At 30.0% G+C, this 288,358-nt stretch overlaps 21 protein-coding genes, 3 non-coding genes and 3 pseudogenes across 29 annotated transcripts in view; 7 read left to right on the forward strand and 20 right to left on the reverse strand.

Annotated features, from left to right (window-relative positions):
* Positions 1–3,778: 3,778 nt before the first annotated feature.
* LOC114414254 (transcription factor MYB30-like) lies at positions 3,779–5,697 on the reverse strand. Its single transcript, XM_028378553.1, has 3 exons — positions 5,535–5,697; positions 5,122–5,251; positions 3,779–4,463 (listed from the first exon to the last, which is right to left on the reverse strand). The coding sequence occupies exons 1-3, from the start codon at positions 5,665–5,667 to the stop codon at positions 3,986–3,988; spliced, it is 741 nt and encodes a 246-aa protein (XP_028234354.1). The 5' UTR covers positions 5,668–5,697; the 3' UTR covers positions 3,779–3,985.
* An 8,613-nt stretch (positions 5,698–14,310) lies between these two features.
* LOC114417270 (transcription factor MYB30-like) lies at positions 14,311–15,818 on the reverse strand. Its single transcript, XM_028382412.1, has 3 exons — positions 15,568–15,818; positions 15,312–15,441; positions 14,311–15,176 (listed from the first exon to the last, which is right to left on the reverse strand). The coding sequence occupies exons 1-3, from the start codon at positions 15,698–15,700 to the stop codon at positions 14,483–14,485; spliced, it is 957 nt and encodes a 318-aa protein (XP_028238213.1). The 5' UTR covers positions 15,701–15,818; the 3' UTR covers positions 14,311–14,482.
* Positions 15,819–32,289: 16,471 nt separating this feature from the next.
* On the reverse strand, positions 32,290–33,773 carry LOC114417271 (transcription factor MYB14-like). The gene is made up of 3 exons (XM_028382413.1): positions 33,557–33,773; positions 33,316–33,445; positions 32,290–33,195 (listed from the first exon to the last, which is right to left on the reverse strand). Exons 1-3 carry the CDS (start codon positions 33,687–33,689, stop codon positions 32,484–32,486), a joined length of 975 nt encoding a protein of 324 aa, XP_028238214.1. The 5' UTR covers positions 33,690–33,773; the 3' UTR covers positions 32,290–32,483.
* Positions 33,774–41,500: 7,727 nt separating this feature from the next.
* On the reverse strand, positions 41,501–43,849 carry LOC114417273 (transcription factor MYB14-like). Its single transcript, XM_028382415.1, has 3 exons — positions 43,597–43,849; positions 43,115–43,244; positions 41,501–42,061 (listed from the first exon to the last, which is right to left on the reverse strand). Exons 1-3 carry the CDS (start codon positions 43,730–43,732, stop codon positions 41,635–41,637), a joined length of 693 nt encoding a protein of 230 aa, XP_028238216.1. The 5' UTR covers positions 43,733–43,849; the 3' UTR covers positions 41,501–41,634.
* A 9,038-nt stretch (positions 43,850–52,887) lies between these two features.
* LOC114417272 (transcription factor MYB4-like) lies at positions 52,888–54,712 on the reverse strand. The gene is made up of 3 exons (XM_028382414.1): positions 54,461–54,712; positions 53,699–53,828; positions 52,888–53,513 (listed from the first exon to the last, which is right to left on the reverse strand). The coding sequence occupies exons 1-3, from the start codon at positions 54,594–54,596 to the stop codon at positions 53,051–53,053; spliced, it is 729 nt and encodes a 242-aa protein (XP_028238215.1). The 5' UTR covers positions 54,597–54,712; the 3' UTR covers positions 52,888–53,050.
* Positions 54,713–65,908: 11,196 nt separating this feature from the next.
* Positions 65,909–68,562, forward strand: LOC114417274. Its single transcript, XM_028382416.1, has 2 exons — positions 65,909–66,263; positions 67,385–68,562. The coding sequence occupies exons 1-2, from the start codon at positions 66,021–66,023 to the stop codon at positions 67,895–67,897; spliced, it is 756 nt and encodes a 251-aa protein (XP_028238217.1). The 5' UTR covers positions 65,909–66,020; the 3' UTR covers positions 67,898–68,562.
* Positions 68,563–79,479: 10,917 nt separating this feature from the next.
* Positions 79,480–82,492, reverse strand: LOC114417275 (G-type lectin S-receptor-like serine/threonine-protein kinase At2g19130). The gene has a single exon (XM_028382417.1). It carries the CDS (start codon positions 82,252–82,254, stop codon positions 79,771–79,773), a length of 2,484 nt encoding a protein of 827 aa, XP_028238218.1. The 5' UTR covers positions 82,255–82,492; the 3' UTR covers positions 79,480–79,770.
* A 6,232-nt stretch (positions 82,493–88,724) lies between these two features.
* On the reverse strand, positions 88,725–92,796 carry LOC114417276. 2 transcript variants are annotated; one of them, XM_028382418.1, is made up of 5 exons: positions 92,654–92,796; positions 91,335–91,788; positions 90,023–91,244; positions 89,753–89,899; positions 88,725–89,581 (listed from the first exon to the last, which is right to left on the reverse strand). In XM_028382418.1, the coding sequence occupies exons 2-5, from the start codon at positions 91,383–91,385 to the stop codon at positions 88,962–88,964; spliced, it is 2,040 nt and encodes a 679-aa protein (XP_028238219.1). In that variant the 5' UTR covers positions 91,386–91,788; positions 92,654–92,796; the 3' UTR covers positions 88,725–88,961. The 2 variants fall into 2 exon arrangements, with proteins under 2 accessions (XP_028238219.1, XP_028238220.1); XM_028382419.1 differs by lacking the exon at positions 92,654–92,796 and adding an exon at positions 92,024–92,292.
* A 6,183-nt stretch (positions 92,797–98,979) lies between these two features.
* On the reverse strand, positions 98,980–100,053 carry LOC114417277 (zinc finger protein CONSTANS-LIKE 9-like). Its single transcript, XM_028382420.1, has 2 exons — positions 99,350–100,053; positions 98,980–99,263 (listed from the first exon to the last, which is right to left on the reverse strand). The coding sequence occupies exons 1-2, from the start codon at positions 99,838–99,840 to the stop codon at positions 99,221–99,223; spliced, it is 534 nt and encodes a 177-aa protein (XP_028238221.1). The 5' UTR covers positions 99,841–100,053; the 3' UTR covers positions 98,980–99,220.
* A 24,930-nt stretch (positions 100,054–124,983) lies between these two features.
* On the forward strand, positions 124,984–129,123 carry LOC114417278 (indole-3-acetic acid-amido synthetase GH3.6-like). The gene is made up of 3 exons (XM_028382421.1): positions 124,984–125,506; positions 126,695–127,617; positions 128,373–129,123. Exons 1-3 carry the CDS (start codon positions 125,145–125,147, stop codon positions 128,960–128,962), a joined length of 1,875 nt encoding a protein of 624 aa, XP_028238222.1. The 5' UTR covers positions 124,984–125,144; the 3' UTR covers positions 128,963–129,123.
* A 2,610-nt stretch (positions 129,124–131,733) lies between these two features.
* LOC114417496 lies at positions 131,734–134,259 on the reverse strand (annotated as a pseudogene).
* A 3,424-nt stretch (positions 134,260–137,683) lies between these two features.
* On the forward strand, positions 137,684–138,304 carry LOC114416368. Its single transcript, XM_028381226.1, has 2 exons — positions 137,684–137,688; positions 137,770–138,304. Exons 1-2 carry the CDS (start codon positions 137,684–137,686, stop codon positions 138,302–138,304), a joined length of 540 nt encoding a protein of 179 aa, XP_028237027.1.
* A 15,936-nt stretch (positions 138,305–154,240) lies between these two features.
* LOC114417279 (dehydration-responsive element-binding protein 2A-like) lies at positions 154,241–156,394 on the reverse strand. 2 transcript variants are annotated; one of them, XM_028382424.1, is made up of 2 exons: positions 156,117–156,394; positions 154,241–155,478 (listed from the first exon to the last, which is right to left on the reverse strand). In XM_028382424.1, the coding sequence occupies exon 2, from the start codon at positions 155,414–155,416 to the stop codon at positions 154,772–154,774; it is 645 nt and encodes a 214-aa protein (XP_028238225.1). In that variant the 5' UTR covers positions 155,417–155,478; positions 156,117–156,394; the 3' UTR covers positions 154,241–154,771. The 2 variants fall into 2 exon arrangements, with proteins under 2 accessions (XP_028238225.1, XP_028238224.1); XM_028382423.1 differs by having other exon boundaries at positions 156,112–156,385.
* Positions 156,395–172,191: 15,797 nt separating this feature from the next.
* LOC114417280 (beta-amylase) lies at positions 172,192–174,999 on the forward strand. Its single transcript, XM_028382425.1, has 7 exons — positions 172,192–172,415; positions 172,524–172,922; positions 173,366–173,530; positions 173,630–173,893; positions 173,971–174,180; positions 174,294–174,533; positions 174,635–174,999. Exons 1-7 carry the CDS (start codon positions 172,356–172,358, stop codon positions 174,785–174,787), a joined length of 1,491 nt encoding a protein of 496 aa, XP_028238226.1. The 5' UTR covers positions 172,192–172,355; the 3' UTR covers positions 174,788–174,999.
* A 2,271-nt stretch (positions 175,000–177,270) lies between these two features.
* LOC114416370 (putative pentatricopeptide repeat-containing protein At3g05240) lies at positions 177,271–178,392 on the reverse strand. Its single transcript, XM_028381229.1, has one exon. It carries the CDS (start codon positions 178,390–178,392, stop codon positions 177,271–177,273), a length of 1,122 nt encoding a protein of 373 aa, XP_028237030.1.
* Positions 178,393–178,501: 109 nt separating this feature from the next.
* On the reverse strand, positions 178,502–178,574 carry TRNAA-AGC. Its single transcript has one exon. It is a non-coding gene; the product is annotated as a tRNA-Ala (tRNA).
* A 4,538-nt stretch (positions 178,575–183,112) lies between these two features.
* LOC114416371 (formin-like protein 3) lies at positions 183,113–188,961 on the forward strand. Its single transcript, XM_028381230.1, has 6 exons — positions 183,113–183,274; positions 183,754–184,363; positions 185,022–185,481; positions 185,600–185,796; positions 186,408–186,643; positions 187,476–188,961. The coding sequence occupies exons 1-6, from the start codon at positions 183,113–183,115 to the stop codon at positions 188,352–188,354; spliced, it is 2,544 nt and encodes an 847-aa protein (XP_028237031.1). The 3' UTR covers positions 188,355–188,961.
* A 1,323-nt stretch (positions 188,962–190,284) lies between these two features.
* On the reverse strand, positions 190,285–191,865 carry LOC114416372. Its single transcript, XM_028381231.1, has 3 exons — positions 191,778–191,865; positions 191,316–191,529; positions 190,285–191,027 (listed from the first exon to the last, which is right to left on the reverse strand). The coding sequence occupies exons 1-3, from the start codon at positions 191,863–191,865 to the stop codon at positions 190,850–190,852; spliced, it is 480 nt and encodes a 159-aa protein (XP_028237032.1). The 3' UTR covers positions 190,285–190,849.
* A 5,325-nt stretch (positions 191,866–197,190) lies between these two features.
* Positions 197,191–216,703, reverse strand: LOC114417281 (histone-lysine N-methyltransferase ATXR3-like). Of its 2 annotated transcripts, XM_028382426.1 has the most exons (20): positions 216,438–216,702; positions 213,902–216,238; positions 213,710–213,766; positions 211,141–212,301; positions 209,484–209,857; positions 208,849–209,400; positions 208,649–208,749; positions 206,894–207,932; positions 206,681–206,752; positions 203,769–203,879; positions 203,568–203,668; positions 203,176–203,275; positions 202,989–203,084; positions 202,456–202,623; positions 202,204–202,329; positions 202,059–202,112; positions 199,432–199,679; positions 199,239–199,347; positions 198,836–199,138; positions 197,191–197,735 (listed from the first exon to the last, which is right to left on the reverse strand). In XM_028382426.1, the coding sequence occupies exons 2-20, from the start codon at positions 216,114–216,116 to the stop codon at positions 197,559–197,561; spliced, it is 7,164 nt and encodes a 2,387-aa protein (XP_028238227.1). In that variant the 5' UTR covers positions 216,117–216,238; positions 216,438–216,702; the 3' UTR covers positions 197,191–197,558. The 2 variants fall into 2 exon arrangements, with proteins under 2 accessions (XP_028238227.1, XP_028238228.1); XM_028382427.1 differs by lacking the exons at positions 197,191–197,735; positions 198,836–199,138; positions 199,239–199,347; positions 199,432–199,679 and adding an exon at positions 200,446–201,643 and having other exon boundaries at positions 216,438–216,703.
* Positions 216,704–228,984: 12,281 nt separating this feature from the next.
* On the reverse strand, positions 228,985–229,074 carry TRNAY-GUA. The gene is given in 2 exon segments: positions 228,985–229,020; positions 229,038–229,074. It is a non-coding gene; the product is annotated as a tRNA-Tyr (tRNA).
* Positions 229,075–232,974: 3,900 nt separating this feature from the next.
* Positions 232,975–233,056, reverse strand: TRNAS-CGA. The gene has a single exon. It is a non-coding gene; the product is annotated as a tRNA-Ser (tRNA).
* A 754-nt stretch (positions 233,057–233,810) lies between these two features.
* Positions 233,811–237,718, forward strand: LOC114417282 (BTB/POZ domain-containing protein At3g22104-like). Of its 3 annotated transcripts, none has more exons than XM_028382428.1 (3): positions 233,811–234,288; positions 235,437–236,543; positions 236,981–237,718. In XM_028382428.1, the coding sequence occupies exons 1-3, from the start codon at positions 234,223–234,225 to the stop codon at positions 237,437–237,439; spliced, it is 1,632 nt and encodes a 543-aa protein (XP_028238229.1). In that variant the 5' UTR covers positions 233,811–234,222; the 3' UTR covers positions 237,440–237,718. The 3 variants fall into 3 exon arrangements, with proteins under 3 accessions (XP_028238229.1, XP_028238230.1, XP_028238231.1); XM_028382429.1 differs by lacking the exon at positions 233,811–234,288 and adding an exon at positions 234,678–235,254; XM_028382430.1 differs by lacking the exon at positions 233,811–234,288 and adding an exon at positions 234,690–235,267.
* Positions 237,719–250,630: 12,912 nt separating this feature from the next.
* LOC114417283 (tricyclene synthase EBOS, chloroplastic-like) lies at positions 250,631–255,850 on the reverse strand. The gene is made up of 7 exons (XM_028382431.1): positions 255,499–255,850; positions 254,933–255,209; positions 253,417–253,795; positions 251,940–252,158; positions 251,660–251,798; positions 251,305–251,553; positions 250,631–251,053 (listed from the first exon to the last, which is right to left on the reverse strand). The coding sequence occupies exons 1-7, from the start codon at positions 255,733–255,735 to the stop codon at positions 250,760–250,762; spliced, it is 1,794 nt and encodes a 597-aa protein (XP_028238232.1). The 5' UTR covers positions 255,736–255,850; the 3' UTR covers positions 250,631–250,759.
* Positions 255,851–262,502: 6,652 nt separating this feature from the next.
* LOC114416373 lies at positions 262,503–263,441 on the reverse strand (annotated as a pseudogene).
* Positions 263,442–274,214: 10,773 nt separating this feature from the next.
* On the forward strand, positions 274,215–276,823 carry LOC114417285 (xyloglucan endotransglucosylase/hydrolase protein 9-like). Its single transcript, XM_028382432.1, has 4 exons — positions 274,215–274,493; positions 274,679–274,779; positions 275,341–275,534; positions 276,204–276,823. The coding sequence occupies exons 1-4, from the start codon at positions 274,319–274,321 to the stop codon at positions 276,625–276,627; spliced, it is 894 nt and encodes a 297-aa protein (XP_028238233.1). The 5' UTR covers positions 274,215–274,318; the 3' UTR covers positions 276,628–276,823.
* A 6,929-nt stretch (positions 276,824–283,752) lies between these two features.
* On the reverse strand, positions 283,753–285,999 carry LOC114416374 (annotated as a pseudogene).
* Positions 286,000–286,973: 974 nt separating this feature from the next.
* LOC114417286 overlaps positions 286,974–288,358 on the reverse strand; it is a 2,656-nt gene continuing 1,271 nt past the window's right edge. The window contains exons 2-3 of the mRNA XM_028382433.1: positions 287,709–288,242; positions 286,974–287,488 (exon numbers count right to left, since the gene is read on the reverse strand). Coding sequence (XP_028238234.1) covers positions 287,378–287,488; positions 287,709–288,242 — 645 coding nt within the window. The 3' untranslated portion in view covers positions 286,974–287,377. The remainder of the gene's footprint in view (positions 287,489–287,708; positions 288,243–288,358) is intronic.

Genomic DNA, 288,358 nt, shown 5'->3' on the forward strand with positions numbered 1-288,358 from the left:
ATCGATCAGTGCCACGTGATGCATTGATATAAGTTAAGTATTTAACTTAGACAAAAGAGTAGCTAGTTAAATAAGACGACCCTTTTAATGTCTTTTTGTCTTTTTGTCTTTTGTTTGAGTTATAAAGAATCTAATCTCAACGTGTGACTCATCTTAATTAGTTGAGTTGATCCGGACAGCAAATTATAAAATGTGGAGCTCATATATTGACTTGACCAAATTAAATTCTACTATATTTTTATAAATAATATTTTTTAGCAGTGACTATTGATATTAACTAGAGTGGAATTCACCAAAAAAAACAAAAAAGAACTAGAGAGATAAACTTGCATGATCTCAATATAATATTTTTTAGGCAGTGACTACTAATATTTGTTATTATTTTCTTTAAGCAAAGTTAATGTTTGAAATCATTTTTTAGGCAAATCATTATTTATCTCTAGTTTATTAGTATATTTTTTCTTGATTAAATTATTGAAGAATTTCATTTATATGGAATACTTTTAATTTTATTTGAGAATTTACACTTAACTTTTGAGAATAAACAATTTATGTAAGTCTACATTAAGATCTAGATTATTAGGACACTATTATTCTTTTGTTGATTATTATAATAATATTAATATAATTTTTTTCTTGCTCATTATATTTTAACTTAACTATTTTTGGAATATTTTATGTTAATTAATATATAAAGTATGAATAAATATAATAAGCGGAGATCAACGTTTTCATGAAAATATGGAGAAATTTACGCTTAAATAAAAACTTTTCCTTGAATTATGTTAAAATCTAAATTATTTGAAAGAAATTATGCTTTATTATGATTTTAGTAAAAAAAATTATAATCGATAAATATATTTTCTATTATAAATTCAAAGGGGCTTTAATATTCTTTTTTAAATAATATTAAAAAACTAAACACTCGGAACTCAAATTCGAGACTATTAATTAAAATGAAAATGACTTATCAAACGAAACAAAGCATAACTTAAAATTAGGTACATATCATTTTTTTACTTCTATATGTTTGGTAAGAAGAAAATAAATAAGATTAATGAAAATAAAAAGTTGTCAATGAAAATAGGTAAGAATTAGAGTGAAAATAAAAATATTTAGTTAAAAAAATAAGACAAAATAAATAAGTGAATGAAAATAGCATAGATGACAATAGAATAAAAATAATTAGTGATCTAACATCTTTTTATTTCTCTCCTATCTTATTTTTTCTTTACCAAACACACTTACATTTTTATTAATTTCCTACCTATTTCTTTCCTCTCCATATATACTATTTCTCTTTCATTAAAGAAAGGCATAAGGTTTTCCATTTCTAATAAAATAAGTGGGAGGTTAATTTATAATTAAATTATAATTTAAATTTCTATTTCAACGTTAAGATATTTATGTTTTATTATTATTTTTAATAAGTTACATGAAATAGGATCAAGGAGGGGCTCCAAGAATTTATCCTAAATAAGAAATATTGTGTATATTGTATCAAATCTTTGTTGAAATTTTGTTATTCCTTTTAAGATTATGTAATTAGAATCTTGTTGGACTTGGACTTGGATTGAGTCTCCTTAATGTTGAATCTTCCTAAACTTTTTGCTTATAAAAGTTAGTTGTTAGTGATAAATTCATTTTAATTGGTGTCTTAAAATTTAAGTTAAACTGATCGATCAGATTAATTGAACTGAAAATTAAACTTTAAATTAGTTCCATCACTTAAATTGATCGATTATGTACTTGATTTGATGATAACATTCTGAAATTTGATGTTTTAAGTTATGAAAAAGTTTTAATGAATTTGTTTTCATGTTATTGGCTTCTTGTCCTTAATGCATTCAAATTGTTTATCACCTTTGTAATAATTTTCAATTTATATATTAATTTGGAAGTTGAACGTGCTCCTGCACTTGGAATTAATGTTATAATTCTTTAAAGAAAAACGATATTTATCCATTTCATTTTTTTTATCACTTTCATATCCACTCTATTTTTCTCTCTATTTATTTATATGTTTTTCATCTCATCACATCACATATCATATATATCATTTTCTATCTCAACTTTTTTTCTTTTCTCTCTCTACATTTCTCTTTCATCACTCCAATCCATCCCATTTTGGAGTGGTCTCTCTACATTTCTCTTTCATCACTCCAATCCATCCCATTTTGGAGTGGATGAGTATCATTGCTCTTCTTTAAATTGAGAATAATGGTTCAATACTCACTCATCTTAATGATTCTTGATCTTTTGCTTATTCCTTTTAGAATTCACCTAAGAATCGAAATTAGAACTTTTAATTGGCACGGAACTAAAAATTTATTTACCTAAGAAAATATGATCTAAATAATGTAGCGAATCTAGTATAAACGAAACAAAAAAATCAAAATACATAATTAATATTATTTTAGGGGTTTTCAAGTGAAATTAAATAAAAATTAAACTAATTAAAAGTCTTAATTAATTGAATCAAGTCTTTTTCCTTCTGTTTTCTTCTCTTAAAAAAAACCCTAATATTCATACTCGCTATTCAATCCTAAATTCCAATTTCCTATTTCTACTTTTTACTAACAGTTGATTTTGTGAATTATAATTGGTTGTTGATATCCAATTACAATATTTATAATATACTACCATATATATATATATATATATATATATATATATATATATATATATATTGAAAGGCAAAATAAATTTATTAAATTGACTTGGCACAGAAAATGTGTTCCAAACACCAACGGAGAGTACGAAAGCAATATAAATGTAAAGTTGACCCTCCCACATGATCTCCCAACCCATATGTCCGTATGAGTGGTCATAAACTAGTTATATAATAAGTTATATTTAAAATTAATTATATAACTAATTAGATGAATAAAAATAAATTATTTAAAATACTTATAATTATAAAATTGATTATATTTTTATACCTATTTTTACATAACTAATTATATAAAAATTAGTTATATATAATTATAATTATAGATATTTTTTAAAAACTAACTTTTTTGAGCATCCCTATGTCCGGCCGGATACAGCAGAACAACAAAACAATAGATGAATTATGCAGCTAAAACCCGAAGTAAACTGCAAAATCCAAATAAAGACTCGTATATATATATATATATATATATATATATATATATATATATATATATATATATATATATATATAACAGCAACCACACACCCGAGACAACCTTCAACTCCCGAAATAACCATCAACAGCAGAATTATATTGTTGAATTAAGTTCAAGAGACCCATGTTGCAGCTAGCACGTGCACCACCACACCAAAATGCAGCCCTCGCAAATAAAACAGACAGATGGACGCATCACTCACACAAATGCCAAAACCTGACCACGAAGATGCTTATTAATTCTGCTCTACCACTTCTACATACACAGATGTCATCTCTTAACTTTGTAAACCTTGTGTCTGTGAATAAAATAGAAATGATGTCAATATGGACCATTGAAGCCTTCAAACAAATGTTTACATATATATATATATATATATATATATAGCTAGCTGCGTGATACATACATATGTCATAGTTACATTACAAATATATTAGATAAATGGTAGACTACAAATTGCACGAAATTTATATATCAATTATTTTTGGCATGATTATTTTCCTTCAAACATTCTTTTTTATTCTTCAATTTATCATATATTTAACCAATTATATGTAACGACTTTTTTTTTAATATGAAATTCGCACAGTATTGTTTCGTAGGATATAACAATGCTCCAAGTATATTAGGATCATATCCCATTCGATCACACCCTTAACGGGAATATTGCTTGCTCAATTCAATTGACATTATACCAACTATTTGGAAACTGAAATTAATTTGAGAATTAACCAAAATCAATCCACTTATTATTGTGTGTTGAATGGTCTTTCTCATGTGAAACAATTTGTAATGGAACATATATGTATATATGATAATCTCTTAACAATTTTCTACAACAGATATGCACCATCAAAATTTGGAATTAGTAATGCTATGCCTTCACCACTACATATCTCATTAGTAAACGTATCTTCTGTGAGGAATGGTTCAGTCCAAAAATCGCTGCTGAATTCTTCGTATGATACCAATGGAGGAACAGATTCTTCTTTTGATAAGGAACTATCCATGGTTGATAGTGAAACAATAGAGGTAAGGGAATAGTTGTCTCCTTCTGAGGTACTTTCCCTGGACATGGCCAATGAGCTTTCTAAAATATAAGGGAAGTCATCACCAACATCAGCATAAGGGCTTTCAGATTTTTCACATTGATGAGTCTCATTTGAATTTACTTCAATACTATAGCCTGGCTTGGACTTCAACTTTGATGTAGTGATCTCATTGCTTTTTATCTTCTTAAGATGGCCATGCCAATAGTTCTTGACCTCATTGTCTGTTCTTCCAGGAAGCTTTTCAGCAATCAAGGACCATCTGTAAAGTTAGAGGCACTAAGTTAAAGTTAGATACTAATTAACATTTATATCTAGTAGGAAAGAAAATTATCTAAGCAACTTTACATTAATTATTAAAGATGGCTTATAGTCAATCAATAGCTAGTACATATATATATATAGTCAGGTTTAGATTAAGTTTAAGTTGAGTTTTAATATTAATTTACTTAGCTTCCAAAGGATTAAAATCTCATTCATTCTTCAAGTTGATGACTCACACAGTACACACAAGAAAAAGGTACAAGACAGGAATGCAAGAGAAAAATGAAAGAGCAAGTTAAAGTGTAAAAAAAATGATCACGTGTTCTGAATCTTCTGATTGTTTGATTCAATCGTTTCAATTCGATTAGATAGAACTCATCCAAAGGATATTTAAAAGGTATAATAAATTTATGAAAGAAAAACACACTCGATTGGTTTTCTTTAGGAATCTGAGACTTATATCTCAAAATCAGTAATAACGTAATATGCAAGGGTTGAAACGCAGAATAGAAATTTAAGCTATACTAGTGTGTATATGATGTTCTCGTTCCAAGGACACTTGAAATTTGAGATTCATATAAAATAAATAAGTAAATAAATTATAGCTATATAAACTATCAAACTTTGAATAAATTCTCAAAATTGCAAAATTATACTTATTTCCAAATTCTTGGTGTAATTTGATGATTATTTTTTCTTCCTCTAGGGTGTAGTTCCCGTGTTTTAGATTTGGTCTCAAGTAATTCAACCAACGAAGTCTGCAACTTTTCCCACACCTTGCTAAACCTGTAACAAAACAGCGCTGAAACCTCATCAACATGTTTATAAATCACCAATTAACTGCGTTTAAGAGTAATCAATCTCATATATTTTATTTATTGATATCAATAATCAAAGTGAAACCGAAAATAAGTCGTATAAACTAAGCATATTGATCATCATCATCGTATAAATGTGATTAGTTAATATTGAATCAAACTTTCGGGTTATCTTGCAGTACGTGTTGGACATTTCTAGTATTTACTTTGGAGATTAAACCAAATGTTCCATTAATCCTTACAAATAATACCTGCAAACTTGGGGAGTTGACGCCAATTAGAGTGACCATGTCTCTTAACATAAGCTGTTAACTTCTCATCTTCTTCTCTACTCCATGCACCTTTCTTGAGTCCATTTTTGTCATAGAAAGGAGCTCTTACCATTTTTGTTTATTGCAAATCCGAGAAAACTAAGCACACAACTCAAAGCACCATATTTAGAATTTCTCAGCCTTTTATACTATTTATAGGGAATTATAAATCAAAACGCGTGCCATCTACCGATACAGATAGTTCCATTCATTTAAGACTGAAACCGATCAAAGTCTGCGCATAAGTATTTGTTTACCATCATTTTTTATTTCGAAAAAGAGCTTGCTGGCCTATTTCTGATGTCATATATTGAGAAATTACAATGTTAAAATTAATTTGAATGCAGCCAAGGGTTTGATTGTTGGATAATCATCATGTGTGTGCGTAAGTAATTACTTAAAGTCAGAAGTCAGAATGCATTTACAATTTTGCCAATGTCAGAATCTTAGCTTAAATAATTATATAATTATGCTTTGTTAGATTGAATGGATCATAAATTAATTGAAATACGTATAAACTAACTAAATTATCACTTGACTGTAATTAAAATAATAATAAAAATAGACGGAGAGAGACAAAGTTGATTATTTAGAATTTTATTAATGAGTTTTTATTGATGACTTGCTGATGCAAGTTAAGTTGTATAATATGACCTGAGCCTGGTTTAAATGGGAATGTATATCCTCCCAGTTTGAACTCATTACATTTATCACTTTCTTGGTCTAAGACATATTCAAATTACCACCTGTATTGGATACAACACAGTGGTAATCTAACTTTCTCTACAAATATTCAATCAAATATATATATTTTTTAACAGCTAAAGACAAATTATATTAACAATAGGACGCAAGATGTGCCCCATACAGAAGCCAAAGGCCATTACATCATATGCTATAATTAATCCCTAATCTGCATGTTAAATACATATAACATTTCAAATCAGAGAACAATATATAACAGAAGAAAATTTCGCTACAGCTTCCGAGATCCCAACCTCTTGCAAAAAGCAGCCACTCCTATCAATCAAATATATTAAATCGTGCTTAACAAAATGATCAACCTGAACAATTATATTGCACATTAATCCTATTTCTTTCCTTGGCCCAACTTGCTAGCTGTAAAGTTCACATTTATATACACTAGAAAATTTTCAAGGTACGAAGACATCTCGCCTTTGACTTAAAAAAAAAAAAAAGACTTCTCGCCTCCATTAAAGATGGGAAGGATAAATTGTTCTAAATGGGTCACGAAGTTTTCGTGATTTGAGGAACATGCCAAGTGCCAACACACAGAAGAAAAAAAAAGGGACAACAACAATGTAGTATATAATTAATAAAGCTAAAAACCAAGACAAAGTAAAAAATGAAAGTGATTAAGAGGAGTAGAAAATAACACCCCAACTATATATTACGTGGTTCAACCAATTAGTGCGGCCTACAAGTTATATCTAGGAGAGAGAGAGAAAGAGCAATCTGCACTATGCTTTGGTGATCAATCAAAAGATTACAACATGCCTTATTACCTTGGCCTTCTTTGCACTTTCATGCCTTTTCTATGGGGGTTTTTAGAAAAATTGAGGTAAAAGTAAATATAAATAATACTTTTATTATAGAAACATAACAAATTTTACACCAGTTTTTAAAATTGATGTAGAAATTCATGTATTACACCATTTTAAAAATCATCATGGAAAACGATAAATTTTATACCGTAATAAATTTCATGATGATTAAAAATCGTCATGAAAGATCATAAATAATTATCATAAAATAACTTTATTTGTAGTATTGTCCACATCCAAGTCTAACACTTACCTTATTTGATCTTCCTTGTAACTTGTAAGAGCTCTCCAATTTTCTACCTATTTTCAGAAAACAAATACAATCAAAACCCTAGTGACTATGCATGATGCAGTGTCACTATTATCATGGGACTAAACAAGGGTTTCAAAAACTTGTTGATTTGTAAGAATGTCAAGAGATTGAGATAAACATTCATCTACTTGTTAATTTGTAAGAATACGAGGTTGAGAAACTAAAAAAACTTCAATTTTTAATTTAATAATAATCTTTCGCCTTTTGAGTACATATGTTTTCTCTATATATAAGAGAAATAGAATTTCCTAGAATCCAAATAAAAGGAAACAAGGAAAAGTAATAATATATTCACACTATCACTAATTAATAACTTTAAAGCATCAATGAACATGAACAAGGAATTGAGATTATTGAAGGTTCAATATAAGTTTCAAGGAAGTCCGTGTTACCATGAATTAATTTAAAATCTTTCAATATTGAGATTTCGAATCACATGCAAGTTATAGTTTTCTGCACCTCTAAGTTGCTTCCTGCACTTCTTTTTTGGTTTTCGAAATGACAATTTCAGAATGTAAAATTACATTTTGGATTGATAACAGATTTTGGTTTCCAAATTGACCAATCCGTAAAACAAAATAAATATTCTGAAAAGGGTGTAAGAAACAACTTGGAGGTACAGGAAGCAACAGCCTGCAAGTTAATATGTTGAAAGAAGCCTGGGCTCGCAGCCCACTTGCTGGACCTTTTACTCGAAAAGCTACAATCGGCCTAATTTATTCTAATCCACTAGAAGCCTTCGTAACATTTTTCTACACGTTATTGTTTCAAGATTTACTGTTATCCTAAAAATCCTAATAATTAATCCCAATCTATTTCTTAGCTCGGAAATTATCATTAAAAAAATTCAATTTGAATAAATTTTTATAGAAAAGAATAAAGTAAATTTCTTGTATAAATTAAAATTAATTTATTATAATTTTTTAAATGCTTCCTCATGATAGAAGAAGGATGATGCAATAATAGAAGAATTAATAAAAGGATAGTTCTGTTTGCTATCCTAAATCAAGGATTTCTAATCGGTTTTCTAGTTTGACTGGTTAATTTGATCCAATTTTTAGAACACTGCTTATAACTCACTTTAAGCAAATAATACTATATGATTTTTTGCATTATTTCTTGTGTCCTTCGTAAACACTATTCTCTTTGTTTCTTTTTATTTTTCTTTTAAGATTATTAAAAAACTTAAGAAATATAATAAATTTTCTTGATTTTAATAAAATAGTTATGAATTTTTTTTTACTTTTATCCCTTTCTTTCTCCACTCCACAATAAATACATAAATAAATAAATTAAATATTATAAAACAAGTGAATGTATAATTAATAAAATAGTAATTAATATAATTTTAAATTTGATAAATAACAACAAAAATTCTTAAAAAATCTGACAATTAAAAAGGATCGGACATATTACTATGCAATTCACTGAGTTTCTAAAAATGTAATGCAAGCAATTGTATTCCAATCTTCCTCCGAAATCCGAGTACCTTCTTAATTCACTTTTGTCATGGAATGGGATTCTCACAATCGTTCTACAAAATCCAAATCTCACTTTTCGCTTTTGTGTCATGCGTGTCTCATTTTCTGTTTTTGTAATAATTAAAGCAATAGCTCAAAAATCATAAAAAAAAAACAAAACAAAAGCAATACTCCATAAAATAATTAATAAATAAGGTAAACGCTACCTTTTTAATTTTGTGTCATTTTTCTATTAACGTACGTAATGTAGGCAATTGACTGATGAATACATGAGATTTTTTATCCAAATAATACAAATAAATTAATTAGTTATCTAAATAATACATTCAAAATATTATTTACATGAATATACAAAAATACTATTTAAGGTACAAAAAATAATTTTCCTAACAACCGATTTCTAAATGTGGAATTTTTTAATTTTTTAAAACCGTTTTTTTATAAAAAAAAAAATCAGTTAAGAAATCAGTTTTTTCTTAAATGATTTTTTAAAAAATGTTTTAGAAATATTTAATTTCTTAATTTTTTTATTTTTTATTAAATTATATATTAATTTTTTATATAAAAATAAAATTTTAATTTGCATATGTTGTTGTTAATTTTTTTATTAAAATTTTGTTTGAAATTTTTTATAAATTTTTCTATCACGTTTTCAATTCCTTCCTATGAAATAACATACATGTAGAATCTTTGTTGTTATTATGGAAATAAAACAATTATTTTTTAAATAATACATTTATAAAATAAGTGACATAATCACATAATTTGAAACCAACTTTAATGTAGATAATTTGCATGATTGAAGAGGAAAAAAATAAAGAAAACTTAGATAAATAACTTAGGGACTAACATGATTAAAGTATATAATCTTTACAAAATGTGACAACTAATTTGCGCAAGAATTTCATCTCGAATGAAACCCAAAAGTTGATTTCAATTTAATCAGAAATTTGGTATTAAATTTTAAGTAGATGGAAAAATTTCTCACATCATCATCACGTTTGAGCTACATATAGTCATATTCAACACAATCATCACCTACATAAATTGATTGACAGTAAAAAAAATCAAGTAAAATTCTACAACTTCCATTGACGTCAAAAAATATTTTTCTCAAGACATCAAGCGACATGTTCTCACTTATTGTAATCCTTTCATATGATGGAATCATATCACCATCGCAATACATAAGAGTAGATCCACTCTCTATGTTTTAAGTAATATAGTGAATATCAGACAAAGGTGTTGAGTTGCATATAATCTCTATTACTATTTATATTAGGTGACAATTGTTCTCCTGTGACTCATGTCAACGAATGAGATCGCGCCAACAATATAAACTATTTAGATTGCGTTTTATTACAGTTGATTTGCGTAATTCAAAAAATGCAATGTTTAATCAAACTCTCTCGTAAAAAGCATCCTTTAGTCATATAGTCTAAAAAAACAATATGAAGTCAAGTTGTTTGGAAAAAAGCAATATAAGACCAAATCATCTCAAAAAAATGAAATGGTCAGTATTCAATCAATTAAAGAGAGCAAATTAACATTCATAGTACACAAAATAATATTATTTTCAGTTTAAACAAAACATAAATATAGACCATTAATAACACAATTTTTTTTAAAAAAATACTAAAACAATTAAAAATCAATTCAGATTTCGTAACTTGGCTTTAAAAAATGAAAATAAAGGAACGTTTAAAAATTGATTTTCCAAAAACTTATTTCTAAACCTATATAAAAAAGTAATTAAGAAATTAGTTTTTAGATAACCGATTTTTTAACTCAAAAAAAAGAGAAATCGATTTAGAAGAATCTTAAATAATATTTTATATTATTTATATATATATAATATAATAAATAATTAACCTATTTGTATTATTTAGGTACAAAATTCTGAATACGTACACCAGCTGATTTTAAAAGTTTAATTTGACCAAAACGTGTTTCGTGCTCTAAAATATTTTTGGACTGGTAAATGATGTTGATTAAACATAAAAAGTTAATTTCCTCGTGTCGAAATACTGAAGTATCTTTGTCAAACAATTCGTACTAACCTTCTTTTCTGACAACTGACAACTGTTTTGAAAGAATAGCGCCTTCCGAGAAGAAGGAGAAAAGACTTGGAATCTCAAAGTCAAGGTCAAGCTGCTCCGTGCTATATGTCAATATCACTTGAATTCACTTTCTTTTTTATTTTATTTTAAGTATCAACCTTTTATTATTGAAAATTTGAAATGGGAGTTGTGTAACCATCAAGTTTTCTACAGTTATAAATCAATAATTAATATCGTTCTGATTATGATCAGTTCTCAAATACGACCAGAGGGTGACATTATTTAACTTGTTTCTTCGCTGCTAATCACAAATTAAATAAATTATTATATGAACAAGCTTGTTATTTTCTGATAAAAATATATAAGACATAGAAAAGGTCCCGTGGTGGTGCTGAGCAGCATCTTATGATTTCAAGATTTCCTTATTCAGGATTATAATATGGGTCATGTGAAAAAACGGATTATAATAAGGGAATTAATTATTTTGTCAGCATTTAGGGTTTTCAATTACCTGTATTTGGTAACAAAGGCTAGGCAACCAGCATTGACTAGCAATTAAAGAATGAAATTAGGGCGGAGTTGGATGCAATTTATTCATTATATTTAGTTTAATTAATTTTCTTAAGAATGAAAACATTACATCCAAATATAAAAATAAAATTACATCCAACCTGTCATTTCATTTGGCACACAATAATAATTCAGTCTATTTAGAGAACATGTAATAAAATTATGTTTTAGGGTTATTTTTTTTTTACTCAACGGTGTTCTAGATTTATTTAATAGAAGGATCCAATCCTGTTTATATTTTATTCTTTAAAGTACACTTTTACATCGTGGGTCTTAACAAGTGATCGTCTTCTACTGTATTATGACCGTGTGAAATTAAATCCAAAGAACTGATCTGACTTTCCAAGCTTTTACACTGGGACGAGAATTTTCTTCTAATAAAACGTGTGCAGAGAATATAATGCAAAATAGACATTATCCATATCTCCAACATATTCTTTTATCTTAATGGTTAATTAACCAGCTCGTGGTCTCAAAAGTCTTGCTGATTTAATCTTTAGTTATAGTTGAAATATGTATGTACTGTGTTGTCCAAGTGTTGAATAAAAACAACCAGCAGGTCCAATGTGAACAAACTATGCTTCTAGCATAAATTTTAAAGGGTGAAAAAAATGCTACTCCTTTGAATAAGGTAGTTAATAGTATATAATAGTCTGCAAGTGATGTCTTTTGAATAATTCTTTGAAAGCGCTTAACGGAGAACATTCTAAACTGCATCAGCATATATATCTTAATAATTAAAATTTGTATGAAAATAAAATCACTAGCTACTACAAAAACGAATCTTCTTAACGCATGATATCTTGAACTTCTAAAAAAATAATTGAGCACGAAAACTATTATTAACTGTTAGTTATGAAACTATACTTAAAATTTAAGCTTAAATATAAATTTAGTTTCTATAAGTTTGTGATTTTAATTTTATTGTTTGTTAGTTTTTTATATTTATTTTTAGTTCTATACCTATAAGTTTGAGTTTTAAATTTAGTATTAAAGCGTGAAATTACAGAATTAAAAATGAAAAAAAAATCTTAAAAAAATTAAAATTGAAAAAACACAAATTTATAATAACTAAAAATAAATAAAAATTTGCATTGACTAATATTGAAAAAAAAAAACTTACGTATTGTGGGCTTTTTGGGTCCACCAACATTTTTTTTTGTTTTTTTTTATTTTTTCCAATACGAAGACATAGGGGTGTATTGAATTAAAATTTTAAAAGACCATTTTGATATAAAAAGTATTATAAATTTTAAAGATTACTTATAAAGAGTATGCCTTCTTTACAAGACTTTTATGATAGTTTAAATTTTAATAGATTTATATCATAAGAATTTAAAAAATTTAAAAGTTGAAAGAACTTTATAGATTTATAAGATTTTAAGGATTTCTCTGAATTTTTAAAAACATATTTAAAATTAAAAGGGTTAGTGAAAAAAGTAATAAGAAATTATGAGATTTGGATAAAAAAGTAAAATTAATATAATGTTTTTATTTTTAAATAGCTAAATTGATTTTAGCTTTAAGTCTTCCTATACTAATCCTTCTTGTAATAACATCTTCTCATTCTCACCCTTTTGATTTGAACAATAAATTTACAATTGTACATTGATTTTCTGATTTTTTTAATTACTATAATTATTTATGATGAATCCAATGACATGTTTAAATGTGTGTAATAATAAACATACTAAAATGGAATGATAAGGATGAAAATTTCATAGGAGGATTGCTGAGTTATGAGAAAGACAAAATAAAAGGTGATAGTCACGAAAACATTGTGTTGAGTAGGTGATGAACCTAAGAAAAACATGATTAGCCTTGACACATAAGATAAATAGTAATTCAATTTAGAAAATAAATAGAAAAGTGTAAAGGAGAGAAATATATTTGATATTTTTTTGTTTTAAAAAAATAAAAAATATATATATGACACACAAATCTTAAAAAATATTATTTTTTGACAACTATTCGGTAACTCTTTCAATTGAGTAGATCTTATTTTTATGTTGAGTATTGTAAAGAAAAGAAAATATGTGTGATGAAAAAAAAAAGGTCTAATAAGTGATAGAAAAAACAAAAAAAGAGTCTAACGAAATTTTAAGGGTTTGAATGTGATTGTTTGATAGATGTTTTGTATTAAAAAGTCAAATGAAATTCATCTTTCAAAAAATTCATCAAAATTTATATATTTTTTAATATCAAGAAAACTTTTTTAAATTATAAAAAAACATAATTAAATACCATCAGATTTTGTTACACTCCATAAAAAATATAAATCTTCTTAATTGAATACCACAAAACTTATTTATATTATTTTTAAATCCTAATTTAATACCACAAGATTTTTTTGAATTTTTTTTTAATTCTTTAAAATCTTAATCAAATGAACTGACTTGAGATGTGATCTTAGTCTTGGCTTTGTTTGATCCTCTTTTTAATCAGGGTATATACGTTAACGTCAATTTTCTAGCGGAAGCTATTTTGCATCAGATGTTTCGCTGATGAAAAAAAATAGCCTCAAGCATTATGGTGCCATGTTCGACGCAAAGCTGACACTAATATATGTTTAGCGTTGGTTAATATTGCATTTTAGTGTCGCCTTCTGGCAGACACTAAAACGTGAAATTCTTGTAACGAAAAACACATTAATTTTATTCAAAATAAATTATAATAAGAAAGTTTACTAAAGCAATTTATATTTACATATAGGCGGGAAAAGTACCCTAAAGCAACTTCAATATACATACTTTATTTATATATATATACACTCTCGTTTAAACCCGACTAATACACACCTGCAATAAGTAACAATAATTATCATTATTCATGACTGTGTATAATAGTAGTAGTTACTCTCAAACTGAACAAGCACTATTTTTGTATATCAGAATATAAGCTAATAATACAAATGAGTTTGGCCCCACAGATCATCATATATTGGAGTAAAATATTCAGATTCTGCAACGGAGGGAGCAAGTAGTTCAGTTGGAACGTTGGAGGACATGCCAGCCACATATGGTTGTGTCCAAAAGTTGTCAACGGTTGCTTCTGCGTATGCATCGAAAAAGCCGCCAAAGTCATTATCCACAACAATACTTTCGCTGGTTGATTTATGCAGAGAATCAAGGGTGTTGCTATTGCTAGAACTTGTACTTTGAAAACAGCCATTGGTATCTTCTGAAACTATTGGTACATTATTAAAGGAAATGTCATCCAGTGTTAGCTCTTTCCAGAAACTTTCATTATTCATAGGATCAATGTATGAATCCAGAAAACCGAACTCATCATCATCTTCAAACACCAAATTTTCCATGCTGGCAGCAGTGGAAGGATCTGAAGTTATGTTGGAAAACTCGCTGCTGGTGGATGAAGCTGGCGATAATGATGAATTATCTGAAAACTGGGAAGAAGTAGCTGGAAGAGTAACAGTAACACCCTTGTTGGGAAGTACCTTATCCTTTGATTTGGAGGCTCTAGCTTCTTCCTTTGTGAGTGTGTTTTGTTGAGACCTCTTCTTGAGTGTGGTGTGCCAATGGTTCTTTATTTCGTTATCTGTTCTTCCTGGTAACTCAGCCGCAATGGTAGACCATCTGCAAATGAAGGATTAATGAATGATCATATTAACTTTCCAGTATTACAATGTTCTAGTTATTGACCCATTTCATATGGGAATTTATAAGTCTGTTTGAATTGATATAGGAAAGTGATAATATCTAAGTTTATACCTGTTACCAAGTTTTTTGTGCATTCTGATGATGAATTCTTCTTCTTGTTGAGTGAAGTTCCCTCTTTTGACATCAGGCCTTAGATAATTCATCCATCTCAATCTACAACTTTTCCCACATCTTGCCAGACCTAATTAAAAATCAATGCACCAAATAGAGAATTAATAAACTTTTTCTGCCATGATTATATATATTAAATCCTCACTAATTAATTGGCTTAATTATAATTTTGACAAGTGTTCAAGTATATATATACCTGCAAACCTGGGAAGTTGGCGCCAATTCCAGGAGCCATACCTAGTAACATATGCAATTAACTTCCTATCTTCCTCCAGTGTCCAAGTACCTTTCCTCATTCCACTTTTGTCACAAGATGGGGTTCTCACCATCTTTAATTGTGATAAACAAAGTAAACTTGAACTCTGAATGGTTTGAGTGTGTTATTTAGTGTTTGTGTTCCTCTTTTTGGTTCTGTCATTTGGTATGGTATGCAAGCGTGTGAGAGTAATAATGATTGTTTCTGTGTCTGACCAGTCACTTATTTATATGCTTCACGCGTTCACATTCAAAACGTGTTTCATGTTCGGTAGTATATATTTAAATCCGGTAAATAAAAGATTCTGCTGACTTCCCAAAAATAATGGTCTTTATATTCTGTGTTTCTTCTTGGCTTTCACATTACATTATTAATATATGGGGCCATGGGTATAGTAGATAGTGACATTATATATGTGACATTCTGTAGTGTGAACCGAAAACTTGAATGTGACTATACTACCTTTTCTTATGGGGATTAATCCTTCAATTCAATAATTTTTCATTAAAATAAGTAATAGTATTTGGTAAGAAGTACATTATGTTTTTTGTAATATAATTTCATTTTAAAAATTGATTTTACATTATTTCATTAAAAATGAATTATTCTATATATTTGTTAATTTCATTACAAAGCATAAATTAATTATTTTAAAATTAATTCTTTGATAAATCAATTCTTTTATTATTCTTTCCAAATTAATTTTATTAAAATATTTTTCAAACATATCCACAAACATTCTTTCATTAAAATATTTTTCAAACATGTTTTTCCTCTTTTTAATTTTTCAAACATATCGATCTATAACCATAGAAAATCATTTGACACTACAAAGCTCAAAGCAGAACATTTGCATTCAAGTTTTCGGTTCACACTACAGAGCGACAAAAGCATAAACGGATGTTAAATTGGAAACCAAACAAAAATAAATGGTTTACATTTAGTATCTATGTGGCAGACGCTAAACTAATGCAACAGGTGTAAGCTTTGTGGTAACCTCTAATTTATATAACGTTTAAAGTTTTGAAACATGCAATTATTAATAAATATAATTAAAATTTTGAATTTTATAAAACATATTAGGTAGCTTTTTAATTTTTTTTATGTAACTTAATGTATATGTGATTTCTTATTTATATTCAACTAATTTATCTTATAAGGAGATTTATTTTAAAGTAAAATGATATCTTCAATTATTACTTCTTATCTAAGATGGGGATCAAACACAAACCTTAATTAAAGAACCTAAGTAGTTTTCTTAATATTAATATACCTTTTTAATATTAATATACCTTTATCTCTAATTAGTTATGTTTTTCTCATTTATTATGCAGTAATAATTATTCCTACACTAAAGGATACTCCATAAAAAAATATAGAATGATTTATTGATTTTGTAAAACAATAATTAATTTAGAACATTTTTTAACTAAAACGTCATATAGTGGAACAAAGGGAATAGTATTAATAGTACTTTAAATTTAAAACCATAAAATGTTTTCTTCAACAAATCAGGGAACTTGTATATTTCTCCAATTATGCATACATACAACTGGTTTAATAGGATGCAGGCTTTATTAAGGGCCGGTACAGATAATTTTCAAGTCTATATTTGTCAATGTTTTCCATCCAAATAAACAAACTGGAATTGGTAAATTTCTCGTCTAGCGTTCATACTTACAAATTAATTGATCGTAGTTCGTACATGATGAGACAGGAATTAATTAGCCTCACGCCATGCCCACCGTCCTAACTGGTAGGCTTGTTTAATTATACAGAAAGGGACGAAATGTCCTTTTCTTTCCTGAGAAAATTTGTGGTGATCAAGGTAAGAATGAGAAAAAAATCTTGTTTATATTAATAAACTCACGGACTTGGTTAGTTCAAACTCATCAATGTGACATATATTGAGAAAATATCTACTAAAACAATTAATTATACATAAAAATAAAAATATGGTAATTCATTACTTATCTTCTAATCAAAACTAACAAAAATAAACAAATATTAGTAATGTAATACATTATATATATTTTTTTAGGGAAAGAGTTAAAGAGAGATGACATTCAATTCTAAATCTTTCATATTTAAAGAGTGCGCGCTTACAAAGATTTACTTATAACATGATACGATATCTTATACTTATTTCATTTCACCAACCCTTTATAATTTACTAATGCATTATCTAACATAATTTTTCTAAGAACTCTTTATTATTAATTGTAATTAATTATTAGAATTCATAAAATCTTATTCCCTATTTAACGAACTCTTATAATAAATGATATAAAAGTAACATAACGTATACAAACATAAGTCTTTAACAAATTAAATATACCTTGTAAATCTTACCAGGTTATCATAAATTAACATAAACCAAAAAAATCTAACATACTAAAATGAGTTAACAAAGTTGCAAAGGATAAACAATACAACGTAAAAGTATGAAATTAGGGTCATGTCATATATATATATATAAAGCTTAAAATGATTGATAAATATGTCATTTTAAGTTTAAAAAATTAACAATCATATATACTGAATCACGGAAGAAAAAATATTTTAAGAAAACCTTATTTTACTAACTTAAATGAATTTCAGCAAAAGGACTACTATCCATTTTGGAGCTTCACAGTTCACACCTTAACTTCAAGAAACCTAGTTCACACAGTTACACTTTGTTTTCGATTATGAAATAGTAGATTAAACAAAGGATATATATATATATATATATATATATATATATATATATATATATATATATATATATATATATATATATATATATAAATTTCAATAAACTGTTTGCTTTTATTTAAAATATGTAAAATTTTATGTTTTTATGAAAAGTATCACTTGATCTTAATAGATATATTTCTAATACTTTAATACTAGGGTGTGTATAATTATATCATGAGAAAATGTTTCCTTTCATTTTTTTATCAGCATACTCAGTTACTCACGACGTACGTTACAAGTAGTGAGCTAATCACTAGCTAGATTGCAATTGGTGGTCGTTTTGTCAGTTTGTGGAAACACCAAAGAAGAATAATTCAGACATTGACCAGCATGAAGATTCCCCTGCTGCGATTATAATATAGATTTATCCTGCTAGTATTTAATTATGATTTATGATTTGTCGTTTATTTCAAATTATCATGTGCAAATTGATATAGTCAGGAGTAGACATTTTTTTTTCTTTCAATTTCATGGAGAATTGGAGGTCAAGTTATGGATTCTCATAATATTACTCAGAATATTAAAAAAAATAAGGTTTCTTTTCCAGAATTTAAAAATACAATTGGTGTACTTGTAGAGCAGACTGTTTCTGTATTAACTAATTAACCAACTAGGTTTACATTTTCTACTTGACAAAACTTTATTGTTTTATATGTACAAGTTCTTGGTCAAAACTCATGTGTGACAGATATAGAAATATATATTTACTAAATAGTTTTCTTCGTCAGCAAATGATAAAATAGTAGAACAAAAATATGGTCAGAAAGGTATTACCCTCTCCTCATGTAAGAAAATTATGCAGCTCTTTTTTTAGTGTGGGATATGTCATATGTGAATCATGTTGGCTTTTGACTCATGAAATAATTGAAAGCGTGTATTCTCTCATATAGAATTCAACTTAACCATTTAGTTAACAAAAATGCAAACATATAATTTAAGCATACTTGACTCTGTAAAAGCCTCTGGTGTTGATAACTTGCCATATAATTAACACTTCTATATTTAACTTACCAATAGATCGAATTTAATTTTCATGCTTTTTCCCTCATTAATACAAACATATAATTTAAGTAGAATTGTCAACATACTTGTACTAATTAAGGTGGAATTTTCATTCTTGAGTAGTACTTTGCCTCAAGCCATCAATGCAAGTTTCAACAAGAGTATTGATATTCGTCCACCCTAATATGGGGTAGATCAGAGTTGAAAAAAAAAAGAGAGTCCCGAGAGAGTCACGACAGATACTTCTAATCACAAATTAAGTTAATTAATTATATGAGCAAGCCTTTTAATTTCTAATTAAAAAAATAGAAGACATACAACTGGAGGGTCCCGAGATGGTGCTGTGCATGCAGAAGCTTATGATATCAAGATTTCTTTATTCAGGACTATAATTATAATAAGGAATTATTTTGTCAGCAGTTTCCATGGGTTTCAATTGCCGTACCGGTAGCAATGTCAAGGCAACCAGCATTGACTTTCAATTAAAGGAAAGAAATTAGGGTTGTATTTACCCAGACCCTTTAATGAATAATGACAATATTCTAATTAACAATACTAGCTAGTGTCTTTAGATTTTTCATAGGAAAAATAAAATTAGTATCTTAAAAAAGTTAAGAACAGAGATGAGAACTTATTTATTTATGAGGACTAAACTTTTTTTTTCTTTTTGATAATTGACCAGAGCATTTTCATATATCACAGTTTTAAGACTGATACCTTAAATTGAGATAATGGTTAGAGGAAACCTTTTTAAAGTAAAATTTTTAGAATTTGAATCCGTATTAAAAATGTTTGCTTATGATTGTTATTCCGACGTATTACATATGGCCTAACCTAATTAATTAGTCCTTAGAAATATGCAATCATATTCATTACTTTTTAATGGTTAACAAGCTAGTGGGGTCACAAAAGTGTTACTTATTTATCACTAATTATAGATGAATTATGTTTGAATAAAAACAACTATGCCCAATCACACAGATGTGAACAATATTCTATATGCTGCTAGCACATATTTAAAGCGAACACAGCTCAAAAGGGTGTCTTTCTACACATATCTTTCATGTTTCCTCATTTATATTTGTGCTCTCCTTCAAATGTCCAAGATGGCGAGTGTCACTAATCCTTTAGTCTCTTCCACCAAGTTCACTATCACGCCAAATTTTGAGTAATAAGAATATATCATAAGAATAAGGTGAACTTTTATTATAATTTTATTGTTATATTTTCTGTAAATATTTGTTATTATTATTTGTGTATATTATTATTGTTGTTGTTATCTTTATTATATTATATTTGGTGTTGAAAAAGTATTAGATTAACTTTTTATAGTTAAAATGTTTGAAAAGTTACTTAAGTTTAGTGTTAACTTTTGTTAACTCATTGGCAAGTGTACCAATTAGTCACAAGTAGTAAAATACTCAAAAGTCCTAATGTCGAATCTACAACGACTTTGTTTATATTTAGATTGATGCAAACTCAATTTACAAGCAAGAGATAAGAAAATAAAATAATAGATAAAGAAAGATAGGAGATAAGATAAAGATTTAAAAAATATATAAAAAATTTAAAGATAAAAATAGAAGATAGAAAAGATAAAAGATTTAAATTAAAAGATGATAAAGATAAAAAATAGAAGATAAAAAAGATAAGATAAGAAAAGTAAAAGATAAGAAAAATAAAACATTAAGATGAAAATAAAGAAAGATAAATTGAGAATATGATAATGTTGAGACCTAACCTGCCTTATTTACCTAAGATGTATTATTTTAGATTTTTCTCTATTATCAATTTGATGAATTTTTTTCTACCCACATTTGTTAGAATACTTGTTCTTGATGTCTCACGATGTCAAGCCTATATTACCTATCTATCATTCAAATGTCTTTGCAAAGACTTTGTCTTATTTACCTAAGATGTATTATTTTAGATTTTTCTCTATCAATTTGGTGAATTTTTTTTCTACCCACATTTGTTAGAATACTTGTTTCTGATGTCTCACGATGCCAAACCTATCTTACCTATCTATCTTTCAAATGTCTTTCAAAGACTCAATAGATAAAATGCATGAAGTTCTAATTCTAGATGTTTGCTTTGATGCATGGACATAATGCAATCATTCTATGTCTAACAATGATTTTTATTAAGATATCCCTTCCTTTTAGTTTTATTAGAAATTACTCTCTATCGAGCGACTAATTCCTAAAACAGATGCATACAAAACCTTCTTTATTTTTCTATTAAGGATTATCCTCTGTCGAGCACCTAACTCTTAAAGATGATGAAAAGATGAATGATACATGAAATTAAAATAAGAAAGGATAATAGGAAAGAAAACACCTGTTTGCATTGATAAATATGAAGTGTACAATACATCTTTTGACTTTTTAGGTCTGTCAGACCCTAACTAAGGGTTTAGTCTCTCAAAGCCACAGGAGGCCTTACACTTGAAAACAGATATAGAAATTAATGGAGGAGAAGGGATGGAAAAAGGACATAAAAAGAAGGATTTCCCTTATTTGAGATGCTCAGACTTAGAATGTATTCATTAGAGAGCTGAGTCTCCGGAGTGGTGTGAGGTGGTGTGGGGTGGTATCTTTTCTCCTTAGCTTGACTTCCTTTTTTATAGTTGTTGGAGTGGACTTGGACCTGATGCTAAAAATCTTCCTTATTCATATTTTTTATATTTTCTGGATCTTTTTCTTTTTTAATCCCTTCTTTTCATATTTGCAAGTCATAAATAATAAAAATATCAATTCCTAACATTTAAACAAAAAATAACTGCTAAATAAATATTTTTAAAGATATTTTCAATATATTTTTATTATAAAAATAACTCATATTTAGCCGTTATCAGTTTTATGATGACAATCCTAAAAAGACTACATCATATCTTAAGTTATAGTTGTGTGTTTAAGGTATTATTTGCATCGTTGGAAAGCTTTCTGAAAAATTTACAATTCATTCATACACTTTAGAAACCAAAATTAGCTTTTATCTTAGAGAAAATCAGCTCCAAAAGTAAGTCACTTGATTATGAAAAATGCTCTAAGTCTCACATTGAGCAAGATAACCTCATGAACTCCTTTCTTCCCCTATATATAGAGGTGACCAACAAGCCTTATATGCGCCAAAAAATTAAGTGGGCTTAGTATTAACACAGGGTCCCTCATATTTAATATTTTTATATGAAAACTCAGGGAAATTTAGACGGCTTGAGATTCTTGTTAAGGAATTGTTTCATTTGAGGTTAGGGGGAATGGATTCTCTCCTTTTTTGTTGTTGTATGAGTGGTAATGAGTCATAAGTAGATTATATGATCTTAGGTTTATGAATATAGTAAGTTTATTTTCTTGGATGGGTTGTAAATACCCTAAAGTACTTTGTTTTATTATGATTTGGGTGAATTTGATTGTTGGATATTTTGATATTTTGTCATTTTGATATTCTTGAAATTGAATTTGATAATTGATGTTGGACGCACATGTTGATTTTTTAATAGAAAATGTTAACTTAGAACACCAAAACGTGTACTTAAATGATAAAAGTTGTAGCCCTAGATGTTATCTAGCTAAGGGATTTGATTTAACTCAAAAAATATTTATATAACTCTGGATATTATAATTTTAGTAAATAAAGGTTAAGTTGTTTGAATTATGCAATCAGTTTGTATATTTCTTAATTTTAAGTTTCTAAATGATTGAAAGGGATTTTGAGGTCAACATAGAAGTTGTATATAATTGTCTTATATTTCTAAATAGAAAACAATCAACTTAATAGGATTAGTACAACTATAGACATGATTATTATACTCTATAAATGTCACAGTAACGTAGGAGGAAAAATGAGTGTCTAGTATTAATATCATAATGAGTGGTAGTACGATGCATTACCTTTATACATATGATTTGACAAATGAAGTGATGGGATGATATTGTTGTGTAAATGAGTGAATATATCCATGATTAATATTGTGACTGAATGCATGATGTTCACGAGTATAAGAATCTCCAAGGGGTTTCAAAAATAAACCATATGCATATTGTCTATGAACTATGTATCATATTGTGCATATGTGTTTTGAAGTAAAAGACGATTATGAACCTAACTGGAGAGGTCATGAATCAGTTGACGTATGACTCTGACCTTGGGGGTACAACAGTTTGGAATATCTTTTAAGTTTATGTTGATCACATGCATCGAAGTATCCTTCCAAGGCCAGAATAATGCACTGCCAATAGTGTCATCTTGGTGAGAGTGATAGTGTTGGGTTGTGGCAATTCGTCGACTATATGGACTTTCGGTCTACATTCACAATGTTTTCCAAAATGATACCACATGCATATGAGTTTATGGGTCTAATGTGCATCACATTTTGTGTGTGACTTTATGTATGGAGTCTTTGATTTGGATAAGGCATGCTTGTGTTGTGGAACGTAATTGTTTATAAATATATCTTATATCTTTATGATTTCCTTAATATTTTAAATTTACTGTGAGATATATTTCACTCCCCGTCTGTTTGTCTTGTTTATGTTTAGACTTGAATGTTACCCATGTAGGCAAGTCTCTATAAGGTTATGATGATGATGCTACATGAGAGACTTAGATCTCCACTTTATATTACTATTAATTTTAGGGTTATGAATGCTCTCAAATAATGTAACATTGGGACACATGTTTTATTTATTTATTTATTTATCTAAAGATTAAATTAATGAGTAGTTTTTAATTTTACCATATTTTATTTAATATGATTTGTATAAACTTTGGAGCGCCAAGATTTGTTTAAGATGAAGTTACATTTTTTTTATTGATTTGTTTTCTTTAAGTTTACAAATATTTAGCATGTAATACTCTTACCGCGAAACAAGTTTTTTTTAATAAAAAAATTGATACACCCTTTCAATTAAATTCTACTCCGAACGTATATAGAAAACATTACAAATGTATGTGTCTTAAGGTAGAAGGGTGTTACAAGTTCCTCTCAAAAAGGTTGCTCTTAGTCAGTTAGGTGTCCCTCTAGTGAGATTTACTGAGTCCAAGTAGTACACATTCCCCAAGCTCTAAGGCATGCCTTTGAGCTGATAGGAATAGTACTCAATCATGTGTTCTATTACCAGGTTCAGTTAGACCCTATAACTCACATGCCTTTATTATTGTCCTGAGTTGACTAGGTGTCCCTCTGGTAGGACCTATCGAGATCGTGTAATACTCATTCAATCAATATCATTTGAGTAATGTAGTTATCATACCAATTAAAACACATTAAATTTGTCACATCATTACGGCTAGTTATTATGAGTTTGCCTAGAGTTAACCAAAGATCAAGTCTCTCCCTAGTTGTTGATTTGCGCCTTAAGGAGATGCGATGTTGTGGTCTATAGGGTTGCAACCCTTGGATTGCTAGGGTTCCATAGCGCCTATAAATTAAAAGGACAAATCCCGTAACACTTTTCACTTTCACCTGTCTTTCCTTCTCTGTATTCACTTGCTAGTCTTCTTCTCTAGTTAGCTCATTCTTTCTCGAGTGACTTCTAGTGAGCTCTTTCTTTCTAGTGAGCTTTCACTTGTTGCTAGTTAGTGTCTTTCTTCCCCCCCCCCTTCTATAACCTTTTCCAGGCAAATTTCCCGTTATGGGTTACTTTTTGAAACATATTCCCGAAATGAGTTTATTTCTAAAGTAATTCCTGCATGGTGTTGTTTTTTACGTAACATGCAACTTGCAGGAGCCATTGGCGAGTTTGGCGTTGAGGTGACAGTTGGCACTGGTCTCGCCAGTGATGCTAGCGATTTTAGGTAGGTTGGACTCGCCAGTTTGACTGGCGAGTTTAGGTAGGGGAGTTCTGAAGGTTGCAGGCATGCAGAGGCCATTTCTGAGAGTGCAGACTGAGCAGCGCGCAGAGGAGCAGGGAATCGCCAGGCAAACTGGCGATTTGCTTGAGGTGCATAAATCGCCAACCCCAACAGCGATTTCAGTTGCTTAAATCCTCCCCTCCCCCGTAGACCATCCACGCAAAAAAAAATGCAGAAAAGAAAAAGGAAGTTGTTGTTGGTATTCGTGTCTCGTAGACCATCCACGCATGAAAGAAGAAGGAAGTTGTTGTTGGTGTTCGTGTTTGAGCAAGCTTTCCCCCCGAAACAAATCCATTTGCAGTTTTTTCACTTAGTAAGTTTGTTTAATTATTTTTTATTTTATTTGTATTCTGATGATAATTAGTAATATATGTTATTAGTTTTCTATCTTAAGTTAGTTTTAGTTTGAAATGATAAATTAAGTTTAGTTTGATAATTATAGTTTTGTACAGTAGGTTTATTTTTAGTTTTAAATGATATTAGGTTTAGGTTTAGTTTTAGTTAAATATATTTAAATTTTCTATGCTAATTTAGGTTTATATGGTACATTGTATAATTTTTTTATGGTAGATTACGTTAGATTAGTTTTCTATGATAGATTAGTTTTGTATATGAGATTTATATGATATTAGGTTTAGTTTTAATTTTACATGATGCATTACATTAATTTTGTATATATATTATATTAATTTTTGTTGGTAAATATATATATTACGTTATATATTACATTACATTAAATATATATATATATATATTACGTTATATATTTAAATTTATATTTACTTAGTTTTTGTTGCTAAATATATATATATATATATATATATATATATATATATATATATATATATATATTACGTTATATATTTAAATTTATATTTAGTTAGTTTTATTTTTAAATGGTAATCTATGTTATTTATTTAAATTTATGTATTATGTTATTTATTAAAATTTGTGTTTACTTAGTTTTAGTTTTAAATGGTAAATTAGGTTTAGTTTGATAATTTAAATTATTTAGTGTAGGTTTAGTTTTAGTTTTAGTTTTAAAAGATATTAGTTTTACTTATAGTTATAAATAATATTAGTTATAGTTTTAAATGATAATAGTTTCGTATCTTAGGTTTAATTTTAATTACAAATATTTAAATTTGTTATGTTAGGTTAGTTATATAATACCTTGTATTAATTTTGTATATATATTATATAAATTTTTGGCCGTAAATATATATATGATGTTATTTTTTTTAATTTGTTTTTGCATGTAATTTAATTTATTTATGGAATAGATTTAAATAATTCTTTATATATTTAAATAAATTTTTATATTTAAATTATGTTATATATTTAAATTTTGTTATAATATTTGTTGTTATTTAAATATATATTTTGTAATTTATTCAAATTTAAATTATGTGGGATATATATTTAATTATTTTATTGTAAATGTAATTAATTTTTTTTCTTTATAAATAATGTATAAATTATTTTGTGAATTTATTGTATTATATTTTATTTTGCAGTATCAATGAGATCTTCGTCGTCATCTTCATCAAATATTAAAATTAAGTCTAGCCCGATCGATGGAGACGTATTATGGATGCAAGCTAAGCATTCTTCAGAACATGTTTGGAATGGGGAAGAAGACCGAAAATTACACATAAGACGAGTTGTCCCCACGTATCAAGGGGAAGAAGAAATTCCAGAGGAAATTATTTCTCTTCTTCGGCAATGTGGTCTTTATTGGATAATGAAGATGGGCTACCTAAAAATAAATGTTTCATTAATTAATCACTGCTTTGATTGAAAGATGGAGGTCCGAAACGCATACGTTTCACATGAAATGTGGAGAGTGTACAATTACTCTTCAAGATGTCTTAGTATTATTAGGTTTGCGTGTTGACGGGTATCATTAATTGGTCAAACTAATCTTGATTCGGCTGAATTATGTGAAGAATTATTGGGAGTCAGACTACAGGAAGGTGAACTCCAAGGTAGTGTGGTTAAATTAAGCTGGTTGACTCACCATTTTTCACACATAAATAACCATGACGGTAACGTAAAACAACTACAAAGGTTTACCAGTGCATGAATCCTTAGATTCATAGGAGGAGTCCTATTTGTTGACAAAAGCAACAACAAAGTTTTCCTACGGTACCTACAATTTTTACGGGACTTTGAGCAGTGCAACACGTATGCATGGAGACCTGCCGTGCTTGCTTATTTATATAGAGAGATGTGAAGCCCCACATCTCTCTATATAAATAAGCAAGCACGGCAGGTCTCCATGCATACGTGTTTTAAAAATAAGATTTCATTTGAAAATAATTAATAATGTGACGCGTGTCCACTGATGATTTCATATTTTTGTTAGGTGGTTGCGACGTGGAAATCAGCATATTGACAATGATGATCTGATTATTTTTCGTCACAAGTTGGATATCATGAAACGACATGAGGTAAGAAGATCGTAATGTATTCGTTAAACAATAAATACAATGTCATGTTTAAGTGAAAATTAACAACTTTGTTATTGTATGCAGTTTCTGTGGGAGCCTTACACAACAACTGTTATGTCGTCGTTACCTCCAATTTGTTTGGTTGATAGTGTCGCGTGGTGCGCGGTGGTGCCACTCATTTGTTTCCATGTTGTTGAGTGGCACCAACCCGATAGAGTGTTGCGGCAATTTAGAATGCAACAACCTATTCCTGAGTGTCCTTCGCAACCACTAAATATCCATGGACTAACGCTGAAAGACAAACAAGCTGAAAATTGGTTCCAGCTGTTGGCCCCAATGTATATTTATCACACTCAAAATAATTACTTCAAATAAATATTATGCCACAAAAATTTGAGATTTTAAACACATTTCAAAGAAGACTCATAAATTTTTAAGACAGTAACACAACATCAACACCAACACCAACTTAATATAATTATAAAATGACTATAAACTTCATATTCAAAACAATTTTTTTATTCTACATATTTTCTTCAAATAAATATGATGATATAATTGTTTTTTTAAAACAAACTTTTATTTTAACTCTCACAAATTTAATTTTAAAAAATACAACTTAATTACAAAAATTATAATAAACATTTCACATTCATACTTTTTTCCGGCGTCAAAAAAATTACTTCATAAAAATGACTTTCATGCAACACACATTTTATTAAGAACTTCATACCTTAAAGCTGACTTCAACAACGTTTAGGAATGGAAAAAAAATGGGATAGTAAGCAATTCGAAACTCAGTATTTTTAAAAAAAACACACATAAAATGTCGACGAAGTGGCGCCTTATAAAAGAGATCAACTCGCCATTTGTAATGGTTATTCCAAGCTTAACTCGCCAGTGCTACTGGCAACTCCAACTACAGCGCAATTCGCTAGTAGCACTGGCGGTTTCAACCTGATTAAAGTTGTCTTCCCTACAACGCTTCCTGCAACCCTACACTGCGTAAACAGCAACCCTAGCTCAACTCGCCAGTCAAACTGGTGAGTCCAATGGACCTCAATTCGCCAGTTACATTGGCGACACCCATGATACGTATCAAAGCTTGGTCAAACTCGCCAATGACTCCTGCAAGTTGCATGTTTTTTACGTAAAAAACGATACTATACAGGAATTATTTTAGAAACAGACTCATTTCAGAAATATGTTTCAAAAAGTAACCCATAACGGGAAAATTGCCGCCTTTTCCATCCATTGTTTCTTCATGCACGCCTTCAACCTTTGGACTTTTTGTTTTCAATAGTGTCTTTGAGTGGTGGTTTTTCGTGCTTCTAGGATAATTAATGCTTATATCAAAAGTTACTATGATAGGATATGTTTTGTGTCTTCAGTGACAACCAATATAGAGTTGCCTCTGCTTTCGTCAAGATGGGCAATGTCGCCAGTGTGAAGGTTAATAATATGGTAGAGGTGCTTCTAAAGGATAACCATGCCTTATTGTCCATATACCCATCCTTGATGCAGTGATCGTGGTCGATGTAGCTGGCATGGTGGTGGTGGTGGAGGGTTTGGTCTTCGGAGGTGACTAGGGGTCAAACCCTAGTGAATCGTCGCCAACAACGAACGTCTTTGGCTTCAAAAGCATTAAATGCTCCTAGGATGTTGAGAATCATTTTCTGACATTATGCTAATCGGGTACGTACACTTGGGTTAGTGGGAGCATACTTTTCTAAGAGCCAGACTATCGATTCTTGAGACCTCGACAATGCTTTTGAAATTGGTTTATTTGTGTCACATTGATCGACCAGGCATCATACATGCTAATTAAGTGTTGTGGTTCAAATGATGAACATGCTTTGCGCAGGCTCTTTTGTGCCAATCACACTTCATTTTTGTGTATGAAATATTTTTCCGTCACTTGGGCATGGTAGTTCCCTTTGATCGGTTCAAGCTCGTGGTTTTGAGGGAATTGAATGTGACCCCTACTCAACTTCACCCAATTAATAGCTAAGTTGCCTTGTGCACCTTTTGGATTCTTTGTCACCTTTTCTACATCACTTCTATTGTTTTTGCACACAAAAATAATTACACATCGCTTAGAAATTAAGGTTAAGAATAATTTATTAACACTCTTCTTTTTTAATCCCCAGAGATGTCTTTTAAGGGCAAAACTGTGAGGCTTAGACACATGTCGATGTGATAGTAATTTATAGCATTGAGCTGATCACTAGCTAGATGCGATTCCTAGGAGAGGTTATCTTATTAATTTTATCGTTTTGTCATATGAAAACACCAAAACAGAATAATTCAGACATTGACTAGCATGAGGATTCGCCTGCTGCGATTATAATATAGATATATCCTTCTAATATTTATGATTTTTATCTGTCGTTTATTTCAAATTGTCATGTGCTAATTGATAGAGTCTGGAATAGACTTTTTCAATTTCATGTTGAATTGATGGTCAAGTAATGAATTCTCTCAGTCTTTCCTTATAGTAGCTACGCGGTTTCTGGTATATATATAAACTAGTAAAATATTACTCGGAATTACAAAAAAAAACAGGTTTCTATCCCGGGATTTGAATATACAAATTGGTGTACTTCTAGAGCTGACATTGTTCTTGTATTAACTAATTTAACCAAATTGGTAAGCATTTTTCTACTTAACCTTCTTCTTCTTTTATATATATAAAAGTCCTTGGTCAAAATTCATGACAGCTCACATGGAAATATATATTTACCAAACAGGTTTCTCCGACTGCAAATGATAAATAGTATAGAACAAGAAAATGGTCAGAAAGGCATCGGATGTGTGAATCACGTTGGGTTTTGACTCATGAACTCTTTTTTATAATTGAAAGCGTGTATAGTCTCAAATAGAATGCAACTTAACTATTTTGTTAACAGAAATTAAAATATAAATTATAATTTAATTAGCATACTTGACTCTGCAAAATCCTCTGGTATATATTAATATATAACTTGCCATATAATTAACACTTTTTTTAAAGATATAATTAACACTTTTATGTTTAATTAGCTTATCAATAGCTACCAAACTTGCTTGTTTTTCCTCTTTAATTCAAAAATATAATTTAAGTAGAAATTTTGCAACATATTTAAGCAAACTTGACTCGCGTGGTTGAATTAATTTTAATTCTTGAGTAAAAAGGGCTGATATATTCATCCACCCTAAAATGGGGCAGATTAAAGTTAGAAAAAAAGATATAGATAAAAACAAAAAGTAAGAAAAAAAGTGATAAATTAATATAATAAATTATGTGATAAAGGTTAAATTACTCTTTGGATTTCTTTTTTTATTTAATTTATTTAATTTAATTCTCTAATATTAAATGGTTTTATTTGGTTTCTTAATTTTCAAAATCTGAGTCTATTTTCCTTTTCATCTGATTATATTAACACCAATAATAAAGTTGGACACATTTCTATCTCACAAATTTCGATGAGTAATAGTATTAATGTGCCATTTGGATGAAAATGACAACATGGACTTGATTTTGAAAATTAAGGTACTAATTTTAAAATTTTAATATAATAGAGAGATCAAATTAAATAAAAAGAGAGATAAAAAAGGAATTTTGCTTATGATAAAGAAGAGATGAAAAAAAATGATGTGAAAATAAAATGAAAAAAAAAGATAATGAAAATTTTTAGACTTTAATTAATTTGTTCTTTCATTACTCCTTAGTGTTCTCTCTTGAGTTCTTTCTCTAGCAATAAGACCTTCTGATTGAGTCTCAAAGTCATTAACAAATTGTTAAATTCATTCTTTCTTTAAGAACAGTGCCTCATAAACCTATTCTAAAATGATTTTATATCATGATTGTGAAAACTCATATCTTTAAAGGTAGTATATGAAAAAGTTAACAAGCATAACAAAATAAGCCCCAAATTATTTTTATCATATTTAACTTATGTTTTGACCTAAATTGGTGGAACCCTTCCTACTAATTGCTCGTCTTTTATTTCCTCCTTCCATGACGGTAGAAATATATGTAAAGACTCTCTAACACTCAAACTAAAAACATAATGATAAAAGGCAGGTAAGGGTGTTAGCATCAAATTAGATTACCAATATGCCTTTTGGTGGGATAAATAGTGGATTTCTAGGCACACTGACGTAGTTACTTGATATGAGAGTCGTTAATGTGCGCAGTGATCATAGAGGTATATCTATCTTCGCTGATGCCCCATATTTCCTCATTTATGCTCTCCTTCAAGTGTCCAACATGGCGAAGTGGTACTCGGACTCTTGAGTCACTTTGACTGAGTTCCTCTCTCGGCATGGTATTGCAGAATTAAGTTTGTTAGGTATCCCTTGTCGAGGCTTAACAGTAGACATGCCCTCTAAGCTTTGAGGCATGCCTTTATTTGTCATAGTGAAAATTTAGTGTTGCGATCCAGCAACAAAATACGCACTGTACTTAATAATTGACATTATAATCGAGAAATCAATTAAAATGAGTCAACTTTGGTACCAATTTGTTAAAAAAATAATACGCAACAAAGATAAAGAAAGAAGGATAAACACAGAAATTTAAAATGAAAACCCTGCTTGACCAGGAAAAAAGAATGAAAACTCAGAAGTAAAGCAGAAGCAATTCACTTTATAAAAAATTGGTACAAGAGAAATATAGGAGAGCAACTGCTACAATACTATACAAACCCCTAAGCCAAAAATATAAAAAGATTCATCCATCTAGGTTGGATCAAGAATTGGAATCACCAACTCTAATAACACTCTCAAAACTATTGATCTCTAGAGATGGAGTAATTTTGTTCATCAGAATAAGCAATGATTTTCATGGTACAAATGAGTTTGACCCCACAGATCATCATATAATGGAGTAAAATATTCAGATTCTGCCACGGAGGGAACAAATAGTTCGCTTGGAACGTGGGACATGTCAGCTACATATGACTGTGTCCAAAAGTTATCGACTGTTGCCTCTTCGTATGAATCGAGAAAGCGACCAAAGTCATTATTCACAACAATACTTTCGCTGGTTGATTGATGCGGAGAATCAAGGGTGTTGCTATTGCTAGAACTTGAGCTTTGGAAAGTGCTATTAGTATCTCCTGAAACTATTTCACATGGTGTATTGAAGGAAATGCCATCGAGATTTAGTTCTGTCCACAAATTTCCATTCATAGGATCAATATTGTATAAATCCAGAAAACCCAAGTCATCATCTTCAAACACCAAATTTTCCATACAGCTGGCAGCAGTGGAAAGATCAGAAGTTATGGAGGAAAACTCGCTGCAGGTGGATGAAACTGGCGATAATGATGAATTATCTGAAATCTGAGAAGTTGCTGGAAGAGTAACAAATACACCGTTGTTGTGAACTGATTCTTTATTCTTTGATTTGATGGCTTTGGTTTCTTCATTTATGAGTGTGTTTTGTTGAGACCTCTTCTTGAGTGCGGTGTGCCAATGATTTTTTATTTCGTTATCTGTTCTTCCTGGTAACTCAACCGCAATAGCAGACCATCTGCAGGTGAAGAAATTATCAGATTATTAACATTAATTCAAGTTTTACAATGATCAGAAATTTAGTGATTGTTTTCATTAAATTGTAGTATTAGTCCCTAGTATTAGGAAGTGATCATACCTGTTACCAAGTTTTTTGTGCATTCTGATGATGCATTCTTCTTCCTGTTGAGTGAAGTTCCCTCTTTTGATATTTGGCCTTAGATAATTCATCCATCTCAATCTACAACTTTTCCCACATCTTGCAAGACCTGAAAACCAATGCACCAGATAGAGAATTAATAAAATTTCTTCTATGGCTATATATATAAACAATCCTCACTAGCTAATTAATTGGCTTAGTTATATATATATATATATACCTGCAAACTTGGGGAGTTGGCGCCAATTCCAGCAGCCATACCTAGTGACATAAGCAATTAACTTCATATCTTCCTCTGGAGTCCAAGTACCTTTCCTCATTCCACTTTTGTCACAAGACGGGGTTCTCACCATCTTTGTGAAAAAGAAAAACAAATATACTATCGAACTCACTTGAGTGTTTCAGTGTTTGTGTTTCTCTGCAAATGGATATTTTGGTTCTGTTGGTTTCTGTGTTCGATCAGTCACTTATTTATATGCTTCACGCGTTCACATACCAAAACGTGTTTCATGTTCAACACTGTTTTTTTTTTTTTATAATTTCCCCTAAATAATAAAAGATTCGTGTGACTTCCAAATAAAGGTTCTTTTCGCAGCGGGTACTAATTAACCGTTCACGTTTGTACTCTTGCACTGGTCAAAAGTTGTGTTTCTTCTTTGCTTTCACATTATAATATTAATTTTTGGGAGTCAAGTGGAGATAGTGACATTACGTGTCCCCTGCTACCTTGTATCTTCCTGGAACGTAACACGAAACCTGAGCCCTCCTTTTAAAAATCAACACGTGAGGAAAACTACAATTATTATTAATTGTAAACTCAAACACAATCATCGTAAAATTAATAATTAAAAAAACATTTTCCTAGTTAATTCTATATCACCATCAAGAAAAGGAAAGCGATTTTTCTTCTTTTTTTTTGGTCTGAAAGGAAAACTGAAATATTTAGAAAATAATTTTTTTATATAAAAATGGATTCGCATAATATTTTAGAAGACAGCTTGCATGGAAAAAAATAGTATAAAAAGCATGGAAAAAATCTGGGAATGATTTAGAATTGATTATGAAGTTCCTTTTCTATTTGTAACGGTTTTCAAAATTAAAGTCAAAATTAAAAAATTCAAAACAAAAATTAGGTTTAATTTTCAAATATTTTAAAACAGAAATGAAAAAGCATCCGAACGGGCCTAATATCCAATAAAGCTATTTTTATTATCAAAACAAACAAATTTTACATGCATGAAAATAATAAACATTTTCTAGTTAAAGGAGGGAGGTCAAATCACATTTATTTTCTTCTTTTTTTTTTCAACTTATAGCCACTTTTTTCTTCTTAAACGCCATTATTATTAAGAATAAGGATTCCACTAAAAGATTTAAAGCTACACTTTTTTTATTTTAAGAATTAAAAATGATATTAGAAGATCTACGACACTCACAAATTCTATTCAATTAATTGTTAAATCCTCTTAATTTTTTTTCTTTCTTCTAGAAACTTGTTACTATAACTTTATTATAGAAATTAATTAAAGTTACTTTTTTTTTTCTTCAATGGTAGTTTCCGATTGAGGACAAATCAATACTCAAGTGGGGATTAATTCCTCATTTAAATACTGTATACAATATTAAGTACTATTTGGAGAGACATATATTACATTTTTGGTAATTTCTTTTATAGAAGTGATTTTACAGTATTTCATTAAATAAAATATTTTATGTAATTTTTAATATGGTTTCAAAAAAATAATTAAAATTTAAATTAGTTCTTTAAAAATTCAATTCTTTTATAATTTTTTCAAGATGAATTCTATTAAAATCTATATAAAAATTATGCTTAGGGACAAACGTACCTACGTAATATTGATAGTGGACCAAAAGTTCAAATATGATATCCCTGAGACGACTAGTGATGGTTCTCAAATAACTGAATTTAGACAATAGGCCAAGGAATCACAATTGAATTTTACTATATAAAATCACAAGACAGAGTGGGCAACTTAAAAACACAGTTCGACCTAATTCTCTCCAAGACGTACCTTAAGTGGCCAGAGTGTTGTGGCTCACAACTCTCTCATGCCTGCATCTTTTCTTCCTTCATTTCTTACTCATTTAATTTTATTCTAATTATGTTTATGGTGTGCTAAAGGGCCCATTTGTTTAAGCTTATATACAAATAGTTTTTTTTTATAAATAAATTAAGCAGTTTTTTTTTGTTTTTTTTATGTGTTTGTCTAAATTATATTTCTTTAATTTTTTAAAGAAATAAGTCTTATCTACTTAGAATAATATTTTTAATTTTTTTAAGTTGAAACAAACTGAATCAAAACCTCGCTTGTTGGGGTTGTATGTAATTAAGCTGAATCTTATGTACTCCTTATGACTGTTAATTTGATTTGATACATCAATATATATTGAAGTATGGCTTGATAATTTGATTTGATACTTGAATATTAATATTGAAGTATGGCTTGATTATCATATTTTAATGTTTGGTTTGATTTGTGTTGGAAAATGTTTTTTGAACCTTGAACCGAAGTTGAACAATTAATGAACCATGTTTCTAGAAATAGGGGTTGGTTTTAAGTCATCTCAAGACCCTAAATTTTAAAGCAAGATCATTTATTAAGTTATCTTATGTATTGATAAGGGATTAGGGTAGGGAACTTAGGCTAGCTCTTTCATCTAAGAAAATCGGGTTTGAGTAAACTTATGTATTGATGTTAATTAATGTTTAAAGTGTAAAGTTGATTAATGGTTTATGAATTACATGCATGAGATAAAGAAAGCTTAGTCTCTAATCCCAAAGTTTTCTCTATATTTACTTGATACAATTTCAACATTCCACCTATTTAATAAAACTTAAAAAAAATTAATTTGTTGATTTAATATATGTTTACAACCTTTACGATTTTTCTTTTCTTTATCCAAATCTTTGCTCTTAAAAATCTATTTGGGAATATAATATTTATAAGATTTTATCAAAGTTATAACCTATAAATTCCATTATAATTATTACTTTTTTTTAATAAATCATGATATTGATACGAAATTGTCTCATTTAGTTAAAATATATAAATTATCACTTGTGTCAATTGTTATTATTATTACAATTATTACTTTATAAACTTATTAAAATGATTAGTTGATATATAAATTTCAATAAATTGTCACGCTTCTATAAAAAAAAAGTTACATTTTAGCTTTGGTGAAAAAATGTAACTTAGTAATATTTTAATCCTTTTCTTTCTAGACAACTCAACTTTTTCCGTGATATATCAAATTAATTTTAATTTTCTTGAAAAATATCACACCAACAATAAGGAGTATAGTATACTCACTTTTTTTTTTATTTCTTTCAACTCTTTTATTTTAATCAGCATACTCATGATGTACGTCAGAAGCAGTGATTTAATTAATCACTAGCTAGATTGAGGCGATTAGGTGTTTAATTAAGTGAGAGGTTAGCTTATTAATTTGATAGTTTTTTTTAGATAATTATTAATATGATAATTGTTTTGTCAGTTTATGGAAACACCAAAGCAGAATAATTCAAACGTTACTCAGCATGAGGATTCTCCTACTGCGATTATAATATAGATATCTCATGCTAATATTTATGATTTATTATCTGTCGTTTTTAGGGTTTCAAATTACCATGTGCTAAATTGATAGAGTCAGTAGTAGACATTGAAGGTCAGGTTATGGATTCTCAGTGTCTTTCTTTATAGTTAACTTATGTATCAAAACAACGCGGTTTCTGGTCATATAAATTAGTAAAGTATTAATTAATAAGGTTTCCTTCCCAGGATTTTAAAATAGAAACTGATGTACTTTTATAGCTAGAGCAGACTCTGATTTTGTATTCACTAATTAATCAAATAGGATAACACTTTTGTACTTTACGAAAACTTTCTTCTTCTTTTATGAAAGTCCTTGGTCAAAAAGTCTTGACAGCTCATATGAAAAATATATGGATTACGTTTCTCTGACTGCAGGTAATAAGTGCAGTACATATTAGAACAAAAAATTATGATCAGAAAGGTATATATCTCTTCTGTTTGTTAATTGCAATTTGATATTCTAAGTCACGTTGGGTTTTGACTCATGAATCTCTTTGATAATTGAAAGCGTGTCAGAAGCTGATAGAATTCAACTTAATCATTTTTAACTAAAATTTTAAACATATAATTTAAGCATACTCGACTAAAAGCATGTGGTAATTAATAACTTTGCAATATAATAAAACTTGCTATATTTAGCATATCAATAGCTCTAGCAAGTTTACATGTTTTTTTTCCCTCTTTAATTCAAACACAATTTTTTAAGTAGAAAATTTCGACAAACTTTAACGAATAATACTATAGAATAATTCAATGTTGTAATTAACTTCTTATAAATCTTTACAACACTTCGTAAAAAATATTAGATAAAAATAAATTTATTTAAGATATTAAAAACATAAAAAAAAAACCCTTCAAAACTTATCATTCAAAAAGGATACATAAAAGAATATATTCTACTTAAATATATAATGACTTACATGAATTCTTATAAAGAACACTTATATATATGGTTTGTCATTCATTGAGCTCCTGAAAACAAAATTGGATTTTGTTGGTCATATCCTTCGTCTCAAACAATTCTTTTGGGAATAAACAATATCTATTGTATACTTTGCTAACGACAACAAGTACTGTCACTACAAAAAATCGCTGCTTAGCATGGTTTAAGATGTAATTTACTGGCTGTTGTAACCATCACTGTTCCTACTTCCATCAAATTTGGTGACACAAAAGCATCTTAACCTCGATCAGTTTCACTAACCGTGGGAATAATCACCACCAAAATAATCAGCATCGGTTAAAACCACCCTTACATTGATTTCAAGAATTACCATGTAAATACTCAACGGTTGCTCTAAACCTCCAATAAGATTATCTCCTTTTTATTTTCCTTGTGCTGGTTTTAACTGCCGACAAAATCATATTTTATTCGCGGTTAATAAAGAAGTGATACATGTATAATAATTTATATAATACTATATTTTATGTGTATTTCTCTTCTCTATTTTATCATTTATTATATTTCAAATTTAAATTTATGTTTATTTTCTCCCTATTTCTCTCTTAATTGTATATTTTATTATTTTGTTATCCTTGGTAATGACTACGATCATGGAGGAGTGCATGTTGCATTGTTCATCTCTTCAGATCACACATTTATATTTTCTAGGACTAGAGGACTGGGTCTTGTTAACCCCGATGAACTGGGCCGGATTCGAATATTTGGATTGGGTCCATCTTACTTCAAATAGGTCTGCTTGTGTCATAATTCTAAATAGTTAGTTTTGTTTGTAAAATCCATCAAAACAATGATAAATTAATGGAGTAGTTTAGTGCCCATTTGTTTAAGAAACGTTTTATATAGGGAATAGGGAAAATGAGAAAAGAAGAAAAGGAGAAGGAAAAAAATACCAGGAAGTAATTAGAGCAAACAAAACTAAAAATAAAAGAAAATAAGTATCCCCCATCCTTATGTGAAAAAAGAAAAATAAAAGATGGAAAATGCGTTAAATAGAGGAAAAATGTTTGATTAAATTTATCATATTTTAATCTTTAAATTTTTCTACTGATTATAACGGTGACATGAGAGTATTTTTTTTATTACTGAATAAGTTTCATTAAAAATGAAAAAAGAAAATTTTCATGAGGAAGAAGAATGGGAAAAATGAAAAAGAATGAAAGGAGAAAGAAAATTTAAAAAGTAATGACCGAAAAGAGCAAACAACACTTTTAAAAAAGTATATCCCATGCTTATGTGAAAAGTTAAGAAAAATTGGAAAATTTAAAAAGTAATGACCCAAAAGAGCAAACAACACTTTTAAAAAAGTATATCCCATGCTTATGTGAAAAGACGATATTTTTTTTAATCAAATTTCTCGTATTTTTATCTTTAAATTTTCTATTCAAACGATGGAATACACATATTTTTTAGTAGTAATTGAACAACTTTCATTAAATACATGTTGTATAATTTTAAATAAATACTCACGTGTCTTTGTTTAATTAGAGAACTTCATGATGAGTACTAGTTTGAAAAAAAATTTAGAGAAGAGTAAAAATAATAATTTTTTTATTAGTTTTGATGATTACAAATTTTAGAATTATTTTAAAATGGTCTCTGATAATTTCATGGACTATCCAATTTTTGCTTTTATTTTTAGGAGATTTTAGCAATTTTCCATAAATTTTGTCTCATTGTACTCAAATAATTAAATTTGAGAATAAAAGGAGTTACCTGTTTTATTTTTATTAGAATTTTAATTAGATTTCTATTTTTTTCTTATAATTAATTATCTGTTTTTATTTTTAGGTATATATGCTAAGTAGATTTTATTTTTGCTGAATTATATGCTAAGTAGATGTGGATGGCTGGATGCAAACACAATTTAGTCACACGGATATTAGTAATTTTTGCTTTTGTTCAATTGGTAAAGGAAAACATTATAAATAAATAAAAAAATGGTAAAGGGAAAAGATGCCTATTGGGTGTCAGTATTTACACGAGGATTACATTGATGCTTTGATGGCACAAATTTGTTTGAGACGAAAACATACAGAACAATGTGGATGCATTTTATCCCATTATTGATTTCTGTTTTATTTCTGTAACTTATTTGTTAATAAATTGTCCTCTTAATTTTATAATTTTTAATAAATTTTAATTAATAATAAAATATGCACTACTATAATGTGTTGAAAAATATGTTGTGATTATATTATTCCTTTTTTTCATAAAGTTTTTGTTTCAATTCCTATAAATCTCTTTTATATATTAGAATTTCTTTTTAGTTCCTTTTGTGTATGAAAAATCAGTAATTTCTGTTTTGATACGCGGTCACTTAACATGGAAAACGATAAAAAAAAAAAGTTATAAAGATTAAAATATAAAATTAAAAGAACAAAAACAAAATAACAATATTATAAAACTAAAATTATTTAAGTCAATCTATCTATTTCATCATATTAACTTATTTATATACCTTCATATTTCTTTCTCAGCTCCCATTTAAAAAAAAATGAGATGGAATGAAATGAAAGTTTTATTTTATTATTAAACTCCATTTCACTCTATTTTATTTTAATTTATTTAATTTTATTTTCTCTGGATCCAGACTTGGTTATAAATCGTACATGCATTCATCATATTTCCTATTAACATTACAAAATTGATTGATTAGGGTGACCCACCAACACTTGCGCATCGTTATCTTTATGGTGAACATCGATCTCATATTCATATACACAGTCTTTCTAAGAACTCTTCGGCCCCATGTAATCAAACAATTAGTGTTGGCGCACATATGGGGATATTTTGTCGTTCTTATTTTGGTCCCGTTATCCTCAATAATTGGATGGGAATTCGAAGAGATACATCATACTTTAAGAGAATCTAAACTTTTCAAAATCAAGAATGATATACTTAAGATTAAAATGAATTTTCCCTTTTAATATACTCATTCAATGTTTTTAGCTCTGATAAAAAAATAAACTCGTTTGTTTCGATTCCTATAAAACTTTGTTTACAATTTTAGTCTATGATGTTATCATCCCCTCTCTTTTTTATCCGTGAAATTAAAGTAATATTAAAAAATTTACAATATAACTCGCGTTTTATTCAACCAATTTAACTAAATTCTCTTTGATTTTACTATCTTATTTTATCCTAATAAAATTATTAGTTTTTACATACATTTCTGTTATATTAAAAAATATTCATTTTAATTTAGTCATTATTTAAGAAACAGCATGTATGTTCTCCAATATATAATTGCCACGTCATTAGTAAATATTGACAGAAACTAAAATCATAAAACAAATTTTTATAAGAACTAAAACCTTATAAAAAGGATATATAATAGCAGGACCAGAGAAATACATTTAAGCTTAAAATAAATTATATTAATTATTAAATAAAAAAACTAATCATTGGAATTAGAATTCTTTACGCATCATATATACATATGTAATATGTTTATATAACAGCTAATCTAATAATTCAATAAAGTATGCCACTTTTGAGTAGCAAATTCCAAACCTATTATAAACTCCTTATAGAAATACTAACGACATATTTTCTAATGTACTGTTTTAAACACAATTAAACTTTTTATTAAAAATCACAAACTTTTGTAACTTACACTTCATATTTAATAACTAGGGTAATTTTATAATTTTTAATAAGTTTGAACTAATGATATAATATATATTAAAAGTAATATTCCAAGCACAGAGATGTCAGTTAAGTATCATGGCTCCAAAGTTCTACATCAAACACTTGGCTAGAGTACTCAGGTTCACTAGCAGGAACGTAGGAAATATCAAGGATATACGGTTCTAGCCAGAAATTCCCACTCATAAGATCTGTGTCTGAATCCCAAAAGGCAAATTCATCTTCCATCAGCACTAGATTTTCGGTGCTGACCACTGTGCTTGTGGATGGTGATGAATGCTGGGAAAGTGGGGAACAATCTTGAGTGGTACTGTTAAAGCTTTGGAAAGTAGTATTTGCAGTTGGTTGTTCAGTTGGAGATTGGTCATTTGAGTTTGAGACTATAGATTCTGTGGCTACTGAGTCTTGTTGAGACCTCTTCTTGAGGTTGGTGTGCCAGTGGTTCTTAATTTCGTTGTCTGTTCTTCCTGGCATCCGTGCAGCTATGGCAGACCATCTGATAGTGCAAGGAAAACTTTTTAAGAAATTAATACCATCATATCACTGCATGTTCATTAATGCATGGTGTAGAGCTAAAATATGTCCACAATGATCGAATATCGATTAAGGATCTATTCATTTGCAGTGAAAAAAGTTTTAAAAAATGAAATAAATAATAAAATGAGATAGATCGAATTGCTCATACTTTTATACCTTATTTTAATTTTAATTTTTTTTATTTTAATTCACTTTACCGAACCAACCCAAAGACATAACATTCTTACATGAGAATCTTTCAACAAAAAAAATGATACGTGGGACCACTAAATTTTATAATTTTTTAATAGAAAGGTTTATTAGATAATATATTTCTAATATTTCGATCTCTGTACAGAAAGAAATTACATTTGTCATGATTATCGATTTTAGGGTTACTTTTGGTTGAATTGAGCACTAACGAAAACGACAGAAAATGCCACCAAAAATGAGTTGGAAGTAGTCGGATAAAGTTGGTTTAGATATGTCTTTGGTATATGAAAGTATGACGGTTTTAATTTTAGCTTTAGTTTCTTTAAATATTTTATTTATTTCTAGTTTTTATATTAAACATAATGATATAAATTGAGCTTTTATGAAGAACTTAAAACATGTGTATATAATGCATGAGAAACTAAAACCACAATATTTTATTAAATATATAAAAAAAATTGTAGAAATTAGAATAGACATCGTGATAGTATTTTCGATCATGTGCAAAAAATCCCAACGAGTTACTCATTAACTACTAGCACAACAATTTGGTTGGTTTCAAGCTCAAAAATTATTATAAATATATATACACTTACTTTTTCTTTCATTTTATTTATACTTTAATTTTCTTTTTCAATCTCATTCTCTCTTTACTTTGTATCACATTGTTTATTATATTTATCACTTTTTTTTATTTCACTCTCTCCCTCTTATTTAATTTCCACTAAACCCCCTTAAAATTAAAAAATAAGATTTACAATTTCATAACTCTTTTCAAGCTTGTGTAGGGGTAATTCTAGCTGGAAAAAGGTTTTCGCACCTGTTACCCAGATGTCTGTGCAGCTTGATAATAGTTTCCTCCTCTTCCTTGGTGTAGTTCCCTCTTTTGAGGTTTGGCCTTAAGTAATTCAGCCACCTTAGTCTGCAACTCTTTCCACATCTCGCAAGACCTGACAAATAATAACAATATAGTAAAATCAATTACAATGGATTCATATTTCATAACACTCAACATATGCTTTAGGTATAATCTGTGCATGTGTATAATTAAACATTGAATATATGATATTGAATATATGATTTCTACAAATTGATGTAGAAGTTAAACCAAACCTTAAAAGCAGAGAAGAAGAAAAATTGAAAGCCACATTGGTGACTATATTGATGGTACATACTCTCACGTGCTTAATTTGTTTCTGACCAAACTATTTGGTAAGTTCCATTCTCACCTGAATGACATGAAAATAACAAAACAAAAAAATAGAAGCAGATGAATAAAAATAGACACTCTTTGGCTTTTACCTGCGAACTTGGGGAGTAATCGCCAATTCCAGTGGCCATATCTGGTAATGTACTCAACCAACTTCTTGTCTTCCTCTGGTGTCCATGTTCCTTTCTTCACTCCATTTTTGTCACAGCTCGGGGTTCTCACCATCATCAATCTCCACAACAATAATTAATCGGTGTTTCCTTTGTTTTTTTACCACTTTTGTGAGTAATACGAATAATGGGTTTGTGTGTTTCTTCCCAAAAGTGTGGCACAGCTAGAGATTTTCTTCCCTCATGACCCGAAATATATATATATATATATATGTGTTGGGGAATTAAGGTATCAACCATGAACAAATCATGTAACAAAATTTAATATCATATTTTAACCCAAAACTTTAAGACTTAGGTTTATAAGTTTTCTCGTTCAACTTTTTCACTTCTAAGACTTTACTTCAAATTTATATTTCAACAATATGTACATGTCCGCAGAACGTGTATCACGCTAAAACTCTACAAGGAAAAAAATACAGAAAAAAAAAATAATTAAACGTGTATGACAGATATGTCATATGTGGATGAAGTTTAACGTACCCCACCATGCAGTGTATAGGATCAGTAGTGTTATTAACCTTTAGATATAATACTTAATTAAAAATGAATGGTTCTGATTCATGCATGACTTGCAACTTCTATAATAGGTAAGATGTATATACTATTTTTGTTAAAATTAATCATAAACTCATCCCTAGAATCTTCCGAAAGTGTTGTCCCTAAACTACCATAGAAAAAGCCATATATAGGTTGCTCCCAAACCACCATACACTAGGCAAACATAGGAAATTGACAACTCGGCATCTCAACTCCCAACCTCACAGGTGTTTATCATGCAACTTGATATTTTTACTTGGTATTGTGTTAAATTGTGGAGTCCTGGCTGATTAAAAAAAAAAAAAACGGAATTGTGGAGTGCGGAGAGGAGTGTTAAATTGTATTTTCTCCAACAGTCTCTCTCAACTGAGTTGTTGTTTATCACAACTATCATGTATTTGTCTATGATTAAGAACAATATTTATGTGTATATTCAATTTATTTTATGAAAGAAAGACAGGTGAATTAGATTTTGAAGGCTTTCCATGATAAAGACAGATCTCAAGTTTCAATAAATACCTACAAATGTATTTTCATATTATTTATCAATAAGATTATCACATCGAAAACTAAATTCATTTATGTTCTTGTGAGATATAAATATATTTTTTACCAATTAAATTTAATATCTCTTATTAAAAGAGTTATTATTTTTTAGTGTAGTCATAAATTATTTATTTTGTGAAAGTCAGAATAAAAACTCAAGAATCCTTGCGGGAAGATTACAGAGAACTTACCCGCTAATTAATAGAACCATGGACAAAAACTAGGAACACTGTAAAAAAATATTACAATCAATAATAAAAAGGGGGTTAATTGAATTTTCGCTGCCTCAACTTTTTCAATTCTAATTTTTAGATTCTTATAAAAAAATTATAATTTTTAATCCTCCATTAATTTTTCATAAGTATTTTTAATTTGCCATATTAAAATAGATTCATTAAATATTGATAAGATAAACAAATATGAAGACACATGATATCTCCATGTGATGTGATATGACACTACAAGGAAGTGCTACTTATCAACCTTGTTGGTGTACCAAGTGACACTTTCACATGGTATTATGTAGGATAAAGTTTTCGGTGTTAAATTTTAAATTTTGGTTTTAATTACGTGAATTGATGGGTTAATGTGTAGTTATGTGCTATGATATAATTGTGTTGCTACTTGAATGTGAACGCATATATTTATTAATATGATAAAGTTGTCTATCATATTACAATCAATATTTTTTTACTGCGACTGTTTTCATAACATGTCTAGAAATGTCTAGAAAGTACTGATCTTTCATACCAAATGATCCTATATCTCCTTAGCACATATCTAGAATTAAAGTTCAATGCCTTTTTAAAACCAACCAAGACAATTAGTTGAGTGTTAAATAAAATTCTTAGACACCTTCTAATTTTGTGTCTTTGTGCTTAAACTTAAAAAAAAAAAAAAAACAATGCCTTTTCAAAAAAAACATTTTTAAGAAATAAATGGAATTTGTGTAACTTTATATTTTTCATAATTGTTTGTTCAAATGGTTTAATTGAATTAGAAGAGAAATTAAATTTAACTGAAGTATAAATTAATTAATTAATAAGTTTGGTGATTTGATCTTTATGTGTACGTGTTTGGTAAGTTTATTATGAGTTTGGATCTATGAGAATGAGCCTTTGGGTTGTGAAAGAAAGGAGTGGGTGTGTTTAGCAAGAACATAGATGTGAGAGAAAAGTTCAAGAGTCATAAATCCTTCTTTAAACCTTTCACATTCAGAAAACGATGGCTTTCACTGTACGTGACCTTCATGGGTCCTGCATTATGAGAAAATTATTTAAGCCGTATGATCAAAATGAAGGGCTAGATAGGTGAGGGTGCACCAAGGGATAGAAAGTAGCATATAATTATTTAAAAAAAAAAAAATCCAAAAGTAAACTTCTAAATACAGCCTCAGCCACCACTCTCCGGTCGTGTCGTCTTCTCCGACCACCTCCGACTTCGCCACCGCCATGTCGCTTCTCTTTCTTGCGCAAACTTGTCATCGGCAATACTAATGGCTTCCGCGGCGCCACCGAATCCCATCGCCAACCTATTGAACTACCCTCCTTTCTTCCTCCTCTTCCCCCACATCGCATGATATGGCTCCAATCTGTTGTTTGTTGAAAGCACACAAGCGCATGCGAGAAGAGAAAATAAAACGTTTTTCATTGTTTGGATTTTTATTTCAGAAATTTCTGAGTTTTCTGGTCGATTTTAGTTCGTAGGTTCCAGTGCGATCAAAATTTGGGAGTTTTAAGGGAAGGGAAGGGAAACTTGCGCAGTTGCGAAGTGGGTCAACGTGTCCCCAACGATGGAGGGGTTATTGATGCGATTGCGGCGGCAACCGTTGTGGACTTGGTGCTCACCGGTGTGGCTGAACATGGTGGCTCTCATTCTCATAACTGTACCTTCGAATTCTTGTCTTTTTTGGTTGAACATGTGCGGAGATGTCGCGGTGGAGATCTTGTTTTCCGGGAGGAAGACGATGAAAGGGATCCCCGCAGCTGCGAAGTAGCCGGAAAACGCGACGGAGGTAGCAGTCGTGGTTGTGGAAGATGCGGTGTCGTAGAGAAGAAGAGGAAAGAGAGAAAGAAAAAAAAATATTCTTTTTTAATTTAATCCAGTATAGACAAACCATAATAATCTCCAAAAACCATCATATCTAACGGTCCATCTTTGTTCCTCACAGTACAGAACCTATCCCACTTGCGCATTTTAGCCGTGGTCTCAGAAAAACACTCTAAATTAAGAAACTTTCTTTCAGTCTCTTCTTTTACAAGGAACTCAACCCTTGGGAATTTGACTTGGACAAACAATGGAATGTAAACTTTATAATTTTTTAAAAGTTGGAGGTATAATTTGTTAATAAGTAAAAAAATTAATTAAGGTAGCAAGTATAATTAATTAAGTCTAATTTTTTTATAAGCAAATTTCATTAAAGAATACAAGTGAACCTCCAACCCATATTATATTATATAACGACTAAGATAAGGCAAAATAAAGAAGTTAAAATAAAGTGATTGACCTTACTAAATTCGTATCATACACTGAAAAGCGAAAAGAAAAATTAAAACAACAAGAATTTGAAAAAGTACATGCGTCTCCCTCATATTAATCTAAACGATCGAGAACCACACTTCCTACTACCATAGATACATATCTAATCCACATCAACCAAAATAGAGCAAACCCTACTCAATTTGGCCAGTTTATTAACAAATTACTCGTCACATTTCTACCTCTTCAAAGATGTAAGTATTACCTCAAAATGGATTGAGATGATTAATTAATTAGGTGTCAGATAAAAAATCTTAATTAAATACTTTTAGATAAGAAAAAAATGTTAAGTACTACATTGTCTTCCTTATTTGTGAGTTTGTGTTAATTTACAAATTTGCCTCCCTTCATAACGCATATATTAAATTCTAATAAATAGTAAACTTAAAAAATATTTATTTTTAATTTTATGTGTAAAACAAATAATAGGATCCATTACTAGAAGAAAAATAAGTAAATATTAACTCAAAAATCTATTTTTCTTATTCATTTTCTTAATTAAAAATATAAACAAAAAATCTTGAGGGAGGGGATCAAGGCTCTTGCTTGCCTTCCCTTAAATTTGTTACTGCATGTTATACTTTTGTATTATATATATATTTGAAAATATTACTTACTTTTAATTATTGTTTAAAAATATTTTTCTATATGTATTTGTGATGGAATTGGTATGAATAGACTAAAAGGAAATAAAGAAGAATATAGAATAAAGCTATTGTTATTTTTATTAAGATGAGGAAGAATAAATAAATAAATTAGTATGACCAAAAAAATATCCTCCCTCAAATTTTGCGTGAAATAGATGAAGTTGCTTATCTATTATTTGAATTAAAGTATAATGTAGATGTATGAGACTCGTATCAATTTTTTAAACTTTTATTTTAAATGCATCAAAGTATAATTAATTAAACCAAACACTACTTTAGCTATATATGTATTGCTTTCCTTAAATAAAACAGCTAGTATTTGAATTATGTTCTGTAATTATTTTGGATGAGACTTACATTATTCATGTTACCTTTATATTTCCGGAAAGATTTGTATAATACCTTGGGTACTCTAGATATTGAGAGATTTGTATAATACCTTGGGTACTCTAGATTTGTATAATATCCACTTTATAGGTTTAATGTATAAAATAAACGAGCAGGCAAAGTCATCTCAATAACTCCTATTAATATAAATATAAACTCAAGAACTCTTTGGGTTAGCCTATTCGTCAGCAGAAACATGTTATAACTTTTTATGAACGGATGCTTCTTTTCTTTATATTGTTTTTTTATATAATTTGAAAAAAAATACATGTACATGATGCAATTTATATTTTTCTTTTTTTCTTTTTTGACTATCTCTTCATCCAAAAGAATAACAGACAAGTCAAATCACTAGCTCTATCCTCTTATTATCTCAATTCTCTTTTCCTTATCTATTCGAGTCCCAAGCTAAGGCGCCTAATTAAACGATGAGAGCACGGCAATGAACTAGGACGTACGGTGAATCTTATTTCATAATCTTACTCTATACGCATGCTTTCAAATATGACAAAAACAAAATGATAATGTATATTTTAGCCAATGTTTTTCTGGTGTGAAATGTGTGAAAATGAATCCCTATCCTTAGGTAGTTAGGTTAGCTCATTTAACAAAAAGATATCTACGTAGTTTACACAAGTACGTAATTTGATTCTAGGTTAACAAGGACCCACTTAAGGTCCAAGAAATCCAAATAAGAAAAAAAAAAGTTTCAAATTTTTTTTAATATTAATATACCAAAAAAAATTTATAAAATTATATTTAAAAATAAATTTTAATTAAAATATTATAAGTAATTGTTAATCTTTTTATTAGTATCGTAAGTAATTAATAATTAATGAACAATAACTAAAGAAAAAAGAGATCCAAAAAAAATTTAATAGTTAATAACTAAAAAATTCTAAAAAAATTTATTTTATTTTTATTCTTTTTAATCGATAATGTTGCATCATAAAAAATCTGAACAATTAATTTTAAATAAAATAATAATAATTTTAATAAATTATTTTATAAATAAATAAAATGTTACATTTTTAAATTTATTTTAGATCTCTAAAGTCCTTGAACCACCGCAGAGATAATTAAATACAATCTGAAACAATCAAAACCTTACACAAGCTTTTATAATTTTGGACAAAACAAATAACGCAATCACGCATAATCAACATTTCTTTGAGGATTAATCAAAATTAATTGTTAGCCTCATTCCTAAAAAATAATTGTTACCTTTTTTTTTCTTTCAAAAAACTAGAATCCTTTTTCGTCTGGATGTGAGATTTATATTTACGGCCGGAGAGGTTTGATTAAGTTGTTTCAAGAATAATTATTGGTAAAATTATTTTGCTTAATTTCTCTTTTTATATACTACGTTTTATTATAAATTCTAACATTGAATATTTTGGTATTTACTAAATGATAATAGCGTACATCAAATTTTAATTAAATCGGATATATTTAGTTATATAATTTCGTAGTTAACAACTTAACATTTACTAATATTTTTAAAAGATATATTATATGCTAAATTGAATTTATTAAGTAAAGCATCAAATATAGTTTTGAGATTTTATATATAAAAAATTATAGATTTTATCTATTCAATAAGAACTTTTAGGCTAAATTACTGGTGTAATCTTTTTTATGTAAATGTTTTAGTTTGGTCCCTTTTAAAATGTTTTGATTTGGCTCTTTAATTGATATTCAAAATCGCATCAATGTTGGTATTTCAGTCTAATTGACCGTAACAATGGCCAGTGGCTTAGAGTGCGCTATTCTGATCCCATAAGTCCTTCTGAACGTTTGTCTATTATTCCTACTGGGAATAATATTTACTAGCAATCGGACAAATACTATTGGGATGAAGATGTGATCTTGAAAAAAATACGAGGAAAATAGGTTTTTGAGTTAATATTGTTTTAAAAAAATTAGTAGTAGATTATATCTTTAATTTTATTCATAAAATAAATAATAGAATATTTTAAATTTATTATTTGTTAAATAATTATTTATTAGAAGTTAAATATTTAAATAATTGAATAAAAAAATTGTCCACCTTTGTTATCCCTCTGGATCCGTGAACAATGGCTATCCAATTTTTAGGTGTGGTTCTTTTGTTCACCAAACTCCTCCTCCACCAGATATTGAACCTTACCTAAACACTATTTTCAAAACAAACACTTGCTTCTGTTATCCATCACCATTTGGTATACCTTTCACGATTCATTTACCTTTTTCTATGTTTAGATTCTTTGTTGCTCCCAGACGTTTGAAGATTGCATCATCATTTCAAAGTGGGCAACAAGCATCAGAAGTCACCATTTGTTCAAAAGGCTTACAACGTCAAGTTTCTCAACTTAATGATATGGTCAATATGCTCATGCATATATAGACTCAATCAAGAAAGTCGTAAGCGCAAAAGAGCTGAACTGAAGAAAAGAATTCAAGACTCACTGCATGCTAAGCTTCTTATAATTTGGTGCTAATTTGATTCTGACTCTTCGTCTGATGAAGATCCATAGACTTGGAATTAAAACATTTAAATATGAATTCGCTGTTATTTTGTTTAAGGCCATCATCACTAGAGCCTTTATTATTGTAGCGTCAATATATATATTTTAGTCTACATTTGTATGTCAAAGTACCATTACAATTTGTGTCAAAGTACCATTACAATTTGTGATTGTGTGCGTTGTATAACACAACCTAATTCAATCTGATTAAACTGGTTAAATACAAGTAATCTAAACCCTAAACTTGATTATATATATATTCATAGTTCACAAGTTAGTATTGTCATAAATATTATTAAGCTTTTATTAAAAACTTAACAAAAAGGAACACAAATAAAGTTTAAAATTAAGTATATAAGAGATATCACATAATTGCCCCAAAACAATCACAAGATGTAAAAATATATGACAATTATCATTAGAGTTCTAAGACAAATTTAATCCCCAACAACAATAACAGCAACAACAAATACAACCCCACAACCTCTTATGGATCCAATTACAGGGGGGAGATGAAAAGAAAGCACTAACTGTATGATCCTAGTGTGTGGGTCTTCTTACTCTTTCTCTCCTCTTCTTCACTTTCCTCCTTTTTCTTCTAGTAGAATATGTATGTGTATGCTAAGAGTGGGTCGGGAAGGGTTTGTAAGTGTAGGCTTTTAACGGACCTCAAGGACTCTTCCCCAACTATTCAAACTTTGGCCTGCTAATCATGCTTAACATAGAACATATAACCTCACATCACAATATATAAGGAAATAATAAGACTTCACATAAAGTGATATTCAATTTATTATACTTATTATTTCCACTAATAGCCTATTTTGGGTATGTTATATTTCTCTCCTGGATAAAAAACTTCTTTCCTCGAAAATTGGAACCCGCGACATACCTAACTCAAAAAGTTGCAAATGAACGAATCTTTCATCCCCTTTTTCTTATGTGATCTCCTTTGAAGAAATCCCGTACCAAAGAACTTAACTAAAGGAAGGTTATTCCTAAAGTTCTTTAACCTATAGTCAACAACTTGAATTGGTCTTTTGATTCAAAGGTAAAGGAGAGAGGTTTAATTGTATAAACCTAGTTTCTAACACATGAAAAGGATCTAAACATACTTCCTAATTGAGTTGGGAAACATGAAATACATCATCATGAAGATTGAACAAAAAATGAAGGAAGGCAATCTAATAATCCAGATGCTCAACTCCACAGAGGCGTCGAAATGGACCAATGAGCTGAGAACTCAACTTTTTTGTCCTAATGACTCTTCTAAATGCCAGTGTGGTAGCCCATGGATACCTTTAGAAACACATAATCACCTGTCTCAAATTCTAAAAGTTTCCTCCTTTAATTAGCATAATTTTTTTTCCTACTTTCTGATAGTTGCAACTTAGTCTTAACCAGTTGGATCATAATTTTCGATGGTTTCTTGAACTAAGTGTGGTCCAAAAAGGCATCTCTCACCTACTTCATACCAACACAAAAAGGTCAAACATTTTCTTCCATATACAAGACCTCTTAAGATGTCATAGTTATGCTACAGTAAAAATTATTATTGTAAGCAAACTCTACAGAAGGTAATTACCTATACTAACTCCTTTTCTCCTTTATAACCTAAGCCCTAAGCATATGTGTCTTCTAAGGTTTGGATAATTGTCTCACTCTGAACATCCGACTAGGGTTGGTAGGTTGTGCTAAAATTGAGCTTAGTACGTACTTAACAATTGGTGGAGTGCCTCCTAAACAGCTAGAGGTAAATCTAGGGTCCTTATTTAAAACTATGTTAACTGGCATTTCATGCAACCTCATTATCTCTTGAAGACAAAGCTTATTTTTTCTTCTTTCTTATTTTTTCTTCTATAAATGCGTTTGAAAAAGTTTATCCAAATAAACCATAAGTTAATTTTAGTTTCCCACAAAAACTTAAATCATTTTATCTTCCTATTTTCTTCTCTTATAATTACTTAATTAGGAAAAAAATATCCAAAACAAGAATAGAATTAATGGAAAATATAAAATAAACTAAAGAAATTAAAGGGAAAAAAACATTATAGCAATATACGAATAGAATCACTCATTTCCCCACAATCCCATATGGACATAATAATACTCTTTAATTTCATCAAAATAAGCTGAAATATGTTTTCCCCCCCAAAAAAGTAATAAGAAAGAAGAAAAACCAAGCCGATATATATTCCAGTTACTATTCTATTACAACAGCCCCCAAACATCATAAACTGGACAAAAACTTTGGGGTTCAGTCACAAAAGGTGCCAGAAATTCGCCGGAGAAGTACGAAATTTCATACAGTTCTTCCCAAGAATATGCACTTATAGGATCTGTGTTTTCCTCTGTGAAATCAGCAAAGCCATCAATAACCAAATTCCCGTCACTGCTAGCTGATGCAGGTTCAGTTATCATACTGGAAAAATCGCTCATTGATGTGTGATGGGACGATGGAGAAGCATCATAAGTAGCTGGAGAACTGTTTTGGAAAGGGCTTGGATCAACTTCCACTGAGTAATTATTCTCTTGAATGGATTCAACTGTGGAGAGATGCAGCTTTGGCGTGGAAGCTTCGTCGTGTTGAAAGCGCTTCTTAAGATGGGCATGCCAATGATTTTTTATCTCGTTGTCTGATCTTCCAGGTAAGTGAGAGGCAATCACAGACCACCTTCAAATGTTCAAGGAAATTGCACTAATAAATTAACTATAGTCTATGGTTTATATTCACATGTTAATTATACGATTCATTACTAGAAAGAAATTAATTGCATAATGCAAATTCTCTAGAAGAAGCAATCATATATATTCGAGGTGAGTCTTAATAAGTTCACACAATTTTGGGTGTGTCTGTACCTATTTCCAAGACTTGTGCGAAGTTTGATAATTGTCTCTTCTTCTTCATGAGTATAGTTCCCTCTCTTGATGCCTGGCCTTAAATAATTCACCCACCTCAATCTGCAGCTCTTTCCACACCTCGCAAGACCTGAAAACATATTGCACAATTTAATTGATAATTGATCGATCTCTGATCATAATGAATAAGTATATAGAAAACTGCATGGAGATCGATAGCATAAACCGGTGAACAATATATATGATGGATTTGTTGATATTCTGGATATCAGTGTTCTTAAATTCCCTCTCATATGCACTTCAATTGGCACTTTCCATAGTTACCTTGTGTTATAAACAGAAGAATTAAGAACTAATTGAATTAAAGACCGAGAAACGGGAATGGATCGTGTTGGATATTTAAGTGACCATATGATGCAAAAAGAACGTCTGAAATAAAGTTGTGTATATGCACCACATAATTATGTGAAAATTTAACATGCACGAAATTATTCATTCCCAAATTAGGGTAAACACTAGAAAAAGTTCAGTAACTATTGTTTTTATATATAATCTAATTATAGTATTCATTAGTGTTGACGTTTTAATTTTACCAAAAAAATGAAATGTTAACACAACTATTAGAGAAAATAATAAGCAAAACGTCCAGAAAACAATTTTGGAAGATTGTTGTTTACTAACGCAAGTGCACATGAGTTAAATGGTTAAGGAAAAAGAAAAACAAAAAAAGTACTCATACACTTCATGGCTTCATGCAATTACCTGCAAGCTTGGGTAACTGGCGCCAATTCTTGTGGCCATGTGCATTAACATGAGCAATCAACTTCCAATCTTCTTCTGGTGTCCATGTTCCTTTTTTCAGTCCACTTTTTTTGTCACAGTAAGGGGTTTTCACCATCTTTCTAGCTCAACCTATCAAAGTATCAATCTCTCTCGCACTTTTATATATATATAACACTATAACAGTGTTAAGGTGTCGTGTGTCTGAGAGAGAGACACTTGAGAAAGAAGAGAGTTTGGTGAAAGACACTAACTAAGCATCCAGACAGTTTCCCTATATATAACAAAAGAATGCGTGCAAAGGAGGAATGGTACAAACCTATGATTGTTTTCATGCCAACAAAAGAAATAAAGTATACTAAACTTGTGGAAAGAGGAATCAATTAATTAATTAAACAATTGCAAAATAGTAGCCCTAGTTTTCTCTTCCAATGGGAAACTAGCTAGAAGCCATCTTCCAACCACTCAGTTGAATTTTCTCACTCGCCCCCACTGGATTGGACTCCCTCAATAAAATCGCGTATCATGTTCAACTAAACAGTTTTGGATAGATTGCACCACTTTTTTTCTTGTTATAATAATTAATCAATTAGTTCTAACATAAAAAAGCAATGAATTCATCTGGATCTATCTACCTCGTTTTTTAATCTTTTCATGATTTCATATCGTTAGCTAGCTATATATGCCATTAACTAAAAATAAAGAATTGAAAATTAATTTGAAATATTGTATTAGCCAGAAATAGAGAGGAAAACACCGAAATTCTGAAACACCGTGTCATCCATTAACTAAAAATAAAGAAACTATGAGTAAAAGAAGGGGAAATAGCATTAAAAAAATATTTATTATACAAATAGAAGGCATGCCATCTTATGTCAATGATTTTAATTTAGTGAGCTAAAATTTAAATTTATGGAGTCCAACTTTTATTTGTAAAAAAATACATTTTTAAGTAATTTAATTTAATAAGTTGATCATTTCCCATTAGTTGAAAAATAGTTTAATATGTTGAAATTAATTGAAGTCTACTTAATTTATAAGCTCTGACTCCTCAAGGTGTGAAAAACATCATCGCTTGTGGAAAAAAAGATCATCCCGTTTCACTCCAAACCCTAATAACTTCTCATAAGTCAGAGGAAGGTGAGCATATAAGAAAATTATATAATTAAAAACACTGCACGGACCAAATCAAATCGCCTAGCTTCTAATTAACCCCGGATCGATCAAGAGCGTGTGATAGTTGGATTCATACTCTTAAAAGTTAGCATAATTGGTTCACAATTAATCAGTTTTTGGTGTGTGCGTGTTAATGAGGAATACATCTTTTCTTTGACAAAATGACTATTATTATCTTTTATTTCTTATCTATGTTTCATCATTGCAAGAATAAAACAATCGGTAACCAAATAACCTTTTAAACGCATTTGTTAAATTCTAAAATAAGGAAATAAGAATTAAGAGCAATGTTATATATTAATTTGTCTAATTAATTTAGGTATTTATGTAAATCTATAAATGCTTGATAATCTGACTGTCAGATGTTTTATCATCCTAGGATAAATAACAGGATGTAGAATCTTTGGTTAAATAATAAACTTTTTCAATCATATTCACCATTTGATCTACTTTAAGCATTTGTCTTTCAATGGCTTGGGAACAATTGGCTCGTAATGGTCTATTTTTGTTTGAACTCTTGGACTTAGAAGTAGATGATCAAACTGCGTAAGCAAATTGATTATTAGAATTTTGGGAATTGGTATCAACTTCCCTTTGCTTTTCTTTTTTATGAACTACAGAAAACATTTTTTCAATGGGAGGAAACGAGTCTATCAATAAGATTCAACCACGACTTTGAGCAAAAAGCTCATTATGTTCTATGAAGTACATAATTTAAAAGTCAATGTAAAATAAAAATGATTTTTGATTGATTAACTGTGAAAGTTGTCCTCTCAAAAAAATGTGAAAGTTGTGGATACATATATATTAAATTCATAAAAATTAATCTCACATTTAAAAATTGTGAGAGAAAAAAATATCATAAATCAAACCTGCAAGTGCACATTTATTATGGTATCTGATAGTAGATTCATAATATTTGTGAAATATTATTATAACAACATTTTTAGGCGAAGCAATAGAGAATAGAGGAATGGTCCAATTAGGTTGGCATCCTCCCAAAGCCTCCAACCACACACCCAATAACATTAATAAGAAGAAGAAGAAGAAAATAATGAATATATTGGGGGATTAAGATAAAATCCAATAGCAAAATTATTGAAACCTATAATTAGGAAGATAAATCATGTTCTTAAAATAATCATTTCTAACAAAAAAAAGGGACAAAATCCTACCAAAAAAAGCTAACACAAGACAAAGTTTTGAATTGATTAGCTTATTAACACAAGAATTTCTTTCCCGGTAAATATGAAAAAAAAATCGAAACCATATCTTAGAATTGTTGAGCAGCAATTACCATCTGGTAAGTAAAAAGTTTAACGCGCTTTTGCCTTCTTGAAAATCAAAGTAAAATTACAACTGTTTTATGTACATAAGTAAAAAATTTCACACACTTCTAAATATGCAGGAGTCAAAGTTATACTTTTCTAAATGAATTTTAATGAAAGATTATACTAAGTTTATAGTCTTTGAATAAATATCAATAGTGGTCCACTAATAATCTTTTTAATTAAAGCTGACGAGAACTCTGGAAAATGTGTGAACATAAAACTACATTTAAATAACATGTAAATAGCTTTTCATGTGTTCGGGTTCTTATATTTTTTGGGCACTCCTAACTCAAAGTAAAGTATTAACGGCTTTACTCGCCCTTTTCTTTGAGGTGAGTTTCGATGCTATAATGGTTATTGCATCTGAGCTACTATTATCTATTTTGATGCTCAACGTGTTCTTACAATGTTGTTTTTAAAAAACATCTCAATAGATTAAAAAAGATAATGTTAATAATTTTTTCTTTATCTTTTAAGTGATGTAAGATTTTTTTATATGAAAAAAATATAATGAAGGTCATAGTTACAAAATATTGTTTCTAGGAAGCAGAGAGAGCAAACTCAAGCCAATAACAATTGATGCATTGTAACAGTTGGGGAAGAAGTTTCTTTATCTATTTCCTCTCCAAAGGAAAAATAAAATAAAATCCTGGGCTATCCATCACTTGCGTTCTTTTAAAACATATGCATTTGAATTTTTACGACCAAGGATGATATTTATAAATAATTTGTGTTGAAAGTCCAAATTGTTTGATGTCTATCATGACATCACCTGTTAAAATATGTTTTAATCCTATGCTTTCAATTCCGTTTAGATTTCGAACAAAAGTATAAATTATGTTTAATTTAGTTCATGTACGAAACGTATATGACATAAGAGTTAAAACAGCCCACAAACTTGGAAAATTATTCATGCACATGCACACATTCTCGAATTTCTGAGAGAGAAAAAAAAAATAGTAAACCACTGCGAATTCCTGAGTCCTTTTATCTACACTGACCAACACAAGAACAAGTTCGTACGCGGTGAATGCATCTTTTAATTTGCTAACTGCTAAGCATATACGATGGTATGAAATAATTGTCTGTTCCACTGCTACTGGTATCAAATTATTTAACCACAAATAATTCAAAAGTAACTTAACTCATATGACCCTTATTTTTTGCAAATGTTAGATTTTATTTAATTTACTTAAAATAACATTTAACTTTTTTTTTGACAGAAAAAATAACATTTACCTAAAACCTCTATAAATATCATTTTGATTATAAACGTTTTTAAGCATAAAATAAATAAATAAATATAAAAACAAAATGCTAAACAATTAATGAGACAAAAAATACATTAAAAAATATCATTGAACAATTATTGAAAGGTATTATTGTAATAAATCGTCAAAGTTCTAATATCAAATTATTTTTAATACTAATTTAAAAAATTGACATATCTATGTTAGATAAAACTAGTTGGAAATCTAGTAAGAAATTGAAAAGATAAGTGAAAATTAAAAAATTAACTTATTAAATTAAAAAAATTTCGTAAAATTAGCAGTAATTGAAAAATATAAAATGAAAAAAATAATATCAAGATTTATTTAAAAAGATAATAAGAAAGTTAATAAATATATTGAGAATAAAAATAAAAAATATTAAAAAAACTAAAAGCTATAGTTAATACTTTTTAAAATATTATTTTAAAAAGATTAGGAGCTAAAAAATATTTATTCACCCAACAGTTTTCATAATCATGTGTTTGTGTTATGTGTGATTCTTTGGCGTTAACACCTTTACTGATTCAAGCAAATGACATAGCTATATTTGAGTATAATCCTACCTAAAATAAAAAAATGTGATCCTATATGATATATAAAAATAATTTTTTATTGTATGCGCAATAAAAAAAATGCAATGAATTGTAGATTTATAAAATAAAAAGCTAATTTAATATTTTTTTCATTTCACATATAATAAATTCTTTTTTAATTTTTTTTTTTACTTTCAGGACATTAACTTTTGTATTAAGTTATAGGAAAACAACTCATTGATATAAAAATAAAATTTAACAATTAATAATCAGTCTAGAAAACACTCCAATAAAAGTATAAAACCCAAAAATTAATCGCGAGATTCACAAAAAAAATAAAATCACACAATCTTGGAGCAAATGTTTCGAGCAAGGCAGCTACATTTCCAAGAATCAGTTATAACTAAATAGGTTTGAAGTTTTTTTTGTAAGGAAAAATTAAAGTTTAGGTTTGAATTACTCTCTCTTTTTTTAACCAGGCTAGAAAAGCAATTTGGAAAGTAATTTTAAAAAAAATCTTAAAATTGGATTTTTGGTTCTTCACTTATTTTTGGGCTAATGAGTATTTGGGACATGCTAGGTGCACCCAGCAACATTGCTGGTGCACCCAGCAATTAGATGAATGGGCAAAATTGCCCTTGTATTAAAAAAATAATTCATTCTTTTGGAAGAAGGTTCTTCCGGTAGAACAATTTATTCTATCAGAAGAACCTTTTTCTAGAGAAGTTACCGGAAGAAATTCTTCCGGTAACTTCTCCGGAAGAAGGTTCTTCCGGATGAACAATTTGTTCTACCGGAAGAACCTTCTTCCGGAGAAGCTACCGGAAGAAGGTTCTTTCGGTAGAACAAATTGTTTATCCGGAAGAACCTTCTTCCGGTAGCTTCTCCGGAAGAAGGTTCTTCCGGTAGAACAAATTGTTCATCCGAAAGAACCTTCTTCCGGAAGAATAAATTGTTCTACCGGAAGAAACTTCTTCCGGAAAGCTTCCGGAAAAAGGTTCTTCCGGTAGAACACAAATTGTTCTTCCGGAAGAAGGTTCTTCCGGAAAGTTTCCGGAAGAACCTTCTTCCGGAATATTTCCGGAAGAACCTTCTTCCGGAAGAAGAAATTATTTTTTTTAACGCAAGGGCAATTTTGCCCATTCACCTAATTGTTGGGTGCACCAGCAATGTTGCTGGGTGCACCTAGCATGTCCCTGAGTATTTTCATAGTGGCCCAATCACATTAACAACATTCTGGTGTGGTATCAAAAGGGTTTCTATTTGTACCTTTTTTATTATTCACACCCCAATCCAAGTTTTTTTTAAATAAAATTTCCATGTTTACACTCAATGTTTAAAGATCATACTGGCCATTGGTCATTGACTCAGTCAAGACATTTGGTCAATGGTTAAATTGGCGGGTCATTATTTGAACCGCATGACCCAGTCTCTATTAAAATTTTTGAAAACTTCATACTCTGCCTAAAAAATCTTATATTATTATTATAGTTATTGTTTAATTTATTATATTCATTTATAATGTTTCATTATGATTTACTTTATTGTAATATATGTTTCGATTATATTTTTTGTTTGTCATAACATGGTCCAACAAACCAAAACAAAAAAAACATAAATAATGAAAAAACGTGGCCCACATGGCCCATTTCACTTGAAACCATAATTCACCAATCAGCTCCTTGCTAGGTTGTTACTCAAGTGTTGCACTTGTTCCTGCCTCCTTTTGAAACTGAAAGTATAAAAAAAATTGACAATGGAGGAGTCAAATTGAAAGATTTGATGACAAGAGCATGATGATAGAGAAGTCTAATGATGGCACTACACCATATACAATGGTGCAGTCACTTTCCGATGATGGCATACAAGTGCTTTCTGTGATGGTACACAGACACTATTTCAACTACTATGCGGAAGCCTGTGCAACTTTGGTTTCCATGCTTTGTCTTAAAAAAAATGCATGATGAAGGTTGTTATGACAGAGTTGTTTGATGATGAAATAGATGCCTTTTGGCGATGGAGCAAACACTTTCCAACAGCAACACTATTGCATCGATTTTTAAAACTATGTTTACATTCACTCCCTTTTTAAAAAACCTTTCCCCTCCCTTCACCCCTCCTTCACCTCATCATCTTCAACACATTTCCACCCCATTTCACCTCACTTTTTCCCCTCCATTGTTCTTCTTTGTCTTCCACTTCCTTCTCCATGTGAGTTCATGCACCTTATTGCTTCTTTTTTTAGTAGTGTTTTGTTGTTTGTTTGAAGAATTAAAAGTCATTAGAGAGGTTTAAGAGTCAAATACAAATTAAGCTTCATGATATTGAGTTCTTTAAAAATATTTAATTGTTTTCTTAAAGCATGCACAATTTATAGAATAATAGTAATTATTTATGTTATTATTGCACTCAGCTGAGAGAAATCTGTCATATCGCGTGGTAGCTTTGATTTTTATTGAAAAATCTTGATTATGATTGGATTATTTACCATTTTGCTAAAAATGAAGGAGGACAATATTCTAATGATCACGACACATCGTTTCTTAATTTCACAAGGCACCCAAAATCTCATAGTCAATTACAATGATCAATACTAAGAAATATGATATTCAGTAAGATGATTTTAAGTGCGCAGAAAGTAATGAAGGAGATTGATCAATAGTCATATTCAAAAATTATTGTACTGTTGAGAATTCTTCCCCTAACGTCAGTCATATGGTTCACTTCATCGTACAAGGGGTTAGTAACAAATGACCGTAATTATATACAATTATTGATTTATACTTGTGGCACTAATGCTTAAATATGTCTTACAAGTAATTAATAGTGTCATCAGATGATTAAAGTACTCTCAAACCTTTTATATAAGAAATAAATCATTAATTCATCGTAATCAATAAAAATAATTTAATCAGTTAATTTTAGTTAATAATGTCATAAATCTTAATTTAATTTATTTCAAAAATATCATTTAAATTAATTGATTCAAATTGTGATTACATTTAATGACATTATACCTTCAGAGTATAACTTGTATTGTTAATAGACTAAGAAATGCATGAAAAATGTGTGACTACCTCATTAATATATTTCACAAAATAAAGGATGTAAAAGAGAACTAACAATTTAAACATTTTAAAGTGTGAGTATATATATGATTATATTTGACAAAACTAATAGAAAGTTGAAAACTAACTGAATGCTTGAAGCTAAACATCTAATTTGTCAAATTATAAGTATTTGATGAAAATATTGTTAAAATAGTTGGAAAATATAAAATGATAAAAAAATAATAAAATTATGATTTATTTAAAAACATTAGTTGAAAATTTTAATAAATATATTAAGAATAAAAATATAAAAAATTAGAAGCTAGTATTTTAAAAAATATTATTATTTTAAGTGACATTTCAAAAAATAATAAAAACTATTAAAATATCTTGTCGAACATATATATTTTTTATATTTAGGAGAAAAAAAAATTTATTTATTTTTCATATAAAAAAAATCATAGAGTATCTAATAGTAATGTGTTTGGTATACCATTATCCATTCACATTCAATGAGATAACTACATCAAGTTTTAAAATACTAAAATGCTTTCATCGTCAAAGGTTAATTATACAATCAATGTGTGTCAAATTGATGATGACGAAGAACCAAATATGTTAGTAGTTAATTTTATCTCGAAAATAGTTAAAAGTCCAAGGGTAACTGGTCATCTCTTAACCATTTCTTTTCTTGGAGTAATTAAATTGATCCTCAGAAAAAAAAAACTCACGAGACTATTAAAATGGTTAATAATATTTAACTTGCCAATGGGCATCGGATGAACATTTTCAGCAAACCCTTATCATTTTTCTAATGAATATTACCAAAGCCTCTTCAACAAAGTCCCCACAAAAAGAGTTTGCTTTATTATACAATAAATTCATGGTCTTCTATCAATAGTATTTTTGTTTCATTGAATATTGACAATGCATGGCATATCATAGTGCTAGCATATTAAAGCAACACGACTACTTGAGAATAAAAGTTAAATTATAGTATGAAATAGTAATTGTTAAGAGGTCTTAATTAGTTCGCAAGCTTTTAAATAAATCTTATAAAACAAAAGGTGCAATTTACCAGCATATATTTTACTCATTAGACATGTGCTTTACAATTTCACTTCACGGTGTTAATTGAAGCAAGAAGGAGAAAAAGTTTAAAGAAAAAGAAAACACCATGGTATGAAGAATACAACTGTCAGACAATTTAAGAAATCATTCTAAAAGCACTCTCTCTCGTACATTGTTTTTCGGCGATAAAATATGATACAATGAGCCATGAAGGACTTGTGAATCATGTGTGGGAAAAGAACCAAGAAAGAGCTAAGGAAGAAACAGTTAAAGGAATAAATGAAACTTTATTTTGTGCTTTAATCGTCAAAGGTTAATCATACAATGTTTTTTATATGCCATTCATAATAGGAAGGGAACAAAAATTTCGGCATCTACACTCAACAAATTCAGCCGATTAATATTATTTAAACTATTTTAGACTTAACTAATGTTCAAAATTACCCATAAGTTGTCAGTGAGTGATACTTTGATTTTCTTAAATAATATTTTGAATTTGAGCATTGTGAAAGAAAAAAAAACATAATTATTAAAAAAATCTCTTTGAATCAGATTTTTTTGATAAAAAATAATAATTGATAAAACTCATAAATATTATAATATCATGATGAAAAATATTAATGTCGGAAATTGTTTTGATTTTTTATTTTATATACACCACAAGAGAGACAATAGAAATTCCATATCAAGCATATTCAGAACTTTTCGGGATGTATAGCACCGAGTGGGAAGGAATGTGACTATTAATATGATTGGGAGGCTATGAAGGAAGCGAAGCGACTAAGCGATGAGGAATGTCTAATTTTTCATCAGGACGCATAAATTCGAGAAAAAGAAAATTGCTCTGAAATTTTTTTAAAAAAAAAACTTCTAGAAGCATTTCTTTGATTAATTAATTCAGGTACAAAATACTATAGGTTATACTTGATTTAGTTGGTAAAAGTAGGGCAAAACAAGTTGTCATATTCACCGTCTTTGTCTAGTTTTCTTTATTCCATATACATGCGTATTCAATCATTTTTCTAGTTAGTATTTATAAAACATGTACATAATATTCTAAATGTATAATAAAGTTGGCACATGATTTTGGTTTGAATCTTTATTTATTCCATTGCCCTTTACTTGAAGCATTTGACTGCCCAAATTATTACCACTGCGTTTTAAATTACTTTTTGCAATTAAAACTTGGATTATCAATTAATTTATCTGTGGATGAATTATGGCACGTATCAGAATTAATTACATGAGTTGATCTGTCCCGATACCACTTTTATTTATGTATATGAAAAAAATATTATTAGGAAGTACATTAATTTTGAAAATTTGAAAGGAAATATTTATGAAAATTATAACTTTAAAAACCAGCGATAAAATATCATACTGTGCATATATATTTATATATGGCTATCAAACTCTCGCGACTTTATTATATATGGCTATTTATTTTTTGTGAGTTGATTTTCGAGTAAATCCTTTTTTTAGTATACTTCGGGCAAACTCTATAAATTTTAAGTAAACTCAGTATGTACTGAGTTAATCACCAAGTCGACGAGTTAGCAAATTAAAAAAATTGATCAAAATATAGTCATTTTTTATGGTTTCTTGTCTGTATAACATTCAACATACTTTCATTGTATTATTCTCAAATATAAAATTCTCATCTTTAATAATATCAAACCTTCAATGAGAATGATCTATCACTGTTATAACCTCTGTAAGTTATTATCTAGTAGTGATGTATTATTACTATACTTAATTATTTAAATATTCTGAACTTTATGATTTACTATTTTATTTTATTATATTGTTGAAATGTTTAATTAGTATATTATTTTATAGATATTTTGTTATTATTTTTATATGAAGTAAACTTTTACAGGTTTACAAGTTGAATCACGAGTCGAGTCCATAAAACTCTCACGAGTCTAAATAAACTCTCGAGTTTGATAACCTTATTTACATATGTTTTAAATTTTTATAAAAATATAATAAAAATATAAAATTAAATAGCAATATAATAGAAAAAGAAATTTTAGGTAGTTTGTGTTTATCTAGATTCATTGAGTTTAAAAAGGCTTAATTAATTAGTATGTCTAGTATCCAATTCAACAACAATTGAGTTACACTCTTTATGACTCCATCTATTCCAAAAACTCGAATCAATCCATTTTTTGAAATTATTAGGTTGATTACGCTCACGAGTTGAATCGGATCCATGATGATATCCATTCAATCAATTTTTTAATTGAAGTAAATACTTCTAAAACTTGTATTTAATATTTTATTATAATTTTTAAATCAACACAAAAGCTATATCATCCGAAATGAAAAATAAACTGTTTCTGAATATCATCATGATCTCAATCCAAATCCCAATTAAACCATCTTAAATAGGGGCAAAATCCTTCGTACCATAAAATTTAATCCACAACCAAGCAAAACCCTTTGTTTAGACGACACAGCAACAGTTCATATATTCCCAACGCCACCTGACTCACAATCCATAAAGATTAAAGACTCTCTCTTTCCATGTTTCCTTTATGCTATTGGAAAAAATAATTAATATCAATAAAAGAGTCTCTCTCCCTTTGTCTCCATCTCTCTTTCTCAAAAGAAAAAAATATTTTCATGTCACATCCCGCTCCTCCTTTTTCTTCCTCCACTTTCTACCCTTTTACTCAAACATAATAATAATAATAAAGAAAAATTAGAGAAATGCCAGCGATATGCTTTTTAAAACTCTCTCTTGGATTAAGATTTATTAAAAAAAATTAGATTTTATTTATGATTTAATAATTTTATTTTGATTTATATTAAATGAAAAAAGTCTATCAAAATTAATAATTTTCAATAAATTTTAACCCATCATCAATAAATTAATAATAATTAATGAACGGTCACCTCAGGTTAATAGAGAACCAAACCCATGTCCAAGGCCATGCCAACGTTATATATAATGCCCTATAGCCACTGCCTTGTCTTGCTATAGAACCAACCAACCAAAAACCCAACAAATAAAAAACTGAGTTAGCCCTTGTGATCTAGTAATTCCCTTGCTAGCTTTGAAGTTGAGCACAAAAATATCTTCATATTCAGCAAAAATCATCATCATGAGGAGCTTCTCAAAGAACAAGTTCCTCCTCTGTTTTCGTCCTGTGGTTGACATAGATTGCATGATAAAGTCCGAAGTTGCTCCTCATCGTTCCTCTACTTGTCGTTTTCCACGCATACCCTCTTCAGAGAACCACAACGTGATGAAGAACTCAGAAACCAAATCCGTATATTTTCCCCATGTTTCACCAAAACGAAGGATTTCTCGGGTGATCAAAGCTGTGTTCTACGAAACCATATTGGTGAGTCTCTCTTAAATTAATTTACCATTAAAATATATTTTTTATTTTTAATAAATATTCGAATTTTATGTTTTTTTAATGATAAAAAAATTATATTAAGTTCCTAATAAAATAGTATTTTTATTTTTATCCTTTTTAGCATTTTTTTAGTTCCTGACAAATTAATAAATCATATTTGCTTCTTCATAAAAAAAATTTGCTTGTTATTAATCTTTTTCTATGAGATTAACATAGGAACACGGATAAAACAGGGCAATTAAAACAAACAAACCTGTTATGAACATATATGCTTCAATTCTAACAAAATATTGATAGATGGGTCCATTAAGGTATAAATCATATAATGCTAATGCAAATAAGCACACCAATTATTATTTATACCAAATTTTGTATCAAGGTTTTAAAAAATGTCAAGAACTGCAATTACAGCCACAATATCCGCATTGCAATGTAGTTGCAGCCTCATAAGCTGTATTTGAGCACAATTTCCCAGACTAAATTTTTTTGACAAAACCACAACCATAACCTCAATTAAATTAAAACTTTGGCTCTATTATGTGCAGGTGTATGGATTCATGTTAGATCATCTAGAATCACATTAAAACATCACCTTTTATAATTTTAAGTATTTGATTAATTAATTCTAAAACCCATAACTCTGAACTAAAGTAATTTTAAAATCAACTAATACAAATAATTTTTTTTTATCAAGGAACAACATCAAATTTATTAGGAATAAAAAAATAGTGAGAGCCAAAAATAATACTTTTATTTTGTCAAGAATAAAAATAAAAAAAAAGTTATTAAAAAATAAATCTAAAATTTAAATATTTTAGAAATTATCAACATATTTTATCCTTAATTTATAATATTTACTTGGACTTTACAAAAGATTAATTTCTAAAGAGAGTCTACTAAAAAAATTTGCACCATCAACCATTTTCTCGTGACTTTTTGATTATTATAAAAATTAATAAATTTATAAGATACACATATTTTGTGATTGATCGATTTAAGATGTATATTTTTTTTATATTTTCAATGCATATAATATTTACTCTTTTTATATGTTACCTAAGGTTTTTTTTTCGTATTTTAACTTGGATGTCTTTGGCTTGCAGAATAGAAGAGACCACCACAAAAATCGTTACATCCATGATTCTTTTGGTCCAAAGTATTTGTCCTATGGAGGAGAAACCAAAACCCTTCAATCGCCTTTGTCAACTTCATCTTCTTCACACGGTTTAGCTTCACCTTCTTTGAGCTCACACGCATCATCATTTCAATCAAAGAACGTGTCAAGTTACTACTCCACCAAGGAAAAAAGGAAAGAGGGTACTGGTCATGGAGGGCCACTAGAGAAGCAAAAGAAGTTCGAGTGCTTAGGAATATACTTGATTCTCATAAGCTTAGCGTTTACGGTGTTTTGGGGGAAGCTTTTTGGTATTATTTTGACCTCAACATTACTCTACTTTTTCGCTGTTTGGGACTCAAGTTCTCCATGCCAAAAGAGGTTTCCTAGTTGTCCAAGACCCAGACAAAGTCTACAAGGCAAGGATAATAGAAATTATTTCACGGGTCGAAATTATCACATGGCTATGGTCCCGATTAATTTTCATGTAACACGTAATTGACATTTACAATTACTAGAAAAAGTTAATATAACTCATCCATTATGTATTATGTGAAAATTGAAAAAGACTAGGATTATTTAATATTACCTTCGAATTTTTTTTATAAGAAACAAATTTTGTTATATTTTATTATAAAACTTGTTTTTATAAAAAAGAAAAATGGGAGGGAGAAGTTTTTTCAGAAGGTAGAGTTCATTGGGAAGTATGCTCCAAGGCAATAGTAACTACCATAATGGGGCATTAATTTTTTACGTGAGAATTGTCTTTTTCGTGCTTGGTGCTTCTCCATTCTCTGCTGCTCTTTCTGTTGCTTCCTGAATCAAAGCTTTCTTAGGCACAACACAATGGACAGTGACATGATTACTCTTGCAGTTGTTTTGCTTGTGTAACATTTTAGGGAAGGATTGTGAGGTGGGAAAGACAGAAGAAACAGATCCTCATTTATTTCGCTTTGTAAAAAGCTTTTGTTTGGCTTTCTGACATGACATTACGTATCTAACAAATGGAAGGTAGGAGTAGGAATAGGAATAGGAATAGGAATAGTAGTATAGTAGTTAATGAAATTCGATAGGGAGGGGTTGGTTGTTGTATTGAAAGTTTAATTTGTTACAGATTTTTCATTGGAAATAATATATACCAGTGTATTGATGATCTGTGAATAAAAATATATATCTTCCACAATCAATTTTAAAAATATGGTTTGATTAATTTTGACATGATGAATAAGTAGATCGATTTTTTCAGCAAATCAGTTCTAGCTAGTTTTAGGTTATGTTTTAGATGTACTACATAGTAAATGATTTACTGTGTAGCTGAACCTATACTAACGATAGAAAGTGATGTGTACTATATAGTATATACACCCCGTGAATAGTGTATATTCTTGGAGAGAGAGACAAAGAAGAGATAGAGAATTGTGAAAGATGTCATATATACAAAGAAAGAAATAACGAAAAAAATAAAAGAAATGAAAAAGTGAATTAATATAGTATACGTGTATGCAACTATGCATTTAATATTATTCATTAACTACAAGGTTAATACAAAGAAGATGGAGATTCAAGGTTAATACAAGAAAGATTGTGAGCTGTTCAACTGCCATCGATTTCTTGGATCAGAAATAACTGCTTTTACAGTTTTCTAGTTATCTTCTATGGTTGCGATAAGTTCTTTGAAAATCATAATATAGGTGTTTTGTTTGAGACAAATAGTTTTTATTTACATTTTTATGTTTAAATACAAAAATGATATGTTGATTTTAATTCATTATAGTTTTCAAAATTTTATATATGAAACAATGAAAATCTTGTTTAGATTTCACTCCTTTTTCGAAAGTCAGTTTTTTGTTTTCACTTTTTAAACATAATTTAAAACAGAAAATGATTTCTCAAATCTGAAATTTGGGTGGAGCTTGACTATTTTGACATTGTTACAACACATTTTAAGGGAATTAATAATATAGTACATAATTGTTGTTTTTATGTTAAAATTAAATTTAAAATATAAAATATAAAATACGTTAAAAATGTTTTGAACCTTTTTTTATCAATTCAAAACATGAAAGTTACTTTATGAAATTCAATGACATGAAAACTATGTTACCCAATTAATGTTCAAACAAAAAAAGAACTTAAGCAAGGTAAAAATTGCATAAAAAATATGTTCTACTAATAATAAAAATCTAATTTCATATATTTTTATTGTTGGTAAAACTCACTTTTCACATAATTTTCACCATATTTATGGACATTTTATTTCCAACATCAATGGTTTTCATATGGACAGGTTTCACATTTTACATCAATCAAGAAATTAAAACGTTCAAACTAGTATCCCAAAATTAAAATCGATTAATCATTCAAAAAGGATAAACATACTGTATATAAAAGATATTAATTAGAGCATTTACATTACATAATTACTTATTTTAATTTTGTGGGCTTTATAATTTCACATACATTTAAATACTTTACACAAAAATTCACTCTAGTGTTGTTAAGATTTTTAAAATGTTTAACTTGATTTTACGGGTCTTACATGCTTAAAAAATATTTTATTTATGGTACAAATATTTAAAGGAATACCTACTTATATAAGTAATTATTTATCATCTACTACACCGAGAAAAAAAATTAAACAATATTTATTTAAATTTAAGCAAGTCAGGTAAGCACCTCCACTGAAGATGCTCTTAAGTTCTTTTTACAACTTTTAATAATTAAAAGAATAAATTACAACTCTAAATAAAATTAAGAGACTAATGAGTTATTTAGCCTTGATTTTTCATCAAAGTAGGATTTGGTTTAAGATTTTTGTTTTTGCGACGTCTACTAAAATGTATATTTATATTAGCTATTGTTAAAATTAAAAAATATGGCATTTTCTAAACTGGATTTATTTAAAATGTATTAATAGTGTAAATATTTTTCATATACAATTATAGATTTAATGTATGTTGTATCTAAGGTAACTTTTTAATTTATTGATTGTGTAAAATCTTTATTGAGACAATACATAAAAATCAAATTCTTTTAAAAAAATTATTTTATAATATTTAATTATCAAACATTGTCGGAAATTAAATATCATTCGCATTTCTCAATAAATTTACTATTCATGAGAAGAAACACATGACAATGTTAATGCTGAAAAATATAAAATATAATCCAAAAATTATTAATAATTTTAAACAGAAAAGATTGGAAAACATTTTAAAATATATTATATTTAATATGTTACTAAATATCTCATTTTACAATTTATGTTTCGTCATCCAGCTACTCTGAGCCGCCCCTCACTTATGCCGCCCTTAGCTGCCTTACACACGAAGATATGTGGAGGTCAATAGTATGATTGAGATAAAAAGCTGGCTTTCATTGCAATCATGGAACATATATAGGCTTTATTTTTCTTAATTCCTTGGACTTGTACTCGAACTTATCGAGCATGCATGTGATTGAAATAATACATGTTTTTCCCACTATAACTCAACAAATTCGGTTAGTTTGGCACTTGAATTAATTTATTTTGAAAAACAAATAGTCAATTTTTGGGTAGTTGAAAAGGATATATATATATATATGAGAAATCAGAATATCAAATTAATAGTATGTTAAGAAACAATGTTAATTTATACACAACAAAAAATTAAGATGTTAATATAAAGTGTTATATAATATACATTAACAATAACTTCTTACTAATGACTAATTTTTTATTAGATATTTTTTTAGGAAATATTAGAACAAAACTATACTAACATATATATATATATATATATATATATATATATATATATATATATATATATATATATATATATATAAGAGAAAACGTGTATTTTTAAAGTGGTAAAATTTTCATTTATTTCATCTTTACTTTTTTTATTGTTTATCTATTATTTTAATTCAAATATTTCATCTTTTACATTCTCTTTCATCTTAATAAAATAATCTAGATTAGATTCTATATTTAAAATTTTATCTTTTTAGCTTATATATTGAATTTTGATAATTTTGTTATAAAAATGATATTTGATGACAGTAAGAGGAATGTGAGAGAAATTATGTTAAATTAAGCAAAAATACAACTGAAAAGGAAAATATGTTAGGATCTTATTTGAATAATCATTTATTAAAAAATATATCCATGATTTATTTATTATATTTTGAATTCTTAATTTTATTGTTCTTAAAATAATTATTAGTATAAGTGATTTTTTTCTTATTGAAAATTTTGAGAAAAAAATAAGCTTCCTAATATGAGATTTTTTTTTCAAAAAAAAAAATGCTACCCAAACTACACATAGTGAATAGTAGGGCATCACTCTCCATACTGGTAGGACTCATTTCATAGGCAGAAGATGATAATAAAAAAAAAAGTAAAATACGAATATGATTGTATTAAAGTAAGATAACTTATAATCTTATTCAATATTTAGTACACATCAGATAATGATATAATATCATATAATAAATGATAAAATTGTTTGTTAAAATTACACATAATTTTTAAAACCTAAATTTTAATTTATATTCTTACAAATTACACAAAATTATATTTTATTTATATAACTATTTTTCTTTGAATTATAAATAGAGTTATATAAAGTTATAATTAATATATATTTATAGTTATATATAAAACTTATTATACTACTAATTTATACATAGAGTGAGTATTTCTTTTTGTTTTTGTTTTTAGGTGGTCCAATTGGGGGCATTATTGTGATGGAACAATATTTGATGTTGTGGTAGCTTGTGTGCATGGGAGGTCACGATAGTTATAGTTGGAAATCTAGAGAGAGAAAGAGAGAGATCATTTATCCTATTTAATTGTCTCTTAATCTAACTTATATTTTAAGATAAAATATTATGCTAGATTAATAAGATTGAGATAAGAGATAACGATAAATTAAGATAGAATATGATAATTATCTTTTTATGTTGACATATCTTAATCATCAAATGAATTTTTAGATTTTAGATTTAAAATTTTATCTTTTTATCTTATATATATAATTTTGATAATTTTATCATACGAAGAAATGATATTTGATGAGCAAAAGAGGAATATGAGAGAAATTATGTTAAAATAAGCAAGAATATAATTGAAAGGAAAATATATTAGGATTTTATTTAAATAATCATTTCTCGTATTATATTTGTATTTTTTTAACTATCATTATATCACAACTTTATTAGTAAATAACTCTAAGGTTTTTCTTTGAATCAATATTATATTCTTTTCAAAATCATGCATTATTTAAAAAATATTATGAATAATAATAATTATTTATTATTAAAAAAGAATAACCATTTTGTTATGAATGTAAATGATTTTGTATATTAGATTAAAACATAAAAAAGTATAATTTGAATAAAAAATAATTCAAGTAAAAAAAATAGTTAAAATAAAATTCAAATTTGAAATAAAAGGTAAAGAGCAGTAACTATTTTGTTTATAAAAGAATTAAACAAATTGGAAGAAAATATAAACTTTTTTGTGAGGAGTACCCGCAACTTTCCTTCTCCTTCTCTCTACATTACCTTTGATCATCCATCATCAGACTATCCTCCTTTTACTCCTTCTTCTTTGTTGCTGGAAATTCCATAAACGACAATGTGGAAGACTAACCAACCCAATACAGCATAGTCGTTTGGAATGGACAAGATCAGCTCTGTCCATGTTGCCCTAATCGTCGACCAGTACCTCAGTGACAACAATTTTTCTCAAACGCGTTCCACCTTCCGCAACGAGGCTTCCTCCCTCTTTTCTGATTCGTTGATCAATGAGATTAATCCCTTTTCGTCTTTCTCAATTCATTTCTTCTAAGGATCTTGTTAAGAAATTAAAAGATGAGTGTTGAATAATTTTTATGAATTTCATCATTTCACCCATTCAAATTAAATAACGAGTTGACGAACTTCCTTCTTTTTACCATTGAACTTCCGAATCAAATTCTTCATAACATTCATAATTATCCACTTTGTGGTATCCCTCTAAAAATAAGGGCCTAAGCAATCACCTATCTCAATTCACTCATTAAATTAAAAATCTCATGATCCAACATTTGTCTTTGTTGAACATTTCAAAGGAGTTTGTTTTAGCGGTTGGTATCAACTAACCCATTAATAGATGATTAGTGGAATTTTTTTTAATGCTTAAAGTGGTAGGAATTATTATAAAGTTGTTTAACATTCCATTCCAAAAAGAGAAAAAATTTGAAATAATTGAAATTTTTGGGAGATTGGATGCAGTTACTAATAGTGGAAATTTTTTTTGTTTAATTACGGATTTAATCTCTATAGTTTTCAAACTTATCCCTTTTAGTTCTTAATGTTAATAAGTAAATTTTTTTAGTTTATGAAATTTACAATTTAATTCCCGTCTCTGCAGTTAAAATTCTTTTAAAAAAATATGTTTATTAAACATCAAAGACTAAAAAATCTACTTATTAATGATGAGACTAAAAAAGATAAATTTAAAAACTATATGAACTAAATGAATAATTAAACTTTTTTTCAATGCTTAAAATGTCTTGGTAGGAATTATTATAAAGTTGTGTAACCTCATTTTCATTTGGGGTAAGTTACACAAATTCAACTATCTTTAAAATATTTTCATTATTTTCTCTTTTCATTCAGATTTTCCTATGTGGATCGTTGTCTTTTGCTGCAAATTTTGGATTTTAATTTTATTTTTAATTGTTTAGGGGTTGAAGAGTTGGATGAGCTTGAGGCAGATACTGGATGAGTATATGTGTTTGAAAGAGCAAAAGGTGATGCTGGATCAACAACGGATCAAGGTAATGCAAGAGAAAAACCGGATTCACATGTTCAGGCAAGGCATACAAAAAGCTGTGAATGTTTACAATACTTTTCAGAGGCCACCCTCACCCAATGTCGAGGTGATGAACATGAATTCTGTAGTGGTTCCTCAATCAAGGCTTTGTAACGAAACTCTTCCAGGCACAACATTTTTCCCCCGACTAATCATGTGTTGAAACCAAGTAATGATGCATTGACTTTGCTTTGCTTTGCTTTCATGTTAGGTGTTTCTACTATCAACACTAATACAAAATGAGTGCACAATCACTTTAGTCTTTAAGATTAATAATATTAAAATAAAAAATCTTTGTAATGTATCGTTCTCTTATTCTGACTTCCCCAAACCCTCTAGTAGCACAATCGAGATAGTGATGGGTTCTTCGCCCTAGCTAGGATGGAATGAAAGAAGTTTTCAGAATTCAAGAGAAGGACACAACAAGATGAGTCATTTCTAATTAATGATAGGTGTCAAGTGGAAGTGTAGTGATGTATGCAGCTAAGGCATCCTAACTGGGCAATAGACTTGAATCTTGTTCAACTCTTTGACAACATGAAAAAACCAAAAAACTTTGCCCTTCCTCTCTATCTATCCAAGGGATGGAAGGGTAAAGGCTTTTGGTGTCCCCTCCAATCGAGAATTAGGGTCTCACAATGAATAGCTAGCAATCATGTTAATCCAACCATTACAAGTAATATTTGACTCGACATATATCTCCATGACAAAAATAATGACAAGTAATAATGTCTAAGAACTTAAATGAAATAACTAAGAGTTTTAGAGATTTATTGAGATAGTGTTTGATTTAAAGGAATGAATTAAGGTTGGAAGTGAATTCAACTCAAGTGAAGATGTTTGATAGGGTGAAAGGTAGGTAAAGATTTAAAAATATGAGACTCATGACTTTTAAGTTTCATCCCAAATAGATATGAATGAGAGTGGAAGTCATAGTCAACAAGAAAGCACAATAAAATAATTTTTCATTTGTCAAAATTGATCATTTCTACACTTGTGTCACCCTTGGGTTGACAACATAATCAATTATGTTTTTAGTATAATCAATAATGTGGTCATTCATTTAGACTTTAATTTCGAGTGACCTCAGATGAAATTGTAAAATTGATTATGCAATTTACATAATTGACTACAAATACTTAAATAATTATAAAAAAATAAAATTTCATCACACCATTAATTAAAAAAAATCATAAAAATGGGATGGAGTGCCTATTTTCCTTACTAAAAGGCAAAACTAAAGTACAAATCATAAAGATGGGTTATAAAGGAAAAGTGAATAATTATTACAAATTATTTTTCTCAAGGTAATGACTCAGGTGGTATATATGGATTATTATTTTCAGCATTCAGACCTTTTTTACGGTTAAAATTTTATAAAATTTTCGGAAGGAAACTGTGAAGAAATGTTATGCTGAGACTTGAGTAAAATAAAATAGTCTATCGTAATACATGATTGTTTTTAAAGTCTATGTGTCATGTCTTGAACATGATTGTTTTTAAAGAATGATACACGTGTGAATAAATCAATGAAATTAATTTGATTTGATGTTTAATCTTAAACTCTTAAAACTAATGAAACTCGTTCATCTTTGATTTAAATCTCGGGTTCCATGTCTTAGAATCTAACAACTTTCTGAATCAATCTAATTAAACTTCCTTTTAATTGTTGCTTATATTAACAGCTTGTACTAGTCATTTAGGATAAGAGGGAACCATTTCGAGTAGCCTTTATATTCCATCAGGACCAGCTATTAATTACGGCCACCATCTAGCGTTGTGCTATCCTCCATAGCAACGACAACACATTTGATGAGCTAGGACAAACAAAGAATCAATCCATTTTAATTTATTCAAGTATTTTTTCAATGCTAAAACTGAATCAACCCTTAAAGAAGAGCATGAAACAAGACAATTAATTACTCATCACCAAAAGGTTTTTTTTTTTACCTCACAAAGAATATAGATTTAGCTCTTTCAACTTTTTGGATCCAATTTTAGATGTATACCTAATACCACGATATGGTTGGGGGTATTAATAATACATTCTTTGTCACACATCATTATTAGATGAATTTGATTTTGTGAGTTAAAACACATCATTGAGCATGTGTTTAGTTTTAGAGAAAAAATGATTATGCACTAAAATATGTAAAAAGTTTTATATAGTTATCTAATCATAATCTTTTATATATGATAAGTTTGTTGGTTTTTAAAATAATTATCTTAAAATAATTAAAATTATGATATGTGATTAGATAACGATGTAAAATTATTTTACATCTTCAATGTATAGATTGACATTAAACTTTTAGTTTTCTATTATGCAAGACGCGCATAAAATTAGGCATGATCGCGGGTCAATTTAGATTGAATTCGAGACATATTTTAATTCAAACCAACCAATTTTAATTAGTTTGATTGGTTCAAATTTTTTCTTGTTTGAATCTTTAATCGAAATTGAACATCATGTTGAAGTTCGTTAGAATTGAGCATTAGATTTACTATTAAAAAATTGAAAAATTAGAAATTAATGTTAAACTATTATTGATTACACCCCTGTTTCAAAATTAGTGTCCTATTTGAAAAAAATGTGTCAAAATAAGTTTTATGTTAATTTTTCCATGTAATATTAATTATATTTTTCCACTAATACCTAATAAATGATACTTTAATTTTTTAATGTAATATTAATACTAAGGTTAATTTTGTAAAATTATTATTTTTGTTCATCTATTATTAATTATTTTTAGTCTTTGTAAAACAACATAAGAACACATTTAATTTAGGATGGAAAAAATATCAAATTAGTCATAAGTCCAAAAAAAAAATAGTATAAATCGTGAAAGCCCAAAACTCAAAACAGTATTAAAATTACAAATACATTGTTATTTTTAATTGGGTGGATCAGTTTGGTTGAGTTCATAAAATCAAAATCCAAAATTCGATCGCAATTGATTAGATATATATTTTTTTCTCAATCTGATTTAAACCAATGATTCAAACCAACCTAAATTTGTCAATTTAAATTTTTTTAATTCATTGATTATCAAGTTGATCCAACATGTGTCCACCATTACATAAAACATGTGAATTATTGAAATTACAAAAAAGTAACTTTAAGTATGTTTAGATTGAGTAAGAACTCTCCTTCAATATAAAATCATGGTGAAATCAATACAAAATAATTATTTGTTGCTTCAAAAAATTTCAATAAATATAACTCACCATGTTACCAATTACCAGACATGCACTTCTTGTTAGACATGGGATTGATACCTTATACTTACATTCCTGAATTGTAACCAAACAAACACTTAGAATACATATATTGCTAATATTTCTCCAACCATGCATGAAATTTTAAGGTGGGGTTAGGCAACCATACTCCGCTTTACATTGATCGCCCAAGGTTTCGTGCCTTAAATTACTGTCTCAAAAATGCATGTTAGAAACATCCAGATGACTTCCCACAGTTTGGTTTTGGCAAAACATAATTTGTTTCTTGATCTTTTAGGAAAAGGAACAAAAATGGAAAAAGCAAAATTAATGAAAGTGGCTTGCAATTGCAATCTCTGAAGTTTGTATCTTATGAAAAGGAGAAGAAAAGGCAAAGGCAAAGGCAGGTAGGTAAAGCAATGGAGAGCCATGCTTTATACAATATCCATATAATAATAATAAGATGGATACAAAATCTCGTCCTCCTACTAGTGAGTGGAGTAAGCTTTCCCTATAGCATAACCACTTCATAACGCGTGTCTGTGGCAGCTCAACACGTTAACTTGCCCCAATAACAGTGTTTCAAACGATTTGCCATTGCAGAGAACTCCCATATGATGGGAGAATTCAGATTCATTAATTCGTACACAATTGAAAGGGTTGGGTATTTCATGACAAGTGTTGCATGGCCTATAGTGTGTTCTTAAGCATATTAACATGTATAGATTTGATTCTTGGGGTATGTTATAACGTGAGTTTAGATTTAACTTAATCCTATAAAAATGAATTTTAAAGTAAAGATTATTCTTTCACTTATATAATTTATATCAGTATTATTTCTGACCGAGTGAAATTTTAACAGATCTCTTTTTGCTCACAAGTACTACCACAACTAAGGTGGCTTCCACAACTAAGGTGGGCTATATGATCACAATTCAAACCACTTTTCAATAGTATATATATATAAAAAGACTCTAGTAAGATGTGTAAAATTCATTTTTAGTAATCTCTGGTTTTAAACGAATTAATCTCTAATATTGATTAGAGATGGCTTTATAGTGTGTTCAATTGCATGTTATTGATGTAATTTTTCATGTTTAACCATAAGCTAAAAGTTATAGCCAATGTTTTAAATCGTGATCGCGGTTTCGTCGTAATTCTTGAAATTGTGTGATATTGTAGGCAATTGAACCTGATACAGTCACTATTGCAGTTGCCATAAACTCAAAAATTGATGCTACAACTAAAATATATGATTTGTCGAGGGAAATTGGAATCTTGAGCTTGCATATTCAATAGTATTTAATTTGTTCAAGTGGATAAGAACCTGAAAATATATGATTGGTAGGTTGAGATACCAGTATCCTAAGTAACCTGCGGCTCATGTTAAACATAGTACCAATTTTATGAAAAAGTAACAAATTTATTATATATAGATCATTGTCTGCATGCCTTTCTTTTATCATATGCTTTTGGAAAGTCTCGATCATTTTTGAGGAAAAAGTAACTTCCAATAAGCTTGAATAAAGAAGAGAACACTTGTCCAATTCTACAAGTCTGAACATAAAGTCATATGGGAAAGTCTCGTACAAAAGGATTTGATAATATCCTTACTGTAAAAATACTAATAACAATCTGCTACTGCTGTAGTACAAAAGTTGTCCACGGAATCTCGCACTTCAACGGTTAAATTGATAATATTGAAGAAATTGGCTTTTTTACTCTTGTTTTCCTAGGTGTCCTTGTGTTGTTCATGTAGTTGTGTTAATATTTAATTTTGTGATTCAATTTTAAAATTGTGTGATTTTCAAGGGGCAGTACAGAGACAACAACTGAAAAAGAGACAAAAGAAAAGTCAGGTCCAATATTGAAGAGAAATGGAAAGCAATGTATAGCTGCTCCCAGATCCCCTTCCCAGGGAAGTTCTAGCACAAATTTAATACATCTAAATTGGGTGAACTAGGTCAATAAGATGTTGGCAAATCATTAATACAATAATTAATAATTAATTAATATAACAATAAATTATCAATTAGCGACATCTATTAATTTATTACTTAATGCACCTAACTTAGATGCACCATGTATCTGATACATTTCTGCTTTGTCTCATCCCCCAAACCCCAACTAGCTCATACAACTAAATACAAGAATAGCTATATCAGAATCAGGTGACATTATTTTCGTTGAATATATACAAACATCTTAACATTACAATTAAATGCCTCAAAATTAAAGTATGTCACTACTTATTGTATCTTTAGAGACAGAGAGAAAGCACTAAACATGCCCTCTTGATTCTGTCTTGAGGACTAGGTGCTACTTTTGGATGATGAGATGTTGCTTTTGGCTTGAGAGGAAGCACTTGATGCATTACTCTTAACCTGTGAACTCTGTGTGGAGCTGGAGTCATCGAAGAAAACAATGTTCTCATGGTTGTCAACAAAGGCTTGGAGGGTCCTTGGAATTGGAGGCAAAGTCAAATCCAAGAACCCTTCAAGGATTTGAACCACTTGACCCATTGAAGGCCTGTGAGATTCATCATCTTGGACACACCATGAAGCAACTTTGATGACTCTAGTGACCTCTTCAAGGTCAGCATTTCCTTCCAACCTAGGGTCCAAAAGGCTAAGGACATTCCCTCCTTGGTGCACCATGTTTGCAGCATAGGTAGGGAAGAACCTCACTTGACCATCTTCTGATGCCTCGGAGTTCCTCCTACCCGACACAAACTCGAAAAGCATCATTCCATAGCTGTAGACATCAGCTTTGGCAGTGATAGCCACACCTGAAATCCACTCTGGAGCAAGATAGCCTCTTGTCCCTCTCATGGTAGTGAGGACCCTACTAAAGTCCCTTCCAACAAGCTTTGCAAGACCGAAATCTGCCACCTTTGGAACAAAATCAGCATCTAGGAGAATGTTCTCTGGCTTCACATCACAGTGTATGATGCAGTCTCTGCACTTCTCATGGAGATAATTCAACCCCCTTGCTGTTCCAAGAGCAATTTGGTACCTCACTTTCCAATCCAACACCTTGGAGCTATCTTCATAAAACATTTTGGACTCCAAGGAACCATTTGGCATGTAATCATAAACCAGAAGTTTCTTAGTACCTTCAGAACAGAAGCCGCGAAGCCTTACAAGGTTGACATGTTGAACTGTCCCAATTGTACTCACTTCTGTTCTAAACTGCTTCTCACCTTGGCTAATGCTTTCAAGCTTCTTCACTGCTATGATACTAGAATCAGCCAATGTTCCTTTGAAGACAGAACCAAATCCCCCTCCTCCAAGTTTATCCGAGAAATTCTTTGTGGCATTTTGCAAATCCTTGTAGCTAAATGCCATCAATGAGCCCTCCACTGATGTTCCGGTCCCAACATGCCTCCTTCTGCGCCTCAGCATCACAAACACAAAAACTATTAGAAGAACCACTACACCAGCAGCAGCTCCAGCAGCACCAATGACGGTCCCCTTATTGCTTTTAGAATCATGAAACTCAGATGCTGCAAGCCTGAGGAACAAAGTCTGTCCACTACTATCATCTTGAGTAAGCTGCTGCAGATTCAAGAGATCACCATTCCAAATTGAGCAACCACTATTGTCATAAGCATATGCAGTACAAGAACAGTTACTCAGGCATGTTGCTTCACATTCCCCAGAAGTTCCAGCTCCTATGGATTGTGAATGATTAGGCAATTTCATGTTGAGAATTGGAAGGAACCTGTCCTTGTCCTTGTTAGAGGAATTTGGATTCTCACATTGAAAGTTGGTCTTTTTCACACACCCTCCTGAGTAATCATTAAGATTCCAATCAGATTGTGACTTTGGCTTATAACCATTCAAACAATTACAATATGGCATGGCATTCTCAGTGCAGCTCCCAAATCCACCACAGAAGGCATAGACCTCACACTGTTGCCTTGGCTGAGACCAGAACAAATTCCATTGCTGAGCATTCTCCAGCCACGAAAGTTGCTTGACCTGCCCCGAGCCATCCATCACGAAACGCGTGATAATAGAAGAATTATAAACGGAATAGGTGAAGTAGCTCTCGTTCTCATTGGACTGAAAGGTGAAATTGTAGATGTAGTTGAGCCTCATCTCAGGAACCAAGCTGAAAATATGTCCATTCCAAGCACCACTTGTCCAATACTGTTCAGATTTGTTCCAAAGAATCAGATAAGCAGTGCTCCCTGCAGGGTCTAGTTCAAGAGAGAACAAACCCTGCGCAGGATCTTCGCTATTCTTCCATGAAGTTAAATATTGTGGCTTCTTTGTTTTGTTGTCCAATTTTATCTTACCACCAGGAAGCCATGTATCTGTGGGGCGATCAAAACTCTGCCACATAGCATCAGATGCTGATGCATTAGCCCTATTGCTTAATACAAGATTCCCACTGTCTAGAAGCACAGCTACAACAGAACCTGAGCTAGGAGAATTCAAATTGGTTGACCAAACTAGATTTTGGTATTGGTCTAAAAGCACCAAATCACCATCCAATATTGTTAACTTGGCAGAATTCTTATCAGAAACTGGTTGGTCTCTATTTGCTACCCAAACATAGGTTCTTTGAGATATCTTTTTGTACCACATGCCTATGTAGAATTTGTTAGAGTTGTTACCTGTGTTGAAGAAGCCCAATTCGAATTCGCCACCTTGTGAGACAAGAGTTTCATCCCCGGAGAGAGATTGGTTTGCTGAGATGGTGGTCAAAGCAGCAAGGGATGTGCGAAAAGAGAAGCATGTGATGAAGAGTGAAAGAGAAAGCCATAACTGTGGCTTGTTGTTCCTCATGTTGTGATGTTGTGAATGGTGTTTTGGTTGGTTCCAAAATGCAAATTGCAAATTGCAGAGAAGCTAATTAAGGTAGATATTATTATGATTATGTGCTTGGTGTTGGTGGGGGTAGGGTGTGAATTGTGAAGGGAAGGAATGAGGAACTGGTCCAAGCAATGAACTCTGGTCTTGGTTGTGTCTGAACTGAGAAGTTAATAGCTTCTGTTTTGTCTTGTTGGTAGCAAAGTCAACAAATACTTTTGGAACTGACTGTTGCAACCTTTTAGCCTGGAAATTTATGCCCTGAATTTTTTGGGCCACCTGTTATTTAATTATTATTAAATCACCTGTAGATATCCAGTTATTTAAATTAAATGTTACTTTATATATGATTAAAATAATGTTGTATAAGTGGAGGTAGATTAAATTTTTCTTTATATATGATTAAAATAATGTTGTATAAGTGGAGGTAGAGATCATCTTATGAAGGTCTTGTTTTTTTACTCAATTTTTGGTTAACACGTTTCAATCTACAGTTTGATATACGACAATTAGATTTGACTGTAATGTACACACACATTGAATTTATTCTTTTCTTTCTTCTTCTTCTTATTATTATTATATTTGTATGAATTCCTTGATCTATGACAACATAGACGTGCCGGAACTTGGTAAATGACGAGTATAGGTGTTGTATTTCATTTGTTAAAAATGAAATAGAATGTACGAAAAATGAATAAAAAAAATAACAAATTTGCCGTAGAAGTGCTTTTTGGTCATTTGCTCTGAAGGTACCATAAATACAGCCACCCAATTCGTTGAAAAGTCAACTAGTAGATTTTTTTTATTCATTGATTTATTTGATTTGTGTGACTTAGCAATATCCCACTCAGTATCATGATCAATAATTAAACGACTTTATTTAAAGTCTTCCTTCCTACCAAATGCTTATGGTCTCGTTTTGTCTTTTTCTTGGTTTCTAAGTTGAAAATTGACTTTTTTTTTACAAAGGAACGGTATCTACTATCTATGCCATGCGAAGCGTAAGCATGACACGAACATCACAACACTTACAAAGCTTAAATAAGGTTAAAAATCTTTTAACATTTTCACACCTTTTTTTAATACGTTTTTTTTACCCTTACTATACTTCTAATAGTTTTTCTTTCGTGACATTTTTTGTTTATCTCGTTTTTTTTTCTATTCACTCTTTTTTTATTAGATATATACGTTTCAAATAGACGTAAACAAATCTTTTTCTCTCTCAAGCATAGGAATGGTTCTTCTGTCATGTTTGGATTTCGGCCTTGCCCTGTTGATTTTCTTCCTAGGTCTATGCAGTTTCAAATTTTCAAAGTCATCAACAAGAAAATGGATGTCATTCTCTCATGACCGTTGTTGTTGTCCATTGAATTGGTAATAGGTCCAAGGTTTTCTCTTTCTTAGGAGAATGACCCAACCGAAGTATATTTGATATTCATAACACATAATTAACATTGATTGCTTCGTCCAAGAGGAAAAGAATTGATTGCACAATCATGCTAAAAGTTCTGATTCCAAATCAAAATCACTATAAGCTTTTCAGAAATAATGATTCAAAAGGCGCTTTCCATCGTTTTCCCGTTCTTTCAATAAGGGATCGATATATATATATATATATATATATATATATATATATATATATATATATATATATATATATATAAGTTTTTTTTAAGTGATCATGTTCAAAGTAAACAAATTTTAACGGTTGATGAAATAAATAATGTTCTAACACATCATAATTTCTTATATATGCATTATTGCACTTAATATCAACTATTAATTTTCTGTCTATTCTTTGTATTTTCATTTTACATACTCTGGACTCCTAAGCCCGTCCGAACCAGACCATACGAAGTTATCAACAAATATTACTGCAAATTCAAGTTACAATTTACTGCCACAAAACAACATTTTTCCAAATGTGCATTGATCCAAGTGCAATAGAAACTAGAAAGGCTCATCAAATTGCAATTTGATGTTCATCTAACCTATCTATAAACAGACACTTAAAGTGCAATTAAGTAGACCATAGCTTGCACCATAGACTTCAAAAGTAGTGCATAAATGAGCACGCATGATCCTTTGATGAAGATTCAGGACTGTCATCATCTTCCTGAATTTTTGCACCACGGCGCTTTCTTCTCAATATACTCAACCTACTCACAAGAACACCAGAAAACCTACCCTTCAAAGCCTTCCCTCTGTCTCTACCCGTCTCAAAACTATCACCTTCAAACAAAGTTTCGGATCTTACTGCTTCTTCTTCTTCTCTTTCTCTCTTACCACTTTCTTTCCCTTTGCACCCCTCATGCAACTGTTCTGTTTGCTGATTACCACGACAAAGTCGACCAAAATAGTACAAGGTTCAATGTAGCATGAGGAGGAAGCCACAATGCCCTTGAGGGTGGTTGGTTTGACAAGCTTTATAAAATCCTCAATCTCCTCATAATTGGAGTGATCAGAGTAAGGAACTGTGTAAATGTACTAGTGAATTTTCTGGGGTGATCCTTTGTTTCTAATTTGCTTATCAATCTGGGTCTCAGTATTTGCACTACAAATGCCCCTCTTATAACGAGATGTCAAAAAGAAACCGGTTAGAAGCTCATTCTTTTGAAAGGATTTCCTTATCCATGGAAGATCCGATATAGTTGGGCACACATAATTTAGTTCCTCTAAAGTATTGATGCTGAAGCTATATGCAGGAACAGCTCTAACTCTAGTAAGAGACGTGTTCGTTGTAAAAATATCATCGTAACCAAGAAGATGCATAGTCCGCAACCGCTGTGGCCACACCCAAATCTTCAATTGCACAAAATATAAAAAGGTGAAAAAAACCGAAACAGTAAACTATAACAACCAAAAAAAGAGTGCAAAATTTCCTATGAGATTAACATAGTAACACGGATAAAACAGGGCAATTAAAGCAATTAAATTAAACTTTGGCTATATTACATGCCCGTTTGGATTCATGTTAGATCATCTAGAATCACATTAAAACATCACTTAGTATAATTTTAAGTATTTGATTATACATTGAGAAATTGATTCTAAATCCCATAACTAACTCTGAACTAAAGTAATTTTTTTGGTACTTTTGTGTAGGATAAAATACTTTATAATAAGTTTTACGAATAAAAACATTCAAATATAAATCACCTTGAAGGTTTTAAAAATAGTCTGTGACCATGATTTGGACAATAACATCCACATTTTTTAATTGTCTAAAATCGTAATTGGGAATGCATCGATCGCATTTGTTCACGATTTGTTGTGATATCAACATACGCAAAGAAACCGCAATATAACCATGGCCGATATAATGATTTTAAATTGCGATATGCAATGTCAAGGTATTTTGACCCTCTCCACATTTTCATCACAATCGTACTTGCAACCGCATCAGCCACATTTTCCCACAATGTAAAGATTCTTTGATTCATCGGAATATAACCGCAACCACAATTTAAAACTATGACCCATATTTAAAATATTGACCACGTTACTTGGAAATCAATTTTGCATACAGTCAAACACACTATACCTGGAAGAAGAAGAAGAAGAAGAACAAGCACGCATGCAGGGTTAGGAAGAGACCATGATTTGAAGCGCGCGTGAAATTTCCACCAGCAGATCTTCCTTCCCCAAAGTGTTAATCCCGATAATGACCTCGTGATCGGGATGCGACGCAATGATATTGATAATCTGAAATAATGAAATAAAAAAATGAATCCATAGGAAGCACGAATTTGACGTTGATGAAAACTAGCGTTTATTTAGGTTAGGTTAAACCTGCTGAGCACACGAAGGAGGGAACGTTCTGGAGCAATGTGTTGAGTCCGGTTTAAATCAAGACTCAGAAAATTTATGGATCAAAATTGGCTAAATTTGATTTTTTTAACATATTATAAATTTTAAATTTGATTTTGATACAATGTAAATCAATCAATTAGAAATCGCCCAAATTATGAATTTTAAATTTACAAAAGTCAACAATTTCCTATTAGATAAAAATGTAAAAACAACAGTCACAATGTTAGTTTATTCTTCTTTTTTTGTTTTTTTGGTAACATGAGATAAGAAACAGCAACAAGAAAAAGAAGGAAAACTACAATCTCAGAAAAGGAACCATCCTCGCATCCGCAGGCTGCAAGTCAGTAGGAGGAATCAACAACTCAGAAAACCAGCTATCTGAATTTGGCAAGTTGAAGTTACTAAACTGAGTCTTGAAGAAGAGAAAAAAGATACCACAATGTATATAACTACAAGAGATTATTTTTCATTTAAAAAGTTTCCTTTGGCAAAGGAGAATACATGAGTTCTTTAGTTCTAGATCAACAATGTGATCTCTTTTTTTTCATGAGATGATATCAGTATGTGATCTCTTAAAATGGTGATTCCTGAATTCCTTAGGTGAAAGAATCTAAGAAACAATAGTAGTGTACTTTGAGGCAATCAAATTATGATATAACCACAACATTCTGTGATTTCACGTTATTGAAGAGTATGCACATTATGACAATTTGATCAATTTCTTGTTTAACCTAATTTACCTTTGGTGTATGAACAGATTCTTAATGGTGGACAGAGCAACAACCAGAATCATTCTGGCTTCAGGATATGCATGAAAACTACCACCAGCTGCTATTGGTCCCGTTGAACTTTCTTATTAACACACAACAGCATCATTATAAATTTATAGATACTGCTAACACATGCTGCAGTCCTTTTCCTACTAAAAAAAGGGAAATCGTTGGGAGTGTTATTCTTTGTTTTCCCTCTAGATTATGAAAATTCCCAAGCACAAGCACAAGTTTTCAGAATTTCTTCAGTTGTTGATGGTTCTCCCTCCATGGACCATGGCTACCAACAAACTTATCCATACAAAAAAAACATTTCTTATTAATGAAAATATTTGTTTAATTATCTTCTGAACTGTCGTATATGAATGATATATACATTTCTTACAGGTCTTTGATCTTATTTGACAGAAATTGATCATAGAATTTCAGGGTCTTGGAAAAAGCCCCGTAATATGCAAACAGAATATTGTGTTGAAGTTAGAAGTCAAATATTGGGATGAATTATACCTTGTGAAGTGGTTTTATGGTTAATTGGTTGGTTACTTGGCATTTGTATGTTTAGTTAAATTTTGTTTCCTTACGTGAATATACTCTCTTTCTGCTCAACCCAACTCAAATGTTGAAAATTTCAACTCAACCCAATCCAATGTTTCTACCTGCACCTCATATAAATCAAGCAACACTCCCTTTATATTCTGAAAAGGGTAATCCGGAATGTAATTACATTTTGAATTAGTCTTTCCGGAATGTAGGAAGCTTTAGCCAACCCAATGGCTCAAAAGCATGTATGCATACATCATACATGTAACCAACAAAAAAAGGAAAGTCACTGCAAACGGATTAATGAACTAACTAAATATTTGACTCAAATTTTATGATTAAACATAATAAAAGCAGGGATAGTCTATAACTTATTTTTAGTGAAAATGCCAAAAATATATAATCAAAATTGAACTCACATCAATGACTAGAAGTGTTCCTGGCTTAGTTTGATTTGATTTTTCATCGAAAAGTCATCCGAACCAAACTTAAAAAACATGTGATTCAATTCTGTTCAATTTTTTATTTAAAATAAAATCTAAACCAAACCAAACCAATAATATTTTTTGGCTTGATTTGGTTTGATTTTTGTGGTTTAGTAAAATATTATTTCATTAAAATTTATATACTTTCTTTCCTTATTTTAAATAAAATTACATTTAAAAAATTATTAATAACAATCTACAAAACTTATTAATATATTAAACCTTTGAAAATAAAAATTTACAAAATTTCATCTATTTTAAACCAAACATATCTTCAAAAAGTCATGGAAAAAAAATAATGCATTATATCAATTTCGTATACATAACACTACAAAACATTGTGAAACACAAGTGATACACACATAAAACTAAAGTAATATAAGTATTAGTACAAGTGTTGCGGTTTGGATCGGTTTCAAAGACACAAACCACAAATCAAACCAATTGATTTGAGGAAAAAAAAGTCATTCAAACAAATCCAAAAAAATCAGTTTACTTTAGTTTTTGATTTTTTTGAACAATTTTCAATTTTTATTTTGGATCGATTTGGATTTGAACACTCCTATCAATGGGATCATCACCTTGATAATCTGCACTAAATTTTATTGTTGATCTCAAGTGTATGTATTATCAAGGTGGAGTAAATAAGTGGATCCAAGCTACTTGTCTTGATAACACTGGTCCACTAAGGATAGAGTTGCTTAATCCAAATGTCATTAGGGGTCAGCACGACAACCCCTCATAATAAAATTATGGAAGTGACAAACTATCCTTCCAAAGAGGAAATTTATCGTAATTGAACCAAACTTGCTCTGCAGACAAATTGAAAATGATGTTCTGAAAGTACTGAACAACACAACCTATAATGGAATAGAAAAACTGTAGCATAAAGCAGCTTATTAGGCATTACAGCCCACAAATCAATGTATCAATATCTAGTGCACCAAACTTAATCAAAAGAGAGGGGATAAACTGTGCTAACAGAAAAACATGACAAATACGAAATAACAAAGTAAATAGATGCATATACTGAAAGAAAGGCGGTGAACGAATCAATTTGGTATGGAACAGCCTCTTACAGAACTCCAAAATTTCCCTCACTGCGACTCTTGCGCATGGAGAGCTCTGAAACCAAGTTCAATGCTTTGTCGGGAGCATCAAAATGATAGCGACTTTGGGTTGATACTTTGGTTCTAGTTGGTGGCAGGAGAGGCTGCTTACCCTTGGACAGTTTTGGTGAGTCCACACTTCTGCGAGCATGAGTAGACGTGATTGATGGCCTCCGTGTGGCTGCAACACCTTGGCTGCCCTTCCTTGTGGTCTTGCGATCCGCTCTAAGGCCGCGATCAAACTGATGGGAATTCATTCCTAACCGAACTGAACGTTCTGCTCCATCCTTCAAAGAGCTCACTTTCATAGGCTGCCGATTATAGTAGACAAGATGGGGAAGAAGGCCTTGTAGATATTTCTTCATATGTTCATCTCCAACATTTTTCTGGGCTGGATTCCCATCCAAGTTGATAGCTTGCAAAGTATTGTAGTTGGCTGCAAGTTGGCCTAGACATTTGGCTGTTGAAATTTTGTTAAAAGAGAGATCCAGGATACTTAGTTTCAAAAGGCGGTGCAGACCCTCTACTTCACTGATCTTGTTTCCAGCCAGGTACAGCTCCTTCAAAGATGAGCAGGATGCAAGGCCTGTGCAAATGAGGAAAAGATAAACCAAAACAGAAGGGGGAAAAAATGGAGATAATATCAGCAAATCAGCAAGAAACATTAGGATGTCAATAGATAATGGCATCAAAAAAATTATTTCCGCAAAAAGTATAACAAATAAGAGACTTGAGATGTAATCCAGATTTATTTTACCATGTCCAATTCTTAATATACGGTTGTAACTGAGGTCTAGGACACGAAGCCGAGTAAGTTCACGTAATCCTTCTATAGTGGAGATCTTGTTTCTAGACAAATTCAAGGCATGAAGTCCACGAGGAAGAGCACCAGCAGTTATCCTCACTGAAAAGGAGAATTCAGAATGAGATAAGATAACTGAATTAAGTCCGGTCAGTTTCAAGGCAACAAGGAAAGACCATCTCAGATAAAAAAAAAAATAATGAAAAAATAAATTATAGAACTAACCAATAGCATTTCCAGCCAAGTTGAGCACTTTTAAACTCACAAATGCACTCAAAAAGGGGATCACAACCAACCCATGATTTCCTAGCTGAGCGGCAGTGGCATTAGCACCCAGAGAAGAAATATATCTTTTAGCTGCTTCCATTCCTGGAGTGACCTTATTATCCACACTGGCAGCTGTCACGCCATTTACTGTGTTAACATCAACTAAAGGTTCAATAACTTTAGACAAATCTTCATTTGTTTCCTCTAGAGGTGGTCCACAATGCTGCAAACCAACTACCCAATCCTCAATGCGCTTAATCTTAAAATCCTTCTTAGGAAATTCACCCACACAGTGAACTGAGGAATCTCCTTGAAGGGTTTTGACATCACTTGAATCATCTGTAATTGGCATTACCCAGTTTTCTGCTGAACCAGAAAGCAGATAAGAATCAAAACCATCATCAAAGAAATTGTCCATATGACCATCTTCAGGTTTTTCCATTTCATTCTCTCTTTCTTGATCTCCCCTTATTTGATCATGAAACTCATTGATGAATTCCTCTTTCTGCCTCATGCGTAAAGCATGAAGATCATCAGAAGATCTTGACATTGCATGTTTAAAAGCATCTTTTTCAGAAGAAAGTATAGAAGCTCTGATATTGGGTAAAGAACGTGACTTCCTAAGAGATACGATACCAGGAACAGAAGTCTGGTCAGGAATGTTACCAGCAAATTCACCAGATAATGGAGTATCAGAAATTTCATGGGCATCTTTATCTGAAGGTATAGGGTCTCCAATTGAAAAAATTGAGACATCATTTAGAAGACCTGAACAGACTTGAAACTCAACATTTGGATTATGATACCTTCTAATAGAAATTGTTGACTCATTCTGGCTTTTGGCACCATCACAAGACAACCCAAGATCTTCATCACCTTCCCTTATGCCTTGGTCAAGCCCACTTTGAAGAGACTGGCTCTTCCTAATACGCCTAGTTTGGTGAACGTTGCTTTCATTTTCAAAGGAAAACTTGCTATTCAGATCCTCTGACCTACAACTGCACTCAACTGAATCCCAATTGCTAATATGATTCTCCGTGATATTTATTTGCTTGTGTGCTTGTTCTTTCGAAGGGGATGAATATGTTCTCGGAGGATTAGATGACTCTTTACAGCCATGATTTTGGGTACCATCTTGCAAACCCTTTTCCATTGCTTCAGTAGAAGGTTGAACCGTTTTCTGATTGAAGAGGAAAGCACAAAGTCAACATAGGTCATGTGATATCATACTAACAAGTAATACTAATCAATTAAAACATCTTCTACTTACCTTTGCCTTGTTGCCTTGGGCATTAGCATGGAAACAAGAAAACCGAAACATTGCTGCAATGATGTTGACAGCTACATCTAAACACTAAACTTTCTTTAAGGCAGAAAAACAAATATCAATTACTATCTACAACGAGCATCAATTTTCCAGAAGTCTAATCAAAGACACTAAATTTGCTGAGATTCAGTGCCAAACTAGAAAGAGCTTCTGGCAACAAAGCAAAAAGCCACCCTTAGCCATAATCAAGCGACAAGCCCACAGAAACACGGCACAATCTCCATATATCTGATGACTTTGATCTTCGCAAAACACAAAGCCAAATCACCCCCTCTTTGTCACCCCACACCCTCCTAGAGGTGCGAGAATAGTTTGAGTTTGTTATAGCGGCCAGAGTGAAAGAAATTCCTTTCCAATCAGCAGAATCCAGAGACAGATATGCATAAGAGATGCAGTCCTGATAAGTAAAAGAGAATCAAGGGTAAAGGTTGATCTAATATGTTACATCCAGAATATCGTAAAACTACAAGAACAAGATCAACAATTCAATAAAACCAATAAATAAAAAGCAATTTCGCTCAATAGTTATATGGAAAATTATACATACATAATCTTGTTCCAACTTGAAAATAAAACCTATAGAAACCATTCACATATACTCTGCAATATAGTTTGCCATTTTTATTCTTTACCTGACCACAGGAACAAATATAATAAACCCAACCACCGAGCGCATGGAACAACAAGCGCGTAAATCAACAGGTAAAGGTTGTTCCTACTTAATCAGTAGTCTCAAGTTCAAGCCTGGACACACAACCGTATTAAGTCCTCGGAGGGTGAGAGTGATCCACCCCGTTTGAGCAGAATTGTCAGGAAACATGTGGTCTCTAAAAAAAAAAGAAAAAATACAATACAATAGACCCTACCGACACATTAATGCTTCAAAACCGTTTCTGCCATCTTTTCAAAGCTCTAAATAACCTTAAATTTCTAAGATTGCTTTCACCATCTTGGACTTTTTCCAAAATATTCCTAACAAATTAAATATATGAAAAATTAAACCCCCCAAATAAAAAACACTTGAACAGGAACAAATCAAGCATGAACTTTGACCACCCCCATTAATTTAATCCGAAAAACGCACCAATGGGGTCAAACATAATCGCATCTTTGAATCAAATGCAATAAAAAAAATTGATTTTTTTTAAAAAAAAATCATGGGATTTTGCAATACTAGCGGCTCCATCAAGAAGCAAATAACAGCATATGATATATATTGGTTAAAGAGAAAGATAGAAGGAGAGAGAGAAGAGAAAGGTAACCTATTCGAAGGAATGAAAGAAGGAGCACTGTTGTATAGAGAAAGTGCTTCTTCTTCTTCCGTTTTCCCTGCGTTGCTAGGCTAAGCCACCATGGCACCAAAGAAGCACCTTCCATTCATTTTTTCTATATATATTATCGTAATAAATTAATAAGTAATAATATTAATAATAATATAGCTTCTGAATAAACGGCGTTCAGTAGTACGAATCAACAGCTATCGCTAACCCTAGACTGGTAAAACAAATCAGATTTGATTGGTGTAAAAAACAAAGCCCAGCTCAGTTAATGTCTCAATGATTATATTTATAGGTTATCTAGTTGAGTTTTAATTCGCCAATCACCATTAATAAGAAGTCATCTTTTTAATATATTTTAATAAAAACTAATCATTAATATAAAATCATAATTGTTATAAGGTTTAAATTAAAAGTATAATTTGATTACTTTTACAAGGTTAAGTTTTTTTTTTCTTTGACAAACTACATTAAGGCTAAGTTAAATAAATAAATAAATTATAATAAATATTTTCCTAAATTTTATTTAATTAAAAATTTTATATTTTTAATTACTGTATAAAAAAGCTTTTAAAATTTAAATGTATATCACTAGAGATTTAAATTAATATATAATTTATTTGATTAATTTATAATTTTGTTTGATTTAAATAAAGGAGTTTGATGTTATCTTCTTAACTTCTAAGCCTTTTTCCATACGCTATTTTGGTTTATACTTAATTTAGCTTTCAATTTTCATTATTATAATAAAATAAAATTTTCTTATTTATTACCTTCTTTTTTATTACACTATTTCACATGATAAAATTTCTCTGATAATATAGTCATTACATTATTTATTTTTAATTTTGATATAACATTTTTTATGAAAAATAATAAGATTTTTAAATTAATTAAAAAAACTTAAAAGTATAAATAGTTTTTTAAGAGAAAAAGTATAACCAGTTAAATATATATTTTTCTTACATAGTATATAACTATATATATATATATATATATATATATATATATCAACATGTCATTTACATTAATGATTTTTTAATATCTAATTTTAATAAATTATTTTAGTTTAATAATTCGTTTAATATTTTTTTAGTTAACGATTTTCATTTTAAAAAAATATCGAATTTAAATTATTTTATTATTTATTTTCATCAAACATAATTTTATTAAATAACAAGTCAAATTATTTAAATAATGTAAAATTTTAAAAATAATAAATTGTGTAAATTATGTAATAAGTTTTAAAATGTCTTATTTAAAGTTATATTGTGAAAGCCAGACTTTCTTAATTATGTATTGCGCTTAACTAACAATAATAATAAATTGAAACATTTACCCTTTATTTGGAACAGAAAAAAATGAAAAGGAAGAAAAGTAAAATTGAAATTGAAAACAAATAAAAAAATATTTTTTTGAAATCAACCTTTGCCTTTTTTTTCATTAACGAAAAATACACTGCTATTGTCTTTTCACTCACCAGACGTACTTCTGAATGTCAAATTCCGCATGCATCTGAACAGAACAAAATTACTCATGTTATTAGGTTCAAAGTTGGTAGATACAATTAACTTTTCTGAAAAATAAAATTGAGAGATGGTAATATAAAAACGACATTTAGCAGAGGTTGGGAAACGAAAGAAGATAGTAGATTCTGGTAAATTGATGGTTGCAAAAAAGAAAGAGGGGGTGCGCAACTGGGCATGCTGACGTTGATTTATTGCTTTATGCACCTTTTGGAATGCATTTTTTTTTTTTTTATCTTTTGGATTGACCAATTTGGAATATAAAAGGTATAAGTAAATAACCAATCTAGAATGTAATTTTACATTTTGGATTGGCCAATCGAGAAGTAAAAAATGATGCAGGAAGTAAATTTTTGGTGCAGGAAACAACAATCTGATGCTTTCATACAAAAATTTGTCATTTTGCTTGGGTTAATTTGCATCATGCTATCCTGCTCTCCAGCTCGTTGGATCTGCAAAATGTGTTATTTAAATTAGATTGTAAGTTGGGTGCAAACAAAATAAGCGATGATTCTGAACTTGGTTATATTATGCAAGATTAATATCGGTCATTGCTGGTTATTAATCAAACCTATCATGGTTTTGTTAAGAGATACCATCTTTGTCACTATATGCCTCATTGTACATGTCCTGGTTAGAGAAATACCATCTTATCTTTTCTCCATCTTTGTCACTATATGCCTCATTGTATTCCTTCCTTGATTATTAATAACATGACATAAGTTTGTTTCCTTAGGGGAAAAAATATTGCTGGTAAAACAACGAAATATTCGCATAGTTTTAATTATTTATTTTAAATAAAAAATACATGGCAACTAAATATTAGAAATAAGTATAGTTTTTAAAATAAATCCTAACTATAATTATACTAAATCTTAAAAAAAATTATTTATCCCAAAAGTGTGATTGTTTTTGTAAACTTAGTCTGCAAACTTAAATTTAACTCAAATAATTAACCTTAAGTTTGCAAACTTTAATCCAAATATGTAAACAAAGGATAGAAGAATAAAATATGATATAAATCTATTGTTTGTTCATTAATTCATTAACATTTACATATAATATATTTCACTCTCATATAACACTAATATAAAATTTAAAGGATTAACGTAATAATATAAAATTTTATTATAATCACATGAGTGTGAATAATTTAAAACTCATATTTAATTTTTACCATATATTAAATTTCTTTAAAGTATGACGAGACAAACCCGAATGAAATAAGTCTTCTAATCTAATGAATTAACAACAAACAAACACATGTGGTTGATTCAGAACAAAAACTATAGTACTGGTATATAACAATCATTACAAAGCTTAACTAATTTGATTACTAATTAATTTTAGAGTGCAACAGAACACCCTCCAAAAAATCTGCGAATATGCGAAGGTACGTCGTTGTCAAGCCCCATGAGCAACGAGGTGATTGATAAGTGGAAATTCTGAAACGCTTTAGAGGATCAGATCATGATCCATGTATTGATACTGCGTATGAGTTTCAACGGATAAGTAGTGTTGAAAAGAAGAAGATGAACACGAAACGAAGCATGGACATGGATGGAAGAAACATGGCCTATTTAATGCTCAAGCAGCTTTAAGGACTTTAGCCTTATAAAATAAAAGTCTCAACATCTTTTTTTTATACTAATATACCTCAAAAAAATTATTATAAAATTATATTTAAAAATAAGTTTTAATTAAAATATTATAATTAATTATTAATCTTTATATTGATAAAGTAAATAACAATTAATCAACAACAATTTAATCAATAATTTTATATCAGTTAAAGTGTAGCAAAAACATCTGAAAGGTTCCCTTAAAGATCAGTTCATAAGGACTGACCTACCCAGTTATATAAATATTTATCATTAATCATTCAATGTGAGACTCTCAACAACATAAAAAACTTGAAAAATTAATTTTAAATAAAATAATAATAATTTTAAAAAATTATTTTATAAATAAATAAAAAATTTATTCTTAAATTTTAACCTCTCAAATCCTTGAGCCCCAAGGAACCACAGCCACAAACCACATCGCGTACTAGCAACACCACCCTATCAATTCTACGCCACAACAACGCACCCCACCCTCTTACTATATTTATATACTGATGTTTTATTAGTATTATATGTTCTTCTTTATTTTCACACCTGCATGTGCGAATGTGCCTCGGTTACATAACGTAAGTACTACAATTCATGTCAATTCCAAAGACTGTGATTACATTAGTTAAAGGTTACTCACTCTTTACACTTATAAGTTAGTACCATGTACGAAGCAAAAAAAAAAAAAAATAGTTAGTAACATGTTTAGTTTAGATTCACTTTTAGCTAGCATAATTGATTAATAAATCTCTATATAGGAGTGAAGATAGTTATTTCAGTTTTTTTTATGATATCATCGTGATTTTATAGATTAGAATCAATTCTCATTTGTTATATTCAAACACACTATTAACCATATATACATGCTTTTAATAACTTAATTCCAAAGCTGCTTGAATACCGAGAGAACCAACCTCAGCCACAACCTCTGTGCTTAGTCCAAATAAAAAAGTTGTAAAAATCGTCTTAATCATATATAAAAAATTCTCCATTCTTTTTATAAAATTTAATTATAAGCCGTAGAATACATGTTTACCCTTGAATTAGTCATTGCACTACATGCATGCACCTATAATTGTGTCTCATTTACTAAAAAATACGTGTTGTTTATATACTTAAGAACATATTTTTCGTTTGCTTATTTTTTAAATCTCATTCCTATCCTTAAATTTGTTGTATTAATTATTTTTTTTTTAAAACTGATGTTATTGTAGTCATCTTGTGACGTATACAATATGTAATGATTATTGACTCACTAACATTTTTTTGGTTAATTTTCATTTGGACAATTATTCTAAAAAACACTGGCTGTTTTACTATATAAACTATATTTGTTGACTATTTTATTGAACACAGTTTAGTTGTGATAATGTGTAAAATTAGTTAAAATAATTATATTTTTTAATTAGTTAAAGAAAAAAAAACACAAACAGTTTACACTCAAAGATTCCATCAACAAATGAATTTAGATAAATAGTTAATAAATTTTCAAGCCGTGCATAATACAGAAAACTAAACTAATTTATTTTACATATTAAATTTACACTTTTCTGGAATAATAAAATACAATAATCCAAGCCAATCATTGTTCTCTCCCCTTAAAAAAAGGCATTGTTCTCGATTTAATATTTTAACCCCCGGATTAAAAGGTTGACAGACAATTACGCAGATAACACCCCAACTTAAAGATATCTTATACTCATTCCCGTCTTTGATTATAGGAAGACTTTTCAACTAATTTATATTCTTTAAAAAAATAATTAGATTGATTAATCAAATTAATTATTTAAACTATCATTTCAAAATTATTATTTTCTTATCTTTTTATTTACTTAATTATTTTTTATTTATTTTTAAAAAATTAAATAAATGTACGTAGAAAAAAATATTAATTAATATATCTAAAAATTCAAAAAAATTATAAAAAACACTTTTTTTTAAAAAAAAAACTTATAATCAAACACAAAGAAAGAAAGTATATTACTATACTTACCGGCAATTATGCATATAAAACACCCCAACACTTAAGATGCTATATTAATATATACTTACAGGCAACAACAACCTGGCACATGGGCTTTCAATTTAGACTAATGCTATTGACAGTTGAACCATTTTATTATTTGGTTATAATTTGTTTCTCCTCATTTTTATATATTTCCATTTTCATTTTATCATCTCATGCACGGGAATATAAAGTGGTTCACTTTATCGCATTTAAATCCTTCTATATTTAGTTTGTATCGTTTAATTATAACTACCCTTTTTCTTCATTTTACACCTTTTTTTATATTTCAATCTTACCTATTGTTATAATTAGCTTTTTTCTTCACTTTACCCTTTTTTTTAAAATTTCAATCTTACCTATTCGTACACGTAAACATAAATATATAGGTAGTGATGTGTGTACTTCTTTGATGCAGTGTACCTTGCATTATTCTCCAATTTGTTTCCACAGTTCACTTGGTTGTGAGGTTGTAGAACATGACACGCAGATACACACACTCCATCAAAGCCTAGCAAAGCAACTTATCTCACAGCCTTATAGAGAAAGAGAAAGAGAAAAAACTTCACCATCGCACAGCCACAAGTTCACCAACGTCTCTCTCTAACCACTCTTTTAGGTAAACATAAAACATCACAGATATTTATTATTCGTGGAAAAGAATCCTACTTTACAAGAGATTTTTTTTAGGTGACAATGTTATTTTAATTTAAATGAGAATGAGAGTATAATAAGATTTGTCTTTCTTTCAGTTTGAGCCTTATAAATCAAATGAATATAAAACCCGTTTGTTTTATAGATAAACGATTGATTCTCACAATTTTAATAGAAAAATAAACGTTACTAGTATTACTATAACATAATTTTTTTCTCAACTTTTTCAATTATTACTTCAATACCGGGCACGGAATTGCTAGGTACATCCTTTTTAATCATTCCGTTCATCATGTCATTATTCGATGGATCAATACTCAATATCATTACTCTCATTAACTAGCTTCATTAAACTCAAATAAGAAAAAGAAAAAAAAAACTGATAAACTAACCATTAGCATTTATTAATAAATAAATAAAAGCAAGTAGTAATGATATATGCAAAACATTTAAAAAAAATAGAGATTCTTTTATATATAAAAAAAAAGGTTACATCAAGATGACATCGCAATGTTTATCTTAAAAAACCGATAAAGGAAAACAGAAAATTCCACATTAATAGTTAATACACAACACTAAACCTATATGTCAAAAACCATTGTAACTTCTAAGCGGTTAGATTAGAAGTTAATGATGAAAGAGCTTAAAAAATATCTTGGTCGATCGTACGGCTGTGAAAATCTTACTTTCCCCAATCAGGAAACGACGTCGTGTGCCAGACCACTCCCTCCTTCCTTTCAACGACGATTCTCCGTCACACGCAACCTCCGTTGAGACGCCCAACCCTTCTCAACACCCTGATTTCACGCCACAAACCAAAATAAATAAATAAAATAATAAATAACTATTCCTCGTTCGAAACAAAAAATAAAATAACACAAACCTGGGATCACGATCGGAAGAAGCATCATCATCGTCCTCGCGCTGTCGTTTCAACGAGCATGTTGTCGTTTCCTGTTCCGAGGCGGAAATAGAAGCGTCGTCGTTTTTGCACTCCGACCATTCGCTGCCGGAGGAGCTCGACGGCGGAGGCGGCGGCGGGGAGGAGGACCACGGCACGACCTGATTGTCGCCGTCCTCGTCGTCGTTGTCGTCGTCCTCGGTGTCTGGTTCGTCGTCATTGCCGGCTTCACTCTCTTCCGGTTCTTCGGAGGCGGCGCAGCGGTCGCAGACGGAGACGGCGCTGGCGAGTGAGGCGCCGGAGGCCTTCCACGGCGTGGGAGAGCGGCACGTGCGGCAGAGTAAGGTTCGCGCGTGTCTCGCGACCAAGAAGTTGGCGCTGTGAACCTTAGCGTCGCAGTCCCAGCATAAGCTCGCCTGGTCCGACTCGCAGAAGATCCTCGCCGGAACTTTGCACAGTTCGCACTTGTTCATCTCACACGATCGTTTCGAAGCTTCTTGGTTTTTCGTTCTTTTCTTTTCTCTCTCTCACTGGGATTTTTCTTTTTCTTTTCTCTCTTCTCTGAGCATTGAAAAGGAAAAGAAAGGAGAAAGAGCGTTTAATTGTCGGCGAAATTTATAAAGAAGAAATTCCTAGTTTCCCGTCGGAGCCCCAAACTGCCCCTCTGCTGCTTTTCTACCAAACAAAGACCGTCTCATATTTTCCTTTCAAAATCAACAACTATACCTTCATATTGCAAATGGACTAAACATTTAATTTCAATTATTTTTTTTACCTAAGTTTAATTAAAATAATAACTCCACATTCGAAAAATGTCAGCCTTCAAATTTTGCATCTGAATAAAATGTATTTTTTTATTTATAAGATTTAATTTTTAAAATTTGTTCATTTTTTTATATAAGAGCTATTTTATATTGGGTTGGTTTGTTTAAATTTATTTGTTAAAATTACTTATTTTAATAAAATAAATATATTTTGTTTTTAAGGATATTTTTTAAAACTTTTTTATTTAAAAAATAATATTTTTTTACTTATTTTAATAAACAAATAGGATTTTCTTCTAAAAAAAATGTTTATTTTATAGTTATTTTTTTAAGTTTAAATAAACTCACTTATTATCTTGTGTATTAATTATTTTTAGACAAAATATTTTTAATTAATTAAAAGAAATGTTATATTAACATATATTTTAGAAAAGAAGAAAACAATAATATAAATTTAATATAAATTTATTCTTCTTATCAACCAAAATAATTATTTTTTTCTTAATAATGATAAATTATGATTGAGTCAGTGTAGTGATGAAGGATTGAAATAGAATGCATGAAATTATAAATTCAAAATTCAATGCCATCATTGTAAAAAAATAAAAAATAATTGAATCTTATAAATAAAAATAAAAGTTAAATTTAAATTTAGTGCTAACTTGCTTATGGATTTAACCTAAGAAAAAAATCGTTAAAAATCAGGCAAACCAGACTTTCATCAGGTTTGGATTTCATTTTGAAAATTCAATTTGAATTTATTTTTTTCCCAACTCACTATAGCTTACAACCCAACCCATATTAACTTTTGAGCCAACCCACTTGGTCAAGTTATCTATTTTGCCACTTCTTATGCCATCTTTGTTACAAATTAAGAACTTTATTTTATATGAACTTAATAACAATTTTTAGGCAATTAATAAAAGTTTATGATAAGTATAATTTTAAAGATGATGATTATAGGTCCATCATAATATATATATATATATATATATATATATATATGATATACTAATTTGTGATTAAAAGGTAGAATACGTTTTTTTATTAATACATTCACTATTTACTTATATTTGAATACTTCAATTAGTCTGGTGTCTTTTTGGTCACGGTAGCGAGGAGATTTTTTCCCTTGTAATTTTCTTTGCTTATTATTATTTTTCCTTTACGTAATTAATATATGAGTCGAATTATTTGTAATTCTGGTTTACAGAGTTGGTTCTGTAAAAAAGAATAAAAAATTTAGAGTAATTGTTGGCAGCATGAATTTTTTTTACTAACCCTCCAACTTTAATAAGCCCTTATAATAATACAATGTCAAGTACATGGAATATGATTATGAAATAGAATAAGATAGCTTTTCTTAGCCTTTTTACCTTTGAAAACCACCAATTTAGTGCATCTTTTAAAATACTTACCAACTTGATGAGTATGATTTTCTTTTATTTTTTGACTGAAATAATTTCTAGCAGTCATTACGAATAAATTCCGGTAGTTTTGGAAAGACAAAAATATTTTTAGTTATTGTTAATAATTTACATAATCAACTAATTAGAAATATAATAGATATAATTTTAAAATAATTATTATAAAATTTAATAAACTTATCCTATATAATAATTTGTAATTGAATATTTGAATACTAATATAAATTTTTTAATAATATCAGTACATTAACGATTTACTAATAAAAAACAAGGAAAAATCACGGTTTTCAAGTGAGACTTATTCTAAATTGACATTTAAAAAATACACTAAATTAGTAATTTTAAAACAAAACTATACAGATGTTGTAAAAAGATATATAGCCTTTATGAGTGTGAGAGACTCAAAGAAGATTATGTGTTTTAGTGTTTAATAAATACAGTATTCATATTTCATGTGTTTAGGAAAAACTGGTTGGATTCCATCTCTTTTGGATTCCATCTTACAAGCTATGTCATGGTTCCAATATGCATGTTATTTTCGAAACAAAGTGTAACTTACTAGTAGATAATATTGACCATGGGACTTTTGAGATTAATTATACAGAATGTGGCATTCTTATTGATCACATTAGGGAGATACTTGCTGGCTTGCTTCTGTTCATTGTTCAACATAACTTAAAGTTGCAATTCATTGGAAGAGAAGCAAATGGGGTGGCTCATTTGTTGGCTAGATCATCAAATGTGAATTCTAGTCTAGTATATTTTCCATTGTATTCCTCAATATATTAATAAATAATAACTTCATTTTTCATAAACTGGTGTAGTTTAATTTTGAACAAATAGTGTTACCCTTTCCTTATCTTCAAGAACTAGTAATTGGTAATGAGAGATGCTATATATAATGAACAAAAATGGATACGAAAATATTTAAGCTGGGTCGATAATAATATTACATAATGGACTAAGACTAATGATAGATATAAAAAATTAAAGTTAAAAAATGTTAAATAGTAAAATTTTCTATAAAAAAAATTAAAATTAGATAGTAAAATAAAAAAATATATCACAAGTATTAAAACATATTTAAACCTTTTAAATAAATAAAAGTCTTATCGAGAAGATAAAAATAATTTTAATTAATTTTTTTTACCAAGTTTAATTAAAAATAATACTCTACATTCCCACGTATAAAACCAAGGTGGTCTAAGGTTCTTTCAGATCTTCCCACGATGAATACTTCATATTTATAATGATAAGAAGAAGAAAAAATACTGTAAACAAGATATGAAGATGCTGCACATTAGCAAAATGGGTCAGACTTTTAAATTTTGAATCCAAATATAAGCAAACATTTTCAGTTATATTTAGTGGTAACTAGGATTTGAATTTAACCTACAAAAAATTCATTAAAAACCAGTCAAACCAGACTTTCATCAAGTTTGGATTTCATTTTAAAAACTCAAATTGAATCTTTTTTTTTCCTTCCAACCCACTATAGGTTACAACCCATATTGGCTACTGAGCCAACCCGGCCACATGGTGGAGTTATCTATTTTGTCACTTCTTATGCCATCTTTATTACAAAGTAAGAATTTCATTTTATATATTATCAGTTAAAAAGTTTTACACTATCAATTAATAAAAATTTAAGATACGTATAATTTTTAAAATAATGACAGTGAAAGTCAACAAATATATTATATATCTAAAATACTAAATGATGATTAAATGATAGAATAATTTTTTTTATATTATTAATACATTAACTATTTACTTATATTTCATGAATACTTCAATACTGATAAAAAAAAAATACTATATTTGAATACTTCAATTAGTTCGGTGTCTTTTTGGTCACGGTAGCGAGGGGATTTTTTCCCTTGTAACTTTCTTCGTATATTATTATTTTTTCTTTACGTAATTAATATATGGGTCGAATTATATGTAATTCTAGTTTACAGAGTAGTTTCTGTAAAAAAAAAAAAAAAAAGCTTATAGAGTAGTTGTTGGCAGCATAATAAATTTTTTACTAACGCTCCAAATTTAATAAGCCCTAATAATAATACAATGTCAAGTACATGGTGTATGATTATGAAATAGAATAGGTTAGCTTTTCGTAGCCTTTTTTACCTTTGAAAATTACCAAATTAGTGCATCTTTTAAAACAATTACCAACTTGAGATAAGTTGTATTTGATGAGTATGATTTTCTTTTATTTTTTTACTGAAATAATTTATAACAGTCATTAAGAATAAATTCTGGTAGTTTTGGACAGCAGAAACATTTTTTTACAAAAGTGCTGAATTTCTATGCATGGTTAGTTTAAAATAATTTACGCTATCAATTAATTAGAAATATAATAGATATATCTTTTAAAATAGCAGAAGCAAAAAAAAAAAAGCATCTCTTAAAATAATTATTATAAAATTTAATAAAATTATCTTATATAATAATTTGTAATTGAATACTAATATAGTTTTTAATAATATCAGTACATTAATTAACTATTTAATAATAAAAAAAATAAGGAAAAATCAAGGTTTTCAAGTGAGACTTATTCTAAAATGACATTTAAAAAAAAAGATACACTAAGCTAGTAATTTTAAAATTAAATCACAGATGTTGTAAACTAAAAAATTAGCTTTTTATCAGTGTCATAAAAAAAGACTCAGAAACAAGATTATGTGTTTTAGTGTTTAATGTATACAGTAGGGAAAAACTAGTTGGATTCCTTCACTTATGGATGTCCAGGAGGAGGAAGCTTTCGGTCTATGTTGTGGGTAATCGATTAGGGCTTCCGATATATTATTTTTGAAACTGATTGTAAGTTACTAGCAGATAATATTGATCACATTAGGGAGATACTTGTTGTTCAATAGATACAATTTCAATGTGCAATTAGTTAACTAATGTAGTCTAGTCAGTTAGTTGAACAGATCAAAACATAAGTGTTATAAATTTTTTCATATTATATTTAATTTTTACGGATTCAAAATAATAATAATTCATTAGAAGAGAAGCAAATGGGTAGCTCATTTTGTTGGCTAGATCATCAAATGGGAATTCTGGTCATTATGTTTTTCATTGTATATTCCTCAATATATTAACAACTTCATTTTTTATAAACTGGTGTTGTTGTTTTTATTTATTTATTAGGTCATGCACTTTTTTCTATTAGGTAAACTGGTGTTGTTTAATTTTGAACAAATAGTGTTACCCTTTCTTGTCTTCAAGAACTAGTAATTGGTAAAATCCCTTGTAAAACATATTTGAAAAGCCGTAGAACAATATCACAATTCCATATCTTGGTTTCTTTTTAATTGTGAGATTTTTAGTGAATTTTTGTTTTTATTTATATGTCGTTTATAAAGTTGAAGATCACATTAATTAGTTTTCTTTTTATCAATTGTATCTTTACTTGTTTTTATATTTTTAATTAATTTAGACATACATTTATTGTGGAGTGAAAAGAGAAAAATATAAAATAAAATTTTTTACAACTATTTTATTAGAATAAAAAATATTTTATTTCTTGATTTCTACAAAATAATCTTAAAAAAATAAAGAAAAACAAAGATAGTATAACTCAAAGATTTTTTTTTTTTTAAAAAAAAAAAGTAAATTGGGCATGAAAACACACATTCTATACATGAAAATGGATCTTGTCGTATATCATTCTTGGTCGGAATTTCTAATACATCAGCATATTTTTTATTTAAAGTTAAAGATTATATATGTTCTCCAACTCATTTAGTCTAAGAATAGTCTTATTTGTAGTCTTATATCATTATATTAACCTTTTTGAGTTATATATATTGTTATTGGTTATATTGTTATAAAAACAAACATAATATTCATTTTTTTTTTCTTTTTCTTGTTTAAAAAAAATAAGAAACTACTTTGATCCAAACAAATAACATGATTGAATCATTTGATTTCTTTAAGATTATAAGTTTAAATTTTATAAATATAAAAATATAATTAAATGAAAAAATTCATTTAAAATAATCAATTAAATTCTCCAATAAAAATAAATTATCAATAAAATATATAGATACTTTACATAAATAGTTGAAAAAAAAAGGTAAAATAAAATATATTATTATTGATTTAAGAGGACAAAACAAAAGGAGGCGTGGTTTTGTAGGGTGATAATTGTAAAACGAAAACCTAGGACAGTGTGGAATTTTTGTGGCGTGTAGGTGATTTTTGTGGTGTCAGGCAACGCCAGGTGTATGCTTCTGAGGGAACACAAAACCTTCATTTTTTTGTGGTGTGTAAATACATTATTAATAATTGATAATTGATAATTGATAATAAATAACCATTTCCCTTCTTTTAATGTTTCCTTAGAGCATTTGAGAGGTGCTTTTATGATATTTTAGGCTAAAAAATGGTTTTTTTTTAATTGTTTTACATTGGAGCATAATAATGGCATGATAAAGTGGGTTGTTAAGAATAATTTTTTATATAAAAAACTCTAATGTTTAATTTTTTTTACAATTTCTTATGATTTTTTGTATTGAAGTAAAATTTTATATGAATTTTTTATGAATAACATAACACTTTTGGGAATCAAAAAAGTGATATAAAAACTATACAAAGATAATTAAAAAATCCAAATGAATTTTTTGGCTTGGAGATGCTCTTACTTCCTTTCATACGGGCGTCCAGATATTTATCTTTTTTGTGTGAATGTGAAGCGTTGTCTACGTGGCACGTGAGATTCCGATCTGCTGACGTGGCCGAATATCATTCACATGGTCGAGGCTCCATCATGTGGGAATCGCGAGATTTTGATTTCGCATTGTTGCCGCTATATATCACGCGCTTACCTCGCGCGTGGGCGCGTGACGCGAACCACTATGTGAGTTTTGAGGTTCTTTCTTTTGGGCACCATTTTGTTTAGGCTTGGGCTAGGGTGGACAAGGACAAAATGTCACCTGCTACATGCTGTAGAAGGTGTTGCTCTTAAATATAATAAAATAATAGAAGGATTGTTTTATTTTTGTAAATGTGTATAATTATTTTATCATTAATGAAGTAAATAATAATGTTATTCTTGAACTATTGTGTTTAAGATTATGCTTTAAAGGAAAATAAGACATCTTCAAATTCTACTCTATCCTGCATATCCAAAAAAGGAATAAAAAGATAAAAAAAAAACTCATATAGAACATATTTTTCTTTCTATAATAATAAGAACATAAAAGTTATCACAATATAATTTATCTAAAAAAATAATTTAATCAAAATTCATATATATCTACACTACAGGATCATATCTACTGGTTCACCAAAGTTACGAAAAAAATTGGACCACCTTACTATTTGCCATTCGTTTATATTTATTATCATTATTATTATTTTTTGTTTTTCTTTTTCTTTGTTCAACTACGTTTTCGGTTTTGAAAATGGGTTTTCTTGTCTAAAAAATATAGGATTTATTCAGACAGGTAATGCGAAATTAACATGAATGCCTATAAAATTTTTGAGATTTTAAGAAAATTGTCGAAGGAGTTTTGCTGCAGTATAAATTATTAATTTTTGTGTATTTGTTGTCGCTTTTTAAGTTAAGCAACTATTTTTTAAAATAAAATTTCTTAATTTATCTTTGCAAATAATTTTATCATTACTTTTTCTTAAAGACGATATAATTAATATTTTTAAGAGATGATATATTTAATTTATTTTATGATGTAGTTAAATTTAAATAAATTACATAAGTATTGTTAATCATAATTCATAAACAACGTATATATTTATAAAAGAATCTGATATTTAAATATTTTTTTTACAGTATTTAAGTTTTCTGTTAACACTTTTCAATGTTTTTCGATTCTTAATATATATCAAAGAAAGAAAAAATTATATACTAATAGGGTAAAAGATTTTATACAATTATCTTAAAATAATTTAAATTATAATTTATGATTGAATGTATTTTACACTTAATCCGTACTCATTAAATTCTAAATAAAATTATTCATTAAAACTTAAAAAAGATCCCTTCCATATTGAATATAAGAAAAAGATGTATTAAATATAAGTAAATTTCAACTAATATTATATTATTTAGTGCTACCATCTTTCAAATACCCTTTACCTAATTGAGATTTAATTTTCAATATTTTTTTATATATTAAATATGAATGAAGAATAAATTAAAAAATAATTAAAATTAATGCAATTAAATCTTGCTAACTATTTTTTTAAGGAACTAGTTAAATTTTCTTAATTAGTGTGAATAATATTTTTCTTATATTTATACCTTGTTTAATATTTTTTTCATTCATTCCCTTTCAAAGTCTAAATTTTTCAAGAATTAATCAAAAAATAAAAAATAATTTTACAGTGTAAAAGTGTTCTAAACAATACACAATAAAAAAGATAGATTATATGCTAATTTCACTCATTTGTTTTCTACGAGCAAGTTAGAAAGTTTTACCTTGGAAGTATGTTAGCAATTTATCCCTTAAATATATTTTAAGATAATTGTAGTTTTTATAACTTCCTAACTTATTCCTTATTTAATTTTCTAATAAATTTATTTGATCAAAATAAAAGTGTTTAACGAACAAGTTTGTCTCACTAATCTCTAACATTTTCCCATAACATTTAAATTTATAACTTGTTATTTAATATATGTTTTATTTAACATATTTTTTATATTTACCCTGATTCCTTAATAAAATCCTTCATTTACAGCCTCCTTTAATAATATATAATATATTATTTTTAAGAAAAAAATCTTTAATATTATATTGCTTGTTTTTTAGGCAATTATACTGCTTGTTTTAATTGTTATGGTATTTATTGTAGACAACTACTAGACTTAAATTCAAACTTGTATTTTAAAACCATATCATTACAGGTAATTATTTTATAGATATGATTTGAGTCTTTTGATTTAATTAGCATCCTAATTAATGAGATGGAACAACCTTGACCTTAACGATCTCTTCTCGAATACCAAACTCAAGGCATGTACGACAATGCAAATTGGGTTCTCCACATTTAAGAGACGCATACAATTTACTCTTACCCTAATTAATTAGTGGACAATGGGAACCTTATTGTTAGTGATGAAGTAAATCATCAAGTGAAGATTCTGTGGCAGAGTTTTGCTAATCCAATAGATACATTTCTTCCCGGCATGAAAATGGATGACAATTTAGCACTAACTTCATGGAGAAGTTACGAAGATCCTGCACCGGGGAACTTCTCTTTTGAGCATGATCAAGAGGAGAACAAGTATATAATATGGAAGAGGTCCATCAGGTATTGGAAAAGCAGTGTTTCAAGTAAGTAGGACCGATCTAAGGGTAAGTATTACATCAAGACAAGTTTCGGTAGAGAGCCCCGAACATAATTAACTCCGGCATTCATTTTTCTTCGTCAGTTTCACTGTTTGTTTCCTTTACTCATTTTTAATTTAAAATCACTTGATTGTCTAATTTGAACAAAAATGACTTACTTAGCATTCTCTAATTCATTCATTAATTGCTCACAAATTAAATACGTACTAGTTTGAGTACAAATAAAATTTTTGTAGAAAAGATACTTAGTTTTACCATTTTAAAAATATTACTTGTATAAATTGGTGCACTTGTCAAGGGGTTAACAAATATCTATAATGAAAGAATATGTTCTCTTAGAAGATTGGTATTTTGTTTATTCAAAGCTTTTTTTATATGTAGTCTTTATCTACAATTATCCGTTGTCTCACAACTGTTGGATTTTTTCTGCTCTTCGTCTAAAGTCTTGATCCCGTTGGAGCATTTGATGCCTGCATTAAATGCATGTTCCTTTTTCATCCAAAGTCCATACTCATAGGCTAGCGTGTTTTGTCCCTTCTTTCTTCACAATAGATTTGCAACAATAGAGTGTACCTTTTGATAAGGATCAATGTCGTCTAGAGTGTGAATTTCATTTAAGACTTTGACAAATCTTAGGAAAATATTTTCTGGATGAAGGAATCTCAAACACAATATTAAATGAATGTCTTAATTGCACTATTTAAATGTTATATCAGATTGTCTTATGGATGCATCATTTGAAAATATAGACACAAACATATAGATCATGATTTGATAGTATATCCGATTGATACAACTTTTAACATTTGTATTTATTTGAATCTAATTAAAATAATTAGGAGTCATAATTCTTCTTTAAGACATAGATATTTTTTGACTTAATAAAGCTATTAAGGTTATATTTCCTAACTATGCATTAACTTGCTCACTACATAAGCTGTAATTTTATTTATTTTTTAGCCAAAGATTAATTGATTAATTATGAAGAGAAGACTTTCAAACGAATACAAATTGACTAATTGACAGAAAACTTTCATACTCACAATAAATCTCTCCCTAGCCTTACAAAATTTTGTGACACACGGCTGAAAATTCCCCAAAATCTCCACAATTTCAATAATACTAGAGCATGCATTAGAGTTTAAAAACAGTACTGGGAAACTACCAACAGGGTTCAAAGTGGGAACGTATTTCCTGTATTTTCACTATTGCTTCCTGCACATTTCATTGTAATTTACATTCCAAAATGTAATGGAAAGTGTAAGAAACAATAGTAGGAGTGCTAGAAACAACAACCTACAAAGTGATACCTAACTAGAAAATGGACAATAGGTTTCTGTACTTCCTGAATTACTTTGTGCGCTTCTCATATTGCTTTTAGAATGATGCTTCTAGAATAATCATTCTGAAAGCAATATGAAAAGTGTAAGAGGTAATTTTGGAAGTACAGAAAAAAAAAAAAACCAGAAAAATTATACAGCAACGTTGTCAACCCATGAACTACCTATTTTGTGTATTCTGGACCGAATAGTTTCATTTATTTGCTTTGGGCCAAGTCCAGAATAATAGTAAACGTAAGAAGTCTTCCCATTACCTTAGACCAGCTTATTTCACTATTTAAAGCACCCTGATATCAGCTACAAGGAAGTTAGTGCTCAACAAGCACTGAAGCAATCAACAATTTTATAATATAGACTAACTTCAAAAGGGATACCTAAAGATGATGCCTTTGATTTTAGTCACAACCAGTATCTAATTTTGATGAGATCCAGAGATTCATATATTATTTCCTTTATCCAATCTTTTATGCTTTGTTTAATGAAAAAGAAGAAAACTGAGAGAAAGAATACGTGTAGTAGTGTTCAAAAACTCTGTCCAGATCCTAAATGGCCCATTAGGTCAGTTTACTAGCAATCCAGACCCAAATTTAAGAATAATCATCTTACCTCAAGGATAATTTTCTTATCTAGATAAAGATAATTTTATTGCAATCATAAGTATAATTTTTGTTACAATCACTATTATTACGACAATAATCATTATTGTTATAGATATTATTGTTATTATCATCACTGCAATCATCATCACATCATATTATTGTTATCATCATCATTGTGGTTCTCACCCTTATTTTGATTACCATTTTCATTACCATAAACTTGCATTTATAATTTCAATAACATGAAATTTACTCACACAATAAATTAATACCTACAAAGTGATCTTAAAGGTAAAGTGAAAGATTTCAACAATATTATTATTACTATTGGTGTCACAACAATAATTATCATTGTGGTTATTATTGTTATTATCACCGGTGCCACCATCATCACATCATACTATTGTCATCATCTTTATTGTGGTTCTCGCGCTTGTTTCGACTACCATTTCCATTACCATAGGCTTGAAGTTAAGTTTATAATTTAGATAATATGAAATTTACTCACACAATAAATTAATACCTACAAAGTGATCTTAAAGGTAAAATGAAAGATTTCAACAATATTGTGGTCCAATAGGGAAAAATCACAAACCAGATCCCTGTCTGTCCATCTTCATTTGCTATACTCCAAGCGTGTCCACATATTGGATTGCTTTCCATGCTTTGCTGCTTCAACTTCGCACACATGAATAAAGACTTTAGCACACGTACGTAAAGACTGATGACAAATCCCGGTTTTAATATCTATGTCCCCATGATCTTTTCGGCATTTCAAGAAGAACTCTTGTACCATGCCATTAGTTCAAATAATGAGTGGTTGAATATGAACAATAGGAAATAATGTTTTTGTAATTATTAATAACAAAAAAGCTACTCTGCTTTTTGAGATAATGTGTCTCATACTACCAAAGTACAAATCGCTAGGGTCGGTCTGGTGATAGAAGGTTTAGGTAGTATGTCGTCATAGGTTCTAACTTCAATATGATTATTGTACACCAAAAATATTATCAGAGTACAAAAAAGGTATACCTCAATGGTGTTAAACAAATGGTTTATTTAATTTTTTGAGTCTAACTCATTCTTACAAATCCAACTTGAAGGAATTCAATCCGCAGCTTGAAAGGACTGAGTCCAATTAGTTCAAATCTTTTGAACAATACACTTCACATACTTAATACAAATCTAGTCTAGTCCACACCCACTCCTATTGGACCTGCTCTTCACATTTCAATAAGTTTCTGTCAGGAGGGATCACTATTCAAATTTCAAACATAATGCCATTAGATCCATGTTAATGCCCTCTTCAAATTCCTTACAAAAGCAAGAAAGCAAAATGTGCTGTGCATGCATTTCAACTTTGAACCTACCATGTGATGGAACTGAAATCTTAGTGTGGGACAAAAAGGGCACCACTTAAACAGAACACAATGATGTCTCTACCTTACCTTCATCGGTGGGGGGATAAAATATCCGGAAGACAGAAAAACAGTTCTCTTTCAGGTCAATAATATGCATAGAAGGTAGTGGCACATGCCCTGCTAGCCTCATATCAAATATATCATAGTAATCATGCTATCCACTATTTGTTAAACTTCTTCATTATGCTACCCTCCATTAACTAGATTTGCTTCTCAGTTTTTTTTTGTCTCTTTTTTTTTTCAACTTGAAAGAAGCACATCTATATCAACAAATATTAGAGGTCTACAAGCTCCACTACAAATATTGTTAATACTGTTTACATTGGAAAATTGGGTCATTCATCACAAGACCTATCGCATTTGGGATGACACATGGTGTCTAGTTTGGCCATTCAATTCCATCAACGTGTTGAAGTGCTCCCTACCTTAATTTGTTAACCTTCATGGTCAATCTTTGATCTTCTTTCTTGGAAGGTTTTTTTTTTTTTTTTTGGTCTTGGGTAATAAGAGATCATGGGTGTCTCCCAACTCACTGGATCACAGACTAATCTTGTTTGCAATGTGTGATTACCACTGACCTAAAAGAATTTTGCACATTATAAAAATTAAATACAGACTCTCCTGCTAAATAAATTGTTTCCACTCATGTGAACACAACATAGACTTACACCATTGTGTCTTTCATTTGCCTTTTAGTTGTTTCTTAAAAATTTAGCAAGGAAAAAGGAGGAATGCCCCTCCAAAAGGTAATGTAGAATTAATGCAATGTCTCTCCTCCACTTATTGATCATCTTTCGTGTGGAATGTTATGTTTCAAGTGTACTTTTGGCTCTAGCTAGTGTTGGTCAAGAGCAAAGGTCCCATGTGTAATCAATCTGGCAACATTAAAGTATGGGCATAACAATTCATCTCCTGCATAGCTTTGAAAGCTGCATAACAAAATGCATCAAATTATGAAAGCTGCTTTAGGTTTATTTTCTTAGATACTAGTGATTGGTAAACTAAACACAAAGTCATACTTCCTTTTTGGTGACCCTTAGTGCTTTTTGCTTGTCCATTATTTTATTTAGCTATCAGCACAACAGATTCAATCAATGGCAGTAATATACATATTTTTTCTTCTTCTAAGTAATGCAGATATGACTCATATGAGAGTCATGCCGACATTTATAGTTTTGGGAAGTCACTACTTTTAAGGCCATTTACTAGTGCATCAATGTGGGGAACACAAAATTAAAAGAGGCAACTTTATCCTCGTAGCCGTGTCTGATTAATTTGCTGGGAAAGAAAATGAAAGATTTTATCCATTCAAATTTTCATGTGAGTAATATAGTAGTATCAACTAATCAATGATCATTTTAGATATGTTTTAGCTTAGTTAGAATGAGGTGATTGATACAACAGATAGATGGATGATTTTTTTTCTTCTTTTAGTTTTACCGCAATAAGGCAACTAACCAGAAGTGGAACTTAATTTGGTTGGAGTTAATTACCTGCTACCGTGCCATTTTTCTTTGGTGAAATCAGTGATACTGATATACGTATCTTATCTATGCATAGTTTTAGATGGTGTTGGTAACTCAAACTCACAGTATTGTTTTATAGTCGGCATATTGAGCTTAGTGGCTGTTTGTACTTCTTAATTAACCATATAGCGTTGGAACTGGGTTGTCATAGCCATAGGCTCATAGCATATTTTTAGAACAAATAAGCTCATTTTTTTTAATGTTATTCCATGTCATTATTTTTTCATTGATTTTTACCCCAAGGAAAATGATAGGAAGAGATGAGAATGAGATAAAATAAATGGTGTGACAGAGATAAGAGGGATAGAAAGAAAAAAATGCAGTCAGAAAATATTATAAAGAATATTATTATGAGAAATGCTAACTAAGACTCTTTGAACTTTGGATCCAAGGGTATAAAGGTCCTTTTGACATCCTTTTGAAAGCTTTTTTTTTTTACTGGAAAAAAGTTTTATATTTTAATAAAGAAAACTCTCAAAAACACTTATATCTTTGTATTTCAAAAACACATTCTCTACCACGTTATTATTAACTAAACTTTATTAAAAATCACAATTGCGTGTATCACTTTTTATTTAGAGTTTCATCATAATTTTATAGTTTCAAATAAATATTTACTAATAATCAAGAGTGTATAAAAAAAAAGTAATATTAGAGTGTATAGTAGCAGGGCTCCTCATATCCCTATTCATCTTTATGTACATTTACGTGTGTGTGTCTATTACTGTCTAATGTCTATATTTAATGTTTTTCTATCACTAGCTAGCAAATGAGGAAATCATGTGATTATGCAGAGAATAAGGTCCCCCTAGCTAGCTAGCTAGCCTGAGCAAACTTTATCAACACAAGTTCTCTGTAAATAGTAGACCATTGATAATAATATTTACCCTTACAATGAAGAGTCCTCATCGATTATGCATATAAAACTAACCTTGTTAACTTTACCAAAATGGTGATTTTTATTGCACTGAACTATGATATAGTATATCCAAATTTAAGAACCCAACAAGCTAAAGTTACAGTAGTATAATTATAACTTGAACTTGTTATGTTCTCAACGCAGAGTTATATTAATATAAGTGTGAGATAAAATCTCATATAGAAATGAAAAAATTAAACAACATGAAGAGAAAATCCATAAACTTAAACTTTAAAGTTTTGGATTAAAGTATGGTGATAATACTATCCGGGAAAAATTATTAGTCTAATTTTTAGACTATTATTGTCTTAGCTAATATTCACATCATACAAAATTAAGTATTATTAATTATTTCTCATAAATTATAAAATTTAAATATATGTTATATAAACATTAGTTGAGATCATACATAAGTGATGATCAAAGATCACTTAATAATTTCTCCCTTGTCCAGAGGCTGACCAAACAATGGAATCCATTGGGCATTCAATTTCTGAAATCATGCAATCATGCACTTATATAAAGAGGAAAGAAATAGAACAAATAGAAATAAGTGAGAAATAAGGAGAGTAACATACAGTTGAATAAAAGTAGGTGAGAAATAAAATGAAAAATTTGTCTGCTACCAAATATGGCCTTAAGGTGATCTACAACTGAATTTCTGACCATTCATGACAAGATAGCAATGTTAAATCAACAAAACCTCACTAATTCTTCCCACAAAATATTTTCATTATCACTTCATGAGCTACTTTAGATTATTTTACACATAATAATATTGTCCAGTATTAACTTGAATGTCGGAGATACACCCTTTTGTGTGACACTTATGAAAACCGCTTGAGCACTGATGCGACTACACCGACCGGAGGAGTTGACGTAGCATTTGGACATGAACACGTTTAAAATTTTTGGTACTGTTAATCAATTTCCTTTCAACAGTGGATAATTTTAGGGCATCATCATGTGATCATACCAATTAATTTTCATCCACACAGACAAGATAAGGAAAGTATGGTCATAAATTGGATTAATTACTGTTAATTCAAAAACGTTGTGTAGCCAAAATGGGAAATTTCATCTTTTATTAGATTGGCCTTGTCAAGTGGCAAGCGCCACGAATAACGAATTTTGTTTTAATATCAATATACAGTGAAAACAGTGTTATCATTGTTACATCTTGGATGATCAATGAAACAACCAGTTGAAAATGCATACTAATATAAACAGAAAATGTTATTATTCTCCGACACATTATTGATGAGAAAATTACAGGCCAACCCGTGGTTGCAAATATCGTTTGCCATTAGTTAAGAGTTGATGATGTCGCTGTCATCGAGCACGGCCACAGCAAAAACCAAGAAAGATCCAACTTAATTAGTTTCTGTAGATCTTTTGGTTTGGATTAAAGATATATTTCACATTAGACAATCTTATTTGATCTATATAAAATCAGTATAGGTAGTAAAACTCTTCTATCTAATATTTAACACGAATGTGTATCCATATTAATTTCCATATTGTACCAATTAATATGATTTTAGATAAATGTTTAAATGTACAGTAAAAAAATGTTTAAATATTTAATTTAAGGAATTAATTCTAAATTTAGAATTGAGTTTGAATTAAAATAATTTTATTATATTGAATAAAAAATATAATAAGTTTTCCTATTATTAATTTACTTATAATTAACATTACAACATTCAAATATAAATAAGGTTACTCCAAAATTAATCAGGTAGTCTTCATTTTACAAAATTGAAAGCCTTCTTTGCATTTGCCAATTGTTCACCATATCCTATAACCACCATTCACATTTTTCATTTCCTTAAACTGTGAATTAGTAAATGAGAAACATGATCATGAACATGAACAGAAGTTCCCAGTCAATTTGCACATAGAATATGCTCACCATTCCCAAGCAGTTGTTTATAAATATAAATTCAAGTGGATATAAATTTGTATTTCATTTTACGTAATGTGGTAAATTTTAAAAATGTTATTTAATAATTTATGAAAGATTTCCTTTAAAAGAGTCGTGATAATGACAATTTTTAAAATACATACATCAAATTTGGTTATTAATCAAGGCAAATGATATCATGTGATTTATATAATTGATTTCACCTGATAAAATAAGATTTTGTTGTAAAAATAATAGACAACAAATCTCTCTCTCTCTCTCTCTCTATATATATATATATATGTAATGAAATGATATTAATATTTGTGTTTATGAAATTGGACTTTATATGAATACTAATAATTTAATTAAGATATATTTTTAAGTACTGTATATAAGTTTATAAATATTTAAATTATAATAATAAATATAAATTTCATTTTTAATAAAATTGTATTCATATTTAAATTGAATTGATAAATATTTCTTGGAACTGATTTTAAGAAATAAAATTTAAATTTAATTTAAAATAAAAAATTACTAGATTTTTAAGTAGTAATTTGATTATCTACCAATTAATAGTAATATGGATGTTAAAAAATTGGTTCGGATTGAACTGAACTAGATTGTAACTAAATCTAAATTAAATTGAATTTTTTATCTAACAAATTCAAGAAAAAATGAGTATATTATTTTATTGAACCAATTCTCTTAACAGAATTGTTTCTACAAGATCAATTCGGTTAGGAACAATTCGATTAATTGAACTGGTTTTCATCTAAATATTTTTTATTTGAAAAAATAGTTTAAAAATTAGTTCAAAATCCACAAACTCATTCGGCTCTTAAAACTAATTTAAAACTAGTTCAGTTCAGAATTAATTTTTTAAAACCAGTTTAATTTTAAACCAATTTTTAAATTAAGTTGACTATTTGAATATAAGACTGAATCGATTACAACAGTACAAAATCAATTCAGTTTAATTTTCTTACTCAACTAATTTTTGCTCACCCCCGTAAATAACATGTTTGACTCAGATTTGCATATGCATATATGATAGTAGACGTACATTTGCAAAGCAATCCTTTTGTATCTTGGAAACTCAACCTACCTTCAAAGTTGGGGAGCGATTTCTCAAATATAGGCTAACTTATAATCTTTAATATTCATGTACGATCTTATGATGTAAATTTATAGTTCTTATAATTTTTTACAATAATTAAGTTTTTCTTATAGAAGTCCCCCGTATATATTATGAGAATGCGAAGACTAGATTTGGAACATACAATAATACATTAATGGTTAGGATTAAATCACAAAAGTCATGTGACTTTTTTTAACGAGTAATTAATAATTATTATGTATAAGGAATTTGTATATTTAAATCACATAGTAATTATCTAATTTTTAAACGCTTCTTTTTAGCTAAAAAGTTGTGAATTTAATTTTTTCTAAATTTTTATTCAGAAGATGCTAACTTTAGTAAATTTACAATATTTTGGTTTTATTTTTTTAGAAATTGGCATAGCAGGAGAGGTTTGTAAGATGTTGAAAAATTGGAGCAGCACGATCAACACTTGCTCAACGCGAGGAGAGGCCTATTGAACTTTGCGTATTTGGCGGCTTAACACGTGGTCACTTAAGCCAACTAGACTTTGCATGTGCGCTCAGCATGCATATGCAGGTTTAATGTACAATCATTATCGAAAAACATGATTGTACAACTTTTTGAAGATAAAAAAGAAGGGGAGCACTATGTCATTCATATTCATACACTGAAACAAAAGCGAGGACACAAATAAAAAAGAAAACCCACTCACTTGGAACCCTTCTTCCATTTTCTTCGATTTTATTCCATTTCCTTTGTTTCATTTTGTATTTTTGAATCTCTCATGACTATGAGAGGCTAAATCACTCATTGTTGAGGGCTTAACAACCAAACACTCTTGATATGTAATGATCTTTACTATCCAATTAATGTTATTTCAATATTATTGCTTCTTTTTTAGTTTATTGCTTTGTTTATAGTTTAATCAGTCATTCACATATATGTTATAGGGTTTAAATCATTAGGAAATGTTTGCACCCTAATAACTTGTAGGAGCTTCTAGATAATCTATGTTTAGGGATAGAATAATGTTATTTAGCCTAATTTATGCATCTTTATTGTTAAAGTAAATCATTTGGTGTATAGGTCTTATGGGATTAGGAGTGAAATTAGGTAATTTAGACTTTTTCAAATGAGGAATCATGATTAGGATAGTTTAATGAATGAAGGTAATAGTTGGAATAACGTTAAATGACAAAAAATATCTAATTTTGCATCAAGAGTAATTTCAGTAAGTCAAACATCCAACATGCCCATAAAAATATGCACCAAACAACAATTTACACCTCCAAGCGATTGTTTTTTTGTCTCTTGCATGTGCTCTACCTTATTATCTTTATTTATGATTGAATTTTACATTTCTACATTATCATACAAATATCTAGCATAATCATTTATTCGCTTAAAATTAGATATATACAAACTCCGAATACATTCAAAATTTCTATGGACTTGACACTCAATCTTACTGTTGTAATACTACTTGAATAAATTGATATACTTATCAAAAAATAAACAGTGATCTTGTGATCATTAAATAATTTCTAATCTCATTTATTTATATAGTTATATAATTCTTATATATTTGCTCTTCTCACACTTTCGTTATAATCACATAGTCATAAACTAGTTTAGTGGTTGAAAGAAAAGCATAAAGTTAAATTAAGTGATAAGAAGATTCTGAGATGAATTTTGTAGTGACATAACATACTAATTACAAATACATTTGTTGATTAAAAAAAAAAAGCTCTTTCGTATAATTGCTTCTCTCATTTGATCACCCCATATAAGAAAGGGATGAATTTATACACTTTTGTAAGAATAAAATAATATCATTAATCACTAAAATAATACAATCTCATTCAGTTGATCATGTATATATGATAAAGGTTAAATATCCATGGAAGGAGAATACCACAAAAATGGATCGATGTGAGTATGTGACCCTGGCCCACTCGAAGCAATTAAACTAAATGAAGAATAAGATGGAGATGTTGGAATAAACATTCTTGCATTGATGAGATCAAAGTCCCAAGAGTGATATCCAAATTCCTAACACTTACATTTTTGGTGCTTAAGCAAGCTAGGGTGGTGAGTTGAGTTGAGTTGAGTGTTGGAAAAGTGGGAGTGTAACAGGTAAGAAACACGCGCGAAGGAGACAGCAAGAGCTATGCCAGAGTGGGACAACACCTCCTTGTTTCATTGTTCCCCCCCTTCCCGACGGCTAGGGTTTGTGAATGGTGAGCTCTATTCTATTATCATCATCTATTCCCAAACTATTTTACTTCCTCCCCTTCTCTTATTGCATGCAAACCACCACTCACCACCACCAAATCAAAGGCCAGACACTCCTCCACAAAACATTTTTTCTTCTTTCTCACACACCTCTCTTCCTTCCAAGATGCAATCCTGCTTAAGACGTCATCAAACATTAATTAAATGTGAGTTTTCAGAGATTTAAACCTTAACACACATGTCGTATTCCTTTTATGTACGTATGTTTGAAAACAATTTATGTGTGTAAAACTATTTTCTTTAGAAACGAATAATAAATTATATGAGATATAATCAATCATTTATAGCATAATAAAACAATATAGAAAATATACTTATATGAAGAAATAAAATGTTTTTATTTTTCTTCAAAAGAAATAAAAGAGTATCACTTCTCTATGTTCTTAAACAGTAGGAAGCAGTGCTGATCTAGCTTGACAAAATTATTTCAATTTTTTCATAATACTTGAATTTCAAATATATTATTCATTCCTAATTATAAGATTCTTTTAACTCATTTACATCTTTTTAAAAAAATAGATATTACATTAAATTTATCAATTATTTGTAATATGATTTCAAATTTTTTCATTTCTTCTCTTTTTATCTACTTATTTATTTCTCATTAATATTTGAAGAAAAAATAATTAAGTAAAAATATATAAAAAATAAAATAGTTAATACATCATCTAGAAAAAGAAAAAAATTATGAAAAGAGAGAAATAAAAATTTAAAAAGTATCTTAATTATAACTAAAGAACAAAGCTAGTATTATTTAGAGAAGAAAAAATAAAACTCCTTACAACTTGAATAGGGTTGATGAATCTTTCCTATTATGTATAATTAAAGTGTAGCTTAGGTAAGAAAACTTGGAATGAGATAGCTGGATGCCTGGACCACATGAGAGAAATAGCTGTCTCTCCCGTCTTTTCCTCGTGAATAATTATAAATCTTTCTTTACATTATCATACAATACTTTATGATACTAGTATTTTTTTTTTTTACAAATATCTTTCTTTAAATCAATGACATTCAAGTACTTCGTTAAGAAGAACTCGATCGACCAATGTTTCTTCGTCCACAGTCCACTACGTACGGGAGTCAATACCTTAAAGATCTCGTCACATTCTCGTATCTCGGAAGAAATAAGTTTTAAAAGACGTGCAAGTAATAAACAATCTCCCAATAATTACATGCAATTATCTTCAACTATTATACGTATTTGCACCATCCTGTATTCATATATCCTACTTCAAATTAAACTCTTTTTTTGTTTACTGTACTTTAGGTATTTTATTTTCTTCTGTACATCTCTGTGGCTTCTTTATATGTACGTATAACTGTATAAAGTGTTACCAATGTATTATAGTAATCATACGAAAAAGATTCTTTACTTTTATGTAGGCTGTAAAATTTATTTGGAGTGAATTAGAATATTTTTTTTCTTTTATAAAGAATAAAATCATCATGTGACTCATAAAATTTTATATAAAATAAACATAAATATATTAATGGTTCGACTAATTCAAATTAAATCAGATTAGATGGTCTCGTTGAAAGAAACAAACAGAGTATATTTTATTTTTCTTTATTCACATGACTTAAACTTTAGACATTTTTAAGAGAATTAAATTTGAATCAACTTGTGTACATCTTTTACTAATTAAATTAAACAATGAACTAGTTATAAAATGTTTTAGATCAAATTAATATCAAAAATTAATTTTAATATGAATTCTTTTAAAATAAAAAATAGAATTTAAATAAATTAAATATACTTGACAAAAAGCTCATCCGAATATGTGACTCTTCTAATTATCTTATAGTTATTAACACATCAAATCCGAAAATCTTAGAGGGACTGCGAGATGAGTGGAGTGAATAAAAATATTAAATTTAGAAAAATACAAAATAAGTGTGTAAAAACTAAAAGCTAGAGACAGAGACTTTGAAGTAAACTCTAGTTCAGTGGAAGAGTGTGGTGTGGCACGTGAATAATCCGTGGTGGCTGCTGAAATATAATTGATGAATTAAGGTACAACTTTGAAGTGGCATCAAGCTTTTATCTTCATCATCTATCGCTATCTTGGTTGGATAATAAATAAAAAAATTACATTATTTTTTCATTTTGGGCATGCAGCTGTCAGGATGAATTGGATTGCTATAGAGGAAAACCATTTTAATCGTGCAACTGATAAGTTTCTTTTTTTATAAAGAATAAATTTAGGTGATTAAGTTTCAGAGACTGTCCATGAGGACTATAATAGTTCCTTAAGGTTATTTTTATAAAAATATTTATAAATTATTCATTAATAAAGTTGTAACATGAGTTGAATTCATATTTTTATCATATATGAGTTTATTTCTTATCACTGAATTAATCTTTAATAGCAACTGATAATTCTTTCGAGAGAAAATCACCACAGTTTAGAAGCATTGGAACCTATGTGTTGTATGTAGATATTCAAAGCACAAGTCTTTTCCTTTATATTTTTAAAAGACAACACGACTCCGATACTTAACTATAATTCCTTCTCATCGTCATCGATTGTTTTCCAAGTTACTAAATTATTGATCACCTTGCATTACAAATTATATTGACTAATAAGATGAAATTGTATACAAAGTGATCGAGCAAGTGATAATATATTTACTCCTGATTTAATGTCTAAACTATCCTGAAGAGAAGGAATTAATGTACATCTCTGTAAGATGTATATGATCAATTAAAATTTCGTAAAGTACATTGCGATAAATTTATCTATATTTTAAATGTGCCAAAAATTAAACTTTTAATTTTACATGCATGCAAAATAACAATCAACAAAATCTAACATGAGAGAAATTTGAGTTCTTGACCGATATGATATGGAGAAAACTTTATTAGAAAAAATAAAATTCATTTTGATAATTTCCAAGCCTAAAAAAATTAGTCTCATGAATCATGTATTGAAAATACCTTGTTTTTAGAAAGAAAAGAAAAAAACAAATAACAAAGAAGATAGTTTCCAAGATTTATATAGTTTTTCTCAATTTTCAAAAATTTTCATTTAGTATTATTTTTAAAATGAAACAATAATTAATTAAAAGTATTTGAAAATTAATCTAACTACTTATGAAATGAGTATTGTTATCTCGTACGAAACTGTTGACGCACGAATTGCACGAATCATTACGAGTCAATAGCATGTGCGCAGTTAAAATTGATGAAATGCAAGACACCGAATGTTATGATAAAAATAGCTAATCATCTTTTTTAGTGTATCATTTTACGAAAATGTTTTCGCAACAATTAGGGTTTTCCCTTATTGAAAATTCAAAAAACATCAAGAAATGCAAACAGCATGAAACTGTCATTTTTTAACTAAAAGAAAGAAGGTAAACGGTTCTCAAAAGTAATTAAGACGTGCATGTTACAAAACTCAGTCAAAATTAACGGTACTTAATTAGGATTAGGAACTTGATATACTACATTAGTCAACCATGAAGACCACCAAAATAAGATTATACTATTACATAGGAGTATAAGTAAATTAATTTATATATTCAATGATCTAGGACTAGGATGACGAAGCAGGTGAAACAGAAAGTGCTGCGTAGGGCGTAGAAGTAGAGAATGAAGTTACCGAAGACGCTTGTGGTTTTGCGAACAAGCTGCAGAGTACTCACCCTCTTTCCAAAAATGTAAAAAGATTTGTACAAAATAAAATGAAATAGAGAAATTATAGATCTACAGTAATTTTTACAACAAATTTTATAAGAAAAAGAGAAAGAGAAAAAAAGTGAGATGATATTTTTTTTTTAAAATATAATAAATAAAATATAGAGAAATAAACACATAAAATAATATTATATAAATTGTTGTAAGAATTATTATACATGTATCCTATCTCAATGAAATAAGGAAGTACTTTTTCCCCCAAAGTCTTCCTCTTAATTTTTTTTATTTTTATTTGAATAAATAAAAATAATATATGTGTTGTAAATCTAATTTTTATGGAATTATAAAATGTAAAAATATATAGAAAAATAGTTTCTGATGAATTAATAATGTTAAAAAATTAAAATGATCATTCATGCCTATTAATTTTTTTTTTTTATCTTTTTCAATTTTTCCTTTTTATATCTCTTTTTCACGTTACGTTGCATTGTTTCCTCTACCCTAATTCAAAACCTAGAGTTAGCCTTTTCCCCTGCTTAAGCTAGATACAATCCAGCTAGGTAGAAAATTTAATGGTATCCCTCAAGCGCTAGGACTAAGGAATATATATAGTGCCAAGTGATGTGATGATATAGGTAAGACCGTAAGAGCAACAGTTGGTCTACCTGCACATGAAGAGTCATTAGATATAAGATAAATATTAATTTGTGTTCTTATACATTAATCAAAAAATTAAAATAATATTTTTTTTATTAAAATATATAAAATTATATATATTGTTTTTAATTTTTTTTATGTTTTCCTATGATTTTTATTATAAATATTTTTTTTAATTCTTTGACTAATGCATTAAGATACAGTCACTAATTAGTAATATCCTAATTATAAATATCACATTAACAAATAATTTATTGGATTGGATGATTTAACTTTTGATTAAGAGGTTCCTTTAACTTATATAAAGTATAAATGAGATTAAACATTTTATTGCATTTGACTGGCAGTGCAATTGTCTTATGCATTTTAAGATGATTGGTTTTGTAAGTACTAATTATATCAATAAAATATTATAGAGTGGTTTAGTTCCATATATTTTTACTTAGAGTAAATTATATAATATCTTCATAAGTAAATAATAGTTAGTTTAATTTGATTATTAGTTAAAAAGACTTTAGACCTAGGCCTACCCACGAACCTTCCTGGACATGTCATTTTAAGTTTACTGTTTCATTTTTTTTGTATTATTATTTTTTGTTTTCATTGGACTCTCATCTCTCAAGTAGTTTTCAATTAGTTCTAACCACCTTCCATTGCTCCCTATATATATCTCCTATCACTTGGATTTGTTTTCCAACCCACTCCTCCCTCTTAAGTCCAAATTCCAAAGTCAGCTCTTCACTACAATAATATTGTTCCTTCAATTCCAGTTCCATTTCCCATTCCCATCAACACCTTTTCACTACATACTTGTTATTACACACTCTCACTAGCTACATATATCTTATCTCTAGCCATGCCTGAGGCTCCTAGCCACTACCTTTGCAACAAGCCAAATGGAAAACTTGATGATGGTGGTGCTACTAATACTAGCATCATCATCGAGCACAACAATAAGAAAGCACTCAAATACATTGAGGATGTTACTAGCAACGCTGATGAAATTCAGAAAAGGGTCCTTGCTGAGATCCTTTCTTGTAGTGCACACGTTGAGTACCTTCAACGCCATGGCTTGGAGGGGCGCACGGATAGAGAAACATTCAAGAAGATCATGCCTGTGGTGACATACGAGGATTTAAAGCCAGATATTGATCGTATTGCTAATGGTGATGCCTCCCCAATTTTATGTTCCAAACCTATTTCTGAGTTCCTCACTAGGTCAGTATATAATTATATTTTAAGGTTGATCCTCGTTCTCAATTTCTTTCATTTCTCTTTTTCATATGGGTTATTATTAACATACAACTAATTTTTCTTTCAGCTTTCTGTTTTTTTCTTCATGATTTCTTTCTTTATTTATCATCTCATCATTTATTATATTTCTCAGTTGCTCTCTTCTTTTATTATTATTTTTTTCTTCTTTATCTGTATCTTCTTCCCATCCATATATCCTAAAAATAGGGTGGAACTTGTACTTTACTATAATGATTTTTTTATTTGAAGAAAAATATTTTTTTCACACCAGCATAAACTGAGTGTGAGAGATTGATAGAAAAAATAATAGATATTAATGATGTAAAATAAAGAAGATAAATATAAAATAAGTGTACAAATTAAATTAAAAAAATGACGTAGTGTGAGTCATGGCTCAGGAAAGTACCATTAATTCTTTTTTCCGGAACAAAAGCAATTATTTTAATCATTTCTTTTACCATCAATTATATTGTATCTCATGTGATAAAATGCTAGATAGAGTAACGTGAGGCAATAAAAGAGCAAAAGAAGCTTTTTTAAGGAGTGTAAAAGGAACGTGAATAAAGGTGATGTGAAATAAGTTGTCTTTAGAACATGCATATATATTGCGAAATTGAGAGTAATAACAGTACTGATGTATGATATGGGGTTAATTAGTTCTATATTTATTTGAGTAATATAATTCAACTCTTAAACATAAATTGATATTCTTTCATTTTTTATTGATATTATTTCATTTTATTTTCTTTTTATTTCTCTTTTTTTTTATCATGGTTAATATTTTCTCTTTTTTCTTTTTTTTTTTCACTTGGCCTATTGACACCAAACGGAGTGTACTATTACATCTTTTTCAAACTATTTTAATGGCTGGATACTCTTAAATATATATTATATTATATTAATTATATTCTCTTATATTTCACTTTCACCTTGTTTCTATCTCTACATTTTCCATGATATGCATCAATTTTTCTCTGTTCTCTTTAAGCAACTTGTTTTCACTAGCTAATTAATTAGCACAACTGTGATCTCTCAATCAAAAAGAAATAATCAAGAAGAGAAACAAGAGGATGTGAATTATAAAAAGAAAATTATGAAAAAGTGTTGTAAAAAGAGTGAATGAAATAACATTATTCTGTTGATTTAATCTAGCTCTGGAACATCTGGAGGGGAGAGAAAACTGATGCCAACCATAGAAGACGAGCTAGAGCGAAGATCATTGCTCTACAGCCTCTTGATGCCAGTGATGGACCAATTCGTACCAGGTTTAGACAAAGGCAAAGGAATGTACTTTTTGTTCATAAAATCAGAATCCAAAACCCCTGGTGGACTCTTAGCTCGTCCAGTTTTAACAAGTTACTACAAAAGCTCACACTTCAAGAACAAAACACACGGTTTAAATTTTGACCCTTACACAAACTACACTAGCCCCATTGAGACCATTCTCTGCCAAGACTCTTACCAAAGCATGTACTCTCAAATGCTTTGTGGACTTTCTCAAAACGAGCATGTTCTCCGTGTTGGTTCTGTTTTTGCCTCAGGTTTCATCCGTGCCCTCAAGTTCTTAGAAAAACACTGGGAAAGTTTGTGTCATGACATAAGAAATGGCACCATTGACCATGAAATCACTGATTCAACCGTGAGAGAGGCCATCATGAAAATACTCAAACCAAACCCAAAACTTGCGGATTTTATAGAGGGTGAGTGCAAGAAGGGTTTGTGGAAAGGGATCATTACTAGGTTGTGGCCTAATACCAAGTATGTTGATGTTATTGTGACTGGAACCATGGCTCAGTATATTCCTATGTTGGATTACTATAGCAATGGTCTTCCTCTCGTTTGCACCATGTATGCTTCTTCTGAGTGTTATTTTGGACTCAACTTGAACCCTTTGTGTGATCCTAGTGAGGTGTCTTACACCCTTGTTCCCACCATGGCTTACTTTGAGTTCTTGCCACTTAATAAGATGAAGGGACATGCCAATTCAATTTCTCACACCGAGCAGGAACTTTTGGTTGATCTTGTGGATGTGGAGCTGGATCAAGAATATGAGCTTGTGGTCACCACTTATGCAGGTAAAATTCCAATTCTTTTCAATTTCAGAAAAAAAAAAAAGAGATGCTTTTAGGAAAATGCTTATAGTTGGCATGATCGAAAATGAAAAATATTTTTTGGACACTCCAACTTTATAAACATTTTATTAATATTTTTTTATTTATCTTTTTTTATCACATCATATATCACTTGTTAAGAGTTTCTCTAATACTTAAAAAAAATTAAGATTTTGATACCTTGTTTTTAGAGTGAATATATATAGTTGAATGAGTTTGAGCACATAAAGAAAAAAAAAGGGGTACATTTAAATTTATCATAAAGTTTCGCTTATATTTATTATTTTTCACTTTTTGATTTATTTTTCTCTATGGGGTGGAATAACATTATTGGAATATCTAATGCAACATTTAATTTCCATATGTCAAACACACAAAAAAGTGGAAATTTTAACAAAAATATCCTCTCTTTTTTTCTCCCCACTTATATACCTGTCACTCTCTTGATTGGTTAAAGAATCTTTCGTTATTCTTTCCAAGAAAAAAAGTTCCCACAAAATAGCGTTAGTACGCTCATAGAGACATTGATTAAGCAATAAAAGAAATAAATATTTATTACAAATGTAAACATAATTTTGCATATTCAAATATATTTTTTTCTTTCTTTTAGTTCTTTTTTATCAATACCCTAAGTACATGAATTAGCATATGCCTTACTACTTTTTGTTTGATTTAATTAGCTTCTAACAATTATTTCATCATGCACAATCCACACACAGGACTCTACAGGTACCGGGTTGGCGACATCCTCCGTGTGGCAGGATTCAAGAACAACGCTCCTCAATTCAACTTCGTGTGCCGAAAGAACGTTGTTCTGAGCATTGATTCCGACAAGACCGACGAGGTTGAGCTACAAAACGCAGTGAAGAATGGAGCCAAGCACCTTGCAACACTGGGTGCATCACTCACAGAATACACAAGCTGCGCTGACACGTCCACTATACCAGGCCACTACGTACTATACTGGGAAATTAACATGAACAATAATGATCAAACCCCAATTCCAAGTTCTGTTTTTGAGGAGTGTTGCTTTGCAGTTGAAGGGTCTCTCAACAGCGTGTATAGACAAGGAAGAGTTTCCGAGTCCATTGGGCCATTGGAAATCAAGATTGTGGAGAACGGAACTTTTGATAAGCTTATGGACTTTGCTCTTAGCCAGGGTGCGTCTATAAATCAGTATAAGACACCTCGTTGTGTGAAGTATGCTCCCATTGTTGAGCTTCTTGACTCCAAGACTGTTTCCAATTACTTCAGTCCAAAATGTCCACAGTGGGTTCCTGGTCACAAGAAGTGGTGCATGTACCCTTGACAACAAATAATATTAATAATGCACTGGCTAGTGTTGAAGTACTGTACTAGTATAGTTAGTGGAGAAATTGCTTTATCTTTGATTTCTTGTATTAACTCGTAGAAAAGCCATCATGGTCGTCCATTAATGTGGTAGTCTCTCTTTGTAGTTTTGTTTTCCAATCTGGTGCAAGATCTTTAATTTACGGACTCTCCTAGCTAGTTACTATATTGCAAATTACTTATGACTGACTGGTGTCAGTATGTGTTAGATGTTTCGAAGAAAAGTTTTATTTTATAATAATATTATTCGATTTTGAATAAAATTATCTATCATAAAAAACATATGTGATTTATACAAAACTATAAACTTAACTCGTGAACATACATATGCCTAGTAATCAAGTCTAAGGAAAATCACCATTAGGTAGTAGTATCAAATAAATCACATTGCACTGAGGGATACATCGATAAGCATAACAACTAAAAGACATATGAGCGAGGTGTTTGAGTTAAAAAAGAATCTAGACTTTTTGAATAATATGACAATTTCAATAGTCATGACTACTACTCTACATCATCACTCATGAAAAATTCTAACTTGGTATCAAAGTTTAATGATCTACAGTTCTGTACCGATATCTAACTAAAAAAGAAATTAGTTGGGTCTATGAGAAAAAAATGCAAACTTAATTAGGCGAACTAAAAGGAGCAATCATCCTTCTTCCTCCTTTTTTTTTAAACAGGAGAACAATAAACTTAATCATGTCTTATGAGATAACTTGAGTGTAAGTCCAACATAAAAAAAAAAGTCCAAATAAAAATAATAATAAAAGAAACTACTACAACTAAAAAAATAGTCTGAAACTAAAATGATACGTGATTCTCATTACTTTTATAAAATATATGCAACTCTGTTAATGAATCCACGTCATCTTTCTGTCTATCGGGCCTCTACGAGAAATTTGAAGAAGTAACTTATTTAATCACTTCGGATCACCTCAGTTCAGTAACAAAATGATGAGGTGCAATTAGAATTTAGAAAGGCACAAGTAGAAGTCTAGTTGAAATATTCACTTCCAAATATCAGGGAATTGACCCACGCCACATAGTAACAGTAGATGTAGATGGATCAAGAGGGACTATAATTTGGGTTTGCCATGTAGGGTCAGTTCTTTCCTTTTTCTTGTCTGTACCTTTTCCCACTCAACATTCTCCCAATTTCAGCCAAAATACATGTACCAAATTTGATTTCCATGCGTCTCAATCTCAAACACTATTTTTTGTGAAAGGAACTTATCATTATTATCTTGACTTTAGTGATTATATATACATTTATTTTTGGGATAAAATACATGGACAGCCTATGCTATTTAACATCTCAAGATAGAGAGAAAAGTACATATCTAATGATAATTAAATAAGGTAATTCAATAAAAAATGGAAAGTAAATAAAAAATAAACAAAAGAATGAGGTTAGGTTTATGATAAAAAAAATGATATATGGATACCAATATATCATTATCCCTAGTTTTTTAGGCAAACTCACTATAAACTTTCTATCTTTCTACCTTTTAAATTTGGCTCCGTAAATAAAAATAAAGTAAACAATCTCAGTTATTTCATAAAAAAACCAAACAACTATTGTTATTTTAATTCACATATATTTTTTTATACGTATATACTTAATATAAACTATTTTAATATATTGCTTACTTTATCCTTTAAATCCCCTTTTATGACTGACAAAGCCAGAGCTTATATACTTAGTCAACCCGTTAGTGCCTGGAACGTACTATCACACTCTGATGGCAAAGTTCAGTGCATATAAATGATGGCTGGTTTACTTAACGGGAAAAGTATGATGATTGGGTTCGGCACCTAATTCTTGCTCTCCTTTTATGTTTGCCAGCTATTTTCTTTTGATCTGATGCCAGCTTTAATTTGGAAAAAAAAATGATTTCATACACCAAGTTTTCTTATATATATATATAGTGGAATACCCAAAATATATTTCAACATTAGTCGAAGGAAAGTGAACTGTGAATTTAGGTATATTTTAATGTAATATTAACGATTTAATTCATAAAGTGTATACTTTATAAAGAGTTTTAAATTTATCATCTTTTAATTAAAGGAAAGTGAACTGCAAATTTAGGTACATATTTTTAATGTTATATTAAAGATTTAATTCATGAAGTTTCTATTTTATAAAATAATTTATTTTTGTCATCTTTAATTATTAATAACGTATGGGATATGATTAAAAGATAATTTTATTTTTTTAAGAATATAAAAAATAAAAACATATAAAACAAATTTCAGAAACAACAAACAAACGGTAAGTGTCAAATTTTCCTAATCCTTAGTCTCTATTTTTTTTTAAACACGAATTATATTCTAAGATAATTTAGTAATATAAACTCTTTCTGTTTGTCGGTTTTCTTGTACACCTTTTACTTTTGAGGACAAAAACTAAACACATAAACCACTTAATTTAATTGTTATTGTACACACGCATATAAATTATTTCGGATATACAAATTTTATTCTATATTTAAAGAAATAGCCTAAGGTAAAATTCACGTCCACCTCATTTTATCAGGAATATAATTAAAAGAAAAAGGAAAAATAACTTATGTATCGATTAAAAGTCTGTCTCTTTTGCTTAAATAAAAATAGTAAATGCCATAAATTTCACTTGAATGTATAAGATAAATAATTAACAGATACACAAATAAATATTTTATTATTGAAAAAGTAAATTTTTTTTCTGAGAACATGCGGGGTGACCTACTGAAATGCCACTTTTGCATTAGAAGAAGCCCAAGAAAATCCCATCATTTGCCGCCTAAGAGTATCTCTTGCATTGCAATGTCCTGTGTGTAATATCATTTCTTCTAAGGCCTTCCCATGCTTTAGGAGAAACTTTGCAAGTGCAACATTCTCATAACCAAGAAAACCATGAATTTTGCAGCACTTCCACGTGTTGTAGAAAAGACTCTTTGAGACTTCTCTCCCTCAGTGATAGTCATGTCCCATAAGTCTCTATTCCATTCCTGATCAAGAGGAAAATCAACAAACTTTGATAAATTGCGTAGTGCTTTGTATATATGAGACCAAAGCTTAAAATAACAATAAATTAATTTTGATTATATAGCTTACTTTTCTTTCAATCCTGTATTCGTGAATGATCTTGAGAATCAGAGTGTTGAGAGTGCGAGAGCTCTTGAATAAGAGTATCAATCCAGGCACATTACTTCTGTTGAAACCAGTATGCAGCTCTAAATGTTTAAGATTATAAAATGGCTGAATAAGGAGGTGATTATTTGATAGAATCTGCAAGAAGACAAAGGAAGGAAGTGAATAAGGTTGTAAATCTATATATTTTCACATTCAAAAAAGGAAATACAAAAAGAGATTCAGAAAATTATTGAGATTTATATCCGCCAGACAAATTTAATTAGAATGACTGATTCTGCTCATCAAATATGACCAATATTCTCATAATCATGAATGAAAAAAAAATCACACTATGCATCAATCAAGTAAAAAGTTAATACTATACAGTTTAGAAAAGTAGAAAAACTAATCTACTAGCATTGATGAGCGATTTAGGTAGTGTATATGCATGAGATCTTAATTAAGTTCAAAATCATTGTACAATAAAAAAAATTAACAAATCTTTCATGTTCTCTGACTTAATTAAGTGTTTAATATGTCTATTAAATTAAATGCATTGAAAATTTATATTATCTAAAATGCAAAATGCATTGAGCTGACGTGCAATACCACAATTAAAATTTTATTGGTATAAAGGACATTTATAACACTAGCTTCTTGGTGGTATATCTAGAGTGGTATTATTAGAATATAAAACTCAATGTATTATGTGATACGATGAGTTGAAAGTTGTAACTATTGCATTTTGAAAAGAAAAAAAAAAAAACAAAAGAAGAGGGACATTTTTTTTCTTTCTGGCACAATGCAATAGCTTATTAATTTCTCATATGCATGCATGATATGTATGCATTATTTTATAGACAGATGAGTGGCTTTTAAACTTTTCAAAAGATTTACAACATATCAGACAAAGAGTCAAAGTGCTGATTATTCATAAGTGACGAAAATAAATTGAACATTACTCTTGCACAAAACATGCAGCAGAATATATATTGAGAATTGAAGTTTCATATATATATTTGATTGACAACCATAAATTTCTATGCACTCCTAAAGAGCTAGAAAATGAACTTTACCTCAATAGTTTGTCTTTCAAGAGAAAAAGAACGCGCATGAGACAATCCAGACAACAGATCAATGGCACTTTGAAGTTTACCCGGAATATTATCTCTACTGAATATGTAGAAACCAACCGTGACCTCATTCAACAAATTCGAAGGCTCAAAAACAGTCATGTCAGTGATTGCATTATGTTGCCAACACAAATGCTCAAGCTTAGGTGCATTGATTTTCACCCAACTCTTGCCACTATAGGCAATTAAAACACTTGGTCAATCTCATCCTCTCAAGCTTTGTACAAGAAATATCCAAACCCACTAGCTCATAACATTTCTCCAAATTCAAATCCTCAAGAGCCTTACATCCAACATGAAAATATTTTAACCCGAAACACGAATCGAGGTTTAGGGTCTTAAGAATAGGGAAGGGTGATTCAGAGAACAAATCAGGTAGAGAAGGTTGGTTGTTCAAAATGACTAGGGAAAGAGATAGGGTTTGTAGATATTGAAAGCCATGTGTCTCATAACCGATGAAGGAGGCAAACGAAACCCTGATTTTAGCTTCAAAACCCTAAGAGTTTCACTCCAAATAACACATCTAGGAAAGTTGAAGTAATCATCTGTACAAACTGTGGAAGCTTCTATATCAAGTTCCCTAACGTTGTGCCTAATAGCCCTACGGATCAAACTATTCAACCGCGAAAAACTCAAACGTGCCCGAAAACAAAGAACCCTAATATCTGAATACTTATCACGAATAGAGAGAACTTGGGTTATGAAATCCATTGATGAATAATCCAAAGGTTGCATTGGCTTCTCAAACTCCAAAAAATTTGACGTTTTTGGAAGAGATTTGAAATGGGTTGAGGGCTGTGTAGTCCAGGTCAAGAAAAGTGGACCAAAGAAATTTCCATCTTTTAGAAAGAATGCTCATTTGTGCAACACATTTTATGGGGAGTAGGAAAAGGATTTGGTGAAGAACTGCATCAGGGAGATCACTGATCCGATCCGTGGCTGCTTTTGCATCGTTCTCTACAATTTGAGCCATCTTGTTGCGTTTTGCGGATCTTGTTTCCATTATTGCAATAATAATATCATCTCCCTGTGCCTATTGCCTTCTTTTAATTTTTAGTTGTGTTATTATGTTATGTGATGATGATATCAGTGTTTTCTGTGGGCATGTGTATGTTGCATCTTGGTTTGTTGATCGGGTTTTGAACTTGTCAAAAGTAAACACAGTTAAAATAGGAATTTGTTTTTGATTTGAAAAATACGTTCTGTTATGAGCAGAGAATCACGAAACCTATTGAAACAATAAAGACCCGGACCTAGCTAAGCTCGTTTTAAAAATGGGAAAATAACGTGTAATTAATATCTTTAAACTTTATAATTTATGGGTAGGAGTCCACTTAACATATAATAACTTTGGATATTCAAGCCCGAAAAAAAATTTGGATATTCAATCTTATTAAGGAATTAGAAATTTTTTTATTAAGATTATATTCGATAAAGTTAGTTGAAAAATAGGTTCATAAGTGAAAATTAAAAAAAAATAATAACTTATTAACCATAAGTGTTTCATAAAATTAATAGTTGAAGTAGTTAAAAATTATAAAATAAAAAAAAATAATAAATTTATGATTTATTTAAAATTTAAATATATTTTTAATCCTTCAATAAAATACTTTTTTGTCCTCCAAATTTAAAATTATATTTTTAGTCCTTCAAAATTACAAAATACTATTTTTAGTTCTTCTACACATGGCAAATCAATCATGGAATGAAACATTCACAGTTTGTGACAACTTTTGACCGATAAAATTTATTTTTTATTTTATATTTTAAAATATGCTTTTGACGGTAAAAAATTATCATACTCAAGTCAGAAAAAAATTAAAAAACTTATTAATCATTTTAAAATCTACTTTAATTTTTTTATTAACTTATTCTAGTAGTTTCAAACCGTCGAAAAGTTGTACTTTTAAATATATATTAGAAAATCAATTTTGGTGACCAAAATGTCAAAAAATTAGGAATCTCTTATTTTATATTTGGCTCACAATTTGCATAAGGATAAAAAAGAACAGTATGCATATTTCAATGACTAAAGAAAGTAACTTTAAATTTAAAGAACTAAAAAATAATAATTCATATTTAAAGGACTAAAAATATATTTTAGCCTTTATTTAAAAAGGTAAAAAAAAATGAATAAATGTATTGATGATAAAAGTGGAAGAACATATAAAATGTTAGAAAGTAACATTTTAAAAAATATTAGAAATTACTAAAAAAATTTGTTTATTGAATAATCGGACAAGTTTTTCAACTAGTAAAATAAGCTAAAAATTTAGTTAAAATGTCTTGTTGAACATAACATAAGTAGATTAATTAAATTTTTATTATTAAAAACTAGTATTTACAATATACAAATTGTATTTTAGATTTATATTAAGAGGTATGTTTTTAGTCTCTCTAAAATATGTCAAATTTGGAATTGATCCTGCCAAATAATTTCATCTCATTTCAGTCCCTCAAATTTTAAATATTTGCATTAAAAAGATACATCTATCATAAAAAAATAAGATCAAATCAATTTTTTGTCTTCTAATTTATTTTTTAGGTTCAATTTAACCCCCTAGTTTTTTGGGGATTTAATTTGATCATCTAATTTTTAAAATCAATACATTTATTTATAAATATGTATTTTGTGGTGATTTTTAAAAAATCACAGTGTGATTTGTTACAATTTAAACTAAAAGACCAAATTGAATCGATTTAAAAAAACTAGAGGATTAAATTGAAGAAAAAAACTAAATGACTAAATTAAATCTAAAAAATAAATTAGAAAACTAAAAAATTAATTTAACCTAAAAATAAGTTGATGAAAGGTACAATGTACATTTGTTATTGGTAGATAATCAATGACAAAGAGTAATTGGAAAACTGAAGATATTTTATCTACATTTATATTAATGAAATATTTTTTAACGAATCTGCATAACCTTAAAAACTAATGAAATGTAGAATATATATTTGTTATCACAAAAACAGAGTATTATTTTGAAACGGTGGGGATATCGATTTTATCCTGGTTAATCATCATTAACTTTAACTTGTTGTGGGCGGAGTGGAGATATTAAAGTCTAAAATTATTATGTACTACTGTTAATAAATATTTTATCCCATTTTTTTAAAGGAAATAAATGACTTCTCAAATTTTCTTTTTTAATGACGAACCAAAAGACACAAATCCTTAAAGTATTTAATAAAAACAAATAATAAAATAATGTTTTATAAAAACTAAAAAAATTATAAAAAGGATCATCAACACCTTTTAAATAGTGTCTTATATTAAGGTTCAAAGAAAATAAGAAAGAACTAAGGGAGTAGTTGGTTAAAAGAGAGACTCCATAAAAAAAAAAGGTTAAAGGAGAGATTTCTCTAAAAAACAAAAAAGAAGGTTAAAGGAGGAACATAAATTCTATCTAAAGTTTTGTAACACAAAGCTTACATTATGTAACAATCAAAATACCCAAAGGCCAAATAAATAGAATAATGATATTCACCTCTTATTCTCTTTCAATTGACTCCTATTTCTCTATGTTTCTCTATTTATCTCTCTATCTTCACTTTTTTTATAACATCACATATTATATCTAAGTTAAATGGTAATTTTTTTATCCTAATTTTTTAAATCTATAATTTTGGTCTATCTAAATTTTGATTATAACATTTGATCATTTTAGTCTTTTAAATTGATGATTTTGATTCTCTAAATAAATTATTAAATGATTAATTAAATTATTAAGTTAACTATAAATTAATCATAATAGTTAAGTATTAAAAATTATTAATCTTAATTTTTTACAGCACTAAATTTCTCCTCTTCTACTTTTATTGTCACACTGAACTCTATTGACAATAACATTAGAATTAATAGTATTTTATTAAAAAAATTAATGATTAATAATTTTAACTTAATTTATAATTAATTTAATATCTATAATAATCATAATTATTAATTAATAATTTATAGAAAAATCAAAATTAAAATTAAAATTTTATAAAACTAAGAAAGATAAATATTATAATTAAAAATTAAAAATCAAAATCATAAATTTAAAAAATTAAAAGAATCAAAATTATAATTTAATCTAATATCTATAATTTTTTCTCTCTCCTACGTGCACCCGCAAGGGGTTTAACATTATTCGATCAAATAAGGGTACCAACAAACATTATAAATCCATAATCTCATTCGATCTATCATTTTCTACGTGTTTAATTCTAACTTGAATTTATTTCTTTTTTCTAAGAGATATCAATATTTAAAAGTAACAATACATCATAATAAAATATTTATCATAAATATAAAACATAATTTATATGTTAAAAATGATTTATTACAGATTTTAAATATGATATAATCCATATTTAATATAATTCATAAATGTAGAAATTATTTATTTATTATAAATTATAGATGTGTAAAGTAAACATTTATGAGGTGGAATGCACAGTAAAAGAATTAACATTAAAAAGGGATAAGAAATAAGCGTTGACAAGGTGGAGGAGATGAAACATGAAGACACACTCATCCACTGCGTCCCCCACCACGCGCCGAGGAAGCCGCACCTCCGCTTCCCCAAATCCACTGCGACTTCTCCTCCACGCGCCTCTGGGCCGCCAAGGTCCTCTCCTTCTCCCTCCTCTTCCGCGACCACCTCCTCCTGCGCGCCGCCGCCTTCAACCACTCCCGCGTCCTCTGCGTCTCCGCTGGCTCCGGCCACGAGGTCGCCGCGCTCCGCCGCCTCGGCATCGACGACGTCACCGGCGTCGAGATCCTCGAGTCCCCGCCGCTCGTCCGCCGCGCCGATCCGCGCAACCTCCCGTTCTTCGACGGCGTGTTCGACCTCGCCTTCACCGCGCGGTTCGACGAGGCGCTGTTCGCCGCCGAGATGGAGCGCGTGATCCGGCCTGGCGGCGCGTGCGTTGTTCTCGTGGCGGAGTCTGGGGAGGATGAGGTGAGGGAGGTTGTTGGATTATTTAGGAATTCGAGGCTTGTTAGGTGGAGTAATGTTTCTGACTGGAATGAGAATGACCAGTGTTCTTTTGAGAACTAGAGAAAATTCTTCTTGATTCATTGCTCTGCTAATTCTTCTATTTTCATATTTTTTTTTTATGTATGTATATTTTTAGTGTATAATTTTGCTGATAAAATTCTTATACCGTGAAAGAATCAGAAATCAAAGTCATCAACATTGCAATTCATGATGAATACATAGTGTATGCAATTACAGATAGAAACAGTCGTGGTGATGAATGTTAAATTTGTTGACTTTTACTATAACCAATAAAAATCATATCTACCATTGTCTCTGATTAGTTGACGATGAAAAATTGTTTGCATTGACCATCCATGAAATTCTATTTGTCATTTGGTTATGTATTTTTTATTATTATTATTATTAATATATAGGTGTGCACAGGGAAACGTTTTAGTGAACATTGTTATTGACCTATGGTTATGTTCACTTTTGCATCATCTGAATTCCGATGCTGTTTCACTCGGAAGTGTTATATTTAAAGTTTTGTTATGTGTACAATGTTGTTAAATAACCGTTGTAGCACTGTAATGTGGCGTGTTTCGCCTCCGTCTGCTATGGCAATGGTGGTGGTACCTTAGGCCGCAATGGTGCATTTATATGGTGGAATTTCGGCCTTCTGCGATCTGCAATTGATACCATTTGTTGTAACTCATCATTGAACTGGGTGGGTGAAATTTCTGTTGTTATTATTTTACCATAGAATCTTGAATGTCTGGGAATATGTGATGTTTAGGATATGCTTGAAGGATAATAGTTGTTCTTGGTGAGGTAGGATAGATGAAAGTCTGTGAGATGATACAGGTCAATGTTATGCCCGCAACTCATCATAAGACAAGACTCATAACCATCACGGATTCTGATTCAAATTGTTTTTTTTTTTAAATTAAACTTGAATTATTTCTTCTACAGTTACAAGAATGATGCTTTTCTTAATTTTTTTTTTCCATTATTTGTTTTATTTATTTATTAAGTTGTAGCCTTGAATTGTATGCCTTAGGGAAATTGACTTTGAACGAAAATTGAGATACTGTTAATGCTGTGCCTTTTCTATTTCATCCATCAGTGGTTCCAGCATATGAATGGTTGGTACATCATAACCAATTCTAATTGTTCTGGATATTCAGACAACAATTTGTCCTGATCCCAATTGGTTTGAGAAGTGAAATGCATTAAAAGTTCCTTTCCTGTAATTGAGTTATGAGCCTCTCGTGTTACACTGTTACCTAATGTTTTATGTGAATTATAAGCTCCTTTTAGTGGATGAAATTTTTTGATGTGGTAACTGCGACAGCATTTATTCGTGTGTTATACTAGAACATGCTGGAATAAAATGATGATTCAATCAATCGATTTTCAGCATGTTCAAGTTGCACTCAATAATTAATACCGTGTTATAGCCAAATGTCATGGATATATTTGAACAAAATCGTGATATTGACTATCGAGAAACCTAATTAGTATTTATTTATTATATAAAAGTTATCATACATTATATGATTGCAAGACTTCGCGAATGAATGGTGTTTTAGCTTTTCAACACGAATTACATGGTCATGATTGATCCTTAAGTCATGCCTTCCTTTTATGTCATGTCTTTTACAGAAGCTTGACATATGTGGTTTTCTTCTGATGAAACCCCACTTGTAAGGTGCATGGATCCACATGTTACGGGGATATCTCAATTTAATTATTTTTCAGTTGTTCTTGGAACATTTTTAACGTGAGTGTTTCATGAATTATTTAAAATTAAGTGATGTTATTTAACAAGTTTTTATCATTGGAGCTTATGATTTAACATTATATTATTTAATTCATTCTTACCAATTAAATAATTATTTTTTAATTATAAAATGTAATGTGATTCAAGTTAAGTACTCATTTTAACCACCTTACCATTGGAGTAAATTTTTGTGTAAAATTTTTAAATTTATATAGCATTGTAGGATTTATAAATTTAAGATATTCAAGCAAGCATTGTAAAATGTTCTTAGTTTCTATCTTATTGTGTCAATTTTTTTATATAAATTCATTCTTCTCATTTTGGAACTAGCATATGGACGTCTTTCTTAAGAGAGATGAGACTGTACGTTGATATGCTCTAGGAGATCAATAACTAACAATGCTTGTGTATCTAGTGTGGGTTGTTACCAAGTTATCCATTACACCACTACTATTTTGCACCAAGGTTTTGCTGCATGAAGTAACACATTCTCATAATCTCCTTATCACTTAACCCTTATGCTCCTCCCCTGCAACCATCTAACTTCCGTATGACTTCCTTCTATCTTCCTGTATTTGAATCAATGAGTAAATAGGATAGAGTGTAAAGGCTTATCATACTATCATTTAATTACAAAGTGGCATGTAAGCTTAGTTTGTTAATTTTTACCATAAAAAACATGACATATTTCCTATTAGTTGTTGTTGATGATGATATTTAAAAGCATAGTATCATAACTTCAGGTTTTGAACATTCAAAGAGCACATAATGTACATTAAAAAAATTTTAAAACATATTTTATAGGTTTTTAACATATTAATAAGTACACACAAATGTTCAAATAAAATATATTATAATACATAATTCTGAATTTCAATAATATCTAATTATATAATAATAATGATAGTAATAATAATAATTTAACAGTTAGAATTAAAAAGAAAACAATAAATATTACTGGTTTATTTTCATTTTTAAAAAAAACTAAAACGGTAGTATTCAACTTTAAACATTTCTTAACTGTTTCATGAATTGATTTTTAACCAGTTTTCCTCATAACTGGTTTAGTGTGTGTTTGGGAAGCAGTTGAATCCAACACCAATGGACTTTCAGATAAAGGGTATAATATAATTGCTTTTAAATTTTGACATTGAAACACAACTTTTTCCTTTAATGTAATTTCAATGCTAATCTAAACACACCCTTAATAGTTTCTTTGAATTGGGCACTATAATTCACTTTTGTTTTTAACAGACCAACTAGCTAGTTTAGTTTGGTTTAAAGTCCAAACCGGTAGAAAAGTGAGTTTCTTGCAAATAAATGTCTGAAGTAGCATGTGAAGCCTCAGTACCTCACAGTTCTTATGGGCTGCTTCATCATGTGAATCCAGATAAACAATGAATGAATTAAAATCAATACTAATAAACGATAAAAAAAAAATTATGAGAAGTGTATGATTAATATTGCTTCCGTTTTTTATATTGTTTTTCTTTTAAGATAATGCATTCTTCTAAAAAAATATTAATTACATAAATTATTTTGATAAAATAACATTTTTTGGAAAAAAAATATCCTTATTTAAAGAATTAAAATATCGTTCAGTTTATTTAAGAATTTAACTCAGATATAAATGAGCTATTGCTAGTAATTGATATTTTTTATTTATTTAAAATGTCATGTTTTATTATAAACTAAAAAATTAAAGAGACATATAATATATTAGTTATTTAATATATTTTTTTTTTCTATTTGGACCCATTGGATAATCAATTTTCCCCCCAATGGCCTACTTTGCTGTTCGGGCAACATCATTGGGCTGGGGTCCGTAGGGTATCAAGAGGGTAGTCAATGATTAATGTTTTTCAACCATATTAAATTAAAACTGCAATCAACAACTGTAGCATATGGTGCCATATGCCACCTAGTAATTAAGGTATGAGCAATTTTCAATTAGGCAAAGTAAGTTGTTATTTGACAAAAATAAAGGTGTAGTACTCTAGATAAAATTGTACACGCGTTTAAAACTTTTTTATGCATACCAAATAAGCATTTAAGTAATTAAGAAATGATATGCTAGAGTATGCCTAATTAAAAAATTTCTCCAAATTGTTCAGCAGCTGGCAGATCTTCTTTTATTAATCTATTTTAAGCTATTCATTTATTTTCAAAGAGAAAAATCAAACTAGTGAAGTGTTCCACCAAAAGTCTAACTCATTTAGTTAACAAATTGAGTGAGTATTATAAATTCTCTCACATGTATTTTTTATGTCTATGAATTAAAAAAATCTAGAGAAGTACTGTGTTGCAAGGTTTTAGAACCACCGACCTTAGCTAGAAAGTAGAGAATAGAAATGGATACTTTACCCTACTAAAACAATTCAGGAAAATCAAAGGACCAAATAACCTTTTGTGGACGACAGTGCTTGCTTATTTTTCCTAAATTCACTTTTGCTGGAATCAATTCAATAATGCTATTTTTATAATATTCTTTTAGTTCCTTTTCGTTCCATAACTTTTTTTTTTTTACTTCATTTACTATTTTTAATTTCTTCACTTATTATAGAATATTGTGAAAAGTATTATACGACTCAGCATTTTTTTAATTTCTCTTATACATTACTTGTCCCACCCTTCTATGAAATAATATTGCAAGAATAGCATTAGTTGCTTCTAGGAGGCTTCATCCAACAGCTGCTTCTATATATCAAGAGCACAGATACCGTTCTTTTTTTCTTCTATTTATTCATATTATATAAGATACTATTCTCTTCATTCTTTTATCTAAAGCATGAAATCCTATTGGATAACGCTCCTCAACAATGAGATTACCATATGAACAGCACTACATATCCAACATGTTAATTATAAAAGCAAAACCGACATTTACCCAACATGATAAAGCTACTTTCAAAAAATAAAAAAATTATAACTCAATAACACATACCAATAAATCATCTCAAGCTCAATGTTATTGAATTGGTTATTTCCTGTAAACGATGGATTCCTGATTAAGAAAATAGCCAAAGCCAGGAGTGTTGAACATGTATTTTAGTATAAAAGGTAAACTGGGTATAGTGGTCACGTCACTTTTACTTTCCTAAAAATATTGAAAGAATGATTTACTGTTATTTGAACAAATACGCAATCTCAACAGCCCCATCCTTTTCGTTTTCTCGCTGAAAAATGAGAAGTGGTAAAAAAAGAAGAAAAAAACACAGAACAGGAAACAGACTGCAGAGAGAAGAAAATGAAGGCACTCATATTCTCACAGAAGTTAGATTCGAATACTGAAAATACATAGCTATATGAGATTAGCAAACATGTAATGTCAGAGTGAAAATCAATCAGAAATCATTCTTGATATCATCTTTAAGGATTAAGTAGTTGTTATAAAATTCAACAGCCACTTTTGATTGAATGATATATAGCATAAAATTAAAACCTTTATACTATGGTGCATATATTATTTATTCTAGTTAATATGAACAATATAACACGAATATGAGTTGCTGCTGTTGCATTTTAGCCAATATCTATGTTCCAATATCAATCATGAACTATTTACTTCCCACTCTATGATCAAAAGAATAAAAACATTGAAGCAACTAAAGAAGATCGATACTAGTGATTAGATTAGTAACGAGTGTCCCTTCTCCTAGTAACCCGAATGTAGCAAAAAACAGCAGCAAAGATGGCAGTAACAAGCCCTCCAATGATGACGCCTCCACCTGCCACTGATCTGTCCGAAGAATGATGTTTTCCCATTCTTCGAATTTGTGGTGCCTCAGCAGCTTCGTTAGATTCTCCACTTTTCTCTTCTGATGATGATGGTGACTCTTCAATAGCTCCAGAAACTGCAACTTTATGATCACTATTCTGGTCATCAACATGAAGTTGAACTCCTGTTTGAGCTTTATGCTCAAAAGGGTTCAGCACTGTGAGTGGTGCCTGAGCCTGATCAGACTCATGAGCCTTGACATGAAGTGCTAAGATCTGAGCAAGTAGCAGAACAACCAAACCAAGCCTGTTATTCATTCTTAAAGAGATTGTGTATTATTTGGTGCAACTAGTTTTTAATATTGGAAGCTGTGACAAAGTAGGATTTGGGGTGTTAGAGAGAAGAGGCTAAAAGGTAGTGAGTGTTGAGAGAAAGAGAGAGTCCTAAGTGAATCTCTTATCTATGGTTACTTACATATTCTTATGGGAAACACACGGGGTGAAGGGGTTTTAAATAGAGTGGGTGTGGAGTTTTTCTATATATATAAAAAAAATCCAATGGAACGGAATGGATGGCTATGATATGATCTTGTTCTAGGGTCGAAAGTGTGGCCCTTGAAAATGGGTCCCTTGCATTATAAATTATTTATTTGTGAAAAGATGGTAAGAGTTTGGCTTTAGCATTAAAGATGAATAGCTGGCTGCCCGTCCTCTAATTCAATTTAGACTAGTGATTGTTAGGAAATATGAATAGTTTGTTTTCAGAAATAATAATAAAAAAGTGGTTTTTTTTTTAATAAATTATATTAAATATTTATTAATAATATTTTGGCTTAATTGATTTCGATAGTTATAAGTAAGTGATTGTATTATAATCATTAATATATATTCAAGTGAGTGAATTATCAATTTAATTCTTTTAAAATTATAATCATGAGTCAAATTAGTCTCTAAAAAATTGTAAATAGTTTCTTTATTAATATCAACAAAAGGTTGTGTTGACATGTCAAGTATCTAAACGAGAGTCAATTGCAAAAATATGTTGTTAGAATTATGAATGTGAATCATCGTTCACAAGCTAATTCAATTAACCACGGGTTTAAGTCTAAGTGGATAGGTCAAAATCGACTCATCACAACTATAGGTTAAATATAACCTAACTCACTTTGATTAGCTTGCAATTCACTTGGGTTGAACCAACATAGTGAGCCCTTTGGCTCAGGAGTTTTTTTTTTAAAAAAAAATAAATATTACAACTTACTACACTAAGTAACTAAAGTAAATAACTTCTAGGCCCAATTATTTAGTTCTTTTTAATCATAATAACAGATTTTTTTTAAGCAATCATAATAATAGATATGCAACACTAGTTTTATCTTTTTATATAATATAGAATTGGAATGTGAATATTATTTCCAAATCACTAATATATATAATTGTCTATGTCTAATGAAACACAATGTAATAAATTTGTTAAGGTTATGGTTTTCATTTAGTGCCTCAAAATTTTTATCATATCAATTTTATTTTTGTATATATCTTCTACTATGTTTTTTATTACTAGTTTTCTAATTTAAGGTGAGTCAACTTGTGGTGGGTTGATAATCTTTTGACTCATAAACAAGTGAGTCAAAAGTGTAAGTTACAAAAATGAGACGTGGGTTAAAAAAAATTGAGATGACTTACTTTTTTATCAACCTAAATGAATAAGATTGTTGATAGCTTTTTGGTTATCAGGTTACAATAGACTTGGTATAACCAGACAAGTCAAGAGTAAATTTGACTTTTTTATTATCTCTAACATCGTTAAAGACAACATATACAAGTAGGTTAGAAAATGAATTTTAAAAAAATCAATTTCATCCTCATTGAATTCTGTCATATACAAGAAATGTCCATCACATTTTAAAAATAATAATTTGCTTATATATTTTAAATATCAATATTAAATTACTAACTATGTTTTAATTCAAACAATATATAAAAATTGATAAATAACAACAATCATAAAAATTTTAAAAAATAACAATTAAATTAAATTTAGTTAAAAGTATAAATTTGATTTTGTTACTTAACCATTATTATTATTTAAATTATGTAAATGTTAATTTAATTAATTTATATTTTTAATCAAAGCACACACTTCTAATATAAACAATCCTTACAATTTTAGAGACTAATTGGTGGCTCTCTCATAATTAAATAAACTATTTAAATTCTTTTTTAAAAAAATAATATAATGCATCCTTTAGTCGGTATGTTTTGGATCACCCCGTAAATATAACAAAGTTTAATTGTAGTTCCTTTAGATTTGGTTTTAGTCTTGATTATTTGTTTCTAAAATTTGTCTATTTCTTAATACAAAATACATTTTCAAATATAAAACACAAAGTAGTGATTATACTTGTTCAGTTAAAACTTAAAATAAAATAAACACTTTAAGATTTTGGTACTATTATAAATTAATACATAATACAATAATATATATATATATATATATATATATATATATATATATATATATATATATATCCCAGATTTAAATCCATTAAACACAGACAGTTAACGGATATATAATAAATAAGATCGACTAGTTAATGTTTACTTTCTAAAACCAAGTAGTATGACCAAATTAAAATCAAATTTTAGTACTTTCAAGGCGGTACAGTCATTCATCACCAATTTGTTATGGTATTCAGACCAAAAAAAAAAAAAAGGTTATAAAACTAATGTGATAATCTAAAAAAACTTCCACCGGATTATGTGAACATTTTGGAAGAAGTTTATTTGTATAAATTCATTTTTCTTTTTTTATCGAGTGAGGATGTTGGCCGACAGCTGATGGTTTCATTCAATTAAACGTGGTACTTTCGAAAATACTTCAAGATAGGACAGACATGCTTAATTTGTTCAGTAAAATGATTAAATTAGATATGAGTCATATTAAATGCTTGTTCTCTTTGGATATGTTATTGTGTAAAAAGTCTTTTTTTTTCTGTAAAAAAAATAAAAACAAATATCAGGAGAAAATCCAGATCGGTACCCTCTTGCATCTTTCATTATCTATTTCCTATAGTTGGAACATCCAACGTTGATTAATTATTCGTGATATGATCAAAATGATATATATAAGAAAAAATAATTCTGAGAGTTAATTTGTAAAATTGAATTAAATTTAAATATAAATTTTAAGATAACACCAAAAGTCATCTTACTATAGTTGTTATTGGAGTTATATATTGAGCTATTAATTGTTTGGCCATTATATTATTAGACCTTTCTTCACATTTGCTTCCAAGATGTTTAATCCTTAACATAAGTGTCCTATGTTGAAAAACTTATATTAACTCTTTTTTTTTTAATTAGGATATTTCTTAATTAGAAGTTAAAGATTAATATCTTAACATATTAATATTTATTTAAGAAATTAATTTTTTTTAACATATATTTTTTCATATAAATATGGAAGAGATCAAATTTACGACTGTATACTTAAAAAACAAGATTATTTATCAATCATATCACATTTTGATAATTATTGTATTAACTAATAATAAGATTAAAATAATATATATAAACAAATTAAAAGACAACTCTCATTCTAATATAAATTTACTTTTAGAGTAGGTACTGTTCACCCAAATCCAAACTCTTAAGACATGCCATGCAAATTCAATTGCTAGATAACAAACTAGTGAGAAGTAAAGCAGTTTAGGGAAAACCTGCTTGGATTGAAAAAACGTATTGAATTTTATGGATGTATGATTTTGAATGGCAATCATAATTATGATGGTAAGGGTATTTTAATACTGTATAATCATATCACGATTATAATTACGACTGCATCAATTACATTTTTTTTATAATTACCTGCAATATTATTTTTTTTAACTCGCCGCAATCAAAATTTAAAAGAATGTATGTATGCATAGGGCAGGAGGTCACTTTTTCTAATATCCCTTTCTGTGGGTTTGGAAGAAAACGAAAGGAGCAGTTGGCATGGCACTATATAAGTAGTATATATGGCTGGAAATTAGCAGGTGCCAGACAGGTGTATCCGTGCATGCATGCATATGGGTTTCATCTCCTATCACTTTCATTTCATCTTAGCATATAATTAATCCATTATATCCCTTAATTAGGCTTATTTACATTAAACTGATCTCCAATTATAATTAGCCTCTGAAGCTGTGGACCTGTTTTCAGTTATAAGTCAGACTAAAATAGTAACTACACATTAGTCTTGTTGTTTTCCTATACCATACGACCTTACCTGGCCATGCGAAATTCCTTCACAATCTAGCGTCCTTAATTAGAACATACACAGTTCGGTAGTAGAAACAATTAATACATAAAATATCATATAGCACGCACAATGAATGAAAAATAAAAAGAATAACAACTACAAGATTGTTTGCCCGGGTAGACAATCAAATTGAGTGGCTCTCACTCATATTCTAATTAGGATCTCTAGATTGTTTACTAGTTCATTCGCAAGTCATTAATTGATTCCTCAATGTATTCATAGTCCGTTCTTATTATTTTTTATTTATAGGAATCGAAAATGATATTAAAGAATTTATAATAGTCAAATATCATGTTCAATTGAATTATTCTCCTTTGGTAGTCGGTTCTTATATATGGTTGAAATGTTGAATTAATGTGAGCTGTTTTCTGTCAAAAATAAAGAATAACATTTACAAAAGTTTAGGGTAGTTAATAGTAACAGTACTAATCCTATAAATTTATAAATGGCGGCAAATACAAGTTGATATAATTGTTAAATACATGAGGTTAATTCCTCTTTTTCTATCCGTGAATGCTGCAGGTCTGGTTCCTTCTAATTAAATCCATTATAATCATGTTTAATGGATAATCCACTCCATAGAGATCCCTTGTCTAGTGACTATAATTGAGTAGTTGCGAGTTTGCGGACAAAATTGTTTGCAATTTAGGTCTTTCGACAATCTTTTAGGTACACCTCTATTATAATAGTCACAACATGACGTTAGGGTTACTATTTTCAGTAATGGAAAATATTTCCTTCTACCATTTTTTGTAAAAAAAATAAATGGCCACAACACTAGTACTTTGATCCTGTGATTAAGGAAGGGTGGATCTTGAGTCTTGTCACTACTTGTAAATAGTGAGTCCTGTGGAGATCATGATCATGATCCTATCCATTAAGAAAAACTTTAAATACAAAAACGACAAAAGTAAGTTTCTTTGCTATATGGTAAAAAAAAAAGAATGGAAAATACTAATCAGTATTATTAGCTAGGGTACTAATTGAAGATTTAAAAACAAAAAATATTGAATGAAAAAATTGGTTTAAAATTTCTATTTAACTGCTAAACATTACATTTTTATTAAGGATTTTTATTTTCAACAAGTGCTCTACTTCTTAACACAACCCAATTCTAAAACCTACCAAACAGAACAAGTCAAAGAAGAGACGCAATGTTCGAATAGACCTAAGCTTAAGATCAGTTGCTTCGTTTTAAGCTTTACAGCTGATTATCTGGTAACCCACTTTTAGAAATAAAATGTCTTATTCCCAGGACGCGGGAAAGTTATAGTATAAAAGTTATTAACAACAATAGTTTGGTAATGGTGTATATTCATGATACAACCCACAGGCATATAAATTAAATATTAACAACACTAGTGTATGTGTTATTAAAAAAATAATATACAATACATAATGATTACATATAGAACGTCATACATTCTAATACATCAAATCTCACCACCACTAGGATTAAGAAACAATATGGTAGGTTGTGTTTATTTCAAAACTTGTACTGGTTATAATGTTATTTCTAATATGATTTTTTTTATAATTGACTAATTAAATTATCATATCATATATGATATAAAAAGATGAATTCTTGACCAAGTTTCATTCAACAATCCTCCTGCCCCCACCCCCTCCACCTCCTCCCCAAATTTTCAAACAAATTGGGTGGGGCAAAACATCATGGATATTTCTACCAAGAAAAATAAAATAAAAAGACACGCAATACATAATCCCTTGGCGGTAGGATAAGAAACCAAAACCATACATGCCGCACACAATCTATGGTTAACTGATGCCGGTGGTTGTTGGGATTGTACAGAAATTATGTAAACTGAATAATGTGCTGTTATTAGATTAATATATTATAATAATTTATCGTTTGATTGAAAAACTTTATCAAAATTCATTATAATAAAGAAAATCTTTTGAAGCAAGTACAAAATATTCACCAAGATAAATATGAGACGTACGTTAAAAAATAATATATGAGAAAAGGATCCACGTTAGCTTAACAAGAATGTTGTACGTGTATTTTATAACAAATTTAATGTTTAATTTTTACACTATTGATAATATAAAATAATTTTATATTCATTTAATTATAAATTATTATTTAAATTATTTTAAAATTAATAAATTTATTATATATGAAAAATTATAATTAAAAAATTATATATATTTTTTTTTACATAAATACATAATTTTTCTTCTCTTTTAGAATATATATATATATATATAGTGCTTAAAATGTGTGTCACATATGCGGGAGTAAAAATACACAGTATAAATCCTTTAATGGAGTGGAGCCTTTGTGTTTTTTGATTAAATTATTATGGCGGCAGGACAGAGTACTTTGTTGTCATATGACGGAGGCATGGTCCCAATATTGAAGATTTAGTGGACTTTGATCGGAGCCCAAAGATTAAGGGACCTCACACGATTTAACCTTTTCTTTTCATGTTTTTTTTATTTATTATTCACAAAAAAAAATATTATCAAATAATATGATGTATTTGTTTTGAAATGTAAAAATTGTTAACATTTTTTAACAATTAGAAGCATCTAGCAGAATATGAATAGTTTTTTTATAAGTATTTGCACGACACTTGTTAGTAAGAACTTTTATTTTTTACTTCTATTTCTTTCTATATTCATTCATTTTTATAAAAGTTTGATTTCTATATATTTTTAATATTTCGATGTTTAAGATAAGTTCATTACTAAGAGAAAGTCGACAGTGAATGTTGACTGGTTTAACACATTTCTAGTCTTTTCCACATAAAAAGAAAACAAAGTATTGTGCACCGAAAACAAATAAATAAACATAAAGTCATTATTATTTTCTTAAACAATTGACAATATTATTTTTTATGATAATATTGATACGAAATTAATAAAAAATAATAACAAAATTTTGTTAAAAAAAATCTTAAATATATAAAATAAATATTATTTTCTTCTATTATATTTTATTTCATATTGATCAATCAGATTTTTACTTTGAAGTACTTTACTAAAAGATATAAATCATTAGGAGTTATATGAAAGATTGTTGCTTTAAAACTATCCTAGGAAATCACTTAGCTCCTTAGTTGCACTTGAAATTGTGTGCTTTAGTTAGCTCCTGGTAGCATGAAAAGACCCAAAGATGGTTGCTGAGATTCTGTGAATGAGGATTACATTGGACTCAATCCTTGACAAGTGGCATGGTAGGTGCTCCACATGTTTTGGTGTTATAACTCGAGCTTGAGACATGTTCCTTCAACTAAAAGTCATTAGAACGTAGAAGTAAATGTACTCACGTTATCTGCCCCCATTGGACTCAAGTGGGCCGTCAATCACTGGGCCCAGTTGTGTTCATTTGTCAGTAGAAGCCCAAGCAAGCAACTCCATAGTATCATTTCACTGTTTCAGCTCGTAGCACATTGGGCTATGCTCAAAACCATGGTGTTGGAAGTGGTTGTTGTGGTGTCTTGTGAGACTGTGACTGTGTCCTCCTCGTGCTGTGTGACTTGGAAAATTTGGTTTCTCATCGGTGGTTGAAGAGATAACCACTTGCAAGTGATGCTGTTGTGGGAATCAATCTTTGTGTTGATTGGAGTTGTAGTTTTGGGTCCTACTACTAGTAATATCTCGAGTGTTTCTGCTTGCAAATTAGTCATAAAACATTTTTCTTGAGATAAATTTGCATGCTTGTTTAATTTATGCATTAAACTAATAAACAGGCTGGGAATATTTACTTGTTTTTGGTTAGTGTAATATTGGAGTGGGTTGGTTTTGGTAATCAACTTGATTAGAACTTTTGGCTTTTTCTAGAACTCCAGAGATATTTTTACAAATTTCTATTATTTGGATTATTTATGAGATTAATTCTTAATTCATAATTTAGTTATATTTAAAATTTATTGTTTTTTCTTTTGTGAAAATCAAACTCAATTTTTTTCTCACAAACTCAATTATCAACTTAACAACTATTAGATAGTGGGTTGGTTAATATGTACAAGGTTGCTCATATAGAAAAAAACTGTTATTAAATGTAAATAAAAATCAATTAATTAAGTATTTAATTTGGAGTTGTTTTGGACATATTGAATCTTTTGGGGGTTAAACTGGGATATGAATTTAGAGTTCTAAGCTCTCATGAGAAGTGTACATTTGTGTTGTGGTAGTAAAAGTAGGAGTCTTCTGTATCTTGACTAGGCGAAAATGCACAACATGTGGCACAAGCATGTGCGTTGAGCATGCATGCTTGACAAATGCTATAAAAGGGAAAGTGCATTAGCCGTTTCAAGGAGTGGATAAGGACGGGATTCAATTACCAATCTCTAAAGAGCTCAATAAATATGATGCAAAGTTTAATGAGTCAAAAACTGTTAGGATTTGAGTTCATCCGACTTTTATCCCAGTAACTTAAATTTTAATTTAAGTCCTAGATATATAATTGATTTAATATACTAATACTATTGTAATAAAAAGCTATTTTTTTCATTCAATAAAACTTTTTACCAATTGAGAATCCTAAATCCTTATAAATTCCTAATTAAGGCAGCACTAGGTTCATGAATCCTAAAATCTCATAATTATTGATCTCCAATCTTAAGAGTATTTCTAATCATATTGCTTTATCACAAATCAAATTCCTATTCCAATTTTTAAGTTAGATATCTATGATCAACTATAAGTGGCCAGCTTATATATTAAGACTGGAGACAAGCAATTAATTTAAGACAAATGGACTTGAATTATAGATTAAATTCAAATTACATCAAGTTAGGTTAAGAATTCTTATTTCCTAATTGCACATAATGGAAAGAAAAGACCTTTATTTGTGGAGGGTTTTTTTTTTTTTTACAATCTCATATAACAAGTGCAGAACAGCAAGAATGAGTTTTGTTGAGGGGGATGATTAAGTAGAATAAGACACAGTAATGCATAACATAGCTTATATGAGATAAAAGTAAGTTCTTACATAAGTACCGTTTGAACATCAATATTTTTTTCCTTGATTTGAAATGTCATTTCTTCCTCTTAAATTTTTGTTTATAAAAAAATTGAGCTTTTTTTTATTACTATTTGAGGCTAGCCTTTTATTTTTTTTTTTCATACCTTTACCTTCTGGAGTTGCTCCTACTCGAAAGGAGTCTTTCTTATTACCACGCATCAATATATAAAAAAAAAAAACAAAAACAAAAAGCCACAACAATTCAGGCTGTCACATGGTAGCTTTCACAAAAAAATTTAAAGCTGAGCTAAGTGACCATGCTCAATACTAGTGCTGGTGAAATGTGACACAAAGTGTCCAAAACAATCCTAAACTAATAATATTTTTTTTACATTTCTTGTTAATTGTTTTGAATATATATATATATATATATATATATATATATATATATATTTATTTATTTATTATAACAGTCTAAAAGAATGTTAGCCTTCGAGTGGTCCGTGTGGTTGTATTCTGAATGATGTTTAGACTTGAAACTTGAAAGTAACATCCTTTTCACGGTACACTCTCCTATTGAGCCAAATATTAGTGATCTTACTACTAACTGATGAAAGATCAAAAGTATATTAAAACATATTTGTTAATGAATACTTTAAGGGTACTAATTAGACATCTTCAATTCCGAATACTAATTCGTTAGTAGGTTTTTTTCATCTAATTGGATACTTACACGCCCAGATTTAGTGAGTGAAAATACAAACTTAGCACTTATATCGGTACTATTTAACACTATCATAAAGCATTTCGTTGATATATTATAATTGGAAAGAAAGGATACATGTAGAGTGTAGTACCATGGGATTCCAGTTTCCAAGCCAACTGCAAACTGCAAACTGAATGTTAAACATCTTGAGGTAATGTTTCTTTTCTATCTTTTTCAGAACCAACACTTGGAAAGTTGAAACATGAACTGATTCTAAGATTCACCCATTTTAGTTTGGTGCCATAGACTTTTGTTAAAGTTTATAGATTCTTTGTTTTTATACAAAATATATGGCTATAGATAGTTAGAGCATGGATGCACTTTCAACAGCACTGGAAGAATCCAAAACAAGAATATTTTCATATCTTGCTTTGTGCCTACATTCAGGCAACTGATGACTAATTTCACACTTCCACATGGGCTACTAATCTGTATAATAAAAAATGTTTTAAATTGCAGCTGTTGTCAAGAGAGTCTAACTTAGTTGATTAAACAAGATACATGAATTAGTCTAACTCAGTCGGTTAAACAAGATGCGTAAGTCATTGTTACAAAAAACTGCAGATAAATATGACTGAGGCAGCTACAATTGTGAACTCAATGCAGCTACAAAGACTAAAAGTCTTGATGTTGTGACTGCAATTGGGTTGCCAATCCTAGCACAACCTAACCATCCATTGCTAATCCAAAGCACTTGAAATAGAAATTTACATTAGCAAGGAAAGTAGTAGAAATTTCAATAACCCGCACTAGCAGGGAAACAAAGACTAGATAACATTATCCAAAGTAAAATAGACACAAGAAACTAGTCATCTATCATGCATGGCAGAATACATTTCACATCTTACAACATGACAAGATATCCAGCTGCATTAGGTCAATTCCAGAAGAATGGAACACTTCTCAACCAAGTGAATTTTACAACAGCTAATCTCCAGGTACTAATAGCAAGATCCATTCATCCTAAGCTAATCCATCCACCGCTATGAAGGCTAAGATTTCTAGCCGCGGCCAAATCAGTGTATGTGGAACATACATCAAGACAATGAAAGATAGGAAGAACTGGTCCCTGATTCATCCTCCCCTTCCTCGTGCTTCACACGTTTCACACTTAAGGATAAGGAAAGGTCTTCCATGTCATCATCCTCTGCTGCGTCTCCACCAGAGTTGTTCGGCAATATCATGCACTCAGAACTCTCTAATATCATCAACGCATGACCGGATTGACTAGCAGCTGGAGAATTTCTCGACCGGTTAGCAGCAGCTGGAGAATTTCTCGACGATTCCTCAGACAAAGTTGAAACTTGAACGTTGGGAAAGTTGAGGCGCGCACAGGAACCATACATTGCCCTTGCTGCTTCATCATAAGCGAGAGCAGCGCTAATGGCAGTGGGAAAAGTACCCAACCAGAGCCTACTTCCTCTGTTTGGCTCTCGGATTTCAGCAACCCATTTTCCCCAAGTCCTTTGCCTAACTCCTCTGTAGTTACAGCGTGAGTTCTCGGGCCCTCCTTTTCCTTTCATACACCCTTTCTTTGATCCCTTGGCAGGGACCTTCCTAGCCGGCTTCTCAGCTTCATTGTTAGACTCCAGCCAAGCATTATATTCTTTCCATTTCGCCAGTGTATCGGCGAGGGACTTAGATCCATCCCCCTTATTGTGGTTTTTCACTAACATGTGCATGCAAGTTGACCCTCACCGTCCAGGAAAAAAAAAAATGCTAAAATAGCACTTAAATCACAGACCTGCTTAGAAACAAAGCCAAAGGTTTGTACATGCAATAGCACTCCCAATAAATAAGTTCAATTTTCACACACTAGCAATGAAAAGATTTTTATATGCTCAATCAATAAAAAATCATCCTCTAAGTGATGATTTTTAAAATAGTTACTACAAAAGTTAACAAAGTTACCATTATGTGACTGAATAATTAATTTGTGATTGAATGAAAGTATCAAAAACATTTACACTTACCCTGCATCCTAAATTCTAAATAGATAATCAAAATTGCTAATTTAGACATGATGTTGATTAGTAAGGAATGCATAATTAAACGCTAGCAACACCACTCCAAAGCTCTTTTCATGTGTTAGTAATTATCAATATTCAATCCACTCTTAATATTTCACCTATGCAATTCTAGAGGTTTATCAATCCTAAGAAACATCACATGCAATGGCAAACAACTGTAAGTTAATGTAGTCTGAAGGAGGTCAAAGGTTGAAAAAAGTGACATTGTTGCACCCAAAAAAAAAAGGTAACCAAACAGAAAAGCTCTCTCTTCTTTGAAAGGGTGCCTAGATATATAAGTTCTGGTTTGAGGAATAAAGAAAATAAAAACAAAAAAAGAAGGTGGAATTATCAAGTGAATAAGTAACCTTACTGGCGACCAAAAACTTCGTAATCTGGATGCAAAGAAGAGCGACCCAGAAGGCATTTGAGGAAGAAATTTCCGTTTTTGCGTTCAATTTGGAAACTTTGTGATACCCAGTTGGGGTTTGGAAAAGAGGGACCAATTAAGGGCACCGTCAATCATGGCATAATTTAATTAGGGTTCACCAGCCGTCGAATTTGCTTAAGATTCTACGGCGATACAAACAATAAACATCAAAACCTCTGTAAAGCATTAGCATGGGGTCAGGTATTTTTTAAATGAAAAAATCTTCTAACACTTGATTTGATAAGGCCTTAAATTTGAGGGTGATGTTAATTAGTGTCATTGCTATATTACTCGCTATATTTCTATTTACAGCACTTAAATTTAATATGATATTTTTTATAAGATTTAATTTAAAATATTATTTTATTAATTATTTTTAATTAAAATAGTCTTAATTTAAAGAAAAGAAAATGTAATTACAAATAATTAAAAGAGAGAAATATTAATCACATGGATAATTTTAAATATATATATATATATATATATATAAATTTAAGATAAAATAATTGCTACCAACTAAATTACTTATTTTTCTTAATCTTGATCAACTAGATAATTGGATTTTATATAATATATAAAGAAAGAAAGGAAGCAGTTAAGAAACTAAAAGAAAAAGGAAAAAAATATTTAGTGTGGAGATTTTAAAAGAGCATAATTTTACATATTTCCATAAAAAAAAATTATTTGAATTCCTTAATAATATCATAAGTATACTGGTTAATATTTGTCTGATTCTTATATAAGGTCGGTGTAAGAATTTATATACCATCAATTAATTAGAACATATATTAAATATAAATTTTTAATGATTTTCATAAAAAAAATAAATTTATTGTATATAATAATTTGTAATTGAAAAAAATAAAACTACAGTGAAATATTTACTAAAAAAATATTAAAATGAATAGTTTTTTGCTTAATAAAAAAATAATCAAGTGTTTTCAAAATTATTAAAATAGCTAATTCATACTGAAATTTTATTTAAATATTAAATTTTAATTTTATTATTCATTTGGTTCTTATATGTGTCTACATTTTGCACTTTATTTTATACTTGCAAATTCTAGGTTTAGTCTTTATAGGAGTAATTATTCTTTTCTTTTATTTCTTGTTGTTAGTTGTGATGTAACACTATTAAAATTTGTTTGATGTGGCTATATGAGTTCTAGTTGTTTTTCATGTTGGTTTGATGAGGTGACTAGGTCAAAAATATAATTACTTTTTTGGTTCTTACTAAGGGTGAGTATCAGATGTTTTTGGGCCAAAAAATTCAATACTGAAACAACTCAAGAACGAAATAATTTGGACCAATTTCGTCTGAGAAGGATGGAAATATAAAAAGGTGGCATATGCTATTTCACATGTGGTTAATGTGTGTGCTATGTTAGTGATAACTAATGATGATTTAACACAAGTAATAATCGAGATAATCGATGATCTTTCCTTAAAAAGTGTGATACCAAAGCTAAATTGGGATCCTCTTTCATATCCCTTGTTTAGTGTTGTAATAAAAGGTTTTTGTGGCATAAAGGGAAGCTAATTTAGCCTTCAAAGTAAGCGAGAAATCCTACGATATTAGAAGAATTTCATTATTCTCCATGGAAAGGGAATTTTGAAGTAATGAAAACTTACAAAAGGGTGGCCAATGTTTTTTTTTTATTATTAATATGGGATGTGTGACTCTCTCTACCTTAACATACATATAAATGGAAAAGAAATATATAAAATGCAGAATCTAATAAACTAATTTTATTCAATAAAATCGTAAGTAAATTCACGTGGATAAAATATTCATATTTACTTCACTATTACAAAAAAAAAAACTTCTCAAAAATATTTCCAGCTCAAAACAAGACCTTTCAAGTTTATAAAGAAAAAACTTTAGTTAAGCAGCAGAATCAAATAAAGTAAAATGACATATTTGAAACATTATACAATTAAAACAGAAACTCATGTCCCAATGTCACATCCTATCAGAGCATTATGTCTCGGCGTCTTCCAGCACAAGGTTCCTTAAAGCAATTCATCTAGTCATTTACTCTCACGAATACAAGGTTCGAGATCACCACAAGATCTAAATACAAATAACATACGAGAAGTGAGTTATCACATTCCTAAACAGGTAAAGATAAACGAAGACACACATATATAGTATAAGTATCACAAGTTCAACTTAACACAATTCACATCATTTTATCACTCATTGCATAACATCACTTGTCCTAGTGATTTAATCACAAAATCATATTTCACACATTCACATTATTCATGTGTTCAAAGCAACACATCTCAAGTACAACACAACATCTCACACTCACAATTCATTACCTATTATCACGTAGCAAGTCACAATGATCATTACACAGATGTTATGCAACAGATACACTAAGACTCAATCTCATATGCAATGTGGTACTATGTCAAAAACAACACCAGGGTGCCTAAGAGTACATAACAAGACACGCCACACGATAGATATGTCAGATCATTCTCACTAAGTGAAATCATAAGGGGACCAGTCAGAGTCACTCTATTTTGTGAGAATGCTCTAACTATATGGGATCAATATAGACTTAAAGGAACACTCAAATCGAGACTATTTACTCCCAAGACCTAAATTCTGAAGAATCCGTTAGGGTCTCACCTTCTTGATTTAGGTTCAACCCCTAAAACAACTTTTGCATGTAACTTCACACTTATTTTCAAACATGTTTAACACAATGCAATTTAATTTAACACATCGGATTCTTAACTTGGAACCCTACACTTTTCTCTTAACACCTCACGCATTGCACTACAATTTAACACCTCATGTTCCTAACTTGAAACCCTACACTTTCCATTTAACGGCTCGCACATTGTGCTACAATTTAACACCTCATGTTCCTAACTTGGAACCTACACTTTCCTTTTAACACCTCACGCATAAAACACTTTTCTCAAGGTAAACACCAGTCGGGTTATTGTATAATTCACACCTCAAAACACAAGTAATACCACATTAAGTGTTAACCACACACCATGTCCACAATTTAACACCTCCCAATGTCACAATTCATCATCACATGTTTACATGTATTTCACAAATTAACGCATGCTCAACTTATCACTTATACTCAATCTCAATCACAATTCATAATATACAAATAGTATAAGATATATAAACACACACAATATATAAATAACTAAATACACAAATATTTTAATCATGAATTTACAAAGTGAAATATAATCAAACAAAAATGCACCAAGGATTCATTAAAACTTTCAAAGAACCTTATAGTTAAATAGACTTTGACCAATTTTAAAGAAGAACAATATAAAATAATATATAAACTCATACTAAATATTAAAGCTAAAACAATTATTGAGAATGTCATTCTGTTAGTCTATTCTAATTCCAAATTATAATATTAATTTCAAACTATATAAAAAACCCCTAGAAAGCACGAAAAGGGAAAAATACAAAATTAATATATCACTCCCTCTTATGGTAAATCTCTCCTTACTTAATTTCATCAACTCACGCTAATTAGAAAAGGTCAAATTTCTAGGTTTCACACTTAACACAAGAACATATCAATTTTACAATAATTTCGCATTGGGGCATCAATTGGTCTGTCAAACACAGTCAATTCGTGAATGAAAGAATAAGAACAAAATTGAAATTCGTAAAACAACCCAAAATCTATCTTTTAGGATCCCTACACATGTTCATTCTAATCCCCAAGTGTGAACAATTTATCCCTTACCTCTAAGCAAACTCACTTGTGTAGTCTGACAGCGATAACATAGTTTCTAATGATTTTTTAAGATTTCTCAAGTTTTTCCTCTAGTTTCTTTGCTAGGGTTTCCAAGCGTTAGAGAGTAGGAGAAATGATTGAAACCTCAATTTCACTATCTTTGTGCAAGGTACATTTCTTTCTTTATAAACATTATTTCGTAAAATCCCAACGGTAGAAATGTGTGAGAATGAGTTTCAAAGATGGTGTCTAATTTTCAGGATGATCCAACAGTTAACGAATCTGATATCATAGTTTTACTTTAATAGGTTTGGATGTATTTGAGAAAAAGAGAGGGTTTTGGAAAAGAAAGAAGAGAGATCAATTTGGGAAGAAGAGAAAGTGTAAGAATGTATCGTAAATATAAAAAATTATCTAATATGTCTCTATTTATAGTTAGGATACTCTGAGTCTATATTATTTACTCCATTTTTTTTATTTTATTATTTTATAAAAAAGAATTTTATTTTACTTTTTCATTAAATAAATAACCAATTAAAATATTCCTTTATTTTCTAAAACATCATTTTACTCTCTTTATTTTCTAATAATATGAAACTCTTATTTTAATTAATAAAAACCATTTTCTCTCATTTATTTATTTTTTAAAAATTCTATTAATTTTTAAATAAAACTCTTTTATTTATTTTACGAAAAACGGGATGTTACAGGATTTAGAAGGACATTGAAGAGTATGTGTAGAAGTGTGAAGTATGTTAAAAAAATAAGTATCAAACACTAAAACCAGTGGGGTTATCACAACCCATTCCCATTCCAAATCAAGTGTGGGAAGAGTTGCCTATGGATTTTCATTCCCATTCCAAACCAAGTAAAGGAAGAGTCGTTTATGGATTTCATAGGCAGCTAACCAAAGTCAAAAGGCAAGAACACTATCATGATGATTGTGTACAAACTTTCAAAGTCAACACATTTTATCCCTTTATGTCATTCATATTCAACTAAGGGTGTGGCTAAAACATTCATTAGAGAAGTCATAAAGGCTCCCATGGGTTCCTCACTACATCATTTCTAACCCAGAAAAGGTCTACATGAGCAACTTTTAGAGAGAATTGCTGAAGATGGAAGACATCAAGATGAGGTACAACATTGCTTACCATCCATAACTCATGAGCAAAAAGAGGTAACTAATCACATAATTAAGACCTGTCTTAGGTGTTTCATTAATAACCATCCTAAGCAATGGTACTAGTAGAAGCTTGGGAAGAATTATGATTTAATTCCTCTTATAATTAATGCTTCTATTGACATGGACCTTTTTAAAGTTTTATATATGTGTGAGGCACCAACTGTTATCAAGTATCAAAAGGAGAGATCAATGATATAGGAGGTAGATTAGATGTTGATGGAAGAAAATGGTATTTCAGAAAAGTTGGAAAGCTAATGGATCTATGTAAAAGTCCAAAATAATACTACCTTTGATCTGATATATCAAAAACAAATTGTGGTATTTTTTATATAAAAATATATCATTACTTTCAAATGTATTAATTACTAATTTCTTTTTATACTCTTAATTTATTATAAACTCTATTAATGAGATATCACTCATGTTCCATGAAAGTAAATATATTTATTGAATTATTAATATTAACTCTTACTCATTTGTTGAAAAAATTATTTCTTAGATTATGAATAATGTCATTTTATTTAACTATCACTTAAACCAATTGATTCATTGTGTAATTTTTTAGTAGAATGTAAATTTATGACCATATTAATTAAAGTTAACTAATTTAACCAATTTTATTATTCTATATATATGATAAGAGGTAGTATGAAAATGCAGGTTGATAGAAAAGAGAAGGGAAATAAAATTTCAAAGTTGGTGAAATGGTGTATTTGAAAATGCAACCTTATAAAATGAAATCATTAGCTAATTGTGATAATGAGAAGCTGATTTTGAGATTCTATGAGCCTTTTGAGATCAAGGAAAAAATCGGGAGTGCAACTTATAGATTAGAGTTACCAACCATGGAAAAATATGGGAGTGTAATTTATAGATTTGAGTTATCAATTTTTTATGACTCACAACTTAAGTTGGTTGTATATGTGACATTCCCTTGTCTAGATATGACACCGAGGCAAGGATTGCACGGATAATAGCTACACGCTACCTGCCTTGTCAAATAAAAAATTTGCCTATACTCTTCACATTATCTATTAGGTATTGTTTATAAAATTTTCTGCAATTTTTTCATATTCATTTTCTTTCATAATATAAGTATATAAGATTATCATGTTTTTAGGTAAATAAAATCAACCAACTAGAGAGAATACGTTTTAAAAAGTGTATTACACAGTGTGTTTCCAATATTTTTCATAAAGTTATTCAAATAATCTAAAACTACTCTCTTTCAAGTATTCAAATAAAACTATATTCCAAAGCATAAATTCTCTATAAGCATATTTATACTATAAATTTTAATTATAAAATAATTTGTATTAATAATACATGTGAAATACACATATTAAAATACGAATTATACTTTATGAAACCGAAATAAAGAACACACGAATCTAAAATGCCCCATGTCTAGAAGTAGAACCAATGTCCAATTAATCAAACCGACATTTTTCCTATGCAGACAAACAAAATGTGATCCTTAATTATTACACTATGCCGGATAAGGGTGTGCAAAAAGAATAATCGGATTTTAATCCGAACTTAAACTAAATTTAAATTGATTTTTTTATGAACTAATTAAAAAAATGTATTATTTTATAAAATTAATTCTGTTAATCGAATTATTTTTATAAAATTGATTTGGTTAACCAATTTATTTTTATAAAACCTATTTAGTTAACTGATTTTTACTTAAATATCTTTTTATTTGAAAAAAATAATTTAAAACTGATTCAATTTTTAAAATGAATTAAAAATCAATTCAATTAGGAATGAGTGTTTTAAAATCTGTTTGATTTTGAATTGGTTTTCAAATCAGTTCTACTATTAGAATATTAAAATATAAAACAGAATCATTTAAAATAATTTACAATCAATTTGATTTAATTTTTTTTTATTTAACTAGTTTTTTTATTTACAATCAGTCCCCACGTAACACATTTTTTTGCTGAGATTGTAACGCCCTTTTTTGCTTTTTCTAATTTTCTAGCACCGTCCTATTGCTTCAGCTATGAGTGCCGTCTTGGGGGAAGCACCCACGCGTCCACATCAATTTTGGATAAACACTCACTTTCATTTTCAAAAGTGTAATACCCTAATAAACTTATACTGTTATACACCTTTATTTGAGTTCATGAAATTATTAAAATTAAAAAAAAAGCTAAAATATATAAATAAGTCACTTATATTACTTTTTATTCTCTGGTCTCCTAATTTTCATAATTTTTAAATTTTAAATGTTCTCATTATTTATTTAATTTATAACAAATTAATTATTTAGAGCCTTTAAAAAAGTTAGTCATTTTAAAAAATTGATATTTTTAATTATTTTTTAACACGATTTTGAATTTTTTTCTAGATAAATTTAATATATGAAATTTATTTTGTTAGATTCATCTATATGAAAATTATTAGATTTAATTAATGTTTAAAAAAAAATCATAAATATAATAAAAATAATGTGAAAAACAAGAAGAAGAAAAATCTGACATTAAATATTTGTATTTTTTATTGATTGTTAGATTTATTTTTCTTATATTTTTTATCTTATTTATGTATTTTTTATTTAGATATTGATTGATTTTCATAATTTTTATGTAATTAATAAAAATAAATGTTGTACCTTGAATCAATTAAAAAAATGTTCAAAATTATGTCTAAAAATTAGAAATAAATAATTTTTTAAAATGATTAACTTGTCATAAATTAAAAGACTAAAGGAACATTTTAAAAAAATAAAATTAAGAAATCAAGAAACAAAAATTAAGTTAAGAATCATTTGTATATAAAAAAATACAGTGTATCTGTCACTTTAATATTACTGTTAAAAAAAACTTGTTAAAATGAATGTCATTATTTACCACAGTATTTGTACGTGGCAGTACCACACATGATAATTTGATATATAAGTGATCTTGAATTTGTACACGTGTTAATTAGACAGACACTTATCATTCATGTAAGTGTGTACTGTCATATGTCAACTGTCATGTGGTCCAGAGTTAACTTGAACAGACAAATTTTACTTTCAGAAACTATTTTTGAATTTTAATACTTTTATGAGGAATTTTTCTTTTTACATAAATAGGATTAACACATTTCGTTGATAACAGTGGAGCAAATACTTTTAAGGACTTAAGTAACGGGATCACACCTTTAGGAATCAAAGTAAATGTTTATTATAAAATTAAAAAAAATGAAAATCATTTTATATTTAGAATAAGAGTGAGGAGGAAATGAGAATTGAGAACGAGTGAAACAGGGTGAAAATGTCTTCCTTTTCTTATTTGGTTCTTATTAATGTGAAGAAAATCTCCCACTTTTTTTTTCTTGGTGAATAACATGGACTATGCCCCAGGAACAAAAACAAAATTAAAATCCTTTAGGAAAAATAATATTGACTACATCAACCAACAAAGCTGATACATCATAGAAAAAATCATATTTGCCATATGCTTCCCTGAAAACATGCATCCAACAACACTAAATATCACATATATATTTTATCTAAAAGAATGTTTTTAATTGATTTCAAATTTAAATTTTTCTTAATACATCTACTCACATTAATACTTTTAAGTTTGATGCATGAATAACATGATAAGTTTAATGACTCTATAATAGAATCTAATATCATCTTAAAAAATAAGTTATAAGTTTAACGCAATTTTATAAAATCAATTTTTAAGATATATTGATACTTTTTTTTAATAAATATGAGACTTGAGTTTTTTTTTCAACAGATATGAAAATGAGTAGCAAGATACTTGTATTGGCAAGTAATTATACTTTAAAATTATTCAAATGTTATTAATTATATATAAATAAATTATTCTAATGTATTTTAGTATAAATATATATTTGAAAATTATTGATTTACAATATAAATGTACGTAACAAAAATGTTTTTTAGTGTAAACATAAGTTATAAATATTAAAAAATATAAGGTTCATTTTGTATAAATTTATATTTTTACAAATATCAATAGATACTTGTAGTTATATAAAATTGGGGAAAAAAAAAGTATTCAAGCCCCTTGAACTTTATCCATTTACAAATAGACATCCCAAACCTTAATTTTGCCTCAATTGATACTTAAACTTTTTTTTTTACAAATAGACACCATAAATTTCAATTTTATTTTAATTAACTATTAAATTTTATCTCTTTTTGCACGTAGACACATAAATTCCAATTTTGTCTTAATTAATTCTTAAAAACTTACCCCTTTCATAAATAATATATGTCTTATATTAAATTGCAATTAAATTACTAAAAAAATAAGAAATCTCAATTTGATAAAAAATATATTGTAAAAAGGATAAATTTTAAACATCAATTGGAATGCAATTAAAGTTGAAGGTATCAATTTACAAAAAAAATAAATTAAGTTTAAAGATCAATCATGATAAATTTAAAGTAATAGAGTGTCTATCAGAAAAAGAGATAAAGTATAAGGGTTAATTGAGACAAAATTAAAGTTTAAACTGTCTATTTATAAAAGGATTAAAGTTTAGGGAGGATGGATAATGTTTTCCCTATAAAATTCATGAATATTTGTCTAACTATACCTATATAAGTATGAACAATTATTAGAGGATTACCACTTGAATCCACCCTGCCTCATCGTCATTCCTACCCTATCCTAATAATAGTTTATGCTTGAATGGTCGTGACTTGCTTAGAAACCAACTAAGAGTCTAAGACAAACCAAACTCAAGTAGAATGCTAAATTGAGAGTAACTTGAGGTACATGACCACTACCTTATCACCTAAATGGACTTTCAAAATCCATGGGTCAAACCTGCGTCCAATCATGGAAATTCTAGACCTCCCAAAAACTTATATAAACACAAACACATATAACAAAATCACCACTACAAGTACAACGGGCCAAAGTCGTACAACCTTGTGACATGTTGCAAGGGATGGTCTCTACTACCATGCCAGAAAATCATTATAAGACGCTACAACATAAATAGGTGTGATACCCTCATCACACCAAGGTCATGCACATGATTAAACTCGTTGAAGTTTTTAATCTCTTTCTTAACTTTAGGACTCCTTAATGAGTAATATTCTCTAGCATAAACACTATCTTATAAAGTGTAAAACCTAACTACGTATCACATAAATATTCTCTTATCTGTTAATGAAATTTAGCTCATTTAGTTAAATATGATATTTGAAATATTATATATTTTAAATACCCATTTTTCTATTTTTATGGTTAATTTTTTTCTCTCTTACCTTTGAACAATGGTACACGTACCACCTTTATCGTCCTCTCCCGTTCCCATCAAATCCTTTTTAATTACAATGTATGGGTCCATTAAAGTTTATCATAATTGTTTGTGGCAGTGATCGTTAATTGTGGATCTAGTCTGTTTGAAAATAAAAATTAGCTGGAATAAATAGGTTAAACAGCAAATCGAGATCAAGACCAATCCTATTTGTTTTTTTTTTAAGATTAAACTATTCATTTGATTCGTATAATTTTATGATTTTTATTTTTTTATTTTTATAATTTGAAAGTAATTTTTTAATTTTTATAGTTTATATTTTAATTCTCTTTTATTCCCTATAATTTTGAAAATAATTTTTTTAATTCTTATAATTTGTATTTTAATTCTCTTTTAGTCCCTATAGTTTGAAAGTTGTCTTTTTAATCCTTATACTTTATATTTTAGTTCATCAAAATATGAGTAATATTATCAATTATAATTAATTACAAAAATATTAACAATTAATTTATAATTAATTCATCGTAAGATAATTTATAATAAAAAAATAATTGATAATTTATAATTAATTTGTAATTAATTATTTTTATATTTTTTTAATAAGGATTAAAAGGTAATTAAAATACAAATTATAATGACTAAAAATATCAACACTTTTAAATTATAAAGACTAAAAGAGAAATAAAATATAAATTATAAGAATTATAAACACTACTTTCAAACTATAGGGACTAAAAAGATAAGAATCGGATCAAATGAATAATTTAACTTTTTTTTTTAAAAGAAAAAAAGAAAAGACAATTACTGTTGCTAATGAAATATATTTTACACTAATTAGTAATTAAATAAAAAATGAAAGAGAAGAGGAAAAAAGTCTACGACCGTAAGAAATGAAGGTGGGTCTGGGTTTGCTTGCATTGAAATGAAAACCGATAGAGAAAATGGAAGGCGACAAATTAAAGGGTGTTTTCAGTGATGGAAGCTTGCGTGAAGCTAATAATGGTGATCTTACGGTGAAAGAAAGGACACGAGTAAAGGTGGTATATATTGTACTAAGGTTACCTTTTTGTCCATTGATTTTTTAATTAACTTTGTTTTGAAATGTGACTTTCAAAACTAAAGAGAAAGATATATAAAGGAGTGTGAGCAATGGACCTGGATGATCTACATTTTCTATGAACAATACACGATCTCTATACCTTTAAACTTCATTTGTTTTGGAGCAAGGGTTTTGCTTACTAATGTTAGTTTATTATAAAATAAATATAGTGGTTTTATAATTTTGTAATGCGTTGATCTTACAAGAGACTAATCTAACAAATAAATCGTTTAGATATGATGACTAATTGATATTGATAATATAATCTTTAGTAGTCTAAGTATAGAGAGTTTACTTCAGAAAAAAAAAGGTAAAGAGTACTTTACTCAATTTATTATTGGTTAACTCTTTTAGATATAGCAAAATCAATGAGAATGAGAATAACTCTCATTGATAAAAAGAGACTCTTATTTAAATCACATTTTATTCTTTATTTAAAATATTTATATTATATATATATATATTATTTCCTTTCACTTTAATTTCTATATAGATAAATAAAAAATGTCCGTAATTTGCTTTATTTTCTTCTTTATTCAACAACTTAAAAAAATTCTCATATTTTATTTGTTTTTCCTCCTTCACTTTTTTTTTTTTACTTCGTTTCTTAAACTAAAATATACGTATCTATTCAAATTCCTCATATATGTTAACTGTTCAATCAACCGATCAAAGGTTGATATATATAGGAAGTGAGCACACGTCGGGCACCATAACGGAAAAGAAAAAAAGGTCACGAGTTTGAAATCTTTCTACTCATGTTTTAAACAAAAATTAATAATTACCGATAAAAAAATATTAAGCATCATATTATAAGTCCTATAAGTTAATTGTTACATGTGACATTATATTTTGGTTTCTTAACCTTATATTACTGTCAAAAAAACATTTTTAAAAGCTATATATATATATATATATCGATTAGCTATAAGTAATATCCATCGAAGTATAAAATTACGTGATTATATTCGACAAAATTAATTGAAAAAATAATTAATTACTAAAAGTTTTTAAATTATTTCTTTCATTTCAAAATATAATTTAAAGTTGTTACACGGTTATTAAAAAAATAATTAATTTGTAGAATTTTATAAAAAAATATCAGTGATTTTTCTAATATATCCTTTTATCTATAATTAAATAGTACTCATATTCCTTTATTCCTACTACACAAAAATCTCATTAATAATAACAAATTTCTATACAAATTTGATAAAAAAAAAACAAATGATTTTTAAAATTATAAAAAGTATTCATCGAATTCAGTGTAACTTGTGAAAAAATAAGTGATTTTTGAAATTAATTAATTATATAAATATATGAGTAAATACTAGTAACTTAGAAAAAAAGTTCATAAGAATTAAAAAGACTATTGTATTAATATATGAAATATTAATTAAGGATAATTTCGAAAAACGTACTGTTAATTTTGTAAAACGACTTATATCTTGAAACAATCTTTTCTCTCTTTAAAATGATTTATAATTTGAAATAGAAAAATTAATTTATTAAATTATAAATATTTGATAAAATTAATTAATAATTATAATTATAATACCTTTCCAAACCCGTACCTAACAACACTCATCCTGCAGTATCCACCAGACACATGCTTAGGTTTGCTACCCCATTCAAACGACATTTTGATATATATAGCTTTCAAATAATTGTATCATAAATGCATTTTTGATATATTATTTTTCGAGTAGTTATGATTTTTCTTTTTCTTTTTCAAGTCATTTTTTCTTAGAATATAAAAATATGCATTTTGATATTTGTTCACACTTCACTAATCAACTTTGTAGACTTCAAGACCTAATAGAATCCTACTTCAAGTGAAATCCTAACTAATATTTTATAATATATATATATATATATATATATATATATATAACGTACCTTATTATTTATTTTAGTGTAACCCAAGTGCGTTACATAGTTGAAGTACACTAAAATAAATAATAAAATGTATTAAATAATCATAAAAAATGAATCAAAATGTGTCGGCTGGATTGTATTTTTTTGAGTTCATGGACATCGGTAACCATGAACACCCCGTCAAACAACTCAGTAAGATATTTAACAAAAAAAAAAGAAAGACAAAGAGAAAGAAAAAACTCTCCTTAAATTTTTGGGATTTTTTTATTTTTTAAAATTTATTAAATATGATAAAAAAAATTATTTCATGAGTGATTTAAAAAGATAATAGGATAATACAAATTAATCAAATAAAGACAAAACAAAAAATTAACCTTTTATTATTTTAAAAAATTATACAATAACTTTTTATCCTAGGTACAAAGCATTAAAAAAACAGACATATCTCACCTTTCTAGTTTGTTAAACATTATCAAACTAAGTTCAAGTTTGAATGCCATGATATTTATATGTTGTATTAACGTATTAAATATGATTTTGAGCTTTATTCACTTGGACCAACGGTTTGAATGATATATTTTTTTCATCATTTGTCTCTTAATAAAATATTCAGCACTTTTGATCCTCAACAAAAGAAATTGATTTGTCTTTCTAAATATTAAACTATTTGCTGATATTTGTTTTATAAATTTAAATTGTTCTATTTTGTTTTATTTTTATGGAAATTTATCAGGTATGGTTATTAAGTTTTAAATTTTTTTCGAATTTGTCAGGTATGGCTTGCTTCAAGGTATGAGTTATGGATTCAAGAACTTGACTATCAGAACATGGTGCTGGAATTGGATTGCAAGCCAGTGGTGTGGATGGGTTAACATGCTTCATGGAGCCAAGCATAGATTTCCAAATATTTGAAGTGTAGATATATTCTAAGTAATATTTCAAGCTCAACAGGAAATTTTGTAAGAAAATAATCAATGATGTTGCTCATAAATTAGTTGGAATAACATTATTTTTTGCTAGCATCCATTTGTCTGAGCATATTTCAAGTTGTATTCATTATACTATTTTGAATGAAATAAAATAAATCTTTTTCTGTAAAAAAAACAAGTACTTTATTTATGAAAATAAAGATTATATCTCAGCATGAACGGCTCCCATTTTTAGTTCGTTAGTAGCTCGTGTTAACTAATAGATGTGTGTATTAAAAACTGGGAGAGCAGATAATATCATAATAAATACTAAATAATCCACATCATGATCATGAGTGTATACATCATGCATTCATCGTTTATTTATAAACGTGCTAAAATTCATAGCACTTACTTTACGACTTTTTTTCATCATTTTAGACATTGTTTTGACAGCAGTAATTAATAGAATAATGTTTTTTTAAGGATGAATAGAATAATGTAATTAAGAAATAATAACTGATATTAGACCTAATAGAATAAATTATAATTTTGATTCTCTTATAATATTTCATATGTGATTTCAATCTTTTATTGTTTTTAATTTTTTTATTTAAAAAATTTATAATTTTAATTCAATCTTTAATTATATATATATATATATATATTAATTTAAGATTTAATTAGATCAAAATAAAAAATATATAAAATTAAGAATAAAATCAAAATTATGAATTTTTTTAAATAAAAAACTAAAATTATGAAAAAAAAGAAAAACCAAATCAAAAATTAAAAATTATAAAATAACTAAAATTATAATTTAGTCTAGAGTTAATGATGTAGCCATAATCTTAGAATCCCCCAATCAAGTAAACCATTTCCCCACTTGCTACTGATCAGTGATTGTAAGGTGCATGAAAGGTTTGTACGATTGCACAATGGCCACTTGATCTTGTGTGACCCAAGTAGTAAATTTTATGAATATTATCTCTTCATGATTGCATAATGGCTGCTTGATCTTGATGTGTCCTACTTAATAAGTTTTCTGGATTTGATATCACCATAATAGAATTATTGAATTTTGCTACTTTGAACATTAAAAAATAAAAAATAAAACTGTATGTGAAATTTTATACAATTATTATCTTTAGACTTAAATATTTTTTTCTTGCAATTTAACAATTTTTTAATTTTTATTCCTGTAACTTTTTTTTGTTTTAGTTTTTATAAAATATGTTTGTTTTATTTTTTTTTCTTAAAATACTTTGAACAATGAAGAATTATTGTCTAAATCGTTTTAAGAATAAAAAATAAAATAAACATATTTTGTAAGAATTAAAACAGAAAAAAATATAAGAATAAAAATATAAAAAATATAAAATTACATGAATGAAAAAAATATGTAAATCTTTATCTTTTCATTTACTTACATTTTCTTTTATAGATACAATTACATAAAATATATACACAAAAATCAAAGGTAACAGTGTTTTTTTCTCAGTTTGGTGTGTAGCATAACGCGCCTCACGGACCCACAGTGTGATATTTGTTGTTGTGCAAGGGGCCAAAAATGCAGCTAGCAGCGGCAAGTTCCCTATTATTACTATTACGTTATGAGTGCGGCTGCACCTACACTAACCACGAAAAGATAGAAATATTCCTTATGGATCAAATTGATTCGTAAGTTAATTTTTAAAATTTACTGATTAACTTGATCCGTAAGTCTTTTACGGATCAAGTTGATCCGTAAATTTTTTACAGATCAAGTTGATCCGTAAGTCTTTTACGGATCAAGCTGATCCGTAAGTTGATTTTTAAGATTTACAGATCAAATTGATCCGTAAGGGAAGAAATTAACAGGGACAATTTTGCTATTTTCAAAGAATGTTGAGTGCACCAACAATAAAGCTGGGTGTACCTAGCAACACCCTCACGTTATTATTCTCTTCTCTTTTGTTAGGTGTACAATTATTGTTTCTTTTTCTTCTATAAAAAGCCCTTGTATCGTGACTTCAAACAAGCATCAACTTCTACCGTTCTACATAGCATCTCCTTTACCACCATTCTAGATATCAGAGAACTTTGCAGCTCTCTTAGGTTTTTAAAAAACACCACGCAAACAGCAAGATGGCCACTTCCGACAGTAACATGCTACTAAATTATGTTCCAGTTTATGTGATGCTCCCAGTAAGTCATGCACATAAGACATCAAAACAAATTAAATAACTTCACTTGTATTGTATCTACACATGCTAATAATGTTGTTTTGTTGTTTTTCTTTCAAACTTTTTTTAGCTCGGAGTTGTCAATGTTGACAATGTTTTTGAAGACCCAGATGGCCTTAAAGAACAGCTCTTGCAGCTTCGAGCTGCGGGTGTTGACGGGGTTATGGTTGATGTGTGGTGGGGGATCATAGAACTGAAGGGGCCTAAGCAGTATGATTGGAGAGCCTACAGGAGTTTGTTTCAGCTGGTTCAAGAATGTGGCTTGACACTGCAAGCTATTATGTCATTCCATCAATGTGGAGGGAACGTAGGAGATATAGTTAACATCCCAATTCCCCAGTGGGTGCTTGACATTGGAGAATCAAATCATGATATCTTCTACACCAACCGCTCAGGAACCCGGAACAAGGAATATCTAACTGTTGGTGTGGACAACGAGCCTATATTCCATGGAAGAACAGCCATTAAGGTGAACTATATAAATCATAATTAACTTTCTTATAACTAATGTTTGTGTTTTCAACTCAATCTCCAAGCAAAAAATGACCACACTGTTGAATGGATCATCTGTAGATCTGCCTTCGATAAATGCATATGACCATAAGGTGTTGACCTTATCTGCCTGATAATCAAATTTTCGCCAACATGACATGCATTACAATTAAGAAGTATAGTATTATTGATATTAATATACTAAAAAAACAAGAGTAACTGATTCAGTATAATATCAAATAATAAAACAAGCAGCAGATTCAGTATTATATATAGTAAAACATGAGAAACAGAACCATTCTATGAAGTCATTGAACAATCATTTACTGTGAAACAGGCTCGATATGTTACAAACTTCTAACATGTACAGCTATAAGAACAATGATCTTGGTTACTAAAGCATGTTGTTGCTGTATGCAGATATACAGTGACTACATGAAGAGTTTCAGAGAAAACATGTCAGATTTTTTAGAATCTGGACTTATTATAGACATTGAAGTTGGGCTTGGCCCAGCAGGAGAGCTCAGATACCCCTCTTATCCACAAAGCCAAGGATGGGAATTTCCTGGTATTGGCGAATTTCAGGTGAGCCTGGTCTCAGCTTTCAAATGAAATTGTTTCTCATCCAAACTGGGATTTGATTATTTGAACACCTAAAGGATCATAAAAATGAAATTTCTGCAGTGCTATGACAAATATTTGAAGGCAGATTTCAAAGCAGCTGTAGCAAGGGCTGGCCATCCTGAATGGGAACTGCCAGATGACGCAGGCAAGTACAATGATGTCCCAGAATCTACTGGATTCTTCAAATCAAATGGCACGTATGTCACTGAGAAAGGGAAGTTCTTCTTGACCTGGTATTCTAACAAATTGCTGAATCATGGTGATCAAATACTAGATGAAGCCAACAAAGCTTTCCTGGGCTGTAAAGTCAAATTAGCAATCAAAGTAAACTTCATAACACCTCAATCAACAGCCCCCTTCATTTTCTGTCAGATGATTAGCCTCTAAACCATGATCAACAGGTATCTGGAATTCACTGGTGGTACAAAGTTGAAAATCATGCTGCAGAGCTTACTGCTGGATATTACAACCTTAATGATAGAGACGGATACCGCCCCATTGCAAGGATGCTGTCTCGCCATCATGCCATTTTGAACTTTACATGTCTTGAGATGAGGGACTCAGAGCAACCCTCAGATGCCAAAAGTGGACCACAGGAGCTTGTTCAGCAGGTAATGCATTACAATTTTGTCTAATTTATAGCTTGTTCTGTTTATTAAAGATGATGCCAAGTGTAAATGCAGTATTATAGCGGTTAAATTGCCAAACATGAACACATGCACAGGTATTGAGTGGAGGTTGGAGAGAAGACATCAGAGTTGCTGGAGAAAATGCACTTCCAAGGTATGATGCCACAGCTTACAACCAAATCATACTGAATGCAAGACCGCAAGGTGTCAACAACAATGGCCCTCCAAAACTAAGCATGTTCGGAGTAACATACCTTCGTCTATCAGATGATCTACTGCAAAAATCAAATTTTAATATATTCAAAAAATTTGTGCTAAAGATGCATGCAGATCAGGTGAGCAGCCGTCATGCATGCACTTGAAAAGATAATATTTTGAACTTTCTAAAGTTTCATAATTACCTTGTTGCCTCTTACTCATGTCCCTCAAATTGCAGGATTACTGTGCAAACCCTCAAAAGTATAATCACGCCATAACACCATTGAAGCCATCTGCACCAAAGATTCCCATTGAGGTTCTTCTGGAAGCAACTAAACCAACACTGCCATTCCCCTGGCTTCCAGAGACAGACATGAAAGTTGATGGTTGATTTCCCAATTTGGTGCCATGAGTAATTAAATAATCTGCTGGAAATAATATCTACCAATATAAATAAAGCATCCAGCCACTGTAATCTGCAATGCTGATAATAATGCCATGAAGTAGCACTGCCTAAACATCTACAAAGTACTCTCGTGTACTTTTTATGTGTGTATTCCTATCACGAAGTTAATAAACTATTTTATCAAATGAATATCGCAATACCAAAATCTCCATCTCTAAACTGGTGAAACTTGCTCACATAGCATATTTCGAGAATCAACTTACATCAACACATAATTTGTACGCTTATTATCCAAATGTGATTAAGTGTTTAAAGAATTGAACCAAGTCATATGAAGTGAAAAATTCTTAATCTTTTAAAAATTATATGGCCCAATCCAAATGACAGTAAATTATAACACAAGTACCATACCCGGGGAAAAAAATCCTATTACAAGTTAGCTTTCCATGACAAATAGATTTAGAAATAATAAAATATCTAACATATGAGAAGAATAATTAACTTCTTTAGACAGATCTCTAAGTAAAGGAAAGTAAAAAATTGATGTCATATATCAGGAATGATTTTTTGGCATACCGCATACATATGTAATAACGCATAAATAATTAAGTTTTATGGAATTTGGGTTTTATCATATATTGATTATTCCATTGCTAAGTATTTAAGCTTTAAAATACATTATTTTCTTAAATTCCTTGTCTTGCACAAGTTTTTTGCACGAGAACTAAAACCACATGACTAGTTAAAATAAAAGCTTCACGTTCATTTGCTGAAAACTATCAGGTAAAATATTTCCGGGTTGGTCAAGGTAGGGAATGGATAAAATGATTTTGGCCTTCAGTTGTTGTCACTATAATCAGGTATACTATATACTTAGGAAGCATTTGGTTTATGAATATGTTTCCTATTTTCATTTTCTACTTTCACAAAAGTTTACAAAATGTCACATTGTTTTCACTTTATTTCCTGTTAAAATAGAATAAGGTACAAAAGAAAAGTTGGTATGGAAAAACATAATAACAAGTTAACAACTATTAGAATTAGAGAACTTACTTGGCCATGGCTATTAGGATGCACAGTGAAACACATCTAGAAAATGATATAGTAAATGAATATACTATATCCATCTATTTGAGCACAAGACAAAAGGGTGGTTGGAATGTTAAGGCTTGGTGTCTGGTGAATGTGAGTTTGGCAACCTTGGTACAACAGCCAGGAGGGAGTTCACTTCACGTGTAAACGTACTAGGAAACTGGGGCTTGTCATATAATGAGAAAACATATCCTAATATTGGTGCATTGAGGCAAAACATGACACTTCAGATTACAGTTATAGTCCGGTTGCATCTGCAATGCTAACGGTGATGCTGCATTGTAGCAATTCCAAAACATCCTAAGGTATATGTTCATGTCAGATAAAAAAATCATCAATTTTCTATAGAATATCTTCTTCTAGCTAACAAATTTCCATTGAACAAAAATTATGTATTTTCATCATTTTTGAATTTTATCTACTACTTCATCAAACTTCCATGAGCTCACCAATATCCACCGCATGAGCATAAACCATCTCTAAAATGGTGAAACCTACAAATATCTCGCATGATAATCTCCCGATTTGTGAGCCTAGAAATCATTTTTATTACCGTGTGGCAATCTCCACACACACAAAGATTCTTGGTTATTCTGATTGTTGTCCCTGGACCAGTATTAATAAGAGCAAAAGCAAGTGCCAACCTCTCGCTATGATCCCAAAGCATCTTCTCCTTTATTTCTTCCTCAACATCGTAGAGAACTAAACTAGTGTCAGGCTTGTATCCAGCTTTCTTCAGCTGCTCATTCAAGTCTTTCAATTTGGCATAAATATCATCCGACTGTTCATGGGAAGTATCCCCAACAAAAAATTGATGAACCATCTTATTTAGCTCAACAAAACTGTAACTAGGTGGTTTCCTCAATCTCCTTTTTGTCACCAATGCCCTCACGTTTTCAACATCTTTCCACCATCTCTGTGTTGGAAAGGCAAACATAGCTACTCACTCCATCTGGATTCAATTCAAAAAGCTTCTGCGCTGAGATCACTGCTAACTTGACATTCCGATGTAATCTGCAAGCAGAAAGAAGAGCAGTCCACACATCCTCATTAGGTTTCAATTTCATATTCTCTATAACTCCATATGCTTCAGCTAAGTACCCTGCTCTGCCAAGTAGATCCACTAAACATGAATAATGAGTTGCTCTAGCTCCCCGCTGTAGTCTCTAGTCATTTTGTAGAATATCTCTTTACCATCACCCACTAATCCATAATGACTACAAGCCGACAAAACTGCAGTGAAAATGCCCTCATCTGAAGTCACACCTTTACCTAGCATTTCATAAAAAATGGAGATGGCCTCTCTCCCCCTCCCATGAATTCCAAATCCAGTAACCATAACCGTACAAGCAGCCAAAATTTTCTCAGGCATCTCATCAAACACTAAGCACCGTTCCCACAGCAACATTCACTCCATAACCCCTCTTAACAACATATGACTGCACACTGGCACCCAATCGCAATGCCGAGATTTGATTACAAGCCCCAAGCACAGAAGTCACAGTCACCTCATCAGGCACTGCACCAACTACAACCATTCGACCGAAAAGCTCAAGAACTAGAAAAGCATCCCCGCACTTCTCATACCCTGAAATCAAAGAATTCCACGACACAACATCCTTCACTCTCAACCCTTCAAACAAATTCCTTGCAAAGGACATAGACTCACAATTGCAGTACATGCAAATAATTGAATTCATCAAAAACCCATTACACAGTCTCCTATTCCCACCATTCCTAACAACATAACCATGAATTTCTCTCCCCGCCTTCAAATCCATAACATCCCCACAGGCAGATAAAAGTGCAAGCAAGGTGATCCCATCTCCCACAAAACCATCCCTTCTCATATCCCCAAAAACCTCAAAAGCACCCCTTGCCTCCCCATTTTTCACAAACCCCGACATCATAGTGTTCCAAGAAGTCAAGTCCCTCACAGGCATTTTATCAAACATCACCCGCGCAGCTGCCACGTCACCAAACTTGAAGTACATCGAGAGTATCGAGTTGCCCACATAAACATCCTCTTCCAACCCACCGACCACCACCAAAGCATGAACCTTTCCACCAATTTCCCGAAGCAAAAGGTCCCCACATGCCTTGAGGACAAAAGGGTAGGTGAAATTATCGGGCTTATGTCCAAAATGCAGCATTTCGCGGTATAAAACAAGGGCTTTGGATGGAGAGTTGTTGCAGGCGTAGCCCCTGATCATGGAATTCCAGAGGAATGAGTTCTTTAGCACGATTTGGTGGAAGATGTGTTGAGCGTAGGGCATGTGGCCGCATGCGGCGTAGCACGCAGCGAGTTTAGTGGCGAGGTAGGTGTTGCGGCTGAGGGTGCCGCCGGTGGTGACGTTAGCGTGGAGTTGTAGGGCTTGAGTTAAGGATTTGGAGTTGGTGAGTGATTGGAGTAAAGTTCCACATTGTAGAGAATCAAGGGTGGTGATGGTGGAACAAGGTTTGGGAAGAAGGGTTGCGGTTGTTTTAAGGAGTAACATTGAGGCTGAGGGTGTCTTCCATGAATCATGGAGAGGAACAAGTACGAGGACTGGGACTAGGACTGGGAGGGAGGTTTGTTGAAAAAATGAATGAAAAAAAATGAGAATCTGGAGATGCGGGGTATCGATCCCCGTACCTCTCGCATGCTAAGCGAGCGCTCTACCATCTGAGCTACATCCCCATATGATATACTTGTATGTATGTATTAGAAATTGTATATAATATATGTTTCTAACTTGTAATTTAATATTTTTTTCGTTCTTGAAAAATTATTGTTTTTCCTTATACATTATGTTTATTTTGTTTTAAAGTACTTTAAATACTGAAAAAATAATATCAAAAAATACTATAAAAAAATATATAGTTTGCAATGATTAAAAAAATAATAATTTTACAAGAATGTAAAACAAAAAAAAAATACTAAATTATAAAGACTAAAAAAATATTTAAGCCATTTCTGAATTTATGAGAAAGAAAATATATAAATGTTTGGTGTGTAATGGTGCAAGTTGTGATTGATGAGAAAGAAATTATAAATGTACAAACCATATACTTATATAGGTGGTTGAGAAATTGTGTATAGTAAATTATAATGATTAAGTGTTGTTCTCGCCGGATACTTGCACTAGACTTCTAATGATCTCTGCCTATTATTTTGCCTTGCTATGTTACAAAATGTGATACATTTTGATGTTGTGTCTATGCGAAAGCCACAACATTATGCTCGATAGAGTTCAGACGAGGGTTAACCTTTTTTTTTATATAGAAATATTGGGTGTGACACTAATGGTGTGGCTTGCCCTGTATGCTTGCTAAATGTGGAAACGGTTGGTCATGTGTTACTATCATGCAACTTTGCTTATGTTGTCTGGATGAGGCTATAAAATTGGTTGGACTTTTCAATGGTGTTACCAAATGAGCCATCAACTCATTAGTGGCAACATTGTGGAATGATATTTGGGTTGAAAAAGAGAATGAACTCGTGGTTAGTGTGGATCTCTGTTGTATGGTTATTATGGCTATTAAGAAATGAGGTTGTGTTTAATGAAGGAAAACCAGACATAGATCATATCTTTCATTCGATAACATTGACTTCTTGGAAATGGATGTAGGCATATGTTAAAGGATTTACAACATCATTTTATGAATGGGGGGCTTAACCTCTGTTATGTTTATAATGGGTTGAGCTGAAGCTATCTGGATTTTGTAGGCTCTTGGTTTCTTTTCTTTCTATCTTTGGTTATGAACGTAATCCTCTGTATGTGGGTTTAGAGAATATAGCTTGTATAATGGGTATTTCTTATACCTATATTTCACAACTATTTATTATCTGTTACATTGGCTGTTTTAAAAAAAAAAAGTAGTGTGACACTGAACCAACATGTCAAAGGGTGATGCGATCTTTGAAGAAGTTAACTTGTTTTGTCGAATTTTAGGGGTTGTTTGGAAGGTAATAGAATCATTTTAACAAAATTGAGAGTCTTCTATGGTACCCCAAAACCTATATCATTGTGTGCTCCTACAAGTTTTTTTTCAAGATAAGGTGAACTCTTAGTCCTATGTAACTCTCCATCAACCTTGTAAGTAGGCCACGGATGATATTTGATTTTAAAAGTATCATACGTAATTTAGTTACTTGACATTTCATGGGGTTACTTGTAGTCATCTTAATAAGATCAGGCTAGATCATTATATTTAATGATAATTTTTTGAATCAAACATATAAAAAAATTTGATGAGATTGATATTACACTCTCTTAATTATTGTAACCGGCCCACATTGATGCTTTCTTCCTTCAAAACAAAACACTATGATATTTAATATTTTATTTTGGAAGTTCTTAGTTATGCATGGAAATGAATTTAGAGAATTTTAAAAAATTTCAATTAGATTTTTTATATACTAGCAATTGCCAATGAAAGAATGGAGACATAGTTTTTTTTTCGAATATAAAAGATACAAAAATTTGTATTAAAAAGAGTGTTTATGTTTCCAAGATTCACTTAACACATAACATTTACTATGGAATTGTTTCCTCAACCAATGACTTACCTTATAGTCTTAGTAGTATTTACTAGCTTTTTTTTTTTATCTTGGAAAAACCATAGATTGTGGTGCAAAGAATATCGCATACATCATAATTATTAATCAATATGGTAAAGTAACATTCAAAACATGCCATTCAAGTTAGCATTAATTCTATAAGGAGCAAAAATATCGATGGGTCAAGATTGGGTAAGCTTGCTTATGTTAAAGTTGACTATAACTAATTTTTAAACTTGGGAGATGCACGACATATTTTAGTTGTCCATCTAATTTGTTTGTTTCTTATAATGACACAAATTGTAATATTTTGTCAAAAGCTAATATAAAATATAAAATTCTAATTAATTCTAGAAAAGCTAATGTAGGTTTCATGAATGGCACTCTTGAATTCTCCGTGGTATGTATGGGACATAAATTGGAAGTTGACTATAAATCTATAATATGGACTAGGGGATGATATTCCGAAGTGTGTTATTAGATGGAGGAAGAAGCTAAATCATTCATAGCTAGAAAATTTTTCTTTAGTGTCTTTTATCAATAAAGATGAACAACTTACTGATTATCTTCTAAAAATTTATTTTTTTCTAACTTGGGTGGAGATTGTTTGTATGGTTAAGCTTATTTGGGTAATCTCTAATATTAATCTATTTATGATTGACTAAGAAATGTAGTAGTTTTCCATGTGAATAATCTTTTATACTTTTAATAAATAAAGTGAATGTTCAGTTATTTATGTTATATAACTCCTCTTATGTTTATTTGAAGTTTTTGTTTTAAACCGGCTAAAAAATAGTTTTCATCCCTTATTTTTTTTAATATATGGTTTGCAAAAAGAAGTTTTTTTTCATGTTTAAAGAAAAAATTGTGATGAGTTAATTTGTTCAAGGAGAAAGTAAAATCGGCAAGACTGTGACTTGAGGGATACGTACGTTGAGCTAGTAATCTTGAGACATTTTTTTTGTAACAATTTATTTTCTTTAATAATGTTTTTTTAATATATATATATATATATATATATATATATATATATATATATATATATATATATATATATATATATATATATATATATGCGTGTGTGTGTGTGAAAATTTATACATTTGATAAACACATATTTATTTATCAGAAATTTTGACTTAAAAGAGTTTTTGTTATCTATTTCCGTGTTCCAAATATTTATTAAATGTTTATACGAGTTTTAATAAAAAAAAATATATTCGCATATAGATTAAGTAATATATGTGAGTTATTGTAATATTAATTAATGTCTTGAAGTTCTAATTAATCCCCCGTCAAATATGAGAATTGCCTAGACATAAACATATAAAATATAAAAGTATTTTGAGACGGACAAAATTCTTTTTATAGATGTTACGGTTGTTGCCCTACCTGTCTATTGTAAAGCATGTTGGTCCTAAGTTGAGCCAATTCCATGTAATATAAGTTTAAATCTAATTTTGTTTCTTATATTTTGTTTAATATATAATTTTTATTTTCATATTTTAAATAAAAATATTTGATCTCATGTTATTTTAAAAAAAATCATAATTATGGTCCAATATTTAATTTTGCTTATCTATTTTTTATATTGGTCAAAATAAATCTAGACCTAACTTATTTTTTAAAAATATATACCACCAGAAAATTATTTAATTAATTAAAATATAAGAAATAAAACATAAATAAAATTAAAGATTGAATTAAAATTATGAATTTTTTAAAATATAAGAATCAAAATTATAAATTTTTTAAAATAAAAGAATTAAATATATTTATTTTTAAATAAATAAATCAAAATTGTAGATCAAATGAACTAAGAACAACAAAATTATATTTAAGTCAACAATATATTAATGTTATAAAGTCATGAGATGATGATGCCATATAAATAAGCTAAGTGTAAGGGCAATAAAATAAAAACAAAGTAGTGTGGTGGAAGCATCTAAAAATGTAAAAACACACTAGGTTGGGGGTAGGAGAGCAAAAGAAAAGAAACATCGAAGTCCAAGACATGAGACATCATGGTTCATGGGTGTCCCACAATGTTCTCCCCACGTCTCTATTAGGACTTTCAATGCATCGTTGTCTTTTCTCTCCTTCTCTCTCCTCTGACGCCCCCTCCTCCCACCACCCAGCACAAGAAACAAACAACCTTCGAATGATCAATTTTCCCAGGTGACACAGATTCGTGTACTTGTGGTATTACAATTCATCAATAACATTTCAAAATCAGAAAACCCACACACACAAAGACAAGAAAAAAAAATCAAACTTTCAACGTAGATTCAAAACACTTGTTATACCTTTGCATGAATTGGGTTATGCATGCTCTCGCTTACGTAACGTTCATTTGATTGGTTATTATATACATGTACCTTATCAAATATCAACCCATTGTTCAACTTCATCAAATTTTGGAATATTCTCCTTCTCTCTGATTATATTGTCACATTCAAGATCCTGAATTTCCAACCTTCGTGGGTTAATTAGTTTGTATAAAAGTTGAGCGATCTGCGAAGTTTGGATATCAATTTTGGACACAAGTGACATTAATTATATATTATTCCTTGATTTGGAAGCTATATGTTGGAGACTTCAGAGAAATTTTCAAGTTCAATGAAATATGAGACGGGAATTATGCGTTTGGATTGGTGAAGTTATTAGAAACAATAATGGAATTGATAAGACTCAGTTATGCGGTTGTTTATGTCATTCTCCTTTGTGCGTTGGCCCAAGGGGGCTCAGAAGGGAAGGGGGGGAAGGAAGAGGAGATTTCTAGAGATGGTGGAGAAGCTTTCTCATCTTCCATTAATTATGTGCATGGAATTAATAAGGTAATATTGGTCTTTTCGAATTTTAATTTGTCCCTTTTTTTTTGTTTGTTCATGATTGTGCTCGGGATTCTTCTTTCTATTCTGAATAAATATTTGATGACCCTTTTGAATTTTTTGGTTTTGAATTTCATTGTCATATTCATCTGTTTAATTTGATAGTAATTGGCTTAATTATGCAGAACTTCCTCAGCTTTTAGATCTTAAACTCTATTAAACTGACTCTAGCGTGCGAACTGCATGCATATTATGTGATTCCTTGACCGTAGGGCTATCTGTTTGTATATCAAACACAAGGTCTAAGATAACTTCTTAATGAATTTTGTTAAATCTCCTTTAATTTACCGATTACTATGTTAGATAGTAATATATGACTTTGTAAAATTATATTGGCAACTGGACACATGGAATAATAGACATACTAGTTAATCTTTCACACTATATACTGAATGGCGATATTCTCTTATTTTGGTTTTATACAGGTAGAAAATGAATTGAAACATTGCAGGAAAGAATTGATAGAGAGGAACAATGATGTCAAAACTAGTATTTCTCCTCCTGCTCCTGTTTCAGAAAAGGGTAGCTCTAGATATTTATTGCCAAAGCATTCTAGATCAACCTTGGGTGTGGAAAGTGCTCATGGCAGAAATTTGATTGCTGATTCACCACATAATGCACCAAGTCCTTCTGCTACTACTGCTGAACCACCAAGTCATGGTCCAACACCAACAAGTTCTCCATCATCACCAACTCCATCATCACCAACTCCATCATCACCGTCTCAATCATCACCAACTCCAAGTCCAAAAGGTGTGGATTTACCACTCCCTCCAGATATGTTTGTGCCACTTCCACCATCACCCCGTGCACCTCATCCTCCTCCTCAGAATTTTCGACCTATAGTAGATGCTCCTGTTGCTTCATCACCTAACAATGAAAACAAAAAGAAGCAAACAATTATTTTAGCTGCCTCTTTATCAGGAATTATTATCTTGATAGGCTTGGCCCTCTGCTATCGCGAGGCCAGAGGCAACAAAGGTGACAGAGATGACAGGCCCTTGTTGGTATTAACCTCAAGTGACTATTCTGGTGGTATGTTCATGTTCTTCTTTCTACATTAGCCTATTTGTTTATCATATAGTTTAATTTCTATGCACCATTAACATGATTATCCAATTAAAAATCATGATAAGTATGACTTCTAATATATTTTTTTGTAAAAGGCAACAAACTTACCACACATATAGTTTACCACACATGATAGTTTGTGATGGGATGATATTATAAAAATATTTTACATTGTGAATACATAACACTTCTCTTTATAATGTATGAAACCTGAAGAGTGAAGAGCAAACTCTTAAATTGCCACATCAGTTTCTTGAAGACTTGAATTTATATCTTTTAGCCACATAAAAAAAAAAAATTCAACATTCATACTTCTTGATTTAATGTCTTTTCAACTTTTGTTTTTTTTTTAACAAGTATCAATTTTAATCAAGAGACTACAAAAACCATTATTCTGTCATTCCTCCTTTTGCAATTAACTTTAGGAATAATCAATGAATTCTTAGGCTACCACAAGAAGTTTGAACACATTCTTTTATAAAATGAACCAAAGAATAATCAATTTTTTTTTCTGAAGTATTAAATTCTTCCAGTGTCTGGGTTACCATCTAGTTGCATATGATTGTGAAACATTACACTTGGTCCTTCAATCAATGCTTCCATGTTAAAATTTTTTCTTCAGGTTCAAAGAAGGTTGTTCGATTGGGAGATGCTGACAAGGAAGAATCTGACATTGACAATGGAAAGAAACCTTCTAATTTTAGAAATTGGTCCATTAAGGGTGGACATAACAATGCCTCATTGGTTGAGACAACAGCATCAGAAGGTGTAGGACAAGTTCTCAAAGGAAAGCCTGCCCCTCCACCTCCACCTCTACCTCTTGGACCACCACCACCATCAGCTCCAAAGCCGCCACCGCCTCCTGCTCCTCGTGCACCGCCACCTCCAAAAGGTGCTCATCCTCCACCTGCTCCTCCCAAACCATTGGGAGGTAAAAATCAAGGTCCATTACTTGCTAAAGAAGGAACTTCAAGTGACGGTGATGCTCCAAAACCAAAACTAAAGCCATTTTTCTGGGATAAGGTTAATGCAAAACCTGACCAATCAATGGTGTGGCATGAGATCAGTGCAGGATCATTTGTGTAAGAACACTGATTCTTGTCAAAGACATCAAAATTTCATTGAATTAGCAAAGTAGAACACATATATATAGCAGCAAGATTGCTTGCACTGATTTTTATCTTTGTAACAACCTCTCAGGATCAATGAGGAAATGATGGAGTCTTTGTTTGGCTGCACCAACCAGAATAAAAATGAACCTAAAAAAAATTCACTACATGTAGATACTTCAGTGCAATATATTCAGATTATTGACCCAAAGAAAGCGCAGAACTTATCAATTCTTTTGCGAGCTCTGAATGTGACAACAGAAGAAGTTATTGATGCTCTTAAAGAAGGTGACTCTCTCTCTCTCTCTTGGTGAATGACTAAAATGAAAGGGCAAGTAGGAATTGTGACTAGTGATATAACAGTTTAGCTGATTAGCTCCAATTAAGTGTTTATTGGGCTTAAGTGTATGGTTATTAGTTTCTATTCAAATTTTGAGCCTATTTCATATTCGGATTGGTATTAAGTCATCTGGCTTATGGTTGACATTCCTGACAAATTAGTTTATACCCACTTATTACTATATCCTCTAATTTTAAGGTCTTGTGTCACTTTAAGGCCACTCAGTAGTAATTGGTACTGTTTATTAACATTTATGCTGTGCATTTGACAAATATATGTTCATGACACCACTAATTTCATATTGTATGCTCTTTCATTTATATGTACTTGGGATATGATATGCTTTTACTGTGAATCTATGATAATTAGTTGGTGAATGAATGAATGCGTTAGGACTCAGATATTGAATTAGGTTCATAAGGGTGTTCCCTCTCCTTATGATTTGTTTCATTAGTTTTAGCATTAAAAACTCAAACTATTTAATTTTTTTAGCATTTCCCTGAGATTAAGATTTGCATTTCTTTGCACAAACTAGTTAAAAATATGCTGGTTGAATCAGGTAATGAGATTCCTGTGGAGCTCATCCAAACATTGTTGAAGATGGCACCTACAACAGATGAGGAACTGAAGCTAAGGCTATTCAATGGACAACTCTCAGAACTAGGCCCGGCAGAGAGGTTTCTCAAAGTGTTGGTTGACATTCCATTCGCTTTCAAACGTCTTGAATCTCTCAAGTTCATGTTTATGCTTAAAGAAGACTTCTCAAGCATTAAGGACTCCTTTGCCACATTAGAGGTGAGAGTTGAGACCATGGCCATATATGTTTGGATTAATTGAAAGAAATGGAATTGAATGAAATAGAATGTTACTTTAACTTTCAATGTTTTGATTATTTAAAATATAATCAAAAAGGGAAAAGCATTCCATTCCATTTAATATCATATCCCATCCAATAGGGATGTGGTAAGGGATTATGACATGACACTGTTTTTTCCACACAGTTTCATTCGATCCCAAATCCACTTGGTCAAGTGGTGGAATTGGGATAGATGCTTAAGGACTTAAGTTTCATGATTCTGATTATCACAACTATTGTGCATAAAAAAAATCATCCCATACCATTTCATTTTACTTACCATCGAGTGGAGTTACATTATTGAAGTCAGGTGACCAAATAAAGAGAGCTATGTATTCAGAGAAATCTAAAGACTTTAGTAATGTTATTTTTTGGGTCAATAGTTAAATGAGCTTGGCTTGCGCAATTCAAAAGAGACAGAGGAGGGAAGAAAAAATTATTACATGGCCACAAACAAACCACTATAAGGTCTCTATTAATTTTTATGGAACAACCAAAATTTTCAATTTAATTACAAGTATATATCATATTAAAACTCATTCAACTAACCCTTAGATTTCTAAGAGTAGGTTAGAATTTCCGATTAATAAAACACAATTAGCTTGATATTCTTAAATTCACTTTGAATTTCAAAGTTTGTAATCCTTCTATCAGTAGTCACAATGACTACGTACAACTCTAGAAGTACATTGCAAGAACACACACCATTTATTAGATTAACAAACTAACTGCTACATGCTTATGCCTACTTTTGCCATATCTGAATAACAGGTTGCATGCGACGAACTCAGAAAAAGCAGGCTATTCCTGAAACTCCTCGAAGCAGTTCTCAAAACCGGCAACCGCATGAACGACGGAACCTACCGCGGAGGCGCGCAGGCGTTCAGGCTCGACACCCTCCTCAAACTCTCCGACGTAAAAGGAACAGACAGCAAGACAACACTCTTGCACTTCGTGGTTCAAGAAATCATCCGCTCCGAGGGAATAAGAGCGGCGCGAACAGAAAGAGCAGGAAGAAGCATCTCCAGCGTCGGAACCAACAATGATTCCGACGAAGGAGGAGCCGAGGAGTCCGAGGAGCACTACCGCAGCCTCGGACTCCAGGTAATCTCCGGGCTCAGCAATGAGCTCGGAGACGTGAAGAAGGCCGCGCTTATAGACGGTGATGCACTCAGCAGCACCGTCTTAAAGCTCGGCCACTCAATGGTGAAGACTCAAGAATTCTTGGACAATGACATGAAGAACATTGAGGAAGAGAGCGAGTTCCAGCATTGCATGGAGAGCTTCATGGAGAAAGCGAGGGAGGAAGTGACGTGGCTGGTGAATGAAGAGAAGAGGATAATGGCTTTGGTTAAGAGCACTGCGGACTACTTTCACGGGAATGCCGGGAAGGACGAAGGCTTGCGTTTGTTCTTGATCGTGCGTGATTTCTTGATCATATTGGACAAGGTTTGCAGCGAGGTGAGGGAATCTACCATGAAGATAGCCAAAGCTGCAAGCAATAGCGCCAAAGAGGCAGCGAGGAGTTCGGTTTCTTCGTCGCAAAACTCGCCAACTCCATCGACGTCCGATATGCATAGAAGGCTGTTTCCGGCGATCGCCGAGAGGAGAATGGATTACTCCAGTTCTGATGAGGATGAGGACTTCTAATTTCAGATCTCCTTGGTTTCGATATATTGGTATGGTTTGAATTCGCGAGGGAAAACTTAGATACAGTTTCCATAAGTGTTTTTAGTGTTGTTTTTCTATCAGAATTGGTGTTTACTTTTTTCTCGTGACAAAATATGCAAACTTTTATTAGGCAGATTATTGAAGTGAAACTCCAATTCTGATAGAAAAACAATACCAATCAAAAGCATTTGAAGAACTGTATCTAAGTTTTGTCCCTTATTAAATGACACCAGCTAAAGGATTTGTTGGTCTTTTTATTTTTAATGTTGAGGTGTTGTTTTTTAATTAGAGGGATGGAAAAAAGGGGATGGGTTTAAACTAGAAAGCATGTTGTTATACTACTTCATCAAATGCAAAGTGGGGATGCCTGCAAACAGAAGAAGCCTTGCTTGGTAATGAATTTCATGTGTGCTATAAAGTTGAATCTGATTTTCTGAAGGGATGTGTGTATTAATTATCATAGCATTTCTGGGTGGACTCCTGATCTATGTTTAGTCATTTAATGTTTAGTATGGTGTTCCTCTTCAATATTCAAACTCTCTGAGTTTCTTATTTAACCTTTAAACATGGAAAGCAAAAGATTACAAGAATGAAGGGGGAGTAACAAGACGTGAATTTGTTATGTTTGTTTTTCTCCCCACTGATTTAATTGATGTTTGTTTTGTGTTGGGTTGGTTTGTACAAAAATGAGGAATTAAGTCTGATAGTTTATGAAATCATATCTGATGTCACTAATTTGCATGTTTTCTTCTTCGTTTAATTCAAAAAGAGAAAGCAATCACTATAGCAATTACATATCATTATGTACGGTAATTTACTAATTATGTTGACTGAGAGTACATGGAAATCAAACTCATTAAAAAATGACATATCAGCCAAACAAAATTAACAACAGAAAGGGAGAATGTATGCTGTTATTTAAGAGAGAATTTTTTTTGCGTGAGGTGTCAAATTTCAATTGAAGAAACAGAGTGTCGTGTTGAGGAACTAATTTGAATCCACAGTGTCTTTGGTTATCTTTGGCTTAGAATATAGGAAAAGCGAATTACACAGGTCAGGTCACTAATAAATATAGCCAAAGCGACGTTATTAGTTTATAAACAAACACTGAAATTAAGCATTCGGGTTTATAGTTGTGGCAGCCCTTGATTTCCTTTCTTCATTAGTTTTCGTTGAAAAATCTAAACAAAAAGAGTGGCAACAATGAAACTTTTTGGTTCTCTGTGCTTTTTCCGTATCTCATTCTATCTAATTATGAGTTGCTCCATATATGTTCGTTTATTATGAATATAAAATTACTAAAAAAATTTCATGATAATTTATGGTAAAAGTGTTTTTTTTAAATAAATAATAAATAAATAAATATTTTTAATTTATTTCGACAATCCTATTCTCAAGCATCTTAGTTACCTCAAGAAAAAGATCATATTAATTATGTTCAGAGAAGTATTTTAAACGGGGACGAAAAATTCTTTCTACCAAAGGTGACCTTAAACATTCTTGAAAACACATGATAGTGGTCCTAACAAACTTATAGGCCATGTTTAGGTGACTTTTAATTGGAAATTCTAACTGTTTTTAGAGGAAGATATTTTTTTTTTCTCTTTCGAGGATTGTAAACAAGAATGCATCTCCTATATTTAGTATTGCATGCACTTAAATTGAAAAGAATAAAAGAAAACATTATTTTTTCCTAAATAAATGGACTATCCTATTGAAATGTAAAAAATAGTCTATATGTTTATATAAATTTGGTAAAATAATCTTTGCCGTTAAAACAACAGTTTTAGTTCCTAGATTGAATATTATGAGTTTTTTTTTGGTACATTATATTTTTTTTTTGTTACATAATATTATGAGTTTGTGAAGACTAAGAATAAATATAAATAAAATAAAATAACCTAAAAAGTAAAACTAAAAAGATCTATGCTTCTAGCTTCAAGGGAAAAATCCATACAGCAAACATCTAATATCAGATCAGATTGACATCTATGGTACCTAAAAATTTTCTACAGCCAGTGTGATAGGCTGATAGCAAACTCAATGGCTATGGCCTAAATAAAACCAACTTGAACTATGATAATGATACAAGTCAATGGAGAGGGTAGTTTGGTCATCCAAAAAACGGTCTCATGTTTCCCTTTTTTAGTACAAAGTAAATGAAAGAAATGAATGATAGTTTTCGAATACATTCATCAAAGTATTACAAAGGTGGTTTATTTATACAAATATAGAGAATAACCAACTTCTAGTAACTCTTAGTAACTAACTTCAATAACTTTAACATAACTAAGTAACTATTCACCTAACTTCTAATAACTCCTAGTAACTAACTTCAACCGTCACTCAATCGTGATACAAAGCATTAAAGTCTTCCTACACATTTTGCAAAGCAACACTCATTTTAGGAAAGCTCCAAAAGCATGCACTAAAGCATAAATGAGTGACTTCCAGATGCTTTTCATACTCACTAATTAATCCATAGAGGCAGTGGCAGAAACGTAATATGCAATACAGAATAGGCCATGAACAAAACAACAGATTCCACCAATGGACAAGAAGTGATGGTGTGAGAAGCCACAGGAATCATCTGATCTATTGTTTGACATGGTCCCTATCACCAGCATGGACAACCCAATGGCCAACACAACCCTGATCATTGATCAACATTAACACAATCAAAATGAGAAAAGAAAAAAAAAAGTAGGTATAAAATTAGTAAATGATCCCTGGTAGTAGTAATCTTTGGTTTGTGAACAAGTTGTTATTGGATATTTCATATTGATTAGTGATATGAAATGATCAAAATAATAAATACAAGTTTGAGTCTAAACTCGATCTAGAAAGTTAGATTTTGAAGCCGGAAATTATTTCCATAGTTTCACTTATATACACTATTTTGATCATTTGACACGAGAAGCAGAGTAAGAGATATACTACCAAGTTAAAATAAGGCAAGCAGTTGAGAGTTGCCTACTGGAAGAAGCCTTTTCAAACTCTTGTTGAGAAGAAATGCAATTGCAGCCACCAAGCAAGTTGGTTATAGCATGGGCTAGTCCCAAAAGCACAGCTGCACCCAACCCCAACATGAAGGCTTGATGACCTGGCTCTCTACTCTCAAATATCCACAACCTTAAGTGCTTAACCTGTTTTGCTGAAAACAACAATGGGGAGCTTATTAACATGAATTTCACAACAAAACTAGGAGCACAGAAAATGACCCAGTGGCTGAGGAAGGGGTGAAGAAGGGAGAAACAAGGGAGGAGAGGTCGCTGGTTCGAACTCCTCAACTGACAATTCTAACAAAACTAACAAATTAACATTTTTCAATAAAAAAAATAACATGAATTTCACAACATTAAAGTTGTCTTGTCTGTGTACACATTTCTTGAATTAATGCACTTGACAAAATAGAGCCAGCTTCAATTAAGCATACCTTGTTTTGTGCTATTTCAGCCTCGAAGCCAAGAATCCCAGCTGCAACATCCATGATTAAAATCAGGAGGCACAGAAACATGCCTGCTACTCTAAGCCATTTGTTGGAGAAGTTTTCTTCTTCTGCCCAAGTTGTTTAAGATCAGAAATAGTGGGGAAATAAATGTAGTGAGTATATTATTTATATATAAAAAATGAAATAAGTGTATAAAAGAATGAGATTGGTAGGAGGTGGCTGGTAAAAGCTTCTTTTGTCCACACTTTGCAAACTTTGAATTTGCTTTTGTTGTCTACTTTCTCTTGGATTCCATGCTAAGGTAGAAACCAGCTCATTCTATAGTGTGACTATGTCTATAGGCATTTACTTAAATATGAATAGGTGAGTGAATTTGTTCTTGACTCTTTTGACTATTGGGTTATATTTTTTTAATCACAAATTGAGATGCAACTGATTTAATTTGTATTATAAATCAATCAAACATAGATTTGTGAATCCTACGATTTATATAAATTTTAAAAAAATTACATAAAAATTTACTTCAACACTAAAATACTAAAATAGTTAGAGTGAATGATTAACTTGAATTATATTAAATTTTGTAATTGAAAAATGATTATTTGGTTGATAAAAATAAATTAAATAAGTTGTTTATATAAACAACTCTTAAGTAAAGCAGTATCAAGTACTCCAATGATAAAAAAAATTTAAGCAACTCTGTTTAATTTTATAAGCAACTCATAAATCAATTGCACTAAGTTTTAATATAGACACAATTACACAAATGTACTTTCATATAAAATTTCACTCACATGAGGTTTTTTATTTTAGGTTAAATTAGTTTTTTCTTTTAATTTATTATTTAGGTTTAATTTATTTAATTTTTTTTAATTTGGTCCTCTAATTTTTAAAATCAATTTAATTTGATCCTCTAATTTTTAAATCAATTCATTTTTTTAAAATATGTATTTTGTAGCGATTTAAAACCACTTAGTGGTGGTTTTGAACCATCACCAAGTATAATTTCTTACGATTTTAAAATGAAGGATTAAGTTGAATCGATTTAAAAAATTAGAAAATCAAATTGAACTCAAAGAAAACTAAAGGACCAAATTGAATGTAAAAAATTAATTTAACATTTATTTTAAGTAATAATGAGTATTTATGTGCGTATTAATGTTCTTTCACGCCCATGTGATATATATTTTTAATTGTAATTTAAATATTAAGGAGATATTTTGTAAATATTAATATAACTTAATGTAAAATGTTCACCCCGTGCATGTGATACATTTTTGGTCTGTAATTTAAATATTTAATAAGTTTTATTTTAGATATTAATGTATTTTTGTGTAAAATATTCACTCCCATTTGTTACTCTTTTTTTATAATTTAAATAGTAATGTGTTTTTATATAGATATAAATAAATATATTTTCATATAAAATATTATTCCTATGCAATATTTTATTTTAATATTTAAGTATTAATAAGTATTTGTGTATATATTAATGGGTTTACATGCATGGATTCAGAAGTCAATTAAAGGTGCTGAAAAATTAAAACTTAAAATATGCGTGAAGAGTAAATTTTTCCATAGTACTCTCTATAATCAATCAAAAAAAAAATTGTCAAAAAGAAAAAACCTAAACTAAAACACCACATACATTTTTGAATGTTTGTAAGATAATATGTTCTAATTTCTAAACATTAAACAAATTCATGAATATAAAATAAATAACGGGCACAAGAATTAGGAAAAAAATTACGCTTGTAAGATCATATGTTCTAATTTCTGTCGTTCAAACAAAGATCAGAGATATGCACTCACAATGGTGGATATCAAACAAATTCAACCAAAATCTAAGAATGAAAAAAAAAATGATAAGTGTAATATTTACTTTAAAAAAAAGAAAGATTCACTACAACAAATTCTCGATACACATCTTTTACAAAATATATATAATTATAATTATAAATTTATAATTAATATTAATTTAATTATAATTTTTTAAATGGATATTAATAACATTTGCAAAGGAGGGGGGCTCAAGTCTACGCTTGTCCCGTATGTCCGTCACTGTTTACATGCCCATGTGATATATTTTTATTTTGTAATTTAAATATTAATAATATATTTTGTAGATATTAATATAATTTCACAAGTAAAATGTTCACTTCTTGCATGTGATACTTTTTTACTTTGTTATTTAAATACTCAATAAGTTTATTTTAGATATTAATGGATTTTCATGTAAAATAGTCACTCTCATTTATTACTTTTACTTTTTTTTAATTTAAATATTAGTAAGTTTTTATATGTATATAAATGTGTACTTTCATATGAAATGTAATTTTCGAGTGATACATATTTATTTTATCATTTAAGTATTAACATGTACTCAATTGCAGAATGTTTATCTCCATGTAATATATTTATTATATAATTTAAATATTAGTAAGATATATTTTATATATTAACGTCGTTTAATGTGAAATGTTCACTTTGTGTGTACTTTTACTCTTAGTAGTTTTTTTTAGTAGTGGAAAGTAACTACAGAAAGGAGAACTAGCTGTGTCTAGTGAAAAACACTCGTAGAGCATCAGCAACTAACTTAGTCTCGAGTCCAACAGAACAAACATCAAAAACAGAAACATGAACATTATCTGTTTCCTTCTCTGAGGGATTGTTGAAATTTGAGATTCCACTGCAGAGAAATGAAGCTTCTTATTTTCTGAACCTTCTCTGATATATTTTTACTCTCATTAATAAATATCGTATATGAATGTGAATGTGCTTTCATATAAAATATTTACCTCTAGTGATACATTTGTATTATATAACAAATATTAAAAAGTTTGAATATAGATACTAATATATTTTCAATGTAAAATATTCTTTCTAGTTTGTCACATTTTGTATATGTAATTTAAGTGCTAGTAAGTTTTCATGTAAATATTAATATGATTTCATAAACAGATATTCTTAAAGGTTATAATTATAATAAAAAAATTATAATGCAAACTTTTCTATAATTAATATTTAATGTTTTTTTTTTTTACTTTCTAGCTGTTTAGAATTGTCTTTTAACATTTGATAATTGATATATTGTACACTATGTATGTAACTTACTAATATTAAGTATATATTTTGCACTTGACAAAAATCATTGTGCACACCTCACAAATTTTGTTTTGGCAAAATATAAGTATGATATTAAGGGAGTTTCTATTAAATCTTTTAAAAAACCTATAAGTGATTATCACAAAAAGTATATAGTTAGAACACTCATTTACATAATACCTAAAATTAGTGTTTTAAAACTGATGCTGGATTGGTCGGTCCAACTTGTTCAACCAGAAATCATACTTATAGTTGGTTCCATCACTATATTGGATTAGAATTGTAATTGATTAGATAATATGAAGGGTATTCATGTCTCTTCAATTCCCATCCCACCAACCGCCTAGACTAAGTAGGACTTTAGATGAGTTTAGGTTTAAGAATTTAGATTTGATGTGTTTTAGTATGGGTACTAATTATGCTTCGGGTTGTCCGAATACGATCCAATGTCATATATTCTCTCTTTTTCTCGCAAATATTAGTTTGATAATGAGTGAAATTTGAGCCCACCACCTCCTAGGAGTGTAAGCAAGTAGGGGTCACTCGTGAACCCAAATTGACCCAAACTAACTCAAACAGTTAGGGTTGGATAATTTTTGTGTTTAGACTAGATCCAAACCGAACCAATCAAACTCGTTGAATTTGGATTGGATTACAGATTTTAATATTTGAACTCGTTGACCCGACCTGTTAACCTGTTAATTTGTATTAAATTATTATTATTACTATTATTATTATTATTATATGTAATATATAATATATTGTTTTAAATTTTAAAAAAATTAAATGCTATTGACTATTGATTACATAGACTTATTGACCTGAATTGAGTAAGCATCAATGCATCCTTAACCTGCAGGATCAAAGCGACAATGATTTCATTGATTGAAGTCATTTCAGATGGGCTTCTAAATATATTTTGAATCTATCTACAAAGAGTAGGTCTCATAATGTTTCATTGATTTTGATAGAAAAAAGTATTTGAAATTCATCCTCACTAAGCTCATCAAAACTCCTTATCTCGAATATGGTATGCTTAATTTCTCATCATCGACGGATAGATAGATAGATAAAAGTCAGTGAAGTGAAATGAAGTGTGATAGCATCACAAATTTTCTTTTTAATAAAAATCTAAAAAGAAACAGTTGTATTTGATTCAATTAATTAAAATTTTAACTTATAAAAAATATTGCATAAAAAAAATAGACAAAATTAAATGTTTTACCTGTTGACACAATCCAACCCAGATTGTTTACAAATAGGTTGATTTAGGTTAGGTTTCATTTTTTTCTTAAAAAATCAACCCAAACCAACCCATTTAAATTTGATCGGATTAAATCATGGATTTGACCAAACCCAACCAAACCTAACTTGTTTACACCCCTACCACCTCCCTTCCCTCTTTTGACTTCACCCTTAAGTTTCTCATTCTCAATCATCAAATCAATCTTATATCTCCATATCATGTATTCTCTTAAAATTAATTTTTAAAATAACTATACATTAATACATTGTGTAACATAATATTATATTTATATTTATATCATTTATCTTAAAAATATATATATTGTAAATTTATTTTAATTTTATTGCGCAACAAGTTAACCAGTCTTGTCCCGAATAATTTCAAGTCTTCATCGGATTAAGATCAAATTTATAAAATTGACCCTACAAAATTTGGACTGAGCAGGAAATAAGTAAATCCGCCCCAATCCACCTTATGAACACCCCTAATAAGTTATGATGGGTGAATAATGGAATTCTCTGATGAAGATAATTGAGCAAACTAATCTAAATCAGGAGAAAGGAATCACAAGAATAAGTAATACCAGAGGAAAAAAAATTGGCTCCTTAAGATAGATAAAGAAATGAGTATCCTCAAAAAAGGTAACATTGGCAAGCATGTAGAAGCGATGAGTGAATTCGTAATAATCTCAATACCCCTATCAAATTTCATAAGATTAACAGAGAATTTATTAAGACCATGGACCAAACAAATGAAGGTAAAAACCCGAGGAGGAACTTGAAACAAGGTTGTCAAGAAATGGTAAGGATTAAGGCACCTTTTATTGAGGTAAGGTAAAGAATGGCATGTTAAGAAACAAGTATTGTTTTTATAACAATTACTCATACATTAGAATCAACCACTTAACCGTTAGTTTCCTTTATTTTGTTTATTAAAAAACTTAAGTTATTATTCTTAACACTACTACCAAGTATAACGTAACATGGTGGACTTTTATAGCTACACTTTCATCATTCATGTTCAAAAACTGATTCAGATAATCTCAAATCTGAAAATTTAGCCATCAGTCAAAAACAATGGAATGGAAAATTAAGATTGACTCAGGTCAGATGAGAAGACAGCAATACCTTGAATTAAACCTATTTTCCCTTCATTTCTTTTCACATTAGACAAGAGTAAAACAATGCCCTACAACCAAATGAATTACAAATCAAAGGTCAAGAAAACTATACACAAGAATGAAGGACAAAGCGAAACAAGAACTTATGCTATGGATTAATAATTAGACTCCCCACGCTAAAAGAGGCAGGCAGTTCTGAATGATGAACCACTCTCTAATCTCTAACAAGGGTTTTCCCCAAACCATTCAGCAAGCAAAACTTCACTGGTCCCACATGGCCTGGAATATTGCAGGTCTGTGCTTCAACCAATGAACCATCTCTCTGTCAAGTGGAGAGTTATTAATTACAGCGTCTAACATTGGGCTACCAAAAAATTTCGGAGAATTTTTGAATGACCAAATCCGGTCTTTGGGCCAAGGTTTCTGGGGCTGCTTCTCCTGGATAAAACAAACAGCAGCTAATTAATCACCAATTACAAAGAGTGGAAACCACAAAAGCATAGTAATGAATAGCTTCTTACACCAAAATTCATGTTTGTGTTCTCCTAATAATTAAACAAATTGTTACATTACAAGAACTCACCAGCATGCTATATGCAGGCAAGAAACAACTAATATTACCCATTAATTCACAGAAACATAGGGTCTATTCACTTTGAGAAAAAAAATTCATGTCTATGATCCTTGTTCTTTTACTAATTGCAACAAATACTACCTGGTTTTATATTGTTTTCTATTTTGAAATATTTATTCAGTTTCTTATCCATATCTTTGGAAACAAAAACAAAATGAAAATAAGGTATTTTTTTGTAATTAAAAGTGAAAACTGAAAATGGGAACAAAACATATTTTACCAAACAGGCCTTTAAATTACCAGAAACTAAATAGCATGAGGAACTATGTTACATTTTACTTTCACGTGCAATCATAACAAGGCAAAATGAAAAAGAAACACATTAAAAAGATTTAATCCAGAAACACAGATTTGATTGCTTCCTGACTACCAACTCAGTCAGTCAGCCCAAAAATGTAGTTTGCAGCCAACCTCAACAATTTAAGCATCAGTAGATGCCACTTATCTTTCTTTTAACACAGCAACATCCCTCTGTCAGAACTCAACTACCATCGACTGGCTGCAAATTTATGTAATGACCAGACAGTTGTTTGTAAATGAAACTATAGACGAGAGATTTCAGAATGATTGGAGATTTGGAGGTACACACATGTATGCTATTTTACTATTTATATTAAGTAACAAATAACAAGGGAATCAATCGAATCCCTACTTTACAGTAACTGACACCTACAAATATTAACGTGTGTAAAATATGTTAAACATGTTATTCAACACTTGGCTTCAAGCTAGAGCATATATGTCGCATGTGCCAAACTTATTAAAATTATATTCAACCCTAGAACCTTAAAGATATTTAGTGAAATATATCAGATACCTAATCACTTGTTAGAGTATAGCTACTGTACCAAACCCCCACGACAAAAAAGAAAAATGAGAACTTCAAAAGTACAGAATAACTAACCATTCTTGCCAGCATAGATCTGACAGTCCTTGGACCATAAACACGATGTCGTGAAGGCTTCTGAGCTTTGGCATAAAAGGAACTGATGTCTGGTAATGACAAACAACCCCTGCTTATTCTAGCCAGGGTACAATCTGGCTCCGCATTACTCTGATTATGCCAAAAAACCAGTTGCCCTAAACAATAATTTTCACCATATATCTTTCGATACTCCTGAAATCCTGCTCCCAATTTGTCAGCATACTTAGGACCTAAGTCAAGTGGACTAATATAGACAGGTGGCGAAGTAATAGTTTGATAATCCTGCATGAAAAAAAATTATTGTAAATAAAAATTAGAAATGATAAGAGAAGAAAACTTTTAAACTATATTATACAGCTTGGACATTCATTGTTGAACATACCTGTATTCTAAAGAAGTACTTGGTATAAGCATAAATATGAATTAAGTCAGCAGCAGCATCATGCCGACATTTGTATGTACAAGGAAGGTTTCGAACCTCATCCCTCAACCTTTACAAAGGGGAAAGAAAAATAATGTGATGATTGCAAATTCCAACAGGATAATAATTTACACAAACAAGTGTGAGCACTTACCACAAAAGAGATTTTTGAACCGCCTTTTGAATATCTCCAGAACTTGAAGGATCACGAGCATGAATTTTGGTCTTGAGATCATTCAAGGTAGACTCTTCAACATGAGGGGCCAGGCACTGAAGAAGCTCTTCAACAAATGAATCCTCTCCTTTCCAGAGGAAGGAAACAACTGCTTCAGGACTGAGCTTCTCAAGAGGAGGTGGAGCTTTCAGTGGATCACCAAAAATACATCGCATAACATATCTTACCTGTAAAACCACCCAAAGATAAAAATTTAGCTTCAAACAGCAGAAAGCAAAATTTACAGGAAAAATACAGCTCTATATTGAGATCTGAATGTACAGAATGTGATTGACACCAACAACATCATTCAAGAACAAAGCATATGGAAATTCATGTCTTCTTTGTTCGTGAGAAAGTTCTGACCAAGCAGCTAGTTGTCCATCATGTTCCTGATCTTGATCATTGGCCAGACGCACTCACCAAGCCACTCTCTCCAAACAGATTTGTCTTTCTAAGAGCCAAACACAATGAGCTTGACAACTCCTCAAAGTCTCAACCACCTTAAGTTTGAGGGGGGTATTAGAGTGAGAGTAGCAGTATTCAACTGCACTCTTGGGTAGTTTACTCTAGTTAATACAGTTAACACTAGTGAGTTAGTTAGTTAGTTAATGACAGTTGTTGATAGCTGTTACAACCAACTATCTAAGTCTATAAATATCAAGCTGTAACATTGAGTTCAGTGGCCAATAACACTTTACTTTCATTTTTCTTTCTTTTCAGTTTTCTCAAAATATGTTCTCTTATTATGCATGCAGCTGCTGCAAGAGCAAGACACAATATACAGCTCCAGCATTGGATCTAGCAATTGTATTCTGCTTCTTGCTTTTCCATAAATCATATTACCTCCAATAAGAACAAAATAGCCAAAGGTAGACCTTCTGTCTGTTGGTGATACTGCCCAATCAGCATCAGAGTAACAGACAATTTTGGCATTGCCTTTGTCTTCATATAAGAGTTTGCAGCCTGGTTCATTTTTGATATATCAGCGGATACACATGACAGCATCCCAATGGCTATCACAAGGGCCATTGAGGAATTGATTCACCACACTTACTACAAATGTGATATATGGCCTAGTGACAGTGAGGTAATTAAGTCTGCCAATGAGTCTGATATCTTCCCAGGTTTTTCAATGGCTCCCCCTGACCAGGAAGAAGCTCAATGTTGGGGTCCATATAGGAGTGTCACTAGGACAACAGTCAAGCATACCAGTCTCGGTAAAAGAATGTCCAGAGCATACTTCCTCTGGGAAATGGCAATGGTCGAAGCAGATTGAGCAACCTCAATGCCTAAAGATAATCAGTCATAATGAAGAGTACAAGCATATAAAGGATTAGGATTGCGAGAGGACTGGATACCTTTGTGTAGGGCAATGGGAAGCTTAGGTGCAGGAAACACTGTTTTGGGGGGTTGGAGCAGGAGATAATGTTGGGGGATCAGTCGGTAGAACCATTGGGGGAGATCATGGTCATCGCTAATAGATAATTAGTGATGGTGGAGCAACGTTCAACAGTTGGGGTTGGAGTAACAGGTGAATCGTTCAAAGGACCATTATTGAACGGTCTCAAGGAAGAATGGAATAGACTCAGAAAGGGACATCAGCAAAAACAAGATATCGTTGAAGTTGGGGCCAGAGACAACGATTTCCTTTTTGCAAGCGAGAGTAACCGAGAAAAACACATTTAAGAGACTTGGCAGAGAGTTTATCTTAACTTGGAGTAAGATCATGGAAAAAACATGTACAACCGAAAAAGGCTATGTAAAAAACATGTACAACCGATAAAACAGAGTTCAGAGTCTGATTGTTGAGGACAGACAAGAGAATGGATCAATGGGATGCTTGTAAATGTCATGGCAGAAGCGGGATCCAAAGAAGTTTGGCGGAAGGAGTTTAAGAGGTCATGAAAAGTAGCCAAAGGTCCTGAATAGGGTTGCCAGAGGAATAGAAAGATTGGGGAGAGGTTGTCGGTCAATGGAAGTCATGAAGTACATGCGTCAGAAAAAGGCTATGTGTGGCACGAATATCAGCGTTTGTCAATGGGGTTGTCAGAGAGGTCATCAGAGAGGGGAGATCGTGGTCAGGGTTGGGCACCAAGATGGCTACCAAACAATGGCAAAGGGAGGCATGGTATTGTTCACCTGCAGAGAGCTGCGCAAACGATTGCGAAGAGGGATCAAACCCTAATCTGATACCATACTGAGTTTACTGAATCGTGTGAAACACATGCTGATTTTATTTATATTCAGAGAAAGAAATAATTAAGGATACAATGAAAAAAGGATCCCTACAGATCTGCTAAACATAGTTTCTAACTTTCCCTATTTACAATAAATCAAATCAGATCCTTAACAGAATATGAGATCCAAAATTCTTGACCAACTATAAACTGCCACGCCAACCAGCTTTCAATCTTAAAACAGTGTTGACCCATCAATTCTTGTGAGCAACGATCCTTACCAAAAAATTGACCTTTGCCATTTTTCTTTTACAACAAAATTCTAAACGCAAATCTTCATAAAAAAAAAAAAAAGAAAAACCAGAGCAAAAGAGGAGGCAAAATCACCTTATCAAGAGTGACAGCAAGATTTTGAAGCCTCTGATTGTATACACCTTCAGCCTGAGTCATAACAGTAAGAGAAAGAAATAAAGGTTATTTAAATTAGCCATCTTTTGATAATAAAGCATAGGAAGAAAAACAGAAAGCACACCTGAACCTCTGCATCACTCCTTTCAACTTCAAGACAGATATCTGAAAAATATTTTCTTTTCTCTTCAAGATTATGCTTTAAAATTTCCTCAGGAAGTTTTGTTCGTTCAAAATTGATAAATCTCACCTTCACCAGAACAAAAATAATTAAACAAAATACAAGTCAGAAACTGAAATAACAAAATATAAATAACAGCAAACACTTTAAAAATAAATAACAACTGACAAAACGCAAAAGAGGCAAGGCACATACAAGGCGAGCTGCATAGGAAACTAGCCAATCTGGAAGGCCTCCAAGCAAACAGCTGCCTAAACCAGCTCTTCCCAGGTCATTATAGTCCTCTTCAGAAACAGAGTTTAATTCACAAGCTTCTAGCATCAAATAATGACGATCAAGAATTCCATGCCACTCCTTCAGTACCTGACAGGACAGATGAAATACTCCATTCAGCAACTAAAGTGACAAATAATAATAATATGAACAACAACAACAAGACAATTCCACTAGTTACAAATAAACCCCAGCTATGGTTTCATGTAGACAAGAACACAACCAACGAGGTGGTAAGCATGTCTAGTTAACTCACTGAGGACTCCAAGACTTCTACCATTTTTCCCTAAGAACAAGGTATGACAAAGGAAACCAATGCCACACAAACAATGGACTGAAAATATGCCAAATTTTAAAAAATTTAGGGTACATGTACAACACAGTTAACAAACAACCAAATGGAATCTTCTTTTTCAATCTTATTACTATACATAAAATTTTAGGACTCCCTCTACCTTTTCGAAAGCCCCTTCGCCGGTCAGATTCAGATAGCTCCCACGGCAAACTTGGCTTCCACACAAACAAACTGAAGCTTCATATTCCTCCTTGCTCTGCAATGAGATGAACAGGTATTTATTACACAGATAGAAAGCAGACACGCTTTTCTGTTGATTGAAGGGGTTGAAAGGCAACAGGACACACCTCTGTAACAGAATTGTAATCAAAAGTGATCTCCTCGCCATGTTGAATTTCACGAACACTATAAATACCAATTTGATAATGACCATCAACAGCAGTAACTCTGAAAACACAATAGAAAAAGGCAATGGCTAAGCTATTAGAAACAAAAACCAATTAAATGTAAAATATCATCAGCTAATGAATAATTACTCAAAAGGTGATCTTAGGGATCAAATCAAAGAAAAACTATACGAATTTGAGTTAATTAAACATCAGATTCCCTGCAAATGGCAATAAAATATAGAAAAATTGATAGGTGGGGTAGGGGGTTTTAAGGAGTGGAATAAAACAAGTATCAAGGGCTTCGACAAGTCAGCACAAAAATTAGGAACAATACAGAAAACAGAACTTACTTTGCTTCACAATTCGGTCGGCATGAATGACATATCCGACTGGCATAGTTAGCCTTATGCATGGCATCAACGACAACTAAGTCGTACCCATAAGCGTCACCCTGTAATGTAAATTGAAGATTACATAAGTACAGGAAGCTGAAAGATGGGCAAACCCATAACAACTTAAAATAACAAATTCTATTTTGAAGTAGTAGGCACCTTTGGCCTTTCAAGGTAGATGTTATAGAACTCTGGTGCAGGATCATTACTATTCTTCTGCAGAGATCGAATCCCATCTTGTTTCTCAAACCACTTCCACACAGGATACACCTAATAAAAAACAATATTCATTAATAATGCCCAGTTATCACAAAATCATACAGGCATATCATATGATCCTAAAGAGTGCTAGCTAGGCTTCTAAACAAGATAGCCTTATACATAGAAATAAGAAGATACACTGAACCATGATAGCATATCAATTCAAAAGGACACTGAACCATGATAGCATATCAATTCAAAAGGACAACACCTCATGTATAAGCATACATTGTCCTCGAGACATTCTAAGGGCCTTTTAACTTCTGTTTTATTTTGTGTTTTAATTTTTTTTTTTCACTTTTAATTACAAAACTGCTACCTTGCTTTCAACTTATTTCTTGTTTTCAAATATTTGTACAAAAACAAATCTTCAAAGACAGGAATAAGTTTTTTCTAATTTAGGAAGACAGGCATAAGTTGAAAAAGGTGGCAATTTTGTAATTAAATGTGAAAAAGAAAATGCTTTTTAAAGTAAACGGGCCCTAATATTCTATGTGGCAAAACGTTATCCGTAAATCCAGAATTAGTCTACATCCATGAGGAATACTTGAAAAAAAGAAAGATAAAGAAAATGGCATGAGGCAAATAAAAATAAATATTTATGACCACAATGTTACAGGAAAACACCACAAAACTAATTATTCCATCCTTGTTAGAATTACAAATGAAAAGTTGGGGAACAGAAATTGTATTATTCAATTTACGAAAAGTATGGTGGGGCTCTTTATATAAAGCAAGGAGTATGAAATAACAACTCTCACTCTAATTAACTGAACAGAAACTGCAACTAAGGGTGTGTTTGATACACACTGGAGTACAGAACAAGGAGAACAGCACAACACAAATGCTTAAGTTACACAACAACTTTTTGTCCTGGGCATTATTTGGTGAACCATGGACAGTACAAACAAAATAATGAAAATTTTATTACAATACCCGTTTTTACTATTAATTATGTTAATAAAATAATTAGTACTTATATATATATATATATATATATATATATATATATATATATATATTATGTAACAAAATTAACTACTATATCATATATTGTAATTGCACGTAAATAGTGTATTTGGAGAGAGATATGTTTCCTTTCCCGTTTAGACTCCAGATTTACGGATTTTTTCTTTCTTTTTTCATCAAGATACAGTTTCTTTCTCTTGCTTGGTAACTGCCAAAAACGGTTCAGACTTCAGACGTGGGAGTAGTGGCAATGTGCTAAAGAGCATTAATAACAAGGCTATTTTTTACTTTCCAGTGTATTGTGCGGTGGACAAAAAGTTGTACCTCAATTAAGTGAGTTACAAGTTTTTCACTTTTTGTCCTGTCCTCCAACAGTCTGCCCAAATTCTAAGATAGTATAAGAATCTATTTTAATTTATAAATCCATTATTGGGGCCATACGTATTTGTCTACACTATAGACGTCTATTCCTAGGCATGAAGGGCTATTGTTATTGGGTCACTCACATTATCCAGTGCTCCAAATGTCCAGTACTAGGTGTGAAGGGGAGTGTTCGAGATCCCACATCAACTAGATATCTGGCTAATGCAGTTCTTTTAAGGATTGAACAGTCCTCATTTTACAAGTTAGTATTGTGGGGTTAAATTAAGCCCTAAGCTCAAATTCTAACAACATTTACAGAAAACCTGTTATGTAAGCATGTATAGTTTGTGCATTAAGCCTTAAGGATTCATAAATGAAGTTGCACAGGCAAAATATCATGAGCATATAGTTAATATATGTTTTTTAAGCCGTTATTATATATTCTTTTTATAAAATATATTCCCTTTGGTCCATTTTATAAGACCCAATTAACTAATTCACAAGAATTAAGAAAATCAGTTGATTTAATTAATAGTATTAAATTTGTCCTAAATTACCCCTAAGGCCCTAACATTAATGACACACTATTTTTTAAAACATTTTTATTATCTTTAATTTAAGATCCTAAACTTAATGAGAATGTCACACATGGGATACAAGCGGGATGGCTTAAATGAAGGAAAGCATCCGGGGGTTATTTGTGACCGCAAAGTGCCTACTAAACTCAGACAAGTTTATCGTACAGCTATACTATATGGTAGCGAATGTTGGACTTTAAAGGAACAACATGACAGAAGCGTGGGGGTAGCAGAAATGAGAATGTTAAGATGGATGTGTGACTATACAAGAAAAGATAGAATACGGAATGACATTATACGAGAGAAGATTGGTGTAGCACCCATTAAGGAGAAGATGACAGAAAATCGCTTAAGGTGGTTTGGACATATACAAAGAAAGCCACAAGTAGCGCCAGTTAGAAGAGCAGATAATTAAATTTTTAGTCCGGAAAAAAGGAGAAGAGGGAGACCGAAAAGGACATTGAAGGTTATCAAGGGAGATCTTAGACTCAATATCTCTAAAACTTTGGTTTTTAACCATACTGAATGGCGTTGTATAATCCATGTAGCCAACCTCACCTAGTGAGATAAGGCTTTGTTGTTGTTTTATTATCTTTAATTCTTTTAATCTCTCATAAAAAATATAAGTATTGCTCTAATTTTTATTGGTTGTGCATGTGACAAGACAAAGTAAAGTTGCCATAATACTCCATATATGAGGCAAAGTACTCCGAAAGAGTCTAATACATTAATGTATTCCCCTTACTATTTATTGAACATAGAGAAATGACTCATAATTAAGGGCATTTTTGTAAGAAAATAATTAATAATAAGACATTCTAGATTGATTTTTAAAAAAAGGACCAAGCAAAATCTCTAATTTGGTTCTTATACAAAGGACCAAAGGGAGTTTTATCATACCTCTCCTAAAAACTCAACAACAAAATCATCTTCACCAAAGCCTTCTTCCTTGTTGCAAACAACACCAAGCCCCTGCATCATTCGGACCAATAGACGGTTAAGGAACAGGGAAAAATAACAGTTCAAAGAAGGCAACAAAATGAGAAAACCTTGAATCTAGAAAACCTTTGGAAGATAATTATTAAATATTGCATGTGTAAAAAGATCGTATACCTTTCTATAAGCTACATATTTGTCATCCGGACGACTTGCTATGGCTTTTAAGATACCTTGACACATTCTTACTGTTCTCACATCGCACTGCTCCTCTGCATACCTTTCAATTTCTTCAATAGCAGGCTGCAAAGGGTAGCTCATTGGAGTGTTTCCAGTTCCAGTAAAATGATTAACCTGCTTATTCAACATCCGAAGGAGCTTGTCTTCTACAAACAAATGCTTCTCTTGTAGAGACCAATCCAACTCCTTCGGCATAGAATCTAGTAAGAGATTGTGGGTATAGGGATCAATTCCATAAACTTCTTGCTCAACAACCTCATTTTCAAGCTGTTTTCTAGGTTTGTAATCCTTGACTTCAGGCAGTTCCATGTCAGACTCATCAATGCCATTCTTTTGCGCACTCAGCTTCTCTGCATAGCCATCTGGTAATGAAACCCGCATCTTCCTTCGCACATCCTCTTCATCAGCTACAATGATATATTGATCAATGACATCATACTTCCGAGTAACAGGAGGAACCAAACTTGCTTTCGTCATGCGAGCCCCCCATTCACGCTCATCAGTAATGAAATCCAACCCATCATCAGGTGTGAAATACACATCTCCCCTCGAGTCCCCAATTCGACTTTCTGAATGGACATCTTGGTCGCTTTCAATATCAGTGGTTGTAGTATCACTATCACTCTTGCCATCTTCAGAAGATCTATCAAAGTCATCAGATGTCTCACTCTCCGAGTCGAAAGATTTTTTATTCAACTTTGATAAACGCCTCCTGATTTCTCTATCAGAAGCATATTCTCCATTATCCAAACCACCATGTGTTTCATTACTCCTATGCTTCCTCTCAGATACCAATCTATTCTTCTTGTACTTAGAGGAAGTAGAACATAAAGATGATGGTGGGTTATTTCCCCACAACTTCACTAGTGCATCTCTGCTATTCACATACTTGGAATTCTCCTCCAACCATGTTGCAAGCTGAATAAATAATGTGATAACATGATTCATATTACCAGCATCACCCCGATTCTTTGTTCTGTAATCAATAAGCATATAAATACATTAACATTTAAATAAATGAGGGGGCAAAACACTAAGAAACATGAGCTGAATGAACAAATTCATATGCAAAAAGCACCCAGCTGCAACATATATATTAGGGTAAAATATGTTTTTGGTCCCTCTAAAATTGTTGAAATTTGGTTTTAGTCCCTCTAAAAAATTTGTCTATTTTTTGTCCCTCTAATTTTAAAATGCACCACTTTTGGTCCTCCAAGTGGTTTAGATAGCACTTTATAGAGGATTGAAAAGATGCTTAGAGGACTAAAAGTAGTGCATTTTAAAATTAGAGAGATAAGAAACATACAAAAAAAAAATAAAGGGACTAAAACCAAACTTCAAAAATTTTAGAAGAACCAAAAACATATTTTACCCCATATATTATAAATTTTCATGAAAATATGAGGACACAAAATAACCAAGATTGATGTAAGCCCTCCAAACAAATCAAGTATATGAACTTTGATGACAAGAAGACGATTAAGGTTTAGGTACCTCTATTTCATAGAACAAGTTAACGTTGATCATATAATGTACACAATAAAAATTTTGCCAAACTTTTAAAACATAATAGGTTCTTTTGTGTTCTTGTCAACATACACGCCTATGATTTCATACACATACATAGAATCAGATAAAAATGGCCAACATCTTCTGTCAAGAAAAGTGGGAAATAGAAAAGATAAAACTTACTTTATTGCATCCCGGCACATTCTACTGATGTCCTCCTTGACATAGCTCAACCCATGCCCACTGTAATAACCATTTTTCATTTTAGCCTCAATTTCTGCAACCTATAAGAAAATAAATAGTAAAACGTATGAAACATGAATAACAAAATAGATCTGTCATAGTTACTTGAAAAGAATTAATAGCAGAACCTATTGGTGTACCTTGGGCATAAAAAAGTCGCAGGAGTTTGCCTTCATAATTTCCCTCAAACTTGAAGCAAGAAATTGTTCCATCCTCTTGTAACCACTTTCAGATTTCTTAATTGACCATCGTCTTGTTCGAGCATCTCTAGAGAGAATAGACGAGGACTTCCGAGCATCATATAATTTTGACCGCTTGTACAAGTTTTGACGGAATAATTGCTTCGCTGAGTCTCTCTTATCCACACTGTCAAAATAGTCCTTCAGCTCACCAAAATCATCCCTAATACTAAAACTGCTGACCTTAGAAATAGATGAAGTTTGCTCAGCAGTTTGTTTAAGGCTTCTGATTTTATGTGATTCCGCTGCAATTTTGGTTATGTGTGAACTCTGGCTCTTGATCCATTTCACATTGGTAAATTTAGGAGTCAGCTCTCCAAACTGGCTGCACCCTCTAATGTCTACTGTAGATAAACCAGGAAATGAAAGAAGAATTTTCTCTAGCATGCCAGCAGTAATATTGGTGCAACCAATTAGAACAATGGATTCAATCTTGTCTTTTTCATAGGCATTCTGCAAGCAAATAATCAGATTAGAAGAGAAAGTCAAGGAAACATTCCTGACAATGTTAAATGTAAAATATATACCAAACCTACCAAGATGTTCCACATTATGGAATCAGTGCAAGAATGACCCAAGGATGACAAATTAGCATGCCTTGAGACCTTTTTGTAAAACCTTACAGTAGCTCTCCAATGCTTGCAAGTCATTGATGCAAAGGCAAGTGATTTCAAATCAGACCTTAAGCAGTGGAAGACTCGTGCCAACATACGACCATCTAATAAACCCCAGCTTCCAACCTTGGGATCAGTAATGCCACTTCCTTCCCCGGAGAATGTAGCATCACCACATAAAGCCTCAAATGTGGATTCATCTTTCCCATTTGTCAGGCTGCCATCTTCAAAATCACTATCTTCTTCACTATAATCAGCCAGCATCCTAGCTCTTTTGGAAGCATGTCCATCACCTTCTAAAAGAAATATACCCCAACATATCAATAAAGGGAAACATTGCTAACCAATGAGCTCAACTTACAGTTTTATCTAGGTCACATCGGTACATACTAAAGGGAAATAAATTAGCTCTACATTCACCAAGCCAAGAATTTTAGAAGCCATAAGATATAAGCAGAGCACTTAAAGGGAAATAAATTAGCTCTACATGCATACTGATGGAGTGAACAGCAGTCCTCCAAAACACAGTCACAGTGAAAACTGCTAGCAAAAATAGAACTAGGAAGTAAAAATACAGTTATGGGATACATAAAATTTCAAAAAGTCTGAGGATATATAATACACAAATATAAAAATTTGATTTTGAAAAATAAAATATTTGTAATTTAGTGATAGTTGCACTTACAACCTTCTTGATTGAATAATTACACCTACCTCATTTGCTTACTTGTTGATACCCATTGTTTTTAAAAAAAAAATTGTGTATATCAACCCAATTTTTATATATGGAGCATGGACTATACATATAGTACCCTTAAAAATAAAAAAAATAAAAAAGGGAGGTAGATGTAATTTTTCAATCAAAAAGGGAATAAATATAATTACCCCGAACCTCAAGGAAGGTTAGTGTAATTACCCCTTCATATTATAATATAATTAACATAATATGGATACAATTTTCAGCATGTACTAAGTCCAAGTTTTCAACATAACCTCATAAAGTATACCAAATAATAACCAAACACCTAAAGAGCACACAAGACTTGAAGGAGAGATGCAGCAATTTGTATTATTTGGTAGCAACAAAACAACTTGGTAGCAAACATGGTGTTTTACTGTATTGCATGGTTTGACATGCATTTCAGTGATATCAGCTCACAGCAATGTTTCACCAAGATGAGCCAGATGAGTTTGAAAGCAAAATTTGGAGAGTGGAGGTGGTGGTGGTGGGGGGGACCCACACCACAACTATTGGGTTCACATTCATGTGTACAAGTAGGGCCAATGCATTAACATAGCTGGGAGGAGCACGCTAAATCAGGCAGTATAATATGTAATATATATCATCAAACAACTTGGGCATTATGCAAGCATACACAAAACAAAAGTTTGAATAAAAATGATTGGAAGAAACCCGATAAGGATAAACATGCAGAGAGGAAAAAAGGAGAGAGGATAATCCAAACAATGTACCTTTCAACTAGTCAAGCTATAAAACAACACAATGCATAGCAGTACGGGTATCTTAGCTAGTGGAAACAGAAAACAGGATAACTACAAAGAGGGGGAGAATTGTTACCAGATTTCCAATATATTTGTTTCTCAATTTCTTTCTTTGGCTGTCTTGCATTGATCCAGGGATCTAAAACCTCATTTATAACAGCAGCAAACTCCCGGCTCTTATATGATCTCATTACTAATTCATGTAGCTTCCCACGAGTATAACCAACAAACTGAGGGAATAAGCTGTTAAACAAATTTGACTTTGAGTCGTGTTCACCAAATGAAGCACCATGAATTTGCTTTGATGGTAGTCCAGAACATTCACCAGACACTGTACTACTTTCTTGATAACTTCTTAGATTGACATCTTCATCATATGTTTCAGCAGAAGACGTAACAGGAACCCAGAGTTTATCACATTTCCTGAACACACTGCTATAATTTTTTACAATTCCTTGGTCTACTAAATGCTGTAGCTCTGAAAATGATGAAGGCCCTCTTTCACGCCCAGAACCATCAAGATAATACCAGTCGCCTAAATGTAATTGCAAGTCATGGACAGTACAATTATGGTCTTTAGGAATATTAATGAATTCCATGCTCCTGCAAGAGCCTAGAGAACCTTGATCATTAGAAGCTTTTGACTGAGAATCTTCTTCAGTTGATGATCTCTTGCTATCACTGGTTGAAGAGAAAGACCGAGTTGACCTTGAATGATATCTATCCTTGCCTTGGGTCTTGTGGCATGCCTCAGAGACCAATGATCCCTGGTCCTTGACTACACATGCATTTATCCTTACCACTGAAAGAATATTTCCTTTCACTCCCCTAACAGAAGCAAGCTTGGTTTGAACTGGTTTGCTCACAGTACTGCAATCAACCCTCTCATCAGTACAAAAAGCCCAAAGAGGAAGATCAAGCCTCCTGCTATGAGAAGGATAATACAAGTCATCTTTTCGAGTCCAACGAGGATCTTCACATCCAGATTTAGGCATTTGACATAGTGAAAACCCATCATTGAGGACAAGTTTTTTATTACAAAATCTATCTTGGGCATCATCATTCCTCTTCCAGTCACCACCTTTGCATGACCATTGAGCAGAAGACCAGTCACCAGGAACACCAACAGTAAATCCATTATCCTTGCCAGAGGGTATACTTACCTGAGACTCATGTTCTCTAGATGAATCAATTCTTGAATCATGTTCCATCCTCAGGCTATCATGGCCAGGAAAACCTGAACAAAAAGTGACAACAAAATACTTAACCACATGCATATCCATTTGATGTTTGAACTTCTCCAAAATGTAAACATCAATGCACCTCTACGTGCATAACATGAAAAATCAAATCACCATTTTAAGCTCAACATATGGCATAAAACTCAACTCAGTTTAGAATCTCATTAGTTCATATCAAAATACATTTTTTATTGAGGCCAAAATATGTTACTTTATTCACCCAATCTACATGCAAATTATAAGTACATAATGCTACTTCTGGTCCTATATATAAGTAACAACTGACTTTTTCTTTGGTCCTAATTATAAGAAACAATGTCTAGTTTTCAAACATATTTAGGGTTAAATTTATTTTATACCCTTAATTTATTGTTAACTATTTACTAGACACTCACTCATTGGATTATGAGTATTGGTATTAAATGTGACCATCACTTACAACATTTAAACTTATGATAGTATTAAATGTGACCACCACTTTCCTTGGTCTTGATGATTTGTCCTATATTTCTTATATATAGGACCAGAGGTAGTAGATTCCAAAAGTTTATGCTACCACAATATTACTTGTAAAGCTGCAATGCCATACTAAACCATAATACATAACTGAGTGAGCTTAATGCAAATTGCTTGTTCACCAGAAATAAATAGAAGATTCAGGCACGCGGTACAACAGGATAATGGAGTCAAAACACAAAACTAAAGTTATTTATAGACTACCATGTATTTTATTAAATGACCACTAATTTGTGATATAGGCCATTAAAAAACAATTTCATCAAAGATATCAACTCCACATGCATTTGTTTGAACAGATACTACTTCCAAATAACAGTTACCCAAGTATTTGATGCTTATATGATAGTTCCAAATTTTTGGCAACATCAAGTCAACAATCAAGTCAACATGTCAAAATGTGAAACCAGTGAATTATTAGAAACTACAAGAAGCCACCTTCATTACCAAGACACTGATAGAGGATAACTATACTAAAACTTCCTCAACATTTTCTATGTATCAACTAACAAAAACATTTATATATATATTAAAAAAAAACAGACCATTTCCTTCATGCATATAGGGCCTGTTTGTTTGTGCTTATTTTCCATTTTTAAAAAAATATAAAATAAGCACTTTTCTGCTTTTTTGATGTGTTTGTCTAAACTGGTTTTTCTTATAAAAAAAAAACAGTTTTCTGCTTTTTTAAATAAGCAAATCCAATCTACTTCTTAAAAAAACACTTCTTTTAAAATCACTTTTTTTAAGTTTAAACAAACTAACCCATAATTGATCAACAACCACATGACACCTTTAGAAGAAGAAATATCAGCCAAAATAAACATTGAATTATTCAAACTGATTAAAAAAAATGAAATGGGCAACCACTGCCTAGCAATTACATACCTTCACACTCCTCCAATCCCTCCCATTTTGCATATTCAAAATCCATTTGCAAAGATTCTGCAAGACAATAAAATAAACAAGTTAAAAAAGATAAGATATTGCAGCAAACAGCAGAAAAAATACAGATTGATATAAGAAATTATTTTTTTCTGTAAAAGAAATCCACATAAATATCAATGAAGTACAAAACACCTTTTATTGCTTCAAACTCCCTTCCTGGAATGACATCATAACCCTCTAACAGAACTCCAACCCTTTCATCAATGTGGAGGTCCTCCAACAATTCAGATGCAATCCCACTGTCTTCAGAGCATAACATTGGCTGCAGAATAGGCGCCGGGATTCCCGGATAATTCTCAGGACCAGATTGAAGAATATCTCCAGTATCAGCCAACAGATTACCTGGGGCTTCTGGAGGGTTTACCAACTGGGTTATGGTGTCTGACACAACTGGTGGAAAACTCGGAGCTGCCACTGGGGATACTGCTTTTTCAACAGTTAGCCACCTGTCACTATCTATGTGCTTAATAAAGTGATCTGACATAAGTACGCCATCATCCACAAGGACCTTGATGTCAGACAACTTAGAAGGCCCATGTTCTACACCGTTATAATCAAGGTAAAACCATTTCCCAGATGACGAATCCATCACCACAGGGACATGTGGAGGAGTATCACATATGTCCATATCTTCTTCCATAGAAGGTAGCTCCTCAGGAGATGGCTCCAAGCAAGGAGAGTCTTTGCAGCTTACAGTCGGACTAGAGGACTGTTGTTCCTTTTCAGGTTCACTGCAGACATCTTTCTCAATAGACTTATTGCCATTATGCACATTTCTTTCACCATGAGATTCAACATCAGAAAGATTTGCCTCCTGTTGGATGTGCTTATCTTCAGAATCCTTACAACTATGTTGTGAGTTATGTTTTCCACTTGATAAGGTTTTACTACTTACTTCTCGATGAATGTTTGACTTAGTTCGATCATGTGGGGATTGCTCCATTAAATTTGGAGTGAGGTCCCTCCTATCTTGATGTCGACCTCGATCTTGTGGGGACCGCTCAGCATGAGTAGGACTTCTCATTTTATGATCATGGTGACGACTTCTATCCCAATTCCTGTTATATGGGGATCTCTCCCGACCATGTGGGGATTTCTCACGGCTATATGGAGATCTGTCACGACTGTAGGGTGAAGGACGCACTGGAGTGCGATCTTTATGATCATAATACCTGGCTCGGTCATGTGGGGATCGCTCAGAATGACCAGGGCTGCGTCCATGCTTGTCATAAACTGATCTGGTAGGCAAAGACTCGTGGTGCCTGGAAGAATACTTGTCTGCTGATGATTTGGAAGAACTATTTCTATAAGATCTTTCCACAGAGGGGCGAGAATAGTGCTCAGAATAAGCATGACGTGGGCTATCATCAGAAAGCCTTCGACTTTTTAAACCGGCATAATCTCCATAGTTCCACTCACAGCCTTCTGACTCATTACCATGCCTCTTCAACCGATTTCCAGAAGAGTAATCCCGCATATGGGTCCTACTATTACTGTGTTCATTTTTCTCCTCATCCACAATCTTCGAACTGATCCTTATATTTCTCTCTTGTCCACTATCCCACCTGGGAGCACTTTTAGCATGCTGACTTCCACTTCTATTCAATTCCTTCTTCCTGAAATACTCATCACCTATATAATATCTCCCAGAAGGTGGTGTACGCTCCCGTTCATTTTTCCACCCTTTATCCCTACCTGGCGGGTACCTGCAGATTCTAGCACAGCCATAATCATCCCTCCCCATGTCTCCCCTATGCCACCTATCTTGAATGAATTCTCCCTTCTCAATATCATTCTTCATTCCACCTCTCCACGACCCATATTCCCATTTCTCAGTTTCTCCTTTCCTACCCTTCTCAGGAACTATCTCCCCTTTCTCCACATCCTCCTCCTTTCTCCATTTTCCAGAAACAAACACCCCCCTCTCCACCTCCCCTTTCTTCCATCTCTCACTGGCAATCTCCCCATTCTCAATTTCACTTCTCCGTGTCAGCATCACCGGCTTCTCCGGCGGCACAAACTCTCCATTCTCCAGCTCACACCCCAAGGTCCCCAGTTCACCCTCTTCCACTTCATCCATCTCCCCACACACTCCCCCACTCTCAACATCATTCCCACCCCTGCTGCCTACTCCCTCCACTGCCAATTCACTGTTTACCACCTTCTTTGCCGCGGGCGCCACTTTCTTCTTCACCTTCACCTTCTTCTTCTTCCTCTTGCCAGCTGCCTTGAGCAGCCCAGAACCGAACCCGTTCCCACTAAGCGCCTTCTCCGCCGCCGCATTCGGCAACCGCTCAATAACATGCTGCTGCTGCAGAGGTATACACGCCACGCCTCCATCTCCCATGGGAAAATACTCGCCACCGAACACAAACCACGAAACCCTAATCCTTCCCTCCACCGGGGCTGTCAATGCTCATGCTGCACATGCGCCACCTCTCCGCAATTCCGCAGCTCCAATTCAAAACCCTAAATTCCAAAAATCCACAAAGAAAAAAACAAATATGTCACAACCGAAGCAATGTAGGGTTTAATCGAAACACAAGTAACCTCCGACGCATTCGCAACGGCAAAAAACGCACGCAACGAAGCTCCGAGAGTCGGTTAAATAATCCAAAAAAGAAGAGTGAAAAACCACAACACGGGAAAAGAAAGAGGAGAAAATTACCGCGAAAAAGGAATGAGGAAATTGAAGGCACAGATCGAAGAGGAACCCGTAGACGGTTGAGCGAATCGGAAGAAGGGTCGAGCGCGAACGAAGATCGAGAAGCGCAGAGAGAGAACTATGGCTTCGAAAGAAAGAAAATTTGTGTTTCTTTAGAGAGACTATCTTTTGACAAATTGATATATAGAGAAAAACTTTGTATGTGGCGCTTCTTCTCTTCGCTGTTATATCTTCGTGTTTTTCTCTGCAAATTCTCTTGTTGGCTTGAACGAACGAAACGAAACTTCGTGTTATTATTATTATTTTTTTAAGGGTAAATGGTGAAATTCCCAAAAGTTAATAGGGCAACAAATTGATAATAGGAATTTAGTTCTGTAGATATATAAATACAGAAAATTAATTTTACTATTAAATTTATGAAATTATTTTACAATTAAGTTATAATATTAGAAGATTAATTTAATTATATTTCTATGACTAATTTATCATTAAATTCTAAAATTTAAAAATTAACTTATTATTAAATTATGTGAAGAATTAATTTATAACATTTTTGCACAACATTCAATTTGAATTTTCATTTTTTCAAAACCAATTTATCAGCTTCTCGTATCTCGTACTTACATAAACGAATTTCACTATTTATCATATTTCTTTTTTATTTGATAAGTGTAATTGTTATTTAGTGAATTACGAAAATACCCTGGGTGGCTTTGTACACGTAAGTGAGAGTGCGTGCGTCACAGGGAAAGTCGTTGACTGTATGTTTATGCGAATCCGCACGGTGTGCTACCAACGACGAGTTTAATGCTTCTGCTTAAAGGAGTTTATTGTCATCCACTTGAAGAAAGCAGCTTTTGTGGCCATCATGATGATTTAAATTACTAGTATACGGTACAGAAAACCAAATACAGAGGCAATGTTTGTGTGTAAGATGTTGCTATGTTTCTTTTGTATGATGATTATTACCAGCACGTGTATTTGGAGAACCTGAGAAAATAATGTGGGAAATTGATTTTGTGAGATACTTTTCCTAATTAATTAAATTAAAAAAAATACATTCCAACCATTTCAAGGAAATCAAATAACTGTATGTAAAAAAAAAAAAAGTAAATAAAATAAGGGTGTGTTTGATGAGAAGTTTAGTTAACAAACTGCTACACGAGTTCGATTATGTTTGACTTAATGTTTCTTTAAACTTAAATTATTTTAAATTAAAAATTAAAAATAAAAAGGGTTTTGTGCTTAATTGCACTTTTAAATTTTTAAGTGTCATTGTATAATTTTAGTACTTTAAGTTTTAATTGCACCAATTAGATCATGTAGTATTACAAATATGCAATTTTAATTAATCCATCAGGTTTCAATTATATCAATCGGATCTCCTGAGTATCATAATTGTGTGATTTTAGTCATTTCATTAGTTTAAATCTGACAATAAGACATTGTTGATTAATGATATGCACATATAGTAGGTGATTTGGCATACTTGGTCGATGATTTGACATGTGTGATTTTAATCCTCGCACTTCATAATGGTTGGTTTTAGTCCCTCAAAACCAATTTGATGTGTTGATGTTGTAGACAAAAACTAAAGATTATTAAAATTGCATAATTTTTTTGGAAGGGCAAATGAGATAGTGTATATTAATAATAAAAAAGAAAGCAATAGGGATCCTTAAATAACAAAAAGTTAAAAGATCACCCCACTAAATTAGTACATAAGAATCCAAATTATTAAAAAAAAAAAAAAAAAAACAGCCAAAACATGATGCACATTTGCATAACAAGTGACCTCCAATTATTTGTTTTTAGAAGAATCAAAATAGATAATTTTGACAAAGAAAAAGTTCAACATATCTTTTATATGAAAACATTGAATATACTTCAAAATACGTTGCATCTCCCCCAAACTGAATCCCAACCAATTCCTATAATCGAGGGACTAAAATTGCACATGCCAAATTAGGGACCGCGTAGGCATGCCAAATCAACCATCATGGCAACTTGATGTCATCATGTAATTGTCATATCAGCTTATGTATCAACAATAAGTTCTACATCAATAGATTTTAATTGAGTGACAAATGAAATAAAATATCATAATTACGATGCTCGAGGGACTCATTTGATGCAATTGAAACCCGCGAGACTAAAATCACACATGTGCAATACATGAGGATCCAATTGATGCAATTCGAACATGAAAGAATTCATATAATTGTAATACTTGAGAGATCAAAAGTGTAATTAAGCCAAGTTTTTTTTCATTATTTCTCAATTATTAGCATGTGTTGTTTATTAATCAAAGATTAAATGAGCAAGTAATGTAATGACTAATGAAGAATTTGATTTAGTATGCCATATTTATTACTTGACAATGAAAATTATGTCCAATGTTAGAATCAAATTAATTTAGAAGTCAAGCAGTTTAGAGACTAATTTAACCAAAAGAATACATATTTAGGATTAATTTGAAGGATTTAGAAGCTATGCATCAAAATGAGAAGGATTAACCAAAAGAATACATATTGGTGTAATTTCCATTATTCATAGTGTAACACCCTGACGAATACACATCAAAATGAGAAGGATTTAGAAGCTACGCAAGTATGAGACTATATAGATAATGATGATTTAAAAGAATTAATTGTATTATTTATACCTCCAAGATGCATCTACTTTTCAGTAACATGTCACTTAAGAATTATATTATTAAGCGTGTTTGACTTGAAGCAATTATGAAATGAGTGACTCTATGGGTAGTTTCTCACAAAGCAAGTGAACGAGGACAAAATATGTTAAAAAATCTCATGTTAGTTTGTGAGGACAATAAACAATTTTAAAAGTAAATTGAAAGTTATAAGTGATATCAAAGCTGGTTATTGATGTCTCAAAAAGAATTACATATGGAGGATTCTGACTAGTGAAGGGTTCTAACCAACAAAACTAGTGAAAATGTCACTGTGTAAAATGTCGTAAAGTGTCAATTGTGGAGATGTTGACATTTAGGGGCATTACAAATGACATTAAAGTGTGTTTCTCTTCCAATACAATATGACTTAGGACGAACCAAGCAAAAACTTGTGGGAATTTAACACCTGGACCAATACACACCAAAATGAGAGGAATCTAGAGATTGTGTAGGTGTGAAATTGTATGGTTTGTGAGTAGTGGATCCAAAAAAGTTTCTCAATAGGGTCAATAAATAATTTCTAATATTTTCATAAAAGTAAAATATTACAAGTTACTACAAAATATATAATATCATGATAAAAGAAATCTAAAGTATATAAACTTCTACAAATTACAATTGTCATCTACGCATTTTCATACTTTGAAAATGTTCTAAGATTTTTTCAATGTCAATACTAATTTAGTGTGTGAAATATAACGTCCTTCATTAAAATAACAAACACTAAAACACTATTAATCTTGATTTCTTTATATCAAGAACACACTAAAACAAAAATGCTCCTAAAAGAACTATACCATGAAAGTTTTGAAAATGTGTGTGTTTTACACCTCTTAAAGCAAGTAATTCAAGTTCTTCGATATCTTTGCCTCAATAGAATTTCTTTGCTTTCTTCATTCTTCTCAATCCTTAAGCAATCCACTAATCTCAAGAGAGACTATTTATTTGTATGATTCTAGGAAAATGAATTGTCTATCCTTATATAATTGTTGTATGTAATTTGAAATTATATCTTTTGATATTTGTTTAACCAATTTTTTTTATCTCTTATTTTTATTATCTTTATCCAATCTAATATATTATTATACTAATATATTTTTCAAAAAATATAACAATCAAATATATTAAAATAATTTAATCTACATTTTTCTTTACTAAAAGATATATTTAGATAATCTTTATCTAAATAATTATTAGATTGTTTTTGGGATGTTACATGAAACAATATGTTCTATGTAGTGTGTGATTATTTTTGCAAGTTAGGAGTTATAAGTGATAACAAAGTTGATTGTTGATGTCTCCAAAAGTGTTACATGCGGAGGGTTCTGACCAATGAAAGTTAAGCGTCTCTATTAAAATATCATAGAGTATAAGTCGTCAAGACGTCAACATTCTGGTGTGTTTCACATAGGCAAATATGACAAACACTATACCTTTCTTAAATAATTCGATTATTTACTACCACCAAACACGTGTGTAACGACCTGCCTCGTTGTTATGATATTACCATTCTAAACCGCGCAAATTTTAATTTTTAAATGGAAACTCCATTAATTTGCTTGTGAAAAATGAGAGTAAATTTTTTTTCGTGATATACGTTCGCCAAACACGCACAAATACTTAAATGAATATATATAGATATATTAATTCAGTACACATCATTCACGTGACGGAAGGTAAATTAGTTTATACATATAATTAAATCTGTAATTTACATCCTCAATTCAAAAAGAATTATAGAACTCGCTACGAAGGAGTTGATTTCCAAAACACAACTCTCTCCCAAAATAATCTCAACGTCATCATGTTGACTTGACGACTTCAACAAAAGAATCTCACTCCACGTAATCTATTGTTGTCCATCTGCTCCCACGAATGAAGATTCGCAATCATCATAGGTACCAACCACACGGTACAAAAATTACAAGGATAAATTTATTACAAAAGAAACCAACAATTGTCAAATAACCATAATTGGCAAGAGAAACAATAACAAGTACCATGCTCATACGTAATTATCAATCAATACAATATACACTTAACAACTATTCATCAACTCTTCCACAATTCCAATCAATCATGCTCAGTATGATGCATGCACCTAACCTCATCTCTCAAATGTAATGTGGTACCATTCATTAGGAAATAGCCTAAGCGTGTCCACGTGACACTCTTACTTAGGAAAACTAGGTAACAAGTGTCGAGGTCACCCTATCATGCACTGGAAACTCCCCCCGTCCCCCATGATGATCTGCCTGAGTCATAAAGGAGTTCCAAGCCAAGTGACATGCCATCAAGTACAAGTATTTTCCCTTATGAAAAACTACAAGAATTTATTGACAAAGTTTATATTATTTCCATGTAGCACGAAGTATGACACATGGGCACCATCAATGCACTGACCGTGAAAAATTAAAGATTCTAAGTCATCCCTTCACTCCAGAGATGCTTGAACTCTTTAACCACTTTATTTCCCCCACCAAGGATATTCAACTTGGTCACTGCATCCCTCATGTACATACACAATATACATCATCACAATGACATTGTCAACATTAACAATATCTCATCTCAATATCATTATCAACATCAACATCATCTCATCTCAGTGACATTACCAATAATAACAACATCATCTCATCTCAATGACATTAACAACAATAATAACATCATTTCATATCAATATTATCATCAATAACAACATCATTCTCTATCAACATAATCATAAATATCAATGTCATCTCATATCAATTAATATCATCAATAACAATATCATCAGTAAATCACATTTCGCGCATACATACATATATAGTTTATGCCTAAGATTCACACTCCCCAAGTCTTCATACAACACAAGTCTAATAAAAACAACATAGTTATTTATCAATAACAGATGTATCGCATCTCATTAATTGAAAATATTATTTTTATTGAAAATTAGCATACACATGGACAGACATACATTTCCATAATTGGGTTCCATGACCTCAACTATGGTATCAAAGTCATAAAATCATAATAAACTCCCCTCATCTATCATGAGCTCTTCGTCAACTCCTTTCTGTGTCGCTTGGAGACCTCTCTCGTTCATGTTCTTCAGTCCAAACACACAGTTCTATATACTAAATTGAAGGAAATTTAGTATAGATATCAAAAATAAGGTTAATAATAACATACAGGGTCAAATACCTCTGTCAAAATAAAATGGGCTAAGGGTGTTTCGGGTTCTACTACAAAGAGATGTCATTTTGAAATTCCAATCAAGCCAATGTGACTAGGGTTCAGCGAAGGTCACACAAATAACATCAATTTTATAAAAAGGAAACTTTTACAACGTCTCATTTTCAAGGGTTTTTCAAAGGAAGTGTAAAAACATCCTATTACGGTACCCCAAACACAAGAGACACCAAGGGAAGCTCAAACTAACTAGGAGAAAGACATAGAATTCGAGATTACCTCAGAGAAACTACGAAAGAAAGGATTGAGAGCTTGTTCTCCATCGAATCCTCAGGGTGGATTCTGAGGATTTCACTCCGATTAAAGTGCTCTTCTCCGTGTTGTGGTTCGACGGCAAACAACGACGGCTCATGGTGGTCATCGGTGGTCGTGGGTGGTGGAGGAGGAGTTTTTAGGGTGGTTTGGGCGGAGTTTTGAGAGAGAGGCATGAAATCGTATTTTTTATGCTGAAGAACGTATTTATAATCTGCAGATCTCGCTTAGCGAGACAGGCTCGCTAAGTGGGAATTCACTTTAGGCACTAAGCGCGACTTTTCATGTTGAGTGCAACTTCTCTCGGGTTGGGATTTGCTTTGAGCGTGACATTTCGCGCTAAGCAGAATTCCTTTTACGCTGAGCGCAACATTTCAGGTAGGAATTGCGCTTAGCGCACTTCTTGCACTAAACGAGATGTCAAAAGTATTATTTTGCAAATCCCAATGTTCAAAACATCAAGACATGGGTTACGAACCTACGATCCAAATTTGAAGGCGATCCAACGGTTAACGAGTCCAGGATCGCAGTTTTACCAGAACAGGTTTAGGTAAAACTTAAAATCTCTTAATTTTAACATAAGTCAATAAAACTCCACATAACTCAGCATCCACATCAAGCAAATTACGCATGACTAATTCACACAATATCTCAACTCATCCAAATCAATCACATAATCAAATAACACGATAAATACATTTAACATCAATTTACAACTAGCGAAATTTCAAGGCATTACAACGTAGATCTAGGGACATCAATTTGGACTAGCAAGCGAGGATCCCCATGGGAACTGTCCTGTATAGGATCCCGCAGACGGGAATTTTTTCCCCACTAGGACGGGGACAAGGATAAATATTACCCCATGGGAACGGCGGGACGAGGTCAAGGATCACACCCCCTATCCCAAGAAAATTACATAATTACCATTATATTAATTGTTATTTTATATTTTAAATATTAAAATATTAAAGGTTGGTTTTATATTTTACTTGTATTAGAATTTAAAATTAATGTTTTAAATTGTTGGTGAGACTTTTTAAGTCTTTTAAATTTATTTGTATTAGAATTTAAAATTAATTTTCTTTTAAATTTCGGTGCCCTATAGATACCCACGGGGACGAGAACAAGAGAAAAAAAATCTCCCATGACAGGGATCGAGGACGGGGAGTTAGTTGGGGGAGAGAGGGAGTACTCCCCGGCCCCGCCCTAGCCCATTAATATCTCTTTGTGGATCAATTGACATAGTTATTTGAGCTTAACTGGAGTTATAAAATTTGTGTTTTGGATATATTACTTCTAGTGAAGGATACTCATGATCAATAAAAAATAATTATTTATTTTCATCCATTTTCATCTTACAAACATAACATAATAATATTTTTTTATCTCACGCACTTCAATAAATTCATAATCTCATAAAGTCATTGGTGAACCTACATTAAGGTCACATGGTGAACTTGCACGATTGCACCCACTCAATTTCAAAAATTCACAAGTAAATGTTTTCTTTACAAATTTTTGAAGTAAAATCTTATATTTTGTATTTCACTTCTTTTATATTTATATATAAATCTCTGATTTCAAATTGTATAATTTGTCTCTACTGACTCAAGGTCATGGGTACATCACTTCCATAAAGCATTACGTGAGTTATCATAAAAATGATTAAAAGTATGAGAAAAAGTGATTTCAATAGAAATGATGTAGTTTTAATATATTCATTAAAAAAAACTTATATGTCTATCTGTTAATAAAAAACATATAAATTGTTAATGTAATATTATATTATTAAATCATACATGTGAATGTCTTCTACTACAAAAACAATAAATTATTAAATCAATTTTAAAATAAAATAAAAACTAGACTTAGTTTAGTAAAAATAAAAAATAAAATTAAGTATTTTTTATATGATTCATGATACAATATTTTGATTTAGTAGGATAAATGATTTTTTTAGACAATTCACAATGTTTTAAAAATGATTTAAATGGATGAAATTTTAGATTTTTTCATTTTTTTCTGTTGCGGATCATCCCGCTAAGCCCACGGATTATGCGATACAGGTGCGGATTCACTAAATCAAAGTCTGTTTGAATTGTAGGTTTCACCAGTTGTGAAATTTGCGGGCGAACTTATCAACATGGACAACTCTAGTGATAGTCATTATCTTGATATATAACTTGTTACACTAAATAATAATATTCTACTAAAAAAATTACTATAATTTAAATCATAGGTTTTTATAAAAAACAATGTTAGATTTTTATTTTTATTGAGTGACACAAAACAACTACACTAAAGAGAATATTATTTTCTATTTGTACGTCTCTATCTAAAAAGCTTAAGTACATAATCATCAATAAAAGAGATGCACCTAAGCAACACATATGGCGCAAAAACAATTAAACTACATTAAGATAAAATATCGATTAGAAAATAATTCCTTTACCACGTACAAGAAGACATAGTATACTGGCAAATTTGTGGCCATACTAATTGCAGAACTAGTCTTCGCCTTTTTCTTGTGGGCAAAGCTTTGAACCTGATTTCCCTATTCATCAAACAACTTCTCATCCTATAAACATGTCAATTAAAAAAATGTATTACTTTGGCCTTCTTAGGAGCTTCATATCTTCAGCCCGGTAATTCTCAGCTTCTTGAATCATTCTCATAATTTCTTCGACTTTCTTTGTCATTGGTTATTGTAAGATCGTTCTTGTTGCCAGTGATTTTTTCCTCAGCAGAAACATACCATTTTCATCTATTGCAAAGCATACATATATCAAAAGGATGTTTATAAGGAGCAAGAGGAAAGCTTATGTGTAACACCCCTAAATGTCAAGGTCTCAACGACTCACCCTCTACGTGAAATCACTGGCCCTTGTTCTGTGGCTCTCATAAACACAAATCTTGACACCGAATGCATTGTCTTCTTCAGGTGTTCCGAAAACTTTTGCCACAAGTAATTGAAGAGTAGAAATCAATGTCCTTAAATAAAGAATCTAACTCAATGTTGGTAGTAACATCATAAGAGAGGACTCCTTTTTGCCCTCTCACATGCAGTTCTCAACTTCCTTATGGCTTTTGGATTTCAACTAATGTCTACTCTATTCTTGTTTTTGAACTCCTCTACAAAGTAGTTCACCATTTTGTTGTCAAAGTCCCGTCCACCAAGGTGAGTGTTTCCGGCAGTCGCCTTAACTTGGAAGATCCACTGCCATATCTTTTAGGAGTTATAATGTTGGTCTAACGGTAAAAAGAAAAGGAAAGGGGGAGAGATCGCAATTTGAATACCCCGGTTAATAAAAACTAACAATAATAAGTACTAACAACTAACATTTGTTGATAAAAAACGCAAAAAACTTGAAAGACCTTATCCTCAACTTTAAGGAGAGACACATCAAAAACATCAAAAGTACCACCACCAAGATCAAAAATGAAAATGTTTCCCTCTCCAGCACAATTAGTTCTCTTGTCAAGGTCATATGAAATAGCTGCAGCAGTAGGTTCATTGATTATCCTCATAACATTGAGATGGACACAGCATCTTCTTTTGAATGGGATCACTATATCATCTCCTGCCAATTAACCTCTTGGCATCTGCAAAAGTTATAAGAAATATCAAAAAGTCTAGGGAGAAATCAGATATAAAAAAAGAAGGCAGTAAAAGTCAAGAGTAAAGAAAAATATACCAAAAATAGTGTTTTCTAAGTTGGTCACCAATTAATCTCTCTGATTGTATGAAAAAGCAACAAAAGGTGTGATTATGTTGCCTTGTTGGTTGTGGATTATTTCTACTCTATTATGTTGCTCCAGCCACACTGCAACGCACGAATTCGTTGTACCTAGGTCGATTCCTATGCCAAATTTCTGATCTTCTCTGGCCATATACTCTGTTAGGTGAATGAAGAGTAAAACCACAAATTGAATTCAGGCTTTAAGAAAAACGGCTTTAAGATTTGATGAATGTGGCAGGTTAATTTATATGTGAGGAATGTGAAAATTAGCAGAAATACTTAAAACTATTCGCATGTAAGCAACTTGATTCCATAAATATAATGTAAGTATGTCTACCTAGCCATCAGAAATCACCATTTAAAGATGGAAAGCCTTCAAGTGATGGTGTGATAATTGACTATAGTAAGTTTTTTTTTGGGGAGTGGAAATTGACTATAGTAAGTTGCTTTTTATTAATTTTCCTTCTTTAATGTGATAAGGTAATAGTAGTAGTATTTGATTACATCGACTTGGGAAATGATCCAATCAAATGAGGTAATGGATTGAGTTAGACCATAATCGTCATCTAGTGTGAATAACCAATACAATTTTTTTTTATAAAAATGAAAATTTTAAATGAAAAAGAAAAAACGTTATCCAAGTTTTTAGCAATTTCAGAAACAAAAACTCAAAATTGTATGTGTATAATTTTGGAAACAAAATTCCAAAATTAAACATGTACAATTTCAAAATTTTATTTCCATAATTGTTTTTGAATCCCAAAACAATTTTGATTTTTATTTCTGAAATTGGTTTGTGATTCAAACATAATTTTGTAAATAAATTTTTTAAATGGAAATCTCATGGTTCTATAGATAAAATTTTGAATCACAAACCAATTCCGGAAATAAAGTTCCATAACTTATACAAAACCAGAAAGAAAACATAAAAAGACAATTTCAAAAAGAGAATCAAGCCACTAGCGAAAGGGAGGCATCACAAGCTCGAAGGGGACAAGAGTAAGGATGAGAGTGGGATGGACTGATTGGTTTTAGAAGATGAAGCTACAAAAACAAGGAGAGGGTGTAGTTAGGGATATAAAGGTGTCGATAGTATGAGCCTTATTTACGAAGCTTTGCTATATATTCTTTGGACACGGGCTTTACAAGTTTACGTTATGGCCCTGCAATCTCTTAACTTTCTCTCTTTTACAATGGACCTTGTTGATATCTAATTGATATCACCATGTTGTTGAAGATAAAAAAAAAACTTTTATTAAATATAACTTATTCATTGTAAAAAAAAATTAATAAAAATATTTTTATTTCTCTAATTAAATTTTATCATGATACATTGATACTCAATAAAAAGACATTATTTGGTTCTTTTAATACATTTATTTTGCTTTGAAGACTTTCCTCCCAAAAAAAATATATACTGTATCAGAAAATGCAAATAATACCTTGTTCACTAATTGCAGGAAGTCTAGTTATTTCAAATTTCACATAAAGGTTTGATGTTTGTTAATGTTCACAAAATAAAATAATGAAGTGAAAATCTAAATCAATCTAGTTTTGTAACCTAATAGCTCTATAGCCTATTCAATTTATGCTTAAAACTCAAGATTTTTAGGTCATGTTTGGGGCAATTGAATTTTTTTTAGTTAAAAATTACTTTAAAGTCAAATATTAAAATAAGAGCTTTAAAAATAAAGTAAAAATTATTTGAAGCTTTATAGTAAAAAAAAAATTCATTGTCTCTCTCTCACATCAATTAGTTCAAGATGAAGAAAGGGAGAGCAAAGATAGGATATGCAACTTAACTTTAAAAACTATATTAGTTTTTTTTTTTATGAAGATAAGTTGCATATCTTCTTTTTGTTTTATGAAAGTTAAATTCCTTAAAAGAAAAAGAAAAGAATTAAGTCAAACATTACCTTAAATTGGATTCTCACTCTCTCAATTAATTAGCTCTAGATCCACATGCATTTTTTTTTAATGAAAGGGAACCTCCAAAAAAAACTAAAAACAGCGTGGGAACACGATTAAAGCAACATCCACCATTACAAGGCTAACAAGAAAATAAAAATTCTAAGTTGATTATCTAAAGACAAACCATAATAACCTAAATTGTCCACCATTTGATTTTCTTCCCGGAAGAGACCATTGCAAAAGAACCTCCATGTGAGTTAGATATTCTGAATTAAGCTTATAGCAAGGGTGATGCTCAGGACAGCCACCAAAAAATCTCCAAAGGGTGACTACGAGTGCCTTCAAAAATCACTTTTTGTTTCTATTTCATCTCATTTTCTGCTATAAATGTGTTTTTAATTAACATAAAATAACCCTCAAAGAACAATAAAAAAATATGTCTATTTTATGAATAAAAAAATATTTTTTTGTCCATAAAATAAGTTGGATTCGTAAAAGTATAATTCATAACATAGACATACTTATTTGTGAATAGTCAGTCACTTTTTTATATCAAGTTGCAGAGATTATAAGATCAAGATTGATGGGTAACTGATAAATTTAAGTAGCTTGTTGGTGTAAACATTGAATGAATAATTTTGTTTTATGGTTCGAAAATACTGAATTTATTCTAGAAACGGAAAAAACGGAAAAAACGAAAAAAAGAAGAAATTCCGACCTACCGGATTCGAACCAGTGACCTAAGGATATCTGAGGTTTTAACCACTACAGTCCTCCGCTCTACCAACTGAGCTAAGGTCGGCTTGTTAATATTGTAGCAGCATATAACTAATTATATAGTATTATCCAGGTTGCACTAATTTGCCCCATTTGTTATTTCAAAATATTATTTGAGAATATTCTTGCTTTTGTTAACATAGAAAGCACAACTCTCTAACATCTCACCCGAAAAAGAAAAAAAAAACTCATTTTCTAACAATTTTGTGCACGGATGCAAATATATATACATATATATATATAGCATTGCACATAGTTGTGGGTTAACGTGTTCTTTTAGAAAATGAGTTGGTATTGGTAATGAACGTATTTTATTTACTTCCACAAATGAAAAAAAAAATACTATCACTAATATAAACCAAATATATACATACTCGATCTATATGGTATTATAACAATAACCGCAACTTCTCACATTTGAGCTTTACTTCTTCTTTTTTCTTTGTTTATAACAATTTTCTCATTTGAGCTTTACTTTGACCAATAGGGGATTAGAAACATCCCATCTTTTTTTTATATATATAAAAAAGCACCCCATTTTTATAAAAGGGTATTTAACCAATGAAATATTAATCCGAACCTGACATGTCAGTTGTCCAATTTGATCTAACCAAAGGGGTTCGGTTTTTCATAAGAGAAAAAGGTTAACAAAAAGAAAGTTAGATAAGACAGGAAAGATTCTTAAAGAAAAAAAAAATGTAAATTGGGAAGTAAAGATTCTGACCCTATACGACTTTTCTTCTTCTTTTTTGTTCATTTTTCATCTTCACGGTTCTCTCGTTTGAACTTTAAAGTTTTGTTTTTGGTCAACCCATTCGTCTCATCTCCATCACATCCAACTTTTGTCTTTAAGCCAAAGATCTACACAGTTCATTTTCACATGCCTCTCTTTAAAGATTTTTTTCAGTGTGTGGGCGATGCGTAAAAGTTTTAGAGAATTTTGTTTATATTTTTAACAATGTTTACATCAATCTAAACATATTTATATTCTATCAATCTTTCTGATAATTGCAATCAAAATTATTTTTTGTACATCTTAATTAAAATCTTTTCTATCGGTTGACTACAACAGAAGGCTTTTTCAGGCAAAGAAACCAGATAATTTTTACATTAAGACAATTTTGAGTCCTTAAAATTATTATAAGTGATAAATTTTTTTAAACTATTTGATATAACTAAATACTTAAAATTTAAATTCAAGATTATAAATTGTTATAATAATTTTACATATTCGGTTATACACAAGTGGAAAAATCAGTAAAAATAAAAAAGTTATATGCAAGTGGAGCTTTATGCTAGAATATCCTCTTTTGTTTTTGGTAACCAAAAAACTTTCTTTATATATAAATTAAAATATATGTCTTAAATGGGAGCATTTTTCGAAACTATCCTTTAATTAGAATATTTTTTTCAACAAAAGCATTCTACATAATTTTTCTTAATCTGCTGTCTGTGATTAAAAAAAATGACAGGAAACAAATCATTGAAGCTTGGAAAATTTGCGAAAGTCAGAGAGGTAGTGAGCTTCATTAATTGATGGAACACTAGTTGTACTGCTATAGTATTCTGAGATGGAGAGAATGGTGAAGCAAAATAAGAGAATTAGGGAAAGCACTCGTCATAGAGAAAAAGATGAAAAATATCATAGATTCATAGTTGTTCCATTATTTAAAGATGTGCATATAAAACAATACACAGATATTTATAAAAGCTTAACAAAAAACTAACTTATTGATAATAATCTAACAAAATCAACTAATATATTGCTGAGGAACAATGATACATACATGTACCTTCTGAGACAAAGTTAGAAGCTAGACTACTGTTTGTCATGTTATTACAATATTTTATTTGTGTTAATACATTTTTAAAATATTTTTTCATCTTCATAAATATAAAAATATTCAAAATTTGTCTTTGTGAAATTTTTAGTATTTTTTTCTTTCTTACAAAATTAAGATGTATAATTTTTTTCAAACGAAAAGTTATATAAATTCAAATTTATGATTATTGACTTTTTATATTGATTATACATAATGTAAATATGATTTTTTTACATTAGTGATACGTATAATTGATATGAAATGTAATATTTTTTACATTAAATATACATATAACCAATAAAAAAATGATGAACTGATTTGTTGGAATTGAAACCATTTAAGTTGAAATTCATGATATTAAATCAAATACCATGATATTAAACCAAATACCTACTGCAAGCAACTAAAAAGAAAGATAAAGAAGGAGAATTGTTGAAACTTAATAGTCTAAACTAATCATGAGCAACTATAATGTCATACATTCTATTTTATAGGTAAAAAAATATATTAAAATTTTTTACAATAACAAATTTTTAACATTTTTATATTTACAAAAATAAACAACATATTTTAGTTTTTTTTAAAGATTATAAAATCTAAACTGAGAATCCAAAACAGGTTCATTTATTAGTTTGACGGACCTATAAAAAAATGTCGGTTCGACGGACAGGCATTTTGAAATATTCTTAAGCCATAATTTATTTCAGAGAGGTACAGTGAATAGGACAATTATCAAACCACATTTTTTTATTTATTAATATTATTAAACTATATATAAAGGAATTACTAAGGAAGCTTTAAAAAGCTTACTGCATATACTATATTCACCAAATATATTTAATAGAGATATTATCCAAGGTACAAACTTTGACCTTGTTATAAGCTAATCATTTGTATTTTCTTTAACTGAACCATCAACATTTTAGCTCCAACGCAAATGTTTACTCAGCTGTTTAAAATTAATCAATGTTACTTAATAAATCTTTATTAGTGAAATAGATGATTTGAAAATGCATTATTTAAATAAGTTGGTTAATTCATTCCTATCAATTAAAGAACCATTTCCAATTACAAAATTTAACATGGCTCAATTAATTACCTCTTTCTAGTAGCTTTAGCATTAGAGTAAATTTTTGTGTAAAGTTTTAAAATTTATGTAACATTGCAAGATTCACAAATTTTAGATAAGTAACTCATTTAAGAAATCATGTATTATTCTTAATTACTTTAAAAACTTACTTTAATAAATTCAATTAATGGTTATACATCAATAATATAAAATAGTTTTTCATTGTTAATGAATGAAAAATTATTGTAAGTATCACTATTAAGCTAATTATATAAAAATCAATATCTTTATCGGATATAATTTATAACTACATGACAATGCCAAACTGTTTTAGATTTATTGAAAAAAAATATTTTTACACAAAATAAAGTCCAAAGATGCCAGACACATGTAATATCAACACCTCTTGTTTATGCTCATAAAAAACTCTCAATAAATATTTATCATCACATACACAATTACAAGTTTTTTTTTTTTTAACAAACTTAAGAAAAGCCTCCTCATTAAAAGTTTTCTAAACAAATCTGATAAACCCTTCCAATTACAAAACCCCCTCTGTCTAAGCTAGGTGGTTCTTCTCTTTTCACATGATTCCTTAATATAACAAAGATCATGATTTCCTCAAAAAATAAATTTACTAGTTATCTAATCACAAATCATGATATATAATATATTTATTATATTTTATAATAACTATCTTAACGATCTTATAAATAATAATTTATAATTCAATATTATTTAGAACATAACCATTAAACTCAATCTTTTTTACAATAAAAGTTATATATATATATATATATATATATTCTAATAATATAAAATAATTTTATATTCAATCATAATCTATTATGTAAAGATAAATTTATTAATTTTTATAATTATTATTTTAAAATTTATTTAATCGGAGATTTATGATAACCAACATTGTAAAATTATTTGATAATGCTAATACATAGTCATTATATTTTTTTTAATAATGATATTTTTTGGGTGAGTAAATATTGACATTTAATTTTGGGTGAGTAAAAGGAACCGTCGACAGCAGGATTCGAACCTGCGCAGGCATAGCCCAACAGATTTCGAGTCTGTCTCCTTAACCACTCGGACATATCGACTTTTTCCCTATATGATTCACTATATTTAAGTTTTAATATATATTAAATTAACATAACTTACCGAAAAACTGGGTCATTGAACTAGTTGGTGTTTTGGTGGGGTAAGCAAAAGGACTTGAATTGGTCCCATAAGAAGCACATGCCAAGAAAAAGGTGTACATGGTAAATTAGGTCAATTACATGGCAGATGACCAGAAAACGAAAAGAAAAAGAGAGATAAATGTGGGGACACCAAAGTTACTAAAATATTGGACCCTTATATGGTGTTGTTGTTGATGCACATATATAAAACACTTGTAATCAAAGAATTAGTGTAATGGTGTAAGATATTATTATATTTATTTAAGTGAATATGACTTATTTAATAGAAGAACTTATTTGATTTTTATTGTATAATTTTTTTATGAGTGATAATCACGTCCTATAAATCAAATTAGTATCTAATCCAGTGAGTTGAGAGAAATAGATTGTCTCTAATTCGGGACAAATATAAAGAAAGATGATGTCAGGTATAAAAGCTTTAAGTTCTAAGTCTTATTTTTCTTGATTTTTTTTTTCTGACTTGCTGAGGAGAAAAGAAATTAGAATTCTTCATAAACTATATGTTGTTATTTTAGAGGCTAGTCTAGTAATATTATTTTTGCAGGAATGTCAGAAGGTTCGGTGCTATATATTATGGTATAATAATTTATAATATGCTATCTATATAGTCTATAGTTATACACAACAAAATATATAATTATTTCCCCTCTCTCGCGTTGTGTTGTGTGTTTTCTCTCTGACTCGTAGCCCGTCCACACATTTTTTATGTCACTCTTGTGTCTTTATATGCTTTGTTGCTTCTCATTCACTTCGAACTTTGTCTTTGTTGTGTCTCTGTGGAGAACCACAACACTTCTGCGCCAATTGACTGGTACCACCACCCCATTACAAGGACCAGGGTATTGTCCACTTTTGCTTTGTCTTTTTGTTAGTCTCAGAATATGATGATTTTCTTCTCAGTCCTTCTTCCTCTTCCCTCCCCAGTTTGGCTTTCCCATGTCTCTCCCTTCTTTAGATTATCTTTCATGTAAGATTAGTCCCTCCCAGAAAGCCAATTATAAACACCCTTTATTTGTGTTTTTGTTTTTTTTTTCTTTTCTTTTTTATTTATTTTGTTTTGAGTTATGGAAGCTTGTTGCTGCAACCTTGAAGTAGATGTAAATGGAGAAGAGACTTTCATGGTGGACAAGGTAACCCTTTCTCTTTTTGTCTCTCTTCTTTATTGCTTGGTTCAAAGTGCCTGTTTTTGATAATCTTGTCATTTGTTTCTAAACTTTCTTTACAAACTTTGTTGGACATTGGTTCACTTTTTCTTTTCTTTTTTTCTTCTTCTTCTATGTTTTACCTTTATTGTAAATTCTCAATCTTTTCTTTCCCCCCCTTTTTCTCGTGTTTGTTTATAGGATCTAATAACTATACTAAAACATACTATCGATACTATGTTGAACATAACAGTCACAAAGGTTGGTCTTTTCAACATTTTGGTTGATGGTTTCAGTTCTGGCTAAATGCTGCTAGCTACTCATGAATATAGAATGAATATGATTCAATGATTTATGCTTTGCAATTTATAATCTTTCTTTATTCTCTTTTCTGCTTTCTTTCTAGCTAGGAGCAGTGGCTACCCTCAGTTACTTTATGATTTGTGTATGTAGCTTTCCGCCCATCATTAATTTGCACCTACGTAGCTGTGAGGTGGGGCAACTTCTGTTTGTCCATGCCACAATAATTTTCCATCTCCATTTTCACTAACCACAAGCATGAGTCACCGTTTTTCATCATCTTTCGTTTTTGTTTTTGTTTTTATTTTTTGATGTTGCATGTCACATTAAATGCTGCTGCTATGGTCTTCTGAGCCTTTAATGTTCCCACCTTCATTTTGTTTGTTTTATTCACACTTTGTTTTATAGAGGGGCCGAGGGTTGCTTTCATGCCACTTATTTCCTTTCTATATCCTTCCATGCCAGATGATTTGTAAACAGTGAACCTTCCTGCTCACACTTACTTACAATTTAATGAATTTATTGTCTAACGACTCCAATCCATTCTTTTGTTTTCAGAGCTTTAATTGGAGTGGAACTTTCCCTTCATTCTTTCCCATTTTTTTCAACTTGTTCCCTTTTTAGTCTATGTGCTCTAGTGATTCCATGTTTTTGGTGGGCTATTTTGGTATTTAATTTAGCCTATTGTCATTAATATCTTTTTCCACAAAAATAAAGTTGCCGTTTACTAGTTTACTGCAATTTCTTTCTTATCTACTTGTTCCTAGAGAATGGCACATTATTTCTTCTTTTATCAATTAATCATCTAACTTGGTCTTAAATGGGTGCTTTTGCAGACTGTTATTACTCAGTATTCAAACAAATTTGCTAGACTATTTGGAAAGTCTAGTGGTGCCACAGGAAAGCTTAAAGTAATATTCCATGATTTTCCAGGAGGTGCTGAAGGCTTTGAGCTTATGTTGAAATTCTGTTACAACAATGGAACAGCTGATATAAACCCTTCCAATTTGTTTCTTGCACGTTGTGCTGCTGAGTACATGGAAATGAAGGAACCCATGGCTGATGTTTCTAACTTGTTGGAGCAAACTGAAAAGTCACTCCAAGAGATTAGCTATTGGACTTGGTCAGATATTTTGATTGGTCTGAAACAGTGCCAGAGTTTACTAGTTCCAGATTCTTCTGTGATGGTAGAGAGATGCTTGGATACTATTGTGGGGAGACTTGTTTTGGCCAGTGAAGCAAGTCCTTGTCCATCAACTAGTTCCACAGACAGTTCTTGGGTTCGGTATTCGTGCGACTCTAAGAGCACCGAGAGTGTAAAAACAAGTTTCTCTCGTTTAACATGGTGGTTTGAAGATCTCCTGTTTTTGAGTCCCTTGTTGGTTGCAATGTTGGTTAAGTCAATGCTTTTGCGAAAGATGGACCATCTTGTGATCAGCAAGTTTCTTCTCTACTATCAGAAGGCCAAATTTTCTACTGCTACTACACATGAGAAGTGCAAGATCATAGAAATGGTCATAGATATGCATTATGATATGGATCTAAGTTGTGTTCCTTGCAAAACTTTGTTTGGGATTTTGAGGGTTACTTTGGGATTGAACATAAGCAAATGTAGCAGGAATAAGTTGGAGACTATGATTGGTTCCCAGTTGGATCAAGCAACCTTGGACAATTTGCTTGTTCCATCTCCTCATGGAATAAGCTATTTATATGATGTGAACCTTATTTTGAGATTTTTGAAGGCATTCTTGCGGCGAGGAAATAGTCTAGTCACTCCCATTCGGATGAGGAAAGTTGCTAGCTTAATAGATTTGTATATAGCAGAAATAGCTCCTGATCCTTGTTTAAAAACTTCAAAGTTCTTGGCTCTTGCCACAGCAATTCCCGATTCTGCAAGAGATTCTTATGATGAGCTCTACCATGCAATGGACATGTATCTTGAGGTATAATAATTTCTTTCCAATTTAAATTTTAATATTGGAAGTCTGTAACTTCAGTCTTATGGTTACTGCCTGATTAAGATAAAGTTTAATTTCTATGTCCTGTTTACATTGTCAACTACTGTTAAAGTAATTATTGTAAAAATCAACAAATTTATTATACATAGCAGTTTGTGATTAAATGACATTGTAAAAAGCATTTACAATGTCAGTGCATACACTATTTAGTCTAATAATTATTTCCAATTTAATTTTTAAATTTGGAAATCTATAACTTCAGTCACATGGTTAACTACTTGATTAAGATATGTTCTATTCATTGGAAATGCTATTATATAATATCATGTGTAACACAGTGTAAAAATTGAATCTGCCTTTAAATTCATGGCCTATGCAAACATAGTGTGGTTGAAGTGTTGAGCTGACTAGTATTGTTATAGGTGCATACTCAATTGTCCCAGGAAGAAAGATTGAAGATATGCTGTGGTTTAAATTTTGAGAAGCTTTCACCTCAAGCTTGCCTACACCTTTCTCAGAACAAAAAATTTCCTTCAAAATCGACTGTTCAAGCTCTTATCTCTCAACAATCTAAGCTAAAAAATTTACTCCATGTCATTCCCAGTACATCTTCATACAATGATTCACCTTGCAGCTCCAGTGGTGCTGCTGCTCAAAAGGGAAAGAAAGACAAAACCAGTGAACAAGTTGTGTTGTATTCTGGCAATTTTGATCTTTCTACAGACAATGAGAAACTCAAAGCACATTTACAAGGAATGCAGTGGAGGGTCATGGAGTTAGAGAAATTCTGTAGGAAAATGCAAATCCAAATGGCAAAGATCACAAAATCAAAAGCATCAGGCCATAGTTATGCAAAATCTTTGCCCAAGCTATGCTCTTGACACTTTTTTTTTGGATTTTGTTTATTCTCCATTTGTAATTTTCATATATGTACAGCACAGGAATGAGTTGCGTGTCTGTAGTTTTTAATCTTTTCCGCGAAACTAAGAACAATGATATTGATTGTACAGTCATGAAATAATGGAAGAGACTTCAAAGAATTTCAGATTAGAGTGTGTGGACAATAATCCTGTGTAACAAAACATATCATGTTCTTCCTAGATTACTTTTTTTGAGTCTTTTCACAATAATACTATGAAAAAGTGATGAACCGTTACTTACATGAACCATGTACTAGCCACATTGCTCATAATTCAACTTCCAAGTACCCCCCTCAATTTAGAAACATTGATCTTTGAATTGGTCACTATTATTCAGCTTTGATTCGTTGTAACTTGTAAATCAAAGTTGACCCTTTACCTGCAAATAGAAGCATGGCCAGCAAAATGGTTTCACATCAAGTAAAGTTTCAACCAATAAAAATCATGGTTTGTTCGCTTGCCCCTAGATGAAGACAGTGTAGTAGATGACACGCATAAGATACAAAGTAGTTACTGTTATTACCAGCCACCACCACTATCACTATGCAAGCGTGCCAAGCTGAATTCATGAAAAAAATATCAAGAGCTGATCGGTTAAGTACTGCAATATACTCTGAATAGTAGTACTATTTAAGGATGAAGAAATTTTTTTTGTTCACAGTTCAGTTGGTTAAGCAAGAGTATCTGAGTTGTTATAAAATTCTCTAATACGGTCTTTAATTTTCAAGGATAAAAAAATCTAAATTAATCATGAGGAAAATTAGTTAAGATGTGCATGGAGGTCCCATTATATATATACGTTGCAAATTAGTAATAATGCAATTGATAGTGAAGTAGAAGAGGTGGAGCTGGTCACCTTGTTTCTCCATCTCCATTTACACGCTTGTCTCTAGTAGGCGTAACAAAAATGACCCACATCAACTAGCCTAAGTACATTTTGTCATCGCCACAAACTAAAAGGTACTAAACTAGGTATTTTGTGAATTAAGGTAGAGTTTGGATAGAAAGTTTTAAAATCTTAGTAATTTAAAATGTGTAAGGATTTGATTTTCATGTTTTATGTGTGAAGTATCTATTGTTTGGTTAAACATTACTATCTAAAAAGAAAATTCACTTTAGAGGATTCAAATCCATAAATGTATACTTGTTTTTTTTATAAATGTATTATAAAATAAAAAATAATTAATTTTAGGGTTATTCATAGATTGAATTGGCTCAAATGTGAAATGATTAATCTAAATTGATCATATTTAATTGAATCTCTCTTAAACAATAATAAAGCCAAGCATATAAGAAAGATCGTCATCCAAGTAAATGTCAATCCTAAATATAATCTAAACACTTACATCTTAAAATAATATTCTTAGTCAAGTGTATGAGGATTTTTGTATGTATTTACAGTTAGAAAAAGAAGGAAAGAGGTGAAGAAAGATCACGACCATTTAGGTGGGACACCTATGATCCAAGTAATGTGATTCCTCACAAATGCAAATTTACCCTCCCTTTTGATATAGGTAAAAGAAACCGAAAAGTGAAATGAACAGCAAAACAAGCTGAAGTCCATAATTTCATATTCTATTTTTTTTACAAGAAATTAAATCTATATTTTTACACTCTATTTTAATTTTAATTAATTCACATTTTATTTCACTCTAACAAAAAGATACTTAATTGATTTAATTTGGATTATCGATTCCATCGTCTGAGATCGGGTAATACAACTGATTATTTCTGTCCATATACTCTAATCCAAATATGCACTAGGCACAAAAAGTTGTATTAGGCTTGTGTACCAGCAAGTGTATCGTGGTGTTTGGTCCATGCGGAAAATTGTCTCAACAAAATAATTATAAATATATAATAATGTCCTTTTGTCTACCAATCGAATATTCGTACATAAAGGGCATGGCTGTAGCAAGCAAAAAAAGTCTCAAAGACAGCACATGTTTTTGTGGGGCAAACTGGCTAAGTATAGAAGCAACTGGAATCCCATTAATGTACTGGACCAGTGGTGAATGTTTTCTAGCCCTTCCTATACTTTATTTTGCTTAAGAATTTGTTTTAGATATTTAATAGTGAGTAGTGTAGAGTGAAATATATAATATGAGCAAAAAGATTAAATTAATTTTATTGTCTTGTACCAAAGTAGATTAAATTGTATAGTCATAAGATAAGGTATTTAGAGGGTCAAACGAGTTTACATTTTGTGTCAAACCTCAAGTAATTACACTCAACTTATAATTTTCTTGTTTTTGTTTTTTGGGTTCTATTTTATTTTCTAAATTTTCTAGTTTGGTATATTTTCTTTAGTAGAAATCACTAATTGGATGATGGTATACATGTAACTAACAGATAAAATATTTGGAACTCACAGAAATAGTGAATGCAGAGTACTGATATGTAAAGTATAGCATAATGAACTAATTTTGGGCATAGATTAATTAGCCCAAAGTTGTTTGTGGATCGTGTCCTATGCCGAAAAAAATCTCATTAAGATTTTGTAAGGTACGTGTTGGTTACTTTACGGATTACAGAATGAAGGAAAAACAAGTTAGGAAATGCATTGTAAAAGACACCATATATATGGATTGTAAAAAAATAGTATATCTAAATTCCAATAAGTATATATATAACTGAGATCAAATAATTATAGAACATATAAATCAATTAATATGAGACTATTTCAGTTTATTAGTATTTTGGATTTGAGTTCCAAGTATAAAGTATAAAAATTAAATGTGAAAGATATATCTGATCTAAATAATTTTTTTAAAAAAAAGAATAAAATATATTTGTAATTTATCATGGTATTCCATTAAAATTTAAATAATCTAAACATAGCTTAAAGGAGAGACTAAAGCTGATATGCCCTGCATGGGAGATAAAGGAACACAAAAGTAAACAACCCGTCCTTGTATTTAGGGTTACCTTGTAGGCCATTCGTGTTGGTGGGTCTCAAATCCCACCGCCATACATGATATGAGAGCACCACATGCACCCTCTTCTTCTGCATGCAATAATTTATTTGAAAGTTACATGAAATAATAATAAAAAAAATATCCAATTTGGTGGTCATCTCCATCATATTGGGTGCATAATGATGAACTTATAAAGGGCGAAATTATTAGAGAAGCTAAAATACACTCTGCTTGGGTTTTTGTGCGAGTGGATGCAACAACGTTATCAGCCTCCAATCAAATATTCTGTGAGCTATTCAGAAGAACCACTGGGACCGAGGAGTTTACTTGAACTTAACGAAAATATTTTATAACTTTTATAACCTCTTTTTAATATATTGAATTAAACTTCATGATAACTTTTTTAAAAAATAAGTTTCTTTTTACATATAATTAATGATATTTTTTAGGTCATAGGTAAATATCATGAATATTTCTCAATTCATTTTATTATAAACTAATTTTATTTACGATATATGATTCTCGCTCATCCAACAAGATTTTACATATAATAAAAATTGAACTCGAATTATCGTATTAAATAGATTATTCTCTTACATGTAAATATAACCTAACTTATACCACTATGTCAATCGGATTACATATAATTAATGATATATTTTTATATAATAAATACATAATTAAACTATTCGATAATTTTTTTTTTGTTTTTGACAAATTTTAATTTATTAATTTTATTAGAAATATAATTAGAAGATTTAAATTTATGATATCTTTCCCTTCCTTCCCCCTTCGCCCATCTTCAATGGTCAGTCCTTGTATATTAGATAAATTATGTCTCTCATGTCAAAATTAACCTAAAACTCAACTATATATACCCTCACGATTCAACCTATATTGAGATTTGAGCAAGTCCCCTGTTTTCAAATATTACTAGATGCCAGATTAATCCTTCAATTGTCTCTCATAAACAAGATAACTTAGAGCTTACATATACAATATACATACATAAATAAAATCCTTCCAACTGTTAAAACATCTTTGTCACCAATTTTATAATCAAAGGGTGTCCTAGTTAGAGTTTCTACTTCACAGTGGCACTGAGGAAGATGCTAACTGTGTCATTTTGTGGTCACCCTGTCCCCTTGGCAATATATACTATAATGAAGAGGGAGAGGGTTGCTATAGCTAGCGTAACATTCGGGTTTGTTTCCCTTTACACTCTTCAGTGTCATTGTCGACTCAACGTCCTAAAAGTCATATACATGTGCCGTAACGAAGAAGACATGCACTGATTAAGAAAACCAAGTTGCGGGTTTTAATGTAGTTAGTTAATAAAAACCCACTTCATAATCGTGTACCTACGTAGTTTTCTTTGATCTTTATTGGGCATTGCGTATTTGCATGTGTCATGAGAATATACATATATAGTGTTAGTGTATATGATTGATTAGAACGTATCATAAGTATATGAAACTCGATGTTGTGGCAACCAAGAAATTATATCTTGTGTTATGTTTGTTGTTTCCCTTAGCCGCTACTCTTCTACATCTTTCGAGGTCTAAGCAATTTGTGTACACTAATTTGTTGACCCTAAAGCTATTACTATCTCATAATATATTTAAAAAAAGAAAGAAAGAAGAAGCTTGGAATTCAACAAGAAAGGGTTATCTGTGTTGACTCTTCATAAAGTCTCACATGAGTACCGTGCGCGCTCTAATTCCAAAACTCATAAAAACCAAAACTAAAACGCATGGATCGTGGACAATCAATGTTGGTTTTAAATAAATTAATATAATGCTATACAAAATTTGTCTTGCGAAATTTTTGAAATATAAAATTGTTGCACTTGATTTCAGTAATGAAAAAAATAGGTCTTAAAAAACAGAATCTTTCAGCTCATTTTTACAACAAAATAAGTGAAGATATTCAGGCTTATATATGGTGTATCAATCTTTCAACTCAAAGCAAGGGATCAATCTTATTGATTGAGTGAGGGAATTATAGTAGATTTTTTTATATCTGTTATCAATTCCTACAAATAGAAAAATATAATAAAACTAGACTAATCTTTGGTTATTTGATACATTAAGATTTTTTTTTTTTTGTGAAGTATCAATCTTACACAAATGTCAATGATAAGTACTAATATAAAGGTGTCTGCATATTGACCCATATTGAAACTGAGAAGGGAGAAAGATTTTTTTGAACTGTCCCGAATGTAATCGCAGTTGCTGAAAACATGAATAGAAACACTTGGTATGGAACCCCTTATATCTGATTAATAAGACATTTTCTTTTGCTGATAAAAAAAAACAGAAATGAATAGAATCACTTTCTTAGGCGAGCAAAATTATTATCCTAAAGAACTTATCAACGGCATACCGCACATGATACAGTAAGAATCTCTCAGATAGAACTAAGACAACAGAACTAGCTAGCATAAAATTTCACACAGGAATAGTGAGACAGAAAATAGAAGAATAACTTTTAGAAAATGTTTTTTCTTATCTTTATCTATATACAGTTGAAGGTCATTGTTGGTGTAACTTTTTACACGTGTCAACACCTCAAACAAGTTACGAAAATGACCACTTCAAAAGTTTTTGGCAATGACTTCTAACATTGTTTTGAGCATCACCAATTTTAAATATGCATTTTGCCTCTAGACTCCAAGTCTACAACATTCAAATAACCGTGTGCACATCAACAATTGCAATGACTAATTAAGTGTGTTCGTTAAGGTATGTTTTATCATATCACAACTTCATTTCTTTTTCAATTTTATTTTTCTATATGTCAACATGAAATATCATGTCAGTAGGATGTCTAATGAGATGAATTTACCAATTGAAAGGAGAAAAATAAGAACGTGTGTACAAAGAGAGGGGTTTATGTAAGAGAAGAAGGAGGTTACAAGAGGTGTATCAACATAAGGAAAAAAGGGTCTAATGGATAATTAAAAACTAAAGAGAATAGATGGGGAATGTACTTAGAATAATGCTGGTGTTAATAGCATCATCTGTCACCACAAAAATACCCATTGAACCCATTATAATTGGAATGTTCGGAAGAGTATACAAAAATAGGGAGTTACTATTCTCACTTTCAATAATGTTATTCTCACTACTATCATGGGTGTTTTTTTTTTTCAAAAAATACTCCTTCCGCGGAATATACAACCAGATCGTATTTTCATTATATATAGTTGAAATAAAAAATTAAACAACAAAAACACTAAGGATAATCAAGTAATTTCAAACGGTTTGATAGTGAGAATAACAACTCCCCACAAAATACCGTTCCATATTTTGGGCTTAGGGGTGGTAACTAGTGAGATAATCCTTGAATCTATCAAAATCAGAGCAGCGTGAATAATTCAGGTTGTATTTTCAGTAACGGCCAATCGATCAAGCTTAATGAGTACCTTTAAATTCAAACTCTAACAATATAGTTATGTGGAGAGAAAATTTTCCCATCTGTGGTGTTTGGGTTTGTTTAAATTTCTGATTTTGGAGGTTGCAATCTGCCATTACCAACCAAGCATACAGTATGATCATGAGTTAAATTTTGAGTAAATTGAAGCAAGTGATACCAAAAAGTGAAGTCGATACGGTGTGATATTGATGACTGACCCATTTCAAGGCTAGTAGTCGTTAAACATCAAAAATTATATTTATCCAAAATAATAACATAATTTGCATCTTAAACTATTAAAAAAAATATTTTTACATCATGTTTATTTAATCTATAATTTTATATTAAATTAAAATATTATATCATTATTCACTAACATTTGAATCATATAAAAATTACTTAAATTTTATATTTTACTTTATTTACACCCTTATTTATTATCATCATATTTTTTTATATTTAAAAGTAAAAAGCTCGTGGGCTTGTAGGGCCTACGGATAAAATTCATTTAACCCATATAGTTCATTCATAGTATGACTCATACGATGAAAGGACAAAATTAGAAAAATGCAAAATTTCACTACTGGGTGGGTGCACGTAGCAACACCGACTGAAAAGCCTTCAATTTAAATATCATGGTCTATATACTGTGGAAGGTGTGAGTTTCACGTTTATCTATAAACCCAAATCCATTTACCCAGTTCTATTAAGAATAAAGATAAAAATAAATAATCTCAAAATAGATTTAGAGATGGAGGTAAAGATTAAAATCATACTTTTCATTTCACTATTTTCATATAATTAAAATATTAAACTTATCGTTAATTATACAAGTATATAAATATTTTTAGTCTTTTCCTTAATGATAATGCGTTATTATTTTTAGTTTTTAAATCTAAATAAATATATTATTTACATTTGTACATTATTTTTACTTAGTTTAAGTTTATTTTTTCAAATATTAGTCGAGTTTCATAATTTTTAAGTAGGCAAATATAATGAAAAAACTTTGTATCTTAAATTTATAAAAAAAAAAGGTTCAATTTATATCTCTCAAAATAAAAAAAATGATTAATACTACTTTTAAGGATCATTTTACAACTTCTAATAAATTTTTTATCAAATTACTAAAATAAAGTTACCCAAATTTAAATTAAGATCTAGAAAGAGAAATTGAAAGAAGTTAGAGAAAAAACAAAGTAATCCCAATCAAAAAAGATTACAAGGAAATACTCCAACTTTGTAAGCGCGTGTCATCATGTACAACAACCTTGTTTTTGTTTTGCCTGGGTATCCAAAAGTGTAATAAGTTAGTCGTTTTACATTTCACGTGAGTCCGTAACATTCCTTTTAATAAAAACGTGCGTGCATCTCGAAAAAAAAAGTGCGTGATAATTGGAGAAAATAATAGTTTATCTACACCGGCAAAAAAACAAGTTTATTATCTGCAATGAACGGATTAAGGTCGAAAATAATACTCCTATTGAAGATTTATTTCGACCATTTTACGATAACAGAAAAATATAAATATAAAATTAATAGAGTTTACAAAAAGAATGATAATTTTAATATAATTATTTTATATTTCTCTCTTTCATATCTAAGTTAAGTTTAACATATATAACATGATCTAAATTATACAGCCCCCGTTTTTTTATATAAAAAATAAATGATAATATTTTTTGGTATAATTACACGGAACATATAATAACTTTTAAATCTATTGACTAATTTTCTTTTTATATTCTTGATTTATTTGTTAATGATTTCTTACGTGAAAGTAAATGCATTTACAATGCGTTTGGATAGAGAATTTTAATAGAGAAAAATAATTTATCAGAGAATTTGAATTTCTGTACTTTAAAATTCATTGTTTGGATGCATTTTATGAAGAATTTAAAATTTTGGAATTTTAAAACAAAATTTTAAATAATTAAAAATCTGGAATTTCAATTTCTTTCTAAAAGGTGAGAAATTGAAATTCTCTTGTTACGGCTCCTAAAATATTGATCGACTTGTGATCATACAGGAACATGTATAACTAGCACACCAACCATATCTTTTCTTTTTATTTTCATTCATTTTTTTCGTCCTCATAATTTTAAATTTTTTATCCAAACATAAAATTTTAAAAATAAATGAATTTTAAATTTGAAATTCTTAGAATTTAAAATTTCTCCATTCAAACACACTCTTAATGAATTATCAACAATATAATTTATTTTTTTTTGGTTGAAAAGGTATTCCTTGCATATCTAATCACCACTTAAGGATACATGAGAATAGCACGAACGGACTCTAATCCTTTGTAATCGAGGGTATTTCTAGCTTGTACCTTTTTCATTAATAATATCATTATTTTACTGACCCAAAAAAAAACTTTTAAAATAAAATTTGGATTTATGTTAGCGCTAATTAAAAATAATAAAATTAACGAATTTTCTTAATATTGATGATTTAATCCTATGTTTTTTATGTATGCATCATTTTCACATTGAACATGTGAAATGATTGGCAAAAAATAGAGAAAGAAGGGAAATAAAATTGTTAAAGAACATCCACGTACAACACGTTTTGCACTATGCTAATAATGTTAATTTCCTACCATTAACCAATTATTAATTGTATAACCGGTCCTACCATTAACCAATTATTAATTGAGAAATAATCAACTAAAGTTATATTTAAATTAAGAATTTACTATATATGCATTTAATTTTGTTACAATTTTAAATTACTATGTATGTATTGAGAAGTATATACATTGAGAAATAATCAACTAAAGTTTAAATTTTGTTATCAAATTAGTTTCTTTTACCTGACTTTTTAAAATAAAAAATAGTATTTTTTATTATAAAAACTAATAATTTAAGATGAAAATATATTTTATAATATAAAGTAAGAAATTTTTGGCGTATTTTTATAATTTAAAATTTAAAATAATTTGTATTTAATAAAGTTTTAAATCAATAGAAATTAAAAGAATATTACTTTATAAAAATTATTTTTCATGAATATGATAATAAATACTAAATAAAAATAAAATTCATATAATAACTATTGATTATTATTTTTATTTATTTATAAATTATATTACCATTTTATCATTCTCATATATAGATTTGAACTTCTCTCTTAATTATATCGAAGGTGCTTTTTAATTATTTGAAAGTATTAAAATTTGTAAAATAAAAATGCTTGAAAATTAAACTCATAATAAATTTATTGTTTTTATGATCATATTCGAAATTTTAAATAACTAATAAGATAATTTGATGTTATTTAGTTTTTAATATTTATCTGTAAAATTTTAAATAATTATTGATAATATTTTAAAAAATAAATATTCATTAAAAATTTAAATCTCCTTTATCAACCAATGTAAAACAAATATCGATAAAAGAAATTGTCAGAAAAAGAATAAAAAAAAACGAAGAAATAACATAAACATTTTAAACAAACGGTAGTACCTTGTAGGGTACCTAACGAAAGAGATAAGTTGAAAGCTAAGCTTGTGGAGGATCTAGGAAGATGCCATCTTAAAAGCAAAAAATATCTGGCCAGCTTCCAATTATTATCCTACTTTGTCATTACATAAACATTTTAAACATTTGAATTGAAGTACAAGACAAAACTTAGGATTCAGGGTGATAAAAAGAGGCACAAGATGAAAGCTAAGTTTATGGCAGATGATGTCGTCTTAAAGCACCAAGAGTTCAAGATCAACTACAAATGTTATTATTATGAAAGGAAATGTTTGTTAATATATTTATACTAAAAAAATAGTATTTTATATTAAAAGTGATAAATCAAAAGAAGCAAAGTTTATCCCCCCATTAAATTCATCCCTTCCCCACCACGTTAAGAACAAAACATCAAATCAAAATCTCGTCCTTCATTTTTCTTCCTCTAAACAATTAAGTTTGTAGGACCTTTTCACTTATATGTTATCCAATTTAATCACTTTTATTTAATGTGTGGTTTTTTATTTACTCTTGCACTCTAATGAACAATCTCTCTCAAGTTTCTTACAAATGATATGTTTTGACTTGAAACTTGAGATTTTTTTTCCATAAATATATCTTCTCTCCTACTTTTTCTTAATCTACACTATTTTTCAATTTAATTTTCAATATATACTACTTGGGACTTTTTCTCTCCTTTTTGTTTTTTTAATTTAAAATATTATAAATATAAATATTATATTATATAATTTTTTTAATTGGTTTTAAAATTACCTATTTATTAAATTAAATTTTATAATTTTGTTTTTTATTTTTTTAAAGAAAAATATACAAATAAAGAAAAATAAAAAAAATTGGATAAAATTAGAGTACAATTTTTAGTTACTTTGTATGTACTTTTGTAGTTAAATTTATGTGTTGTTGATATTTTTTTTTGTTATGTTCGTTAGTTAAAAAATAAGAAAATTAGTTAGTATTAAAATAAACTAAAAAACACAGTAAAAAAATAATTGATACATCTATCTTATACAATAGACATAAAATTTCAAATAATAGTAACTGCTATATTGAAAATATATTTAAAAATATTTATTTAGCAATTATTTTTAGCTTAAGTGATAAGAATTAATATTTTTATTATTTATGGCTTGCAGATATGAAAAGAAAAGATCAAAATATCCAAAAGATATTGATAACTGCTAAATATGAGTTATTTTTTATAATAAAAATATATTGAAAATATATTTAAAAATATTTAATTAGCAATTATTTTTTGTTGCCACACGAATCAATGTAGTAAGAATATAAACGAGATTAGTGGGGTCCTGATCCAAGAAGAAAGAAGACGTCCGTTTCAACTTGCATTCCTACCGAGATGGACGAAAAAGAAAATGAACGGAAAAGTAGAAAAAATATGAAATTTGCCGACAACATGGTCATAACAGAAACAATTATCCTAACATAACTCCATCTTAAGTTTTTCCTTAACCAAGTGTAATTGTTTAAGTATTTTATTGATAATGCAATATAGTGTTCTTCTATAAATAAGTTATTAAACAAAAAGTCTTCTCATTTTTTAATTAAATCTAATGACATAAACAAACTAATTATATTTAGCAATATAATTATATGAAAAATAATTATATTAGAAAATTCAAATTTTAAATAAAAATATTCACCTAAAAAATATGTTAAGTAAGTTAATAATAAAATAAAAATAATTATATTTAATAATATCATTTTCTTTAAAAAATTAAAAAAGAACAAAATTATAAAATTTAATTTAATAAATAAGTTATTTTAGGACCAATTAAAAATTATAAATATAATATTTATATTTTATAATATTTTAAATTAAAAAAAAAACAAAAAAGAGAGAGAAAGTCCCAAATAATGTATATTGAAAATTAAATTCCAAAGTAGTGTAAATTGGGAAAAAGTAAGAGAAAGAAGGTGTATTTAGAAAAAACAACCTGAAACTTGACCTTAAGTATAAGTTTCTTACACACATAATATGCTTTGACATAAAGCCTAAGCAATGGGTGTTCACAAGTCTAGGTTAACTTGTGATCCAACTCAACTTAATCCAATACAATCTAATCCAATTATATTGTATTGAGTTTTTTAAGTGTTTTGACACAACCCAATTAAGACTTGATCATGTATGAGTCAAATAACAAATTCTATTTTTTAACCCTACCTAACTTATATCATATAATTAAATTTATTATTATATATAAATTAATTATTAAATACAAAACATATTAATTTTTATCTCACATAATTTATTAAACTAAATCACCCATGATTTTTTTTTCTTTTTTAAGTTGTTATTTTTATCTTTGTTTTAATTTTGTTTATGTTTTCTCATGTTAATACAATACTTTATTTTTATATAAAATAAAAATATGATATTAACATTGAGGTCATTAATTCTTTAATCAAATATTATCACAATTTAATTTCTTTTAAGTATATTTAGTCATTATATCCTTACAAAATTTTAGGCAAATTAAAACAAATTATTATTCTAAAAAACTTTAATTTCTACAAAATAAAAAATAATTTTAAATATTGAGACCCAATTAACCCAACCCAACCAACTCAAGTTGTTTATGATTGGGTTGGGTTGGGTTAGGTATGTAAAAAATTTGCACAAACTTAATCGAATCTCAAATTTTTTTATTGGATCAGATAACGGATTTAGTCAAGTTTAATCCAACCCAATAAACTCCTAAACACTGCTAGCCTTAAGCTCTACAACCAAGAAAACTATCAATACAAGGAATTCTCATACTTAAATTCATTGTCATTCCACTATGACTTAAATACTCCTAGTTGCATCACTAACTTTGATGTCACTTGTGAATACCAAAAGTGTAAAATATTAGGAGATCTACCTCAATAGATTATGTGTCCATCATACAAACAAACTTAACACTACTTTCAACTCAAAACCTTAAGAAATTAACTTTATGATACCTTTTGATTTATATATTATTCAAGTTGTCTCCTCTTTACCCAATATATACCTTCATGTTCACACTCTACACTCAAACCATTTCCAAGAACCATAAAATTTATTAGAGGAAATAAACACTCTTATGCTGCCATCGATGAATTTCAACTTGTTTTCCGAGAGAATGACACGTTTCATGACCATGCTACATGCATGGTAATTGCTACAATTAGAGGAAGAGACATAAGAAGGACAAGGTTTTCACTTGGGTAAAGATAATTAATATGAGTTGTTTAACAAGTTGAAATATGATATGATTATAGTTGAAGAAGGTTCACAAACAAATATTTCCTTCTGTTCTTTTTATAAAAAAAATTAGAGAGGTAGTACCATATTAAGAAATGAAACACATATAACGACTACTACTAATTCTATTAATGATGAAAGATGAATACATCGTATCCTATTTATTTGCAAATACAATAACAAGCCCTCTAAAATTATAGTTCAAATGCCTAGTCTCCTAGATGGCAATGGGTTCAATTATCAAGGATCGTATGCGATTCTCGACTGTGCTATCTGGAGCTCCATGCCCATCTCCGTATTGGTATGTGCACTGAGAAATTCTTCCAAGGTTGATAGCTATTTCTATGAAAGGTTTTGGGAAAGGAGACTGTGACACTTTATCTTTGTTCATCTTCTTCCACGTTTCATTAAGTAATCTGCGGATGTGTTTGTAAGCACCCTCTTCACTAGCACCACTTTCACGCATGTAACACACAATCGAACTTGCTGCCTCACCTCTCTCTAACTCGGCCTGCAAAATTACAACACCACAATTTAAGGACAATTAATTAATTAATTACATGCAGGCTCGATCTCCTATATATGCGAATATTGTACCCATAATTGAATTTTTTTGGATCCTTCAGTGTCAGCTCCTATGTCTTCTGAGTTCCAATTATTAAGCATGTTTATATCATGCATGGTAATCGATGTTGTAATATTAAAAAAATGGCAGGGTGCATGGTTATGGTTAGCCAAATTAAATTAATTTAATTTAATTACCTTTGAAGTGCCCAAATCATTGCAAAGTCGAAAAATAGTGGATGATCTCCGCAGCAAGGCATGGTAATTTTCCAAGGACTGAAGTGCCTCCTTTGTTATGCTATGATTTAGCAAGAAATAGGCATGGGTCAGTATAACAACCCCAGAGACTGAAACCCATGCATTATTGAGGTAATCGTCAAATTTTGGCACGTGTTTGTCCCGGGACCACTTAGCTTCTTCTAGGAATGCTTTCAACATATTAGACCACTATAAATTCAATTGAAAAAAAAAAGTAAAGTCAAAATGGTGCTAAATGTTTAATTAATTAAATTAATTTCTATATAATTTGGGTGAGACGTGGATTTGAACATACTGCTTTGGTGAGGTAGGGAAGAATATTTTGTCCTTGCTCTTTAAGTGCATCATAAGCAAATTCATTGACAGTGTTGTAGAGTGCTAGAAAGCATATCTTCATGTAATCCGGTAGAACTTGAACTGCTTTAACATCCCAACTGAAAAAAAAAATTTAATTAGTGCATGCATTAATTAATAATTTCAGCACTCTATTGTTATTTCATCATTGTCAACAATATGATGAATAATATATATAATACAATTTACAAAGGAATTAAAGCACAAACAAATCAAATTACCTTTCTACTGCTGCTGTAAAAAGTTCTAATTCATCCAAGGTTCCATACACATCATAAACGTCATCAATTGTAGTAATTAAGGAAGCCACTTTTGTTAAACCTTTGCGAAGATCACTCAATTGAGGCTCAAAGACCATTCCAACCGTCCAAAAGAAGCATTCCATTAGCCTATCTCGGCTGAAGCTTAACTTTGAGGCTAGTCCCATCCCTTTCCACCACCTTCATTATAATTATAATTTAACAATAAAATTAAACTTCTGCGATTATGTTATAACTTGCATAATCATTTGTCTTCATACGTGAAAGAGTTCAAATTGATATTTATATAAAAATTAAAAACTTAATATAATTTCCATTTTTTTTAAAAAAATATAAACAAAAAATACTGATTTTCCAGCAAAACAAACCACTTTGGTTTAGGTGAATATATAACAAAAAGGAAATTAGAAAGAGAGAAATAGGATAGGAGAGTAGATTACTCTTTCACGTTTGATTCAAGTGAGAAATGCGAAAGAGGAAGAGAAACTCCACCTTATTCATAAATTTTTAAATTTTGGAAAAAAATGTAATTAAATTAAGAAACTGATGAGAATGCATTTTTTTATTCCACGTATAGCTTAGCAAAACTTGTCCATCCACCACAAAATAAAATGAACAATTTTTTTCTCACACCTATGATGGTGCATGTGGTATAAAATGAGTTTGAGGAAGAGTACAATAAAGAAAGAAAGAGAAGAAAAAAAATGTATAAAATTTGTTAACGTGGAGTAAATTTATATTCTTTTATCGATTTTCAAGTCTTTCTTTTAATTCTCCTTTTCCATTTTCTCTCTTAAATTAAATATAGTGAAAGTATGCATGATTGTATAATTGATTAACGTGGAGTGTCAATAAATGTTGTTAAAAGCAAACAAATTAAGTGGAGGCTGACAAAATCATGATCTTTTTTCTTTTTCAATGATGCATAATAATAGGATTTGAACGTTTGATTTAACTTTCATATATTATAGATAAAATTTGTACGAGTCGGGTTTTTCTTTTCTTTTTCATGATAACCCATCACTGTTGGCATATGTGATACCGTTGTACCCATGCATAGTTTAAGTTTATGGAAAAAGAATTATTGTTTTACTTAAAGTAATCAAAACTTAGGTACAAGTATGTTTAGTTAATGTGTTATAACTTTTTTCTTTGTCAGCCAAAAATTAAAGAGAGATGCAATTAATATTTTATCTCATATTATGATAGTGTATCAAGTTTTTATCATTTCATTAAAAGCAAATACTAATCAATGTTGTTAGAGGATTGATTATTGAACTTAATTTTTTTTATTAAAATGCATAAATTTATATTATTTTTATGATATTTTTTATATTCTTCTACTACTTTTATAATAATTTTTTTTAATTTTAATTAGTTTCTTAACCTTCGTCGACCCTTAATTAAATGCTTATGTATATTTCCAACACAAACTTACCTTGACATTTCTTGGAGATCTGTTTGCAGAGTTGACTGCACAATATTGAAATCCAGTTTTGCTGCTTCAAGCAGCACCATATTTGCATCTTTTCTTTTAGCATAAGATTCAATATACCACCTTGCTTCAAGCCTTTGGATTCTGTGATGAAGTGGAAGCTCCATTGCATGATTCACTTGTTCTAAGATCATAGTATTGCTTCTACCTTCTTTGAGGGCACCCTTTAGATGGAAGCTAGTGAAGGCCTTAGCCTCATCCAAAATCTGTTCTCCTTCATAACTTAGAAATGATGCCTCGTATAGACTCAACATTCCCTTCACATCTCTGCTAAGGATTGCCTTGAAATTACCATTATAGTCCTTAAACCTCTCAAATATATCTGCATGATTAAAGCATGAAATTGAATTCAATTTTACTCCCAGCTTACGGGTAGAAAGCACACACGTGAATAAGCCACAAACATGTGAAAATTGTACAAGAGACATGGTAGGTAGGTTACAATATAATATGTAGGAAATTAACATAAAATAAAAATATATTCCAATATTATAATGTAAATTCGATCTCTTCCTTGAAACATAATGTTTTTACGAGTAAGTTACTAAAAAAGAATGCTTTTAGAATTTATTCTCATTTTAATTGAGTCACACGTCTTACCTTAGTTATATACATTAAAAAAACTATTCTTTTCGAATATATTTGTTAATTTTAATTTTAAATATAATTTTATTTAACAACTATGTTAAAAAATTTCCTTCTCAAATAATATAAGTATTATATCAATTTGATTTAATCCTTATCTCAAATATATTTCTTAATTTAAATTTCAAATATGTAATGAAATGACAATAAAGAAATCTTTACATTATTACTACTATTATATTTTAATTAAATTTATAAGTATATTTATAATAGCTAGTAGTAAGGAATTGAAAATATATAATTATTATACTCTTATAATTTATCTATTATATGTTAAATGCTTGAAGGAAATATTTTATCGTTCATAAGATTTTTATTTCACTCGAACATAATTATCTTTAAAGATATGGGTCGTATAAGTCAAAAAAATATATACGGTATCTTATATATATCTTTTAATAAAATTTAATTATTTATTTATTAACGACAATTGTTAGTGCATGTGGCTATTATTTTAAAAGTCGGTGGTTGGGTGATACCGAATGACTCGTCAAGGCAATATACTAGATGGTCCCCATAATTACCCATAACTGTATCTTTGCCCTGGTTTCTTGTGCTTTGTTTGGTATTCAATTAATAATATAATTATTAAATTTACAAATAACTCAGATACCATATCAATACCATATCAAATCTGAAAGATCCCCTTAAAAACCAGTTCATAACTTAAAAATTAGTTCATAAGAGGATGGTCTACCCAGCTATATAAACACTTTTGTTAAACATGTGATGTGGAACTATTCTCAACAATAATAGATAGTATTTTGTTTATAAAATTAAAAAAAAATTAATGTTGGTAATCGTATATATATACCCGTTGTGACATCATAGCCATATTCTCGGAGGACCCTGAAGCTTAAAGCAGTTTCATGCAGGCTTCTGTGATTATGAGTGATTGTATCAATAAATGTTTCAGAAGAGAGGCACCTATGAAGGGCTTCTCCTATCTCCATGTCAAAACTGTAGCCAATTCCCAAGCGTTTCACATCGTCAATGAGTTCAAGTTTGATCCATATATCTGTATTTTCATCCTTTATCATTCTCCTCACTTCCTCTAGCAGCTTCTTGGCCTTGTCCTCATATCTTATATCCTATAAATATATATATTGCACACAAATTAATCGCAAGTCATGCATGTGTTAGTAATGAAGAAAACCATCAATTAATTAAAAATATCTAATTGAGTTCAACCGAGGTTGAATCTAATGGAAAAGTCTAATCTCTCACAACGTGATAAATCAAGGTTTTAATCTTCCTTGGATGAGGTGCATGCACGACCAAGTCTCAAAGAAGATTATCTCCGAAGAAGAATAGATGCATGTGAAAACAAAAAAATAAATCTAATTGAGACGCTATATAAATATAAGATAGTTTAATTACCGCATGGTCACACTTCAAAGACTGCAGAAAATCGTAATTCCAGAGGTTTGGCTGGTAATTGGCTGATTTTCTTTCAGAAGCATTAACGTTTGTGGTGGTGGTTGTTGCGTTGCATCGGATAGGGCAAATAATTCTACGCAGGAGAAGGTTATTAGTCCCTTCTGGTTTCTGAGGTTTGCCAAAACTAAAATTTGAAATGAAAGAGGAATTAAGCAACGTGGAATTGACAAGGGTCATTTTTATCGATCCTAGGTTGGCTTATGCTTGCAACTGAGAATGTTTAACAGTAGTACTGTGTGCTAGCTACTTGCATTTGATGTTCCGGGTGGTCACGTTTATATATAGCCACACCATGCAGGGTCTATAGCTATGAATTATTTGTGTTCACGTTTTATATGTGGCCTTTGTGTATGCAGCGCATGCTAAATGTACTATATTGAAGTAGGACAGGTGTTTGGAAGTAGGATCTCTGCCGGGAAGATATTCAACAGTATTCTGTGGTGCATATATATATATATATATATATATATATATATATATATATATATTTTAAGAGTATTTTGTGGTGCATATTTTTTTTTAAAGATTATCAATGTCTCTAAATCCATTAAATTAAAAATTAATATTGCTTGCAACATTTGATTACTGTTAGTTCAAAGAATTTGTGTGCTAGTTTGGTCACTCTTGTGGTCATGTTATTTTCTTTTTGGTCTGTGGTGTATTTGGGTGTTAGTTTGGTCACTCCTTGTGGTCATGCTATTATTTTTGTTAATAAAATATTTTATTTTTAAAATAAAATTAGGATTATATTAAGGTTTTTTTAAGGAGGTCAACAAAATTTAGTAGTATTTAATTAAATTTTTTTACAACTTAAAAAAAAAGTTGAATACAGAAGAAGCACCTTTAGAAACCGATATAAGATATGATGTGAGATGTTTCAAGTGATAAGATCATGAATTTGAAGTTTCCAAACATAAGACAAAAAAATATCACATAAGAAATTATCCTAGGATAGACCTCTTCAAACATAAGACAAAAAAGTATGGCATAAAGAATGGTCCTAGGAGAGATTTGTTAAATCGATGGAAAGTACATCAATTTGTCACAATATTTGTTGTATTTAGATTGATGTAAATTGAATTTGCAAGCAAGAGATAAATAAATAAAATAATAGATAAAGAAAGATAGGAGATAAGATAAAAAGATTTAAAGATAAAAATAGAAGATAGAAAAGATAAAAGATTTAAAATAAAATATGATAAAGATAAAAAATAGAAGATAAAAAAAGATAAGATAAGAAAAGTAAAAGAAGAGTAAAAAAAGATATGATTTTATTAAGATACCCCTTCCTTTTAGTTTTATTAGAAATTATCCTTTGTCAAGCGACTAATCCCTAAAATTGATGCAGGTAAGACCTTCCTTGTATTTTTATTAAGGATTATCCTCTGTCGAGCACCTAACTCCTACAGATGATGCAATGATGAAAGATACATGAAATTAAAATAAGAAAGGATAATAGGAAAAAAAACACTTGTTTGGATCGATAAATATGAAGTGTACAATACATTTTTTGACTTTTTAGGTCTGTCAGACCCTAACTAAGGATTTAATCTTTCATAGCCATAAGGGACCTTACACTTGAAAAGGGATTTAGAAACTGATGAAAGAGAAGGGATGGAAAAAGAAAGATTTCCCTTAATAGAGACACTCACGCTTAGGATGTATTCATTAGAGAGCTATGAGTCTTCGGGGTGGTGTCTTTTCTCCTTTTGACTCCCTTTTTAGCTACTGGAGTGAACTTGGGCTTGACTCCCTTTCTATAGTTGCTGGAGTGAATTTGGGCTTGATGTCAAAAAATAATCCTTATTTATATTTTGGATATTTTCTAGATTTTTTTGCTTTTAATCCCTCTTTTTCATATCTACAAGTCATAAATAAGAAAAATATCAATTCCTAATATTTAAGTAAAAAATAACTACTAAATAAATATTTTTAAAGATATTTTCAATATATTTTTATTTCAATAGCTGCCATTTTTCAAATTCCCTTAGTTGGACTTTCTTGCATTTACCATGATCTTGCAATTGAAGCAGAAACAAACATTGAGATAGAATTGGTTAGTAGTAGAAATCAATCAGGTTGGCTTGCCTCACTTTTCCTCACAAGGTTTTAGTGTTTCTCTTTGCGCACAAGTGTCTTGGGTGAATGTTTAAAATTCTACGACATGCAATTAATGTTCTCAATTTTTACACTTCATCTCAGTTAAAGTTATCATGCTTACACTTGGTGGATCACTAAGGACTTTTATTGGCTTGTAACATGACCTGGCTAATAAAAGAAATTATAGTTTTTTTGGGATTTCAAAAATTAGGGTTATAAGAGAGCATTTATCCCATAAAAACTTCCACTTATTCAGCCTAGGCTTATTTGTTTTTCAGCCTCAGTTTATTGTTCTAACAACACTTATGACACCTATTTATTTTCTGCCCTTATTCTTCTCTTTTGTTTTTCTTTCTTCTTTTTTTTAGGATTTATCTCCTTTTTTTTTTAGGAAAGAAACTTTGGGCTTACAAGCTTTTTTTAGGGTGCTTTATTGTATGCTGTTTTACCTTCCAGAGACAATTTTTACCTTAACCCTCCCCCAAATTAGGGACATATCACGAGTAAAATCCTTATGCAATCTTAATCCCTAAAACAAGGTAGGAGATAACTAAAGCAGGCTTAGGGGTTTTACAAAAAACATGATTACCTTTACAAAGTTTTCTTCCCTTGTGGCCACAAATTTAGCCACTTCTTTTGCTAGCTTACCAACTTGAATTTCTACACTTTTAAATGCTCGCTGAGTAGATTCAGTTGTTTCCTTGAATTGCATCAACAAATTATCCAAATCAGAACTTCTTTCTTCTTCATATTGATTGTAGGGTTATAACTTTTACTCCCACCGATAATTTTCCATGGAGTAGCTCTTGCCAACCTGAATTTCTTGGTTTTACATAAAGTTTTGATTGGTTGTAGAGCTAGCATGGTATGCCATGAATTCTGTGAACACACCCTCAAGATTAGGAGTTCTTTTTTCTTCATATTGATTGTAAAGGTGTAACTCTTATCCCCACCAAGAGTTTTTCATGGAGTAGAGATGACAGTTGTCATTGCAATGCTCTCCTTCACAAAAATCACAATTTACCGGTGGTGGGTGACTGACCCTTGATCGTGAGCTGTCAAGATACTGAGTTCACCTCTTAAAAAGATCTTCCATCTTTAAAATGTCTTCCACGGATCAAGTTCTTCTGAGGTTTCACCCTGCAAGCATAGACTCACAAGTAAATTTTTTTTTTTGAAAAATAAAATAAAAAGTGAAAAGATGAAAATTGATTGCTTTAAAATTGGAATATGCAACAACTAAGTAAGAATAACAAAGTCCCCAGCAACGGTGTCAAAAACTTGTTAACTCGTTGGCAAGTGCACCAATTTGTCACAAGTAGTAAAGTACTCGGAAGTCCGAGTGTCAAATCCATAGGGACTTTGGTTGTATTTAGATTGATTGATGCAAACTCAATTTACAAGTAAGAGATAAGGAAATAAAATAATAGATAAAGAAAAATAGGAGATAAGATAAAGATTTAAAGATAAAAATAGAAGATAGAAAAGATAAAAGATTTAAATTAAAAGATGATAAAGATAAAAAAGATAAGAAAACAAAAGTAAAAGACAGGAAAAATAAAATATTAAGACAAAGATAAAGAAAGATAGATTCAAAATGTGATAATGTTTGGACCTTGCGTGTCTCACGATGACAAATCTATCTTACTTATCTATCTTTCAAGTGTCTTTGCAAAGACTCAATACATACATAAAATGCATGAAGTTCTAATTCTAGATGTTTGCTTTGATACATGGGCATAATACAATTACTCTATGTCTAGCAATGATTTTATTAAGATACCCCTTCTTTTAGTTCTATTAGAAATTATCCTCTATCGAGCGACTAATTCCTAAAACTGATGCATGTAAGACCTTCCTTGTATTTCTATTAAGGATTACCCTCTGTTGAGTACTCAACCCCTAAAGATGATGCAAGGATGAATGATACATGAAATTAAAATAAGAAAGGATAATAGGAAAAAAAACACATGTTTGCATCGATAAATATGAAATGTACAATTCACCTTTTGACTTTTTAGGCCTTAGAGACCCTAACTAAGGGCTAAAGATTTAGTCTCTCATAGTCATAAGGGACCTTACACTTGAAAATGGGTTTAAAGACTGATGTAATAATCTTATTTGAGTATAAAAATACTATTTAAAGATATTTTTAAAAAGGGGTTTAGCCTCTCATAGTCATAATAGACCTTAACTTTTGACTTTTTAAAGATATTTTCAATATATTTTTATTATAAAAAATAACTCATATTTAACCGTTATCAAGACCCTTGCAAGGTACAACGCTGACTAAAAATACTATTAGAAAATTAAGAATTAATGTAATAAAAATGTATTATATAGATAAATTAATTTTTTTAATCCAAATCATTGATATTTTTTATTGAAAATAATCTTATTTGAGTCTATTTTAAGATTTTTATGAACTAATCACAAATATATATATATATGAGACCACTAGTAAAGTTAAATTTATGATTAATCCGGTAAAAATAAATTAATAAAAATTATGAGTACGTTTTAATATTTTTTAATTAAATGTTTTAATATTTTTTTCAAAATCATTTAAAAATAATTAATTAAAATAAAAAAATAAAACAAACATATAAATAGTGGAATTTGAAACTATTGATGATTAAAAAATAAAAGTAGTTAAATTATTCATAATTTTATAATTTCCTAAGTCTGCACATGTTTTAAAAAAAGAGATTTTAACAAATAAAAGAATAACATTGATTAATAAAAAATCAAAATAGGGCAAGTAAGAGAGAAAACTATAACACCCATCACATTGAAGTTATTATGTTGTGTTAATTATAAAAAGTTTTTATATTTTCAATTAATCATAATTATTTTTTCATATGATTTTTAAATTTTAAGATAATTAATATAAAACTCAAAAAAACTATCATATATAAATATAATTGCACGACAACATAAAAATGATTTATTCTATTATAATATCAATCAATAATTGTTAATTTGCACAAATAAAGTGATTAACTATAATTAAAAAAGTATCCCCCTAGCATTCAATTAATAACTGTCGACAACATAAAAATGCATTATCAACAACATAAAAATGATTTATTCTATTAAATTTTACCTATTATAAATACTGTTAGTAAGCATTCCCACTTTTTTCACGTGTTACATTTCTACTAGCCGGAATAACAGTTGACAAAGTTTAATTTACACCAAGTACTATACCACCAAGTGTTTGATATTTTTAATTATAGTTAATGCATTTTCTACTAGCCGACAGTTATTATACATATTTTATATATACATGAGTATCATTATCCTATAGCTTTTATTATCAACAATTAAAAATATCAAACACTTGGTGGTATAGTACTTGGTGTAAATTAAACTTTGTCAACTGTTATTCCGGCTAGTAGAAATGTAACACATGAAAAAAGTGGGAATGCTTACTAACAATATTTATAATAGGTAAAATTTAACTAACTCATTTTAAAGTTATTTTTCTTATATTAATTCATCTATATAATATCACATCATAATTAATCAATTTATATATATTTTATTTTAATGATATAATTTTTAAATTATTATCTTAAATGATCCTTAAATAATAAAAAAATATTATTTTAGTTACAAACAATTGGAGCTTAGCTTTACACCTAGATCATCTTTAATGAAAAAAAAAATCAATTCATTAAGCCACTAGCATTGGAAATGTTATTCCACTCTGCAAAGTTAAGACTGTTTGCTTAAACTGAAAAATTCAATTTTTTTAAAAGTTAATCAATTTATCCGGCCACAAATCATGCAAATCACATTTAATCAAAATTGTATAAAAAAATAACGGCTGATCACAAATATTCCACACCGTTAACAATCACACCTTCTGAATTTACCAAGAATATGGTTCAGGAAAAATTCCATGCAGAGAAAAAATGGATGTCATTCATCCATGCGGAGTATTAAAACACAGCAACCATGCCTAAAAGAATATCAGAGAGAACCTGTTTGAAACCAGTCTTGCTCATTTTTCTTGCTTTCTATGGATTTTGCTCTATTTTTGTGGTATGATTTATAAAGCGGTTGCACAATTTGCTGCTTTAAATTTCAGATTTATTAGACAAACGCTGTTATGGACCTGCTGTACGTTGGTAATTAAGCACCCCACTTATCCACTCGTTGCATTTCTCCTAGTTGGGATTACAGTTGATGTGGTAGTTTTGGATCAGATAATAATTTTTCCTAATATGGGAATTAAGGCAGTGTTCATAATTGATTCATAAAGTTGTATGCACGAACAGTACACCAGATCAGATATATATGGGTGATCAAAATCTTTGAGAGTCAACGTTAAGTCGTTAGTGGTTAATTGAATAACGAATTCCAAATTTTAATCCAACAAATATGTACAAGTCAAATTTTATACACGTTCACAATTCCAAATTATTGATTTAATTGTTAATCTATCAAAAGGTTAATATATTAAAAATATATTTAGACATAAAACCTTTTTTTTTATTAGTGCACTAATTTTAATTAATAATTTCAGCAGTACTAATCTATTAACCAATATTGTTATTGAGTATTTTTTTTCACCGTAACATTAGTGTGAAATATTTATCAAGGTTGTTAATGATTAATTTTTGCTAAAAAATTTAATTAATTATTTTTAGTAAAATATCTCTTTTCAACTATAATTTTTACATTCACAAATTCAAACTCAATAGAATTGAGATTAAAACCACTTGGCTAACTAGTAAGATTTGTGGGTTGTTATTGATTATCCATGAACAATAGGATGAAGAATATATATATATATATATATATATATATATATATATATATATATATAAATTAGGTTACCTCTCCACAGCTGTTATGAAAAGTTCTAATTCAACCAAGGTGCCATACACATCATACATGTCATCGATTGAAGTTATTAGGCAATCACTTTGGTTAAACCTTTGCGGATATCACTGAACTGAGGCTCGAAGATCATTCCAACACAAACTACTCACCTTGATATTTCTTGGAGATCATTTTGAAGCGTTGACTGCACAATATTGAAGCAGCACCCGATTTGCATCTTTTCTTTTAGCATAAGATTCAATATACCACCTGGCTTCAAGCCTTTGGATTCTGTGGTAAAGTGGAAGCTCCAATGCATGATTCACTTGTTCGAAGAGCATACTATTGCTTCTACCTTCTTTGAGGGCACCCCTTAGATGGAAGCTAGTGAATGCCTTGGCCTCATCCAGAATCTGTTCTCCTTCATAACTGAGAAATGATGCCTCGTATAGACTCAACATTCCCTTCACATCTCTGCTAAGGCTTCCCTTCAAATTGCTGTTGTTTGTTGTCCTTCAACCTCTCAAATATATCTGCATTATTAAAGCATGAATTGAAGTCCTATATACAATTAAAACAGTAATAAGCAATTTATAAATATATATAAATAAAAAATAAGATTCATCTAAGTCAACTCTATAAATCATCAATTTTTATAAATAAAAAAAATATAATTTTAAAATACAATTTAGATTAATTAGATCTTATACCTGATGTTGCATCATAGCCATATTCCCTCATGAGCCTAAAGCATAGAGCAGTTTCGTGCATGCTTCTCTGTCTGTGATTCTACCAGTAAATCTTTCAGAAGAGAGACACCTGTGAAGGGCCTTTCCTATCTCCTTGTCAAAGTGGTAGCTAATGCCCAAGCGTTTCACATGGTCAACGAGTTCTAGTTTGACCCATGTATCTGCATTTCGATCATTAATCATTCTCCTCACGTCCTCTGGTAGCTTCCTGGCCCTCTACTCATATCTTAATTATATCCTATAAATATAGTATATATAATATTCAAGTAAATAGAGGGCGAATTTGTTTAAATTCAAAATATGATTTGTTTTTTAAAATAAGTATAAAATTATTTTTTTCAAAAATAGTGTTGGAAAATTGGAGGAGGTAAATATAAGGAAGATTTTATTTATAAACAATCATATATATGATGCTTAGATTTATCAGTCTTATCTTACTTATATAATATTTAATCTTTTCATTTTTACCATATCTGATATTTCTCTTCACACATATATTACAATATATAATAAAAGAGAGATACATTACTAATATGATATTTAAAATAAGTGGATATTTAAATATTGTCATTCTAATTAAAAATCTTCAACTGAGATACTATATAATTAACAATTAATATTTTTTATATTAATTAGCAATATTTATATATTAATTATTTTTTAATTTACAAATTTTGATAATTTGAAAAAATTAATAATTTTTAACTAATGTTACATAAAAAAATAATGTCAATATAATTAATTAAACAAAATAAGTATTTTACTGATTTGTCTATGAATAATTTTACATAAATAATTACACTAAAAATAATTTTTTATATTAAAATAAATTTTAAAAAATTATGTAAATAATTTATATATTAATTTATCAAATTTAATTATAATTTGATAAAATAAAATATGTAAATTATTCAAAATAAAAACATATAAAATAAAATTAAAAAGATATATGTTAAATATTTTTAATTTATAAATTTTTATAAATTTTTTAAAAGAAAATAACTCTTGACTATTAATAATACATAGAAAATAATATTAAAGTAGCTAATTAAATAAAATAAGTGTTTTAATAATTTATTATTATGTCTATGAATAAAAGATTATTAGCTTATTTTTTATTAAGATATTTTTTTTTATTCATACTAAATGTTTTGATTTAAAAATAAAATGATCAAAATTATAAATTATAAAAGAATAAAAATTAGAATTTAACCTTAACAATTTAATCAGTGGATTAACAAATACTGTTGTTGGTATATATGGTTGCATCTGTCAATGTTCAACGGTGTGTGGAACATTACGTCGATAAATCTTATTTTCACTCTAAAAAGCCCATTCTTTAAAGCTAGCTACTTAATATCCAACTGCCATGGAATGTGGGCTTACCTTCAAAAACAAAGGTTGGTCTATTTCTCCCACTTCATTTTCTCCTCCTTTCTGTTTCTCTTGCAAAAAAAAAAAAAAACACAACAACGTGTATGCTTAGCCTTGTGATAAAAAAATACGTGGTTAGAAAAAGATACTTCATAAAAAAAATGTTAGTCATATTTTTTGGACATAGATTAATTATCAATAAAACCAATAAATATTTTATAAAAAAAATATAAAGATGCATTTCATCAGAACAATCAAACCAAAGAGAACATACATGAACTAATCACAAGCGTCATATTTAATAAAAATAGTTGAGCTCCACATAATACGTACCAATCATCCCTGTGGCCTGTGGGATGTGGGTTTTAGGTAAAATTCATTTGACAATAATGTTTTAGAATTCCATCATTGCATGGATGCATTTGAGATCCAATTAAGTGGATTCAAACCATTACGTTTGGCTTACAGGTTTGTACGAAAAGAAATTACACTTACTTTGTAACACAAAATCATCTATCTTTTTAAAATGGTGGTGTAAGGTTAATCTAATTTATAAATCATAATCATGAACATCCATTCAAGAGTAAATGTATATGCATTTAAAAACAGGGTAAATGTATATGCATTAAATTATTCTTTTCATTTATCATACATTTTGGTACGTGGAGAGTACTTATAAGATTTCTTTGAGGCTGAAGACTCAAGAAAAAAAGACAAGGGAGCAAGTAACAACAGCCAAAAATCTTAATTGACCATTTGCTTCTGAATTGCCATTCATTTGTGTCCGTGACTGATGATAGAGATTGCTTTCGTCTCTAGTATTTGTTTGCACATGAGGTGTGGACAAGGCAGATTGTGTTATTTGGAACCAAAATTGACGTGTCTAGAACGCTTCTTATACTCTTTTCATCTCATATTTGTCTTTTAAAATTTGTGTATTAAAAGAGTTTAAATGTAATTATATACCTACTTCCTAATTAACATCTTTTTCTTCTCAATCTACGTTTTTCATTATACTTTATTCTTTTTTAAGATATGTATGTGTGTGTATGTGTGAGTGATGATTTCCGATTTTGTTTTACCATATCTCGTTGTTTGTAATGAATTCCGTTTAAGAAAAAGAAAAAATATAAAAAGTGTTTTATTAGTGATAAACTTAAGATTTTTCACAAATAATTTTATCAGCACGAGTTTTAAGTTGGTTTGATTAATGTAACATCACAGATGTCACAATATACAAAGTATATATACTCGTGTTAATTAATTCTATAGTCATCTATGATGATTAGACCATGCCTTAGTCCACCTAGACTTTAAGTACTTGTAAAACAAAATAAATCTATGCGCAACAGCTTAAGTTTTAGAAGAAGAATCATTCATTAAATAAAAACATCACTTTTGGAATGAAAAGAATTTTTAATGTATTCCATTTTCTTACAAACTTCACAAATAATATCCATTTTGTAAAAAAAAATGAGCTGTTCTTTGCAAGACCGTGTTTGAAAAGTTTTTTATGTCAAGAACATTTTCATCGTCTTTTTTGTAAACAAGAATGCTCTGAATTGATTATTTAGTTCATCCGTATCAATATTGTAAAGATGGTAATGTGTTTTAGTAGTGAAAAAAGCTTTGTCATCATATTATTTAAATATACGGTTGTCGGTGAAAATAAAACCTTATGTTTACTATCACAATTTTTTTTCACAGTGGAACCACTAACAAAAAGTGAGTTGTGACCTTAATTTTAAATTTGCACTGGACTAGAATAGATCTATCCATTCAACAAGTTGAACTAATTAATAATTGATGATATGACCAATCCAAATCTCATATTGAATCAATCATATTGTTGACTCAGATCGATCCAATTTGACCTAGTTAATTTTATGATTGAATCAATAAACTAGTTTTATAATCATCTTCAATCATATAGTCTTATATTTGTACAGTTTTTGAATCCTTTTGTTTCAATGCGTATTCATATAAGATGTTACATGTTCATTAGTTTTTGCTTGATTTGCCTCTAAATCACATTGTATTAGAAAAATATTTGCTCTGATACCACTATGTAAGTTATAACACCCCTGATCTTACGTGTTGGTTTATAAGGACAATCATTGATCTTGAAAGTAGTTGGACATTATAAGTGATACCATAACTAGTCGTGACTGTCTCAGGATAGACTATCTATAAAGAATTATGATCAATAAAGAATTTGAATAAAATATTATAAAATGTGAATCGTTGAGACAATGACTTTTAAGGGTGTTATAAGTAATATCAAAATTGATCGACAATATCTCAAAATGAGCATCTGTAGAGGATCATAACCAATGAGAAAGTTAAATAAAGTATTATAAAATATGAGCCACCGAGACATTAATTTTCAAGAGTGTGTTACATTTAATATCAACTGAGACATCAACTTTACTAAACTTTAGGTTTCAAAAATGTTATTTTCAACTTTATTAGAATATTATAAGGTGTTAATATTTTCACATTTTATCTCCACAATCTAAGGAAATATGTTTGTTTTCTTTTTTAATTATGAGATTTCATTAAAAAGAATATTATAGTTACTTAAAAGAACATTGTGATGTAAGAAAATGTGACCGAAAGAAATTCCACTAAAAAAGATTAGTCAATTTTTTTAACAAAAAATAAAAATTAATAAAATTAATAAATATTTTACATAAATGTCATGATAAAAAAAAATTCAAGAAATTCACAATTATCTTGTAGCATAAAGAATTCAAAAGTTACCTCTACTTTCATCATGGACTTGAATCCTCTCCATTTTCTTTTCTCTCCATTTATTCCATTATTAAACTTTTGAAAAAATAAGTGTTATTTTCCATAAAATATGCATCATCTCTGTTTGATTTATTTTTCTAAAAGCTTATAAAAGTGGAAGAAATGGAGAGGATCCCTCAAAAATCTAGCACGAGACACATGTGTACAACTTTAGATAATTGCTTGGTAAATAAATTTTAAGTAAGATGTGAGATTGACAATTAGTCTCATGATTGATTGATTAAAAAAATCAAAATTTATAAAAATATTTCATAATTTCGACGAAGAGTCAAAGTTCCTCGTTGCAATAATTACTAAAAAAAATTATTGTATTAGTTCTGTCTCTTGTTAGAACTAGACCTTTTTTACAGCTTTGATAAGGAATTATCATTTCTCTCACCCTTTTTATACCTTCATAAGAAATTATCATTTCTCAATCAGTTCCCTCCCTTAATTATTTTCTAAATTATTTAGAAACTACTCCATTAGTTCTTTTTTCCTTTTTAAAAATCCGTTTACATTTGGAAAATAATTTGACTTTGATTTATTTGCTTATTCAAAAGTGTAATATAACATTAGTTAATATTTTTTAATTATATAAGTATTTTATACGTAATCCTTAATTATGTAATATATTTATTATAACTAATTAAAAATAATAATAGAAATCATATAATGAAATAAAACTAATTCTAACCTAAATAATTATATTTAATATAAATTTAAATTTATATAATATTCTTTTAAGTGAACAACTCAAAAAAAAGAAAAAAAGTTAACATATACTCGTAGACGTTTATATGTTTATATTGTTAGATTTCATCTCAAAATTAATAGTAAAAATAGAATCTGATATCATATTAGATTTTATTTTAAAATTAATTAACATTAAATAAAGTTCTTCAACCGATATATAAATTACACTCCATAAAATGAGGTAATCGATGTAAAACTTGAATATTTTTTAATAATAAAATTTAAAATAAGAAGTAAAAAAATGGTGGCATTCATTTCAAGGTCTGATAATCTTCTGCACAAGAAACCAAATGAAATTATGCAATGCTGGCGTGATGAGAAGCTTGAGAGAGAGAGAGAGAGATAAGGCCGTACAGTACTGCATAGCAGTGAATGCTCAAAAAAGGGAAAGCCTATTCCCACAAGTAAAAAACTGAGTCTCTAACGCAAAATGTGGTGTCATTCATTGCGTACTTGTTTTGTATCATTACATCACGGTAATAAATAATTTCACCCCCCCACCTCCCCTCACACTTTCACAAACTACCACACTCTCATGGTACAAGAAAAAACATCAATGCCAGATTGGGTTGATGGTGAAAACACCTAGTTGGATAATCACTAATCTCAATTTTTTTTTTAAAAAAAAAACTTAGGTAAAGGATTTTTAATGAGTAAACAGTTTTTATTTGTCTCTGGAATGGAAATTAGGTGTTATTACATTATTTTTAAATTTTTAAAATGTTAATTATTTATTAATATCATTTTCGTTTTTAAATATATGCTAATATTATCATTAAGTTATACTTTTTTTAAAATTTTAAACTAATGTGAATATTGTTGATTAACTCTTTCAAGGATTTTGTTTTATTAACTTTCTTCGCTTCAATAAGTAATGTGAATGCATCTTCCAAGTTTATGGATTAAAATATAGTTTATTCATTTGTAAATGTCAGTCATTATTTTAGCACTAAATTGTATGAGAAATAAATAATTTGCAATTCGATTGGTTTCAAGACGATGAATTACTATTCTCAAATTTCGACAGATTTGAAATCATGTAAAAAGTAATGCATGGATCTTGCTAACTACTCCATTGATTAAAGTAAAAATCATGTATAAGTAGTATTTTAGATCACATTGATTGAAGAATTAAAAAAATATTTATTATAAAAATAATGAAAAATAATTTTATATATTTTAACATTTATAAAAAAAAAATTGGTGAGTAGATAAAATTATCTTTCTGGATTTGCGCAACTCAGAGCTTTTTCTGCCTCATCATGAAAATGGCTTCAACTACGACCCGTACAATTATTGTACAATACGGCCATAGCATAAGCACATAGTCGTATACTTATCTACTGTGGTGTATAATATATATTTTTTTGAACGAGTGGTGTACAATACTACTATCTTATGAATGCTTTTTATTACACATTTTTATAATTAATCGTATTTTTAATCTATCAAAATAAAACAATGTTTGTTTTTAATATGCCAAGAATATCAATTTGTAGTTGGTCTAATAGTATGTTTAAAAACATGTTAAAAATAAAGACATCATATTTGAGTTGCAAAAACTTATAACTACTTAGATTTTGAAAATCACATTCAAAACTTAATTATAAATCACATCAGGATTGTGTAAAACGGGACTTACTCAAAGTTTCAAAATTAAATCTAGTAGATAGAAAGGAAAGAAATACAATTGAGGGAAGAAATTATTAGTCAAGTTTTACAATAAACATTAATCATGGACAAAGCTGTTAGATTTTTCAGATTAATACTACGGTAATCCAAAATATAATTTGCTAAAAATAAAATGAATCATATATAATTTTTAGTTTCTTAAAAATAATTTACTTTCTTCATAAATATTTTTTATATCATCAACTAATCAATAATCATATCAAATATAACTTTTAAAATCATTCTAATAAAATTTTCAATAAAAAACAACGTTGTCAAACATTGTCTTATATAATATATTTTTTCTTTTTATATAAAAAAAAAAAACAGTGTTCAAACTTGAATATGGAATTCACGTGGAACCATATCTGCCAATATCATAGTGGAACCCGAAAGGAAAAATAAACTCAGAATTAACAAAACGAAAAAAAATGTGAAGTTGCATTTTCATATTAGTAAAAAGGAGAGGAACTGTTGAAGAATGAAGATGGGTTGGAGTAAGGGGGACAGTATCTTTGGATTGAAAAATTGAGGGAAAGTATGGTTTTTCTGAAATATTCAGTCTGCAAATCGCACTTGCCCATCCTCGATAGGTTACCTTTTTTTTAAAGATTCTTATTCTTTTATTCTTCTATATTTTCTTTGTTACATATTGTACTTCTAATTATTTTTAATTAATTTATACTTATTATCTTAATTAAAAAAAATTAATTTTAAAAAAATTATATTTTATCTTTTAAGTAAAATGAGAGAAAGTATTGATAAAATAAAAATATAATTTAATCAAACACATCAATTAAATAATCAATATTGGAAACATTTATTGACTTTTATTCTTTTGTATTTTTATTTTTTATTCTTTTTTACTTTTTATTCAAACAAACATTGAATGAACTTGTTTCTCTATATATTTTAAATCGTGTAAATAATAAGAACACAAATAAGTAAAAAAACAAAAGTTTTCAATTTTAAAATAGAAATTTCAAAATCATTTATAATTTTATTTATTTATGCTTCCTTTTTAACCAATTTTTTTTAGTTTTATACTATTTTATCATTAAGGTTTTTCGAAAAAATTAATTATATTAGAAACTATATATGGTTTAATCGGACCAAAGGGGCTCTATCTGTTTCGTTTCACTCTTGTCACGTGTTTTTAGGTGACACATATCTCAATGCAAACTTAAAAAAAAAAGGTACTAAATTAAGAGGGAGTTAATGGAGTGCAACTCATCCCAACAATATCAAGACTAATTAATAAAAGAAAAAACATAAATAAAGAAAAAGATTAAGTTAATATTTAATTACTTTTTTTAAAAAAATAATCTGAATTTAATGCGCACGAATATTTTATTCACTGCAGTACTTGTGAAGTGTGGGAATATTATTAGGGTTGTAGGAGTTTATGACATTATCATCATATGGCATTTTTATAGGCTGAAATGTAATTTTGTTCTTTTTAATTTTTTAAATTTATGATTTTAATTTTTTTAATTTTTAATTATAATATTTGATTTTTTAGTTTTATAAATTTATTATTTTAATTTTATTAATAGATTATTAATTAATAATTGTGATTATTAGAGATATTAAATTAAATAAAAATTATTAATCATTAAAATTTTTAATAGAAAACTATTAATTCTAACATAGTATTAATATTGGTGGAATCACATACGACAGTAAAGGGAGGAAAAGTGTTGATAATTTATTTATTTAATAATTAATAATTTTAATTAATTTATAATTAACTTAATAATTCAATTAATTATAACAGAAGAACTAAAATTATTAATTTATAAAATTAAAAAGACCAAATGTGAGACTTAAAATCTTAGAAAATCAAAATTATAGATTTAAAAATTAGAAAAATCAAAATTATAATTTAAGCTTTTTTTTTATCAAGTATCATCATATAGTATAAATTACTTGAAGGTTAAATTAATTTTATCCTTGAATTTATTATTTAAGTTTAATTTAATTATGTAATTTTTTAATTCTTTTGCGTTTAGTTTGATTATCTAATTTTTAAAATTAATTTTTTCAATTTGATCTAAATTAAATTTACGATGTTAAAAAATGTTCATTTTACAGCTATTTAGAAATAATCTTATCTAAAATTATGATTACTTTTCCTTGAAAATCATAAACACACAAGAAGATGAAGATTTTCATCCTAATCCATTTTATTTGACACCGACGTATCAAGCATGATTCCATGGATGAAAAAACCTAACATTATTACCACGTATAATAAATTTTGAAAAAGGAACCCCGTTGAGTAAGTGCGTTCGTAATTTCGTATACTCCAGCTGGAAACGCCGTTCGCAATAGCAAGATCGAGACAAACAAAAGCTGAACGTGAACCATATACTGTTACTAGTACTTTTTAACCCCTACGTTGTTTATAGTAGTACTACTCCATTATTATTATTAAATATATTTCATATAATCTAAATAAAAAAAATTAAATAAATAACATATGTACTAAAACTGTAAAATCTCTTTATATTATTATTATTATTTAATTACAATAATTTTATTGATTCTTATGATCATTATTTAGAATTTATATTAAAAATTATTCTAATTAATCAGTTTATTAAAATCTTCGTAACAATACATGCTTCCTTAACTCGCAAATAAAGTTATATAATAACATGATAAAATGTACAATGAAACTATATTACCGACATATTTTTCTGAATAAAATAATTCTATAATTTGTCCAGTAAATGTAAAAAAAATAAATAAAAGAAATAAGCGGAAGAGAAATTAGTAAAATGAAAATCTTTCTTTATTTAATATGAGAGAAACATGTGAGAAAGTATCACTTCTTATCCTATTATTTTTAATTTAATAACTATGCAATAAATTACAAAAATAAATTTGTTTTCTTTTTCTTTATTTTTTCATATTTTTTAATTATTTTTAGTTTTCGAAATTATTTATTTATATTTTCCATTTTTATTTTATTTCTCATATGGGATATGGCACAGATCATTAACGTGAGTCATAAGTGATAGTATACAATTCATGCCAATAAAGATAGAATCTATTACATTTATACTTTCACAAAAAAAAGAAGCATTTATACAATTTAAATCTGTAGAAAAGCATTCGAATACCCTACATGGCAATTATGAATATTTTTATATCTTAAAAAAGTTGGAACAAGGACTATGCCCTAAGATTGTAAGACACGCATAGGGAGTGTTGTCAAACTTGTACTAGCAATGACAGCTGGATTGCCACGCTCACCTTCTTTATCCATCCAACACTTACACCACATCATTTTATTATTGCACCATGTTTGCCACAACCATACATTGTGTACGATCGTCTCTACTCTCTAGGACATTTATGATAATTAAATACATTTCCATTTCAGACCTTAACCAGTCCTTTCTTTAATTAAAAACTTTGACATTATTAGTCTCATTTGTTACCAATAATATCATCCTCAAATTTGTGTTAAGTAAGTAATGTTTTTGTTATACTAGACTATATAAGTCAGTCTTTTTTTTATGAAAGATAATTTTATTTTATTCAAGTAAAGTTATACTAATATATAGTCAAAATTTTTCTTTTTGAAAATTTCACATATCTACATATTTAAAATTTGAATTCTAGATTGATTGTAATATTATTAAACACATAAACCAACCCATAAAGTTATTATATTTAGAAGAAAAAAAAGTTATCTACTATAATAATAATACTTGAAATGAAAACTTGTTCATGTATAAAAATCCTATTTTGTTTAAGTTAACATCCTGATACATGTTTGATTTATAGTTATAAAATTAATTTGGGACGAAAAATAATTTTATCAACAAATCATAACTCTTCTATTTTTCATTTTATTTTTTAACTGGTGGAGTTTTATTAAAACACACGGTAACACTTTTAGCTACAAACCAAACATTCACTTAAAAAATGCAAGCATAATTGCCTTCAAACAAAGAGATACATGATCTCAAAAAAAAAAAAGAATTAGAGATTAATCATTAAGTTCAAATTGATTAGTGGCTAAAATATATGTAATATTGTTTAGGTAAATTATCAAGTAAAATAAACAATTAGTTGAATTTGATTAGGGAAAAAAACATCTGACATAGTGGTCCCTTCTCCTAATCGTAGAGTTATTCTGACACAGTACTGTGCCCAGTGTGGAGTTCTCGAGTGAACAGCTTTGGCCAGCTGTTACTGGGCACAGTAACGGCACCATTTGCCACACACCACATCATCCTTCTTTCTGGGTATTTGAAATCCACCCTGGCAGATGATGTGGCACACTCCTCCATGATGTGATGAACTTATCTCACAAGCCACTTTTCAAACACATTTTCCTTTCCCCTATAAAAACCTCTTCCCTCACCAGAGTTCTCCACTACTACTCAGCATTTTTCAGAGTAGAACCTTCACTCTGCTATCCCCCATATTCCTGTGTTTCCTTTGAAAAAAAAAGAAGAAGAAAAAACATGTCTAGGTTTTTTGGATTCTTCTTTGTGGGTCTTACGTTGTTGTTGGTCGGTGTGGCAAATGCTATGGCTAACTCTTCCAACAAATTTGATCAACTCTTCCAACCAAGTTGGGCTTTTGACCACTTTATTCATGAAAGGGATCTTCTCAAACTCAAACTTGACAAATTTTCCGGTAAATCACCTTTTTTTTTTGTGTCTTTTTTTTCCACCCTCAAAACCTTATCACAAGCCTTTTATTAGTTATGATCATTGACCCCCTCCATTGAGAAATTTAATAATGACATTATGGTGTTATTACCTTATTGGGAAATTGCTTATTTTGTGTTAGTAACTGATATTAACTTGGGACATTTTCAGGGGCTGGTTTTACTTCCAAGAGCAAGTATATGTTTGGGAAAGTTACCATCCAGCTTAAGCTCGTGGAAGGTGACTCTGCTGGAACAGTCACTGCTTTCTATGTAAGTGAACAAATTTCATTCTAATTCATTTAGTTATTTTATTAATTTTCTTAATCTTTAATTAATGTTTGTCATTATAACTTAATTCAATTAAATATAAATACTAACTTGGCAAGTTATGTGGCGTTAACCATTCATTCATTACTCATCTATGGAGATGCTCTACCTTTGGGACCCCATTGAATGCAAACAATTTAAATCGATAGAAACAACATTTCCCTAAATACAGAATGTTGTTTTCCTCTTTTTATTTATTTATTTTGTAATCAATAAAAAGTCTAACAACACAGTTATTAGTGGCAGCTACCTCCTACTACCGTCTTACCCTCGTGATTTACTTTAGATCCAATTAATATTCGCATTTATAACTTTTGTCCCCAACTTTCCAATCTACGAACCAATGCTTGGTTAAATTCTGTTGTTGGAACTTTATTTTCACCATGATCATCCTGTTATTCTGTGGCTGTATTGACTTTTCACTTTTCTTTTTCTTTTTTTTTGTGATTCAATTATTGCGGAATCTAAATGAATCTGACACGGTGATTAATTGATGTGACGTAGATGTCATCGGACGGTCCAAGCCACAACGAGTTTGATTTTGAGTTTCTAGGCAACATCACAGGGGAACCTTACTCGGTCCAAACCAACGTGTATGTGAACGGTGTGGGCAACAGGGAGCAAAGGCTCAACCTTTGGTTCGACCCCACCAAGGATTTTCACTCATACTCTATCTTCTGGAATCAACGTCAAGTTGTGTAAGCACCCATTCCCCTTCTTAATTATGCATATTAAAGTTTAAGTATTTAATGTAATCATGTAACTTTAGAGTTATGGCATGTTTGAGGCGATGGTCAAAACCAATTATGAAATTAAGGTGAATATGAAACAACATATAGTTTTGAAAAAATCATGTTGACATTATAATTTTGAAGTAATAACCATGATTTTAAAGATATCCAAAAACGCTACTACTGTTTTTTAAATTAAAAAGTGATGAGGTTCAATAACAAAAATTCACTATAGGGAATAATAGTTCACAATGGGTCTGAATAAAGCTGTAAAATTGCCTGCTTTTTCCATTATGGTGGTTGAGCTATCATAGACTTGGTTTTACTGGGTATCCATTGGGGATCACACAAAAACAAAAATCCCATGGAAAAGGAATTGGAATCTTGGACAATTATGGGTCTTTAGCAGAATATGTAGGTACATTTGTTTGTGCTATCATGAGCATCATTTAATTTTGCATGTAGTACATATGCAAGTTGCAAGACTTTTTTTTTATAATTGTACTGTTAAAAAATATAAATTGAATCAAATTCACACACATGAGATTTAGTACAATTTTAAATGTTTGTACATACTGTTATCAACACATTCTTAGATTATAATGTTGTTGTATGTTTTTTTGTTTATGTGATCAGATTTTTGGTGGATGAGACACCAATAAGGGTGCACACAAACATGGAGCACAAGGGAATTCCATTTCCTAAGGATCAACCCATGGGTGTGTATAGTTCAATTTGGAATGCTGATGATTGGGCCACGCAGGGTGGTCGCGTAAAAACAGATTGGAGCCACGCACCCTTCATTGCCACATACAAGAACTTTGAGATCAATGCTTGTGAGTGTCCCGTGTCAGTGGCTGCAATGGATAATGCTAAGAAGTGCACTAGCAGTGAGGGCAAGAAGTATTGGTGGGATGAGCCTAATTTGGCTGAACTCAACTTGCACCAGAGCCACCAGCTTATGTGGGTTAGGGCAAGACACATTTTCTATGACTATTGCACTGACACTGCTAGGTTCCCGGTCTCGCCTGCTGAGTGTGTCCATCACCGTCACAACTGAGCAAAAAATAATTTATTAAAATTAGTCTTTCATATTTTGTTCTAATTTTAAGGGAAGTTATGAAGATAGGATTGGGGAATAAGAAAAGAAAATGGTGGGTGGAGAACAAAGTTGTGGAACATGTCCTCCATGTTTCTGCTTGTAATATATTGCCACAGTATAACTAATGTGAATTATTGGTTTTTCTTCTTGTATATTCAAATTTATCTAATTTTTTAAGTTTCAAATCTTGGATGCAATAGAATATCAAACGGTGTGACAAGTCTCATGGATAAATCTTTAGATAGGTCCCTAAAATATATTGGCACAGCATAATGGACAATTTATCTTAAGTAATAACAAATGAAATCCTTAACACAATTGAATATTAAGTGGGATTACAAGTATAATGGATAAATCTTCACCCAAAAAAAAGTATAATGGATAAATTTAGATAGTCCCTAAAATATATTGCATAATGTGAACTAATAGTTTATCTTCTTGTACAATCTAATTTATCTTAATTATATAAAGTTCGCCGGGGGGGACAATTGTAATGGATAAATTAATCTCTAGGATAGGTGATGTGAATTTAAATTTAATTTTACTTGTATGGTGTGAGACAGAATATTGATTTGGATGTATTTTGGGCAATTCCTACTACATTAGATTTATTGATGTTGCTCGCTTCACGGGTTGATTGCCTTAGGGTTAGGGGGGGGACCAAGAGGGGAAAAAAATATTTGATAAGGGAGAAGTAGGGAATGGAGAGATAGAGGGAAACAAATAATTTGATACATGAAGCCGGACATGGTGTTGTGGGCCAAAAAAATTTAAGGTTTGAGGACTTAGCTTTTTTGGGTAATGCCCGTATTTTGAAACCTTTTTCTATTTGAGAAAGTTTCTCAATTTTGTGCTACCATTTTTCATAGATGAGAGAAGAGGTACAAAATAAACGAATGTGTGAGTGTGTTTATATAATGTCTCTAAAGCAAGGAGAAATTCCTAATTTGGTTGCTTAATCGTTTCTATGGATAGACAATGCTTGAAAGAATCAGATTTAATGATCAACGAAAGAGTGGCAAGATTAGATGCATAAACAAATCGGAAAGCAAGCGGGGATTGGAATATTTAAACAGTGCAATTTAGAAAAAGGGCTTTGCGAATATGGCAATCATTTTCAATGCCATCTTTTTTGAGGAATACCTTATGATATTGATAAGGTTTGATTGATTGCATTGGTTTTGGAGAAAAAAGACACAATAATTATGTGCATGGCAATTTTTGTTGAACTTTATAAATTTGGCACAAAAAGGTCATGATTTATTTTATTTTAGACTAAACGCAATATTATAATTGTAATCAATCCTTTCTTTTCATTGATAGAAATAAAGATAAATATGAGTCTTTAGTTGGTAGGTGCCTTCAAATTTACCTATATGGCGTAGGGCAACTTGACAACAAACATGTGAAACCTATGTTGTAATTAGGGTGGTTGACCCAACAATTATAACAATTAATACGATTAACGCCTTGTTAATAAGGCTGGGCCCTTGGCTTGCGTGGACAATTAAAGTTTGTCTTTAAGAGGAGGATAGAGGCTACAAAGGTGATGATGGGTTCCTCCGTTTGAAAGGGATACTTATGGGCCATGTTCAATGAAGTATGACATAAAAGTTAACGGGTCATTTTTTTCAACTCAAATTATTTAATTGAGGGTCCTATTTAGTTAAATGATATGACAAGTTTTGGGGTACAAAATCGAGGATTGTGTATTTCATTGGTTTTGCACAATGAACACCTGAAAAAAAGTAATTTCTGGTTATGATGAATCGTACCAATAGTATAGATTACATGCTTTTATACTAACTGCAATTGTATTACAGCTAAAGAATATAGCTTGATACATTATATTTAACTGCACAGCGAAAACGTTGTAAATTGGGCCAATTTTATTTTAAATGAACTTCAGCGTTGCAAGGGAACAATTTATTAGTTTGGTTATGTTACAGTTGAATATTTTAGGAATAGGAAAGGGTAATTTTTTTTTTTTTTGAAAGAAGGAAAGGGTAGTTTTAATTAGTGGATTAAAGTTTGAAAAATAAGATTGATTAATCAACGTATGTTATAAACTTAGTTTAGCAAAATATGAGTTTATTGTAGTGATTTATATTTAGATATTTTTTTTGGAAAAATTATAATATTAATCAAAAGTATTTTTACATATGTAATTACTAAGAATTAAGAAATATAAAGTTTATAACTTAATAAGGTAGGTAGTACGGGAACCAGTGATTGTTGGCATTTAATATTCTCCATTAAATTCTCCAATTGAGGACTGATCATTTAAAAACAATCTCAATGTTGCTTGGAATTGAAAGTTCGTTCTAGGTTAAGAATAGTTGTGCAAATTAACATACTAAATAAAAGAAATCAAATATTACCAAACTGAATTTTTTGAGACAGACTTAAGTTGGAGGAGACCAAATCGTAAAGTAAATGTAGCCTAGTGTGAGGTGTTGTATATGGGGAATAATGAAAATGCAAGAAGATATGTAATTTGATTTAAGCAACTGGTAAAGGATCAGTAGTCAGAAGTTTTGATAGTAGCTAGTTGGTTCAAATTTAAGTAACCTTCATTATAAGAATTAAAAAATTATTTACGTATAACTTCTATATTTATATAATTATCAAGGATAATATTGTTTATTTGTTAAATTATATTCGTTTATAATTTACAATGGATATTTCAGCACAAAGAGAACTCTTCCTCTCCACACTATCCCTAATTGTTGGGGAGATTCGAGTAATCCAAAATCTTAAGACTCAGGTTTATGGATCTTCTCCTTAATGTGCTCAATTTTTTCACTTTTATCCAATGTGGGACTCTACCTCACACTTCTAACCCACCCGAATGAACCCTCAAAATCATATGATTTTGTAAATGTTATTATTTGCACCTATGATTCACGAGCAGTAACATCCCTTTCACTCCGTTGGTGTTCGAGATTCCATCCATAATTTGTCGTGTGTTGCCAGTTATGTCCCTCATGGCCTTATCAACTTATCTGTCTTGCCTCGGAAGAAAGGGTCTTCTCCTAAGCCAAGGATCATGGATTTGAGAAAGAACAAAATGTGAGAAAATTGAAGAGGGAAACAAATTGTGAATTTGATTTGATTTGATTTGGAGACCTCGTGATATAGTACACCGACAACCGACATATTCCATGTCTCGACTTTGGGAAATTAAGTCCAAAAACAATTGAAGCATGGATCCATGTCCCAAGTGACCATTGGGATGGATAAGGTTTGGCTTAACGTTTGATGGGTTAAATTAAAAAGACAAATGCTAACAAATGTTATAAGACATTAACTAAGGAATCACTATTATCAATTAGTGCTATTAATACATTAGTTAAAAAAAATTATTGTAGAGATCATAAACACATAACGTGAAGCGCAATTTTGTGCATATTAATAAAAAAATCCATTTTAATTTTTTAATCAATGTCCTAACATTTATCTTAATTGAAAAATTATGAGTAGAATTTTTTTATTGGGAGACACAATTATATCACTAGAAAAAAAATTATTATATTTTATATATATATCATGGGAAAAAAATAATTCAAAAATTTATTCTTTGATAATAAAAAAAAACTCTTAAAACACTGATTAGTCAGACCAATAAAAAAAACTAAGAGTTTCAATTCAAAAGATGGTGGGAAGAGAGCTATCGATTGAAATGGACGTTGGACCCCAACACAATGGATAATCAATTTTGGATGAGTCCATCAAGAACAAATGTTTATTGGGGTTAACTTTTGACTAGTTAATAATTAGTTATGTGTTGAATGCTGATATACAATTTTTTTCGTGTGGCCATAATGTACCAATCCTGTTATCATTAGGTCCTATTTTACGAGAGCAAACGTGGACGTATCATAAACAATAGAACTAAAGTACATAATCTTTTAGTGATTTGAGTGTTAGCACTTAGCAAAGTGATGTTTAAATTGGAGGTAATGATAAAATGACCCAGGTAAAGTTGGGTTTGATATGTGTAAAGTTAAAAAAAATAAGAATGTATTTATTATTAATTTAAAATCAATTTCTTAAAAAAAACTTAAAATCAATTAAATTATAAGATATTACAATTTAAATTAAAGATAAACATATTTTTATCAATGTTATTGGTCTAACTAGAATTAAGCTTGAATTGAAAAATCATTGAGATTTTTTAGCAAAAAAGAGCCATTAATAAAATTGGTAATTAAATATTTTATTCCAGTATGATATGATGAGGGACGGATCTAGAAAATCATAAAGGAAAGTTAAAATTTGTATAAAGTTATCTATTAATTTTACGCATAATATAAAAATTGATTTTTATTTTAAATGATACAAGAAAAAAAAATACATGTACATATTAATAACTTGATTTTTTTCAGGTTTAGAAGAATAGTTTATCCTCAAGCACAATAACAATGAAACAAACAAGACTCGCAATAAAAAAAAAAAACTCATGAGATATAATAATTAAAAATCATCAAATTATATAAATATACTTATAATATAATATTAATAATAATTAATAAATAGATAGATAAATAAGACTTATAATAACACACAAAATATAATTCATTTAGGTAATAACAATTGAACAAAGTCATAAAGATATCATTCTTTTTTCTTAGGATATCATTTGCTAGATTTATTAATCAGTATATATTATTTTTTTAACTGGAAGTAGCTAGTATGTATATTATTAATGATTATATATATATATATATATATATATATATATATATATATATTATTTTGTTACAAGAGATAAAAAAACAAAAAGAGAAACTCATCCGCAAGTAGCTAGCATATGCACCAAGTCATGTGGAGCTTCAATATAATATACTTGATAGAAGTCTGAGGGAGTCCCCATAAATCTGTCTCTGCATATGATGACAAAAATAAATAAATATATTTTTATTTTCTCATTTTATATATTTATTCACGAGAATTCTTGAGGTTAATAGGAATACGATGGTGCCACTGAATAGAAATTAGTCAATTATAAAGTCCCTTTCTTAGAGCATCTATAATAAAAAATTGTTTAATGGGTTGTTTAACAAAAAAATATTTTTTTATGTATTATATGTAATTTTGAGTTGCTTAAAATTTGAAAAAATTATTTATATAAGAAATTATTATTCATGAGTTGTTTAACTTTATATTAAATATAAATGAGAAAAATATATATAATATTTATGAGTTAATCAACATGTTAATAAAAATAACCATTAGAGAGAAAATTAGTTTAGTTATTTAAGATTGATGACCCATAAGTTCTTTATATCATTGGAGATTCTCTTATTAGTGTTTGTTAAAAAAAAAGGAGAAGAGGAAAAAAGAAAGCAATAAAAGGAGAATAACCGAAATAATGAAGTTTTTATTTTATTTATAAACTTTAGTGTATGACTTCACAATAATGCAAAAGATTCTAACTAGGTTGAGACCACAAACATTAAAAATCCTAAGATACACCAATTAGAAAAATATATTATTGATGAAACAAAGAACAAAACAAGAACAGTTTGAGGAGACCAAAACCAAAACTCAAGCTGGAAGAAACTATAAGAACCTATTCATTTCGCTGCAACAAAAAATGGGAAGTACCCCACCATCAAAAATCAGAAATAGAAGAAGCATAAGAGGCAAATAAGTTTGCACAAGAGTTGCTCTATCGGTAAATGTGACCAACTGAAAAGAAATATATTTTGAATTAAATCTATACAATTCAATCACTAATTTTTCAGACACCATGGAACCAAACTAAGGTTATAGAAAGATATGGTTATACAATTCAACCGAAATAATGGAGGTTAGGCTCGTGTATAGTACAACTTCAATATCCGTAAGCAGGATCGTCGATGTAAACAATAATTTGCAGAAGTTAAAGAGGGAAAGCTTACCATGATTTGGGAACCTAGCCTTAAAACTCTGCAATTTTCTATCCTAATAAGGGTGTATACAAGTTTTAGATTATTATCATGTCATCTAAATGGAAAAATTATTGTAAACTTTTTTATTTTTGAAGTTGTAAACTTAACGATTAAGATTGCTTCACATTCGAATTTTCGAATCACAAGATAATTGGTAGGAGTACCATTCTATAATGACTTTACTTTTTTTTTTATCTTAATTGAGAAGGAAGAATTTTTACTTTACCATAAAAAGAGAAATTCATGGAGCAACTCTGGAGATATCTTGTCTTTGGATACTTTGCTTGAAAAATTACGATCAATTTTGGCGAAACTTAATTTCTAAATCCTAACAAATCCTATGATGTTTGAGAAACTTAATTTCTAAATTTAATATTAATGAAGTCTATGAGATTTTAATTAAAAAACAAATCCATTTCCATTTCCATTTTATTAACTATATGGAAAATATGCCAAGTATTTCTTGTTATAAGAGTTAAACAAATGCATGAAAAGTAAATGAAAATTAATTTCTTAACTTTCCAAAAAGAAAAGACATTGTTTAAGTCCTTAAAATTTTTTGAGTTATGTTAGGCTTTGAGTAATCCGGTCAGGTTAGTCTGTAAATCATTAGAGGAAAAGAAGAGAGACAATTGTGCACCTTGCTATATTGGGGGATCATAACCAGATTTCCATTAAGTTAAAGTAGACTAATAATGGTATCATCAACACATTAAACCCATATCACATATCCATAGTTTAATAAATTCCCTTAAATCACTTGAAATACATTTCACTAAATATAAATAGTTATTATTAATCAATTACATTACATAAGTGGTAATAGCTTGTATCGTTCAACTAATTAATTTAGAATTCAAATTTTGTTTGATATTTAATTTGAGTATGAAATAAATTATGTTGAAAAAAAATATCTATTTTATGTGTACTCAAGGTCTCCAATGAAAATTAATTTACAAATCCTTGCTAATTGCTAATGACATGGATGGTAAATAAGCTTTGAAACACAAATAATAGTTCTAAACAAATAGACTTAAATAAGAGTAAATAAATCAACTCAAACTTAGAGCTCCACTTTCTTGACATCATTGTGCCATGTCAATTGGAAAGGGTGTGCTAGCAAATAGCAATGACTCGATTCTGCTCTTTAATTTGATATATCGTCTTGTCGTCCAAATCCATCTCCATATTGGTATGTGTACTGAGAAATCCAGGCAAGATTAACGACAATTTGTATGAAATATGTAGGGATATAGAGTCCAGAAACAAGTATTTATTCAAGTTTTGCCATTCTTTGTCAATCAAAGTTTTGTAGTATTGTGGGGCATTTTCTTCCGAAAGACCGGTTTCGTGCAAGTAGCTTACGATAGAATGGAGGTTTCATCCCTCTCTATCTCATCCTGTAGAGAATAACCAGCACAATGTTAGCCATGAAGTTAGATCCCCTAGAATTTTTACTTACAAAAGTATAATCGGTACGTGAATTCCAATGCATACTGCACGTTACAATAATGAGAATAAATAAATAAATTTGTTGCTTTTGAACATGATTTTAAATTACAATCATGATCACGGTTGCGTTTGATTGGTGAGTTAGAAAATCTTTATATTACAGATAATTGTGAGAAAATGTGACTAATGCGGTCATAATTATAGTTGCGTTGAGTCAAAGCATCTTGACATTGTGGTAGCAATTGCGATTGTGGAACTCTATTTAAAATCATGTTTTTGAAGTAAAATTAAAGTACTTTTGTGTTCTTCCAATTTTAATAGTCTAAACATGCACTTAATGGCTAATGAGGTTATGGCAAACAAAGTTAAGATTACCGTTGATGTTCCCAAATCATCGTTGAGCCTTAAAACGGTGAATGAAGAGAGCAATATATAGGTCGTGGTAATTTTATAAATAATGAAGTGTTTGCTCTGTGATGGCTTGGTCTTGGCTGATGAGGAAGTAGATAGGAAGAGTAAGAATAACCCCACATGAGCTTGACATCGTTGCATTTTCTAAGAACTCGTTGAATGGCGAATGACTTTGTTGTAAAACCATTTTGCTTCTTGGAGGTATGCCTTGCACAAATCTGATCACTGTGAAGTAATCAAGTAAATATTTTAGATTTAGTACTTAATAGTAATAAAATAATTAATGAGAAAAATAGATTATTCATTGACACTATAATATAATTTTTTATATATCATCATTCAATCATAACACATTAACAACATTAACAAGTTTATTAATTTTTATGATAATTACATTAAAAATCAGTACATGACCTTTAATTAAACCCACAATTGATTGTGTTGCATTACGTACAGCTTTTGTGAGGTAAGGAAGGGTATTTATGCCCCGTTCTTTAAAGTGTTATAGATGCCATTAACAGTGTTATAGATGGCCATGAAGCTCAATACCAAGCAGTATAGAAGATTGTTTATGGAATTCACGTCCCATCTGATGCAAGTGTGTAAAAAAATTATATTAACTCAGAGTAAGAAAATAGACACAATAGTAAAAGAAATTAAAGAAAAATTTAATTAAAATGAACTTCCTCTTCATATCAATTAGTTGAACATGCAAACCTTTCAACAGCATTTGTGAAGAGCTCCAATTCACCCAAAGTACCATAGATGTCATATACATCATCTAAGAATGTGATTAGTATCCCCACTTTGGTGATTTCTTTGTGGCAATTATTGAATTGAGGTTGAGGAAACATTGCTAGCGACCAAGAGAAGGCTTCCACTAATCTGTCTCGAGCAAAACTCAATTTGCTTGGGAGGCCAATGCCGTCCCTCCACCACCTAAATAACAACACATTAAATTAATTAATACTACATAATGTAAGACAATTGCATAGAAAAATAATATGCACACTCAACCTGCCATCATTTTTTGAATTCCTCCTCAAATTATGGTAATTTAATTTTAGTTTTTTTTTCTAAAATAAAATCTCTTTTAGTATTTAGCTTTAATTGTTAAAAGGATTAAACTTAGATACAATTTTTTTATGTCTTTTAATTTTGTTCTTTAATCAGAATTAAAATTTTACTTCAGCCATCTACGTAATAAAAGGTTACATTAAAGCTTAACACAAATTGAAGAATAATATTAAAAATTCCTAAAGAACTACAATTTGTTCTTTGAAAAAGGTTTTTTTTTAAACATTATTAAAATTACACTTGACTTCCTTTTTTAAAAGAAAAGAAATGCTAACTTAATCAGGTAATGACTTTAAAAATAACCTTTTTTTATTAGGTGGTGATTTTGTACGCATAATTTCTTGTAACAATGTGTAATTATTCTTTTTTTTTTTCCTTGTCTATTTCTTCTCACCTTGATATATACTTCTTTTAGTTATTTTTTATGTGTTGACTGAACCATGTTGAAATCCATAAGCAGTCAAATCAAATAACCAGCCACGAATAATGCATCAAAAAACAGATAAAGGGCACAAGACAATAAAAAAATGAAGAGGCAAAAAAAACTATAACGTAACGAGTGCAAAGAGGTGAGTCTCAATTTCAGTGAGGGTTCGGTGAAAAGTATATCTGTTTTTGTTAAAATGAGAAGCATATTACCATAGTACAGTTATTGCAATTTTCTTAAAATATATCTGAACATCAACTCAAATGACACAAAAGTTTCCTGAAAAGTATAAATGACAAGCTTATGCATATTGTTTCCATGACTATTGCATAACCTGGGTCAGCTTCAGCAATGAACAGAGGTATTTTAATTACTGTCAATCTAACAATTATATATGATTTGTGCAGCCAAAGGAAATTAGTATATAAGAATCCTTTCCCCTTCCCCCTACTCGCTACACCACATCTATCTTTCCATAAGAATCCTGAAGACCATTTGAATAAGTGTTTAACAACCATAAATGACTAATTTGAAGTCAAAATGCCTGTAAATAGACACAAATTCAAAGTGCTCATTACAAGGAAGGAAACCATTTCTAATGGTTAATATGAAGAATTTGTGCTTCTTGAGAGAGAAATACCTTTTATTTATTGATTTAAAAGTTTGGATCCCAAGACTCATGAGAATTAGGGTATGTCTTAAGGTTCAATGAATACTTACAGAGTTACTTTAAGATTTCACATCTTGAGACATCCTTTTGAGATGTGAGTTTGTTTCCTATCAACTGAACCAATCTTTATTGACTAAAATACCTTTTCTATAATATCTTATAAAGTTTTCAACTCTTTTGAATTTTGTTGTATATTCATTCATTGACCGTTAAAAAGTGAGAAAATCAGAATTTGCTAAAAAAACTCTTTAAACAACAAATATTTTTTAATTTTACCTCTACGATATAGAAGAAATAGAAAAGAATCATATAAAAGTTTTTCATCAAAGAATGTCCAAGTTGGAATTCATTGAGTTCATTTATTCTCAATAATTGTGATACATTCCTTGATACCTTTGTAAATACTCTTAGTGCAAATACTATCTCATTGGTTGTATCTGCACATACACCGACGAAAGATTAAAGTTCGAGTTTTTCCAAAACCTACATGAGTCGGAAGTAAAATACTTAATCATAAACTATGTCCCTCAATTAGTTAATGGGGATGCAGAAAAATACTTAATCACAAACTAATTGATTTACTTTCGCACTTTTTACACTCAATAGATACAATAAGTCGGGGGTAAAAGCTACTAATTAACCTATCTGTATTCTCTTCAAGCATCAATTACATGATCCTTGGTACATTATATTAAGAATAAAAGAACCAACATTTGGTCAAAGGCAACCCTTCTGTCAGTGCATGTAAACCAATTCTTCATCTTTGCATTCTCTGATTGCAATTTCCATTTGGTCCCGTGCAGTAGAGGGCAACACATCACAACAGTGCCTTCTTGGAGCACGCAACTGAATATAAAAGAAAAGCGTATAAGTACTACCATTACCAATGTCAAGTGATTATCCCAATAGCCGTGAAGGAACACTAAGGGCATGTTTGGATATATGTCAGAAGTGCTTTTGAGAACTTCTTTATTGGAAATATAAAGTTTTTTCTAATAGAGAAGCTCTTAGAAACACTTCTAGCCTTATATCCAAAAAGACTCATACTAATATCTGACATAGTTACCTGTTTGATGTCAAGGTCTAGCTTATTTGTGACCACTTTGATCACTTCCAGTTTCTTCGGCGATACGTCATCATCGATCGAGCAATTCTGAAAGGATTTCTTGTAACTGCTTATGATGCCATCCTTGCCAGAAGACACATTGTCTAGAAAGAAAACAGTGGATCTTTTACAAGGGTCAGGGTGAAGTTCTCTTGTGTTGAAAGTGTATGATTTTGCCAACATGTTTCCCTTCCTCCACTGCTTGAATGTCTCTTGCACCTTCAGAACATCCGGCAAAAGCATATGGTTTGGGAAAACCTGAACAGCATAGCCCCATGACACTGAAACTGTCCATGAAAACCATCTGTCATAGCATATTGCTTGTTGCAGCATCCTCTGGGAATCCACATTTGCAGCTTCAAACAAATGCTTCAGAGCTTGTTTAGTTGTCATGTTTGGAAAGATTGGATCAGTGTAATCAGGATGATGCAGGGACAACAGAGGAGTTAAAGGATGTGCCGCCAATATGCCAAAGGTGTTTCCCTTTAAATCTACCTGATCCAATTTCACAATCAAAGTTAAAAGAATAATTCAGCTTATCATAAACAAATAATCTTTTTGTCAAATTCCTAAAAGAACTTTTTATGAAAAAATATTCTTTCCCCCCAAAA

Source organism: Glycine soja, chromosome 6 (assembly GCF_004193775.1).
Source record: "Glycine soja cultivar W05 chromosome 6, ASM419377v2, whole genome shotgun sequence".
Classification (NCBI taxonomy): Eukaryota; Viridiplantae; Streptophyta; class Magnoliopsida; order Fabales; family Fabaceae; genus Glycine; species Glycine soja.

Bases quoted from the DNA above. Each gene is read 5' to 3' on its own strand.
- LOC114414254 (XM_028378553.1), bottom strand. From the start codon at position 5,667: ATGGTAAGAGCTCCTTTCTATGACAAAAATGGACTCAAGAAAGGTGCA. The intron at 5,252-5,534 runs GTATTATTTGTA...GTTTTGTTACAG, and splicing joins TCAACTCCCCAAGTTTGCAG to GTTTAGCAAGGTGTGGGAAA. The intron at 4,464-5,121 runs GTATAATTTTGC...CTAACTTTACAG, and splicing joins CACCAAGAATTTGGAAATAA to ATGGTCCTTGATTGCTGAAA.
- LOC114417270 (XM_028382412.1), bottom strand. From the start codon at position 15,700: ATGGTGAGAACCCCATCTTGTGACAAAAGTGGAATGAGGAAAGGTACT. The intron at 15,442-15,567 runs GTATATATATAC...ATTTTTAATTAG, and splicing joins CCAACTTCCCAGGTTTGCAG to GTCTGGCAAGATGTGGGAAA. The intron at 15,177-15,311 runs GTATAAACTTAG...CTTCATTTGCAG, and splicing joins CACAAAAAACTTGGTAACAG to ATGGTCTACCATTGCGGCTG.
- LOC114417271 (XM_028382413.1), bottom strand. From the start codon at position 33,689: ATGGTGAGAACCCCGTCTTGTGACAAAAGTGGAATGAGGAAAGGTACT. The intron at 33,446-33,556 runs GTATATATATAT...ATTGGTTTTCAG, and splicing joins CCAACTCCCCAAGTTTGCAG to GTCTTGCAAGATGTGGGAAA. The intron at 33,196-33,315 runs GTATGATCACTT...CTTCACCTGCAG, and splicing joins CACAAAAAACTTGGTAACAG to ATGGTCTGCTATTGCGGTTG.
- LOC114417273 (XM_028382415.1), bottom strand. From the start codon at position 43,732: ATGATGGTGAGAACCCCGAGCTGTGACAAAAATGGAGTGAAGAAAGGA. The intron at 43,245-43,596 runs GTAAAAGCCAAA...ATTATTTGTCAG, and splicing joins ATTACTCCCCAAGTTCGCAG to GTCTTGCGAGATGTGGAAAG. The intron at 42,062-43,114 runs GTGCGAAAACCT...TTGCACTATCAG, and splicing joins CACAGACATCTGGGTAACAG to ATGGTCTGCCATAGCTGCAC.
- LOC114417272 (XM_028382414.1), bottom strand. From the start codon at position 54,596: ATGGTGAAAACCCCTTACTGTGACAAAAAAAGTGGACTGAAAAAAGGA. The intron at 53,829-54,460 runs GTAATTGCATGA...ATATGTTTTCAG, and splicing joins CCAGTTACCCAAGCTTGCAG to GTCTTGCGAGGTGTGGAAAG. The intron at 53,514-53,698 runs GTACAGACACAC...GAACATTTGAAG, and splicing joins CGCACAAGTCTTGGAAATAG to GTGGTCTGTGATTGCCTCTC.
- LOC114417274 (XM_028382416.1), top strand. From the start codon at position 66,021: ATGAGGAGCTTCTCAAAGAACAAGTTCCTCCTCTGTTTTCGTCCTGTG. The intron at 66,264-67,384 runs GTGAGTCTCTCT...TTTGGCTTGCAG, and splicing joins TGTTCTACGAAACCATATTG to AATAGAAGAGACCACCACAA.
- LOC114417275 (XM_028382417.1), bottom strand. From the start codon at position 82,254: ATGAGGAACAACAAGCCACAGTTATGGCTTTCTCTTTCACTCTTCATC.
- LOC114417276 (XM_028382418.1), bottom strand. From the start codon at position 91,385: ATGTTTCGGTTTTCTTGTTTCCATGCTAATGCCCAAGGCAACAAGGCA. The intron at 89,900-90,022 runs GTTAGTTCTATA...TCTCCTTTTCAG, and splicing joins CTTGGCTGGAAATGCTATTG to TGAGGATAACTGCTGGTGCT. The intron at 89,582-89,752 runs GTAAAATAAATC...TCATTTGCACAG, and splicing joins TATATTAAGAATTGGACATG to GCCTTGCATCCTGCTCATCT.
- LOC114417277 (XM_028382420.1), bottom strand. From the start codon at position 99,840: ATGAACAAGTGCGAACTGTGCAAAGTTCCGGCGAGGATCTTCTGCGAG. The intron at 99,264-99,349 runs GTTTGTGTTATT...GCGTGAAATCAG, and splicing joins TCTTCCGATCGTGATCCCAG to GGTGTTGAGAAGGGTTGGGC.
- LOC114417278 (XM_028382421.1), top strand. From the start codon at position 125,145: ATGCCTGAGGCTCCTAGCCACTACCTTTGCAACAAGCCAAATGGAAAA. The intron at 125,507-126,694 runs GTCAGTATATAA...GATTTAATCTAG, and splicing joins ATTTCTGAGTTCCTCACTAG to CTCTGGAACATCTGGAGGGG. The intron at 127,618-128,372 runs GTAAAATTCCAA...ATCCACACACAG, and splicing joins TGTGGTCACCACTTATGCAG to GACTCTACAGGTACCGGGTT.
- LOC114417279 (XM_028382424.1), bottom strand. From the start codon at position 155,416: ATGCACATGTTAGTGAAAAACCACAATAAGGGGGATGGATCTAAGTCC.
- LOC114417280 (XM_028382425.1), top strand. From the start codon at position 172,356: ATGGCCACTTCCGACAGTAACATGCTACTAAATTATGTTCCAGTTTAT. The intron at 172,416-172,523 runs GTAAGTCATGCA...AACTTTTTTTAG, and splicing joins CAGTTTATGTGATGCTCCCA to CTCGGAGTTGTCAATGTTGA. The intron at 173,894-173,970 runs GTAAACTTCATA...CATGATCAACAG, and splicing joins AAGTCAAATTAGCAATCAAA to GTATCTGGAATTCACTGGTG.
- LOC114416370 (XM_028381229.1), bottom strand. From the start codon at position 178,392: ATGTTACTCCTTAAAACAACCGCAACCCTTCTTCCCAAACCTTGTTCC.
- LOC114416371 (XM_028381230.1), top strand. From the start codon at position 183,113: ATGGAATTGATAAGACTCAGTTATGCGGTTGTTTATGTCATTCTCCTT. The intron at 183,275-183,753 runs GTAATATTGGTC...GGTTTTATACAG, and splicing joins ATGTGCATGGAATTAATAAG to GTAGAAAATGAATTGAAACA. The intron at 186,644-187,475 runs GTGAGAGTTGAG...TCTGAATAACAG, and splicing joins ACTCCTTTGCCACATTAGAG to GTTGCATGCGACGAACTCAG.
- LOC114416372 (XM_028381231.1), bottom strand. From the start codon at position 191,865: ATGGATGTTGCAGCTGGGATTCTTGGCTTCGAGGCTGAAATAGCACAA. The intron at 191,530-191,777 runs GTGCATTAATTC...TGTTGTTTTCAG, and splicing joins AGCTGGCTCTATTTTGTCAA to CAAAACAGGTTAAGCACTTA. The intron at 191,028-191,315 runs GTAGTATATCTC...ATCAATGATCAG, and splicing joins GCTTGCCTTATTTTAACTTG to GGTTGTGTTGGCCATTGGGT.
- LOC114417281 (XM_028382426.1), bottom strand. From the start codon at position 216,116: ATGGGAGATGGAGGCGTGGCGTGTATACCTCTGCAGCAGCAGCATGTT. The intron at 206,753-206,893 runs GTATACGATCTT...CGAATGATGCAG, and splicing joins AATATGTAGCTTATAGAAAG to GGGCTTGGTGTTGTTTGCAA. The intron at 202,330-202,455 runs GTATGTGCCTTG...GTTCTGGTGAAG, and splicing joins TTTCCTATGCAGCTCGCCTT to GTGAGATTTATCAATTTTGA.
- LOC114417282 (XM_028382428.1), top strand. From the start codon at position 234,223: ATGGAAGCTTGTTGCTGCAACCTTGAAGTAGATGTAAATGGAGAAGAG. The intron at 234,289-235,436 runs GTAACCCTTTCT...GTGCTTTTGCAG, and splicing joins AGACTTTCATGGTGGACAAG to ACTGTTATTACTCAGTATTC. The intron at 236,544-236,980 runs GTATAATAATTT...GTATTGTTATAG, and splicing joins CAATGGACATGTATCTTGAG to GTGCATACTCAATTGTCCCA.
- LOC114417283 (XM_028382431.1), bottom strand. From the start codon at position 255,735: ATGACCCTTGTCAATTCCACGTTGCTTAATTCCTCTTTCATTTCAAAT. The intron at 255,210-255,498 runs GTAATTAAACTA...ATATATTTATAG, and splicing joins CTTTGAAGTGTGACCATGCG to GATATAAGATATGAGGACAA. The intron at 252,159-253,416 runs GTAAGTTTGTGT...ATTATAATGAAG, and splicing joins GATCTCCAAGAAATGTCAAG to GTGGTGGAAAGGGATGGGAC.
- LOC114417285 (XM_028382432.1), top strand. From the start codon at position 274,319: ATGTCTAGGTTTTTTGGATTCTTCTTTGTGGGTCTTACGTTGTTGTTG. The intron at 274,780-275,340 runs GTAAGTGAACAA...GATGTGACGTAG, and splicing joins GAACAGTCACTGCTTTCTAT to ATGTCATCGGACGGTCCAAG. The intron at 275,535-276,203 runs GTAAGCACCCAT...TTATGTGATCAG, and splicing joins TGGAATCAACGTCAAGTTGT to ATTTTTGGTGGATGAGACAC.